Genomic DNA, 281952 nt, shown 5'->3' on the forward strand with positions numbered 1-281952 from the left:
CCGCTTAGACGCGCGGTCTCGCAGTAGGCTATGCGTAACGCACGGTGTCTGTCCTCACAGCGCAGAAGACGAGACACGCTACTTGTACAGCAAATCGTATATGTCACTGAGCGCATATCATGGTGTTTGTTGTAAAGGCTTTTCCGCAGCTAGTGTACTACTGTATAGCAGTTTGACAGGTGTGTCTGTTACCTGTCAAAGCAGCCTGTTGACAGACTGACTGACGGGACGGACGCGGAGCTGTCCCCTCTCTCTGTGGTGCTGAAAGTTTCCCAACTGGCCACATGGCTTGTCGCATCACAGGTAAAGGAAAGGCAATAATAAAGCGACGTGCATATGTGTCTTGTAGTTTCTAAAAACAAATATTTAATCTTTAAAGACTAGACGCTAACAGGCTGTTTATCAGTCTGCTGGGAATGAGTGTTGCATGGTTTGTTTTGAGCGATGCATGTAACTCAGCCAGTACTGTCTTGTCTTGCGGCACTGAAAGCAGGATCTCAGCAGGGATTGCATCGGACAGTGAGGGACGATGAATCTATACAGTGTCAATGAACACAGAAGGAATTCCAAAAGACGGCCTCCCTTGCACGAAGAACCAATAAAATGAACTCTACATAAATTTACAGTAGTCAGTAACATTTAAGGTACTATTGCCTGTTACTGTGGGATCATGCATTATATTCAAGTTTAAGTAACAGTGTGTTGGTGAAACCAGTATTACACTTTTTCATCTTTTCAGTGACTCTGCTTTGCTGCAGGGTTTCAGGCATATGAACACTTCTTACATATATTCACACAACAGTAAAAGACTACACATTTTAAGTTACCCAGAACTTTCCCTCTGCCAACCATAGTAAATGCGAAGACTAGTGTCTTTTACATATGTTGTCAAAAATACACCAGGTGTAAAGGATGCTGTGTATTGGTCCCTGTCAGCCACTGTGAGGAGCCTCCTACCTGTGATCGCTCCCATCACTAATCCGACACTCTGCCATTCAGAGATTTACAACATGGCTGTGAGGATTTCTGTGGACAGGTGGAGTGTCGCCCCTGCAACTGCAGTAGCATTGCTACCTATTTTCTCTCCCTGCTCATGCTTCAGACTGTGATGCAGTCAGACCTGTGTGATATTGTGTGAGTCTCACCGGTATTGGCAGCATTTGTCACTGTGGTACTTTCCAGATAGATTCACTTTCCCAAAGAGCCTTTTCTCTGTATCTTCTTTTTAGATTTTTTGCTCTGCACTTCAGTGGCAATGATGGAAAAGATGGTGGGGATCTTTGAGTGGATTTTCCAATCAGCGCTTTGCTTTCACTTTAAATTGCAAACCCCATTTCTGCCTATTTTGCAGGAAAAACTTTGCTTTGCTTCAAATAAGCATCGTGTAGAATTGTTTGCGGAGCTTTGCATAAGACTTTCTTTTTTGATGCCAAATCATAAATTATTGACAGTGATGAGATTAGATATTTTTAATGCAAGGCCCTCTTGGTTTTTAAAGTGATTTTATCAGCCTAAAACTCTCTTCCTGCTACATTACCATAATTCCATTAAGTTATCAATTATTCTTTTGCGTTTGTTTTCCATTTATTACATTACAGAGAAAGTGCTTTTGAAGAATAACATTTTGCTTCTTTGGCTGTAATCTTATCTCTTTCTTTTCACTGCGCATCTGGTCTACACGTCACTATGTTATCATTTTCTTTGTCATGACCATATCCTGAATACAAAATATCACCCCGGATCAAAATGGCACTAATTAAGTCCAAAAACTGAGATCACATAGAACACAGAAATGAATGAGAAATAAGAGGCATATTCATGGAGAATAACAGCAGAAATGAAAATGACTGTATTTGCAGCTTCTTCTTACTTTTGTTTGTGGATTGGGTGACTTTGCTCACTGCGAACCGCTGGTCACACATCTCTGGTTGCCTGGGTAAATCTCTCTAATCCAGAGAGGCGGACTAGATATGCCTTCATGGCAAATTTGGGGCTTATCGGCAGACTTGGAATTTTGTGTGTGGCAGCCAAAACAGAACATTAATAGATTTCATCTAACAGGATTAGTGATATTTGGAAATAAGACAGGAGGCATAAAATGAATAAGACATTAATACCCAGTGAGCAAAACCAACGACACTAACTAATGTGTGAATAAAGATTCTTTGAAAGGCACACAGACATTTCTTTGAGAAATCCCCCCAGAGCTGCATTGCAGAATTATGATTATGTTTGCAGTCACATTTCCTGTTTGTGAAAAGCATTCTCACTTATTCATATTCACTGGCTGAGAAGATTGAAAAGTATCTGAAGAGTGCTACAAACATTTCCTAGAAATCTGAAATATTTCTGGTACAGAAAACATTTCTGTTTTTGAAACTAAAAAAACAAAAGACAAAAACAATGATAACCCTTTGTTAGGTGGAAATGATAGAGGAAGTTACCGTCATTCTACTTCATCTTCCTCCACCCTCAAGATGTTGTTGTTGTGTTGCCCTGAGGCCACTGACGATTGATTTGTGTTTTATTGTTTTTATTTTTCATTCCAACGCCATATAGAATGAAATCACTGTCCTGTAAGTTTGTTTGATTGAAAAGCTGCAGTTCCCCGTTGTGTGTGGCTCATCCCCACTGAGCCCTGAGGCTGTGGGTCCAACAGCAGGGGGATCCTGTTCCCTCTGACACCCGACCTCGCATGCAAAAGGTCGAACGATGCTAGCTGTCGGCAGGTCTCATCATTCCCTCATGACACGGCTATTATGGTGCCCTCTGGATGGCATGTCAGTCACCCATGGTGGCAAGTCAATTAGTCATGTCTGGAGGGAGTTAGGTTATGTTTGTTGGTTGGATTTTGTCAGTCATTTGCAGGTGGGGGCGCACTGGAAGCGGATTACAATTTCCAATTACTTTTTATATCCTTAGTGTATGTCATGAGGGAAATGAAGGGCCCAAGTAATACAACTAACTTTTAAATACAACTACATTTTTATTTTAATTAAACAATTATTCCTCATATGAATATTTTAGGACTTTAGCAGAATAATATGCTGTGAGTAAAGAATAACAGACTTCTTCATCAACAATAACAACAACAGGGCAAGGAGAAGAGGATGAATGTTGTTGAGTGGAGGAGAATGGGAAATGGGACAGAGGAGATGCCGATCAAAGGCATGGATTAAGATATCTTCGGTTGCCTCTGAAGGAGATTCACTGTTGTGTAAATCAAACAGACAATCTGCAGCACTACGTGGAGATTAATGCTGTTAAGTACCTGGAAGATTGCTCTACAAAAACTCATTAAAATAAACTGTGTGTGTGCATGTGTGTGTTTGTGTGCGTGTGTGTGTGTAAGACAGAGCTAGCAGATAGCTCATGTATCACTCACTTTCAAGCCCTTACTCAAATTTTTTTCAGTTCTGGTGCTGGCAGAAATAGATCTCAAACTATCTATAACTATGAGGATACTGAAAGGACTATGGTTTTGACTGATGAGACCTCTCACTGATATTCTCACATCAGATATTCATGTCTACTGGGACAGTTTGGTCTGTATTTACTGTAAGGACATCAACATACTGTCCTCTTTCCTGTCAAGGAGGAAGAATTTGTTCTGTCCCCAAATCTATAATGTCGTACCGATGTACAGCTCCATAACGTGTGAAATGGAAGAGGTTGTAAATGTGGCCGAGGCTGTACTCTATGATTTATCTCAGGATAACTGCGCATTTGCTGCTCCACAACTCCCAGTAATATAACCCAGATAAAATATGATCTTGATCAGTAGTAGTCGACATTAAGACGCTCAGTCCTACGCCTCACTTTAACAATTAAAATGGGAGCCAACCCTTAGCCGCTTGCCACTTAGCATTAAAAGAAATGTATTGGGAGTAAGCCTTTGTGATAGACTGCTGTCCTATCCAGGGGTTTGTGTTGTACACCTGCTGTAAGCTGCTTCATGCCTCTGCATCAGGTGATAAGCTCCTGGCCTGTGAGCCGCCTCAGCATGAACAAGGCTTACTTATATCGAAAAGCTTACAGACAAATGTAAATGATCAGAAAACCATTCTGTGCACGCAAAAAGCTATCGCTGTTCACTGTCAACCTCAAGATGCTGAGCAGCACATAAAAGATTTGTAGTTGTAGACTGTGTCAAAGGTTAAAGCCAACCTGAAATAAAAAAAATACATAAATAAATAAAATAAATGAAATTTAAATCTGTATATACATCCTCGATGCTTGTTTTGATAGTGTCCCCTGCATTAGCATTCATAGTTTGACTGGTTCAATACCTGTACAGTTCCCCCTCTAATGTGGGACAAACATAACTCTGGGTGTGAAAGAGCTGCTTACTCAGCAGGTGCTGAAATAACATGAACGACAAGCAAGCGGGAATCAATGCTAGCATTAACAAGCTAAGCTATGTAGCATCAGCTTGGCTTACCAGCTTCCACTTATAGCATGATAAATCCTACCATATTTACTAGATCTATGTATTAAATCTAAAGGGGTATCAAATCTAAAATAGTACATAACCTGCACCATGTGTTGTTAAAAAGTGGAAAAAACTTTTTTCATGGCCCATATGGGGCTAGGATGTCTCCTAGAAATGACAGCTCGCAAATGTCAGTCAACAGTTGCCATGAAAACCACCCACCCAGAAACCTGCTGCTTAGACAGTTTTATCCTCTTGTGAAAAATGGAAAAATATTTACAGTCGCTGTAGTGTCATTATAGTTAAGATTTTCACACACAAAATATTTCAATTTCATCAAATTTCAGTTCAACTTTAATATGGACAATGAGTTTAAATGTGTTTATTACCCTCAAAACGTCCTATTACACGCACACCTTAAAATGACATGCCAAATATCGCAATAACGACAGTATAAAAACTCATTTTCATGCACCACTTTATCCCACATCTTGATTTTTTTTCCCTCCATCCCCAGCTCGCTGCACCTTAGTCATGTTGTGATAAACATCTGTTGTGCAGTCTGGGCATCCCCTACATAGTGGCATCCACACTACCCAGCATTTGGCAGGATATCTGTGCTCTATAGTTTTGTGTTTCTTCTTGCTGTAAGGTGCTGTAATATTTAGCAGGTTTTAAAGTCATAAAACAGATTTGATCACAGTGGGGGACACTGAGCTATACTTGGGGGTGAGGTCTGTAAAAGTGTCTTTGATTTGGACATGGCTTGTGCTTGGACATAGTTTGAAATTCGGGCATGAGGCATTAGAGAGCAAGTGAGAACAACATGTTTCTAAGCAAAAGAGTCCTTATCCTTTTTCTCCCTCTGCCTTCTCCTTCTCTTCCAATTCTACATTCTCCTTTTCAAGTCCCTCTGATATAACTGATTACTAGTTAACTACTCTAGTTACCTTGCATGGGATGAGAGCCCTTCAATCTCCAATCCTGACATGTGCTCCATGGTACCTTTAACATACATAATATCATGAATAATGTCCCTTTTGTGGTGCAACACAATGACAAGACTGGATAAGTAATCCATCAAGAACACAAAAACACACCACAAGGTCACTTCTACAGTGCGTCCATGTTAGCTTGGATTCAGGATGCAGAATGTTATTTGCTTGCTCTTGTTTGTCTCACGCAGTATCTTTAAACATAGTGGCAAAGTTTGTGCATGCTCAGCAGTGGCTCGATGATGACAGAGTACACAGCTGGCTGGTGTGCATTGTCTGTCTGTATCTCAGATGTCTGCGTTGTTCTAATTTTGCGACAAAGTCAAACGTACTCTGTGTACGTGTATTTGTGCACATAAATTTGTATGATGTGTCTGTAAAAATCCACTTGCACACGAGTGGGTCAGCAGTAATGAGAATGCATAAGCATCTGCTCTTGTGTGTCTGTGCGAGTGTTTGTTGTTTGTCCTGTAAAGTGTATGCAGTCTGTGGGATCAGAGGTAAACCACAGCAGAGGGCAGGTCATCAGTAAGGAGCACATCATCTAGTCTGGGCTCCCGGCAGAGACAAAGGCAGCAGACGCTCCCTCTGAGGCAGCTGAGAACAAAGCATAAAATGTGCAGCCTTGCATTAATGCAGGTGGATAAAAAGATACATGGATTAATCTGTGTAATAGATATAGTGAAATGTGTTCTCTGCTTCTCCACTCAAAATCAATGGCCATTATGTGTCCTGGACTGGTGTGTGAAGAACCTATTTCTCCTCATGTGTACACGTTGTCTATAATAGTTGCTTTGCTTAATGATGGGGCTGGCGTGGCCCCGTGGACATCGTTTGTCCCCTTTAATTACCTGGAGGTAGAGATTGTTATTCATGGTAAGGGACAGGGGAATATCCCTCTGTACACCCCCTTCCCTGAGGCCTACTGCTCTGAGCATTGATGTGGGAGGATGTGCAGAAAACAGATGCTACCCCATGATTTCTGAGTGTTTGTACTAATGATGAGCTCCACTAGGCTATCTTTCAACCCTTTTAATGGTGGTTCAGCCTGATTTAAAGTCTGATTTTATGGATGGAGCAGTGGTTTCCAATCCTGCTCATCACCAAGGGCCATACTGAAGCTCTTTTATACAGCGAGACTGTATTTCTTCCCACGGCAAGCCTTATGGGGAGTTACGGGCAAGTCTGCCTCGCTGTGTTGCACTGTGTCCTTTAGAAGCTAACCAGCAGTTTTATCCCACTCACTGCAAATTGTGTATACTCCACATGTGACCATCTTCCAAAACATAACACAATTTTTTAGATTGATTTCCTTCCTGCCAGGCTGCCATTGATCGCTGTTCATTTCAGTGCAATATGAAAATTAACTTGCTGAGACTTGAAAATCTTCCGAGATAGGCAATCAATCACATTTTTCGTCCGCATGGCATTGCTTATTCTTAAGTTGAATTGCGAGCACTTTGAAAACTCTCTTTGTTGATGCATTCGTGAATGTGTGGAGTTTTCAGATTTGAGAGTTGGCTGACATTGCTGACAAGCCACGCTGTCCTAAAATTAAACCCAGGAGACAAACAATGAGAACACGTCCAATTATGGAGAGGGTTTATGAGTATTTTGTCATTTGTTGGATGGAAAAGGCTAATGTTTAGCACGGATATTGATATCACTGGCGAGACAAGTATGTTTTTCCTCCTCCTTGTCCCATGTGTGACTGTCTGTCCTGCCAGTATTTAAGTGTAGGACAGGATGTGTCCTGGAGGCTGGCTCTAATTCCCAGTGGTGTCCATCAGACCCCTGTCCCTTGAAGCTCTGACAGAAGGAGCTATTATTTTCTCATCGCCCTGGTGGCCCGTGTCCCCAGAGAAAGGCTTCACCACGTGACTGACAGCTCCGTAAACATAGGCAGCCCCGGGGTGACTGAGTGAGAGTCCACTGCAGTGACGCCCATGTCCCGCCTTTTCTCCCTCCCCACCCCGCCTTCCACTCCTACCCTCCTCACCAGTCTTCTCATCTCTGTGTCTCTCTCCCCTGTGACCTGGTCCAACCTCAGCCTCCCCACATTACCTTCACCTGACGCCCAGGGTCAGAAGTCACCTGTGCTGAAGTGAGGTTATTTCTAACCTTGCTGCACCTTGCCACCAGCTGACCAGAAACCAACAACCCCCAACACCCTAATACTTTTGTCATCCATTGTATCCAGCCAGACCTCTTTTTCTGCCTGTGATATTTTCAATATTTTTAGATGCACTCTATTAGCTCCTTTAATGCAGTATCATAACAACATAGCAGAGATTGCAGGGTCTGCCCCGGCTCTTCTGTGTGTGTGTATGTGTATGTGTGTGTGTGTCAGTAGGAATAACTCCTGTGTAACTAAGACAGATGACTGTGTCAAGGTTGTTTCCCCACAGGGCTGGGAGAGTAGTTCTCCTCCCAAGCTGCTCTGCTTCCTCCACTTTGCGGGCTTCGTTGGGCCACGCTGTTTATTGTAATGACCTAATGTAGATTCAGGATCAGCAGCCAGGGGCATCCATCTACATCAGGGCGCAAGAGACAGGAATACCCTCTGAGTCTGTCTGCTAGTTTGTGTGTCTGTGTTTGTCTGTGTGTGTACATGTATGTGCTCCATCATGTCTCAATATGTTAGTGAATGTACAGGAACACTCGTGTGTATGTACTGGATTATTTTTGTTATATATTTTTGTTTGTGTGGAAGTCAATAAAAACAATCACATGAAAAAATGAAGAAGAAATTGACTCACAAGACAGAGTGCAAAAATCATATTTTACACATAATCTTGTGAGCATTGTATCTTTATGTAGGGTTTTTCTTTTATTGGAAGTGTAATATGTAAAATTCAGCCCTTTTCAATCATATTTAATTTAATTCTAAGTATTAAATATTATGTAGGAATTAAATATTTTTTATGAATTCCCACACTACAATAATGGTACGCAAGATAAAAACTGGCAAAGTAGCCGCCACAAAATAATCTAAAATTGAAAAGCAGAATTAATCTTCCTTAGCGATCCATTAAAATTGTTTTCCCCATTTAGCCCCGCTGGAGTCTGTAAAACCTCCATAGATATAGTCATTTTGTGGTATGACACAGACAAATCCCTACTTGTGGTACCCTTAATAATTGTTCTATAAATAGAAGCCCCTCCAGTCCTCTGTGTGCTTTTGTTTGGGTGCCAGGGATGGCTCTTTCACATCACTTTCTGTTTAAGTGATGGAGTTTTTTTGACCTATCATAACCTCTAAGTACTAATACACATTCAATAAAGCTTTTAAGAATGACTAAAGCAAATATGATACAGGAGCATCTGCAACTTGAGTATTCACATTATATCATGAGCGTTTCTTTGCATTAAAAAAGACAGATGTGATAGTCAATGAAGATACACTACAGTGTACTTTAGGTATCTTCAAAATCCAGGTTCCTTGTTGAGTATATTTTAAGTTGTTCTTTAAGAGGTTTTAATAAATACCCATAACTGCTGGTAGTATTTAACTGTAGTATAAATATAATTTGTAAACCCTGTTTCCCAAATTCAGCATGTAAAAAAGTTCCACTTGGCTTGCACATGCTCAGCAATGTTTACCAAGATGCATTGTTCCTGTAAAAGATAAAAATTAATAATAAAGCACTGTATCAGTAGTCAGGCCATGAAACACAACCACAAGAACTCCCAGCCTCATGTCCTCTGCCTGTAAAAGCTCCATTTTCTCCAACTCTGACACACACTCAAAACTCTCCAACTTATCTCTCACCTAATACCCTCCTCCCTCGGTTACTTTTGGGGTCAGCGAGGGCAAGACATGTCCTTAAATTACAAGGATAAGGTCATAGCCTCTCAGATGAGTAGAGACTGGAAACGGGGACACGCTGCAAGTTTTGCAACTTTGAAATCACATCTTTTATCTGTCTTAATTCTCTCCTGACATTTTATTCATGGAAACAGTTTTTGTTCAGTCTTTTGACATCTCTGTCCTCATATGTACTCAAATTATAAACCACAGTAGTGACATCAGTGTGTGTGCTGGCATGCGTGTGTGTCACCATTTTAGTATAGTGTGGGCATTTTCTGTTCTTGAGACGATGAAACTCGAGGTAACAAGGGCAACATGTCAGGAGCCTACAGTCTGCTCTTTCTGATTTATACCCCAATCCTGACAAGAAATTAACGCTGGTGCTTTTCTTTCAGATACACCCCCCATTAGTAACAAAGCTGGCCCCTGTAGCCGTGCAATACTGTAATGAGCTGCTTTATGTTAATGCAGCTTCGCGGAGTATGTGAGTGCAAAGTTAATTCTACGAAAAGTCCTCTGCGATACAATGAATATTCAGCTCAGGATCCTTTCTATTTGCCTGCCACAGTCAAGATAAATACAGAGGGAGGAATCTGAAAATGCCCTTTTTGTAAGCTTTCTGTAAACAAACACTAAGGCGAAGCTGTGTGGATGACAGGCTCGGTAACTGCCAATTTGACTTGGCTGGTAGTATGATTTCATGCAACGCAGACAGGAGGAACTGGAAGAGGAAAAAGATATTTTGGCAAAAGAACAAGAGTGTAGCAGGAAGGGTGTTACCTTGAACACATTCACATATGCAGATGCTCATAGAAAAATCTCAAAAAATACACTTTGACCCTCGGTTTTAATTGGCTGAGGGAGAAGGAGGCTGTGATCCCTGTCTGTCAGTGTGTGAATACACTAATTAACTAGAACCTTGGAGTATTGTAATCTCTGGATTTTGGGGTATCATAATGTATTAACTTTAATTAAGCTTGTGTGCTATGTGAGCTAATTAGATGAATGTGCTTATTTGTAATCTGGATAATATGAATACATTTTACACAAGCTCAAATCAGTCAGTCTTGCTAATTACAGTAGACATGATAGCTCTAATTGGTGATTGTGTGTCTGCCTGTGAACGATACACTGCTGCTGCTGCTATCTGCGCGCTTGGCTTAGGCTAATGTGATGAAATCCTCATGGAGAGATGATGTGCTCTGCTGAAGGCTGACAGTCCCGAGGAGAAGGGCTCACCACGTCTGAAGCTTGTTGAACCACGTACACGATCAGGACCACTGCTCCTGTCTGTCAACACCCAGACAGTACAAACCCGCTGTGTTCTCATTATCTACCTAAGTATTTTTTTTCTTTCTTTCCTGCTCCGTGGCGATCTATGCAGCTGTTCATCCATGTATAGTTTTCATGTTTCATATCACACATTTGATCTTTGTCTGCTGTTTTCTGGAGCATGAACGTTTACCACCATGAGTTGTCATGGCCAGTGGTTTGAACGTTGCAAGGGGAAAGAAGAACTGTACCAACTTCACAGGTCTGATTTAAACTAGTCCATCTCCTGACATATACACTACCACTTAAAAGTTTTTTCTGAGCCCAGGACCTATATTTTGCTGAATTTTTTTAAGTGAAAAATGAAAATTAAAAAAAATCTTTTGCTTTTACTCCCTTTCATAAACTTGGGAATACAAGATATTTATCTAATTCCTTTATACATCCTGACTTTTTTAGTTCCTAAATGAGTCAAGGTTCAAAAACTCCCTCACTTCCCATAATGCAACTGGAAAGCATCTTTCTTTAGACCCTCCACCTCCACAGTTTATAACCGGTTTTTCATTAAAAGTGTGTTGTCTCCAAGCCCCATCCCAGATAATTGACTCTTGGCATCATTCACAATAATTTTTAAAAGTTTGATAAATATGGGCCCAGAGTAGTATCACAAAAATTGCTTTACAATGTTGTATTGTAGTAGATTGTGTTGTGTTGTATAGTAGAACACAGAGTCAAGGAACTTTTATTCTACCTCTGTTTGCAGAATTAGCTGTCGTACATCACACTGCTCTGATGGCAGCCAGGTTAACTTTATCTGTAAAGATAAATGATAACATATAACTGAGCACTCGGGCAATAAGGATTGTAAATGAGCAAGAGAAGAAGAAAATGTGCCTCTGGCCCAGTTTGAAACAGACACCCGCAGCCATGTTGTTGTCAGTCTTTCTGTGTGTCTTTATACTCTGTTTATTCAGCTTGAGGCGTTCTCTGACAGCTGTGCCCAATTGAGCTCCTCAAAGTCAGAAATCATGTGAAGTCAATAACAGCATTACACGACGACTAGTGTGACACTTTTTTACAACGCTGGGGAACTGCCGGCTATAATCAAACATCACATCGAATAGATGAACAAGCAAAGAAAGCGGTTGCTATCGACACTGTACACAGACAGTAAATGCAGCGGATGCCCAGACGTTATAGTCTGTCACATAAGCCCCTCTATTTATAAGTTATTACTGAGAGCAGGTTGAAATTCATAAGGGCATATGGGAGGCAGAGGGAGATTGCCAGCCACTGTCACTTACAGTGAATGAAACCTCTGCTACTCCTGTCCTCCAGAAAGTGCATCCGAAACACACTATTAACTTTCCCATTGCTGATGTCACTTTTTATTGCCCCATGGTTTCAGGTCTTTTCGAGTTGGCAGGCTCTGCTGCTCTGCTCTCCAAAGCCAGATAGATGCTTGTGTCAGAGCACAGAAATATACCAGTGATGGAGATATTATTCTGAGGATTTAATTTGCCAGAGTGGGTTGGTAAAGTGCACCTTTATGGTGATTAATGCAAAAAGGCAGCTGTGTGTGTTTGTGTGTTGGGGGGGGGGGGGGCATCCTGTGTATATCTTGTGTTTAGAGAAGAATTCACAGTTGAAAGTGAATTATAATCAATGTGCATTAGCCTTGAAATGAAATGTGAGGCTAGTACAACTGTTAGTGCACCTAAGTCATGTTGGGATTCGTTTTATCTGTACATTTTCAAACCCAACCCCAGAGGATGTGTGTGTGTGCCTGGTCCGTGGTGGCTGTGACCGATTTTAAAGCTCAGTACGTTAGGAAAGAGGTCAATGACGTATCTATATGCAGGAACAAGCAAAGTGGCACCTTGAGAATGAAAAAGAGCACAGGTGTTTGACTCTAAAGTCAAATATCTACAGCTCAGTTTCCTCCAGCTGATGGTGTAGGTGAGACTGAGTAATGAGATGGACCAGTTTATAGGATGAGCTTCATCAATTAAAGCTACGCACACAGATATATTGGTTTATGTCAGATAATCTGGTTAAGGGTGATTCATTACAACTGTTATTAATGAGATATTATTAATGACAAGAGATGAGTGATTGTACCATGAGGGCTTAAACCAGCCATCAAGGGACCTGACGTTGCTTTGCATATGGCTGAGGGTAAAACGCGTGCTGCTTTTGTGCAGGGCACAATAGTGAGTGGCATTTGAACACGCGCTTGCTGCATTGTGCACGGGTAATTAACATTGCATAATCTACCTGCTTACAAAGCAACTTTTGTAATTAGAGTTATGATTGCAGCAGGATAATGACAGTGATTCTACAGAAGATAATGACTGTTGTGCTCTTGGCAGTTGCTGCATTGTTTGTGCAGCAGACGTCTGACATATGGGACACAAAAGGACACAATAGCTTGGACTGACTGCCTTTGTTCCTGCTCAGGCAGACCCAATCACTGCAGACAAATTGCGCTGTTGGCCATCCAAATGATGCCGACCCAGGAAAAATGGTTCAGACACATGTGAATGGGTCCATAATGTAAAAACCTCAGCTACGTGGACGCTCACGGACAGTGCACCTGAGCTCACTCACACACACACACACACACACACACAGAACCTATAGCTGCCTAGTGTTCTCTGACTGCAATAATAATGTTTCACTGGGAGACATTTCTCACTGGGAATCAGGCAGTCTGTTATGCCCTTCATGGCGCGCTTAGTGCATATTATAATCCAGCAGCAAAATTTAACACAAAACATGAGGAAAACTTCTGCTTTCAGACACAAAACCCCCCATTCATAAGCTCGGGTCACTCAAACAGTTGAGTTTGTATTTCATAAATGGCTTTCTTGACAAAAATCAAGCACTTTTGCAATTTATAAATATGTCTATATAGTGTATCAGTGATAAATAGGATTGGGTGTTTGTATGGTAATACTACTTCAGAAAAATCAAAGAAGCATCCATCTGTCTCATGAAAAAATGGAATTGTCCTTTAAAGAGATGGCGGAGCATTTATTCAAATAAATTAAGAGTTGTCAGAGATGGCATCTTGATAGGAGGCACTTAGGCCTGTGGCGTCCGTGGCTGTGCAGTCAGTGGGGACAGGTCTATAGTGCAGAGTGTGGACTAATCCATCACCGCCAGCGAGGAGGCCGGGGGGGGGCAAGCGCTTGGCTTCTCCCTCCAGGAAATAATCAGCTTTTAATTTATCACAGATCACATTCATGAGAAGACGGATCACTGCAGGGAGGCCTCATGTGACCAGGCCCATCTCCCCAGTCACACTGGAGTGCTTTCGGTTCTTCTAATTTATTCTAATTTGGGTTTTTCTCCCACCATCATTTTGACCGCTTTTGATGAAAAGACCCTTTACCTCTATTAAAGTACAGCAATTTTAACATCTATCTCAGAACATAAAATTATCGTCTAGGCTGTCTGAAATTTCCACCATTAAAAACGTTTCTAGTGGCCAGTCTACACAGTGTGACATACAGTAGCTTACAATGTATTGAAACTGGGACAGTGCAGGGTCTTTCCCTGTGGAATGGATGGAGCATATGCTAATATATAAGTCAACTGCAGGGCGTCCTAATGGCTTCAGATTTGTTTCATTTCCCTGTGTGTTGCCACTGTCAGTACCTTGGCCCCCACTGGAGTGTAGATGATTAGTAGTATGACTTGGAGGAGCACAAGAGATGTGGTTTGCGCTAAGGGGGAAGGACAGTTCAGCCTCATGTTGTCCCACCGATCACTTTACAGATCCCAGGCAGGTTAATCCTTTTATTGTAATGAAGTGAGGGCGCATAATGTACTGTAAATGTGAGATGCTTAAGCCAGTGTTGGCATTTTCATGAGGAAGGAGTAGCCATGGTGACATAGAGAACAGAGCACTTGAGAGGCACAGGAACTGTCCATCAGTTTGTTGTTTGTGAAATCAAACTTGGCGTAGTTATAATAAAAATGTTGAAAGTGGGTATTTAAGCCTCACTGAATCAAAGTAGGTTGCACCACACAAATTAGGTGTTACATAGAGATTGGATATTACTAAATTATTATTTTTTTTACTAACTGTGAGCTGTAACTATTTTAGCTGCAGTCAATTATTGAAGTTTAGTGCAGCTAAATGCAGACTCTACTCTCAGACTTTGAGAAATGAGTGTCAACAACCATAATTAATCAGCGTCACCTAAGAATTTTCAATAAGAAAACTGCATGATGAAACATATACTGCACTGTATACATGTATGCATGTAATAAAACAAAGTCCCATATACATTTACAAGGGTTTCAGGAACGTTTATTACATCACATGGCATGAATGGCTATTTTTGGAAGATATTACATAGCCTATGACACCACAGTGACTTTCATTTTTACATTGTTAATTACTTTTTATGTTATTTTGCTACAGGTGTTGCCTAGAGACTGTTTAACACATCGCTAAGATGTTAACAACTGTAAGACATTCTTCAGATTTTAATAAGGCAGCCCAATTTACACTGTGAATAACTTTTTTTTTTGTACTGTAAATCACTAGTTTGAAACTAGCTAGGACTTAAAAATGACTGCACACAAACCAAGCAGTGTTTTTACAAGTAACTGGTGCAATCCAATCCTTGTCCCATAGAAATAATAATGTATAGTTTCTCAACAGAATCATTTGTTTAGTGAATATGTGGCATGAGATGAACAAATTTCCTACCCCACTGAACTGCAGCCAATGATTCATCAAACAGATTGTGCAGTCCTTTTGCCCTTTCTCTTTTTATTTGCTCCCTCCACTTCTGTACCTGCTACTGTGAACATGTTTTTACAAGACTTTTATGGAAATAAGTAGTTGTATACAGTAATGCTGAACTCTGGAGTCTAAAACTTTGTTGTTGAGACTGAACTTGAATTGCACAATACCCTTGACTCTCTTGTGGGTGGGTGAATACTAGCAGTGCAGAAAAATGCAATATTGGTTGTACAGAACCTGTAAAAAGGGGGATTTCTTCTTATTCTTCTTATTCAGCAAAGTACAGCACAAAAGGGCAACTTAGGAAAAGAAATCTCACTCTATAATAGTCATAGGGCCAATTCCAAGTGTGCGGAGCTATATTGAGAAGCAGAATAGGTATTAAAACATAGATGTAAATTAAAAGATAGCTAGGATTAGTTAAAGTCTATCTAAATCTAATAGTCATGTGCTATATGCACATTAACGTGACTAGATTGTCCAAAATGAAGGACAATATCTACAGGCTTTAACATGCAAAAATGCACTTCCATATTTCAGCGAAGCTTGTATTCAGCAACCCGATTTAGCCAAATTAAGTGGGTATTTTTGTCCTGGTAGTCAAGCTTTGATTTATTGCTGGTGTTGTGTCCTGAAAACAAACTTGCATGTGACTACCAGTTCGTATCCGTCCACTGTGGGACAGCAAATGCGTACACACTGCTGGAGGAGAGACAAGCAGGAATATTATGCTGAAAATACTGTAACTGTGGATAATACCCAGCTGATTTGGCTCACACACTGCTGAAGTTTCATATTAACTTCAGCTCGCACATCATCATCCATCCTCATAAGTGCTTTAATAGACTTGAACCACTGTTTTGAGCGAGCGCACCGCAGCCCCTCTACCTCATTCTTGTATTGCTGCTTGGCTCTCTTGATTTTTTTTTTTTTTTTTTTTTTTAATAATTGATTGTAGTTTTCTGTCAGCAGTTTTGTCACCAGAGCAAAACGCCTGCTGTCTCTCTTTAATCAGGTTTTTAACTCATACAGCCATCCAGAGCTTGTTCTTTTTAGTAACTGAGACTTTCTTTAGTTGGTCACCTTTGTCCAGGGTGGAAGTGAACACTGTAAACTGTATTTACCAGCATTCCACATAGTGGTTTGATGGTTGGAAGTGTGAACAGGGGACAGGTTCAGAGATGGCTCTTACATGAAAGGAATGTTGGTAATAATGGAATCAAGTTGACTGGCTTTTCTCAATGCACCAGCTGCAACCTGTTTCAGGCCGTGTCTCACGCAGATGGCTTCAGACTTGTACCTGTTCGTGGATGCGCTCAATGTTGCCAAGACAACAAGCCAGATACAGAGTAACTAGTGTGTCTGGTTTGGCCATCTCTGAGTAGCACGGCGGAATATATAGCACAGCAACAGTGATGCAGCTTATCCCAAAGGGGAAGACATAAAACGTAAAACTTAGATGGACAATAAGCAAACATCTCTGGGTCCACAAGGAATTTGCTGCTTTATTTTTCAAACAGTTCTTCAAAAGGATGTTATAACCCTTTTTAAATCATAAATACCCTGTCTGGGCTTACTGTGTTTGCGTTCCTGTCCGTGTGGCTGTGTCCCCATACTTCTGCTTCCAACTCTGCCTTACCGTTGGTTTGACAATAAAAGAATGTGCAGTGTGCTTCAGAAGCGCAAAAGCAGAAGATGAAAGAGAAACAGATTAAGCAGCGAGGTGTAGAGGTCCCAGTCAGAGGTAAGATGAAGTTCATTCTCATTCTCAGAGGCCTCCACATAGCTTACCCTTAAGTTACCTGCCAATCCTCCTTTTAAACGTTTCACCTGAGCCTTGTCCAGGTTCAAGGTTATTGCACATGAGCATTGCATCTCATTAGTGCATCGAGGGAACCTCTGTCATTTGCTAGACAAATGGGAAAAGTTATGTATTTTGCTCATCCATGGTAACAGTGATATGTTTTCCACAATTGTCTGATCTCTGTTGAGTTTAAGTGCTTGGGTCACACGGAGGTGTGAAAATGAGAAGCCACAGGTTTTGAATGACATCGTCCTGGTTCAGCGGGTATCCGAAAATCAATTTGTGGGCAGCAACTGTTCTGCTGATGGTTCCTGTCTTTTGTGGGAGTTGGTCACTGAGCCAGCAGCAATGCTTCTTGTCACTGCCTGATTAATTGGCTTCAATCTATTCAGTAATCATTGAGTCAGATAAAGACAGACAATAAGGGCCTTTCATTCCTCTTGAACTGAGCTGGTGGTGAATGCAGAGGAAGGCTCTGAAATAACTCTTGTAAAACATGCTCATTTTCTTTGATGGAAGCCGGCTTAGTAATGAGTACAAAGGAATGGTCATTGATTGGTCTGTGATGCATCTTCACATGCGTGTTTGCAGTTTCCACAAGGGAGAGCTCAAATAAATCTTCCTTTATCTCTAATCCGTCCATTCATTAATCAAATGGAACAGGGTGATGAGTTGTATTACAAGTCCAGCTCCCCACCACTTGCTTCTGGGTTGAGGAGGCCATCTCACTGCTATGTATCCCACATTCCCAAACCAAAGACCCCCGGCGCCCACTTGTCACGGCCATCTCCTGACTGGTAATTGGGTATTTATCAGATTGCCTGTGAGAGGATGATGCACTGTTTATCTGACACAATTATCAAGAAAAATGGGGGAACCTTGTCTGTTGGTCCTCCAGGATACAGGCGTGCTGCTGGCTCTGGTTGGCCAGGCGGAAGCAAAAGTGCTTGAATCTTTCAGTCTAACCACAGGGACTTCTTTATCGGACATTTAGCTGGGAATACGCTTGTCATCATCACATGCAAATGGGGCAATTGTGCAAATACAACACATAATTCTTTGGCTCTGCTGTGACACAGGAGGAATGAGAGGTGACGATAACACACACTGCAGCAATGAGCTCCCCATGGTTGAGATCTGATATACAGCTCTTTAGGAGGCTCTTCTAATTCTGAGACTAGGAATGCATATAAAGGAGTGAAAGAGTGTCCACTGAGTACCTGAAGATAAGATGGAAAAAGAAAAAAAAAAGCTATAAGAGCAAATTGGTATGCTTGTGCCTTCTTTCTCCTGTAAACCTATTACAGAAAGGAGAGAGAGAGAGGATGAAAAGGATGGCATAAAAAAGGAGCTGCCAGTTATAAGTGACAAACAGTTGGTCCATTTGGTGTTGACTGAATTAAAAGGACATGAAAGTTTGAAAGAATTAAAGTGGCATTTAGCATACGATTGGAGGGAGAACATAGTGCAGTAGTATATGCAGTACAGAAAAATGTAGTGTACAGTTCAAAACCTTTCTGAGCATTGGTAGGTTTGCTAACTGGGCATTTTTTTCCCTCTCATTATCGCATATATTCACCTTTTCACTGAGGGGAGGTGATATTAAACGCTCTTCATCATCTCAAAAGATGCAAGGCTTGAAGAGACTCTGTCACTACTGTAGTGCCTTGGAATTTATGATAAAGCTAGTCCATCATATTTTAGTTGAAGCATATCCAATTCGAGGAGTATGTCATGCCTGGGAAAAAGGTCTGCGAAGAGAAAATCATAGTGCATAGCAGTGCAGAGAGGAAAGTGTGAAAGAGAGAGAGAGAGAGATGGAAAAAAGAGCAAGAGACGGAGCAGACGAGGCTGCCTGGCCTGCTGGATGTAATCAAACAAGGGTGAACAGGTTGTTCCACAGATGGCTGATCCGGAGAATCCTCCGATTTATTTCCATGCTACAGACGGTCCCTGTCACTATGCGCAGGTGATGTCAGCGCGGCAGCATTGTCTCGCACACACCACTAAACTCTGACGCTTTTGTCTCACCTGTCTGAAATCAATTTGACACAGAGGTATTTGTTTTTGTGTGTGTGTGTGTGTGTGTGTGTGTGTGTGTGTGAACAAAAGAAGATACTGAGTACAAGTTTAGCAACAGACAAAGTCGATTTTCAATCTTCTTAGCATTCCAAGACCGAACTCTCTTAGGATTAGAAATCATGGATTCAACCGCCATACCATTTCAACATAAAGCAGCTCCACAGAGAACTGAGTCATTTGTCATGGCTGCTTTGTATTCATTAATGCTTTAAAATTATATTAGAAATGGGATGTTTTAGGTATTGTGCTCATGCTGTTGCAGTAAGTTTTCTCTTGCACTTTTATTTTATTTCACACAATAAACAGATCTTTTTTCCCTTTGTGCAACAGAAGATTACTCCAGCAACGTGACCACTGTTAAACTTTTTTATTTTTATCTCTTTCCCCAGACTGACGCCTAGTGATGCCAGGACAGTGAGCAGCACAATGCGTGGCACGTGGTTAGGGGTCACACCCCTCTTCATAATGGTTCTGCTCAGGCTGGCCCAGGCCCAAGAGCTTCCTGTTGCCCCAGGTAAGACATATCATAAGTTTCTGCACTGGCATGTCTTCTCATCAGTGATTAAGACTTCATGGCCTGTCTCCATCATCATGGTTTGTCAGTGAGTCTGTCAGTCTGTGTGATTGTCTGACTATTATAGGCTTGACACCTTTGCCCTACCTTCAGTTATTTATTGTTGCCGTGTAACTGTAAACCTCAAAGTTTGAGGAGTTACATCAGTCATTTGGCACCAAGGTTGCTAGATTGTTCTTGGCGAACATCAGCACATATTCTTATATAAGCTTTCACAGGCTCTGGTGAAAGATTTTCCGAGACAACTCACCTCTCTCAGGAAAGACATAAGCTTTTGTGTAAGGACTGACATTGTGAGTTGTTGATAAAACTTTGCTGTGGTGTAATTTCCAACTGATTCACCAGAAGATGCACCCCTGTCAAGGTTGATAGTTGCAGTTATCCATGTCAGTACTGTACATGTACAGCTGGTTTCCAGCCTCAGCACTCTCTGCTTTGTGTTTGTGCCTGTGTCTTTGCATGGATTGACACCGCACCAGTATATTGTAATCATTAAATGTAATCGGTCAGAGTAAACGTCTCTGTGGTGGTATCATTACTTTTTAAAAACCTCAAACTCAAACAGTTTCCTTAGCACCCAATGTCACCACCATATCTGAAATAGTCTGTCTGAATTGTATGCATGACATTGACAATACAAGTTATCTCAAATGTGCAGAAATGCACTGACCCTTGGGAAATGAAGCTAAATGGAAATAAATTGTATCTTTGTTCCTCCTCTCCTTGATCTTTATGGAAAATGTAATAAGGTGAAACCTTAGACGTGAAGAAGTTAGAGAAAGACATCTGTGGTAATGTCTGCTGTGCTTTTTTTTTTTTATAAAGATCAAATTCCAGTAACTGTAAGACAATTACTGGCTTTCATGATATTGTAGATTTTAGAGCAATATGTCACTGTGTTGTCTCAACAAGGAGGAAGTGTGTGTCAAGAATTGTGCACTTTTATTTGACATTTTCCAGATGAAGATACTTTTTCTCAAAACAACTCTCATCTCTTGATTAATATACACTCTTCCATGTCTTTTAATTAGCTCTTTTTTTTAAGATATAGATGTGGTTAGTTTTACATGGCTCAGTTTTCACCTTTCAAGACATGTGTTTCAAGAAGTTTTGCCTCCTAAGACCAAAGCCATGTTATTGAAACTTATCTAAGACAGGGAGACTGTCTTAGATAAGAGAATCACCTATAGATGTTTCATGTCACCACAACTGGCGGTCATATCAATTACACCATGTTGATTTCACTGCTTTTCCACCCGGTTCTCATCAGACAGCACGAAGGGTCCGTGCAGGGCTGCTTAGCAGAGCATTTTACACCCACTCTTTTCTGTTATCTACTTATTCTGGCTCCTTTGCCTCTTTCTATTGCCTTTCACCTCTCATTCATTTTCTTTAACCACGTTCATGTCACCATCTTCTTTCTCTTCGTATTTTCTTTTGCCAACACTATCTAGGAAGCAATTTACTTGTCAAGCAGAGGGCAGTGTGTGGCTCCCTGTACTCTGATTTAATGGTGTGTGTGTGTGTGTGTGAGAGAGAGAGAGAGAGAGAGAGAGAGAGAGAGAGAGAGAGAGAGAGAGTATGTATTTGCACAGGTGAGGGATCACTACCTTGGCAAAAAAGCTTTCAATCACACTTGTGCAGAAACGTCTCTGACTGGCAGCAGTTAGAGCTATATTAGGGTTGAATTCAGCTTGTGGTGAATTGACACTTCTGCTTAACACTGTGTTGGCATCAGAGTGCCATAACCAAGGACTTTCCTTATCCTTATCTCTTCCTACTCATATTTTGCTCTAGTTATAGCTGAAAAGATACAAGGTGATATCTACAAGAATTTTAAGTGGAGCGCGACGTATCTGTAAGCGAATTGGAGTTAGGAACAAAGATTTGAAAAATAGATATTCTTTCTTATGTGAGGCACTTGATGCCTCAAGCAAGGTGTTGAACTTCAATAATAATCCACCCAAACCAGAGAGCGATGTCAGATCTGAGTCATGAATTGTACTTTCTGCAAATGTGTCAGCGTAGTGGAACTGTCATAAATATCTAGATGTGGGAAAACTGAATTCCGCCTGGACCATGTGTCTTCCTTCCATTGTCTCTCAGTGAGAGAGAAATGTCAAGGCATCTCTTTGATTTTATTTCTTTGCATACTTGCTGACTGACAGCTCTTTTAATTTCCTTGCTTTAAAGTAAATATCAGCAGTTCCCGAAAGCAATAACTCCCTGTTTCCTTTTTTAAAAGGCATTTCCGTCCTTTGGGTTTTCTGAAGTACTTTGTTCACTCTCCCAGATTCATTAGTAATTAGCCGGTATCCTGTGTAACCTCACTGTAGGAATTACATAATTTATTTCCAGGGCCAATGTTCAGTGCCAGTGCAGGAAGTTGTGTGCCTTGTTTGTAGCAATGTGGATGGTTAAGGGTGGGGAGGTTAGGGTGGTGCATGAGCCTATAGTTTGTCTGACTTTCATGCAGGAGATACGAGGTGATATCTACAATGATGGCATCTGCATTGACGTTCAATGTAATCGTGGATTTTGTCTCTTCAAAACATTCTTTTCAACAATGTCGAGGATACATGTGAGTAACCTCAGAAGTGGCCTTTGTGAAGCTAATTGATCAATTGACTGACTGATCTGTTGTTGGGTATATAAGAAGATGGGACACATATGTCAAGTGGTTGCAGCTGAGTTCTACAGACAAATATATTGGCTTCACTTTGCACTGCATTTTTGTCTTGCGTCGTCTGCTCAGCTAAGCATGCTATATCTACAGTATATACAACCACATTTACAGGACCTTTATTTAAAGATAAAGTGGTTCTTTGTTTACTGTAATTTACCGGGTGATTGGTTTTCTGGGTTGAAGTACAGTATCATTAATTTCCTTTACTGCTGCGCCAGCCTCTGAGCAACAAGTGCCTCATATTTTCAAAGGTGGGTTGGGTGGGGGGAGGTCAATACAGCCATATAAAATGAGTTTTTATATCAAGTTTAGCTTAAAATTTCTGCTTTGTATTGATGATTTTGTGTTCTTACATTCCCTGGATTGTGAGCTTTAATGCTGTTATTTACTGAATCTCAACAGTGTTCACAGACCCATACGACATTTGAGACTTACTGAAACATGCAATATTTATGTGTCTGAATGTGTCATGATAAAGAATTTTGTTTACTCCATACCACTGATGGTTTTCATTGGTGAACCTGCCCTTTAATTCAATTGTCTAGACAACCAAACACCATAACACAAGATATTGTGGCTGTCATACCCACAGTGCTGCTAAACCAAATTAAATTTGCTCATCTTTCTTCCTTTGTGCAAACAACTTAAAGCAACCTCTTTTCCAAGACTATCCCATTTTATTTTATGCCATGCTCACAGATGAATTCCTTGCTTAAAACAATCTTTTCCAGATGTTTTTTTTTTTTTCCTTACTAAAGTGGAAACACAAAGCTACAGTCAAGGATAAACTGCTCCTCCTCCACATACTGTGGGTCATATATATCAGGTGGGAGAGCTGGGCCCTGTGTTGTACTGTGGCTTCCACGTCTTCCCTTTACATTCAGTATTCAGCTTGCACTCCACCCCAAGGGTGATTAAATATGTGGTTAATACAGCACCATGAGAGTATTGAATTACACAGGAGTCATGCTGACCTTTTTAAATTACAGAACCAATTGTGCACGACGGCAGAGGAAGTTTATAACAGGTACTGCCAAGATGGAGCCCGAAGGAGAATGGATCTGCTGCTGCTGTCCTGCTGCTGCTCTCCTTATTAGTGTTCTGCACTATAAGCATCCTATTTGACACTCATACTTTACTTTCACTCTGGGTCTTGATGACATTTTTTTTTTTGTCTCTTTGTCTCCCAGTTTTGTGTACAAACAGCCATTAGAGCATTCTTGCAGACAAGCTGAAACGCGCACATACACACCCACACAAACTAATTTGACATTTCATTTCACTGTTGATGAGACACGTATCACTCTTGACACAATGTAGCCTCACTCCATAAATCTTGATCGCTGGCCTTTTTTCCTCAGATGCAACCTAGTCAGCATATTGGCTTTGCTGATATGTGAAGGTCGTTCTGATGTCTGATCTAATTTGAAACTAAAGCCAGAAAAATGAAGCAGGCTTCTTTGGCATCAGTTGCACGACTCCGTGGAGTCACAGCCATTTTTCCAGGGATGACTGTACTCATCTTCAATCCCCATTGAGAGAAGTCAAAACCTGACTGGCAGTGATACAACAATCTTTGCTTGGCAAAGGGCAGACAAAAGCTTTTTACCAATGAAACGTCAAAATAAAATATTCAGACATTAAAAACAAAGTAATTTTTTCTCCTTGCCAGCTTTCAAGAGTGATTCCTGATTGCTTTATGCAGCACTTTGCAAAATGTCCTGTAATTGTATTTAGGTGAAAAATCCTCATTTCACCACTGCATTTTATTCTCCTTTCTCAAAGGAGATTGTGCCGTTACTGGAGAAGGGAAAGGATTGAAGATTTCACATTTCATATAATATATTCATGAAATTCTTGCAACAGAATTTTTTTTTTAACGATACAGTTTAGTGACACCATTCATTCCATTAAGCCATTAAGACATATTAAAATGCTTTGTCAAAAAAACAAAACAAAACACTAAACCTTTACTCTGAACCTCTGAACACTGTCCACACTGATTTGTCAAAGTGAAACCAATCTCAGTCTTGTCAGTTCAAACTGCAGGTGTACTTATCCCATTTCTAAGTCCATGCATTATTTTCCTTTTTACTTTCTTTCTCTCCACCATATCAGTTCCTTCTATTGTGTATTCAAATCTATATTGTTTGTTGTGTGTGTGGTTTAATTTCTTTCAATACCACTAAGTGTGATGTATGGTAGTATTTGTGTTCAGGGAGCAAAATGTTTGCTTTTGTGTTTAATGGAATCACAACGAGGCGTGTTCATGCAATTGTTTACACTGGAACTAAACTCATTACTGGGGCCTTGTACAGACAAGTCTTGAATCAAATGTCAGGAAATCTCTTGTGCTTCTTGCTGACTGAATGTGAGCTGTGTCTGTACTGTGAACTTTTAGGCTCACTTAAGATTTGTGGCAGGACCAGTGGTATCTGAGGGCCTTACTTTTTCATCCCAGTCAAGTTGTTTGGAAATGTTGCACAATCATATTCATCTAACAATCCTTTTATTTGCATTATTACTTGTTTTACCATGCATCTTTCAAATCGTACATAGTCAACATGATTTCTTTGTTTATTGACTTTCTGTGCTGTCGTATGTTTTTTTTTTTTTTTTTAAGGTAAACACATCCCATCCTACATTTTTTTTTTTTTTTGTATTTCTGTTTTGGAGAGAGGACAGAGTGATTCCATTAGAAAACAGCAACAATCTGTTTGCCATCTTTGTTTTTGAAAAAAAAAAAAAGCGACTTTGCTCACAGATAACCTTATTGTTTAAAAGCATCTGACAATATTCGTCTGTCCTGGGGCACAGAGCCCAGTGCTTATCATCTCCCTGCCTCTCACTCCATCCGGCCACCATTTAATTACAGAGCAGGGCAGGAGCCAGTGTTTCCTCATCACACTCCCTCCGCCCTCAGGCCATCATTTAATGATGAAAAATCTGCTCCAGGAGGACTGGGCATTTGTTTTCTTATTATTCTCCTCCTTTTTATTTTCTAGCCTTTTCTCTTTTTGTCATGAAGGTGTGTGTTTGTGTGTGTGTGTGGGGGGGGGTGTCTTTTTTTTTCTTCTTTTTTTTCTTTAACACAGCCTGCACAGCTTTTTTATTTTTTCTGTCATATTTTGCTCTCAGGCTTGAAATTTGATGTCCTGAGCTTCAGTGTTCTGCTCCTTTATTCCACACCTTTGGTTGCAGCTTCACATGTACCCGGTGTGACTTCACCTTGAACCTCAGCTCACTACTGTTAAGGCTGGATCTATAAAAGAGCTTGTTCAGGGGGAAGGTGAGATTTAGGGCTAGTTGCACTTCCTTTAAGGGCCCAAAAGAAAAAAAAAACATTCAGACAGAAGCAAGACATCAAAATGAACTCTAATAAGACTGCAACAAAACTTTGCTGATACCAGATGCTTTGAGCTCACAAGTGAGTTCAAGTCATTGCCGGCAGTTTAAGCAAGATCAACAGAAATGGCTGAAGCTGTAATGTCATCATAAAAGATGCTGACTAATTTAATAGTCATTACCACCTACACATGCATCTACAACCTCTTAGGCATTCTAACTAAGAAGTCAGGAAACCTTGTGTGAGGCATTTGTTAATCTAATTCAGAACCTCCTTTGAGCAATATGATGTTTTTCTGTTGAATATTCAAACAGTATGACAGAGTGAGTAGTTTTAATAAAAACTTTATTGATAAAATTTATTTGGATGCATTTGAATGAAAACACAGTGGCATCACTTCCCAAACAAGATCATTGCCTTTAAATCAAATACCAGCCAATATTGGAAAAGATAATACAATAACAGTATAGCTGCACATTTTTTCCACATTCAGCTCCTTCGTGCCACAGTCTTTGCTGTGGAGTACGTGTGTGTATGCGTGTGCACTTGTATGCATGTGTGATTATGGTGTGTTGTGCATGCAGCCGAGTTTATTGATTTCCATAGAGACATGACACGGGCACCTCTGCATCTTTTCACCCCGTACCTCAATCTTTCCCCCGCATGAACTCCCCACCCCCTCACACACACACACACACAATCGCACACATTCACCACCCGCCACCATCCTCCGAGCCACAACATCCCTCTCACGGGGTTTGTGCTGTGGGGTTGCGGGAGAGTGTCATCTCACAAATGAATTTCTCCTCACATCCCTCTCTCCATTAAAGAACCTGTTTGTGCTCCTACAGCAGCGCGCAGCACTCCCCTGCAGCTGTTTGTGCTCTCAGACACAAGCACTTGTTATTTATACCTGTGTTGTGTCTACTCTGGCTATCTGCCTCTCAAGCACTTAACAGTAAGACTGATTCTTTCTTACCATATATATTTTTTTTATGTCCTTTAGGTCATATATATATTAATGGATAATTCCAGTTATATTACTCATTTTTGCCCTCAAGACAGTTGATTTAGTTAAAATTTTGCCAAGTCACTGCAGGCTTTCTTGCTTTTAATTTGCTCTTCAGGCTACACATCCTGAGGGCCAGAGTATAGGCGAACACAGACAGTAATGATAACTCATCCTTTAAATACAACAAAATCAGATTCATTGTCTTTTGCATTACATGTATATTTTGTTCCTTTTCTGGGTCTCCACGAATTCAGCAATTTTACTTCTGCTTCCACCTACATCTTTTCCTTCAAGACATTTTTGTGTAGCTGAAACATCACTCTGCATATCTGTGTTGTTCTATTTCTATGGATTTAGCATAGTTTAATTCAGTCAAATCTCACTGGAAATTTAAGTTTAAAAGGACTGCAAAATATTACACACAGTCTCAGCAAGAAACACTGTCAATTCCCACACACATGGGGGCCCTGTCATTCTGGTTTCACATGTGATGAGGCGCACAACAGGCATCCGTCTCCACAAACTGTTGATTTGGATTCTGTACTCAGCTGTGTAGATTGGGTACACTGAGGGATGAGCAACATCCATGATTGGAAATCTATGTGTCTACGTGCTTGGCAGGACAATGAATATTTCTGTTCGTCTCCCCAGAAATCACATACAGAGATTTCCAGACATATTTGTTGATTTTCACTTTATGAAAAAAAGCAATTTTGGCTAATCAGTGTATGTTTGTGTGCATGCTTCATTTACGTTCAGCTGTGTATGTGCAGGGGAGTGGATTAGTTAGCACAGTATGAAAAGTTTTTGGATTGAAGGGAAAGAACAGTTGGATGCAAATCTCCCCAGAAAGTCCCTGCTCTATCTTGATGTTCCATTGAATTTGAGCTTTAAAGGCTCTGCGATACCACTGGGTATTCTATGCATGTAGCCTAAATGGCCTTTGTAAAGTACTGAATTGTGAGCTCAATTTCCCATGCGCGCTCATCTTTTTCCCTTTCCCATTTGAGACAAGATATTGGAGATGATCCCCCCTATTCTGGCAAGTGGCCGTTTTAAATGGAAGCTATTTCAGCTCTTTCATTTGTCAATCAGTCTGAAGAGTGAGTCTCCAACGGTGTCTCAATGTGAGGCTGTAATTGTCAGCGTCCCCTTCTGCCCAACGCGTATCCCGGCGTTTTGCATGTGAAAGGATCCTGAAAGAAGACGTGAGCGCTGAATTAATACCCAAACCGCCTTTTGTCTCCATCACTTTGGCTTCTGCGGCCATGAGACACTGAGGCACAGCCATGAGGACAATTGATGGGGAGAGGAGAGGAGGAAGGAGGAGACTCCTATTTTATTTTATTTTATTTATTTATTTATTTTTAACCTCTTTCTAGGAGAAAACAGCAAAAATCCGACACTGGCAGTTAAATCCACCTGTAGTTGCTTTCCTCAGTGTTCAGTAATAGAAAGACTGGGTTGATCTTTCCTTATAAATCGTTTGTTAGAAATGGTCCAATATGTAAACATTGCTGCTCACAAAATATATGCTTTAGCTTATATTCAGTTTATAATGATGACAAACGTCCACACACTGTGAGCTATAGACTAAAATCTATAAACTATAGACCTAAACAGATTTCAATAAAGGAGCATTTCACAGATCTTTTGTCAAATATAAATTTCCAAGTACTATGAATGAAACAAGGAATTCAATTCATATTTTTTTTCATCAGTAGTTGTAGTATTTAGTTGGAAATTTATATTTGACAACAGGTCTCATGCCCTGTTCACACATACAAACTTCAAAATGAGTCTTGTAAATGTAACTATAAAAAACATGCTGAAACCTCCCAGCACTGCTATTTAAAGACAAAGTATGGCCACAGATGTGAATTGGGGAAGTTGAAAAAGATTAAACTTTGTGCCACTGTCCTCACACAACACACACAAATGTGATAACCTGGCCACAACCATTTGTGTTTGATTTTATTTCCTGATGAAAGTGAAATACATAGTTGTTTTCTACTCCACTTTACTAATTTCTTTATAAATGTAATAAGCTACCAAAACGTAAGTATTGTTCAAGAAATTAAGTACTTCATGATGGCGGAAAATTACTGCCAAGTTGGAAATGAGTATGTAAATTACATGATCCAGGTACATGAGAGACATTAGACTGTCTGTACAATGTACAACGTCCATAAAAGTATGAACATTTTCATGACTGATCGTCCATTTTACTATATGTGACTTCAAAAACTAAGTTGCTGCACCAGTGATGACTTAAGGCGACTTTTTCTGATGATCAGTGGTTAAAAAAACATTAAAAACATTAAATCTCGTTTTATTCAAAGTTGTAAAACAACTCCAAAACTTCCAAGGGGGGTGAATACTTTTTATAGGCACTGTATCTGTTTATATGAATGCACTGTAAAACTCTGAGGAGGCAGTAGGCTGCATGCTGTGCCGCAGAGACTTCCCAACACTGAGGTGTCAGGAAAAATGTGTGTATCTGTGTTTGTGATATGAAATATTAATGTGCTTTGTGCTTCTAAAACAGGAGGTCAGGTGCATAGAGAGAACTGAAGCTTTAAAATCAGGTACAGGATGTAATAAAAGAACTGCCCGATGTTTAGCTTTACTGGAATGAATTTCACACTAATCAGGTTAATAAGTTTAGTCTTCACGGTTTGACACTCAAAAAAAGTTTACCTGCATATTAGCATCAATATTCCAACCACAGCTGCCTATGTGGTCTACCTTTCCATTCGCAAAAACGATAACCAAGCTATGATTGTACAGACCAGCTGATAGTAGTCTGTCAGGCAGCCCTGGCATCTATTGTGTTTTTAGGAAATGAAACACTGCTATTTTATGAGTTTTCCTTATCTCTTCCTAATGTTGTTGCCCCACCTGCACCCTCATAATCTCTACAGGCACTCTTAGCCCAGTTCCAACATTCTGCGTCTACTGCACACATAATGATATGGATAAGAAACGTTAAGGGACATCGGAAGATAGGATTACTGTCTAGACTTCTGGAATTTTCCTGTTTTGAAATAATAGTAAGTAAGCAGAAAGATTAAAAAATGAGAAAATAGACCTGTCACAGTTCCAGTTTGAGCTATGGTCAGATGTTGCCACAACTTCTATATTGTATTTTGCTTAATGTTTGCATTTTTGTATGACAATGATTTCTACCTAAACTCTCAGACGGATATCACAACATCACAGTTTCCTCTCCCGGATGTAATGAGGGAGACAGACCAGGTGCTTTTAACAGTAGCAAAGCCTTTGTTTGATGGGCTACAAGACATTTCCATGGTCAAAGTCCCCTGCACTGATGTTCATGTCCAGGTCATAAGCCTGATATACAACCCCATTTCCCTAATGTTTACGGCAGCCTCACGCAGCTTTAATTAGTGAAAGAGGTGCCCCCGTTGCTCTAGAACAAGCTCACCTGATCAATTTTTTCCACTTAGAAACACACATATACACACACTTGGAAATGGAAAATGACTTTAAAACAGCAAATCTTCCTGATGAAGGCTGAAATCAGGCACGGAAATAGCTTTCTGTCAGCACTAAATGCTGCCCAGGAAACGGGGGTGTCCACAAAGACGTTTAGGAAATTAATTTGGAACAAAAAGCCAGTGGCAGATTTTTCTGCCCTTATCTCTCCATGTGAACTTCACAAGGAGCAGGATGACATTGGTTTTATTACTGAGGAGCATCGATGACGAGCTGGATGAGAGAAAGTGCTGACGAGAGGGAACAAGCGGGTGATCAGTCAACGGCTGGATGCCCATCGCAGGCGCTCAAGGATGCTGAGAGGACGTTGGCCTGTGTCATGTAATTGCCTGAATATGGCAGGGCCAAGTATGGGGGTTAAACACACACAGCTGGGCCGCAACAGTCAAGAAAAGGTAAAACCCGCATTCACTTAGACACAGGCACACAAGTATATATGCGCTCACACACCTGCACGTACAGCCTGTACATTCAGAACACATTTGTTTGTATAGACAGTTTGATGGTGATGATGATGATGATGCCGATGATGCTGGTAGAAACCCAACTGCATTCAGTTGACTTATGACAAGTGTCAGCTTTTCCTCTCTGTTCCTTTTCTTTCCATGTGGTGCACTTCCCCCACTCCCTCTGTCTCTCTCTGTCTCATATTAATGTCATGTCTTTGACAGTAAGGGTGAGCGAGAACAGAGCTACCTCAACCATCTTGCCGTTCTTTGCTGAGTTTTATTGCCTGTGTCTGTCACACCTTCAGGCTTTGGTGCACAAGTGCAGCTGTGTACTCAGCATTCGCTTTTATCAGCTCTGTGGAGTTGACTGCACAAGGCGTAGCTTGAAGGTTACAGTACCCCTTGAGCAGCAGCTATTCAGGACGATGTATTGATATATCCTTCACGGCATTTTGTCGGTATAATATTAGTATTAGTCACAGTTTTTTTTTTTTAATCCCTGAATAGATTTGAGATTTTAGCAAGTTACTGACCACTGTTTGAGGATTTCTGACCATTTTATGATGGCTGCCAGTTTTAGCCGGTGCTTGTTGTACATACACAGGTACAGCCATTAGTAGTCTAATGCATTTAAATGTTGGAGGAGATGCTAAATATCAAATAGATCTCATTCCTAGTCACCGAAGCGTGTTTACAAACCTCTTGCAAGTTCTCAGATCACTTATAAAATGTTTTCTTTAATGAAAAGATATTGTCAAACAATTTTCTGAAGCTCTTAAGTACTCAGATGCCCAAATAGCAAACTGAAAGAGATAGTGGTCACTGTAATTGTTCCTCCTGTCTATACCTGCTGTGAAAAGATCCATTCCTAATCAATTCCGATTTAAGTGATGGATGACAAAATCCACAGTCCCTTTTCTGTACAAAAATACTTGTTCTAAAATTCAACAGAAATTAATAAGAGATTTCAGCAGTCGTAGTTACAAAATGAAGTTGCTATTTTCCTGAGTTTTTCATGACAAAATTCTCCCTTTGTGTTTCTCTGAATAGTGTTTACAAGCTGTAAACGCAACTCAGTGCAGTGGAGGAACATTAACACAAGTAGAAAAAAACTAGATAAGTGTGTGTCTGTGTGATTTGGCTAATTCAGACTGCTGAAACCTCATCTTAGTTTGACGATGTATTTTTGTCCATAAAGAGGACTGTGGATTTTGTCCTCCATCACTTACATTAGATTTCTTCAGCACCAGTACCGAGAGGAAGAAAGAATTACAGCCTATGATAACTCATGTATATATGGGTATGTGAGTATTGTTTTAAGACAGACAAAAGACAGACCAAAAAAAAGTCCTTGCAATGTCAAAGCAATGTTTTTCCTCTAAACGTGCTTTACACCATGCATGTACGGTCTTTGACGACTAAACTGTGCTGAGTGGTAAATATACCACCGTGGAAAATAGGAGGATTATATGAAGTGAGGGAATTTGAGAAACTATTTATTTTAGATCCCTTTCAGCACATCTTAAGTCTCAACAGTGTCTAGACTTCTACACTGGAGTTCCATATATTAACAGTTATAAATGGATGCAATACCATCCCTTCTCTTAAAGCTTTATTCTATTCAACCACGAGTATACAGGTATAGATGTTGTCAGTCAAATCACAGTCATTTATGAAATAATAACACACATCAGATCATAAATTTGACCTACTCATGTGTCATCAATCAATAGGCTGTTGTCGCTCACAACGTGCAGATGCATAATAGCTGTGTGTAACAACACAAAGGCTGCTTTGGCAGTGTTGGAGGACATTGCTGTGCCGGATGAAGGTCAGAATGAATCTGGTTTATGTCCAAACATGGTCGTTTGGGGGTGTGTCAACATCCATCTATGGCTAACTGTGGCAGTGGGCTCCTCCACATGCATAATTTCAAAATGACTGAGCTGTATGATGGGTGAGATATATGCTATAATGAGATGTATAACAATGCATATGCAGGGGATTACACATTTGGCACAAAGACTGCTTATGCATATTTCTGCCTTTGTGCATAAAAAAAAAATTCTACTGCCTTCTTCAGTGTACACAGAGTTTTTTCATCCGGCCCCAGAGATTTGGCAAACCTGTGACACACAAAATTTTCCATTGCATTTGCATAAATTAATGTGAAAATGGGCAGTATGGACAGTTATTAATGGTTAAAGTCTTCTGTTGTCACCCTGTGACAGATTTGTGAGGGCATAAAACTTGACAACAGCACAATACAGCCTCTTGAATGTCTGTGACATAATTTTCCTGCCATTCTGAATTCAGTATTTTGACTTAAATTAATTACCTCTAGTGCCCTTTATTGCTATGACAATGCAGAGAGATGTGAAGTTGACAGTGTTGACTTCATTATTTCTCATTTCCATATGAACAACTGCGCTGAAGAGGCCTTCCACCTGCCCACTTACCTCTGCTGTGCTCATAAATTGCACCACGCCAACGTACGCGCACACACAGAGCTGCTCACGCATTGCACTCGCCCATACTTAAACCACCACATTACCGAAGATAACTGCCCTTCACAATCTCTGGCAGGTCTTTTTTTCTTCGTTCTCTCTGTGATACAGTATCAGATTCTGCAGATGAAGTGCTGGCAGGGAGACAGGGTATGAGGGACAGTATCATTTGCCAGGGCTGCTCATTAATTGGCCACCGGAATCTACATAACTTAGATTTACATGGATTGCAGCCAGGTGGTGGAAGGGGTCCTAGGTGTCTTATCAAAAGGCTGCACTGCTCCAGACCTTTGTGTGTTGGGTCATTAATCTTGCTGTCAGTGAACTGTCTTTCAAAGTATATTTCGCCTCATCCTTGCCCTTCCCTAGCTTTGTCCTGACCACCTGGGGTTGTGAGCATAGACAAAAGGGCGGCTGAGCTCTCTGAGGCTTCCACCCATACACCACTCATCTAATCACTCGATCAGAGCTGTGTTTGATGATGAGTGTGCTGAGTGGAGGTGGGCCAGCTAACAGAGGGACCCACGGGGTGGCTCATCTTCTCTACCTGTGACTGATTGGAACATACTCTATAGCAGAACTATGAAAGAATCAAACAACACATCGTACTGAGCTGTTCTACTGACATAGTGGTAATTTCTTGAAAATATGTTGTGTATTAGACCTCTTTATATGCGTAGTAACTGATACTGTGAAATGATGTTCAATTTCTGTGCAGCCACAGTGAAGCATGGTAAACGTTTTTGCATGCTAAACAAGTGGACCGTGATAGAAACTGTCCTCAGGGTGTGCTGACATGGCCATTCTGTACATGTCTGAGGGAGAGGCCAAGGTGCTGAGCTCATGTTTCCTGACCCAGCAAGTAGCAACAGCAACAGCACTGAGCAAAGCATAGTGATGAGAATGAGACTGCTCAACTCTCACTCAACAGTGGTAAAGTGAACTGTGAACCGCAGAAATTCCCATTTGAGACAATGCCCTTTAGTCCTTCATTCATTCATGTGTTTTTGTTAACTTGGCGGTTTTGAGGAAAGTACTTTTAAATCCCAGAGAAATTAATTACAGTATTGAAAGAGTTAGTTATTTAAGTTATTTATGAGCTGTGATGAAAAGCGATTTACCTGCAGAGTGAAATGAATAACAATCCTGAAGTGGCTTTCTTGCCTTGTATACATAAGCTGCTTGAATCTCCTTAAAGTGCATATTGCCACCTGTGGGATGAATAAATTAATCGTATATTTTAATCTTTCATCCATCCAGCTTCTTTTGTTATCTTCAATTAGCTCTGCATAAACCTGAAGATACATAGGTAAATCTCAAGCACAGATTTCTGTCCCTCATCACACTCCACACATCAAATGGGCTTCATTTAAAGAAAGGTTCCCTCTCTCGATTTTCATACTCAGTGACAGGAGGCCAGTCAGTACCGAGCCCGATGGCACAGTGCTATACGTATTCTTAGATATCTTGTGACGGTAACAATAATGAATGACAGGACAGCCTCTTTTTAACAGCACCAAATGTATCCAGCTTAGCAATTACAGACTTTAATGAGCGCTTTAATGACATATTTAACACTTGTCCTATAATTTTATAGTAGCAATATAAATCGATGAAGAAATTTCTCAGCCATTTTGAAAAAAGCCTCTAACTGAACCCAGTGAAAGACATCGGCACTCTATCTATTTAAAAGCACATAGATAGTCATTAGCGATGTCAGTGCGTGAGGGCTTTACAGCACTGGTCAGCGCTGATTGCTCTGGGAGGGAACTGCAGGGTTATGTCAAGGTGACTATGTCATTGTGTCATTCCTGGACGCCCTCATGCAGAACATTGCTTATTTATACATCTGATTTCTCTATTGAATTGGCTTTGCTGCTCCCGCAACAACGGATCAAGGCAAATTCCCCAAAGAAGCCTGACAATCAATAGCGAGGTAGCTGACGCAGCACACAGGGACGGGGTGTGAGTGAGTAGCTGACAGGGCTCACATCACTCCTGCGTGACATGTCCTCAGTACATCTGACATGTGCCGTCAAACACCAGCCCCTCACCAACATACCACATCAGCGCTACAGACATCTGCGGTAGAGATTTACATTGCTTTCATTCCATTTCACGACGTTCTTTGTTGGGATTGTGACATGTTAGCCAGGTCAGCTTCTTACATTTAACTATACATCCACTTTTATTACATGTATTGTATTTGTACCTGTCGGTTGGATGGCGCATGTGCATGTGTGTCTTCCACTTCTGAAGCTTTCAGAAATCTTGACATTTCCAGATGTTTCTGCTCTCCTGCCATATGTTCAATGGGAACTGGTCCGCTTAGTATTGATTTACCATCAGTCATGTAGTTATGCTGGGTCCAACACTGAGAAATACTCTCTGTGTCTAGTGAGAGAATGGATAGATAATGGATAGATAATGGAGGAGTAGCACGTACCATCGTAATTTGTGTCAAAATAGCATCAGAATAATGTTTCTCCAAGTAAAGTTGCATTTTCTAAAGCTCACTCTCTGCTCTTACTCTTTCTAAGCCTATCCAACGCCAATATTTACCTTGTTAAGTACCAGTCCATATTAAGTTGTAGCTCTTCGGTGTGTGTGAGTGTGTATGCCAATGGGTGAATAGGAGACATATTGTAACGTACTTTGGATAAAACCATTGTATAAATGCAGTCATTTTTAACAACCCCAATACGGACTCGGACTCAGTGAGGTAGACAGATTTTAAATAGGGGTAAAAAGAAAATACTGGTACGTGATCTGTGCTCAGTATCAGCTCAGGTAATGAAATCAGAGGAGAAAAAGTAAGCACTCATTGTAATGTTTCACTGCCACTTCATTGGAACTGTATGTTCTGGAGAGTCTATAGTTGCCATCTATGAATACAGGAAAAATAAATTTCTCTGTCACTGAATGATTCTTGGTCCACCTCAGTCTCTCTCACATACCTAAACCTAACTTGTACAGATTTTTTTTTTTTTTTTTTTACCTGCCACAGCTGATAACTCTTTGCTGACCTATGGCACAGCTCTATAGCTGTCACACACACTAATTTAGTAGTGACAATCCATCACCTGGAAAAGGCCCCATGGCTTTTAGTGTATTAACACACATTAGCACTTCTCTCTATGCTGAGCCAACCCCCACCTCATCTCTCCTGCCAGCCCTTTCTCTGAACACTGATGAAGGAACGGTGAAAAAGATGTTTATTGTTCAGTACTATTGACCTGCAGATTCAGAGTGATTTATCCACCTTTTTATTGGGATTGTTTTTTTTTTTCTGAGTGTGGAGGTTTTATACTCAGTAGTACCCCTGGAAATACTGCTACACATCCAATGCCTTCTGACTTGATTTATCTGTTTAAAGAAGGAATTGAAGAAAGTGGAGAGCAGTGACATTCCAGTCCATCCGTCAATGTAAAGGCCAGTTTCCCCTTGAAACCGGGGTAATTCCAACAGAGCCCTAAGTGCACCACTGTGGTCATCAGGAAAAACTGAAAACTGTTCATCTGAGAGTAATGTCCTGCACACTTCAAGAATACAAAGGCACAGGCAGGCACTGTCCTTTCCTTCCAGGCAAAGCAAGCTTTAACCTGCTCACCGCATCAAGAGCCTTTACTTAAACATGTCGTACGGTTTACCCTGAGGTGGAGGGCGCGGGGAGGGCTACATCTCTTTATACCCAATTAAGCTTGCCACAGGAGGTAGATAGTCCCGACTGAAACCTCTTCTCCCTCGGTGCCCCATTAGAGTACTGAGAAGCCTGTAGAAGTCTGACTCCCTGGCGGACAAAATCCCTGACCTAGAGCCAAGGAGAAGCACCTAAATATACAGGCATGACTACAGAATAAGAAGTTGCCTCCAGTTCAGGAGAGATAGAGGAGGCTGTAAATGTGTGTGTGTTTGTTTGCACATGCGTGTGCCAAGAGAGGTGAGAGGCCATTCTTTGTTTATTTTTAGAGAACAAGGTATGTCTGAGGCAGACCTGGAAACCAAGGAGGATGCTAAAATGCAACAAGCACACCTGAAAACTGAAAAAGCTGAAAAACAACTTGAAACTCTCTCAGTAGATCTGCTTTGTCCTCCATTCCTGGTGTGAGCATCTCCATGAGCATATAGGGAAATCAACCTTGTAGTCTCACTGGATGTATATTTATTAGTGTATTTTCTATCACTTTGTCAGTGTGCGGCCCTGCTCTGAAAAGCTATTCCCTTAGCCGTATACCTAACCAAATCATGACAAATGCTCCAGCTTGCTTACCCAGTGGTTTTGCATCACTCATAATTCAATGTCCCCTATCCTCCCACCCATCTGGGATCGGCTGGCCCCGACAGCGCAGACAGAGCTGGTGCTGCCGGTGTGCTCCAGCAGCACGGCCCCATCTGTCCCCGCCTGCAGGCTGCTGTGTCGATCCTCAGCTGTCTTACAATCAATGACCACGCAGACGAAAGGGGAGAAATGCCCCTACAGCAGCCGCTTCTATCCACCTCCAACTCTGATAAGTCTGCAGGTGTGGGTCTTTCTCTTTATATCTGCTCCGTCTGTTGTCTGTTGCTCCAACAGCTCGCACCCTCTACCGCCAACCCCCCATCCCCCATCACACACACACACCTTGTGGCAGACAAGGGAGCAGCGAGACTATTTCATGTTTGCCGTTGTGATAATAATCACAACGGCAAACAGTATAGGTTCATCATGGGTATCACCAGCTGCACCTTTTACCCCAGCTACAAATTTTCTTTTCCTCCAGTTTAATTTACTGTCAGTGATACCTCTGTGTAATTGTTAACCCCTGATTAGGTTCATATTGTTTTCTTCCTGGTCTCACCTGACCAACTTAACCCCCCAAAGTCTGTATTTTTAGCTTCAGCTTTACAGCAAAGGGCAAGGATTTATAAACTTTTAATTTCTTGGAGTGACATTTTCAGACAGAAAATGAAGTGAGAGGTGCTAAATGTCAACCAGAGAGGCATATCACAAGTTATACTTTGCATTCTTGTCTCAATTTAGTTTGCTCCCTGAGTGAACTTAATTTATGTTATGCAAGTGATGGATGATAGGGACTGAGGCTTCGTTTTCAAAATAGGTCCATGATCCTTTTAATTTCATCACAAGCTGCTAATTTATTGGGACTCACACACTTTGCCAAGCTACCATGCTCTGAAACAGTGGTTAGGGGAAATGTGTCTAATTACAGAGGATGAGATTCCAGCACGAGGGATACCATTAAGACGTTAGACGTGCCCACCAATGGTTTACCACACGGTGGCAGGAGTGGTTGAGGGATTCATTTTCTCTCACTAAGCCAGTCCAAGTTGTCAAAATGAAGCGGAGTTAACTGTACTCGAGACCCCTGCTGAATTGATTTAACTGAGTCTACTCTGAGTCTTTCTAGACTGTCAACTATACAGCGATGGAGAGGATAACTGGCAGGGGAGACATCTTTTAATGTATAGATCCAAACTCTGCATAGAGATCACTCATGTGAACATATAATCTCAGCACAGCCTTCAAGGGTTACAGGCTCTCACACATCAAGACGGGCCGCAGCAGCAGTCCCAGCTTCTCAAGGCCAGAGACGTTCTCATAGGCAGAAAAATGCGGTGTAATTGGAAATCAGGCCTGCTGCCTGTGAGGCTGCTCAGTTAACTACCTAAATAAATAGGATGGCAAGAGTCTGGTGTCACTGACTGCAAATGGGCCAGTTAGGAGGGGGAAGGAAAAAGAGAGACAGACTGAGACAGAGAGACAAATGGAGCGAATGAGCTACAGAAAGACAAGGAGTCAGAAACCAACAAATTGTCAGAGAGACACAAAGATAGAAAGAAGCAGAGACTCTGGACACCTGTAAAGCTTTTATGGCAATTAAAATGTTGTGCATTCATGAAAATCCTATTAACGCTAAAGTGCTGTGTTGTTCTCCACATTATTTCCTGTCTTGATGTGTGTGCGAGAAAGAGGCAGAGGCAAAACAGAAAGGGCAGGGTGGGTGAGTGGGGTGAGAGTGAATTTGAAGCTTTATTACCAGCCTATATTGCCGCCCAAATTACAAATCTTGGAGCGGTTATTCCTGCCTCGAGATGTTACTTCAACCCCACGTTTGAGGCAAATCATCCTGTAATGATATTGCTTATTGCAAATGAGGGAAGTGATGGAAAGTAATGAATGAGGCGGGGGTACAATCCGATAAGGCGGCACCTAACTAAGTGGGTCTCTCCTTCTCAACCTTCAGCCAGCCGACCCCGTCTCCCTCTGCACAGACCATTATTCAAACCGTAACAAGCCGATTCATTTAGGCTGTCGGTGAGTAGAATTAGATTCCCGCTTGAGCGACCGTTGAGCAAAACATAAAGATGTTTTCCGCACCAAACATGCAGCATTTACATAATTTCAGCTCAGGGTTGGGGCAGCAATAATAAGTTATGATAAAACTGTCATTAGGGGCAGGACTGTGCAGGGAACAGGAGACGCACAGTTCAAGATTAATATGGGAGCTCTCTGCGGTGCTGAAATGTCAGGGGACACGGTATAATGAGGCTGACTTTGTAAGGATAACATACCTGTATGAGCACATACTTGCTAGTGTGTGTCTGTGGCTGTGCGTGTCTGTATATTTCTGTATGGATACATCTGTGAGTCTATGAATACTAATCTGAATGTCAAAATGTGTGGTCTTTAATGTGGATCTAGCATGTTCTTACTGCTTATACAGTGAGATTACACATGAAGGCAACTATTGTTATATTATATATTTATATTTCCACACATAACTGAAGAGACTTACATAGTCATAGAAAATCTGCATTTTATTTGTTTTCCAACTGATAATGGAAAAAAAAAAAAAATGTATATATATATATATATATATATATGGACCCTGTTCTTGTTTTTTTTACAAACATAACTGGTGTGAACAAAGCTTGAAGAGTGTCCAGATTTTAGTCTGTGCATCCACAGAAATATAAATTAGTGTAGGCTGATAAACTATGTGCCCAAAAGTATGTGGACAAATAACATTTTAAATGTCAGTTAGTTGGATTTCAACTTTTATATTTCCTGGACTATATTACAGTTTTATTTATTTTATGCATTACTTCAATTTAATCAGTTTTACTTTTCAGCATGTGACTTTATGACTGTTGCTCATGTTCTTACATTAAACACTTTGTAACTATGTTAAAATACAGTTGAAAGAAAGTTATTATTTATTTATAATACATATTATTATAGCCATGTGTTTTCCAATGTATTATAAGCATTAAGATTTTCTATTATTGGAACTCAAAGGGGCCAAGTCTGAACCATGAAAAACAGCCCCAGAACAAAAGTACTCAAAATGGGCTGCTTTGTCCGCATACATTTGGCTATTACAATCCCGTGATTATAATTGTGGTGGCAGAAATCCAGTTTCACTTATATTCAGATTATGGGCTGTGCCTTTTAACAAGATTACAACTATTTGCAGGTTTATCAGCTTGTCACTTTTGGGAATGGCCAAACCTAAAATGACTCACTCTTCCTATTTCCTTTCTTCAGCAGTTCTCTGCTGAGCCGCTCCCATTCTTGGAACTGGTGTTAATGGTTTGAGAAAATCTTTAATTAATCAAACAAAGAGATGCTACTGTGTAGGAACAGCTTCACAAGGACATGGTATTCAGGGTAATGTGCAATTTGTCACAGGCAATGGCTTTAAACAGTACATTAGATGGACATCACCTGAGATGTATTCCTCTCCAGACAAAGGCAGGAACAGCAGGGAATGGGATGTTTGGTCATTATGGATGCTGCAGAGGGCATTTGCTGTGTGGTTGCTGCCACATTTCACAGAGATGGTCCTGCTTTAGAGGAACTAGTCAAAGATGCTTTAACCCCAGGATATATGATCACTTTGTTGGTTTATGTGTTATTAGCTTTTGTTCTAACACCTAAGTAATTCTGTGTTTTTACATTCACTGTTGATTCACTGAACACTTCATTTTATTTACGCCCATAAAAATGTTATTTATTTTTAAAACAGAGACTACCATGCTTTGAGAAATATAACTGCACCATTTCTCTTTTAATAAGCCGACTGCTTCTACTCCCCTTTCTCAAGCCAAATTCTTCCTGATAACGCTGAAGCCGGAGGCCAGTTTTTGAGCTACAGTAACTAAGGAGTGGGCGGGAGACAGAGACACAGTGTCACCATCACCGGGGGATTGGGGCAGCACCATAGCACAACTTAACAAAGATTAATTTCCTCCACTTACTGGGCCTTGTGTGTTTATTTTTGGAGTGTGTCTTTGGAGGGGGAAGACTTACCATGACCATTATTTTCATAATCTTTTTGTCATCAAACAACAGAGGCCTGTGTGCACACATCAAATCATGGGCACAGTCCATTAGTAATCTCAGTACAAGTGTTAGTGCAGCCATTGTCCTTTTTAGGGCAACCTTCCCCACTTCCCACCGCAGGTTTTCTGTCATTCCTACTGTCTGTCTTGCCTTTGGTCTTGACGTGGTTTAACCCGAGTACCACTGTGGCATTGATGTGCTGCCTCTGAAGCAAATCAAACGTGGAGTCTCTGGCTGTGTCAGGCCGATCTCTCTCTTGACACAGGGCTTTATTGAAAAAGCTATAGTCCTTTATAGAGAGAGTGTCAATTTCAAGACAAAGTCAAAATGGCAGTTGTGCGGAATCCATATTTAATAGTGGCAAACGGAGCAAACACAATTGAGGAAAATCAATACTGCTTTCACGTTTGATCATACATCACCTTTCTCTGAACTGCTGCTTACCTCTGTCCTTTTGTCTCCCCGAAAGAGGCTGTGGATCTCTAACAATACATTGTAAACAAACACGTAACAGTTCACCTCTCTTTGTGATTTGTGGGCAAACAGCTATCTGTGGTTGTGTACACTTACAGTAAATGGTTGTGAAAATGTTGCATTAAATCTGTCAGTGTAATGACTGTGGGAGAATTTATTTTTTTTCTTGTTGGCTTTCTTTCAATGTTACACTTTGATTCTTCTTAGACAATGGTACCACAATACAGCAAGTTGCTTGTAGGAACGATGTCACAGTGTGTGTGTGTGCAGATTTAGTTCAGAAGTTGTTGAACTGCCATAGAAAATGCAACTGCAAGAAATGTAAATGTAATGTTTAATTACTACTTATGGAGATTTCTTCATTTAATGGAGTCCATACAAGATGGGGGCAGTATTTTCATGCTGAAGACTGGGACAACTGCTGCAAATGTAGTTTTAAATGAACACTTAGCCATTTAACTATTTTAGACCAGACATTTTGTATGTTAGAGATTGTCAAGCTCAAGTTAAAGGTTAGAAATCGTTAGGTACAGGCAAATGACAACAGACAAATTCCAATAATACTCTTGACCAGTATTTGGGGCAGTTGAGGTCATCGTGGCATGGTCTGGGGCTCTTTTAACCCTATTTTCACCAGGCAGCTTGTTCAGCAGATGGGCCTCGGGCACTGACAGCCATAGTGCAAAGCAAGGGTAAAGGATGACTTGGAAAGGACAGTGGGAGGGCACACACGATAACCTGTCGACTTCTGTCACCTGTCTTTGTCTGCCTTTCTTTTCTCCATGGCCCACCGCCCCACCCCCACTGCCCTCCTCTTCTTGTGCTCTGCTTCAGAGCCCCACAGGTAGCGTGCAATGTTTGGTGATGAAAGGCCTCAGTAATGGATCTTTTCTATATCCAAGCCCAACTAAACTGGTGTGACAGCTCTTCCTTCTCCCCAGACTAGGCTTTATATTGTCTCTGTCTGGGAGTGAATACATTTTGAGTGAATGAATTTCATTACGGACCCTTTTGTGTGTGTACGTGTGTGTGTTTTCTTTGGCACATGGATTAGGTTACATGTTTGGCCAGTTCCCAGGTGGGCTACAGAATGTGTGCATGCAGTATATCTGTCAGCATTGACCCCAAAAGGGTAGTGTGTGGTGATAGCAAGCCCATGTTGAATGCGATGGAAAAAGGGAAAAGACTGTGTCAGAATTCACTTAAGAGGCAAACAATGTACCATAACTACCTCAACACTGCTTTTCTTCACATATTCGCTGATAGAGGTGACGTGTAATGATGGTGTTTGTGTCTATTTTCTGGGACCTTATGTTGAGATTCAAGCAGTAGAAAACCATTCCAATGCCAGCAGGGAGATGATTGACATGGGAGCCTTCCTAGTAATGTATAAAAATGTGCCTCTGATCGCTGTTCACTCATGCAGTGGAGCATGCTAGAAAATACCAAGCCCGCCGCGAGCTCCAGGTCCCCCATCGCTGGGCAATGTGTCCCCCCACCAACCCCAGTGCTCAATCTGGTGTACAAGTGCCCATCCCTCCCCCCTTTCTATCTTCCATCCCCTCCTCCCACTCTTGCTTTCGCCTTGGCATACACACTCTGGTATGCACTGAAATTCAATCAGATGCTTAATTACATCTTAACATGGGTTCCTACCAGCTGGCTTTATTCCCCTGTTTCTGATTAAAGGGATTAGAAAAATGAAATTTAACAGTGGATTTGCATACTGCTCTAAAAGGGGGACTGGCATGTCTCTGTGGCTGTCTGGCCAGTGTTTGCCACTCTTGCTCCCTGTAGTCCATCAAATAAGGAAAGGAATACACAAGCATGTTCCTGCCTCCAATTCTGCACAGCGGGTAGAACCAATTATGGGAGATAGGAGCCCGGGTCATGTCTCTTCTCTCCATCTCACTTTGAATACTAGAGACATGATACCCTCTGACACAGGTATTCAGATGCATAGATCATATTTAAAAAAAAAACAGGCATAAAAGGGATACAGGAACGTGTTTCTGTATATTTCATAATGCACATTTCACGGATGTTGAAAATAAACCATTTCTGTTACTCATATCTGCCTGATGAATGGCATACAGAGGAACCGGATGGCTTTAGGCTTTTTCCTAATGGGGCCAAGTAGGCCCACTATCCAAGCTGTGCAAAGAAAATGGGCCCATTAATCACAGAGCCACCACCATCATCTCCATATGATTATTCTCCTCATGTGTTGGCTAACTCCTTGCTGCACAGGAATTATTGTGACATCCTGTGCTATTCTCGACTCTTTCATCCTTTCTCTTTTTTTTTTCCTCAAAACAACTTGCAGGCTTACTTTTCAACTTAATCCGCCGTCTGTAGCTGAACTAAATCTATCCTGAGAGGAGATCTGGTTACGCATTCACTGTTTATTTTATGCAATTAAAAAGTGATTCTGTTGGAAGTTTGTATTAAAGGGATTAAAGGCTTAATGGTCTGTCAATTCACACAGAGAGAAAGAGGAAACAGTATAAAAGAGTGGGAAAATAAGGCAGATAGGGGCGTCTGATGGGAGGAGGAGGAGAAAGGGAGAGAGAGACTAGAGTATTTAGCCTGAGCATTATGTCAGCATATACTTTAGGTGTGTGTGTTTTCTTTGACCAATTAGTGAACGCTTACCCAATGCAGCCATTTTTGTATCAATCTGGGAACAAACCAGTTCAATCATTAACATTTTGCTTTTGATGAAGGACACTGTAATTAGTCCCAATGAAACAGCATGAGGAGAATGTGGTCAAGGGAACTATAGTTTGAGCAGTCAGAGCTGAGAGGTAGCTGTGGCCCTGACAGTCTCGCAACATGTGACTCTACTGCCCTCTTTTGGAACTGGAGAGAAAATTACTTCTAATAATCCAAACTGGAACCGAAGCTAGATTTTTGTAATGGAGACAATGAAACATGAGAAGACACACAATAATAATACTCAAATTTACAAAGATAAAAGCAGACAAAGACAATGTGCATCATGTAGCCTGCATCAATGCAGTAGCAAGTTATAAAGATACATACATGAATGAATACTTTGTGTAACTATTTTGAATACGGAAGTAATCTAACTGCATCTTTAATTTCTTCTCACGATCTGTGTTCTTATCATCACTGCTGTCCATTTAAAAATATCGAGCTCTTTTGAAATCTGTAATAAGCAAAAAGGCTTAAAGGAGTTTCAGTTTGGACTAATCAAGTCAGTGAGTCTCAGCTCCTGGTTAAAGGTTTAGCTTGATTTAGAGTGCCACCTCCTGGCTAGATGGTGTATTTGCACACGGCAGCAGGTACTAAAGTTTGATTTGCAAATAAATATAGCTTTAATATTTTTATTTTATGTGTGAGATAATTCTGCACAATTTAATGGTGTAAATGCTTTATGTGGACAACTTTTGCAGCCCTTAATACCTGCAATATCTTAGTTTCAGCACAAAAGATAGTGAAATGTAGTTATGTTTGAACTGGCCATCTGTGCAACTCAAAATTTAATAGGAAAAACACACACTCATGAGATAGCGTATGTATGAGTACATGTGTTGAACGCTTATGTATATATATGTATGAATACACAAATAAACTTTTATTTGATTTCTTGGGTTGACTACTCAACATTTTTCATTTATACCATGTAGACCAGCAGTTAATAATTTTGTGTTGAACACTTTTGTGCTGTGCGTTGATCACTGAATGTTGTCCTTGGGTTAACTACAGGAAATCATTTACTATTCAGTGGTGACTATGTGTTTCACCTGCTCCTTTCCTTTACATGACTCAAGCAAGTGCTCGTCCTTGAAGCTCTTAGAGGATAGAAGGTTGTGTACATGTATATCAGCTGTGAATAATTTATTCCAATCAATCCACGGTGTAAGCGATCTTGTAGATAGAGAGCTCCTGATTTACAGATTTAATCTAAAAGGGTCTAATTCAGGACCCAGCTGCCACATGTCACTTCAACACCTAAACCTTGATCTGCCTCAAGTGTGCTCCATCCTCCCTGGGGTGGAATCAGTGGCCAAGGTGCTCACCTTAATATTGACTGAGTCCCATGCTGCCTCCCGCTGGGCAATGGTCATATTACAGAAGCTGACCTCAGCAACACCCTCCTTACATCTGCTGTATATTTGGCAGCTCTTTTGAAGCTTGTACAACTCTGCTCTTAATGCTCTAACACCTTTTATATGACACCAGATGTTTCACCTGGTTCTCATCACACAGTCCAGTAAACACAAGCTGTAGCAGAGGGCTCTTTAGAGACGCATTGAATCAGAGGCACATGGCATTAAAAGATGCAGATCCACAGTTATGACACTCCCATAATCATGAATGAGGCGCATTTACACTGAGGGTTACGTGATTATCACCTATGTACTTGGGGGGAAGCCAGCGCCAGTGTGTCTGGGTTCAGATGGTCCCATGTTCCCATGGATTTTGTGTGGACTCTGCAAGTCTTAGGTGTCTTAAGTGCAACCTCACTGAAGGAACATCTGCATAGATAAGTGATTTTTTTTAGGTACATATCAAGCATAATTTACAACCTAAGAGCTCATGGCAGCTTTTTCTGTGAGAGCAAAAGCAAATTTTTGAAAGAGGATGAGCAAATTTACCCCTGCTGTGAGTGTGGACAGGTTATTAATGATCAGTATGTCAGTATGTTTACAGGAGAAGGACAGAAAGGGAGATTAAATTGTACTGCCCTAGGCATTCAGAAATCTGAGTAATGTATTCTGATTATATTCAGGCACTTGCATGTAAATATTTCATTTTTGAGGCGGCTGTTGTTGTTGCAATACAGATGTTAAAATGGGTGAAATTACAATGTAAAGAAAATTTGTTATTTGTTAAATATTTCTTTATAATATTTTGTTTACATCTGAATCCAGTTACAATTTGATAACAGATAAAGTGAGTGTAAGTGTTTCTATGTAGAGTCCAGGGACATACATGTATGTGAAGACAGAGATACAGGACTGAACATAAGATCCAAAAGGTAAGTTTGTATGTTGATGTAGGAGAAGAAGAGAAGAAGAAGGAAGAGAAGAAGAGACATTCAGCAAACATGAAGCATTTACTGAGAGAGAGGAGAGAGATGTAGAGGCTAATGCTGAGTGTTCAGGAGTGGTTATGGTCCAGATGGCCCTGCAGCAACAGCAGCTGTAAATCACTGTGTTGTGCGATATGGACGATAGTGCTGCAGGCTGGAATCTCACTGCAAGGTGAGACCGCTGACGACAGCCATTAGAGGGAATTAGACCAGGACTTTGGGGTGGGGCGGGGGGGGGTGTCGGCAAATGGCATTAGCCTTGTTTATCACTATAAAAAGAGCAGATGCTCATACTAGTACAACAGTTTATTATAGAAGAATCCTCTGATATAAACTACAGTTAGCTGTATTCAGTCTCTCTTCCTTTCTCTTCATTTGCCAATGTTAGCCTGAATCATAATTTTCCATTAAGAATCAGTGTTTTACTCTACTGCTGTTAATGAGCATTTGTTTGGGTCAGCGAGCTTTAGTTTAGAAACAGACAGCATATTTCAAATTATAGCTAGTTTCGGATTTAGAATGAAGAATTGTGGCTGCTGTGAATGTGTGCGAGGTGCTTCTCTCCATCCATGTCTTTGTAAGAGATCACATGTGTTTTTCCCTGCACACATTAACCTTCAGCCAGGTTCCTCCTGTGACTTCTCATTGATTGGACGGTGGCATTGGAGGGGGAGGCTATGCGTGCGTGTATCCCAGAAGACAGATAGCGGGGTGGAGGTGTGGGTGGGACGGTGGTGTTGATTGAGTGGGCCATTGTAACCTGGCCATGCAGGGAATGCTGGGTGTGGTCCTGCTTATCATCCTCCATACATGCTGAGCATAACTCATTGAGAAACAGATGCGCTAATGTACGTTTCCAAGTACAGCACAGTATAACTGCACGCCCCCAAAGAGCATGAACATACTGGAGCACCAGTGCTGCATATCTGGTGCTGAACTGTATTTACAACCTGTGGATTAGATGTCACTGTGCTGTGTGTCATGCAGTAATTCTTACCTCGGGTTGACACCCCATCTCTATAAATGTGGATGGATCCTGGTTTCTCTGTGCGTTCTTGAGGTTGAGACAGTAATGAAATATGAATCGCTTGGAACTCTGGTATGTAGGTTGAAAAAAAAAAAAATCTGTCATCACACAGTGTTACTGTAGAACCGGAGAACTGATGGCTAATTTATGCTCCATCTGCCTTCCTCCAAAACACTATAATTAAAATTCTAATCAAATGCACTGAAAATAACATACAGTAAGTTATTGAACTATAAAGTTAAAAAAAACACATAATCATATTTTCTGTGCTTAATTTCATAAACTTGCAATGGAACTGTTAGTTGTGACAGATTATCAGCTACAGTATAAATTTAATACCACTCACAATACAGCACTGAGCAGATATCCTGCAGTTTACGATAGAGGTGGAAATGCAGCCTGCTGTGGGTGCCACTGATATTAAGGAGTAGTTTGACATGCTTTATTTTTACATGAGAAAATTGATATCACTCTTAGGTCTGTCTGTTAAATATGGAGCTAGAGCCAGAAGCCAGTTAGCTTAGCTTAGCAGCTGGAAGCAGTTACCTACCAGCACCTCAATAAAATACTGAGCAGAAAAACTCCAGAATTTATTAAAGAATAAATTGTGGGCTGTTGTGGATTCAACTTTAGCATTGCCGCTGGATGTTCAGATCAAGAATCCTTCTCTCTTTGTATCCAGTCCAACAATAGAAAGTCAAATTTTCAAGTTTTCAAAATTAAATTTTTGACTCTACTGTAGTTTTCTTCCCTTCCCATGGGCCAGCTTTTCCTTCCTTTTTTCTTGCATGTGTGAGTTGGTGATTGGCAGAAAGTGGGTGCCAGTCCCCCTGAAACTCTTACTGCGCTCCAAGCTGTGTGCTAATGTCCAGTCCTCCGCCTGTTCATCCCTGCTGGGTGTCTTTGTACCACCCATCAACCCTGCTGTCACATCACATTGGGAGAACTGAGAGGGCCAGAATGCAAGCTTCATAAACATCATGCTGACGTGGGGGAGAGAGGAACAATTTAAAGGGGATGTCATTTTTCAGTGCTATATGATGGCTGAGCTGTGAGAGGTATATGCTATGAAGACACGGCCATGTAGTAATCTTCAAATACATTTTCTGCGTGTGAGCTTTCTGCTTGACAAAAATTATAAAATCAAGAAAGTGATATTGTTCAAGTTTACAGAGAAAATGACAAAAAAAAAAAATCATTCTGCCACCACCTTGATCAGGTTTCATTGCAAACAACAAGAAATCCATTGCTAAATCATTTTCATGTGCAAGGTCATTAAGAGAATGTTTTTCAGTGTGTAAACATAATATGTGCATGTTTCTCCCCTCAGCTTATGAAGCTATTCAACACCATTAGGCACCACTTTCCAGTTAGAGAGAACACATGGCTTAGTGTTGCTTCACTCACATGAGTGCAAGGACATATTACTAATACTAAGAATTTTAATTCTTTTCCAAGCATAAGCATTTTATCAGGCTTAGTCCTGGGCATGGTCATTTGATCTGAGGTCTGAGGATTGCAGGGGTGAGCAGTTCTTTCAGGCAGGCAGGTCTGTAGCTGCACTGAATAATCAGGTGAATGAGTCGGGGAGCCAGCTTGTAGCTGGGACACAAAGGGTGTGGTTCTCCAGTGTTTTCACTCTCTGGTTAGCGATGCTGCATCAAATATACTGGAGTCTCTGGAGGCTCCTTCCAAGGATCCCAGTGAAGAGTGGGTTGCAGTAGTTTAGCCTTGAGGGCTGGCTCCTTTGCATATGAGACTGAATTCGGAATGGAGTCTGGTGATGTTGTTAAGGATGGAGGTTTTGGAAGGTTTTTTATGTAGTTCTCAAAGGTTAATTGTGCATCAAACTTTAGACCAAGACTTGTGACAGAGGTCGAGAAGAACTGTTTTTATCACAGAAAGAGAAGTGTGTCATGGGGGAGTGTGGACCTTGTAATTGGCTCAGGATAATTGTGCCTCACCCTTTCTTTCATCCAGCGAAACAGTATGGTTGAGGCTCAGCATGGGGCAGCTCATATTTTTGTTTGCCATCAGCATACAAATTGAAAGACAAGTCATGTTCATTGTTGACACAAACAACCTGGAGCGTGTAGAGGATGACAAGATAAGGCAGAGGTTTGACCCTGCAGGTCACAACACTGTCGACAAGAGGTGTGTAAAGCCTGTGAGTTCTGCCAGATGCAGTATATAAATGGAGACAAACAAGTCCAGAGTGGTGCCAGCTGTTCCATACCATACAACATTTAGATCAGTGAATGGAATCAGCCAAATGACAGGGACCAAATGACAAAATGTTTCTCAGATATATTGAACTTCATATTTGCTCGTGGTCCTTTACACGGGTATATGGAGTTTGAGTTTGGAAAACTGCAGCAGTGGCTTGGCAGTAGTTTCATGGTAACCAGCTGTAAGGCTGCCTATAATTTTAATGTTAATTAGCCGAAATGCCAGAGCCTGTCACTATGTGTGACAATGAGGAGTTGAAGTAATTTGTTCTACAGTAGGTATGTGATTCATTTGTGCACTCTTTTAATTTTCCAGTGTAGCCACAGATGTGGTATATTTCACATGTGCAGTTCAATAGGATCCGATACAATGATACTACAGTTTCTTAGTGCCAGCAGAAATTCATGTTGATACGTGCTCGCCTTTGCTACTGTACAAGACAAAAGAACACAACTTAAGTCTATAATAACTGTGGCTGAGGCTGATGTAATAATCTTTTATCAGTGAATCTATTCTCTGTAAGCTGACAAAGAAAGTTATTTATGTTTTTTTGCCAGACATTTTATCCACCTGTGGTATACCTTTGGCTGTCTGTAAACATGGAGCTAATCTCTTTCTCAGGCTTCACATTAACAAAACTTCACCTTAAAGATATAAACAGTAGGCCACCTGTAGACAGTTTGTAGATGCTGCATCTGTTGTTACTTGCCACACCATCTATTTTCCCTGCATAGAATTTGCATTGCATTGTCCATGTCTCTGAGCAGTTGGCATTAGCAGTGACATTTTGCAGGTAGGAGTGTTAGATTGGCGTCCCGAGGGGTTGAAGTGGTCCGTCCTCACTGCAGTGGTAATTATTCCAGGGGCCTAATCATTAGAGAGCTGTTTTAATCAGACTTCCATCAGTGGCTAATGTAACACAATTAATTACATCTCCAGGAGCACGGTCCTTAAGGGCCACTACATCAGGATTACATGACTGGCAAATAGGGACACTTTTATAAGGCATTGTCCACACTGTTCAACAAAATAAAGAACATCAGATAACCAGACTTAATCTGAGAACAGTGTACATAGAAGGGAATGTACATACTATATTTTATATAAATCCATAAAGCGTTCTGCAAACAAGTCAGTGTACAGATTTATGTTTTCTTCATTCTCACATTGACCTCACACTGTAAAGTCTCGTTTATTTGGCTTACATTATGTTTGTTTAGGAGCAGTTTACACTCACTAATGGTATTTTACACAACAGTAATGAAGGGCATGTGAGAGACACATGGGGGAGAGCAGAGGGGGGAGGTGTTGCTGACACCTCCAGTTTCCCACGTTAACCTGCACTCACCTGCCTTCTGACAGCCCGGGCAGGCGGAGGAAACGAGCAATGTAACTCTAAACCCAGACTTGCTGAGCTTGTTTTTTACAAAAATAGTCTTTGTGGCGTGTGTATGCTTGTGTGTGTGTGTGTGTGTGTGTGTGTGTATGCTTGCGCGTACGTACTGTATATGTGTTTGCACTTTACATATTTAAAAGACATTAGAGATTATGTATTTGCAAGACACTTTAGTGAAAGAAATATGTGATAATTTTGTGGGAACATTTAGTATATTTTTTTCACTGAAAAAATACCTTTGAGGGTACAAACAACTGTGAGATTACTGTCATTAATCAGCCAGCCTGAAGTTGTTTAAACTTACTCTTAGTCCAACCTAGAGCCATGCTATCATTAAAAGGAAGTCAATCAAAGTGCATATATATAAGGCTACAGTATATCATTCAGGCTACAGTTCTAAACCGTGTTGTATTAATTTGCATCACCCAGTCAAACTGGTCTGTGTGCTTCTCTACGCAGATGCACGTTGGGAAGGTCGGTTGGTTGGGGCATGCAGGTACAACAGTTTTTTTTTTGTTTTAAATCTTGGAAGGCTTTAGATTACTGTAATCCTGTTCCAGTAGCACACACACACACAGATACATATTCAAGCACAGGTTATAACCGTTGAGCTCAGTCGGGCTGTGGGGTATCCACAATGAAAATCGTTTTATGAACGAGCATCATGGGCGTGCAAAAGCACAAGAGCCAGTGCACTTGAGCAATTGCTATTCACACCACCCCCCACCCCCACGCCTGTCTCACTCAGTCTCTCTCCTCCATATCTCCCTCCCTCCTTTGCTTCGTAGATGTACTCTCTGCCTCTCTCTCTCTCTCTCTCTCTCTCTCTCTCTCTCTCTCTCTCTCTCTCTCTCTCTCTCTCTCTCTCTCTCAGATGCTCTGTTGACAAAGTCAAGGCTGCTCTGTAGTGAACTATCTCTGTGATTTATTCCTTATTTTCATATCAACACTGCCTCATGTGATCTGAGACGAGTGGTAGTTGGACGGAGAGAGAGAGAGGGGGAGGACACACATGCATTTTACACACACTCCTGGACACACTCACTCATTCAGACAGTGCCTGGTGCGGGTGACAAGAGTTGGCTGCTGCTGGATCAGTGATGTGTCACCATCAGTGTCACCAGTCCACGCTGTGACCTGAACAACTTCTGCTCTGCAAGAGGAAAAACTATTTGCTTCTTCCTGTGTTATCTCTGCTCATGGGAGCTGTTACTACTGAGTTCAGCTTCAGGATTTGACCAGGACTGCAATAAATACCTCCCTAACTCCAAGAAGCACTGAAAAGAAGACGAGGAAGAGTGCAGAGGGAGAAAGACAAGATCAATATTTCAGAGCGAAGCTCCAGAAATCCAGGCTTACTTTGCCTCTCTACCAATGCTGGAATTACAGTCACTCTGTGAAGCTATTACCTTCAGAAGGATCATTCCAATCCCTCTGGAGGAGGGGGAGTATCTGCGGTGAGTGTGTGACCCCTCTGGGGCTTCAGTGTTGTGGCCCAGGGCAAAATCTCCAGGGGAACCCGCAGAGGAAGTGTTATTGTTTTGGATCTCTCCATACAGCTGTGTGACATATGGCTGTGTGTGGTAGAGCACTCCCCATGGCCCTTGACTCTCTTCTGTAGCCCCAGTGCAAGCTTCAGAGGCAGGCATGGCCAGCGGGCAGATGCCCCTGCTGCTGCTGGTGGTGCTGTCGGAGGTGCTGAGTGGAGTCTGTGTACCAGGGGATGGCTCAGGAAAGTACAAGGGAAGCTGGAGGTGGAAAGGTGACAGGAGCCGTGAGTAACTCCTCCTCCCTCTGCTACACTTTACTTGCTCTCTTTCTTTTTTTGTCTTCTTTCCTTCTGTTCCTCTTGCATTTTTTCAGCTTGTGAAAAGACCAGCAGGGTCAGACGTCGTCAAACAAGTATTGTTTTACTATCCTTTTTCATTCCCTGGACTTGTGAAGTCAAATCCGGGAAGCACTAAACACTGTGTGCCGCTTTGATTACTCTGGTTGCTGTTTGAGTCTCAGCTCATTTCTCTGTGGCAGGCACCTGGATATGAGAATGAAATAAATCGTCTATATGAGGCCAGAGACCTTGGCATGTGTTGCCAGCTTTAAGAGGTATCAATATATACGTGACTGTGAAAGTGCCTCTCTGCTGTTGGATTTGCTGTGAGTTGCAATTCATAGTTTATTATCCCGCTCCCTGTGCTCTTCTTTCTCTCAGCATCACTGTAAGATTCCTGTATGAATATCTCTCAGAGTCTCATTCGTAGTCATTAATTGATCAGTGTTGAGTTGTAAAAAGCTACTCAGGGTGATGGGGCTGCCTATTTCCTCAGAGTAAAAGCTGAGTGTAGCTTTGAGTGAGTTCATTATATATGCTGACACATGAGTGCATGGATGTTGGGAGGAGGGAGGATGTTGAAATGAGCAGAGAGCTGCGGTTGATTCAGGACATTGCCGGTGTCCCCAGGCTTTTGGCTGCTGGCTAATGGGATTGTTTGGCATGCCACTACTGCTTGACGCTGAGTGATGAAGTGGGGAGTGTGTCCCTTTGTGTCCGTCCCCTCTGTGGAGGTTAAAGGGAGATCTCTATCTTGATACTGTTCCAAGATTAAATGACTGGAATGGGATGGAAGTGGCACTAAGTCAACCTAGAGCAGGTCACTTGCCTTCCCAAGGAGACATGAGGTGGTCTCAGGGTGACATGAAAAGTGATATCTTTTGCAGGTTTAAATGGCAATGACACTGAAAGTCTCGAGTTTGGTGTTATATTTAGCTACTTGAGGACACAATTGCTAATTCTGTGAACTGCAATAATACTCAAATCCAATAGTTTTTTTCTCAGTTCACTAGCCATAATCTTTCAACCTAGTGCAAAGACAAGTTTGAGTGAGTGGTGAACTGGGAGGAAATTTAGGTGCACTATTTGCTGTGTTCGGCCAGTCCACCATATGTGCTGAGAAGAAGAAGAAGTTGGAAGTGATATTTTAGCTGTATACTTTTTTTTCTTATGCACTTGTTCACTTTTTAGAACCCTGTAGTAGATATATGACAATTAACACTTTTATTTGTGGCTGTTGATAAAAGACTATTTTTGCAAAATTTACTACTTACATCTTGAGCATTGTTACGTATTTCAGAGATCTCTATTCTTAGGACAAACTCTACTCACTTGCACCAAAGTTTAATACAGTTCACAAACACAAAAGCTGGTATGTCTCCCCCCATGTCAATCAACTGTATTGATAACATGCATTTTTACAGCAGGAGTTAGAAATTCATGGCGTGGTTAGGAGCTCTGGGTCAGTGCTTTCCTTTCCATTACACCTATGAATCCAGGATCACATTTTAAATCAGTTTTTCTGTCGTACTGTTCTATTGATAGTGCAAGTACAAGGTGTTTTTTAGCTTTGTTATTTAAAGCTGCTACAATATGTTTTTATATCAACAATGGATCAAATGACTATGTGTATATGAGGTGGGTTGGTTTTACAGCACACAGCCTCACTGTTTTGGTTTTCTCTCATCGCGCGGGCAGCTGTTATCAGCAGAAAGCATAGTGGAACATTTGGTGGAGAGCAAAGCAGAGCTAAAAGGAGAGTGAATATTGGATTTACATTTGCGTGTCACATTACGTGACTCCAAATGAATACTAATGTTGCTCCATATCTGTTAGATGTTTAAATATCCAGTTTGTGTACCAAATTAAAAGCTAAAGATATGTCAGTGTTGTGTTTGTTTACAGCTTGTTTCTGTTGCCCCGAAATGGCCAACAAATCAGTTAATGTAGGTTTAAATGTCCCAACAGTATTTCTTAACATCATCACGTCATCACTATGAACGTCCACCCTACTGTATGCATGACTTTTAACAGGAACATATTTATTTTAGAAGATGGTGTTGTGATTAACATTGAAATTGAATCATTGAATCATTAAAATGTGCCTTACTCTTTTCTTTTTTCTTGAATTGCTTCCCAGCCCAGTTATGATAGAATCACTGCAGCCTTTCTCTTGTGGCAGTGTCATATTGGTGTTTTCTAATCTTGTCACCTTATCTACCATATAGGAAAAAAATCTTTATCGGTAGCAGCCACTAAAATGTGAAGACATTACCTATAAAATGTGTATGGGTTTATCTGTCTCGTCTCTTGAATACTGGATGTGGCATGCTGCAGTCTGCACACAAAAGTTCCATTTGGCAGCCCACAAAAAAATATACTGATATGCATGAGGGCAGCCTGCTGATATAAGTGATAATGTCACCAGCTATTATTTGCTACCTGAGACTAAATCTCTTCTAAGACAGAGCTCCTCTCTCTGGCAGAGCATGATGTGCGCTTTTATAGTTCATGTAGACACAAAATCTCTATCTCTGTCAACATTTCTTTCTCACACAGACACACACACTGGCCAGAACGTGAACCCACAGTAGGACTAATACATAAAATGAGATTTGTGTGCATGTGTGTGTGTGTGTGTGTGTGTGTGCCTGTGCATGTGTTTTAGTGCGTATGTGTGCATGTGTGAGTGTGCGTACGCGATAAATAAAATATCGCATTTTCTATTTGGAGCAACCAGCTGTCTCCTCGAGTCCACACAGCTTAGATATGTCCCCCTGTGCAATCCTTTCCTTAATGTCTGCAACTTTACGCTCTGCTCTTCACATCCCCTCCTTCTGAGTTTTTACAACAATTTGTTGGACAAGTCAGAGGGACTTCACAGGAGCGGGTTAGTTGTGTCGCCGCAAGCTGATGGGCTGACCTTCTTTCAAAATGCCATCATCATGCATGATTAATACAGTATATTTACAGTATTCATACATAAAAATGAGCTTTGGTCCAACTTGTACTTGCAAGCCCACATAGCAGACCACCTCGTGCTGTTCACTGAGGTTTTGGTTCTTCTTCCTGTCAAAGCTTCATCTTGGTGATGGATGAGGAAGATTATAGGATTTACGGCTGATTTACTCGGCTCTGGATGCTAATAGAAGCCACAGAAATACGACTGTCTGCCTCTCAGAATTCAATCAAAGTACAAGAAACATATTTGTTTCGGATATACAAGAGATTTTCCGTGGATGCTGTTTAGAATTTGAATGTCTGTCCTGTTCATTCCTGCAAGAAAGGTAAATAAAAATATACAATAGGTATATGCAGACTGCTGTAATGCCATACTTTCTTGTATCACATTTCCATGACAAAAATAGTACTCCCTGGAAGACTTTTGTTGTGACAAATTATCTCACAATGTGTAGCTGAAGAAGTATGTTTTGCCTACATACAGTCGGTTTTGGCCTGAATAAGTCTTCGGTTTCATTTGCCTGAATTGATGAGACCTCCTTATGAGCAAGTTTGCAACTGTACCAACACTGTAAATATCAGTTTTAGCCATTGCTAGCATGAATTATTTTCCATGGGAGTTGCATATGCAGGGATGTGAAACCATGTATCCAATAGATGGCAACAGTGACATTCAAGCCTGGTGGAGTTGGAGGGAATGAATAAGTGCTAATGAGCTGTGGACTGAATCCTGTGGTTTGGGTCAGAGGCCAGATGGAGTCCAGACAGTCTTAACCACAGACACACTGTCATCAGAAACATGGCCAAACCAGTAGATCCTCACAGGCATGTAGAGCAGTTAGTGCACACATCTCACCGTGTATAAGTAATGCATGATACACTGTATAGGACGGAGCCCATGAGCAGTAGGTCCAAATCTTTCATTTTACTGCAGTATCAGATGTTTTCTTCCATGTCCATCTTACTTTACTCCTCCATATTTTAATATTTCTAGACTTTCTAACTTTAAAAACTCATTTAAAAAAAAGTTAATTATTTATTCTTACGCTCTAATTCACTATTAGAGTTGTTAATGAGCACCAAGGCCCAGATGTTTTCTTTTTTCCGGCTGTTTTTTCCCCCTGTATTTTTCGGAGGTTCACACACTTTTTAATTGGGTAAGAGTGAGCTGAGAATCTCAGTGTCAAACACAAGGTCATTAACAGTGCTGCGGACGGTTTGTTTGTGGTGTGGTGGGCTGGGAAAGGGGAGAATAAGAGTGAGCCTCAGGGTCAGTAATACCTGAATATTCATCTTAGCGTAGTGTGTAAAACACTCTCCCTATATGTGGAAAAAATAAACTAGAAATATTTGTGTTTCATTGCAAAGAAAGTCATTGTATTCACTGTATTTTATGGGTACTGTGCTGAAAGATGCAGCACTTGGTATCTTGTTGCATTCTCAAAGAGGAAAACAACCTCGTATGCTATGAATTATGAGAATTGAAACTTTTTTTAGCCAAGAGAAGTGAAAAAACAGGTGGACACTGTGATCAGACATGGTTCATAAATATGGGACTCTGACAGGCGTGGGCCAGAGTGAAAGCACAGGGATCTGGGATTCAGAGGATATGCAGGGTCAAGGGTCATTAAGTGCCGAAGCAGGTCTTTAAAGGTTAAAAATCAAATGGTACCACTCCTTGATGTTTTATTCCTCCTTTTTTCACGCCACTTTCACTTCAGCATTTTTACAGGCAAATGTTTGCACATACAAATGCCCTGGTTTCCACATCTGGATGTGAGCCATGCAAAATGACAAATGAAATGGTAAGAAAAAAACATGTGCTTTTAGTTCTCATTCGTATTCTGCCTTAGTCCTGATGCTCATTACTGTACTACACTTAGTAGACATGAAACAACTCTGGGCATATCTATCAGGTTTGTTGCTGGGAAACTATGTTACAATAGCATTTACATAACAGCGTGAGATCACATTCAAAAACAATTACAAAATATTCACAGAGGAGATGATGTTAAGTAGCTGCCATTATTCATTTATTTATTTGTCCAGATTTTACATAGAAATAATTTGAAGTTGAAGCAGGTTTTGGTAGTTTGATTAGCACAGTCATAGGCTATAGTTGTCTACACCTTCACCAGGCTACAGAACTGCAGTACAAAAGAACTGGCCTTACCAAAGTGAGGAGGTAAACAGAGGAAAAGTGAAAATGTAGATGGAGGGGAAAAAAGGAAAATAGGTTTTAGACAAACGAGGACACATTCTGTAATCTTGAGCTTTCTTTAACTATATGCTTCCTGCCATTGTTTGGAAGGAATACTTTCAACTCTTTCTACAGATTTCTACATGCACATTAAAATATTCACATTTGACAGAATGAGTTCAGTTTAAAGTACTGTTTGTTAGCTCTTTCATTATCATTTTCACTGTTGAGACTGCCTTGCTTGGTTTCCTGAAATACATACTGAAGGGCACTGAGACACAAATGCACACATATAGGGCAGGCTGTCTGTCTGTCTGGCTGACAGCACCAAAGCCTACCGTCCAACCACAGCAGAGACAGGGCAAGCTGTTTACAGTCCCAGACAAAAATCTGCTGAGGCCTCTGTTTTCCCTTTACTTCACTGATGAAGTGGTAATTATAGGAGAGGCCTCACACCTCCAGAGAGCTGAACATCTTTACGCACAAGGCACTCTGCTGTTTTGCCTGTCGCAGACACATTTTGGTTACTCTATTGACCAGACACATTGTGGTTGAGAGTTGCACAAGTGGAGGTTTTCAAGCAACACAAGCAGAAATGGCCATTGCTGATTCTCGTCAGATAGGAGCAGGGAAATTCCAGCTTTAGGACTTGTTTTTGTGTTTGGACCAATGTGAAATGATTCACAATCGACTGAACGACTGCACCTTTCATGTTGTTTGAAGGATTTTGTGTTTTTTTATTTTTTATACAGTCTTTGTGCTTATAAAATCTTTTTAAGCTATGAACAAACAAAAACATTTTCTCCCACAGATTTTTGAAAGTCATCTTAATAACTATTCCAGTTCTGCTGTCCGCATGGCTGCTGTAGCTCCATATCCACATCAGTATAAGCGTAACCCCCAGCTGTGCCAGTGGTCGTTTGCTGATAGTGGGAGCTGAGTGGGTCTGTGCATCAGCATCCCTCCGTCACTGACACAGCGTTTGCACACATTGTTTCCTCACAGCATTCCCCAGCTCTGTCTACCAGCATCAGCACAGTCATGATGGAAATACATTCCTCACAAAACACTGGTGAACTGTGAGCTCGTGTATATTCAATCCATCTGTTTCCACAACACAGACAGAAAGGAGATTTTCTTTGGGATTGAAGCCGACGTCAATTGGCATGACTGAGGGAGATGCAGAAGCCAAGGCTGAGTATAGGTTACATCCCTAATGCTAAATTAAACTCCATTCTCACCATATGAAACAGTCACACATGTAAACTACAGAAAATTACCCTTCAGAGTATTTTATCTCCAGCAGGTCCATGTGAAAGTCTTGATTTTGCCTCTGCTTTAACATTTTTAAACTTGCAGGAAATAACTGGTGAAATGAGATGCTATTAGCTTGCTGTAACACTATCGCTGTAATGTCGAGATAGCAATATATTGCTGACTTTTATGAGTAGAGTGTGAATACAGGAACAAAAGGGAATCACCCACACCCACAATCACTCAGCGAGAGGCCAGCCCTTGCACTGGCACTAATCAGCACTAATGAAGACTGGCAGTGGAGCCTCACGCCATAAAACCTGAAATGAACCCCTCTAATTTATTTGCTAATTGGAAATCAGGACTGAGACAAGGTCGGTGTTATTATACTGAACAGTCTCTGTGTGTCTTCATTTTGAAAAGTGGATGAAAAAAAAACGACTGGTGATTATTTTAAGTGGCATGCATTCAGTCTGCATTTCTTTTACTTTGAATTTTGACTGATGTTACCACACTGTTTTATGTGCTTCCTTCATTTTGCACTCTCCTCTGTAATGTTTCAAGCTGACCGACACAGCACTGAGAATACATCGCTGTTGGAGGATAAAAGAGTAACAACACAGAAATAGTTTCACACCACATGAAGGCACTATTGGACATATTACCACCAGATGTCTGACACCACGGCATTTGCTTCCCCCGCCGTAGCCCTATTGAACACGTGAATGTAACAAAAATGTTGTTGATGTCTTGTGAGATTTACAATGCGGTGGATTTTCTGCAATAAAGCATGAACAATTGCATTAGGCATTGTATTGTGTGCAACCACTTTTTACGTTCTCAGCTTTCAAGGACCGAATGGCCAGTTTCTAACGAATAAAAATGCACAATTTTTTTTTTTTTTTTTAATGCACCAGATGGTAATGTAATACCCTGCACCGAAACACATTGTAGCTGCAATCCAGAAAATCACCTGCCACTAATAAATTTGGCTGATTTTGAGTGGTGAAGGGGTGACAGAGGGGAGGGTTGTATGAGGCCTGGACAGGAGGTGTGGAGAGTTGCACTTTGTCTTTTGTTGCATTTCTTTCCTTTTCTGGATTTACGATCTGCTTCTCACAGCCTCTGGCCCTCGCTTGCCTTGGCACTCCCATGTGTCATGTGACACCATTGCTTTGTAGCGAGCAAAAACCATCATGTCTGAGAAGCCTGTTGCAGGGTTTATTTGACACTAGCAACTCTTGGAAATTATTAGTGTTATATTATGTCTTTAGGGAACAGCAGCTGCTATTTGTACATTTAAAAAGTTACTGATTTAAGAGTGAACATCAAAGGAACTGTTTAATTTTCTCATGATGATGATCAAGATAGCAGAGTGACACAATAAGACAATAAGAGATAACAAAGGTCCACACAACCGCACTTTGAATAACTGTGACAGCAGGGAGTGAGATATTTAGGGTTAACCAAGCTAACGATCAAGACTTCATATGTTCCCATATGAGGCCACTCTTTATGTCATTTCCATATGAATTATAGGCTTGGATACCACAGCTGGTATCTATCCATTTCTGTATATTCACTTGTACGTGACTCATTTAGCAGTCTATATGCCTCATGGAGAAATCCTGTGCCAATGGTATATGCTGTCTTCACAGATACAGACCAATTTATGATCACGATAAGGAAAGATATATAAGGTATGAGCTAAGTAAATATGTTGAAAGAAACAAATTCTTGAGAATATATCTTTCTGACTGAAAGATTATTTGCTGAAATTAATTGGGGCAAATGTGTAATGAAATATTATAAACTGTTTTATAAAAAATAAAAGCTATAATTATGTCTTCATCTGAATACCCCCTGGCATGATATCAAGTGGAAACAAGTTTTGATTTAATGCAGTGACAGTTGGAAGATTGCACGGAAGAATGTTGCTTAACAGATTTGAGGTCATATTGTCAGCAGCCATATATTGTTCAGCAATAGTAAGTAATAGTCATTTTCTTACATTTGGAGGCAGTTGGATCAATATCTTTTTCTAAAATCCTCTGGAAATATATATGTATATGTGTGTGTGTGTGTGTGTGTACATATTTCTATATAAATTATAATTGACTACTTTACGTGTTTCTCTGAGTTCCATGTGGAAAAATGTGTGCCTTAACCTGTTGGAGAAAGCAGACAGTGAGTTCTCACATTATAAATCTTGATCCAGCCTTCATCCTTAAGAATTTTGACTCAAAACATGCCTTAGGTAATGCTGGCTATTTCCTTCATCCTAAGCCTCCTTTTACTCGACAACCAAATGACTTTCATTTCTGTGCATTTTAACACATCATCTGTTTTTCTTTTAGCACAATATAAGTCTCCTGACAATGCCAAAGGCATTCTTTTAAGAACCGACAGGACCATGAATGGGTCTAATCTCAGCTGGCTTACCAACAACTTCTTTTACATTCCTTTCCAGTGAGTTAGTGGATGTTTGAAATACTAATCCCTGGGCTTTCTTTACCAAAAAGTGATATCACAAATTGTGCATGACTGTTTGACATACTTGAGAAGTGTCTGACTATCCTATCCACTGTCACATAGACCAAAATCAAAGCCATGCCACGGGCATACTGACATTTCGTGCGTGTTCCCAGCTGTAAACTAATGTAGCTTAGAACACCAAAAGAAGAGCAATGCTTGTCATGCTAGCCTGCAGATTTGGACAGTCTTTCTGGTCCCCTTGTTGTCTCATCAGCTACTTTGCACATGTGTGGACATGTAGCTCTGAGATCCTGGCACAGCCTCTGCTACCTAAGCTGCCAGTATTGATCTGGCTGTCTACTGAGATTGTTAGCTTTCTCTTCAGTAGTGCTGAGAAACCGGCCGCATGCCTGCACTGTTCTCACCACACATATTCTCAGGGCCTCATTTCCATCTCTTCTAATCAGAACTAGACATATTGAGAGCATAAGTTGGTTTATCTGCACTCTCTCATTGGACTGTGAATAGTTAGTGTGTGCTCCAGTAAATTAGCATACACATGTTCCTCCCTGACAAGCACCAATCCGTGGTGGAATGAGTGTGTGTATGTGTGTAGACATAGGGCTGAGAGAGGCTGGGAAAGGGAGATAGCGCCTGCTGTTTGTTCAGTTTACTTGACTTCAGATCAGATGGTGACTGGACTGTGACACAGGCAATCACAGAAGAATGAACAGAATCACGACCTTGAAGTCATTACTAACCTGCTATGTGCAAAATACCTTGTCTGCATGTTTCTAAACAACAACCAGAGAAGAGCTGTGGTGCAATTTGTATTACTTTTTATAATCTGAGCACTAGTTTCAGGCTTCTGCATTAGAGAGTGACTCAAAGTAGAATCCCTATATATGAGGTTAACAAAAAACCTTCAGGTAAATGTCAGTGTCAGTCGGTCTGCTGTTTTGATCCAGGAGCCATGACATTTTGTATAGACATTTGTGATAATATATCATACTGACGTTGTCGATCCCCTTTCCTGCAGCACCACTATGAGGTTGACCCTTGTGGTTCAGGGTGAATTGTCTCAAGAACTGTTGCTTGTATTGCCAAGAAATTTAGTGCAGACATTCACTTTCCTCTCAGGATGAATTGTAATCACTTTTGTGATTCCTTGATTTTCTGTTCAGTGCCACCGTCAGGTCAAAATTATCTGAATGTCTAATTCTTTTGTTGATGACCAAGCACCTGCGCAGTTAAATTCCCTTCAGCTTCGACTATACCTGTTTCACCGTGAAGAAATTTATTCTGTATCATTGATATTATCTTAAACAGCTTCGTCTTAAATTATGATGTTTTCATTAACATTTTTGGATTTAAAAGATTTTATAGTGTTTCTGTTGCTCAGTTTTTTATGTAAAAAAAGAGAAGAAGATATGCCAATGAATGCCTGTTTAAGTAAATTCTTCAACAGCATTTCAACTGTCTTTTTTTTAAGTAAAGATCTGGAGAAAACCATTTTGTGAAGTAAAAACTGCATGTCAGTGGAGCAAAAAAAAAAAAAAAACATTGCCAAACCAAGATGTATTTACAGTTTTCACATTTGTTTTGACCATAACACAGCTTGAGAGAAGAAAAGGATTAATAAGTGCTTTCAGTGTGAACTAAAAGCCGGGTGTCATCACATCAAAGACTGTGAGGGTTATGCATCACTGGTAGATCTTTTCCCTTCTCTGGATCTCTAATTAAAAAGTTGCAGAATTCCCCTTGGCTCACGTTGATGGCACAAACAGCCTGGAGACATTTACCAGGCACTCTGTCAGGCACTGAGGACACAGGTGAACTGGGGATGATAAACAGCTATCAAGTCATTACATATTTGTTCAGCAAAATTTGCATATTAACCAGTACAGTTAAATTTTAAATACATAAACATGTCTTGGAGTCACAAATGCTTATGGTGACATAAGCATTTACCATTACCACTACTATGTAATACATCTCAGTATAAAGTATAACAGCTGAAGAGAAATTTTCCCTGGGCCTGGGAAAAAAAAAAACTTTGTCAGTCTTTGTCAATGGAGCTGCTCCAGAAAATGTTAGTGGGAGGGATGACAGATTAGAGGCTTAGTTTTTGGTCTCTAGGCCTGGGAAAGAATTGTTCACAATAAGATATTGATGGAATTTTCAAAGATACATATACAAAAAACACATGTGAATTCAGTTGGAGGGCTCTCTCCTTTCCCTTTGAATTTGTTTGTTTGCGTCGTTGTGCATTAGTGTGTATTTGCGTTTAGAGCACATGTGCATGATTACATGAGTCAAAGAGCAGTCAATGGTAGCATCATTGTAGTTATTAATGTGCCACAGCCTTGAAATGAGGTCTGAATTATTTGCTCCACTGCCCCTGAACTCATTTGTCATAGTCATAAGGCTCCAGTTTCTCTTATTCTTTTTTCTTCTTCTTTCTTTTCTTTTTTGACCTCTTGCCATTTTGGAATTGCGGCCGTGAAGACGGTGAATATTTTCAGTAAAGGCTATAGAACATGAGAAAGTATACAGAAAACAAGTATCATTACTCGGTCAAATCGCCCCCACACACAAAGAGATCTGTTTGAGTGGAGTGCAGGTTACAGTACTTGCAAGAAGGAACTTTTATAGTGCGAAGTCACAGAAGGTCAATGGTCTGTCGGCTGTAGCAGTGTGGATGCTGACAAGCTGCTTATGAGTCATGACCATGAGCTGCAAATGCCTGAACAGAGTGATACATAACAGGCATTCAGAAGCTGTTCACCTTGGCTAGAACACTTTAAATCCTTGAAAGACCTCATTTTTCTCACCTAAGAGAAGTCTCTCTCTCTCTCTCTCTCTCTCTCTCTCTCTCTCTCTCTCTCTCTCACCCTCTTTCCATTCCCGTTGTTCAATCTGTCTCTCCCTCTCTCTGGCCAGAAGAAGTATCTCAGTGTCATAGAGATGGACATCTGGGCTTTTGGCAGCTCGGAGGATGCTTGCCTCAGCTCCACCGGGATGTCAGAGTAAGTTCAGACTCCTCACGGGCTTTGAACTTATTTGACATCAGTGTTGTTAAACAAAGCGGAGAAGCAAAGTTTCAAGAAGGCATAACAATATGTGTTACGTAATGTAAAGGTGTGGGAACAAGATATCCGTGGAAAGTGTTTCATAAAAGCCCTCCCTTCAATTTAACATGCTCACCGGGGATAAAACTGCCCTGACAGCAGCTGTGACAGTTACGGTGTGAGCTGCTAAGTCACTGTGAGACTGCTTGGCACTCAGCGATTGCACAGAAGTTCAGTCAAGTGACCATGCAATATTTAACACCCTTCAAGCCAATCAGTACTATTTGTCCTGGAACTGTCTCTCTGTTTTTCTTTTTGTGGTTGGTTGCTGATGCCCTCTAAGCAAATCTATCAGTAAGTGCACCGGCACATATTTCTACCTTGACATTTGCACTTTTATTTAACCATAATCAACCAATCATGCATTCAGAGATGAGTCACATTCCCGCTTTGAAGACTGATGTGCATTTATTTACTGTGGGTTTTGTAACCAACGAAACCGTGTTTGGGAAGAGATACAATACATACAACGGCAGTAACTGTCAACAGAAAAATCCTGTGTGCATCCATTCACTCACAAGCTGGCAAGTCTGATCAGAATGGTTATCTGTTTGTCATTGCACTGATGTCTCCTCCAGCTGGAGCTTTGAGCAATGAAACTATGACTGTTTAGGACATCAGAGGATTTTGTGGAAAATATCTGCAAAGCAAGTTGATGTTAACATTTGCTAAAATTTGCTTTTCACTGCTGTCCAGCCATGAGAAATAATATAGTCCTAATTATTATACTTTGTAACTGTCACATTTATGACTAGAATCTTAAATAGCTGTTGAAAACATAATAGTAGTGCGTGTGCGAATTTAAACTGGGGCTTGGACATATTCAGATCCCTCCTTTTCTATTTCTTTCTTCTACTTATTTTTTCAGTTATATTACACTTTCAAAAAACACATAAATGTGTCTATAATTTTCCAGTATGTAAGCCATACTTATTCTTAAAGCATACTAATAAGTCAGTCTTTATGTTTTAACTGGTTAATAAATTGTATATTAATCCTTCGCAGATCAAGTTATAGGCAATTATACTGCAGACACACAGACATAAATAGGACTTTTTATTGCTATGGTATGAGTACAGCTTGGCAGTGTGACCTGAAATACCTAAAATATAAACTGTACTGTATATACTGATGTATATCATGGTCTATAAATTTTCCCTCTTAAGTGATTTATAATATGGAATACGACACAGCCATAGTTATTATTTCATGCTTGGAATTAAAGGTATTATCAGTTAGCTGTTAATATTCTTTACAGTGACTGTGAAGGCAGAGTTTCATACATGATGAAAGTTAAGAGTGGTTTACAGAGCTCCTGCCAAGTATGTGTGTGTGCGCGCAGTTGTGAGCACGAATGTGCGTCATTTGCTCCACTTTCTCACGACAGCTGCAGCACAACTTAGTGATTTTGGTTTTTTTTGTACTGTGAATCCAGTGTTTTTCTTTCCTTTGAGAAAAAGTTTGTCATTTTTCGAAATATGCACATTTGCTGTCTTGCCAAGAGCTACATGAGAAGACTGATACCACTCTTGTAGCTAGATGGTAAATATCAATATCAGAAATGTCAAACTTTTCCTTTAAAGGCATCTCAACAGTTTGGTTGGACACCCTGTCTTCACATAGAAGCAAAGTTTTAGTGTGTATGTAATGATGTTCCACCCCTGGCCTTTTTTATCTTAACAACAACTAGTGAAATGATGCATCCTTTATGGTCTTATTTTTAAAGTTGTTCTTTTTTTGTGCAGGCAGATAAATAATCTCCTTTTTCACACAGTGCACTATTTATCTCTAGACATGACTCTCAAGGGCTTTGTTATTAAATGTGGCTCTTGCTGTGTAAGATTTTTTTCCTTTTTTTCTTTCTTTGAGAGAGGGTTAAAGTTATTTCAAAAGTCACAGACAAAAAAAATTTGGCTCCATTTTGACTTTGTCCTTTTCTTTTTGTCTCCAGCTGTGTGTCCTCACTGCATATGTATGTATTATCTCGAGACTTGATTAAAACTGCATTAGTCATGCAGAAAAAAAAGAAAGTGTAATCAAAATGGAAATGAGTGAAATGGTGCTGCTGAAACAGATGAATCAGACTGACTAGCTTCTGCTGAAAAAGACTTTTTTTCAAACTTTTTTTCTCATTCATTTGTCTGTATTTAATAATGGTGACTACTGAATTCAGGCCTTACATGATGAAGATACTAAGATGGTGTTATTTGTGTGATTCTCAGGAACAGGGACCTCATTAAAATATTCAACTTTGAAAACAAAGGCTACAAATGAAAGAAGAGAAATCTTGTTGGATTTGCCCCACAATTAGCATTCTTGTTGGCTGCTCATATTTTCTCTCTGCCATCAGACAAAAAGTAAACAGATGTTAGGGGAGAACATTTTCCAAGAAACCAATTTAATCACTGCAATTGCTTGAGGTCATGTTACAGAAATATGCTGCCTCTCTGATCAGGCTGTGTGAGGGAACTTGTCCTACAGCAAACAATCAGTCAGTCCTGTTAACAAGCCCCAGAGTCAGACTCCCCACACTCATCATTTTAAGCCCATCCATCACTAATACGAGCTGCCACGGCCAGAGTGCCGCTGCCAATACATGACAAGATAACAATGAGACAACAGCTAGCCTCTCCAGCTTCTTCATTCACATTTATTAAGAGCTTCCAGCGTTTGTCAAACTAAACAACTTCGACTACAAGGGCAATAAGTTAGACATCAGGTTTATTGTCATGTCAGGTTGTACAGCAGCTAAACTGCTGATTGGTCCACATAGCCACAGTGTTGCAAACAGCAACTCAAGTCAGATCTGGTTATTTCGAGTCGACCTCTTAATTCATGACTACAGTATGAAAACAGAGCCAAAAGCCTGCATGGTGCACTATGGATTATTCCATGAAGAAAGGCCTATGATCCAGAAAAGAGGACATGCTCTCATGTTTAAGGAGGGCTTGGGGGACAGGACTTATAGTTTGGGGGCCCAGGAAACATGACTGGAAGGGGGTCAGGCCCTGCCTTTGTATCTTTTGGTAAGCAGTCAGTTATCTGCACATGTGCCCCATTAATTAGCCAACAGGGGAGCTGGGGCTCGGGGCTACGTTGAGGCTAAAAGGGGGTACTGAGGCAACACTGAGGTCCCGACTTTCTATCCTGATGCCCCCAGGGGCAGCTGGGTACACCACCTGTTAATGAGCTCTGAAGTGGTCACTAATTGGACCTCTGACTGTGGACCACCCAGGGAATCAGACAGAGGAAGAGTCCACATAAAGACATGAAGGCCACATATAGTTTACAAGGCTTGCAGGAAAAATAGATAATACCCACTTTGACAAGAATTGTGTCCTCATAGTAATTATTATAATAATTATATTATAATTATATTTATAATAATTATTATAATAAAATCTTTACTACTTAACTACTTTTTTAGTGTTTTGATGCGACTATCATGCCCAGTCAGTGTGTCAAGCTATTGTTTAAACATTGGGCATACAGCTCTTGAATGGGGTTTAGTTTGTAAATGGTTGTTAGTGGTAGTATATGTACATCTTTGCAAAAAGAAGACTCCTTGTTTTTGAACACATTTGTATTTTAATACTTGTTCCAACCTATAATTGCTGTCAGTGTCAAACTATTATTTTGTCAGAAGCAGATGTTGCATTAATGTTTAATTTGTTTGTGGTGAACAGTTTGAAAGCACCACATATGTCTTGCTGGTGTCATGCTCCAAGTGTCAGACAGTGCATCAGACTCTGATTGATGTCTGTGTTTCTTCATGTCAAGCACATTTTCATCTCACGTGTTATGTGTATCATCGCACTTCATCCACGTGCATGTGTCTGAGTAGCCTACATGGTTATTTTTGTGCGTCCTTGTGCATCTCCTGTAGCGTTGTCAGTTAGACGCTGCTGTTTGAATAAACAGACAGGCAGAGAAGTGCCAAATAATAGGTTGCGCCCAGCATGAGACCTTTTAACTGTCACATTAATTGCAACACTACAGGAGCAGCAGGAGGGGCAAGATCACTGCATTTTGAATGTTTTTTTTGTGTTTACCATTATTAATGTGTCCAAAACTGTTGTAAAGTGGGTTTTTTGGGCCATCACTATGTTTGCAAAGTCTGCTCTGATTTATGCTGTCAATTCTCTAATGGTGGGCGGGGCAGATGAAATGACGGGTCACCCTCTTCTTCGCACTCCGGTGATCCAAAGTACTCTCCAATGAACAATTCTGCCTGTCCGTCTGCTATTTATCAGAACTGATGCCAGATCTCACTGAGGAAACAGATACTTCTGACAGACTGCCACTCAGTTAGCTAAAGGGGTTGGATGCACTTTGATTAAGATTCCTCTCACCTCCCCTCCCCAACCACCCTGCCCAAATTAACCCCCTGTCAGTGGCCCACAAAGGGAATGGGCATGGCTGAGTCTGATTTATTTCACACAGAGCCATCATAAGGCCACAGTTGGCCAGCGTCTCCCCCCATAACCCATATATACCCCGGCCCTCTTGGCCTCTCTTTTGCTCGCCTCCCCCAGCTGTCCCGCCTCTCACACACACTCAACCTGTCACACTGAAGAAGACACAGGCACAAAGACGATCCAGAATCAAAAGGAGCTGATTAGCAATTAATGGGGCATCATTGTATTTGCATCAGGGCAGTGTGCACGGTGTATGTGTGCATGCAGAGTGACGTTGTCAGTCATGCAGAGTGCCCAGACCCTCCCTCCTCTGTCCTGCCCATGTGCTCCCTTAGGGGTGCAGCCACTTATGGCTATTGATACGGTAGAGATGACTCTGTTTTACACCCACACATACACTCAAGCTGAACACAAGACAACAGGACAACCTCCTGCTGAGCACAGAGAGAAGCCGAAGACTGAAGACTGCACCAGCACATCATTTTAATGGATCTATACTCGGCGACTGATAGACGTGTCTGAAATTATCATTTTATTTTCCCCAGACACATAGATTGAATTGTACACTGAACTGTTGAGACTCTGGATGTTTGGTTGTTTACTGCAATGTGGGTGTTTGAATTCTGCAGCCAGAGACAGAGTTTACAAGGATGGAACCTGGCACTTCATAGTGTGTTTGCGCTCTGCTTATTCCAAGGATGTAGAGGGCTGGAGGTTTGGACCTTGGGAGGGGAAAGTGGGCAGAATACGTCTGGGTTCTCAGTCCCTGTGGTATTATTGTTGACAGAAATGGGAGTCGCTCAGGAAGGGGCCAGCGAAGAGGCAACACCAGCTCCCACCACTGAGCATGAGGATGACAACTCTTTGGGCTACACAGGTACTGCAGCTGCTTTCCCATGATACTTAACACTTCCCATCCTCTCAAAAATGTGTTGCTTATTTGTTACTTTACTTGGATGTTTGACCTCCACTGTGCAAAGTGATGTATGTGCAGAAACTGAGAAGGCAGTTTTCACGTTCATCTGCTGAAGATGTAAAATTTCTATGTGCTAACTTTAAATCTGAGCACCTGGGGGAGCCTTTAAATCTCAAGACATGTACCTACAGGCATGATTTTGTGACATCACAAATAGTTTGGCGCCAATAATGGTCCCATATGTATCATACAGTAAGTGTGATGTGGAAAATTTGAAACCCCCAGCATACATAAACTGAGAATGGAATTTGCAGTAAAGCAGGAATCATTTTGTGTCCAGCAAACCTTTGAAACACACATACACACACACACACACACACACACACATACACATAAATATAATTATTTTTCTAAGCAAAATATGTTTTATGTCCTAAAATATGTCTGGACGGAATCATTAATATGCCATTGTTCCATACATAAATATGTACAAGCAGTACATGATCATAATAATAAGTTGACTTCTTGCACTGAAATAGGATAAAGTCAGACTTTTTTAACTCCTCATCAGAAATTGAATTTTATATATAATCAGACAGCATGTGTTATCTATCACATAATGTATACAAACCTGTTCTAAGCCCTTGTTAATACTAACAATCAAAGTGATTGCAAAATGCACTCTGGGAGCAAGTTGTTTACATTTTTCAATCAGAAATTACCCCAGAGTTGAAAAGTCTTTGGACAGAATAAATAAGCTTCAGTGTCAGTTTAAACATGATATCCATACTCTGACTGCTGCTAGGAGTTTCTCCATATTGAGTATTGGAAGAGAATTGTGGGAAAAGGAGGCACAAAGCAGCGCTTCCAGTGCATCCGTTGATGTTGCCGATATCTACTCAGACCATAGAGCTCTGTAGGGAAGTGAAGAGCCAGAAATGGGGGTCTTCACCTGAGGGACTGATGAGCACACACAACAAAATCAAGTCTGGAGAACATTACTGATCACGTGTGTTTTGGCTGGGGGGTTTTTTTTGGGGGGGGGGGGGGCCCAGAGTGAGGGTGAAAAAGTGTGTTGTTGAAGACCAATCTCCCTAGGTGATTTACTGGACCTCACACAGCTTCAGGAAAATGCAGAGAGAGGAAGTCCAAATTAACTGCTAAGACTGTTATGACGTTCATCACTGTGTGCGGTAGCTTGGCATCTCTAAATTTTATTTTGCCTAAAATTCAGTCAATAACCGACAAAAACATACAATTATCATCAGTATCACACTGTGCCTTTTATCAATAATGTCAAAACATTTCAAATGTTTGAGCCCAAACACCTACTGGAATCTTTAAATTTAAATTCTAAGTCAGCATATCATGAAAGTTCCCTGTTTTTAACTTTGCATGCTTTGAATAAGGGTTTAAAGGAGGAAAATCATGTCATAGCCGCCTCACTGCATTTGGGTTCATCTTTAGAATTATAAATCTGTCCAGTGGACAGTGCCAGGAGTTCATCTTTAATCTGGCCATTTAATCCCATCTGTGCATGAAAATGAAGGAAAGCGATCTGGCCCAGTCAGTGAATTGGAAATGAGACTAATGTGCCCTAATACCTCAGTCTGCCACTGATAGAATAAAGTGGGCGGCTGCCAAAGACTCCATTTTCAGGGAGCGTGACTCGCTGATTGGAACGTGAGGATAATCCTGACAGCTGCCAGTTTTAGCTAAGGTGAAAATGGAGTGTACCTTCAAGCGTTACAGTGAAGAATCTTTTAGCTGCCTGGTTGTGTTTAATCGTGAGTCTTTGCACTGTGATCTCACTGACCTTCATGGAGAAAGAGATGCACTGATTTACGAGTACTGTTTATCTGATCGCACTCTACAAAAGAGATTGAGGAAGAAGTCATTCTTAACCTCATGTCCTGTTATAACATCTGAAATAAAGGATAGAGATGTGTCAAGCTGAGGGAAGAACTTTGGCCCAGAGTAACTAATACTGTAGCCTGACGTTCTTGACTTCATATAAAACTAAAAACAGGTGGCACAGTACTAGGCAATGACATGGTAATGTCTTATATGGCAGTCACCTGGGACTAATACAGTCTACTGTGAATTTTATAAGGAACCACATGCTGACCTGAAGTTTGCAATACATTAAAAGTGTTTTTTATTAGTCCCCCAAGACATTGACTCTCAGCCAGCTCTAAATTATTTCCCGATATCAAAGGGCTTTGCACAGAACTTCATTCATAATAAATTAGACTGACCTGTGTGAAGGCAATGGATTAGAGAGGCATGCTAAAACTCTTGCACTTACACTTTGCTAGCCGCTGCTTGGCAGCCAAACACACAGAGAGGAGACAGGTCTTTGGTTCTTCTGCCTTGACATGAAAGGCTGAGCGTGACTTCAGAGAGCACATCAGTGCTCATATCCTCCCTCTCCACTGACAGCTACCATTGCGTTTGTCACAGATCACAAAGGACGGCAACTTCAGAGAGCTGCTCTATTTGTGAGGTTATGGAAATAAAGACAGGGAGAAAGTGAAGGAACTGGAGGTTACCATGCTGTCATCACTGATTGGCTACAGAATGAAAGGGTCCAGACTGCTGTAACGCCGAATTTTATCTTCTATCAAAGCAGACGTCCCTGAAGGACTAAAACAAACCTTTCACTGTACTGACGGATTTACAGTCTAGTGATGTGAGAGCAGGTCTAAATGAGAGCTGTGGAGTGAGGGAGGCTTACATTGCTGAACAAATCACAAAGATTGGATAAGTAACATAGAATATATCCATCAACACACACAGTACAATGCAGCTATAGTGAAAATATAATTTGTGCAGAGCTAGTGATACAAATGAAGTCAGTATTTTAATGACTTTGACTTTGATTTGTTTATACTTGCACCTTATCCTTCCTGTAAACAAGGATAAACACAAAATTTTTTGTTTCCAGAATATCCAACATTTAAGCATGCTGACATTTTTCTCAAAGAATATAAACAAGGCTGCTATAGTAAGAACACATATCATCACTGAACTTCGAATTCAAAGTGTTGTGTGACACAGTTCTGTCAGCTGACGCTTTGTCACATGACACATTTTCACCAAAGTATACATTAGCCTTAAGTCTTATTTATACTTCAGTAAGAACGTGTCATCCAATATGCCACAAAATTCAATATGCAAAGCCACATGTGAGTGTTAGTAATGGATGGTGGGAAGCTCTTGGTTTTTGTAAGGCCACAGCTGTGATTGAATGTGGCAGTTCCACATAAAATTAAAAGATTTAAAAGATAAGAATAAAAACAAATGGAACAGTCAGCAGTGTTAGTAAAAACTCTATTTTGCTAATTTTTCATTTGCTTTCAGAAAAGACTTAAACATGTTTATTTAAGCTTCTTTTGTCCTCCAAAATCATAGAACTTGTGCAATATTTCCAATGCAAATTTACACACTAAGCAAATAGAGGAACATATCCAATTATTTTTCAGTGTATACTTAAGTGAACAACTGGTTTGTGACAAAGTGTTGGCAAACACAAATTTGGCAAATGACGTTTTGGTGTCTGCTAACTATTCAAATCTCTCTGCACATGTATCACTGAGAGCATTTGCACCATTATGCTGGATGTTTGGGGGCAAGTGGAGCTATTTTAGCTTTTGGGAAAAATGCCTTTCCCATACCGTTCCCACATGAATGCACTGAAAAGCCAGACGTCTGAGTTTTCCACCAGCACTTAAATACAAAGTGCATTTGTGGATTTGAGACTATGAAAAGAGTCTCAAAACTCCAAACACAAGTGTAATTCAACCTATGTTTCAGACAGCTTTTCCGTACACATTTGACCATCTGTAAATAAATGTAAACAAACAAACAAAAAAATATTTTTTTAACATTTTTATCTGCTGGAAGCTTTTCAAAAGCAAATTCTATAAGATCTATGAACTTGAAGTTAGAAACATATACCTTTATGTAAAATACTGATATTTATTCATGTTGATTTGTATTTATTTGTTACATTTGTTGGTTGACCAACTTTCATTTCAAGCTTCAGCATGAGGGAAATGGAGAGCCCTACTCTCTATTCTTCCTTTGCTCACATTACTGGGCTGTTGCTCTGGCCTTGAGTCCCCACCCTGTAAACTAATTTCCTTGACAGTGTCACCCCCACATATATGATCCAAGAGTCACCACAGCATCAGTGTGTCACGTCTCCATGACATTCACTTATGTTCATCAGTCTTAGTGCCCAGATAATCATGATACAGGAAACAAAGAGAGTGCTTCATGTTCAGCTAGCTGCGCTCTCACATATTATCCCCAGTACAGCAGCAGTACTCATTTCCTACCAGTGTAGTAACAATAGAGAAAGATCCCTTGCTGTGCCTGGAGGAGCAATTCACTTGAGATATAATTAGTTATAACCATGCACTAATGTCCTACATGCAGCTTCCCCACAGCCTCTGTGCTGCTGAGGCCAGTGGAGACTTTTTTTTGTTCCCCATCCAATCTCTTTTCATCTCCCTGATCCGCACAGCTTAGCTTAGCACCGTCCCAGGAAATGGGTCTATTAGCCATTCCTGTCAGGATAGCAAGTGGAGTTATGTGGTCAAGAGGCACTGGAGTGGGGGTAAGATTTGAGATGGGAGTTAGCACAAGTGCGCAGGGGTCGAAAGCACAAAGACTGTGAGGTGAGAATTAAATTAGAATATTCAGATTCACGTTTCTAGTGTCCTCATGGTAATTGGGAAGAAGATTGGGTTGGGTTTTGCTAAGTGCTAATAATCAGCTGCTTCTGCCCCGTCAAATGCACTTTAATTTCTCAGTGAAAGTATAATAAGTATAAGTGTTTTCTTAGGATGTAAATGGGTCACATTCTTCCTCATCTCAAAGGGGAGGAGAGAAAATACTTTGGCACCTTTAACTAAATGGGATGTGGTGGTTCACATTGCCTTTATAACACTGACTGTAAATGTAACATTTCACATACTAGCTGTGTAATCTGTGACCTTTCTTTTCCCCCCTCATTAATATACTATATATTACAGTGCAGCACCAGAGTCAGGCGCCTACAGTGTGTTGCTGCTACCGTATTTCAGGAATAAATATTTGCAGTTATGTAGACCTAGTGTGTTCAAAAATAGTCTCTGATGACCTGCTCAGATTTCAAAGCACTTTGTTGTACTTGTCATAAAGCGCTCAAGTAACAAAATTTCCATACAGCTTCAATAATGTCAATACCAAGCCCCCAGGAACTGACACTATTGTCACACATCCCACAATGTGGTGCTTTGAAGCAATTTTGGCGTATTGGTCGCACTCTGTATCACACATGACTCACACCGACCTCAAGATACTTTTTCCCACACATAATCCTTACAAAAGAGAAGGGCCACTGAATACATTTTTGTGAGTGTTACAGACACGACAGAATGACTCTTTGCAAGATCAGATTTTTTTTTTAATCCTTTCAGTTCAGTAAAATTCTGAAAGTCTAGATGAGTATCAGTAAATAATTTTAGGCCATTCATGTATGTGAGAAACCAGGAAGTCAGCAGGTTCATCCAGAGAAAGTTTATAGAGCGCATACTCTCAGCCATCTTTGCCAGAGAAGGACGTTACTGCACATGTTCTCTGTGCCCAGAAACGTGGAAGCATGCAAAACGTTTATGCCACATGCGCCTGACAATGAATGGAGCCATTTTGGAACACAGTATCCAGTTTTTTCATAATAAACAGACTGCTCTTGAATATTACCAACTTGGACTTATATTGTGTAATGTTAGCTTTATAACAGCTTTAGCTGGGCAGCTGTTTGGTTATGCTGGAGAGGTCACATAAGGCATGGTTCATAAAATTCAAACCGTAACTTCATCAGCCAAAGAGTTAGTCATTTTTATAATAATGAGTCAGGAGTGTAAGTGCATATACTAATCACTCCAAGTGTGGAGTGGCCTAAACTCTGTGCTGGTCTGCTGGAGTTTTCAAAGTGTCATTAGTTGATCATATCTATGATCAGTGATTATAGTCAACTTGTTAAAATTGAAACATATAATTTACTGTAATTGCAAGTGAAATACAGACTCCGTACCTCCTTGTTAGTATTTCTGACAAAGCAGTGCACGTGGTTTATACATTCTTTTCCGGAGGTGCCTTTGCTTTCAGATCAATTAGCCATTTTTATGAGCAAGCACATAAAGAGAACTTCTCCACCTCACTTGCAGCCCTATGTACTCCTCCCACCAAAATTACTCTAATTACTGTCAGCCATGACTGATGGCTTGATGATCTGTAAAATCATTGCTGGTTTTATTAGTAGTGATATGACTCATGCATAGTCATGTTGATGTTCAGCCAGAGCCAATATTAGGCCTGTTTCTCTGAGACTCGGTATGAGCTGTTGGGGGCTGTGGAGACTCAACAGTGTGACTGTGTCTCAGCAGGGCTCAGCGTCTGTGTGAAAGAGAGGAGAATATCATGAGATTGGGGTGGGGTGGGCTGTAAATCTGAGCAGCACCTGCTCCCTGGACTCCAGCGCGTGGTGTGAGGTCAGCAGCGCCAGATATCCCATCGATCATATTTATTACATTCATCACAGCGCCAGTTTGTTTTGGCAGCTGATCGCACCAGGGAAAGAGAAAGAAAGAATAGGCTTTTTATTTGAGAGACGGGGAATGCTTTTAGCATGAGTAGTGTCTTTGCATTTTTCTCTGCTCAGAGTCTTCAGAGAGAGATCAGTCACTGATGCTGGCTCTAAGGCCCCGCTGAAACCACAACTACTGCAGAATGATATTCTAAGTATAGTTCTGGAAAGTTTCTGGATGTTATAGCTTTGAGAAAAAAAAAATTAATGTCTCATCAATTCTCAGCTCTGTGGCACTTTGGGTTTGCAGTTGAGGTTTGTCTAGAATATTGAAAGAACAACTTGTGTTTTCCCTTCTTGATTGATTTCTTTGTAATAATATGGAAAAAAAAGTGTGTAGAAAACCAAATGATTTGATTTAGGAATGTTTATCTAGCCCCCAAAAAACTACAAAAAGTAGTTTGATCTGGGCATCAAGTGCATTTTTTTTATCCATAGTAGCAGTGTGGTTCTAGGGATAGCAGTGTCATTTTGTTGGTTGTTCAGTCAGTTCACCACTTTGGTCCAGACTGAAATATCTCAACAACTATTGGGTGGATTGCTGTGAAGTTGTGTACAGATATCCATGGCCTCCAGAGGATGAATCCCAATGACTTTGATGATCATCTGCCTTTTCACCTAACATTTGATTGACCTTAGATTTTGGAGTGAGACATTACAGCAGCTGTTGGATTGATTGTTAAGAATCTGGTGCAGGCATTCATGTCCCCTCAGCTTGAATTGTCATATCACTGGTGATCCCCTGACTTTTCATCTAGTGCCGTCATCAGATCCAATTTTTAATGTCTGCTTTGGTTTATGATCAAATACCGGCAAAACTAATTCTCATCAACCTCAGCTATTTTATGCTTAATGCTATTTAGAAAATATTAGAAAGCTAACACGCTGAACTAAGACGGTGAACATAGCAAACATAAGCATGTTACTATTGTAATCGTGAGCATGTTAGCATGCCTGCATAATGTCCTATATTCATTTCTGAATATTTGATCGTCCGCAACAGTTTTCTTCCTCCATCCTGTAATGGTCAACTGTGTAGTTTTACAGTAGTGACATTCATTATTGGAATGAATGTGTAATCGGTTCTCTTTAATTTATCGCTAACTGAGTTGTTTCAGCTGTCAGGGCTGGTGCTGTCACATCTGCACACCAAGGAAATATTTACTGACTGAACAAAAGGCCCTTTTCAAAATCTAAACCTTAACAGCTGAAGCTCAAATATATAATTGCAAGGAAGATATAATGAAGAGATTTTTGAGTTCCGCTCTTGTCCAGGATCTTGCCCCAGATCTCACTGCCATGTGATTGGCTGAGGTCCAGCAGTGATAACAACAAAGGAATCTCTTGGCTCAGTTACCCTGAGCCCCGCTGTCAGTCATTAAAGCTCTCCTGTCTCTAAACCAATTAAGCCAATTAAACATGAAACACAATGCTGCTTGATTTTGCAATTTTGCATTTCTGTGAGGGAAGGAGGGAGGCACAGATCACTCAACAAGCTGAATGCAGTAATAAAAAGAAGAGAAATTCAAGGACAGTCAGAGATACTTTAATGTTGTCTAATTGTTCTCACATCTTGTCTTCCTGTTATGTTTGTGTAATCATGCATGGAAATTCACAAATTGAAAGTGAATTTCCACTGAACTGCTGAAATGCTGCATAGTAATCTTAATGTTGACTACTTGCAAACAAATACAACAAACTTCACATCCTTCCATATGGAACTCCTCCACGATCACAACAGTAACCTCCTCTCAGAGGAGGAGAGTTTAAACAGAAGCAGCTCATAAACATTTTTCTGACAATACAAGTGCAGAACATTCACGCAAACTTCGTTAACACCCTTTGCCTCAAATATTCCAACGACTGACTGTATTTTGATCTCGCTGCCAGGATGTTATGTGATAGCTGGGTTATTTTAATCAGCCTCCACAGGCCATGTCGAGGCTGACGCTAAACAGATGCTAATGTGAGGCCCATTAAAAGACACAGGGAAAAAGGGATTCAGTGTGCGCAGGCAAGCGGAAAAGCAACAGCCTGTTTATCGCCTCATCCTGCTTTGTGCTCCAAACCTCGCCGCGGCATCCTGTGAAGCTCCCCCTCTTTCTTTCTCCACAGTGTCTGCCCCCCCCGCCTCACATTTCTTGCAGCAGCGTCATGCATGGGGGCATTCCCTGAACAGGAACAGATTTGTTTAGTATGCTGTCATTTTCTTTCTTTGGACCCCTGTCTGTTTTATCATGTCTGAAAGCTGAACAGAGAGGCTATAGTGGGAAGAAGAATGCTCTCACTCTTCTGTTTATGTTTTTTAACACTCTGCTTTGCATCTCACTTGCTTTGTATCTTCTGTCCATTTCGCTACTCTCTGGCATACTCTCAATACAATAGTGACAAGAGACATTTTTAGTCTTGTCTGCTTTTTAAAAGACTTTTTGGCTTGTCTCTGAGATTGGTTTTAGTGGTTTAGTTGTATTTATTCTGGGTTGATGCCCAGAGATACATTCTTGGGCTTGTGTGGATCTTAAGGACAAAAGTATGGTCCACAGTGGACAAGTAAGGTGAAATGACCACTGAGGTTACTATTGTCTAAATATAGCCAATCTTAGTTTAACTGGCCAGCTGTGCTTTGAATTTAACTTTTTTTCTTTTGGCCCTCAGCTATGTTTAAGACTAATGTCTACATTCTGCTGATGTGCTACACTTTAGTCCATAGTTATTAACCTTAAATGTTATTCATACTTTTCATCAGTCTTTACTTTAATCTCAAGCCATCTTAATTTTTCAAAATGGACATATATCAAGAGGAAAGTCATTTCAAGTCAAGCATAGGAGATTTCTTATGATGGCAGGGGCTTGTGCAGTTAGTTGTGACATGGTTTGTGCTCCTGGAGCTTCATCACTCCCTCAGTGACCAATCAGAAATGATTAGTTGCCTCCTTTAGCACTGACACAGTAACACCAATATGGTCTAACTTCGGGTCATCTGTCCTCTCCTCCCTCGCATCACTTCTTGTCTCTCACCCCGTCCTTTCAGTCTTCGTGTTTCCCATGTTAACAATCTGTCATCCCACCTGAAAATCATCTCATTCTCAACTGTGCCATGACAGAGAGGGGAGAGTTCTCCTCCTTGAAAGCCTTCTGCATTACAAAGCAGCCTTCATGTAACATGATGTATCCTGCAGACCACACATATCAATCATGCAACAGATACTTCCTACAGGAAGTTTTAAAAAATAAGAGATTTCCATATGTTGTAAGAGATTGGATAAATGCTGGCTTAGTTGAGTAAATGCTATTCCATATGGTTATACATTCCTGTATTTTAAGCCTATGATCCTCCGTTGAGGTTGGTGAGGAGAAGTTGACTGAGCTGTGAAATGATGCCAGCCCATTGTGAACTCACCAAGAATACAAATTGGAATTGCTGTTTTATAAAAAAAAAAGAAAAGTAGCATAATGAATAAATAAAAGGATGGCTCCTCAAGGACAGGACACAAATGATAAAAGACAGTAGTGAATGTGAGGCAAGTGAAGTATGGTAACCATCCAACTAAAGTGACTGTGAAGGGAGCTCAAACATACTGAACCTGTGACTGCTACATTCCGTCCAAGGTGACTCCAGCTGCAACTCTGATAAGTTTCTGTTTACTTCCTCACATATTCAGGCCTTGAAACTTCAGCTTGTGGAGTGTGAAATCCCAAAATGCACCACTTTTTCTACGGATGGAAAAGTGTTCTTACTTTTCTGTCTTTTGGGAATGTTATGTTTGCCTCTCAACAGGGAGAATCTTTTTGAGGGGGAAAGGTTTTGTTTTATGCCATCTTGTTTGGTGCACTGGCAAGATGGGAATGAAAGCCATTAAATAGCCTTAGTCAGGGGAAAGAGAATGTGGGCTCCTTTGCCATACCCCGCCTGTGTGTCACCCCATCAACTCTATGCTGAGGGGGCCTAGGTTTTGTGTGGGAGTCCAACACATCTGAAAGGAGACTCAGCATGTAGTCTACAGGATCCCCCGTCCCGCTGCATGCATAGAAACATCATAAGAAAAGACGAAACGTCCACAAACTCCTTTTGAATATTAAAAGGAGAATTATCAGAGATAAAAAGGCCAGGAAGATGAGAGACAGTCTCTCCATTGAGCAATGGGATGGCAAGATGGCGAAGGGAGTGAACTTCACCATGCACTTTGTATATCGTATATAGTTGCCCTCATTAAGATCCCATCGTCCTCTGGGGGGAAACATTGTCACTGGATTTAGGAGACTAGCCAAGACTGCAGGGGTTTATGTATTTGGCAGATCTCAAGGGTAGCAGCGTGAAGGGCTCTTGGTGGGAAGTGCAGCAATGTTTGCAGTTTGTTGCCGTTCTTGGGAATTTTCAAGAGGACCTTTGGATTGGATTTTTATTATTTGCCCTTTTTCAATGAATGCTTGTGGTGTAACTAGAGCAGCAGTGAATTATGGAATTTGCTTAACATTTTTTTTGCAGAGATAGACCAGTCTGCAGCCACCGAACTAGCCAGAAAGGTGTATATTCTATGAGTTATTTGCACATCTACTGGTTCTGTGTTGTCCACACCCATCACCATGCAGATTGTGTGTTTGCTGGTGGTGCTGTTTGCCATGCTGGTAATGCTGGGAGTTCCTAAAGACCATAAGGGTCCACATGGAGCCCATCGCATCAGTGGGTTACAGAAGTCTCACTCGTGCAAACGGCTGCCTAATAATTTTGGACTTCTCCAAAACCACCAGACTTTGAGGCACTCCCACAACAAACCACACAAATGTAACCAGGCCTTTCACAGTAAGTACAAAAAGTGCTTTATTATGTAACTATCATCCAAAAAATAATGACTCATCAAATCTTTGACATTATTCGAAGTTGTTTTGGTTCTCTTTAGTGGCTATTAAAGCATTAAAGCCCTCGAGCACTTTGCAGCCAGGGATGGGGAAGCTTTAATCCTTTTGTGCCTTGTATATTCTGGAAAGTAGTTTAGTGTGAAACGATTTGGTTGTGGTGTTAAAAGCTCTCTGCTGTCTCTGCTGCTATCACAGCCCCAACAATATGTCATTTTTCTTGCTTTTGCTGGTCTGATCAAGGTTGCAAGGGAGGGGGAAGAGAAAGAACAGAGCTTCCCAGTTCACGGGGCTCAGACGCCATAACTAGTGGCTCTGTGTGATTTTTTTTTTCCTTTCTCTCTTTCTGTTTTTTGACAACCATAGATGAAGGGTGAAACCAGAGCTGAATTCAAAAGAGTTTGTTGCAACATTAAACTTTGAAATTGTGGTGATAGGGGTAGAGCCATGTTCAAGTCCAAGACCTGCCTACAAGCATACTGCTTATTATAATGGGATATTCTTTGAAGTTTACAAACACAATAATACCAGTAAAATAACAGTTTACTAATGTCAATCTCTTTTTCACTAGTTTATACTTTTTCTGTTTCTCTTATTTGCAGTTAAGAAACATGAGAGCACTGTAAGTTACATGATAAAAGTATCATCTTTCTGTGTTAGTTCAGCATTTTTAATTTTTTTTACATTTATTTATTTATTTATTTTTGGCTGTGCCACATCAAACATTTAAAATGCTCACATCCTCTTGTATTAATCAGTCCTTCCAGGCACCCTCCAATCCTGGTGTGTCTAAGTGAGGACTTTGCTGATAATTGCCTCTGTGTTACAGTTCCCTGCTGCTGGCTAAAGAAAATTTCACTGTTCGATTGCTGGTATTCAGCTGAACAGCCACTCTACAGTTCCAGGGCTGTAAAAGCTTTCAGGAAAACAGGGCACATGAGGACCAGGTGGGAATGGAGTGTGTAAAAATGAGAAATAAAAACATGCTTGGGATTGAAAGACAGACATTTGTCTGAATGTGTCAGTTGGATAGCATTCATCATCATGCAGACTCCAGCAGGGGTCTCAAACTAGTGCACAGAGACATGCAAGGATCACTTAAGGGGTATAAACTAGTAAAGTAGCAAAGAGTTCATGTACATTTTAAATTGGAGCATGCAACAGGGGGCTGTCCCAACCACAAGTGTGTAGAACAGCTTTTTGTTCATCTGTTTGAATGATTGTTGCTTGTATTTGTATTTTCATTGTACAATGTGCTAAATTAAGTGCTGTCATGGTCCTGCTGAAGAAAATATGCTCATAAGGGCTGTTTTTACTTTGTTTAATTCACTTATGATGCACATTGCAATGGAACACTAGTCCCAGCGCCGACTAAAAAGTAGACTGAAGAAAGCCAAGTGCTGTAGTTTCAGATTATGGGTTGAGTTAATACACTGACTTGTCATTCTCGGACTGGGGGTCACTGTACCTTCATTCAGTACAAACTAGATTAGTTCAGCTGTTTCATTAATATAAGTTTGTGATATAAAAAAAATGAATATGACTTCTCCATGTTGTTTACTGACTTGCAGTGTTGAATTTCTGAGAAAAGATTGTTGTCAGTTGTGGGTGTTTGCTCTGAGGGTGTTTGGTACATGAAACAGTTTAAGGACCTTTGGGCTTGATGACTAATTTGTTACTATACATTATAGAAGACATATGTTCAGAGGATTTTGCTGGTTGTAACAGCTCTTGTTAGATTAGTTCCGGCAACCTTCACTGGAGGGCGCTGTTTGGTAACAAATGTTCAGTGAAGCCGATAGAGACGCTCTGAGCTGAGCTGAGCAAATGAGAAAGTGTTCTGCAATTCTTTCTTTCTGTCTTTGTTTTCACGTCTTCCACACATTTTAGATCTTTTAATGCAAGATGACTTGCAGGATTATAAATGATGTAGGCCTATGCCAGGTCTGTGTCTACAGTTGGTATTGCCTCACAGGCCTGAAGAAGTGGTAGGCTATTGGCTAAACTGATCACACTGTTGTAGAGAGGCATGGCTTCTGAACTAAAATAAAACAGATGGAAAACACATTTTTATGGTGAGTCCTAAGTTTATGTCACACTGGGGGAGGGATGTTAAATTGGGAACATGGATCACCAGTTAAATTGTCAGGCCAAATTTTAAGCTGAAGCATTATAAGTAGTATGAAGGCCTACAATGTGTAGTCATAAATAATGCACAAATAGGTATTAACTTCTTTTATTTGGATTTCTTATACAATATATGCTTATATCGAAAACGGGCTAAGAAGTGTTTAGAAACGTCATGAATTAATCTCTCAGTCCATATTAAGCAATATAGCCCTGCAGGCAGCCTACGGGTATAAGGTTTTATATATAAAACTAATTGTTTTAATGAAAATGGTACATATTCAGTCTATCGTTTTTGTATAGTTCTAAGACAAATGATTGTGTCCTTTAATATATTTCACAGGGGTAAAAATAGCATTTTATAGCTAGTTTCTAATCTTGAAATATTAATGGACTGAGAAACCACAGGAGACAAAACAAAACCCTAAAGTATGTTAGAACCATTATATAATAACTATTGAGTTCATATACTATTTGGTCCCTCCAGGAATATCATTGGAATAGGCTGTTACGATAGTTTTTAGTCAGGAACCGCAGAAAGAATAAAAACAACATGTCCGAATAGTTTTATAAGGTTTCTCTTATTATTGGACATAGCTAAAGAAAATACAGTAGCCTGCCAGTGTGCGCTGAGTAACTGCGCTGCTCGGTGGGATCCAGGCGGGAAGAGGTTAAATTTCTTCTCTGAGAAACATTGTCGGGTCTATGGAGGGGGTAGAAAGGCGCATACCAATTGTCGAGGCATTCCGCTTTCCTTGAATGAAATGCTGTGAATATGAATCCGTATTCCCCCCCTCTCGCCTGAGGTTCGGGGTCTGCGACGCGCACGAGGATCAGTCGGAGTTGCAGCAGAGGAGAAACGGGGGGAAAGTGATGGAAAAGTTGCACTGATCTGCTGTGTGGATCCGGTGGATGAGGGAGGACAGGACTAACTCGCAAAGTTTCCGATCTCAAGTGACAGATTCACAACTGGACTGAAATAATGTGACTGCAAGAACAGAGAGCATTTTAGCGTGGACTACAGCGACTGCTCGCGTCATTTTATTCACTTTTGAGATAACTTAAAGTTTGCAGTGGATTTATTATTGATTTTTTTTTTTTTTTTTTGCACAAAGGAACTAAAAAAATTGTATGAGATCGCCTGGATGGTCACTGAGCGCTCGGCTGTAACGGGATGAATTCAAAGAAAGGATAGAGCTCTGCTTCTTCTCCGCTCAGATATTCTTCCATGGTTTTTAACACATGCTGCAAATCACTTCAGTTGATCTACTGAAACAGAGCATGTGTTGAGATTCCGGGCTGTTTGGAACTGTTTTTGTGTTATTTTTTTCATCTTTTTTTTTTAAACCCTTTTCCTCCTCTGTAACAAGAAGCCAAAGCCAGCTCGTGATAAACTGTTCTTGGACTGTTATGATATTTTGCTTTTTGTGACTCACAAACCAAAATCTGGGTGTTAAATTTTCAAACTCTGGATTCTGTTTTCCAGTTTGACATGAAGGAGTGGATGCCCAAATTGTTTTTTGAATAATTTGGATTACACTAGAACATTTCTCATAAGAGAGACGTTGAATGATGTCTCCAACTTTTACTGGATTTGTAATTCTTTTAGGAATTCTCCATGTGTGCTCAGGTAAGTCAGTGATTATTATTATTCCCAGTAATCTGGTGGCTTTAGGCTTTTTATTTGAGTTTTACAAGTTGAATTTTGAGGAAAGCAAGAGGATAAAAAGGATAGAAAAAAAAATAGGATAGGAAAAAAGCTGATTAACTGATTAACAGTGAGAATAAAAAACTATTTTATTGTTATTTTTTGTAAAGCTAGACTTTGTACAGCTATTCAATTAGACGACACTCAGAACAATACAGTTTCATTTAAAATCAAAATGCGTTACTAAAATGTATGCCCTCTCAGTGAACTTTTCCAAATATAAGAAAACACATTTTGAACATTGAACTTTTGTTAAACTCTGAGTGCATTTTAGGCCTTGCTCTAATATATGAGGCTCACCCCTTGTGTTTATTTTCAGTTTCATGCTTTGAAATGAGGGAAAAAAATCTGATACATAATAGTGAAATTTCCTCTCTTGACCATGAAAGTCAACTCAGAGGGCTTATCTTACTTTTAAGAGCTGAGCACACATAAAGTTACACAGAAAGTGCTGAAGCCATGTGGGATCAGTGGAGAGAGCAGCTATCATCGGTCAAACAGACAGCACAAGCCCCCATGGAGACCATGTTTCCATGTATGTCGTGATTCTGCCTGTGGATGACTATTATTGCTGAGTGCAACATTTTTTAATGTTTTTAAAATGGAAATCTGCAGCATGACATGGGTTTTTAATTTTCAGTTTCTCCTTCAGTGTGGCTGTAAGACTTACTGACTTTTAACTCAGTTTTGTGCTATTTATACAGCTTCTGTGGAGGCACAACAATCTGGTTTCATTTCTCTTTGTCATCTGATGCTGCCTGTATTGTTCTTTATTATCTTTCACATTATTTCCCCTCAACCATCACATTGGTGTCTTTATAGAGCTCCTGGACCATGATAGCTGGGGTTTTCCAGGTCAGTTACTTCTGTTATGAGGAAGCAAATGCCCATCATACTATTATAAGACCTTAAGACTGTGTGTGTCCTGAATGGGACATAGTAGGGCATTTTACACGCAGAAAAACTGGTGCAAAACCTGTAACGAGTAAAACAGTTTATGACAAAAAGACAAATATTTATAACAAAGGTAATTTATTTATATGATACTCATTAACGAACCAAAGAATCAGCAGGGACATTTAGGATCTCTCTGCTACTGTTTATCGTAACTCTGACCCACCTGTATAATTACCTAAGTAATAGTTAGTGTAATTGTTTTCAAGTTTAAACTTGAAAAGCCATTATGGCTTACCTGTCCAAATTCGTAGTCTGTTTCCATATGTCCCTAGAAGTGAAGTCTTTCTGTGTGAATGTCAGAGATCTCAATCATGTTCAAACTGGAATGACTGTGGTTTCCCTAGTGCAATCAATAGGACATCTTAAAACACCCCACTGCCACTAAAATATCACGCATCTTCTATATATGGTCTTACTTTCGTGTCTAATTGTTGTGTTCATCCAGTTTTTGAGTCTGTGTTTTTGTACGGAACTTCATCATGCCTGTTGTTACTAGTTCTTCCTGATTTGCTTCCTGAATTGGGTCTTTGTTGTCTGAGCAAAGATGAGATGGGGAAAACCTGTGACACCACAGTAGTTTGAGGAAACGTTGTTTCACCTAAACAGGAAGTAGGGTCAGAGGTGAGCATTGAGAGCTAGGTGGCGGCTCCATCTGCTCCACCCTTAGCTGGATCCTGAGCTTGAGTTGAGCCAGTAATGGTCCTGTCCTGTGAGAAAGACCGTGAGACACCAGGGTTTCCAATTACGCCTCGCTGTGGGGATGTCTCGGGACGTTTTCTGGGGAGAGGCGTGAGAATAGGGCCTGTTAATAGAGATGGACTAGACTGCAGATACTCAAAGGATTGGTCCTGGATTAGACACCAGTGTTAGGAAAATTGGATTATAGGCCACTTGCCAGGAAAAGATATCATATTTGCTGCTAATTGGGGGGTTTACGTCTTCATTCTAGTGTAGGGAAGGTATCAAATCTCTTAAGTAAATTCTTAATGGTGTTTAGTAACATCTCTGTGGATCATATCAAGATTATTTTAATATTGCTGGCCTGGTTGTAAGAAAGTATTTTTATACCACTTGTATGTGTGAAACAGAGGGGAAGACATGAGATGACCTTTGCCCTTGTCAGACTTGTGGTGACTTGCTTATCACTGCCTTGCCTGTGTCTGAAGGTTGTAAATTGATACCTCCATCTATCATGTCTCACCCTGTTATCAGGTGATCTGTCCTCCTGCTGTACACTAAATGGTTGTTATCTGTCCTCCAAGTGCTCATCAGACCTTATACTCACCTCAGAGGTACCATTCAGATGAGGGCAAGAGGTGGCTATACTTCTCACACTCAATGTGACACTCCAGATCACTTTGAGGAGATAAGGACCGTTAGAAATATATATATTAAGATATAATTTCAGAGCAAATATCAGGCTTGTTTTTTGGGGGGGTTTTTTAAATGGCTTCCTTGTCATTGTAAACACTGTGGGTGATTAAAGATGAGTGTGAGTATGTAATAGTGCTGATAAAAAATATAGGCACTGGGAGTGGTGCCCTTCTAATCGGCCCCGGGCCCAGAAGCACCTAGCCGTTGAGGTCTTGACAAATTGACTCGTAAGTGCTGATAAATTGCAGAGCCCTTCCACCCCTACATCATGACGATATGACAGGACACAGCAGGCTGCAGAGCCAATTAATGACCAGAGACCACAGGTGAGACCCATCTCTGTCTCCTGTCTTCTTACAATTACCTTTCACATAGCCTGAAAACATCCTCATTAAAGCCAGCCTCTTCTCTTCGCCATCTCTTGCAGCTAGCTTCTTTTTTTTTATAGTGTTGGAATAGCGTTGTGGTATTCCAGATAGCCCAGAAATCACTTTGTTTTTGAGAGTTCTGAATGAATGTTGTGTGAGGCCAGTAGGTGTCTTGAGAAACATACTAGAAAAAAAGTCTCAGGTAGACTTTGTCACCTCTTTACCTGAGTGGAAAAATCCTGCACCACTGTGTGATGTGACTGTGTCCACAAAGCTATATCTCTATAACTTTTACTAATACACATTAATCTGATCCTAATCCAAATCAAGCAGGGTTTCACACCCTAAGATCCAGGATTAGGCAGACTTTGGCTTAGTGAAACCACATGGAGGAATGTGGGAGGGCAGCCTGTGTCCTCTTCCTGTTCATGAGAACCGTGGCTAAGTCATTAATGACTGACTAGATAAACATTTCAAAGCAGTTTGTTTGAGGCCAGATAAATTAGGCGGTGACTCTTAATGATCTGCTTTCCCCCAACTGCTCTTCCTTTAATGACCTAAAAGCACTGCTTAATTGGATTAATTAACAAATCCATCTGATGTCAATAGTGCATCCTGACTGATATGCGTGTCGGCAGCGAGGACTGATATCATCTCATGAAACTGTGGAGACATCACATTACCCTTTGTCAACCTCTTGGCATTTCAGATTCCTCAGAAATGACACCAAAATCACCAGGCTTCAGTTTGGACAGTGAGAATTGAGGACAGTATTGCTCATTGCTGGCTAATAATGTTTGTATGACTTATTTAGCAAGTACAACTTTGTCCGTCAAGTTGTCTGTCAGTCTAAGTTCTAAAAATGTATAGCGAGTTAAGCTGTCTACATTAAGAATACTCTGGAACATAACTTCATGTAAGCTTTTTAGTCTGGAGTTGCATGATACTACAAGGCAGCATGGCATGACTAGGATATTAGACTCATGGGTCAGGCTGTATAGTTAATGCATCTTGCTCTGACAGTTGATGTGGAGGACAAACATTCCCTATTGCCACTTGGTGCAGAAGTGATAAATGGCGTGTCCTCATAGGATGAAAGGTGTTGTCTGGTTTCTGTCTCGGTTCACAAATGGCACGCTTAGAATTCCCACGGCTTTGCTTCCTGTTATGAAAAATGCAAAAAGGTTGTATTGCAGACACAGTAATACATGAGCAAATTACATAATGTTAATCCACATTTGATTCTACATTGTATATGCATGTTAACTTGATCTTGCGTCACTGTGGATTAGTTTCCCCATGACTCCACTAATATAGATGTGAGTGAGGAGGAAAAACTGAGGGTGGTGGGTGGTGTGTGTTTGTGTATGTGTGGGGTGGTGAAACGGGGCTTAAGGAATCTCTTCATCCTCTTACCCATCCCCCGCATTTTTTGTTTTGGCCCAATTTTTGAAGACGTGCCTTTTTTGTGACTGGTCAGCGCAGAGCCTTTCTTAAATAAAGCAGGCCGACATGCAGAAAAAGCCTTTGGGGACGGGGAGGCCACATTGTGTCGCCTTAACAGGGCGATTGTAAGGCATGGAGGAGGGGAAGAGAATGGTTCACGAGGGACTGTGGGTGTGTGAGGAGTGTAGTGGGGGTTAGTGCAGCTACACAAAGGCTACCCCAGGGTGTGGAAGGGGGTGGTGTGGGGAGGGGGTGGAGGACGAAGAGGAGGACGGAGCAGTCAAACATACCGTGATACACCAGCTCTGGGAATACTCTTGATCTGGCTCTCTGTGCTCACATTGCATATTCTTACCGTTCCCTTGTGGCAGCAAATGTGCTGATTAGGGTGATAGTGGTGGAAAACTGTGCAGCAAGGATGCCGGTGTTGTTTTTTCTTATAAAGGTGGACATCTGGGGAGAGGTGAGGTTGATTTTTAGAAGTGCTGAGTAAATAAAAGATCCTGGTACAAGGCTTCAGTGCGGCATTGAGGGTTTGGTTTGGTGTAGCGTAGTCAACCAACGTCCGTCATATATCTAAATTCTGCATGCTCAGGAACTCCCAGAAGGCTCGCCCTGGGCCGGGTGTTTGCTGTGGTGGTAAAGCTATGCTACCGTGGGGTGCTCTGCGTTGTGCATTTTAAAAAGGCTCAGACCTCCCTCCCCTTTCATTTTCTCCACTGGGGAGACTGAGAGATGGCATTGAGGACAGCCTTTCCCCACTATCCTTCTTTTCTTTCTCACTCTCTGAGCTCAGGCCTCCTCCCAGCCTCTGTGACCATTCTATTACCCTCTCATTGCAAGGCCTGGATACACTTTTGAAATGCTAAACCTCTCTTTGGTTATAACTGACAGGGGAAAATACCATTAAAGAGGCTGAGAGGAATAGATTAAATTAGCAGTTAAAAGAGAGACTGCTAATTAGTTGATTAATGTCTTTGGTTCCTCCCCCTCTCAGCTATACTGTTGTATTTAAGATTCCCTCTGGTGACAAGGTTCTCCTCCCCAATCACACACCATTTCTTGTTTATTTTAAAAATGTAAACATTTTTTTTTAAATCCAGACAGTGCAATTGGCGCAGAGATGATTAGGAGATTTGTGTTCTTAAGACACTCTCATCCAGAGCTGCATCAGCAACTATATGCACAAGTTCCTGGGGGCTAATTCTGTCACACAAAAGACAGTGATAAAAGTAGGAGGGGTGCTCTCTATTTTAGAGGAAGCGCTGGAAAACATAATTAATGAGAAGGTGACCTTGAAATTTACTATTAAAGGACTGCTTTTGGAGGCACTCCGACCATTCAGCTGTAACCATGGTGAGGAAGATTCAAATGACTGGGTGAATTTCCAACATGTAAATACAGTGTCTCTCTGAGTTGGGAGATTAACTCTAATCCCGATCTATTATGAGGCTTACCTACTTTCTGAAAATTGGTGACATTTCCCTCAAATCTCATGTCACCATTGAAATGAACACAATAATCCTAAACAGCGTTTTTTTTTTTTTTTTTATCTTCTTTGCTGTAGAAAATGTGTGGAGCCACTTTCTGTTTGTAAAAAGTGCAAACACCATTGAAGCCTTTGAACAGGAACGATACTTTTGACTTATACTGAAAGCCTCTGGATTTTCACCTTTTCAAAAAAAAAAAAAAGGTTTTAAACTGCACTGTTCCATTTTGAAAGACTTGCAGAGCTGTTTATCAGGCCTCCCTGTCACCATTCAGTCTCCTTCAACTGTACTAACCTCCCTCTTCTGCAGTCACTCTCTCTCCCTCCCACATCCCTTCTCTTTGCTTATACAATGAAAGCTCTAATTGAATAACAGTTGTAGTCACCTGGTGAGAGACAGGTTCTTCAGGCTTTAAGCACAAAATTGCTTTTGCATTTGGATGCATGTCTGTCACCAAGTCTTAATCGGAAGCTTCGTAGCTCAAGCTATTAAAGGTGCACTTTAGGTTTAAAGCCTCGCCTTCATTTCCATACATTTTTTTTTTTTTTTGGGCTCAGAAGACGTTGCAAAATGTCTGAAGGTGCTTTGTGATAAATGCTGTCATACTTGACTGTTGTGATTCTTTCCAACATTCAGTCTTGACAGCTGGTGTTTATCCCATCTCATTATGTCCTCTAATCAGAGCAAACTATTCACTTCTGCCTCTACCTCTGCTCAGTGCTTTAATGATAATGATGTGCACCCTTTTGACATCTTGAAGTGTATTTGGCTTCCTCTTTTCAACTAGCCAAAGCCAGAATTATTCAGTGCTTTCTTTACCCTGTGACTTTGATTGAGGTGAGCTTAAGTTTGCGTGATAGAAGTTCGTTGATTATATTCATGAATGGTCTTTATTTTTAGTGCCATGTATTAATAAAACATGACGGACTGCAAACTGTATAAAGTTTTGTGTGACGTCTGCCTCTTTATTGGCTGCCTCACTGTTGATTTCTTTTTAAGGGAGAAGGGAAATCAATGAAATTCAGTATCAGTGGAAAGAAGAAATGTCCTCAGGGTGGTTATTTCCACTTTCCGAAGAAAAAAAGTACGAAAGGCTGTTGGTGAGAGGGATATTTCCTCTCTTGCATTTGTCATCACAGCTGTCTTGCACAGATCTCATTTCCCCTCCCCCTCTGTCTCCAACTCCAGAGGAACAGGAACAGGTTTTCTTAGAAAATTTATTCAGATGTCTGACAATGTTTCTGCTGTTAAATGTAGAAAACTGACAGATGGGAATTAACGAAGTGGGATACATTTATGATCAAGTGATTTTTGGTTATAGCATGAAAAGAAAACAGTATTTGTTAGATACGCTGTGTACCTGGACAGTTGGTATGTTTTTTGAGGAGAGGACGTGGTAAGTGGGTGCTGGAAAGCAGACAGGGCAGTGAGCAGTTGTCTGCAGAAGGAAATTTCATTTTAATGCCAGACTGGGCACGGTCTCCCCTCTGTGGATGTCTAGAAAAAGGCTTCTTGGCAGACTTTGCCCCTTCATTAATTTTGACCAAATATTTACTGTGCATCACATGGCATGCCTTACATCCCACTTTCATTTTTCCAGGCCAGGTTTTGAACAGTTTGGGGCGATTTGTGTTCCATTTGGCTGGACCCAGGCCATGCCCCACTCAGCAGGCCCATGCTGGTGTCTCTGGGATCTTGCCACATGAGAAACTGGCTCCACTGAGTCTTAACCTACTCTATGCCTCTGGGAGCCACGTTTCACTTTAATAATACCTTTTAACCACAACTACAGTGTATGATCTGCTCTTACATATATGCATGCACATACACAAGCTTGCACACATTGACACTTTAATGCTGTCTGCTCTGTGCTTACCCTTTTAACCTAAAGGGCACCAGAAGGAAATGTGCCAAGTTTCTGTACTCAGACATTACCGTTGTACCCTCAGCTGAATGCTGTAACTGAAATTCCCTTTCAACACCCAGCTGTCTGAGATTTGCTTTAGAATGTGTTTGGCTGAACATTTAGAATAGCCTACATAAGCGGTTAAGGTCATCGGCTCTGCTCTCAGGGACTGTAATATAACACCAGTCCAGCAGTAGGCCGGTATCAGCTGCTGCCATCAAGTAAATAACATTTAAAAAGCATTAGGTGCTTTTTGGCCGTGCCTGCCCCAATTCACTTTGGCATCTCTTCAGAGCTGTTCTTTTTCTTGGCACTGAGCCCAAATGCCATACTCCCTGTAGCTGGGCTGTGCCAGCTGAGTGTGCTGGTCCTTCTTCCTCCTCACTGCTCCCCAGCCCCTCCCTTGCCTTTCCTCAACTCCCTGCCACCTATCGCAGTCCCTTCATGGCCAGTCACAGGAAATACTGCAGCCAGTCCAGAGAGTGACCTTGGGGGGGAGTAGACTCTGCACCTTAGTGTTATGGAAGCAAAACTGAACAGGCAGCAGATTTAGAATTAATTATAATTAATAGCACAATCATTATATGATAATGATAGAGTGTGAAATAGAGCCGTAACCTTCCACTCATGTCAAAAGTGTTCTCATGAATGCCAGCTTTTAACTATATATTTGTTTTTCAAAATACTAAACAAATTGCTTGGTGGAAATACAAGTTATCAATCTCTTGAGAATTTCAAGTCTTGCAGCTAACAGAAGAAGTCGGCAGTGAGACTCTTGCTGTCCCCTGTTGGGAAATAAATTCAGCAACATATTCAATTACCCCTGCTTCTCCTATCCTGCTGTTGCAGGCTGCTTTGATGTATCACTGAGATCGCACTGGTCAAACCTCATTAAAAACTGGCAATGTTGGAAAACAAAAACAAGAAGTAATTGCCCACTCGTGATCCCTTGTGCTTCTTTTCCACCCCCCCCCCCCCCCCCCCCCCACCCCAAATGCTCCAAACCTTGACTGTGCCGCATACAGACGCTTCCTAATCGAGGGTCTAAGCCTGGCGTCTGGGCTCCATATTAATTACATCTCTTTTCCCGGGTTCTCTGCTCTGCTGAAGGAATGGCATCCTTGACACCGGTGTTGGAGTTCTTTAGGTCATCGCTGTGAATATGCAGGGTCAACTTGAGGAGTTTGCGAGTCAGCTCAAAGTCGCACACAAACATTCACACCGTGGATAGATTGATGGACAGATAATAGACTGGCCTACACACACACATACAGACAGACTGACTCTCTGCTTGCATCCACCCTGCTCTGTTCAGCCCATCTGCCTGGTCTCCAGAGCCAATTTGACAGGCAGCTTCCTAACAAGCATTCCAGTGTTTTCCACTACAGATTTTCTTCCTGTCTCAGTGAATGGACATAATAAAGCATAGGGACTGCATTTATCTTGCAGGAATGAATTCTGCCCTCATGGCCTTCTGCAGAGTTTGACAGCTTTTATTTGTGTCTAATGACACTCACTGGAGCAGTGTGGCATCAGGAGGAGCTACAACTCATCCACAATTGTGTCCCCTGGGTTTCTGATGAAAATTCATTATTGTATAGTATATTTTCCCCTTGTCATGTGTTTTCACAGTCATTTCACATTGTTATGTTGCAGACAGTGTAAGTGAAATTACTATGGATATTTAAATTATGAGAGGATAGCTTAGTTTGTAAAATTATTATGAATGAAATGGAATTATAGTTCTGTAATTGAACAATAGTTTAGGACAGAAGAAACAAAGAATCCCTTGTTGTCTTCTGTTGACTTATGAGGTGTTTCATGAGCATCAACAGTCCTTTATCATAGTTGCGATTATGCCTGGTGTCTTCCAAATGTGTCAGGCCCGTTTGGGAAAAGCCTGGAGCAGAAGTGAAAATACTCCTCCTATTGTCTTAGCTCCAGATGGGGGCCCCAGAGCAGGATGGGCCCCAGCCTCCCAGAGGAGCACTCTGCTGTGCTGTCTCACTCCCAGCCTGGCCTGCATTGCCAGGGGAGAGCCAGGGATGTGTTTCCCAGCTGACACAACCAGGAGCTGGGGCTGGTGCTCCAGGATTTTAGGTCCCAGCCTGTGTTGATAACCCATGGCCTTGATCAAGAGAATTACGGTCACTTGTTTATGGTCTCATCAGCAGATTTGTCACCTCTTCATTTTATATGACAAATAAGCAATAGGGTAATCAAAGGAAACAACTGTGTTAATGTGATGAGATCTTAATAGTTTATTCGGTCCTGTTTATAAAAGTTATGTGGAAGTTAAGAAGTCATTGGTCTAACTTAACCACTGGTATCCTTCCTGTTTGTCATACCTTCTTATTGTTTGAAATGAAATAAACGATCAAAAAATGGTGTTGGGAGTCTTGCACAGATAGCACAGTTGGCAGACTTGTAAAAAAAAAAAAATTCTCATTATTTCCTTAACCTTGTCCAATGTCTTAGCCTTACCAATAACAAAGGAGCTTTGTGTCATGTTTGCACTGCAGTCTGCAGAAACCATATTTCAAATATCAATAGCAGCATTGTAATCATCTGTGAGAGTGACTTAGTTTCTATAACAGCAAATACAGATAAACAATCAAACAGTGTAGTGTTGAGTTGCAGTGTTGTGTATAAACTCAAAGGTAGTGTGTTACAGGTTTGCTTTGATTAAAAAAAGCACAAATTTGGACAGTGGTTCTATTTTTTAGAAACTGATATGTGGTTTCAAGTGCTGCTGTAGTATAAGTGAGGTAACCTTACCTCGTTCTGTTTGGTAAACGGAGACAAAGAGATGAAGAAAGAAAGAGGCCATAAAGATATCCATCATCCCCCTCCATCACCCCACCTCTGGGTCCCCATACACACTCACACACAGGGCTCTAATCCTGCCTCTTAGGAGTGTAAGTGATAGCCTTGTGTAACATTAAAAACACGTCTGATCTGATGCAACTGGCAAAGTCATTCATGTGGTGCATTCCAGGGTGGGATCCTGATGTTGAAACGGTAAAATATTCAGTTTCACTTTCCTGTTAATGTCATCTGATCAGCAGGAGTATGGTACCTTGCCTTTTCTCTCTGTTTCCGTCTCTCCCCTTGTTTCTCCCTCTTATCTCTGCCCTCTCTCTCTGTTATCTTCTCTAATTCAACAGAAAAGGGTGCCTTTTCTTTTGCTTTCAGTCAGTTATTGGCTGGCCCCGTCCTGAGCAGGCGTGGCTCTCGTCTCCGCCTGGCTTCCCCGAGGGACACGCCCTCTGCTCTTATCTCTGCCATAAATCCCTCATAAGTCCCCTAATCACAGATTAATGGGGCTGTAGATAGGGAGTGCCCTACTGTGCTTGGCCTTCCTTATCACAGATCCATATTCCATATCTGCCATTGCTCAGCTGGACATCTGATATGGGGTGTGATGATATGGCTCAGGCTCCTGCAACACCTCTCAATTTTAGCATCTGTCTTTATGAGATTCTGACCTTGAAGATCTTTATGGGGGAAATTAAACTTTACCACGATATTGCTCATATAATGACCTGCAATCCTAGTCGGGGATCATTTGTTCTATGGCAAAAATTGGACTGAATGACTCAGCATTGTGAAGTTGTTTTATCATTCAAGGAAGCAGACACATTATCCCATCTCCCTGCCTCAGAGGACCACTGTGACAACAGATCTAAATTGCCCCACTGTCCCTCTCCCCTGTGAGTTCTCAGGGGTAAAGGGCAGGTAGTTGGCTCCCTTCCTCTCCTTCACACTCTGCCAAGATAGGAGCCATGGAAAAGAGTTGTTAGAGACGGGGGCCTCCGTACTCCGTACTGCAGCTAGGTGTTTCCTTATGTCTGTTGTTTTGGCCTGCCTTTCTGCTTCTCTCCATGTTTATGCTTGTCCTTCATATATGGATTACTTCAGCGGAGACTGATTAGTAAAAAAAAAAATGCAATACACATGATATCGCCTGTAGGGGTACATGAGCTTTTAATTGCAAAGGGCAAACGTGCTGTGTTTGAGGAATGACCCTGGCTCTAACAGAGCTGACCCTGTCTGTTTTTTTCTTGTCCTGAGGCTGCTCAGAGACTAGGTTGTAGTTCCAGGGTTGTCTCCAGTGCTTTCAGTCAGAGTAGTTAGATCGATGGCTGCCTCAGAGACACATAAGCTTTGTAGCACCACAAAGCTATGAACCTGTAGACTTTATTACCAGCTGTGAGAGCTAGCTGGTACTGTTTTCACTTTGTGTGTGTTTGTGTGTGTGTCATCATGGCAAAATGTGGTCCTGGAGACACCCACTGTGGCGGGAACCACCACAGAGGTGGTTTTGGGTACTTCCGCAGGTGTTTATTTGTCTGTCTGTTTGTGGACATATGCAAGATGCAGTCATGCAACTTCTCAGGTGTAAGGTTGAGATCAAAATTAAGGCTGAGTTCAAAGATGGGTGTGGTCCGAGCAAAGGCACTGGAAATAGGGGGTTTTGAAGTAGAGAATGACCCACCAATTTGGTGTCGCGACTAGTGTGATTCCATTGCAAGATGGTCTGTAGTTGCATTTTCTTGCAGTTGAGATCTTGGCTATTTATCCTGACAGTAAATGTTCTCAATGAAACTCCAATGAAGCTCCCACCAACTTGGAGAGGCATTATATAATTATACACAATTAATAGTGAAGCGCCGGTTATAGCAATGGTCTCAATAGTTTGTATGTATGTATTTATGAGTGCCCTGCTTTGTAGGTAACATTACGTTATTTATCACATTACGTTACTTATATTTCCATAATAAGCAGATTGAAGATCAGATTGAGGAAGAATGCTTATCTTATGGAACATAGATGATTCACAGCACATCCACTCATGTTGGAGGGTGAAAATCAAGTTTCACCCTGAGACACAGATGAATCGATATGAAGCTGGTAGCCATAATGTTAATATACAGTGTAAGCCTAGTGACCTACTGGCCAGCAGAATGACCTTGGCTTCTTGAGAACCATCGCAAATCTCATGATCATCCCCTGTCTATCAATGATTGGAGGGGGAAAGAAGCCTGGAGTTCGGAGTGAGAAAATACCCTGGAGGTCTTCATGAATCCTAGGATGCACACAGATACTTTAAGCATATGGGTCAATGTCTGGGTCTGGACCCTTGTGATGGCTATATGGATGGGTCTGAGGCTTTTCAATCCAGTGTGCTTGTTGTTGCTGTTGGGCTCTCATGGTTTGTTGTTCATTACTGAGATTGTTTTTAGCAGTGAGAGAAAAGTCACAGAGAATTGTAGGTTTTTTTTAATTACCTCCACAGCGAGCAAAGGCTCCCTCAAGCATAGTTTAACTTTGTGTATGTATGTGTGTGTGTGTGAGTGAGTGAGTAAATGAGAAAAAAGAAACAGAGAGCGCTCCAGCAAGTGAGAGGGTTAAGGGAGAAGGAGAATCTTGCCTCAGGCACCAATCGATCAGATCCTTGCAGTAGGAGTCCCAGCTTCCCTTTGGTGAGGCTGTGTATTGCATTAGCTCATCTCACATTCTCTGTCTGGAAGCGAAGAAGGGGGGAAGAGGGGGATAGAAAATAGGAGAGAGGGCGGTTGAAAGCAGCAGAGGAGAAGGAAGGGCAGCGCTTTGAAATAAAGGGAGCGTTAGACGACTCAAAGCGAAGCAAGAAAGAGAAGCTGAACAGCTTGGCTCAGTAGTGAAGTGTGCACTCTGCTCCTCTCTTGTTTCTGTCTAAGATTTGGTCTTGAGAGCGTATTGTAGGGAAGGAGTGAATTTAGCTCGTTGGCCATCTTCTAAAAGCATGCACCTGTAGAGGGGGGGGCATGGGAGTGTTTGTGCCATGACAGAATAATCCTTTACCCCGCCTGTGTCTTTTTCCCCTGGCGAGGGGTAATGGAGCTGAAGTAACTGGGGTCAGTCAGAGTGTCTGTGGGGATCAGCATGGCAAAGCATACACACAAACATACACACAAGTGCACACAATGAATTCAATCAGGGACAAAGAAAGCGTAATAGCATTATGTAACTGATACATTCTCGCACCCACTCACTGCTCAAAACACACACAACCTCTCAGGACTCAGACACAGAACACTTATTAGACTTCTGTATAACTGCTGAATATTTATCTACCAGCATTGTTTTACCAGCTTCCTGTAGCATGATACTGGAGCCCACTGTATATTGTATTCTCACTCTACATCTTAATCATGCAGATCCCGTGTAATCATCTACCGTAAACAATCACTGATCAAACACAGCGCTGCCTGCTGCACAGCTCTCCTCACAGTGGGCTACATCTAAATAGTTAATGGTTCTCCCATTAAACCCCAGACTTCAGACCATTTCAAATTAGAGAGGAGCTATCTAAATCATGAAGGGAATGGGCAGAGCAGATAGCGGCAGAGCTCTTCAAAGTCCTCTTTAATAAAACATATTAGCCTGCCTTGCCTGGCGAAGGGTGGTGGTAGTGGTGCAGTCGCTGTGGTGGTAATGGGCCCATGTATGCTAGCATGGCGAGGAGTGTTAGCTCAGCTCTTTGCTCCAGCATGCTGCCCGGCCAAAAGGGCTGGACATCGTCAGCATACGTTCTGTACGTTCAAAAGCCTGTGACTGGAGCAGGTTACAAATGGGGGTTAATTAGCCTAGTTGTAGTTCAGACAGCTCCAACAGTCAGGAAGCACAGATATGTATTTTTTATAAACTTTATTCAGCATCAGATGGCAGACTAATTCATTCTCACTAAAGGCTTGATGTGCCGCTCTCTCTCATCTGTTTCTCACTTTCTCTCACAAATGCTTTAATCTCAGCAGATATGTTTTTATATCCACAGATTGGCTATAGAATGGCATGCCAGACCAATACAGTTTCGAGATCACTGGGGTTTCTCAGCAAGATTTTGTCTTATTTGTCATGTTGCCGCTAAATAATGAAACATCAACTGATTGGCTTTAGTCTAATTGCTCCAAGGAGAATAGCTGTTAATCTACTTCCAAATTCTGAATACAGTGTTCTGTGGCATAAAATCCATCTCACTGCATTTGTAATATTCCACCATCTCAAGTGCAGGATCTCACTTAATTATTTTCAGCTATAGGCTATCTGAAAATAAATGGTGTGAAGAAATAACCAGTACCGCTGCCTACTGTCATGAAGAGTAACTCATTTTCTATTGCAGTCATTTTTTACTCTGCCATTGCAGCCATACACAACAATGTTTTAGAAAACTCATGTGCAGCATATAAACATGAAACTACATCCCAAAGGTGGAGCCTTGTCTCAAGGGACAATCCAGTGTTTGTGTAAGAGCAGTGTAAGAACAACAAGTGTAGAAGATGCATGATCAGGGTGAACTATTAGAGGGAAAACTCCATCCTTGATAACAATTTGTCTGTTTCTGACAATCACCATTAATCAAGCAAATTTCAAAAAAAGTCTTCACAGTCCTGGCCTGTCACAAACATTAGTTTAGGAATCACTTGAAAAGACCCATGATCTTGATGTCCTTCACTGGGGTACTCGATTAATTATATTTCATTGACCACACTACACATTTGCGTTGAAGTGATTAATCTTTCCACAGAGCTGTCACTAATTATGCTGACTTTACCTAAAATATGTGGCTACCAGAAGAAGATGCCTTCTCAGCACCAGATTTCTAGGGTAACGGGGGATGGGCAGAGGGCACAGAAATGAGGCAGTGTGGCAAGTTCACGGGATGCTGGGTAAATTAATTGAGGGCCTGTGCCTCCAATTAGACCCGAGTCTCTTTAATTGGTACTGAATGAGTTCCAAAGGCCTATGCTGGCAGATATGGCAAGAAGGGAAGAACTCTCTCTTTCCCTCTCTCACTCACTCACACACACACACACACACACACACACACACACACACACACACACACACACACACACACACACACACACACTATTGTGTGCAGGCACACAATGCATTCACAACCATCAAGTCCCACCCTTTAAGAATTAACAACAGGAAGCTAATTTGCATGTAAAGCAGGTTTGATAGCCACAGCTGACTAGTCAGAGAGCAATAATAATGACCTGAGATAGCACTGGGGTATTAACCCCCTTGGCACTGCTGTTGGCACTACTGTTGGCTGCTCTGTCTCTCTTCAACAGTGTAATCTTGCTTCTGCTCCTTTTTTTATTGCTAAGCTATGTAGGGCATCTATATCTTATCTCTTAAATTCCCTTTACCTTTTAAGGTGTGCCATACTCTTGTTTACTGTTGCCTTCTCTTACTTCTTTTCTGCTCTTTGATCTGAAAAATTATGGAGTCACATAGCTGGAGAAGTGCTAAGCTTTTCTAAAGAAGCTCTTAGTGTAATTAAAGGGTGACTTCACACACAGACTGGTAGTTTATTTGGTCTATACTGCTAGTTTATTACTTATCAGCATGACTGAGTTCTGCTAGGTATTTCAAGGATGCCTTCCTTCAGTTGCTAATTACACTGGCATAGTTGCCTTTAACTGTACTATTGAAGTGTATAACAGGGGCCCTGTACCCTGTATTTTGTTAAAACAAGTTAGATCGAATTGAAAAATCCATTCAAAAGTATAAATAAATCCTTTTAGATGTAAACTATATATTTGTCATTTTCTTCTCAGGATCCCGTCTGCGCCAAGAGGACACCCCACCCCGGATTGTGGAGCACCCATCTGACCTGATTGTTTCCAAAGGGGAGCCTGCCACCCTCAACTGTAAGGCAGAAGGGCGGCCAACCCCAACAGTGGAGTGGTACAAGGATGGAGAGCGTGTGGAAACGGACAGGGACAATCCCCGTTCTCAGCGCATGCTGCTGCCCAGTGGCTCCCTCTTCTTCTTACGCATCGTCCATGGACGGCGTAGCAAGCCGGACGAAGGTTCCTACGTCTGTGTTGCCCGCAACTACCTGGGAGAGGCAGTGAGCCACAATGCCTCACTGGAAGTAGCCAGTAAGTGCAGCATGTCTTCTTATTTCTTCCTTGGCCTCTAGTGTGGGTGTGAATGGAAGAGTTTGGGTTTAGATGCAGTTGAATAGCAGGCTCCAGTTTCTTCCAGTGTTTCTTTACTCAATGTGTTCAGTGAGTTGGATAATCTCTCAGGAGATGGGCAGGATGTGTTTGGCCCAGCGGTCTCCGCAGGCCTGCAGAGCCTTGGGGGAGAAGTGGCCTGATCATTCCAGGGTGAATGCTCCTCTAAAGGGCCCTTGGTAGGTGGTCAGAAGCTACAATGAGAACAAAGCCCTTTCTGTTTTGGCCCTGCTTCTGATTTTTGTCAGAGAGATAGATATAAACAGAAGGTTTTATATCGAAAGGAATGCAATCATTGCATCTTTAGTTTAGTCATCTTTTAATGAAGAGCTTTCCCACTCATTTCACTGAAGTATCAGAGGTTCATTTAATTGTCTGTTACATTAATGCAGCAATAGGCTATTTTTGATGTAAAGTGGATTTAAGCATCTCTAGGGTCAACAAGCAGGCTTGGAGACATATTAGTAATATATCTGGCAGTTAACGAGTATGCAATGTAGAAAGAGTAAATAGTCTTTCTAAACGATTTAGTCTTTTTGTGAGTGGCGACCTGTGCTGACAAATTTGTTCCCATGGTTCCTTAAAGGCTGCTTTCATTGGTGAGGTCAGCTCTTCAGATATATTATCTCTTTGCTCTCTTGACTGACTGAGAGTGAAGGCTGAGGAAGAAAAGCTCAGATATCAACCACTCCTCTAGCATGCCCAGAGGCTGTCACCAACCCGCTCACTGTAATCTAATCAAGATGGGGAAAGAAAGAATGGTGTGTGTGTTAGAATGTGAACGTGTGTGCGTGAATGCGGCGTTTGGGTGTTGTGGGGCTGGGCATGAGCTGCTGGCTTATTGAGGGTAATGGTCTTGGGTATGATGTGGCTGCTTGCTGTGTATTTTTGGATTTAAGCTGTATTAGTGGGATCTCTGAAGTATACAGATGAGATAAAACTGCACTGCTGCAAATGTTCTTTTTGACATTTTCCATCTTCACTGTCAGCTAAGCGAAATGTAAAGTGAGAAGCGTCAGATCAGAGACCTTTAGAGGCCTTCTGATCATAAACTGGGTTTTTATGGTCTATTCAATGACCTTTGCTTTGAGAGAGGAGGTAAGCCTGACAGATGATCAGAGAGGAGATGGACTATGGAAATGCAGTGCAGAAATGTGGTCAAGATGAGAGAAAAAATACTTTTCTTCACAATTTAAATATCATTTAGAGGCAGATTAATTATATGAAAAATAAATATAAGAAAAAAATACAAGAGAACTGCAAGAGTTTCCACAGGCCATAGTGCAAAAAATATTTTCCCAAGTAGCATGATATACAGTGTTTATTTCAGAGGTGGATTTCTCAAGTAGAAAAACAAGACACTTGGCGGGACTTGCGAGGACCAGAGTACAGAGCACCATTGGCTTAATCTCAAGTTCGGGGCTGCTTAGTCTGTATAAGGTTCAAACAGACCCATAATGACAAGCCACTGTGCTCCAGCCCTCTCTCTCCTTCTCGCTTAGTTGGTGTCTCTCACTCCCCTCTCTGCAACTCATGCTTAACTATGTATAATTATGTTGTCGGAGCAACCAGGATGGAACCCTGCCGAAGAAAAAAGGCTGTAGAAAAAAAAAGCCCAGAAACACAAAGATTTCTTTACAAGGCACAGTGAAGAAACTACAAGCCATAAATCTGACTCATGAGGGTATATAAGATAGTTTTAAAGCATTTTGTGTTTCTTGTTGTCATTAAAGATGCTTGTCATACCAATACTGTTATGAGGTGAACATTAGAGACAGGGTGTTTTACTTAGACTCAGAATGAGTTGAGGGTACAACGAAGCTTTTAATTTCCAAAGAAACGCCAAACTAGGAAGTCATGGCTTTAATTGTGTTGACTTTGCTTAGCTCTCCCTATCTAACGTTTTCACTTTGAAAGCTAGAAACACAGCGTTTTGGAAATGTTATTTTAAGAGGCTGGCTTTTACAGTTTCCCTTACTCACCAGCGATTGTTAACATAATCCAAGTTTCAACAAGTCCTGTTTTGCCAGGCTAGGAGAGCTAACCCAGTTTGTTTGGTTTATCATTAACCACATGTACAGTACAGCCCACAATCTCTCTATCAGCCTCTTTACCCAAAGCCTAGGCTAATGCATTTACCATGAATCCTGTTTGCCCTGTGCATTAAAATAAGATGAAGATAGGATTATTTTCCTATTGTTATTGTTTTCCTTGTATTAGATATACAACTTCAAACAAAGAACTTCCTTTCTGCTCATTGACTGCCCTCTTGATAAAGAACTAAGAGTAAGGTCACACTGAAATTTGTCCTATACTGTTACTGAAACCGATTTTAAACGCTGCCATTATGTTTCCATGACTTGCGCATCTTCAGAAGACAGATACGTAGGCACACTAATATATGTGTGCAGTATACTGTGTCCTCTGTCATATGCCACAGTAGTTTGCCTTACACAGTGCTCTACATGAGGCCCTGAGAGGCGCTATGAATAGCTTGTTTCCTTTTTCCTGGATGCGGAGATAGTAAAGTGAGGTAATGGACGGCACACTGCTCCACTTGAGCAGGCGATAACCTCAGGGCCTGCTGTCTAGTGGCCTGGCTGACTGCACAGTGCTGACCGCACAGGGTTGGCTGCAGGCCTTATATACACACACAGACTCCTCTCTCCAGAGGCAGGGTTTACTTTTAACAGCCACTAACAACAGAAGTAAAGGGATGCTGACTTGAATTTGGTCCACTGCATATTACTCTATTCTGCCAAGTTTATCTCAGACTCTCATTGATCTTGATGCTTCCGTGAAATCTCTGTCATCATGTGCAGCCAGCTGGCTTTGCTGACTCTGATTAGTGGGGGAAGGTCGGAGTGTCGGATGTGATGAAGGAGGCAGGGTTCATCCTGACAGATTTGGGGCCATTCCTGTGGGTCATCTGCAGACCGGGGGGACAGTTGGCTGGCATGCGCCAGTCTAGAGGCAGCATGGCCACCTCCTACTGATCTGAGGATCTGCATGTCTCTCTTGAAGGAAATCCCTTGTACTACATCTGTTGGCTCTCAAAGACTTGGGATCTTTATGTAGTCCTCTTCAACTCAACCCCTCCCAAACTTAACCCCTCCTCTTGACACATAACGTCTGAGTTTACTTGCACATTTCTTTTTTCCTGCCCTCATCCATCTCTCCTCCTGACTCTTTATAGTTTCTCTACTATTACCCACTAAAACAGAACAAGCCCTCTGACTGAAACAGCTTCTTTCACTACCTGATGGCCGAGTAATTATTTCTCATGGTGTTTGCCTTTCATCAAGAGTTAAAATATGATGCAGCAGCTCTGTGTTTTCTTAATTCCAATTACTTTTAGTTCACGTTTGTCCCCCCCTGTGCTGGTTATTTCTGGGTGTCATGAAGACTACTTTTAAAATCCTTTTCTGCTCTGCAAATATTAAGAAGTTCCGAATGTAGAATGAGACTGTGAAATGAAGCGAGTGAAAGAGTGAGTGAGGTAGAGAAAAAGAAACAGCAGAGGACGAGAGCCAGAGCAGGCCGATAAAAAATCAGGACAGCTAAAACTCAGCAGAATCAGCACAGTGAGTGATCTGGCAAGCTGCCAGGAGACTGGAGGCAGAGTGTGTTACTGCTCTGTGGCAGTTGTTTGTCTCAGGGAGGTTCAGAGCAAATTGGTGCAAACGGCACAGCCAGAGTCTGCTTCATGAGTCAACATGCAGCTGAGGCGTGGGCTCCACACCACAGACTCTCCTTGGCCTTCAACTCCAATCTGTTTTATGTTGGAATGCAGACCTCTTCCACAATCTCAAAGCCCAGTGGTGTCTGTGGCTGTCAAAGCTGAACTCTGATCGCTAAGAAAACTCTTTGTTTTATACTAGTGTAAAAGGTTTTGCATACATGCTGCTGGCTTTAAAACAAATCCCTGTGTATTCATTTGTATTTCATTTTGTTTTTAATTTATCTGGCTCTGAATAGTTGTTGGGCGTGTGCTGCTGGTCAAGACTATTTTAGTCCAATGCTGTTAATCTTGAAATTACAGTACATGGGAAACAACTGGCTACTGTCTAATTGCGCTCCACTTAGCACATAACTCAGTTTTTGTGAAGCCTCTGCTGAAAAGATATGTTCAGCACACGCATTTCAAGTAGCCTTCTGTTAATCCATATATGCAAAGAACGATTTTATCATGCATGTTGTGTGTGGTCTGTCTAGCATATTTAGTACTTCAGGGTGTTTACATAAATCAATGCAATCCATGCAATTAAATCTGGAATATCTGTTTGGCCAATACCTAAATGCCATTTTGAGCACAGCATTTCTGTGATACTCAGCAAAGCTGGCCTTACAGAAATGTATGGCTCTTCTGATAGCCTGCTGTGCTTGTTGGTGACCTGGATATATACCTTCAAACTTTATTGACTAAATATGCATAACACACATCCTGGCAGATACTGGCAGGCATAACCCAAACTGCATTGTCCCTCCTTGCAATGCCTGCAGCCTGGAGTGAAGGGGAAGATGAGGTTCGTGTCTCTTTCAGCCATGTAAAAATCTGTCAAATGTCACACTGATTTGGGGATTTGTATAGCATGGTTTTTGCCAACACACAAGCATAACCTCGCCCACATGGAGCCCTCCCCAACCAAAACTAATACTGCTGGCTAGATGCGAGGCCAAGCACTGAAAATGCTCACCAAGGGAAAGAGCAGTGTAGCAGTGGATAAGAGCCAGAGCACAGAAGCAGGGCAGCTTTTAAACAGAGTTTTAGGCGTTTTGTGCTGTTTTACAGTGAACACTGGCACCATGCCTAAAGAGATCACACATCCTGCAGAGTGCAAGAAAGAAGTATGAATGGATTGGTTTATATAAGAACTAAGCCATCGATAGAACAAGATTGGGTGAGGCAAGACTTTCTCTCTTTGGGGAGTGTGTGTATTTGTCTGTGTATGTGTTTAGTTCCATCAATCTGTCAGTGTGTGTACACCGGTCTAGTGAACAATGTCTAGCAGAGGGTTGTGTGAAGGAGTCTGTACATGAGCTAAAGGCGCAGGTGTACAGACATGGGTAAAGGAGCCTGCCCAGAGTCCCATCAATCACTCCACCCGTTTCTGACAGCCTACTGGGCCAGGGAAGACAGGGAAGACATGCCCTCCAAAAGTCCAAACCCAACATCCCTTCTTCTGTATCTTATTAGAGACAATGGAAGATGAAGACAAAGCTGAGCACCGTTTGAGATTTTAAGACGAGATAAATCCAAAATAAGAGAGCAAGAAATAATTGAATGTGATTCCCCATGATTCCCTCTCTGTATCTTTATCATAAGCATAATCAGTTTGTCACCAGTGGAATTTAGGAGGAAATTGCCTTGTAAAACACTGAACAAAGAGCCTGGGTGAATAAAGTACTTTTTAATGGAGACTTAAAATACCTTCTAGCAGGCAAAACTTGAGTTCGTCTCTTTATTGTCATAGTTATTTGTCTGTTTGATCTCTCCTTCTATAACAATAGAGAATTAAATATATTAGATGTGCTAATCACAGCTTTATCACAGACTTCTTTTTTTTTCTTTTCCGATTTCAGTGTGCATTCATGTGGGAAATGGCTTGTTAACAAGGAAGAGAATGCTTGACTTATGGGGTCCACTTTAAGCACTTCCCTCTGTTTCAGTGCAGGTTTTTGCAGTTCATCCATTTACACACAATGACATTTCCCAGATATCTCACGATGTCTTTGAAAAAGCAGCGCTACTGCATAGCTTACTTTCTGGGTGTCTAGGCACTTCCCTAAACTCTTCAGAGCCTTTTTTTTTTTTGGGTCGCCAGAGTGACTGCTTATTCATCTCTGTGTAATCCTTGCCTCTGGCTATAGTACAGAACACATGGGTAGGATGGGTGCTGGGTCCCAGGATAGTGAAGTATGATATTAACATTATGAAGTGTTAGTCTAGAGCAGATAAGATACAGTATGTGAGCTCTTGAGTCCAGTAGTCCTCTACTACCACTCTGGAGGACCACTGATAGCAAAGTACCTTCAATTCCTCTCCTCTTAAAAACCATCGGTGTTGTTTGTGTGTGTGCATGTGTCTGTGTGCAGTAAGTGTATTTTTTTTAGTGCATCTTTTATCAACATGTTTCCATATTTGTTTGAGGTGTGTATTTGGCTCTGATCCATGTGTGATAAGTGCTCTTGGTGGTAAGCTGTGTGTCAGTGCTTGTGAGAACCAGATGAATGTATGCTGCTGACTCTAATCTCCACTTCTTCTGCGGAGACCTGGGAATTACTCTTGTTGTGAGGTGTAATCTCCTCTTGGTCTGAGCCTCTCCTGTGGCTAGAAAGGCTGTGCGTATGTGTGTTTATGTGTCTGTGAGGTATATGTGTGTGTATGTGCTCCTGCATTCTGGTGTCTGGTCATATGACGAGGCGTTCTGCTCTGTGGACATGCTCTGGTTATTAAACCTGGGTTAAGCCCTTACTTGAAACCTTCTATCATGCTCCTCGATCCGAGACGATGGAGTTAGGGAGGATTAAGGGGTTTGGAGACTGGAACTTCAGGGATTTTCTGCCAACATTTTGGCAAAGTTAGAAAAATGTGCTCAAGGGGCACACTCAGTCAACTTAAGGTGAGCCTGCACAGACCTTGTGATGGCCTGACTGGGTTTTTTTTTCCTTGTCTTCACTGTTTACTCCCATGAGACAGACCACCAATTCACCACCTATTAATAGTTTTTCAGCTACCCTCTAACTCTCAGCCAAGTGCAGACATTCTAGCTGTGAACTCCTGGTTGAAATACAGCAAAGGTACAAAACAAGAGCTGTGAAATGTCAGGCACATACTCGACAAGCTTTCCCCTAAATACTGAGTTTCAGTTGCCCTTGCAAAATGAAACAAAACAAGTTATGGTACTACTTTTTCAAGCGAAACACCATGCAGTTTATCTGGATTGGATTACACAATAACAATCACATTGTAGATTCTGGATATTTAAATGATATTGACAATGTACTGTGGCGTTTTTGATGTGAGTAAATGGCATCTATAATTTGTAGATTTGTGGGGTTTGTTGGGGTGTTGCGAAGCAAAGGTTTAGTGGCCCATCTTTAGCCATAGGCCGGCAGGTTTGTTTCTGCTCAGATTCAATTGACTGACAACCTAGGAAACAGTCTCTGTGCTACACTCATATCAGCCTTTATCTGATATATCTTCCCTTTCAACAGGGTATTTCTGCTATTTCTCTCCTCTCTATTTCTCCCTCTACTTTTTCACCACTGTGTTGCTTTCCCTCACTCTCTCTCCTGAGAGTTGATAGAGAAAGAAAGGCGAGAGGCAAGAGAAATGGGGTGTATTTCCGAGACCCCTGTGAAGGAGAAGGGATGGGAAAAGGGAAAAGAAAAAAGACGTCTGAAATTTTATCAGAGTTGTAGCGTGTTGCTGTGCCTGGAGCGTGATAGGCAGGAAGAGCTGGTGAGGTAAGTAGCAGACCCAAACACTGATAATGATCTGCCTTGTGCTATCTGACTACAATTGAAATGCAGTCTACTTGCGGCTGACAGTCACAATCCTGCCATCAGTCAATGACAAACGCAAACAGGGGATACATGATGGCATTCAATTGTCATCTAATTGTCCTTGGTTGCTGTGGTAGCTAATCTGATCATTAAAGCAACAATTGGGAGAAAATTAGTTTCTCCTTGTCGTGTCAGGGATACAAGAGTGTGTCCTAAAATAGGACCTGTATTAGTGAGATTGTTGCTCATTATCACGGTGTTGTCCTTATGCAAGCTCTCTGTTATCCTGACCTTTCTGTAACGCTAGCAGCTCATTTCTAAGCCCCAGATATTCAGCGTACTAGGTCTCACGTTGCAAATGAAGGCCTTGACTTCATTACCACAATAATGTTGTACTAATGACAAGGGACAAAAAGAAATGGATGAACAAGAAAAGCAACAAACGTAACACGGAGCATCACTGAAAGTATGCAGGTCATATGTGGAAGGACTTGTTTAAACATCTGTCTCATCTTATTAACTTAGATAGTGTTGTTTACTCACCTCAGGCTTAACTACATGTGTGGTGAACATAATCATCCTCAGTGGAGTGTATGTAAACATATACAATAGTCTAATTAGGACCATAAGGAGAAGGGCAGCTTGACTTGAGCGGTGAAAAGAACAGATACCCCCTCACCTCTTCTTTGTGCCTGCTTGACCTTTCTAAACAGGGTGTGGCAAGGACACAAAAGGATCTCCATGTAACCATATACTGAAAAGAGCTGGATAAAAGACAGACAGGGGGACGTCATGTGTAAAAGGAGAAAAGTAGAGAGGATCCATTCAAAATTCAAACAGTAGTCAGTGTTGCTGTGGGTAAGTTTGAAATAGCTGACATCTGACTCAGTGAGGCCCGGTATTGTATGACCATAGTGCTGCTGTTAGGCTCGGGGGTGACATTTCTATTCTCCCTCTCCCTCTCTCTCTCTCTCTCTCTCTCTCTCTCTCTCTCTCTCTCTCTCTCTCTCTCTCTCTCTCGCTCTCTCTCTCTCTCTCTCTCTTTCTGCCTTGCTCTAGTATCAGATTCTAATCTGTCAGTGGTGCCTCAGCTCCATTTAGCCAATTGGCTCACATCTGATGGATGGGATAGAAAGCTCTTCAGTGACCGGGCACGAAATAACTCTCTTTCCCAGAGTTCTTCACTTCCCTAAAGATAGCTTTGCATTTAACACTCACCAATGCCAGTTTTCAACACTTATTTACCCAATATTACACAGTCAGTTCTTGTAGTGCAGTGTTACTCACTCATAAGATGCACTGTACAACTCCCCTACTTCTCTAGAGACTTGCATTTTAGCCACTAGTGCCATGTTTGGACCTGAGAGACTGTTTTGTTTTCTCTGCAAGCACCGTGCCGATAATCATGGTGTGGTAGCAGATGATCTCAGGACCTGGCCTTTGCGTCCAGTCTCGTTTTTCCATGCCAATGGGATTAGCGAAGAGTGCCGACTCTGCAGGTGGAGCCGTAAGTTAATTTACCCCACTGTTTGGAGCTATAATAGCTTATTGATTGCCTGACAGAGATGCAAGAAGCAGCATGGAAGGGCACAGTGAGGGGAGAGAATAAGTTAATCATCGCTCAGTGTGTTGCCAGGATTTAATCACATTACCCAAGGTTCACCACTGCCATGTAAATTCACTTTCAACCTCAGAGGAGTTGGAATGACTGCTCTGAGAAAGAGGAGGCCCTGCTGATTTCATGAAACCTTTCCTCAGCTGTGCTCTGGTCCCTGCCGGCCTGGTACTCCCTGGCCAGCTCCTGCCTCAGTCCTGTAGGATGCAGGCTCCCTGCCCAGGGGCCCAGCTTAATTCATGCTAAGCTGCTGGGTTAATTTTAGCAATGCTACCCAGTGGTGACCTCCATCTGCAATAGGGCTGCTCAGGTTGTCTGAAAAACATCAGCTTGGCCTCTGCGATTCAGACCATAACTCGAAGACAGCTGGTTAGGCCATCACTCATTTCTTCCACTCATCTTTCCCAGGCTAAAGTGCTCCTGTGCAGTGTGTACATGTGTGTACAGTATGAACAGAAAGGTGTGTGTGTGCCCGTGTGTGTTACTCAGAGGAACTCTGGCTCATTAGCACTTCCATCATATATATAGTCTCACTACGACTGGTTACCTGGGAACTGCACATGTTGTTGTTATTTGACTGATGGCTGTCTAGCTGCCAGCACAGATTGAGAGAGTGCTCCTCTATGTTAACAGCTGCAAGCAAAGCTGCCATTAACACTGTGCCCCACATCAGCACATTGACTGTAGCAGAGATGAATAACTCTGTTTTAACCCCAGAGTCGCCAGCCAGGACTGGCTGTGCTGTCATTTAGTCCATTGCCCACCATTAATGCTCTCAAAGGCCTGTGAACGTATCACATTAGCTTGTGTTTACACAGAAAGCAGCAGAACTGGGTTTAGCCGTGGACTGGTTTGGACTTTACCCATGCTTGAGCCTGGCTTCTGTCAACCTGTCTGCACCCAAACACTCAGCTAACCAAAAGCAAACAATAGCACAGAGAGGAGAGACGTGAAGGAGTGAGATAATGTAAACACAGAGACAGAGAAATGTTGACCTTGCACCCCATCACACACACACACACTCTCACTGACCCGATGGCCAAATTCTTATCTGGGAACAACTGGAGGAACATCTGGCAAAACTGTCCACCTTTACCCAAATCTAAACCTCATCAGGTCTCATCACTACCAGGACTACAGGTATAACATTGAGATTACTCTCTCGTCAGAAAAGCCTTGATGTGATTTAAAATAATTGCATGGAATCTCATGCTTTGAGATCAAAAGCACAGAAGGAGAGATGGGAAGGAACAACAAAGACAGGGATAAATTGTCGAAGAGAAAATAGCGGACAAGCTGCCATTAAGCATGGGATGAGAGAGTAGAAGGAGGTGGCTCCAGTTGGACGGAGAGCCTCTCTTGGCTCGTGAGGGGAAGATAAGGGGACAGGTGGTGTTCTGTTCTCTCAAAGATCTCCGACAGCTGGCAACTCTCTTGCTATAAGCATGATGCCACAGAATGTATGTGTGCGTGTCCCTGCGAGTGTGTATATGCATGTTTGTGTGACATTTGTTTGTGAGTGCGTGTGTGTTTATAGGTACATGTGCCTGCATTTGGTGGTTGTTTGAGCCCTTGCCAGCTGAGATATCTCCCTAAAGTCAGTCTCAGCTCTTATAGCCAGGCGTTTTTTTCTTCTTCTTTTTTACAGTTTCCTTGAGCTTTTTCTACTCACCGCAGCCCCATGGCTTTGGGCCATTTTATACCAGTCTGTTCGACTAGAATATTTTTCCTCCTGTGTGTTAGGGCTTCAGTTTGTAGCAATAATATGTGAAAGCATAGCAGGTTGATTCCTATTCGGATCCACTTCAAACTTAAGGAGTGGTCTGTTCATGTTATTGAGTCTGATGTTTATGTTCTGTTTCCACTTACCTAACTCCCTACCTCTTTATATGACTTTGGACTTTGTCTTTGTTGTATGTTAATATTTCAGTCATGACTTCAGGCCTTGTCTCAAGTATTGTGTCACTTTAAAATTCAGTATATTTCCTTGTCCAGTCTAAAAAAAAAAAGAAAAGAAAAAAGATATTAATTTGTGTGTTTGTCTTTCTCATAAACTTGATTTCATGACCTTCGAACACTTTTCCAGTGCAAAGTAGATGTGAGGATCACAAATGAGCCAAAACAGTAGGGACTTAAATTTCTTCTTTGTTGGCCTGGCAGTATGTAGCGTTCATGTACTCTGGTTTGTTCAGAGTTCTTTACTGTGTTGGCTTTGGTCTCGCTCCACATCCAGTTCTGTGTTTGATCGGGCGGTGTAGTGGCAGCCACTGAGAAGAGCTCATGTCATCTCAGTGGCAGACTGCTTTTGTTTGCAGAAAAGAAAAAGAGATGGTACTAAATGGGCCAGAGGCGGTTATTTGCTGTTGGCAAACAGACACTGTCCTCAGTGGTGAAGCACTCAGTTACCACTGTGGCCTGACAGCTGGCTTTCATCCCCCGGTACTGCAGTTTGTTCAAAATGCAAGTTGCTCTTAAATGTAAGTCACACTCTTAAAGGCTTCATGGCCATCGCACTCTGGTGAGGGCTTAGAAAGATTCCCCTCCACCACTGCTTTTGGTCAACAGACTGGGAATCTATTTCCTAGACCATTATTGATTGATGTCAACTGTTATAAGTGTCCTCTTTTTTCTGTGTTTTGCCAGTGGTTTCTTTGAAGTTGCTATGATTCCTTTCAGCTTCCCACCTTCAATAGAACAGTTGGCCTGCACCTGAGCCATTGATGTTTCACGCCCCAGAGGTCACCTTGACTAGAGTACCCTCTTTGTGGCATGGAACTTTTTCATATGCAAAAACTAATGATAGTGTTTGAAGATGAAAGAGCTCTCTTAACCAGCCCCATCTGTATCTACTCTCCGCCTTTCTCTAAATATATTATTCCCTATTTGTCTTGATTATAATCTAAAGCTTCCACATATGAATCACAGCGATGGGAGTATATTCCTGATCTAATCAGCTGTTAAAGTAGTCCCATAATGACATTGAATATCCCTTCAAGACCATAATTACACTTGCCTTCAGCCCACTGGGCACACATATTTCATCATTTATGCACATTGACTCTATCAAGATTTCTGTTAGGCTATTCTCTCTGAGATGTGCATTTCATCAGGTAATCATTTAGACTGAAGCTCTCTGTAATTAGCAGTTGTTAAGACAATTCTGCGAATCAATAATTTCTAAGTGCTTGGGGTGTTTTACACACACCCCCACCTTTAATGGAAATTGTGCATAAAAAAGAAATTCTGTAGCAAACCAATTCCCCTTTTAGTGTCTCTTTTTGTACTTGAGGCATCTGTTTTGTATCTGTCCTTCTTAACAATGGCAAAGTTATTTTCTGAAAAATAGCAGCAATGATAAGGCTCCGCAATGATTGCGGCAAGTCAGTGCTGCAAGAACAAATAGAACAAACGGCAATGACTAGATCACACATTACTCGGACAAACATGGTCATTCTTTCAGATTCCTCTTTCCACGAGAACAATTTCTGCTACAGTGCTTTCAAGCTTGAATTGTATCAGGAAATATGGCTCCTTTTCATCCCTCACAACATTCAAACTATTTCCCCTGAGGCAAAGCCACATAAAGCCAGCTTTGTCCTCCAGACACACAGATGTTATTATAGCTGTCCTCATGTAACTATAAATATATTCATTCTGAACATCAACTGTTATTCATCTTGACCATAAAGTTGTAAGGAGTCCTATAACGTTCACTGTGGCATGTAGGAGAAGGGAAATGTCAGCATCCACCTTTTTTGTGATGCAGAACATTTAAGTCTGTGCGTACACGTATTACAATAGTGTGTCTGTCACAATGTGGATGTCAGTTAAATGGCAGTGTCATAGTTCTGTAGAACTTGTGGTTGCCTGCTACATATTACTGTAACCTCAGGGAGCGTGTAAATCAAGTATTTCCTCATGTTTTATGTGTGAATTTGATTCCTTTGGTTCACACATCATGTTGTTGTTTTCCTGCTTGGTGAAAACAGCAGGACTTCTGATTATGTTTGTACCACAAAACAAGCCTGTGTGAGTAGGTGTCAGGATATTCCCAAGAGAGGTGAAAAATCCGAGGCTGGTCAGAGGTAAAGAAAAACTAGGCCAGGTTCTCAGCAGACAGCTTTTTTTGTCTCATGTTGTCTGGAAACTGTCACAGGAGAAGAGATCAAGGTGACCATCCTGCCCATTCCAAACAACGCCTCGCAGCCCATAGCCATTGGCCACTCATTCCAGAGGGCAGGCAGAGCAGAGCGTAAACCCTTAAAGCAGGTTTTAAACAAACAGTCTGGCGATGAAGCTGTGTGTGGCTTCTCTGTTCAAATGCCTCTGTCTTGCTGTCTGCTGCTCTACAGAGCAGTGTGTGAGCAGCGCCTTGTGTCCCTGTCTGATTTATCTCTGCAAGGTGAGATAAGACTTAGCCTGTCTGTTAATCCTCTCAGCCACAGATGGAGAATGAGCATCTGTCCAGTTTATAGACAAAAGATTTTCTGAAAGGAAATAGTAGATTAGACATTAGATACATACCTTTATTACTTTAACTATTTGGCTTTTCTGAGGAATTCAGTGAAGTAATCGGAAAATATTTTATCTTAACAGGTTTCCCATTTGTCTTGGGGTTTTGGGAATATCTCTGAAGAGAGATAAGAGAGGAAGAGAGAGGAAATAGATAAATTTTTGGGGCAAGTCAAAGATTAACGAGTCATTTTTCAAATGAGTATTTTTTGTTTTTTTTGTATACGATGCAGCTGATTTTCTCTTGAGTGAGTCTGGATCAGGATATAGCAGAATGAGACTTTTTATACCTTTAGAACTATTCTGAGCTACAACCACTGCAAAACAGGGTGCAATACAGTAATTGCAGTTCATCTTAGTCACATATCTCCACTTGATCTGTTGCAAGTTTTCATAGCCGCTAAGTACTTTTGGGACTATATTCATCGGGTAGCTTTGATGTCAAGTTAAAAGACTGTGGGGCTGTACTCCTGTAGAACTAAGTTAAACAGATGCTCACTAGGATTTTTTTTTCTGCAAACGATCACAAGTGAGTTTGTGAAACAAAGTGAGACAGATGAGACCCAAGGGAAAATCTTTCAGCAGAGATGTGTGTGGGTGTGGAAGTGTGCACATGTGCATACTTGTATGTGCACTTCGGATGTATGGGCAGATTCCAGATGAAACATATTTATATCCTCAACATGCCTGTATCCATCAGGGAGTTTCAGCATCACTCTGTCCTGCTGACAGCATTGGCCTGTAATTGGCTGACAGAGTTAAAGTTCCCTGGACTAGACCAGTAGAAGAGGTACTCAGGCTGATATGGGCAATGCCACAGTATAACCCTTGGGTCAGGAACACAGTGCCTCTAATACGGGCAGTAAGCAGTGGTCAACTTAGAAAAAGAATAAAAATGTCTCAGATTTCTTGGACTTCATTTACCCACTATGCATGCTGCATCACTGAATAACGATTAACAATTGCCCCCAGTTGTCCTTTTTCACCGATATCATTCCTTTGTTCTTGATCCAAAGAGGTGTCATCGCTATATTTGTAAAAATCACAGGGATTGGAGCTGAAGCAATGAAATTTTGTTGTACTAAGCGTTGAATTACACTTTGTGTGATGAGTGAAAGGTGATACAGGCAGCGTGTTAATAGTGTTCAGCTGTAGAGCATAAAACTAGCTGGATGTCATCAAGGTAATCAAATGAACTGTGCTATCAAGCAGAGTTTTAATGAAATACTCCAAGTGATCCCCAGTTCACAAATAGAGCACCGCTTTACAAGAGTCTTCAGCTATTTATGGAAACCAAATGTGTGCTGAGGACAACTTAGTGTCTGAAATAATGGGAAACATAACATAGTCAGGTACAGGATCACTGGTTTTCACAAACCTGTGCATGCACATGGATGCTGTCAGGGAAAAAGCAATATGGAAGTTTCAGAGCCAAAATATATAATGTTCAGCAATGGAAATGGAAGCTCTTCAGCTGCATCTCTTTGATGTAGTAGACAAAAAGCAGGGATAGTGTCCCTGAAGAGCACTTATGTTCAGGATACATCCCACCCTCTCTGAGGCTCAGCTACTATCATTTGTAAAAGTGGGGTTGTTACTGTACAGTAACTACCATTTACATGATAATGTTCCCTGGGTATATAAACCAGTAACACTACCACATATTCAGCTCTTTCCATTCTTTTTCCCTCAGCGTGGTGCCTATCATTATACTGCATATACTGGCCCAGAACTGAATGCTAAATGAGTGATAAGAATAAATGGAGTGGGTTTTAGTTTCCAGACATTACTGATCCTGCAGTCTTCAGTATTTTTTTCCACAGCAGTGTGGTCTTGGTGATCAGACTCAGCTTGGCACTTGCCGGCAACTGGTATCTGTCCGTGAGAGAGTTGGGGGTCCTCAATCTCCCTTTCCCTTCTCTTTGACCTCCCTCCTTGCACCTTTAATCCCGTCTGTCTCTGTTTATAAACTTTATACATTTTGACAGCTGGTGTGGGGAGAAAGGCGGGTTTAGGAGCAAAGGCACTTTTTTTTTTTTTTTAATCTTCCTGAGCCCCACTTCCCCACTTCTCAGCCAGCAGGGAGAGACACTTTAAGGGCTTAAAAATAATCACACACTGTTTTCAGTGAGGGCCTTTCTAATTGAGCCTGGACTGACCCCTGAATGTGACCGTGCCGTCTGGTTTCCATCCCCACACTTGATTGAAATGGGAAAAGTAGACAAGGATTCAACTCATTCTTATTTATTTATGTTTGGTCGTCCCCTGTTTTGCAAGACCCAGCGGTGGATTAGCACTCTATAGATGGATCCACAGTGGAGGGGCCCCACTTCCCTGACACACTCAGGGGGGCTGGAATGTGCAACACACAGCCAGGACTAATGGTGTATGAGAGAGGGGTGGTATGAGCTGTCTACCTCAATACACCTCTTTACTGTGTGGGGGGCTGTGCACTCTGCATTTCTCCAGTTCTCAGCTTGACAATGTTTTGTACTTCTGGCTAAAGTATAATGTTTCAAATTTAGCACTGAAGAATGGCAGCACTGAGTAAATCACAGTGCAGTTTATGGAGCGTGCAACATGAATCTGACTTTTGACACTGGCCAGAAAACTGACATTTTTAGGCCTGTGAAAAAGACCACTGGTAAACAAAGCTGACAGCATGCTTGTATACCAGGAAGTGCGAGCAGGATGCAGGATCTTTGTAGGTTAAACACATCTGACATGGCCACAACACTATGCCCATTTATTCCAGTTTTACATGCTGCGTGCTGTCAAACACTGAGTGACAGCTAAATCTGCTGGCTTATATTAGAGCTAAGCCACTGTGTAATTGAATATTAGTTAAATCCTCACCATACTACTGAGATTTGACCTAAAAAAAACCCAAATCTGTAATTGGAGTACAGTACCCCCTTTAGGCATCACAGTTGGCCTTCTACGCTTTTTATCTTAATTTAATTAGATCATCAATTTTCTTTTTTCATTTTTTTCACTTGTCATCTGACATCTTGCTCTAGGAAGAACCGTACAGCTGTGCATGGGTTTTAAAATATATTTTGAAAAGGGTTTGTCTACATTTGCATTGTTCTGACAGTCAATTTCACAATACTTTTTAAGTTGGATGAATCTGAAAATTGAGCAGGGATCCTAGCCTTTGAAAAGCTCTGTGCACAGCATATAACTACTGTATGTATAAATAAAATATCAAAGCTTTTTTAATCTTTATTTCGTATCAGCTCAACCTGCCCGTGATGATACTTTATTTGAAATATCTTCACTGCACCAAGGACGAAGTAAGAAGTATGTTTATTGGAACTGAAGTTAACTGAAGAAAAAGTAGAGAGTTTTTGCCAGGTTTTAGAATCTGTGGAGAGTTATACTGACATCTTCTATGCCTGATCTACTCTACAGCGAGCTGCCTGATTAATGCAAAGGAGTATTTAAGTGGCACCAGGAGGACTTCAGTTGAGACGGTAGAGTTGTTTGATAAAACATCTCTAATTAAAATCTGTGTTTCCTCTCCATTGTTCTTTGTATATATTATCTGTATTTTGCTGAGCTCTCTCGGGAGCTAGATAAATTGCATTAATTAAGTTCAGCTCCAAATGAACCATTTTAGCGATATTTGTTGCTATAGATTGCTGTGCCTGCTAATTGAAAGGCTTGTTAACTAGGTAACAGCCAAGAGACTTCAAAAACCCCATCTGTATCCCTCAGTTGTTTCTCCACATCATATTCGCCATGCAGATGTCCGCTGCAACTGCTCAGTTTTGTCCTCTGTTGAGGTGTGTGTCCTTCAGGGCTGTATTGGGAATTGTTTGGCAAAAACACAGGTCAGTAGTCTCAACCCTCCCTCTGGCAGCAACCCACAGGATGAGGGAGAGAGCGAAGGAGAGACTGTACCTCTAGCTTGGCCAGTGATAGTAGCTGGTGGGCAGAAGTTTTCCTTTAAGATGCTTCTCCTATTGCAGTCTCACAGTCACTCACATATATATGTGTGTGTACTGTTTTTAATTTACATTCTGGTTTTTAGAAGTCCTATTTACCACATCCATGTTTATCATTTTTAATGCCAAATCTGAAAAATGGAAAAAAGTTTAAGTGACAGAAAAAAACATTTTCAAGAAATAATGAAACTAAAGAAACAAACAAACAGCAACCAATTAGGAATCCATTATAGTAATTTGATAGACTGGATTTCTGGGGGAGGAGAAGGAAACGGACATGATGGATGTATGGGGAGACTCATCTTAACACTCTCAGTGGGGGTGCCAGATAATGCGGGCCACTTAAGTTACTTCACAGGAAGGAAGGACATGACTATTTTGTTTTTTTCTCACAGCCCGTTATTAACAAAATCTCAGTGCCAGATCTCCATCTGTTAAAGCAGTTACAGCATTGCTGTATATAATTCCTCTGCATTCTGAGAGGTTTTCACTTTGTTTACTGAATATTAATATCAGATAAATATGACTGTGTATATCATAAATATGTAGCACAAAATGGCAAGTGAGACTGATGTGAAAAAAATTACTAAACAAAATCAACTTTAAGGATTATAAAACATTTTTTTTTTCTGTAAACACGTTATTCTCTTTCTGTCGTCATTTTCTCTTTCTGTCTCAGGACTCTGTCTGTCCAGGCAGTGGTAGAGTTGACATTTACCCCTCCTGTAGACAAAGAGTGCTGGCAGAATGAATGGGGAATGGAGGGAGTAGCTGGCAACTCCGGGGCACAGGCCAGATGGATTAACTTGAAAGGCATGGCATTGTAAACCAAATTCAAATTAATCCCTTTTTTGTGTCCCTTGATGGAACAATGGTTCTTTCCTGGGCCTCAGAGAGACATTGACGCTGTGGGGAGAGTCAGGTCTTCACCATATCCGACACTCTATTCACATCACTGCTCTCAATTACCTTCCACAGAAATAAGGCACTTTCTCAACACTGGCAAAATTACCTCACATAATTCAAGGCAGGACCATGAACTGAATATATTTGAATATTAATTTACAAATCACATCATATAGTAAATATGCACCTCTGGAAACTGATTTCATTATCTGCCCAGTAGATTTTTTTTTTTTTTCCCAGGTCTGAGTTGCATTTTTAATGCAAACGTGATTTCAGGATTTCCATATAAAATAGTTCTCAGACCATTTGGCTCTGTCCAGTGTTTTTTGGGGCATGTCAGTTTCCCCTGTGGCCCTGACTAGCTGACACAGCCTAACAAAGAAATGTGAACTCCAAAACCCCCTCTGCAGGACAAAATCCCTGAACCCCCCTGACCCCCACATCATCTCGAGTTTTGGGTTTTACCACTGTTTGACCAATGTGTTTTTTTCAAATGCAGCGTGGCCTCACTGTCATTATTGTAAGAATGTCCCTGTCTGCCAGCTTTTCTCTGTTTTCATTGTGTTTCCCAATGACCCATGCTGTTTCATATTTTATTTCCTTAAGACATTTTTATGGGAAAGTCTGTTGGTAAATCACTATTAAATTCCTTTTGGAACCGCTTCTTAATTCTTCCTCCTCCCCCTTATTTGTGTCTGTGCATGTGTGTGTGTGTGTGTGTGTGTGTGCGGATGTGGGTGTGTGGGTGTGTGTATGTGTCTGTGTGTGTGTGCGTGCGTAATACACAGCAGAAGTAGGACAAGAGGTCCCACTGTTACAGCTTGTATTATTTGACGCAGCTATTCATTAATTATCTTCTATGCGCAGTCTTCCTTATCGCTCATTGTTTCCTTTTTTTTGTTTTTGCTTCAAGCACCTTGTTAAACGGCGTTCTAATCCCAGCTCTTTGTTAAATCATTTGCCTATCCAATATCCCTGGGAATCTCTGAGAGAATAGAAAAAGCACCGTACATGTGACTACATATTATGAGTATCTGATTCTCACACTTGCAAGATTTTTTTTTGCCATACTTTGGCAAACAGGAAACCAGAGAAGGTGGGGACTGAAAGTTTAAAAGCTTTAGTAAGATAAACGGTGATTGTGTTCGCCATGAGGAAGGACACACTGAGCAGAGAATAGATTGCTGGCTGTCACTCTTTGCTTTTCTTTTTTACATATCTGTCCCTGAGGCTGTTTGTTGCTGACTGGCTCAGAGGACAGATTTATGTTGTGTGTAAGTTGGCCAGAAATGTTTGGATTTATCACCAAAGGTTTCAGAGGGGGCGCGTACATTTGGTTTTTGAACACGCTAAAACACACAGACGCCTCCAACTCCTGAATGTCACACACGCTTTCACTTCTGCTGCCCTACTCTGTTGACAGTGGACTAAATGATCCATAGCGTGGTATATGGACCGCACCTGCTCTCATTGGTCACAGACACTTGCTTTTATTGGATCCACCAGGTTAGTCCATACAAATGTTGACTCATATATTATCATCATTGCCTATCAATTCAGTACAGTTTCCTGCAGTGTCATTCAGAGTGACATGTCGTCCTCCAGCACTTCCTGAAAACATTTTTGTCATCCCGTCCTGTGCATTAAGCTCTGAATCCTCAGCTGCCGTAGCCCTCAACTCTGGAGCCATTTTCTGAGGTTCTGTCCCAGAGGTGACCCCTATGGCATCCACCACCGTGGCCTATGTGGCATTATGCTAAACCTCAAATGGTTTACTCACTGAGCTATTAATAAAAAAAAAAAAAAAAAAAAAAAAAAAACTCACTGACAAGCACATCAGTGACAGACAGCAAGCATACCGGACAGTCAGTTATAAACAGTAAAGCACATGGGAGAGGATTATAGACAGTGGGACACTAAAAGTATGCTGAAATCTGTTTGTAGAACAGGGCGTGTGTGGGGGGGGGGAAGGTTGATATTTGTGCCCCTGCTGAGCTGTGGATGCTGTGATGAATGGTGCTGTATAGCGTTTTACTGCCCTGTGCATTCCTGTGTCTGGGCTGTTTACTGTTACCACACCTCACTCTTCTGTGTGTAGTGGTAACCAGCCGGGTAACACATGGTGCTGTCCTTGCCAAGAACATTGCCCCAGCGTAGTTATTTTGACCCCATTTCAAACCTAATTCACTCTAGCACCGGTAGTAGCCGCATACCAGTGGCATAGCTTCATGGCACAAAGCTCAAGAGATGTGAAGTGTGGAAAACAAAACAGTGTTGCAGCTGTAGGAGGGAATCAGTGGGAACAATTGTGGACATGACAGAGGGGATTTAATGTTCAGCTGCATTTTAAACCATTAGCTACTGTCTCTTGTCTTGTTACCCAAACAATCCACATTGCACAGCTGTATGTTTTGTTTTTTGTTTTTTTTTTTCCCTTTGTGTCAGATAGGTTCCATGGCTTGTTAAGGCAGGATTTAGTATCAGTAAATCCACATTAGCTGCAGGAAGAACAGTGACCTCTGTAACTGTGATTAGACAGAGTCTGCTCCTGCTCAGCCCCTGCAAGACCGGCCACAGACGCAACTTCCATTACAATGTGTGGAAATCGGTTGATCGGTTGGGGACAGGTGGAGATGTCATCATGACCTTCATAGTGCTTGTGTGCCTCTGCATGTGTGTGTGTCTTTCTGAAGAGTCCTTTGACTTGGATCTTCAGCTTCACAGAGGGTCTCTTGTCTTGTTAGTGAAATGTTGATGGTTCTAATGTTAAATGAAGGACATAAGCTGGCGTGACCATTCTTCTGGCTCTCTAAAAGACAGAAGCTCCAGTCTGGATGTTTTCACCTGCTAAATGACACTGTTAGCCAAGTGTTTTAACTTGGTGTTGTGGAGAATGCTAACAACCATGAGGGATTTGAGGGAAACATTTGCCAGTTTGAGAGACTCCCCCCCCAAGCAAGTTTACTATCTCGGCGCCATCTTGGCTTGTCCCCCAGTTAACATTTGTGGGAAGAAAGAGGAAATTCAGTGTTCACTGACAACTGTGAAATCATCTGAGATGGAGGTAAAGTGGAGGATTAGGCTGGGATCAGGCCAGAGGAGTGCATGGTGACTCAGGGAGAAAGCGAGAAAGAGAGAGAGATGGAGAAGGAACGGTTCCCAGCAAAATGCACTGAATAGATTTTTAGAGCCTCTGTAATTGTCTTTCTCTTTGTCTGCTGTCCTGGAAAACCACCCACTCCTCCTCCTTGCCTTTTCTTTTTCCCTCCCACTGAAGTTCTTTCAGCTTTACAGAGCTTTTGCTGAAATCCTATAGGTGATAACCAATAATACCAGTCTTTGATACTTTTTTGATGCAGAGACATTTTGCTGATCCCTATGTAATTAAAAGAAAACTTCACTCTCTTATGCATTTTCACTTTAATTTGTTGTTATCATTGTTATTATGTTATTTCTCTGCTGTCACACTGAACTATTTCTGCCTGCTTTTTATATTGTGTCTTATGGAGCTGTTTATCTCCCTACTGGCCTTTTCACAAGTACCACAATATTTGCAGCATTGTGTTGTGACACACAACACACCTTGAAGCTGCGCTCTTTTCCTCTCTCACCTGTCTGCTTCTATTTCCTTAACATCCCTTTTACACAGCCTTTGCCCAGGTTGCTTTCCTCTGAATTTATTCCAGCTTCCTTTCTGGGACAAACAGGAACAGTTTCTTTGGGGTCTACTTTCCTTCCAGTCTCCCCTCACCTTCTTTCTTCCTTTCTCCAACCCTATGTCCATCATCTATCCACACTCTCTTTTAGGTTTTCCCTCTGCCCTAGTGTTCCAACTCTCCCTCTGACGTATGGTTTCTTGATTCCTGTTGGCATCAAGCAGCAGTACCGTTTTCTTCCTTTCTTTCCAGCTTGACTCCACTGGATGACTGGAGCCCTTGTTGAGGTGTTGTTGTGGTTATTGGGCCAGGCTGTTTCTCAAGGGGCTCCTTCAGCTTGTCTCTCCTCCCTGAGTGTCCCTGGCCCCTGGCCCCCAACTCCCACCCCGCTTGCCTCTGCCACAAAGCTGCTGTCAGTTCACAGGCCACATGTGTCAGGCCTGAAACCCTTATTTAAGACCTGGGCCCTGCTTCGGCGTCACTGTTCCAGCAACAGAGAGGGCACCATGAAAGAGAGGGTGTAGGCAGCTATTCAGCAGCCCGGAAAAGACACAGAGGCAGGCTGGACAAGAAAAAGTGTTGGAAATAAAGCAAAAGCACTCTCATTGGAACAATTGCTCAGCTGACACTGTGAACTCTAAAAAAAGTACTGTGTGTGTGAAGCGGTAGAGTGACTATTCACCCACACAGAATGCCCCCAGTTCATAAGGCTTTATAAAAAAAAAAAGTGTGAATATGGTAGTTTGGCTGGAGGGGACAGTGGAGCTGAGCCAGACCCATGCACAACAGCCTCTCTGTTAGACTTTTTCTCTCTCAGCAGTGGAGGAGCCCAGACACATTAACAAATACAAGCCTCCAATAAAACACTACCACTGGACAATGTTCCGCCAGCTCTGCCAGTGGTCTGATAGGCTGCATATGAGGCACAGAAAAGCCATGCCGTTCATTCCATTTGATTCTGTTCTAAGGTCTGTTTTTCTTTATTAGGCACAGTGATGACTCATTCCCTTTCTGGGAGTGCCAGTGATTTTATTTGATTATTTTTTTTTAACACATATTGCATTCAGCCATTAGGCTCTGGCTTTGTGCATTACTGTTTATTGGTTGTCTGCTAACATTGTTTGAAACTGTGGCCATTTGTCTCGGTAGCTCTGGAGACACTCAGTTTGTGGATGTTTTGAGGTGATGTAGTCTTTAAATAGTAGGGTGACTAACCAGGTAGAGACGACTGAGCCTGTCAACAGCTCCTTTAAATTTCTGTGTTGGGGGTCACAGGAGACAGAAGCTCTAATTGACAATCAGTGATGAGTGTCTAAACAGACTGTTATTACAGGGCTCCCAGGACCTTGATCAGCCAGTGTGGAGAGATAGGCAGACCAGAGGGGGCAGGGGGAGGAGAAAAGGACAGTCATGACAAACATAATTGTCCTTAAGTTTCATGGGAAGACTGGCACTTAATCCTTAAGATGACTGTAGCTTCACATGGCACACGGTGAAGAAGAAAGACTGTATTCCAAAGGATAAAGGTTATGGTTACCTCTGAGCTTTGAATGTTTATACGGACTGGACTTTGTCTCTGCTCTGATCCTCAGAGGAGTGCTGTAGCGTGAGTAGTGGGCCGAATAATGATGGTTTCCACAGTCATAAAGCAAAGAAGGAGGAAAGAACGTCCATCTTAGTTACAGGAGCAGGACCAGCAGCAGTTTGTGGATAGAAACACGCTCAGACTTAGACAGAGTAAAAGGGGGACAGGGCGAATTAACGTTCTTGCCAAAACCCAATTTCACTAGTTGTTAAAGTTTCCTCGCTGTGGTCAGGAGGCAATATTGGGCATGAAAGGTTTGAATTAAAATGTCCAACAAGAATGCTGGTAGATGTTTGTGGATATCTATAATGGTAGGCATTTTCAGGGGCATTTTCAGTGGCATATTAGTATTTCTTGTGATTTCACATTTCATTACTTCCTAAACCCATAATAATAAATTTTGAGCTTCATGAGGTTTGAGCGTTGGATTAGAATGCCAACCACTCTTCTTCTCATAGTGTACACTATGTACATGTACACTTTCACTTTTTGTGCTTTTTCTTCCCTCCCAGCAAACCAACTCTACACTACTCAACGGCATATGAGGAGTGATTGACAAGTTCAAGGCCTAAGGTAGAAGGAGTATGTTTTAGAAAACCTAGCACATTATCTGTTCAACATAGTCCCCTCCTACATTTTTCACACTTAGTCCAGCAATCATGGAACATATGGATCCTGTCTTTGTAGAAGACGGTGTTGTGGACCTCAAGAAAGTGGTCCACAGCATACTGGGAGGAGGTAGCAGTCTGAGGGTGCCAAATCAGGTCAAATTAGGCCAAGGACCTCCTTGGGTGATAAGCCCTTGAGTCAGAAGTACCCTGTGACTGTATGAAGCCTGATGTATTTTCTCAGATGGTGCTGATTTGTGATTTACAATTACCTCAAAACAAAAATAGTACATGAGTTATTAATTTCAAACTTTCTGCATAATCACTCAAAGTGTTGAACTGCATGCGTATGTAGCAAGAGCTGTGTAACTCATCTCGTTCTGCCTTAGGCCACAAACTAACCAATCGCCTGTCATACAACATAGATAAACAGCATTTTTCACAAAAAAATATTCATGCTTGATGCTTGTGGTGAATTGTCTTTGCTGGCAGGTCTTTCCACACAAAGCCTTGCTTGTTGCCTTCCATTATCCTTTCTTAATTAATGTATCTCCCTGGGCAGATAGTGTGCAGTAATTAAGAGCTAATTGTACCCAAGGTCAGTGGATTTAGTGGATATCATTTATGCCTTCATTTGTTTTGTAATCACACTTTTTTTTTTTTAAGGTAATTTTGTCTCTGTGGGTGTTTGCCACTTCAGTCCTTGGCTGTAGTCATCCTCTCCTCACCTCCTCTGCAACAGAGCACTACCTCACTGTTACATGTAGAGCAGAGGTGGTGCTGGCACTTAGAAGGAAGCCAGTGACACGTAAAGATGTTGCTACTAGCTGCAAAGGCGTGAGGGCCTTCGTGCTCCTTATGGTGCCAGTATTAAGGAGCTGACTGCCTCCGGACATGCAGTCTCAAGAGGTGGTTTAGTGGTGCTGATGGCATGTTGGGTGTGAATAGAGGTCTGCTCCCAGTGCTGGCAGGGGTCACTGCCTAACAGAGTTGCTAACATGTTCCTGCTTTGTTTAATAGATTATCCCTTTCTCTTAATATTCATCTTTTCTAGGTGAACAGACTTGTTTTGCCTCCTGGTTTCCGTTAATCAAGCAGCTCTTTTGTCTGTGCCAAAAGAGGAGAGAGGCCCTGTGATTCCCCCTGTTCTCTCTGCTGTCCGTCATTGGTGCTTGCTTCATGTTCAGATTTATAGCCCTTTATTAGTACATCCGTGAAACATACTCATACAAATGCATACACACACACACACAAACACAAACACAGTCTCATTCATAAAGGAATGGCCAGACAGACAACCCACATGTCCTTGCATGTCGACAATCAGTGGGGTTTCTGCTCAGCATGTGCACAGTAGCCCACCTTGCCTCTGTCATGTTTTCCATATTAAAGTGCCGGTGTGGTGGGCTCCTGCTGGTGGCAGGGTAGGGGCCTTGTCCCATGGCTGTGCATGTGGGCCTAATCCCCTCATTAACTCAGCCAGCACTGAGCGCAGATGGCAGGTTGGCACTGAAACAGGGTGCACACCCCCCTGTCTTTCCACCACTGTCAGACCCTGAGATGCTCCTGACTAGTATATGCTCATTACTGTTAATGGATCGCTGTCGGTCTGTCTTGCTTTAGTCACATGTGTTCAGAGTGCACAGGAGGCTGTGCATGTGTGCATGTTGTTTCCATCAAGGGTGTTGACTCTGTTCAGTTCAGTTGTCTATTTAATGAAGACTGATGAAAGACATGAGTTGTACAGGGCAGTTGCTTAAGCTGTCACAACACTTTTTTATAAAAACCATTCTGTATAGTAAATCAGCAGCAGCCCATCTTCATGATATGCTTTGAGAAATGGAAAATTATGAAACATGACATGATGCTTCCTGATACACACTGAGGAACTGGCAGTCACAAACATGCACATTCACACATTTACACGCACCAATTACTTTACTCCTTTCCCTTTGTCTTTCCATGATAGATCTGCTACTTTCATGTACTCACCTCTCTGAAGTGCTTATAGCCACACTGATCATTGGAGGTCCTAAAAGACATTTACAAGGCTCTCAGCAAAACTGACTCTGCCAGCCCATGAAATAACAAACTGTTAAAATGCTTCTTGTAAATTTTCCGCCAACAGGCTGGGGGAAAATATGAGCAAACTGACAATCGAGTCACAGCGCTTGAGGTGCTAGGAGCAATTGCACTGACAAAAACCAGAAACCCTTCTCTCTTTTGAGAACACGCATTTGTCTGCACTCTGCTACGGTGTATCTGGGCTGGCACTGTAGTTAAATATAGCATGTGTTTACAAAATGTCCAATAGCACTTTTTCATTTGCTTATTTCTAGCAGTGCATTGAGGTACCTTATTTCTGTAATTCCATGTTCCTATAATAATAACCCTGAGTGGTGCTGAACAGGACTAGAAAAAACTTTTATTATAAGAGAGTGGAACTGATATGCAGTATAGTGCTGGACTTGGGCCATTCGTGGACAGATGAAAGACGAGTGTGTGTGTGTGTAATTCTGAGTGTGTGTTTGACTCTTTGAGCGTGTGTGTGTGTGTCTGTAGAGGTCATTCTGGGCTTCCTGTTGACAGCTGCAGGCTGTGGGCAGATTTACTCTGTGGCAGATGCTGCTGAGGGACACAACTTGGTCTTAAGTTTATGTTATACCATTTGGCTACATCTATTTGTGGACTAGGCCTATACAATGTGAATAGGTAGACTAAGCAAAGCTGCTTTCAGTAGTAAAAATGTCTTGACAGTCTTTTTTTTTTCAGCTATGTGTGTGTGTGTTGGCTTTTTGGTAGTTGTTAGCTTGGTTGGACACCCTCATTACCAGACATCCAGAGGAAGGCATGGTTGATTTCCCCCTACAAAAGGGCACGTTGGGTCTTGAAAAAAATCCACAATAGACTCATTGTGACATCCTGGTGCCTCCTTTCATCTTCTCCTTCCTCCTGTCCATACCGTCTTCCATGCTGCATTTCTGCACAGTGTCTTTGCAATGTGATGTCACATGCAATTTGTATCCCTGCTTGAGATTTTGTGAAAGAGGATAAATCTGGATATTCTCAGTGGGTGAGTGAACATGGACATGCCTCTGAATCTGGACAAGAATGTCAAAGACTGGTACCAAATCATTGTCCCTTGAGATATGAGGAATGCTCTGGCTTTCCTCATGTAAATTTCAGTCCAAAGTCCATTTATGTTGGAGGGCCCTCATCCAGATCTAGGAGACCTTTAGATAGATTCAACAAGCAAAGAAAGTAGTCATTATCTGTCATGTGCAAAGCCTCCATCATCCTAGATTTTTCTTCACTTGGACTAAAGAAACACTCAGTGCCTTGGTTCTTTCATTGAGCCAGCTGAGTGACTTATGGACTTGTACTGTATGTGTTGGCAGTACGAGATCAGAGGGCCAAATCCAAATACAGCACAAAAGTCAAACATAGGTCTGTCACCAGAGGACCAAATGTCAAAATCCTGTAGGCCCATCTGGTTAGAACTTTAAAAAATCCTGCTACAGGTTATGCTTCAGACTAAATTAAAAAGCAAATAGTTGAAAGAGGGAGAAAGTGTTTAAATTGATAGTAATGTATGTTGTAAAGCACTGAAAATGTTTGTATGTTGCACCACTTTCCTTAACTTTCCTCTCTGCTCCCCAGACACATAAAGAGCCTGCCAAGCAACTGAGCAGGTTAGGCCTTGCTTTGAGCAGTGAACACAGATTCAGTTTCATTGCTCAAACATTTACCATTTTGTTTGCTATGTATCAGCCTGCAGTTTGACAAAGGCTGCCATTGTAACAGAGGAACATTTTTTGGCTTGTCTTATTCTTCTAAAGGTTTCAGTGCTGCGTACTGGAAGGGGGCTACATGACAGATAAGTTTCACTTTGTACCCACAACAATTATAGCTGTATTGTTTTTTTTTTTTTTTTGCAAGCCCTTGTCAGAAAAAAAAAATGAAAATGAGAAAACAAGCTGATTGCATGTTAGACTAAACCAACAAGACACATGCCAGGGTTTGCTTTGTTTTCTCCGGCTACTGTCTAGGTTCAATTTTAATGTCTTGGCTTGTTCAACATTTCCTTTATTTTTAGACTTTGGGTTACTCTAGCCAAATCACACATTGGTGGCTTCAAATAGCTGTGAGTGGAAACTGAAAAATTGAAACATACAGTCCCAGAAATGTTGCCAGGAAAATGTTGCTGAACTGTATACCGTGCTTATGTTTAACAACCCCGCCAGTATAAGGTGCCTTACTGTCGTTTCCTGAAAGCACAGAGCATTCACATAATTTACTTTGATAAACAAACTAGATTTACAGATTCTTCATTAGTTGGAATGGGGACTCCTGTCTTATTACAGTATTCTTAGACTTGCATAGTAGATTCTCTGGTTCAGCTCTAAGCAGATGTTGTCATTTAAGCAATTCACACTCCAATAAAAATCAGATTTATATAATTTTTTGGTCTTTGCACACAGTATAAACATGCATATGTTACCTATTTTCTCTAAAGATACCATTTGAGTTTCATCTTATCATGCATGTGCAAGTTGTATCATCTTAACATTGGTTCAATAATGTTTGAATCATCCAGTTACAATCAACGTGTTCTTGACCTAATTGCCTATAATATGTGGGATGAAAAACATGCAGCATATCAGTGAATCTCTATTTTGAATATCCATTTTTAAGTGCTGGTATGTTTGTTGTACTGTGGTTCCACTTGGAGAGACAGGGACAGGCTAAATGAGAGCCAGACTGTTTTCTGTGAGCCCTGTGGGGTTAGTCGTGTTGACGAACAATATCCTGGCCCCCTTGGTCCATGGCTCCTAAGTGCCTCTCAGCAACATGACCTCGTTTTCTTTCAGCATCACTCTGTCATCATACTACTTATGCCAGTCCCCCACTATGACAGCTGTCCTTTCATCAGACATGGCCTTTTCAGATAGATGAAGTCCGAATAACAGTGACATGGCTTTGTTGACAAGAGTAAGGATCAATGATTTTAGCTGCCACTTTGAAGCTCTAGGCAGTATGAGGAAGATTCACGGCCCTTTTTGTGATCCCCACTGTGTTTTATTAAATAGAAGCCAAAGCCTAAGTCGAACCACCCTTTCATTTGCCTGGATTCAGGATTCTTGACCTGGCTGGATGGACGATCATAAACAGGATATGAGGTCATCTTCTTTATGAATCAGGCTGACTGGAAAGTACCACAGAGTCAACGCTTCACCGCCTCTGCCCTCTTTTTATCATCCATTGGTTTCTTATCAGGGTAGAGTGGCTTCAATATTGACCTTGTGGGAGAGGCTTTCGGCCTTGCCCTCAGACCTGAGTTCACAGTGATTGTTGGTCATTGTTTGCTGTTCTTTACTGATCTGAAAGAATCGATCAGGCCATTTGCTGACTTTGTGGACAGAGGTTAAGAGTCCTAATGCTGGCTTGACTAATGCATTCTCTCTTAATGACGCTGGTAACAGAGATGCCCTTTGAACACATGACCAACAAGTAAGACTGCAGTCTAGAGTTTGTCAGACATGGGTGGATTACTGCATGGTATATTCTGACCCCAGCTTCAAACGCAGGATAACAACTTATTCAGTTGGAGAATGAACTCTTCTTTCCTGTGTCTGTTTTCCTGAGTTGTCTCTGAAGAGGTGTCAGGGCACTTGTCAGGGGACGCTGTCTTTTACTGTCACCCCCCTGGAGTCCAGCTTCTTTACATTTCATCATAATCAGGACTTGATATTTTCCACATACTGACTGTTCAGAGACAGAAGGATTAGATGCATACGAAGGCATCCTGGCAAGAAATGCCAATGTGAGAAAACAAAAGAAAATAGAGAAAGTCTGTGTGTTTTACGAAATTAAAAAAAATCCCCTTAGGAGGAACTGTATATGGATGTGTTCGAAGAGGCACCCCATGGCTCTTTCAGTAATATTGGTTTTGGTGTATGTTTGCGCCTGTAGATAAATCTAGCACTGTAACCCTCTCACAATAATAAGTTTGGGCTAGATGTTTGCTGCAAAACTAAGAAAAGTTGTTGGTGGTGTATGATTGGATTTTTTGTCCTCCCGAGATAGCCTGCAATATCTGTCTCTAGATATCTCTTTCTGAGTGGTTCTGTGATTTGAGTGCTGTGGACTGTCCATTTATGCGAAAAGGAGAAAAGGGAAATTTGGATCACTTCATAGAAGAGAAAGGATACACTTCGCTGGTTTATTGATTTCCCCCTTTCCTACCTTCCTCAACCCTCCCCTCTATCCATCCATCCCTCTTTCCCTCTCCAACAGAGTGCTGATGAGCCTGCTCCCCACAGATTTGCCGCCAGCCACAGTCAGTCAGGGTTCTTTCTGTCCATCTCTAGCCCTGCTAGGCAGAAGATTTCTCCTGAGGCCACGGGGAACAAGGCATATTCTGTTACAGCCAGCGCAGGAGAAAGAAAAACGTACTGTTACTAGATATAAGTGAAATCAAATCTGTTTGACTTGCCCGGCAGCTGTGACCGTTTTCCACGCAGACAGAGAATGTCAGGATTGAGTTAATGGAATGCAGTTATTCACAGTGCACCTGACAGATTTATAGCACTGTCAGTATTTAAAATAGATCTGATAAAGAATTATTTTATTTCCATGGGGAGCAGGTTAGGAAATGAGTACCACTACGAGGTGTTCTGTATAGATTATGTTTCAGTACATAATTTCAGTACTTTTTTTTAAGCGTGCTTACTTTTTGTCCTCATCAGGTTGCTCTTGCTGCACCTCCATATCTTCAAGAGTGATACAGTTTGGGTCAGCTGACAGTCAAATTGGGCAGCAAGTGGTGGAGTGTTGTCTATCCCTTCCTCATACTGTCCTGTATCTTGCCAAATGTGTGCAATGAATGGGTACAGAGCAGACTCAGAGCGCACTCACTCTGAAGCTGCTCTCAGATGTCTAAACTAACATTCAGTCTGCACTTCAAAGGCCTGTGGGCGTTGACACACTGCCCTCCTTTGTGTTAGCGTGTATCTGAGTAAATTGAAATGGAGGAGCGAAAGACAGGGCAGAGAAAACAATGGGCTATAAACAAACCTTGAGTCGGGGCTTAAGAACAGCTGGTGGTGTCTTGTGAGGCTGCAGTGTTTGCTCCAGCAGTGGGACAGATGTACTGTAAGCCCGTTTGCTGCTTTTATTGTCTGTGTGTTTTGTGTCTGTGTGCATGTGTGAGTGTGTGTGTCTGAGTGGTTGAACGACTAGGGTAAGAAGGATGAAAAGGGGAACATTCCAGAGGGCGAGCTTGGCAGATCAAGCCATTATGTGCACTTCACTGACTGTCTTTGACTGTATCAAAAAAAAAAGATGTCTCTCTCTCTCTCTTTCTTTCTCTATGACTTGCCCTTTCTCATTCAATCTTACACATTTTAACACACACATAGCTTAGCCATGCTGCAGCCCAGCAGAGGATCTTTTGCTAATGAAAGCATGTGGCACAATTACAGCTTCTATGCTCAGTGGCTAAGGTTTGACAGAGTCCCATTCAGACAGTCCTCTTTTTTTCCACCCACCAACATAAAGCTGGATAGCCGGTATCGCCAGTAATTGGATGGTGCTGTATGTGCATGGAGCTCAGTGTCCCTCCGTAGCCCTTCATTGGGGCAGATGCTGCGGATATGGTGGATGTTAATGTGAGATGCCACAAGCTTCATCATCTGGTATCAGTCACTCTGTAATTGGAACAGCCCTGGTGGTTCGTTGTAGCCTTCCCAGGCCCTGTTATAACCCCACCCACGCTCTAATGGTGGATTGGGCTCTCCATTCCCAACCATGTGTGAAGCAAGATTCTTGGTGGAGGAGAAGAAGGGAAAAGGGAGGGAGTGGAAAGGAGCCAGAAGAGGAGGAGTGTGATCTCTTGTTTCCTGTCCTGGTCTTGATGGCACCCGTCTGGTTACCAGGCTGCTCACCCCTCCAGTGCCTCCCCCAATCCACCACTACTACCCATCCCCCTTTTTCTGCCACTAACATAATGATGGATTGATCTCACCCACGGAAATGACTTTTTAACACCCACATTTTTTGGTTATACATAAATGGGCGCTGGGGTTTATCAAAGGTATCTGTTGTCGGTTGTTGTGTGTATGTGTACTGTGACAAAATAAATAGTATTTCACAGAAATATTTATCTACTCAAAACCTAAAATTTGTATTTTAATATACGTCTTTGCATTTGCTTGCAGGCACATGTTTGTGAACACATGTGCATAACACCACATGTGCGCGGGTACATTTGTGTGTGTGTGTGTGTGTGTGTGCGCTCTTTATAAAAGGCAGCTTGTGGAGCTAATTAAAAGGTCCTGGGTAGGACAGAACCATTCATCTTCGTGATGGGCCCAAGCTGTCACTTAACCCACAGTCCTGTGGGGGAATGAACTGCTGTTGCAGGACTAAAGGACGTAACGTACACTCACCCTTCTCTTTCTCTCCATCTCAAACATCCATGTGATAGTGTTAAATATCAATATACCTTTAAATTCACTGTGTGATATCTTCAAGGTGTGGTGTTTTCTTTCTGCTCATCTCTCCTCTGCCTCTATGACAGAAAGAAATTCCCTCCTACTATCAACCTTCCCCAATAAAGGTGACAAGAGCAGTTAACGCTGAGATGTGCTGTCTTTGACAGAGGGATTAAGATATGCAGAGCTCTCTCCCTCTAGATTTTCTGTGCTCAGCAGGGTTTTTGGATCACAGGGCAGTTTTATTAGCTGTGATGTGACTGACGAAGATTGCTGGCAATGGAATTTGTAATTGATGCCTTTTTAGTATGCATCTCAGGCCTGCATATCCTTTGGCCTCTCTTGCCTGCCCCTTGCCCCCTGCTCCATTGGTGAACTCAGGCTGCCTGTCCCTTTGCCCTCTCATTACCACCCACACCCAGGGGTGCTGCCAGGGCACTGAGAGGTGAAGCAGCTGGGTCAGGGCACAATGCTGTTTCTGCCTGCAATGACACCCAAGTATATAGTTAAAAGTCACACATTACATTTTCATGGGTGAGCAAACTTAATTTTGTCTGTTATTGATTATAGATGATGAAAATTGATTGAGCTTCTCTGACCTGCATATGTGTATGAAGAACACGATTATAGCACAAGATAACTGCAATCATGTGCAGCTGTAGCGTAACAGCGTGTGCTCCTATTTCAGGACTGGCTGATCATGAGCAGTCCATCAGTGTCAGTGGCAGTTTGTTCCCTCTGGAGCGACGAGTGAAGACACAAATAGTTTAGTTTCTAGAGCTCTTTACTTGCGAGGACTATTTGGTTGAGAAGGACTGAAAGTGCAGAAGAACATTTGCAGGGGTTATGGGTGAGCGGTAAGTGGGAGTACACGCATGACCTGGACAGTGTGTCACACTGTGAAATATCCTTCATCACATGTGTTAGGAGACAGGCGGGGCAGTGAAATGTTTGGTGATTTAAAGCCACTCTGGCATTTTGACTGATAGTTCTCTCTATGCATCACAGGGTCATCCCGGGTCTCTCTGCCCCTTGCCCTGAAACGCCCTCCCACCAAGCAGTAATACTAGTTTCTCTTCTGATGTTGCGCCATTCAAGATCACATTACAATAATTACCTCCTCTGAAAGTTTTTGGCACGTCAAGCGCTGCCTAAATCCTCTAAATCCACTCATGAACAACAGGGCACAAACTGTACCTGCCATTTGAATCAAAAGCCCCGGTCTTTGCTTTATTTTTCACCCAGGCTAAGCACAGTTATTGTCAAGTGGGGTTGAGGCATTTGAGTAAGAGCAGTGTCAGTGTCCTATCTCTTTTTGTTCATGGTAAAGAAACGATGTCCATACCATCACCCTGTTCTCTCTTTGGCCCTTTGTTGGTGTTTTGTGTGTGTGCTAGGAATGTGTATTCTTGATGCTGTGTTGCAACACCTGCAGAGCAACACCTTTGTATATGTGTATTTCTTTTTTTTTTTTTTGTTTGTTTCTAGGAGAAAGAGGTCAATCCCTGAGGGGGTCTGTTGCACTAAGACACGTAGGAAGCAGGAGGTCACTAGCAAGGGAGGGGAGCTATGAACCCTCACCTCCACATGAACCTCAAACTAGTGAGCGAGGCAAAGCGAGAGATAGGGGGGTTGAGACTTGAGCTTGAACATACGTCTGCAGGGCCTTAGACAAATGACAGGGATTTCCTCTGCCTTACTGACCACGTCTGACTGTCTAAACCCTTATCTTTTATCTGTCTGTCTGGTGTTGTGAAGAATGGAAGTACCATCTAACTACCCTGCTGATACCTATAGTTTAGAAATATAATAAACAGAGATTGGGAAAAGAGAGAACATTGGCAGTAATGCAGGCTGTCAAAAGATAGACCTTATTATAGCCTTCTCTCCTCTTTAGGATAAGTTCCTTGAAAATGTTGGAAAGTACATTTTCACAGTAAAAATACGTTCCAGGAAATAACGGAAAATTCTTGTGGAACTTTTTTTTTAGCACAGCACACATTTACTATTCCAACTCTGTTACTCAGCAGGTGGAAAGCCATTAAATGTAGAAGTGTAAAAACTCTGCTCTTTAATTTGAACAATTTGCTGTCAATTTACGAGCATTTTCACTCTAAAAATGAAGAAATCATATGAACCTGTTCAGATATGGGAGCACTGTGAGATTGCTCACGGTGTGAACTGTGTGTGTGAGCTGGAACTGTTAATGGAGGGAAACAGCATGAATCTCTCCACAGGGAAGGCCTAATGTCGACAGTGCAGAGATATGGGCTTCAGTCGTGTGTGTTTGTGTGTGTGTGTGTGTGTGTGTGCTGCTGGGTGATGGATGGACAGAGCCAGGGTTAAAGCGGGGTCACCCTGTTTGTTTTGTTGTGTTTAGGTGGAGATGGGGCGATGAGGGCCTTAAAGCTTTACTCTGTGTTAATAAGGTCTGTTTGCCACACTTCATCACCATACCTCAAAGTCTGATGGGATGTGTGTGCAACCTCACCCCCTTCTTCTATATCCCTCTCTCTCATGCAACCCCTCCCTCACACACACACACACACACACTCATACACAAACACACACCCCAGATAAAATGAGGAGTGTTGAAAGATACTTAATCACTATCTTCAGGTAAGTGTGAATGATTGTAGTTCCTAATAACTAATTGGTCCCCCTTGGTTGCAGTTAGCTGCGTATCAGCAGTGTTCCACAGCACTTGTCAGTCTCTTCATCTATCAGCAGAAGATCCTTGAGCTTCTCCGCCTGCCAGTAGTCGAGCTATTATTCCTGACTGTAATGTCTTACCTTCAGTGAAATCACAAAGTCTCTCTGGGACAGGAAAAAAAAAAACACACACACACACACCGATGGTTGATTCCACTGATGGAAGTAAATATGAGCTCATGGACTCAGAGGAATAGCCTAACCTTTTATCCCTGCCTATCATCTATTTCATCAGTAGGCTGTTTTTACTTATACAGCAGTGATATCAGTAGCCAAGGTTGGCCTCATGACCGGAGCTATCTTTACTAGAGCAGTATATGAGGATCAGTTATCCATAATGGGTTATAATTCACGCCTACAGTACATGACCTCCTGTACAGTTTCAGGCACATAAGTTATATTGATAGGATTCGCTAACAGAGGGTAAGGGGGAGCCGCTCGGGATGATTCCCCGGCACGCTTTACCAAGGTTGATCTTTTCAATCTTCCTTTCTTCCCCACTGGAAAAGGGGCTGTTTCGCTGTATAAGCATGCCAGATTTGACTACCACCTTCATGCTCTACCCTTTCTCAACAGCTGCTGTTGAGGTGAGCTTAAATTCCAGCTACGCTAGTGGATCTGGTCAGTGGCCAATAGTGACAGACTGCTGGCTGAATGTGAAACACTGCATTGCTTAATGGGAGCCTGTGTACTCAGCCAACTTTCCCCTGATATACAAAGATTCTTGGCTTGTTAAATTATTCTTAAATGTTAAATCAAAGACTCAAGTGCTGTTCCCTCACCGTCACCTGTGTGAGGGTGCTTCTGATCTTTGCTGTGGCTTCTTGTATGTGGATGTCAGCTGCTGCTGTATTGAAACTAAATGTAATAGCCAAAGCCCTCACCTGGAACAAGAAAGATCACTGGGCCATATCCTCACTTTCACGCCAGACTGTCCCCAAATAAACTCAGTATATGTTAGCAGTGGTCCCCTGCGAACCCTGTCACATTTATCTTCTCAGCCTGACTTGGCTTATCTAGGTTCCAGCACGTCAACCATGGTGAATTATCATATAAAGGGAGATAGGCAACACATTTCATGTCATAGTTTGTGAGCGGTGAGTGGAGCTATGTGACAAGGCATGCATATCAGTGTTGTACTTTGCTATTTCTGCTTATTCCATGAACACATATTTGGTCTGTGTGGATGAGTGTTCACACATGACAGACCACGTTTGTACATGTAATGTAGGTGTGTCTGATCTCTTTAGAAATTAGATTCTTCATCTCAGAGCTTATTGAAGAAGTGGACTCACTCAAGAAGAATCTCTGTGGCATTGCCTTTCTCCAGCATGAATCTACCTCTGTATCAGATAAATGGATGAAGATACTGTTAATTTGTCTATGTCAATTTTGTGCACAAAGGCAACAGCTATCAGCACAGGTCCTGCAGCCAAGCAGTAGTCAGACAGCTGGATTAATCCTTTCTTTGTAACAAATCACCTCCCTCTTAACCTTTCAGAAAAGCAGGGAGGAGCGAGTGAGGGATGAGACGGGCAGAGATTATCACGCAAGATGATAGTGTTGCTGTTAATGAGCCCTGTGCTATCATCAGAAGTAATGACTTTCACAGAAAAAAGGCTTCTATTTATGTCTTTCTCACAGTTAGTATACCTGTAAACAGTCACCTCTTGGAAACCAATCGTTCCATTTGTTCTGAAGCGTCTTAGCGCTGCTATTTCTTCAGGGGCAGAATCTCAGTGTGTCAGCGGTGTTATGATAAACTTACAGAGAGAGACACTGTTCTGAAGGATGAAAGCATTCCCATCATGCATTTCCCTTAGGATGTGGTTGCTCTCAAAGCAGCCCTCCTGCCAACAGAGATTTGGGAGATTCCAGAAGACCTTAAACTCTCACTGAACATGAGGGAGGGCAATGGAAATACAACATGGGGAGAGATGTCCATAACCAGCATAAATGTGTTCTCATCAAAGTGAATATTTCCTCTGTTCCCCACTCTTTTCATCTTTTATGTATTTTCTCTGACAAAACACTTCTTTGAGGCCTCGTTTCTGACAGATATGTTAGTGATAATTAGGTTTACAATAAAAGAGCACCAGACATTTGAGGATATCCTCCTTCTTTTGAACAGTTCTTTTCAAGGGAAACTTTGGGTAACTTTTCCTCTCGAGATAAAAAGTCAGAAAAGCGAGTGACGATAACGTATCTGTCTGTGAGTTCTTCCTTCCTCCTCTCTCCCTATTTAAAATCACTTGTCTTTCCACGTTTCTTCACACCTACTCATTTTGAAGCTTTGCTCTGTCATTACCTGGGATAGAGGTGGGTTCGTGGTGCATTTTACACTCTGTAGTTTCCCTTCCTTTCTCTCCTATTTGGCCTGCATGTAAATAACCATGATGTTAGAGGAGCGCTACTGCAGGTTATCTGCTCCCCGGTCTTCTGTTAGCATTCTTTTTTCTCTCCACTGCTCCCTCAGTGAGGCGAGCAGACACAACTGGGAGTGAAAGGTATTTACACTCATCTGTGTGCTGTTCACCATGAGCAGTTGCATCGCACAGCCTCATTACATGAAAAGAAGCCGCCAGTGCTCTGCAGACTGGAAGAGCATTCTCTCACACACTTGATGTGGTCCACATATGATACAGGCGTGCTTAGCCTACATAGTGATCAGTTATATGGAATTACCGTGTCATTAATGAGTGGTTTATTAATTACAAGTTGGAACAAGCATTCTACATTTGCAGCTTGCTGTTAAAAGAGGCTTGGAGTTTGTGTTTGGTTTTGTTCAAAGTTTGACATTACCTTGCCTAAGGGTGAAAGTTCATTACTTAAAATAGTCAGGTCAGTGTGGGGTGCTCCTCTTGAATAGTTGGTTCTAAAACGTGCTTGCCTTTGAAGCTAGGTCACTATGCATGTGTGTTAAACATATGCACAAGCTGGATGAAGTTTTCTATTTTAAAATTCTCCCAAGGATGAAAGCAAGGTCAGAGGCGTTATGCTTGAGTATAAACAGCCATTTGAATGTTGTGCCGTATTTAGACAGGTGTTAAAAGAAAAGTAAGTGCATCTAAGTAGTGTTTACACACATATTTTAAAGAACCCACCGTAGTCTGTGGGCTATATTCCCTTAGTTAATGATCAGCAGTGTCTTTCCTATGGCACTTTCCACACAGTTTATTGTACTAATTGCAGTGCATTCATGGTGGTGTTAGGCGAGTGTGCATAATGTGTGCGCGCACACATTGGCACATACGTGTCAGTGTGTTCACATGTGTTTGTGTACAGATGTGTTTAGAACTTGAGCAAGATTTAAGACTTTGCTTACATAAGTTCCCATTACTTTTTGTCTTTTCATTACTGTGTTTCCATGACACACATCTGATCTGAGTTATCTTTTTGCATTGCTTACAAGAATTAAAGTGGGATAGAGAAAAAAAAAAAAAGTTTGAGTACACAGAAGTAAGTCTAGCTGAGAGTACAGGGGCTAACAGTGTACTGGCCTAGAAGTGAGAGCTCTGGTAGACATAATCTCTTTTATGCCTTTAATTTGGGAGGATTAGTAACCTACATTCTCTCATCTCATCTCTTAGAGGCCAGCCTTTTATGGATGGGCACTGTACCCTTCATCACATCTTGTCTTTTAACTCGACTCCAAGCAAACATTCTGATTATATTTCTGCACTTCTCAAAGACTTAAAATGCTTTTAAATCTGTGTGTTTGATGTTTGGATTAGTAAATGTCCACACGTTTAAGCATACACATTTAGTGATTAAATAATGTTATTTTACTCTCAAAAATACAAATAGCATTAAATTAGAAGAAAACCTTTGATCAATACATGTTAAAACATATTATTAAATAATAAAATTTGTCTGTTTGAAAACAATGGGCTTTTGTGTGTATGCATGAATATGTGTATATGTTCTTCCTTATGGATGCAGCTTCCTCCTGGTGAGAGGGACGATTGTCAGTCATCCTTCATGGCTTCTAGTTGATCGGATGAGTGGTAATAGGGGGCTGTTGTTCTGCTGTTACAGTGTGTAAGAATGCATTGTGATTATGTAACACACATGCACGAACACACACCTACACACACACACACTCAAAACCACTCCAGCATGATAAATTCCTATCACCTACTGTTGTCCTCCATTGATCTGGCAAACAGAGGCCTTCATTGATTGCGGTCACCCGCAGATTACAATCAGAAAGATGCACAGTCCGAGGTCTTCTTTAAGCCCGAGGACACAAAAGACAGATGCTGGGCTGTAAAATTCCTGCATGTTAATCTATCCAGATGTCACCATGCAATCCTCCTCTCCCACTCCACATCCTCTGCTAATACATCTTGTTTTTATAGTGTGTTTTGAGTGCCGCAGAAGGGGCTGGAATTATTAGAGCTATTTTGTTCTGCATAAATCATAGTATTTGATGATGAATGACTCTGAATGAATGCTCCATGCAGCTTTGTAATTGTTGACAGAGAAATAGCTATTTTGCCACAGCATAGAAGTAGATTGATTTATTAAAAGCAGTTCATAATGTGCTTTGTACTAATTTTTATTGATGTCTTCATTTGATATCCACATCAGCACATTGAACAAACTGCTTCTTCTCTGATGATTTACACTGGGCCCATCTGTGTGCCTGCAATAATTAAACCCTATTTGGGTGACCTAAAATGGAAAGGGCCCATTATGTGCCCTTTTTATCACAGTATTCCCTATATTATAGGGAAGTATAAACCATACTATAGGATTTAATGTGTAAAATATCATCTATGTGGTTTTGAGAGCCGCAACATAGACATTACAGATAGATGGGGTGTAAGGCAGAAGGCCAGGGAATAGAGCAGGGGAACTGAGAGGCTTGAGAGAATGTGGAGGGAATTGGGAAACAAAACAGAAGAGAAGGTAAAACATAAAAGAAATTGGCTGTGGTTTTGGCTGATGAGCAGTGGACCATCAACAATTCACCAGTTCGGCTGCTTTGTGTCTGTGTTGTGGTACATGCAACTGTAATGGCTGCACATCTCAGGAATTCTATCCAAAAGTATTCACAAAGCTTTGAACAAATGCAGATTTTCTCAACACTCATTTCCCACCAACCCTCAACATTCTCTTCTTTTCTTACATTACACAGAACAACATGCGACTGACAACGTGCTTCATTTCTTCTCCTTCTCGGTATGATTTTTATTTAGCATAATTATACACAAGCAGTTGTGGAACTGGCTATGCAAGAAGGGGGAGTGGCCTTGAGGGCTAAAAGACTGATGACCCTCTCATTTTCCCATTTACTTCTAATCTCTGCTCTGATGTGAAGTAAATTGTATTGCTTTGCACATCGCCAAGCAGCCCCTTGCCACCCCTGTCTTAGCCAGCACACTAGTTCTCCTTGAAGAGGCTTAAAGACTGACCACTGATCAAGCGCCTAGGGCCTTCCCAGGTCAGGCTAGAGTGCCCTCTTGACCTTTGTCTGCTTAACTCCAAATTATGATGTATTAAAGCACAAAGGACTACTAATGGCTTTGCATGTATTAAACATCTGTGCTGCTCCTTGATCAAAGGGCCATTTACAACAGGACCCTAAATATGCTCACAGGAAGTAGTGGTGAGTAAAAAAGGTCAGGGGTCAAGGCGAGCGTGTGAAGTGGACCTGTGGCTAATTATTGGCTTGCGAGCCTTTGTACTGGAAGCCAGCTGTAAGACCAGAGGACTAAAGTCTTTAATATCCTGTTTGCAGCGCCTAAACGTTTCTCTGTATCAGAGAGGAGCATTCCTGCAAGACAGAAATGGAGGCTAGTGCTTTGATGATGATTGGGCATGTCCTCAAGTCTTCGAAGCAGATGATAATCTGCAATGCAGGTGCCTCAAGAGAGAATGCCACGCTTGTGATTGCGGAGAAGACCGTTTCCCCTTATCGCTGTGTATGATAGTCGATTGGCAGTCAGAGTGCAGAGCAATGTTACTGTTCTTTCAAAGCAAGTGAGCGTTCTCAGTTTAGAGTTGTGGCTCCATTCCTGCGGTGTCAGAAATTATACAGTTGGTCTGAAACGACAGAATCCACTGTTTGGACTTGACTTGGCCACGGAGTGCAGTGATGTTTAGCTCAAAACCCCTCAATTTGCTTAGACTTAAATGAGACATTGAGAAGTCACCAGACATTCCTGAAGTGAGTGAGCAATCGCTCTGCATTGTCAGGGCATAGAAATGGTAGAGGAAAGTAATCAAATAATTGACGGACTTAGGTAGTGGAAAGGACGATGGGTTACCACAAATATTGATAGTGTTTATTGGAATGTGAGGTTTTCCGAGAACTGAGGTGTTATAACAGTTGAGGTTTTCAGGTGATTTCTTTCATGCTTGTTATGGGTGAATGACTAAGTTTGTTGAGCAATGCTTTTCATGTCTTTACCTGTGCACCATACAGTAGCTGAGTATTCCTCAGAACATATCTTTAAAAGCAAGTATTAATCTTGAGAATTCAGCGTGTGCATTGAAATTAAACTTACTGGCTCTCCAACCATTTAATCTTCTTACAAGAAGCAAATCAAATGGCCTCAAACAGGAAAACCTTTAAAAACTGAAAATACTGTTAACCTGAGCAATTAGTTATGTTCTGAAAGTCAGTAAGTCATTGACCTCCTTAATTAGAAAGTGAGAATGGATGATTCCTAATTGTTGCATTTGTCTCTGCTCTAGATGTGCTGCAGGCTCTGTATTACAACATCTTTCCACTTGACGGGGAATGAAATATCCAGGGAAAGACAGAATGGCATTGTCTTAATAAAAAGGAGACTTTGTCTTCCCCTTTGTTTACTCCTGGACTTAGTCCCCAGTCACTTTGACAAGTTTCTTTAGGAGTGAGGGTAATTATAGTCAGCCTCACTGTAAATTATAGTAAACCTCATGAACACTGGCAGCAGCGCAGAGAGCTTTGTAGAGGTGGATACATGACATTATTTATTAAGTAATAACCCTATTAAGCGTTATTCTGTCAAGGATTTGGCTAGCTGCAGTTTCTAAGGTTATAATCATCATTTTCCTGAGCTTACAGTCAACAGATAGAGTGAATGAAAAGGTAATTATATTCCCGTCTTCAATGTACAGTATGTTCGTTTAACAGTGGCAGCCCTCACAGCAAAGTCCTGAAATGTTGCCAGGGAATGAAAAACTGGTGAAATTCATGGTTCTACTTAGATTCACTGACATCATACAAAAATAAGGATGCTTTTAGCAAAGCTAGCCATGAAACTATCATAGTAGGGTATTGAGTAGTACACTACATTATACAGTCAGTCAAGACTAAGATCATGCAACACTACTCTCTTACACTATAACAGAGTCTTCACCTTTCCTTTTTTCACCTCACAGGAAAGTATTAGAGAAATATATTTTATCTATCTTTCTCTTTCCTAACTTTTTTCAATTTCTCTTCCTGCTTATATCTCTGTAGGCTATGCATCTGTCTGTCTCTCTCTGTGGGAGTACATACTAGGCCTGTGGCAGAGGTCTCTCCCTTTTCCTCTAATTGGCCAGCTCCCCTCTCTCGTTGCCAGCTAGATAATTGGACATGCAGCCCCAACCTTCGCATCCCAATCACTGCAGCCCCCTCTGCATTCCACACACTTCTCATCCCAGTGTGAATCTCTCCATGGACCCGTCTTTGACCACTAGATCAAAAGGAATATACAATCCTGCACTTTCCAAACACTTCGCAACTCAGGCTGACCTCGCCTCGCTCACAATACCAAATATCGGCAAGGCATGGATTTTTATATCCAGTGTATTGCATCCAGCATCTCCTTCCACCACCTGAACTCCTGGAGACAAAGAGTAGCATCTCCTTCTGCAGTACATGGAGAGCAAGGTAATTCATTTTGGGGTAGCCCTGGTGGAATTATTCATAAGGGGTTCAATATCAAAATATTCCACTCCGCTCTGGCCCTTAATAATTCATGCTTAGCATTCATCTTCATTGGTATAGGGAGCAGAGAAGTCATTCATCACTATAGGGAGTCTTGGTTTAACTTGTACTGAGTCCTAGTGTTGGCTGTCGGGGTTTACAGAGGCAGGGCAGGAGGGAGGGAACAAAAGAAAGAGGCGTGTGGCTTTGTCACGCTGACGAGTGGGCCCCCCCATCTCTGGGAAGGAGGCAGCTCAAAGGAGGAGAAGGCTGAGCTGTTGACCTTTGGGAAAGGACCATTGGCTTCAGATTGAGTGATGGTGTCAGCCGCTAGTGTAAAACACCTCTATTAGGAATGCCTGGCATGCTTGGGCGCTTCTAATTATGAAGAATGCAAAACAACAGTCAGGAGAGACAGGAGAGGTCGCCTCACAGTCAGCCCTATGACAGACTTACTCACCAGCTACTGCTGTGTGGGACCCACCACGGCGTGACTGCTTCTCTTACCTCATGCACACGTTAACATACAGATCTGACACATTCCCAACATAAGCTTCCTATTGGCGCCATTTCTTTCTTTCTACATTATAATGTGTGCCTACCACCAGCTTCCATTCTTGAGAGTTTTTGTTGTGCTACTAACAGAGCTTTGTTTTGCTAGGTGTAGCTCTAAACACAGCCAGAAGGCAAGACCAAATCCACTCACATCTGAGCTCACTGAGTGGGAGTTTAGACAGTCCCTGGAGTCCATCTAAGAAAAAACTGAGATCAAGCCAAGAAACTGGACCCAGAGACAAATAACTCAACATTGGTGCTTGCTTGAAAACAGCCAATGATACAAGCCATCTGTGTGCAATTTGACTTGACTGTGTTGTCATCCCGCTTCCCCCGTAACGTATCCCTGTGAGGGAAAAGCCCTGTAACATTATCAGCAGATATACATAGCTACCGGGCAGTCAGCGATGAAGGGAGGAATGGTCACGCGGAAGGATGGAGAGTGGAGGGAGTCCTCAGAGATTTTCCCACTGAGAAACAGAGGTCAACAGCAGAACACAAATAGGCTTTTTTTTTTCCAGGAGCTGTATGTCCACCTCTCTGTCTGATCAGTCGCTGAGAACTGAGAGCTCATTATAACACACCACAGAGGAGGTGGCAAGACAAAAGGCAGAGGCCAGACAGAAAAAAAAAGGTGGAACACTGAAATGCCATCACTGGCATTCTACTGGCTGTCATTGAGTGCATAGCCCTATCACTGTTAGGGTTGATATTTCAACCACTCCATAACTCTCAGTGAATAAAAAACAGATTACAGTGGTATATTTTGAGAGATGATTAACTGATGTAAAACCTCTCAGTATTCATCCTTACTTCAGCAATAAAACATATTTCCCCTGTGCGTGCTCAGAATAGCCCCACTTGCAGATTTGTCATCTCATATAGTTTTACTGTCACCAGCACCCATAAAACATCTCTATTTATTTAGTGGCAGCCAAGCGTTGCTGTTTGTCTCAAAGGAATGTCCTTGTGCCCACCCCAGTAACCTTGAGCCTAATGGAGGAGGTCAATATGGAGCGGAGGGGGTAGTCTTTTAAAGAAGGAATACAGAATAGAATGAGGGAATAAAAGACTCAGGGCTGCTAATGATAGCAGGAAGGAGGGCAACACTGGCAGCAGATGATTATTCAGTATGTAGAATTTCATCTCCTGCCCTCTCTTTCTTTCTTTCTTTCTTTCTTTCTTTCTTTTGCTTTCTGTATCTCACCCTCTCATTTCCTCTCTTTGTCTCAAATGGGTGAGAAAAAGCTATTGTTGGATTTTTCTTACAGCTCAGCAAAAATTAATTCTCTTTGCACTTTTGTCTCCCAACACAATTGTTGCCTTGGCGTCTAGAATTTATTTAATATCTGAATACTTTATATGCATGTATCTTTACAGCATTTTTTTTTCTTTTGGAGGGGAAAAGAACAGGACCCAGCAGAGAGTCATTGACAGGGGAGAATGAGAAAAATAGTCACAAATGAGGTCCAGGTGTGTGGGTAATCAATTTCATGGAGTTTGGTTTTGCAAGGCTGCATGCTGAAGGAGACTGTCATAATTGGGCCACCATTTCAGACAGGTAATGGCTTTACAGCATTCATTCTTTTTTGGACACACACACAGAGGTACACACATTCCTGCATGGGCCCATAGAAATCACAGGCCATTGAACACAATTGAGACAGATAGGTTTGTGGCATTTCCTAGTAACCCCCATGCCTCAAGGACTCTCACAGGCTTGTTCATTCATCATAAAGGAAGGGCTGTTTGGAGGAGCTTTTCTCTGGCTGTGGTCAGATTTATCACAGAGCACAACTCCTGTTCAGCTTGTTAACATTAGCTAGATGAGCTATCCAGAACTGCAGGTGCTGCAAAGTTAAAGGGGCTTTTATTAAGGCTAAACCGTAAGTGGACTCACATCACTGATCTACTATACACAGGTGGCCAGTTTACCAATGGATCATCCTAGTTGCATGCTCTTGTTTTTCCACTGTTTTCCCTGCAAGACAGCCAATAACACACATTACTGCAGTACCACATGTACAACTGTCCTCATCAAAATCTGGCTTTAAAATGACATACCAGATCACACAAAACAATAAAATTGGAACAGACTGTCATCATTAAGAATGATGATTATATCCTCAACTAAAATCAAGATTGAGGGTTTATTTTTGAAGTTATCTCACACAAAAATGAAGAAAGTCTTTTATCTGGCAGTTCTTACTGGGAGGAACATTCGTGTGACTGACAGTTGTATTCAGATGTCTCTTCAGAGCTACTCTTGTTGAGAATTGTAATTAAAATGACTTGCTGCCTATATACTCTAAAGAATACTAAATTAAATTATGAAATTTTATCTTAATTGGTCCCAGTTAACCATTGTTATGCTGCTGCAGCTGAAAAAGTCAAGAAGAACTGATGTGTACTGGCATTTACTCAGATATCCACTGACACATACACACATACATATACACGCTGCACACAAAAGAACATGCATCTTACAGTCTTTTGCATTTTTTCCTGCCTTAATGGATCCAATTACTCTTTCAAAGACTGCCAACACTGTACTTTAAGGTGAACCAATTGTGATGGTAATTCGGTTGTTTTTAATGGACACGCTTTCAATAATGAACCTGTGGGGGGAAAGATTTTCTAGACAAATTGCAGCTCACGTGGCAAACACAGATTATGCTAATGCAGAGAGGTTGTCATGTCTCATGAGGTAGGGGGTATGACACCCCCATCAGGTAAGGGGTGTCATATATTTCCCCTTTCATAATAGAGGAACCCTTCCTGTAATTGCGCCTAGTTTTGTACATTAATGGAAAGCGAGGGATTTGCTCATAGCAATGAAGTATGTCACAGGGTATTAAAATAGCATAGAATTAGAAACATTTTGGTGCATATCCCCTGCTGAGGTACAGTATGGCACTGTTCACCAGTCTGCATTGTTTATTAGTCATAGTTTGGATCCTGGATATACTGCTTTGTTTGAGGGAGTGAAATGATGACAGCACAACAGATGGCTCTGAGGATTTGTTCCAAAGTGTCGAGGCACAGTTAACATAAAGTCACTGCAGAACATTCCTGCTGGTCCATTCATACAGATTTAGTATCATCTGTCCATGGTGCCCGACAGGGTTCTTGGCTTGTCTCCTGACCAGCCCTCGAGTTACCTCCCCCTCCCTTCACTGGTTCTCGATCTCTGACACCTACGAGACAGGAGCCTGAGATCGGGACCACCGGACACAGAGGAGGTCACTGTATCCCATTTCACCAGAGAGGATGAATAGAACTGGGACAACCAAACACACGCTTCCCCCAGACTGCCTAGGGGACCATGGTCCAGAGAAAAGAGGGAGGGAGAATAAGAAAGAATGACTGAAGTGCATTCCTGAAAGGAGGAGAGATGGGATTGAATGACAGGGGAGGACGGGGGGCCACTGGTGACACCGGCAGCCAGTAGGATCGAGTTTTCTCTCTGAAAACCAGGCTCAGAAAAACAATGACTTTGGCATCTGTCTGGAAGGGGGAAACAGAGACTGGGATCCTGTGCTGTGAAGTGCTGAGAGTTCACGGGAATGCCTTTAATGTAACCCTGCCCGGGCTCTCATCGGATACTTCGTGGCTCTCCTTGTAGAATGTAACATGAATCAAACTCTATCACTGCATCAATTAAAGTGGCACACTCACCGACTCTGAAGCTCACTGTTGTAGTCAATGAGAAGATTACAGTGAATAACAGAGGTTTGTGTGCCAAGATGACTTGTCTTGTCCTCAGGCCATATCCCACATTAGATAAAGATCAGCATTCCTCCATTCTACAGATATAGGTCATGTAGCCACAACGGTGCAAGCAGCATTTGAGTCTTGCTTCATTTGTTTTATTACCCATCACTGTGTACTGTGAATTTTCTGCCTTTGCACCTCGTAGATCAAACTGAGTATCTTGCTCCACTTTGTCTCTTCTATTTCACTGCACCCACGGAGCTTAGATAAAATCAAATCAACATCTCTCTCCAGGCCGCGCCACATTATTCACAAAAAAGCCACACAATAGGGCATACGTTTGCTTTTAGAAGTTGGGGCCTCAAATGAACTCATTGGTTCTTTAACCACATTTTTTTTTTTAAATGCTCTCTACATTGTCTACTAGAGTTCAAAATACAGAATATTTTCCTGAAGAACATACAGAGGAAGATACAATAGTTCTTTGGTTAGAGCAGCAGATATATCCCTCTCTTCCCCTGTGTTAATTATGCCTTTGGTCACACATAAACACAAATGCACACATACTGATGCACAAACGCTTAGGAAGTATAACAACATCATGCCGGAAAGAAATCTAGAAAATGATCCATGGGGAGTTGGGGGCAGGTCATAGGGTAACTTTCTTCTGGAAGACTGAATGAGACTTTATGGTGGGAATTACCAGAGACAGAGATATCTATCAGCTAAGTCTGCAGTGTGCAGGCAAACACAGGTCAGGCTGTCTGTACCCAGTAGCTCAGCCAAGGGCCCACCACACCCTGCAGATACAGATACAGTCCTGTATAACACTTCCAACTGCTGATTACTGCCGTTTGTTGGTGGTACTCTGTGAAGTGGGCCAAAGAATATTCCCCCAGTGTCCGTACTGCTCTAGGACAGGAAGAGGCTAAATAGAAGCCAATTAGCTTTGATTTCAGGTCAATTAGCTGCTTTCTTCTTCAACATTAGAGTGTATATTATCTTTGGGAAAAGGAAATCATGGGGGTGGGGCGTGGGGGGGGGGGCTGTCAGGGACTCCTCCGTAGTCTGTTGAGCTCATGTTGTCTGTCCAAAACAAGTTCTTAACACAAGCACCCTCAGAGGAGTAAATAAACAGACTGACAGAGTTGAAGAACAAACGCAGACTGAAATCCCAGGATGAGTTTTATGAATTTTTGTGAAAAAGCAAAGCTTGTTCTTTCTATTTTGAACTGGAATGGCAAATTTAATTGAATGTAGATTTAAGATTGTTTCTTGGTACAGGGATATTTTTGGCACATTGTGCTGTGCACTAAGGGGTGGTTGACATGGGAGGAGGGAACGCTTGGGCTTTGCTGAAAAGGAAATTGAAAAGAAACAGAATACCAGGAGTCAGATTTCATGAAATAATAGCTGTGACAGAAATGGGGAAAGGCAAGGCGGCACAGAAACCAAGAATGATTTCTTCTTGGCTCAAAGAAAAAAGAGACAGAAGAAGACAAATATATCAGGGCAATAACAAATGTGCCATTGTGTAGGCAATTTAACTCGCACACAGTGTAGTTGGAAGCAAATATTGCCTCTGTGAAATTATTATTGTGAGCTGGGGTTGGCCAGTTAGACAAGAAATCTGACTTAGATTTCTTTGACTATAGTGCAGCATGCTGCTGGACGGTTCCTCTGTTTCCTTTCTTCCAGGATTTTCTAGAGGGAAATTATTTTTTTCCTCTTTGTCAAGAGAGAGTTCAAGCCAAGCGTGGCATCCTGGATCAGGTCCATGTGCCTGTGGCCTCTGTGTTTCATGGTGACCTGCCAAGGAGTCTGTGCCAGAGGGAGGAACTAACTGCAAACCAGCACTGCTGTCTTATGCTAGGCCTTCAGGCTGCAGGTCAGAGGGCTACTGGCTGGAGCTGTCAACTCTGTTCTGCTTCTTAGACCAAGCACACACACACACAGAGGCACACAATATACATGCACGAGTGGTCAAGCTCACATCGACATACAAACACATCAGCACAGTGAGTGCTCTCTTGCATGCTCATGGATGGACTGGAGTGGTGAGTTGTCCATTTTGGCTTTAATTGTGTTGTTCTATGCATTAGCCCAGGGCTCATTATGGGCTTATACAGGGCGTGGGTGGATGAGGATGCATGCATGAAGCAGTGACAGCGGGCTTTTAGTGGACAGATGAGAAGGTGGAGGGCCTCTTCAGCCTGGGCAGTGCTCCTCTATCTTGTGTGGAGTGGCCATGGATTGCTCTTACTACACCGTTCAGGTTGATCACTGCCAGCCCTTACTTTACCCATTCTAAACAATGGCTTTTGTTGGTAGTGGTGACTCCTTTGAAGCACATAATTTGGAGTACATTAGTGACAGATACAGCAGTGTTTTCACACCAGTGCACCCACTGTCCCGCATTTAAGTATGTATACTTACATGTGCATATGAAGGCCTGAATGAAACAGAAGGCGAATCAGAGCATGTAGCCTAGCTGGTGAATGGATGCCATGCTTCATCTATTCCTAGAAGTTATTTTATTTTCTTTCTCATTACAGGAGTTATTACAAAAAAAAAAGAAAAAATGTGCATTTGGTTCAAGAAGCTAAATTTTCATGGATTGTATCCCCCTCTGTCATGTGATCTGTACCTGTGTGTGCTGGCACGCCACAGTTGTGTTTTTTTCTGAATCAGAGAAAACACAAGAAGAGAACAACTCAGGTAAAATGATTTGCACAGAATCATATTTGTATATTCTTTATAACAGTGAAAATCACCATCTGGCCAAGTAATAACTGTCATCCTTGGAAGGAGCACACACTGAAGGCTCGGAGACATAAATGTTTGACAAATACACATAAAGCATGTTTTCTCTGCAACTTACTTGCAACCCAAAATGTGTAACTGGGAGTGGGCCAAGTAAACATTCACTCATTTCAGTGCAGAGTTCAAACGGGTGTGTAGGCTTTGTCAGAATGTACACTGACTTAAAATGAATTTGCTCTATGTAGGCTGCTGCCAAAAAGGTTTAGTTTGTGCCGTTAACTCATTTAGATTCCCCTTTGCTAAGCTTGAGGCAAAATATTTTCCTGTTCTACATATTTAACAGTTTTCAAGCATGTAAATGCGTATTGAGAGTGGAGAACACATCCAAATTTGGATATGGATCTGCCTTACATTTTGAGCTGAAATTCTTCTCTCAGTCATTTTTGCTTACAGTGTAAACAGGCCACCACTGATAACCAGCACCAACCACTGAGAACTGATTACATAGCTGCAGTGTCAAAATTTAGGCTACATTCAACCTAAAAAGGTTACCTTTGACCCCAAGCATCCTTGAAATTAAACATTTTAAGATACTGCAGACATTGTATGGCTGTGATTATGTACATCAGCCATAGGCTGTGGTTCAGTCACTATCAGGAAATGTCTGCTTTTCCTTTTCTTTATGCAAAACTGTATGGCCAGAAAGCAGGACATGCAGTAAAATGTATGTATGTATGAGATGTGGCGAGGCAAAGATCCCCAGAGAGATCATTACTCATCACCATGCAGAGACATACTGTATGGCCTTGTCTGTCACCACTGAGGGAAGATGCACTTCGGTGACTAGTTCATTCCCCAGTGGCTGCTAAAGCATCACGCTTAGGCAAGCAGAGTAAACCACTGTGATGTACAGTAGGAGAGTCATTATTCCAACGCCGTGTGGTGATGGTGTGTAGTTAAGGAGGCATAGTAAAATAGATGGTGACAGATAGAGGGTCAGACACCGGGACTGTGAGGACACCACTGCCGGGTTTTTAGCCACATGATGACAGAGCTGATGCTGGAACAGCGTCTGGCATGCTTGGGATGTCTCTGTTTACTAGTCAAGGTTTCCACTCACTTAACTTTGCTGTAGCCTTGTCAAGAGGTAAGGTGTCCACTTTAGCACCAGTCAATCACAGTGTTACACTCCCTTGTTCTCTAGAGTCTGCTCCTTTTTTTTCCCGCTCCGACATCTTCCCTCAGTAGTTGTGCTACTAATCCCACAGGATGAAAATGAGAAAGAAGGGGAGAGGAATGAACAGTGGATGACGAAGAGACAAAGAATGTGATTTATAGAGGAAAAGCTAACCAGAGCAGCAGTAAAAGAGAAAAAAAACAAAAAACAAAACAAAGAAAAAAAACTATGAAATAAGGATGGAAGCAGCTAGATGCAGAGGAAAAAAAATTGCCATCAGTTACCTCTGAATTATTCATGGCTTCTTCATAATATAAAAAACCCACTGCTTTTTATGATGTCATATTTCACAGCTAGTTTATGCTGAGGAGGCCTGTTAGACATTGGACTAACACCGTAGACTGAGGGAAGAGATAGATAGATGCGACTGTGATAGTCTGGAAAGGAATGTAAAGTTCTGTCTGTCTGGTGTTTTCCCTCCCCAGCCCAAACATACAGCGGCTCTCAGGCCATCTTCCATGATTTTTCTCTCCCTACATGTATATTTTCACTGCCTCTATTTTGATACCCGACCCCCTGCCAATTAACTGTGCTATGAAAATTTGGCAGTGGATGTATACCGTAGCATGTACCCCCTTTAGACATCCGAGTAATTTTTGCTTTGTGTACGTCTCATGTGAACACCTTGTCTGATGTGGAATGGCTGGTCAACCAAACACTTGAATGTCCTTAAAAGCTCCCGTCGACTCGTCTCAAAGCTGTCTCTCATCGCAAAGGCTGTGTGGTGAAACCACAGAGTGATGCGTGTGATAAAAGAGGGCTTGGGGTATTGAGCTCACATCCATCGCCACTTCAAAGACCAGCAGAATCTATAGGAGCATTTGCTATTGTCTGTTGTGCAGGTGTGCTGCCTCCCACGGGTTCTGGAGGTCCCAGAAAACCACAGAGCACTGCAGAGAGGGCTTGCTGAGATGCTATCTCACTTCCAGATACAGACAACATCGTGGGGACTCAGACAATAGAAGGCATGTGGACTCTGGTGCTTCAGGGAAGGGGGGATGTTTGTAATCAGTGCTAAACTTTGTGGGCAGATCCAGTTGGTTCAGGCGATGTGATGTTTTTTTTTTTAGGCAAGTTAAAATATGTGCAGTGTTTAGCAGAGTTTTTCTTCTAACATAATATGACCCGGGTGTGCCAGTTTAATCCCACATTCCAAAAGGGATTCAAATCAGGTGGAATGAAGACTCTAATTGCTGGTTGAGTGTCTGGCTATCTGTGCGCTGCCAGGATGAATCTACACAATGTTTTTGCCTTTTGAGAAGGTCACTGTGTCATATAAAGCAATCGTTGTCAGAAATTTTTACCATCGCAACTTGTGTAACGTATACAGGTGATTGGAAAGGAGGTGCCATCGTCATACTTCTCTTGCTTTGGCATGTTTGCAGTTGTGCATGACAGAGCACTCTGTGCTTCTATTGCTAGTGTTTTTTTGCTGGGTCATTATGTGTATGACACACTGGGGTATGTCCAGTCTCTACAATTCGCTTCAAAGAGTATAGCTCTATGCTCACTTGAAACAGAGAAGGAACATTTTATTTATGTCACCCATATGGCCTGTGCTCTTAGGCAGGTCTCACCCGCATGACGTGAACTGCTCTGTTTTATTTTACTCTTCTCCACAACAAACTCAACACCCTCATCTGCTGCTCCAGAGGGCAACAAGCCCCATCACATCCTGGCCCTGATTTGCTTTTTCCCCTTTGTTGAGCACAATGTAGCTTTTTAACTGCACGCTCTCTTATCATGGCTTTGTTGGCATATTTGGACCTGGCAGAAACTAAACATGGATTTATTTGATGATTTGCTAGGAGGGGTGGGGGCTGTGGCATCATTTTGTGGTAAGTTGTCTCCCCATGTGAGGCATGTTGGGCATGTCTTATCTGAGGACAGCTGGGAAGAGCGGAGGGAGAGTTTATCTGTTCGCTGAGTCCTGACCTCTCTGTGCTGAGGATGTGTTCAGTTTGTTGAACAGATACTGAGGGAGAGGATGATGGTTGTGGGGGCTTCTTCCCCCTGCTTGTTTATCTCATACTCCTTCTCTCTCTGCGTCTGCCAGGGGACAGTTTGTTTGCTGGCACAGGGGAGTGTTTTATGTTTGCTTTCACGCTTACTTGTTTCACGCCCTAGCTCTGCTGCACCATGAGTGCAGTGAACTGACTGGGTCAGCAGGTGCTAATGAGATGTACCACTGACCACACAACCCAGCAGCTCTTAACACACTGCTGTGTGTGTGTGTATACACGGCTGTAGACCTCAAACGTGCACTGAACCTGTCACTCCCTCAAACCTGTGTGTGGAACCCGTGTGCAAACACACAGCGCCATCTCAGCCAAGCACCCAGCAGCCAAGTCCTCTGTGGCATTATACCGAATGTGTCATTGAACTGAAGGTCTCATTAAATCATATTTCACTTTGTGTGTTTTGAAATAATCCAGACTGGCAGGGTTTAAACCGTCCTACATGAGCTCTTATTTTACCTTGTTGTGCCTCTTTCATAGCCTGGTTACCACTGCACACCCAAGTTGTTGCTCTAGCGCTCCAGATCTCTCATGCATCCCTGCATCCCCCCCTTTGGCTGAAAAACTCAAAACATCTGCCCCCACGCCAGCCCTCCAATACTTCTCTATATTTTTGCCCTGCATTCCCTTATCCTCCAAATCATCCAGCCAGTTCTTTCTCCTCCATTTCTTAAATTTCCTCTCCCCCTTGCTCTTTGCCCCTCCTCTGCTCCAGATGGGCTCCTCTTTTCCTTTCAGAGTAATCTGTCTATGATGCACAGGGGCTTTGGGCTGACCACATGCCTTTGGATGTTGGGAATGGCATCCGTGTTGAGTAGGATTTTTTTTTTTTTTTTTACGAAGGGGTGAGCTGGAGGTTGCTGCTTCCGGTGGTTGTCCCTGGAGACACCTGCTCAGCAAAACAGTGCAGAAGAGGAGAGGGGAAGAGAAAAGACTTAAGGGCTGGTGTTCAATAAAGATATAAATAAATAACTTTTGTCAGAGTAAAAATAGAATTCCTACTTACACACACTTTTACAGATCAGATTGGGCAAGAGAGAAATGAAAAGGAGAAAGAAAAATAGTAAGTACAACCAGGAGGATAAGTTGTCCTTATTACAAGAAAATTGAAACATGCCAATGGCTGATCTTTAATAAGTTCATTATATTGTACATTTGATAGGTTTTATACTTCACCAGGGCTTCTCTTCTTCCCAAGAGGATTAACGGCCAGAGGAAGCTTCTTCAATGTGATTAGGTGTTCATATATTAATTTTTCAGATGCCAGTGTTTTGAAGACATATCACTAGAGAGAGCCTGCAGGGGATGGGATAGAAAAGATATGAGACCAGATTTTAATATTCTCTGTTAATGTCACCCGGTAAAGCTAGCAGTTGTCCATCATCATTGGGTAATTCTTCAATCATGCCTTCTGTATTTATTATGTCATCCTCCTGGCAATCAGTAGACGCACTGACAGTATCACCTGCTAATTTTTGTTACTTGTCACAGTTTACAGGCATCAGCAGATTAGAGTACTTGTGTCCAAATGATTTTATCAGACATGATTGTGTGGGTTAGCTGTTTTTTCATCGGACAGAAATGTTTTGACTTATGGATTAGATTGAAAAAACATAATGGGGGAAGACTCTGGACTGTGGTTTTTGAAAGATGAGCTTCGTGAAAGCATTGCCAAGGATAAAAAAGATGAGGATGACAGACTTTGAATGACCGGGCCGAGTCAAAGCTGAAGCAGAAATACAATTAAGAAACCAAAATCATCACGTAAAATATGTTCAGAAAAAATGCACCTCCACAGTCTGCTGGATTCATGGGGCTAGTCTCAGGCTGCCAAGCTTCAATTCAGGGAGTCCACACAAAAGGCACGCAATACCTCACCGGAGGAAAAGATTTCTCTCCCACTTCTATAAATCTAGCAGATATTTTAGAGTCCACTGTGAGTAGAGTTGGTGCAGTAGCCTTAAATTTCCCTTGCTGCTGGGCTTGGCTTTGTACTCTGGGGAGAGGGATCATAAATCACCTCACCAGGATGTTTCAGCCATGTTAACAGTAGCAAAGTATCCCATAAAACAAAAGAGAAAAACTATGAAGGTACTTTTTCTTTTGTCTGTGCTCCATCTAATGAAAACGTAAAGATGGAAAATCCAGGGCTTAACATCAGTCTTGAAACCTTACACAGTGTCAATTTCACAGGGATCAGGGTAATTTCTGGCACACTTACAAAACTTTCTCCTTGGCATCAGCCATGCTCAATATTGCATGTTGGACAACTTGACAAGTGTAGTGAAAAGCTATAGCACCAAAGTGTTTGGCAGTGATCACGTACGCATACACACTTACGTGACAGACAAGTGCTAAAGATGAAATTTCAGCTCTCTATTTCTTACTGGCACACTATCTCTGACAGCATTCCCTCGCTCCGTTCCTTTCAGTATCTATTCCCACTGTAACAGATCCCGCCTTAGATAGGGATATGGACATCTTTTCATCTTCTCGGGGTCCATCTGGGAGAGTTTAGGGTCCATGTGGAAACCATTGAAATGGGGACGGCAACTGATCAGAGAAAGATGTGCCCCTCTGGAGCTGCAGCACATGTTTGGATCCCAGTACCCTTATTTGCTTTGTCTCACCCTCTTTAACATTCCTGTGCCCTATGTCTCTGGAGGACCCCCCACCTCCACACTTTTACTTAACCTGTACAACCTTTTCCACCTCTTTGTCCCTCTTCCTCCTTCCTTCTCTCTCTCCTTGTCTCCCCTGTGCCTGGTAAAGTGATTGGTGAGGGATCAGCATGGTGGAAATGAAAGTGGCCATGACGAAAGGCGAAGGGATCTGCTGTAACATTACATTGGATCCCCTTGTGTTTTTTCCTTCCCCATTTTCCTCTGTGCCTGCCTATTTCCCTCCACACAGCCGCTATCATGTTACCCTTTTCCAGTCACCTCCACAACAGCCGCTGATGTAATCCAAGTTTATGGTCCTGTCCCAACCAAGACACACTGTTCTCCACAACAATCACTTACTCCTACCGTTTCCTAAACCTCTATCAAATTAGACTTTCATTGGGAACTAAGTGTATTAGGCTAAGATTTCCATTACACCAATTTAAGATGAAAGGGAGACTTCTTCTGCTTTGAATTAGTTTGTTTGACAGATGCTACAGAGACATCCGCACACCGCATGTCCACTGGATCTCATTAAGCACGTATTAATAAGGCGTAGCCCAAACAGACTGGCAGCATAGTCAGTAGAAAACACAAGCAAACACACCTGCCTGCACGAGTGCTCACACGAACATACTAGACTCTGCCATCACGTGCTGTAGTAGTGGAAACTGTTGTACATTAACCACTAGAAAGTCCAACTGAGCAAAGGGACGAGCAGGAGCTATATAATGTTGATGATTTCCATTATTTCTGACATGAAGCCAAGCCAGATCCTCACCCTATAAATGTCCTTTTCTCCAGCTCCACACCAGGATCTCCGTCCCGCTGCCTTGGTCCTGTCTGCACAGCACCACTACAGAATAACACTCTATCAGTCTCTGTTATTTGTGGATAATATTTCTTTGTTTTGGGAGGATGAGCAATAGATTGCGGAACATCCTGCTATTTGGTCATGAGATCTCAGACTAATAGAGAAGTGAGAAAATCTGTAGCTGATGTATGTGCTCCAAAATGCTCAGATGAGGGTAAGCAGCGGGTCAAATGGCACACTGCAGGAAAGCGTGCTGTGTTTATGGATGTAATTTCTCTGATGGTGAGAGTTAGCTAGCTGACAGGCTCCTCTTACAGTTCTCCTTCCTGCCCAAGATCGTGAGTGATCCACCCTGTGCAAATGAGCCCATATCATTGTGCCTCACATCAAATTAGGAGCATTTGTGATGACTGTGCCGCCTGACTGGTGCTAACTCATTTATCCATTCCTGTATTTTCCTTCTACATCCTTCATTCTCTTTTCTTCTCACACACGGTCCACAGATGAACACACAAACATAAACACGTTTTTTAAAAAAAACAGACAACCTCACATATTTTGATTGCTCAGGAAGAAAAACAAGTTGCACCCCCCCTTAGTCTAGTAATATTCAAGAGTCCCATAGCTGGTCTTGGTCCTATTTCTTCTTTTGTCATTGTAGAGCTGAGGAGGGGTCAGGTCTGGGGGAGCATTGGAGGAGGTCCAGGGAGAGGACCAGTGGGACTCCAGGGGCCAGGAATGTTAATTGGGAAGATTGTTTTAATAAGGCCCTCATCTTTGCAGATGCTGGGAGAAGGTTAGCCAGTGGGGCCACACAGACAGGAGGGCAGCTCACAGTGAGATACTGTCAGCAAACATAAGTGACGCAATGCGAACTGAGCTGTGTAACACGTAGCAGGATTTAGGCACAAGTGGATAAAGATATTCTGTGGCTCTTGGCGTATTTACGCTTGCTTTTCTGGAGGTAAAGGGATTTACTGTAATGAGCATTCTATGGTGACAAATCTGCGATCTGTATATGCTCACCAGTTCTGTTGTGTTAAATCCTATTACACTGTGAAGACTCAGACCGACTAGCACCGTTTAGTAAAGCTGAACACAGGCAGAGAAGAGAGAACTGCAGCGAGAAAAGAGTGAGAACTGTAGAGGCAAAGAGAAAAGAGTTCATCCAGGGTCAGTCGTCCCAAATTTAAATAGACATACACATATGTATATCCACGCAGATAGCTGGTTTTATTTTGCCAGCTTTCAAGGTATCCATCTCTGAAATTTCTGCATCTACCCCACTATAAAGGAAGTTAATTTTGTTTATGGTGCACTTAGCATGGACAAATGGCATTTAAAAAATCAACAGCAACATCTCTTTCCAGAATCAATGTCCCTATTACTCTGGATAATTTACAGAACACACTGTCAGCAGTTTTCATAGGAACCATTTCTTCAGTAAAATTTAGTTCCAATGGAAACATTTGCAGCAAGGTCCTTAAAGTGATACACTTATTAGGACAACACCAGCTCTGAATAACACACATGGCATGTCAAGAGATAGTTATAACCAAGTGGTGACATATGATAAAAGACAAAAAAACAAAAAACAAAACAAAGACTGTTGTTTGGAATGTGGAGGTTCGTCATATACTCACTGAAAAGTACACTGATGACATTATTCTTCTTCTGCCTTCAAGATTTGCCTGGACGCCACAGCCATAATTCATTTTGTGTACATTGTGTTTGTTTGATTTAGGTATGTGTACACAGGAAGCAGAACATAGTTCACAGGGGGAAGAAAGGCTACGAACAGATCCCTATTGCCTCAGTCTGTGTTCTGTATGAAAGGGAAAAAGAGACAGAGAATGAGAGAGCGCACTGTACAGGTGTACAGGTTTGTGTGTGTGATAGTGTTACATCTGCTCTTTTGTGTCTCTTTGCAGAGCACTTCAGGCTCGAGGCTGTACAGTGAGTGGTGAGAGCAAGGTTACTGAGGTTCTCAGTTTTTCCTCATCCCCTGGGAATAGGTGGTAGAGCTCCACCTATAGACGCGACTTCCAACAGTGAAGACAGGCTTTACTCATGCAGCTTATACCTTTGTACCTAAAGGCAGAGCCCAGTCCCAACCTGGTCTGCCAAACTAGGGCATATAATAAACATGGGTCTTTAAGTACTGGTCATTAAAATATCTTTTGCGACAAGCGTCATGCAAATGGAGGCAATTCTTTACTTAAAAAATATGTTGATTTACCTGCTTCTCCCAACTTTTATCTCCCTTATTATTATTTTACTGCAGTGTGAAACTCCTGAAACACTGTTTGAGAATGGAAACAAAAATGCAGTCTCTTGGCATCAGCTCCGTGCTGTTTAAGTGGAATATTTTATTTAGCTTGGCCAGCCCGCAATGAGAAAAGAATATATGTCTGAGCGCATTTAGTAACCACAGTACTTGATGCTGTGTTTCCACAACAGGTAAGGGGCTCTCCCTGAGAATCAAAACAGCCTTGAAATCACTTTCATATGCAGACAGTGTGTGTACGGGCTGATCTGTCAGGGACTTACAAATCCACAAATGGCTCATTGATGTTTCTCAATCATTAAATTTAAATGTGATAATCCCATGCAGATGTTTATTACACAGTTTGCATTGTGGCGGTGGGTGTTCCTGTCAGGATTTTATGGGATTTGTATTTTTTCCTTTTTATAACGTTCTTGGACAGAGAGAGAGAGTGGTTCTCAAACTGTGTTTTTTCTCCGACATTCTTGCCCGTGCAGCCCCGACACTCGAAACACTCTTTACTTTAGTCCAACTCCTGCTTGCCCAGCACTCCAATCAAGCAGGCTCTGTTTATTGAACTATGAGGTGCCAAGTCACTCACTCACTCAGTCACTCACACAAACCTGCCTCCCCGCTGACCTCTGTGCCTTTTGCCGTGTTCGCCAAACGCCATCTCTCTCTCCAAGCCTGACGAGAAGACTTATGACCATTTAAACAAACACAGGCACTCAATGGCCTCTCTGTCTGTGCGGCTGTGTGGCAGGGTTTCCTTTATGTGGTCTATGTAAGTGCCCCTGTGTGTGCCTGTGTGTGTGCACATGTTTGTGTTTCTTTATGTACAGACATAATTGCTGTTGGATACTAATGCACATGAGGTCTACATGTGTTTGCTGAAGTGTGTAACGCACAGGATGAGGCGCTGAGACTGAACCCTCTACACTCGGCTCCCTGCAGCCTCACTGGGCCACAGCGAGTGCAGACATGCCCTCTGCTGTGCCACTGAAAGGTCCGCAAAGCCATCTGTCCTGGCTGCTAGTGCCAGGTATGGACTGTAATCACCTGGCACAGCACAGTGTAAATGCCATTACCCCCCTTGCCCTACCCCTGCTTAACTCAACACACACACACACACATCAGCGGGGCCAGCCTGATTCATTTCCCTACATGGCATGGTTTACATTTGTATCTGTATATCTCTACAGTTAGTAGCACATGTGCTGCTCATTCTCTGGATGCTGATCAAAACACAGTGTCACGCTCTCATCTGATCTCCAACTGCTGCAATGTCTTCAAATGTTTTTAAACATAGTGTTTCTCCAGTTATTTCAGTTTATATACCAGCGCAAGTAAGACAAGTTGAGTAAACATGTTGACAGGCACATATTGTGTATGCTTGTGTTTTGTTTATTTATCAGTGGACGTTGTTTATTATTTAGGTTCTGAATGTTTATAATAGTTAATCAAGGGATCCTTTCTTAGTACATTGACCTGAACTCACATTTGAGTGTAAAGGATGACCTCATGGCATTCAAGGTGTGCAGGTGCAAACCCTAAAGGCCAGTTGGATAATAGTCAGTCTGCTCTTGCTGACATATTTACGGGTGTCCACAAGGTATCTTGCGGTCAACCAGGCACTTAGGCTGTCAAGCGTTTTTAACCAATGTGACTGCAGATGTGACCTCATACTGAATGTCATGGTTGTCTAGAAAGCTGCTGTTATTTTCAAAATGATTTATCAATACAGCATTTTTAAATAAATGTCAAATCTCTAAATTAAATCCTGAAAGAACAAAACATTTAGGAGTGGAAAATGTGTGATGTCTTTATTGTAGAGTCTACTATTATTTACAACTTTCCTACTTGTCAGTTTTATCTCTGTTTTTGTGTTTGTGTACAAGTTTATATCTATAATCAACTATACCAGACAATATTATGGGCATGCTCAGTGAAGCTTGTGTGATGCAGGAGAGGATAGAGTGTCTGCAGGGTGGGCAGGAGGGCATGAGCTCAGAGCCTAAGAACGAGAGCCAGATTGAGAGAGAGAGGGGAGTCTGCCATGTCCAATCTGATCTCCCTGATGGTGGGGTCATGGGGGAGCAAGGGAATGAGAAGGAGGAGGGGGAAAGGAGGGAGGCAGCAATTCTCCAGGGTACAGTAGAAGTCCTGTTATATCTTCACACCCACCAGCAAACTACAGATTTGTGCAGTGCAAACACACACACACACACACACAGACACTGTCCACACGCCGCTGGCAAATTATCCACCTCCAACAGCCTTTGCAATAGAGAGCCATGGGTTAACACACCATTGCTATGAGCATGTCTTTGATGTAACCTGCTCAGTGTGTGTGAGCTGAGAGAGAGGTAAGATAACGGAGTCAAATGCTGAGAGGGGAGAGAGAAATTTAGAGACAAAGTGGGAGGTACAGAGAGAGAGAGAGAGAGAGAGGTGTTTGTCCCACAGGACGGAACTGGAGGCAAGGTGAAGAGCATCAATATGGAAGGGCTTAGCAAACAACATAGCTGCACTGCAAATAAGGCAAATTTTTGCTCATGGCACAAACAACACCCCTAAAGGGGCAAAGGAATTATGTTGTACAGAAAGTACAAATGCATTGGAGGGGAGCTCATCCATTGTAAGCTCTGCTTTAATACACATAAATCTGTCATTTGACCAGAATGGGGCAGATTTTAATATGATTCAGTTACTGTGAATATGTGACAGTTTTCTTTACATGTGAAATATAAGTGATACATCCACGCTTTGACCTGTTTCTTATTTGTTTAATTATATTTTGCTCTTATTCAGACATTAACTTGTCCTGTCACTGCTTCATAGTGTTGAGCAAAATAAAATTAGTTGGAGAGAAAAGACCAGTCCTACTGTAGTGGGGGCTGGAAGCAGTTGCATATAACCAAGAACATCTGGGGCAGCTTAGCCATTGGATATTTTCTCAGTATTCATTGTACTGTCCAATCATCCCTACATTATATCCTCACATAATATTTGACAATGCTTGACCCCTGATAGCCTGACATTGTGGCAGCTTCTGAAGAAAATAAAGCAAAGTTGTTCTGTTTAAAAGAAGCAGAATTACCTTTAGGAAACTTGAAGAACAGAAAAAAAGAAAAGGATTTTTTTTTCTGCTTCTACTGTTCCCCCTTGCTTTAGTTCTCTTTCACTGTTGTTATCATTCATTCTGCTTCCCTTATGGGACTGTCCATTCTGTTTCAAGGAAAAAGCCAAAGGCGAGACCCATGCTGTGCTCTGTGTCTCTGCAGGATTGACTCCGGGTGCCTTCTGATAAATCTTTAATTCCCTATGGGTCTGTTTTTGTATCCTTCCAAAGATTTGCGGGGAAGCTTGTTGTACTTGGTTTAATTTCCTCAGAACAAAGCTCATCTGATCTTCCCACCCAGACTTGTGTGTGGCATTAAGTCTTCATTTTCATTAATGTTGGAGGGGCAGCACGGGAATCTCATTTTAATTTGACATTTAAACATCTGTTTTCAATTTCCTGAGGCAAAGACTGCATGTGCATGGGTGCGTGTGCATGCGTGTGTGAGTGTGTGGGTGGACAGGGGATAGTTTGTGGGGGTGATGAACCTGGGAGTTCTCAGAGCTGAGAGCAGCCATCTCAGCTGACCTTTAAAGGAGGGCTTGGGTGTAAGAAATGATGGCAGCTAATTGCGTTAGCCTCAGCATAGCTCCAATTTGCTACTGTGGACCTGGAGAGCGATTTATCATACAGTACAGCAGAGTGTGGTTAGGCTTGGCTTGGCAGGGGCCAACAGATGTTTGCCACTGCAAACTAAACCTCTGCTTTGATAGATATGGTTGTCTTATGCACAGTCAGATGTTTGTCTTACAGGGAGACATGTCAGCCAGATGAGATGTGATGTGTTTTGTTGCTTCCTGAAAAGAGGAAAAGAAGAAATGCAACGCAGAATAGATCCTGTTACCTCGACAAAGTGTATTGATATCTGTCCAGGTCCGGATATTCACTGTGTTTCATCCCATCAGCAGCATATTTGAGCAAATCCAGGACGGACAAAGAGGCGTCTTCATGCTGGGACCTGTGACTCTGGCCCATTTCCACATATTAGGCCACAAACTGAAAATCTCTCTGTACACACAAACACACACACACATTGAGTTTGGCCTCCCTGTTAATAGCGAAGGAAATATTATCTGCTAGGGGACAGCTGCAGGCTCACCAGAGAGAGACAGAATGGTAGAGTAGGCTCATTATCCCAAACACAGACCACACCACACACACGCGCGCACACAGACACGCACATGCATGCACACGCACTTTCAGGACAGCACACAGCCAGAGAGCCTCTCTATCCCATTTTTTCACCCACTTCTGGGTCCCAGAATAGGAACAGTGAGGGAGTCAGGCGAGCAGGGTCTTATGCAGTATATATACAGGAAGGAGGAACGCTGCATACCTTATTTAAATCACAGGGGCCAGAGGCAACCAATTCCACCACAGCGCCGGATCTGACAGGGCTTCTGGCGGAAGAGTTGGGGCTTTGTACCCCGTCCAGATCTGGTTCCGTCTGTCTGTCTGACAGACTGTCTGGCTGCCCCTGTCTCCCTCTTGCTCACTCTGCCTCTATCCCAAAGGATTTTGTTTTCCACTGCGCAGATGTTCGGGGCTGTCTGCTGCGCTGCACTCAGCTGTGTTTATAACAAAGAGGTGTTGGTTTGGAGGAGGAGAGCAGGCAGCGAGGTGGGGGAGTGAGTGCTGTTGAGGAGGGGTGGAGGTCACTGCGCTGTTGGTGTAAACACTGGATGATGCCAGCTCTCCCTCTGGACTCCAGCAAGTCAATATAGCATCCCGTTTTTCCTATTTTCCTCCACACACTTCCCTTTTTACTGTCCAGAGGGACGTGGATCTGCATGTTAACTGAAAGAGTTACAGTGAGGCCAGCAGGGGAGGTAGAGACCCACTGAGAGGAGATGAGGTGCACTTAATGTCACAGTTAAAGTTACTGAGCTCACTCACCCAAGCATTTCTTACAGGCTCTGCATTAGCCATGCAGGAAAAACAGGAGTTCTCTCACATGCTCCTCACTTAGTTTAGTTCTTAAGTGTACAAACGCAGTCACTATCATTGATGCAGGATGTTTACACATTCATACTTACTTAAGAAAAACAAGAGCGAGAGATTTCTGAACATAAAAAAAGTGTAGTTTTTAATTAATAATCTGAGCCAAGGCTGGTTACAGCAGCTTCAGTGTTTGACTCACCTTGAGACTCAAGGCTGAGTTTTACAATAATGTTCTTCAGAAACAGGTTGACCTTACTGATTCAAATAGGTACAGTGTTTCTTCAGATGGAACTGGTGCTCTAATGGATCGGATGTTTAGTGTTTACATTTGCATTCCTGGATGACTGTATCTGCTTTTAACCATACCAAATGAGCTCACTCACCACGCAGCTGCACTCCTGAGTTTGAGTTGGATCAGAGTGAGTGTAGAAAATCATCTGTGTACAGCACAATGTGCATATCTCTGTAGATGTATGCCTCCTCCTCATTGGCAACAACAGCCTATGAGTCACAAAATATGTGATGAATCCTTTTGCTTTGTTTCTAATAAATACTGTTCCTATGCTTTAGAACTGAGACAAGGTAATGTTGCAGAGCAACATAGGAAGGTGTGGGTGTGATAATGAAGCAAAAGACTGGGGAAGCTATTACCACCCATCTTCCTCTAAAGTCAGGTTCCTACTGTTGTATTGGATTCCCGCTCCATGTTAGAAGAAGCAGAGAGCAGTATCTAACAGAAACAGCTTAAAGGGTTTAGTCAGGAATTTGTTGGCTGTCAGTAGGTGAGGGGTCCTGGGGTGAGCCTGACTTTGATCTGTGACTGAGGTGACTTTAGCGCGAACTGAGGAGCGTGAGACAATAGACGGCAAAAGCTCAGTTTTATCCCCAAAACACAGACAAAATAACTCACAGGCATACATTCACATTACACACACTGCACTCACCTCACATACTTTGTGTGTGGCCTGAATTGCAGACTGAAATTTACAAGCACTGTTTTCATATGTTTTTATATGTATATGTGGTGGATCTGGGGAAATGATTACTGGCACGCTGTCTGCAAAAGTGAGCTTGTTGCTTTTTCATTACTTTCTCCCCCCTCAATAAACCTCCAGTTTATCTTTAACACCAGAGATATGGAGTCCCTAGATAGGCTGTTCCTCTGCCCCTCAGAAAATAGATATGCATTGATCTGTTTTGTTGCAACTACCAGTTAGTAATGATATTGATGTGATATTCTGATAAGGCGGGGAGGCTCAGACTAATGATTTTAGGTGAGGCGGGTTTTGTAATTTTGCATTCAGCCTGAAATGAAAATCAGAATTGCTCAGTTAATCTCTTTAAACCTTCCCATATATTCAGTATCACATTTAGACTTGGGAATGAGAATCTGTGGACCTCTAATGTCCGAATAATGAAAATCCATGGCTGCGTCATGTTTTTTACACCGCCTTTACCAGGGAGAATCAATGCAAATAAGAATCATATTCTACCATCGTTCTTACCAAGGCAGCAATGGTAGATTGGATCTAATGCAGAGTTTAACCTATGTCAAGGTAACATGGGTGTATGAGTGTGGGGGATGTAAATACAGAGTGTCAGGGAGAGATGAAGAAGTGATGAGGAAGAGGTGAGGATCAGTGTGTACTGACATGTGTTTGTCTGATTGTATGTAGGTCTGTTTGCTTCGGTCAACAAAGACGAAGGTCATTGCTACTATGCACAATTATGCGTTCGTCACAGCTGTTGTTGTACAAAGCAGGCCATTAAAAGTAGCAACTGTATAAACCTAGTAAATACAGTAGTATAAACCATATACACCTTTTTTTACTTAGTCAGTACTGTATGCTGTGAAGGAATTTTGATGGGGTTGTTGTAGTTTTCATTGTGGGTTAGGTTAGGTAAATCAATAATGATGTGTGGCCAACATTTGTGCAGAACTAATAGTATGTGTCAAAACACCTTGACTGCTGTTTTACTAGCTGCCTTTGGCTTTATGAATGTAGCAACAGCTTTAAGTGTTTTGTTTTTTTTTTGTTTTTTTTAACAGTCGTCTGCCTCTGTAACTGTCCCTTTCCTGTATTTTCCCTAAAGGAAGACATGCAATGTTAATATTTGCTTTTTTTCCCCCCTCTTTCTGTTTTTTTGCAGTTCTACGCGATGACTTCAGACAAAACCCTGCAGATGTGATCGTTGCAGCAGGAGAGCCAGCGGTTCTGGAGTGTCAGCCCCCACGTGGACATCCTGAACCCACCATATCATGGAAAAAAGATGGAACAAACATTGACGACCGAGATGAGAGGATCACTGTAAGTAGATTGACTTTTTTTCTGTAAATTGCAGGGACTTTAACATTGTTATTGCTGACACGTAGCCTAATTTACTGATGCCTGGAAACAGCTTTGTATAAAAGGAAGATGTGTTTAAATATATGAGATGATTCAGTGATGCAGGTCATTACCAACACCTCAGTGTTTGTTGAAAGACTGATTTGTTTGACTGATTATTAACATACAGCAATTACCAAACCCGAAGAATCCCATTTTGGTGGCCACAAACTTTAATGACTGAGGTATAGAATCAGTCTTGCTCCATTAGTCAGCAGCAGTGCATTGATTAGGGATGGCTTGCTGATGAAATCAACCAGGAGAAATGTAGCTCAGGAGGGAGAAATGAGCTGACCGGGATCAAAGAGGACAAAGTTGCTCTCAGCAGCAGCAGCTACAACTCTCTACATTTGATTTACAACCAAACCACCAATTATTCAGCTTTAATTAAAACAACACACAGGCAGCACTACTGTATCAATCAGCTCTACATGCTTGCTTACTTAAGATCTGTCTTGAATAATCGTTTCTCAAACTGTTTCAACCAAACACGACTTTGTGTCCATAGTCATTTTCCTTAAGCTGGAAGAGACTTAGTAGTAGTAGTTGTGTTTGGTTATACTGATTGGATGTGTGCTTTAGGGAAATAAAGGCTCTGAGTCAGCGCTCAGCTAGCACAAGCAGGTACTGAGAAGGAAGTAGTTCGTAGTGGGTCTGGATCCCATTTTCACATTTCACATTCACACATTGTGCAGTTGTTGAGCAGTCATATACAGTAGTTTGGCACCCAAGTGCTGACGATGGCTAACTTTACAGTTCAGTCATGGAAAATCAAATCTACCCCAGTTAATAAATACAAGGTACTAATAAAGATGTTCCACTCTGTGTGCCTGTAGCATAGTACTGGAATCCAGCCTGGGCTAGTTGTGCTCAATACATTTTCATTACTGGGTAAGTCAAAACAGTGATTTATGGCTGTTGGTTGTCCTCAGCAGACAACTGTACATGTCTAAATACAGTTTTGCCCAGTGAAGGCCAGTTGAAGTTGGGCACATTGAGCCCTTGATTCTACCTCCTGAAGTGTGAGTATTCTCCCTCTATCTGTTTTTTTTTCTAAGCTATACCGGCAGAAGATTAAGAGTGTGTGTCTGGCTGCTGAGCAGCATAATTGAAAGAAATAAGCGCATAATCTAGTTTAAAGAGAATCAAATCATATCTGTGCCTGAGTTTAGTCGGTAGTCTCTGATAAGCACGAAACCCCTTCGCCAGATAGTGAACTCTGGTGGCCTTGGACAAATTCACTGTCTGTCTTCTGTTTACACGTTCGAATCACGCATGTGTTCTATATGTATGCTCAACTGACTACCTCTCTGTGGCCACTGTTGCATTATGGATGGTATTTTGAACAAAATGGAACATCCTGTTCTCTCCAAGACTGATGTTAAAGATTATTCATTTTAGGACTTAGATCTTTCATAATATGTTAAAAAAAATGTATTAGTCTATTTCATTAATTAACCTTTTTAGTTTTGTTTTTTATCTAATGGCAAACTACTTCAAGTTGTTAACTGTGGAGTGTTAAAGATGCGGTACGTTGAGGCCAAAGCATCCTCATATGGCTCTCGCACATATGATGCCACCCATGATTATATTTTAGCCCCACTGAACACATATAAACCCTATTTCTCTTGTTGATAAATCATTTCCACATAACATCATTTCTACTCCACGCTTGGTGGAAGTGAGGACTTTTCACTGCTGTATATGTGCTTTTGTGCTCTGTTGGTTGAAATCCTCTGAGTAAATGCTGTGAACACTGCTGCTGTAACACAGGCTAAATGACTCAGAGTTGTGTCCTTGTAGCCTGCAGCAGTGTTGGGCCTTCTGTGGAACTGAAAAAAAAAAAGGGTCTGGTAGATTTAACAGCTGGTGTTGCTCACTGTAAACTTCCTGTCAAGCACAAAACCTCGCACTCTGAGTGTTCCCAAATGACCACTTTTAAAGTAGTGCTAGACGTCATGTATGAGCGTCTGAGTATGTGTAATCAGTTGTGGTGACAGATAGGAGTCTGTACGGTGTCCTTTTGCCACCCATGTTAACAGATAAAGTTGTATTAGAAATAGGACAATCATGGGACAATGTCAAGAATTTGTTCACGGTACAGTAAATTTGGTCAGAGATTGTAAAAACGAAGCAGAGGGTCGAATCTTTATAATATGATGAACAGCTGAGCTCGTGAAAGGGCCCCCTCATCCAGCCTGCATTGTTGTGTTTGGTTCAGTCAATTCCTTCCACCATGCAACATGCTGGAACGTGCAGTCTCCTTGGTGATCGCTGGTGATCAGAGCGAGGTCCCTAACCACCCGCAGTCGGGATTTTCTCTCTGCGCTGCACTTTACTGGGATGGGTCGGCTTGGCTTTGGTGGCTGCAACATAAAGAAGAGGGAGTGAACCTCAGAGAGAAAGACACATCAGAGGAAACCCTTCTGTTTTTCTATCTATTTTAGTCAGCTGTGTGTAAACACCAATGACATGCTGTGTGCCATCTCACATATATTCATGACTTCATGTGGGGTGGTTGTGAAAAGTTTCCCACTGAGCCATAAAAAGTGAGGTAGGTCTATTACCCTGTAATGCTGCTGTGCTGCTAGCAGCTGGCCCCGATTACTCTCAACTTTGTCAAACAGGTCTTTCAGGAACAATGAGGGAAGGATAAATAAACAGAAAAAGGAAAAATGCCAGTATTTAATCCTTGACCATTGTCTGTTTTTAGAGCAAGAGTCTGTCGGCGGCATCATAAATGGCCAAAACGCAGCACATTGTCCTCCTCCTTTTGTGCAATAGTTGTGGCTAATTATCAGCCTGGAAAATGAACTGCTGTGTGAATACCAACAGAGTGCATGCTGAATGGCGGCTTTTGCATTATCAGCATTGCCAAATGACATGAGACAAAAGACAACAGGATAGTGCAATCTCCCTGTAATGCAGGGATAATGGTCAGATTGTTGGGGCTTTCAGCAGCCTGTGTGCTGTGCTGTGTTGTGTGGAGAGGATATGCATGTAGAGAAAAAGAGGACTGTCGCTGCATCCATTTACTTTAGCCAGCTCTCAGAGTCCCTGCTGCTCTGGCACTCCAAATATGCCTGTGGAGAATGGGAAACTGCCACAGACACACAGAGGTAAGAATATGGATAGAGTGGACGGGCCGCTAAGTGGATCCTCATGTTAAAGCCCTGTGGAACCAACAGTACGCCCCCCCTCTTTCTCTGCTGCATGGTCTGCCCTGACCTTGCGCCTTTGTGAGTGTCACAGTGTTTTAGCTGTTAAGCCTTTCCTCAAACAAACAGTAACATAATGATACTTCAAACCCCTCCAGCACCACAGGGTACCCTAAATAAGCCAGCCTTCCACAGCCTCTTCATGTCCCCCTGCCTCCTGCTTTTTACCATGAATATTAAACAGGGGTGAAAGGCTGAGGAGTACCTCTGAACCAGAAGAATGTGTCTAGTTGCAAAGTTGTCCTTCAAGGATCTCAGACTTCCCCTGGCTACTTTATAACAACTAAAATCCATTTACACTCTGTTTGAAGTTTGTTCGTCATGTGCATGTGATGAAAGCTTGACCGCATGCGTATGTGCAATGCAGTGATGTAGATTTACTGAGACATATCGTGCAAGTGAATACACATGTAGAAGGGCTTGCGTTTAACATGGTAGTCACAGGGAAAACAGATTTTTGCAATACTGTGTGTCAAGTTCTCTGTCAGTGGCTCGATAATGAGGGTATCGATTACATGCTTGCAGGTGGTGGTCCTGGTCTTTCAGGCTGATGTGTGCATTTAAAACCTTAAGCTCCATCAAGCCACAGAGATCATTGGTGCACCATGCTATTGTCTGAGTCTGCACTGACTGGCATGGTTGTCAGTTGGGAGAAGGGCTGAGGGGCCTGTGCTGGGCCCTCTGACTGCCTGAGAACAAAGCACCTCCTCTGGCCTGTAATCAAAGCCCTGGGAAATAACAGACATGACATTCACCTGGACAAACACACATTCACTGCTGGGTGTGTGTGCTGTTCATATGTGCTTAAATGTATGTTCACTTGCTCTCACTTGTAGCTGTATGCACACACAGAAAAAAAAAATTCAAGAGACCTATTCTTTAAAACATTCCCCGCACAATAATAGACAAAACTGTCCACAAGTTCTTTGAGGCGACTGGAAAAGCGCTTTCGGTCCTGCAGTGCCTCAGGTGTTCCCTCAGGGACCTGTGGTTGTGTTGGATTTTGAAAGTGTTCTTTGGCTTAGCTTACCCTGAGGAGGAGGAGCAGGCTGACTGATAGTGATTTAGGCTTCAAGTGGAAGTTGAGTGGGAACAGCACAAACTAGATATAAATAAAGTAATCCAGTTGGTCTCTGTCTCTGTAAGCCCAGAGCAAAAACCTAATAAAAAAAACTCTTTAGCGCCAAGCCATTATGTGTTTGTGAGTACATTTATCATAGTGTTGTAATGGCCTTTTGGTAAGTAAATGCTCACAGGAATTCTTGAGAGCAATCAGGAAATGTTTTGTAACATTTTGTAATGTTTGAGCTATGCTATTGTCTCTTTTTTTTGTGTCAACCAAAGGCCCCCAGTGTCTCTCCTACTCTAATATTGCTGTTTTGCCTCTCCATGTTCAGCCTCTCACCTCCTTTTCTATTCCCTCAGATACGTGGAGGAAAGCTGATGATCACAAATGCCCGGAAGAACGATGCTGGGAAGTATGTGTGCGTTGGCACAAACATGGTTGGAGAACGTGAAAGCGAAATAGCTGAACTTACAGTGCTCGGTAATTAACCCTTTTTTTTCTTTTCAATCTGTTGCACAGACAACCTATAAACATGCACACACACACACACACACACACACACACACACACACACACACACACACACACACGTCCACACACAATTTTTTTTCTGTTTGTCTGCAGTGAGAAACAGAATCCAGATGTTAAGCTTTGATTGTCTCTCTGCCAGGGAACTAAATGGTGTCGCTGACCTTTATCATATAGAGTGTGAGATGACCTCCAGTCTCACACCTTTCAATGAATCCCACACTGACCCCAGCAGCTTCTACCAGCTGCACCCTATTTCACCATGAGTGACCTCTGACCCTGATACTCTCCTGTGTCCCAAGCAGAGAGCATGTCCAGACTCCTGATTTTATCGCCAGCTTTTTCACTTCCTCCACCTCCTCTCCTCAGAGACCTCTTATAATCTGTCAGAAGGAACAGCAACAAAGGCAGTTTCGTAAAGATAAATAACTACACTGAAATAATACTGTCAGGGCAGAAATGAGGCCAGCTCGAAGCTTTTGTTTGTCCTTATGAGTAAGTATCACGACCCAGAAACTCTGGTTAATCATGAACCACCCTTGTTAGTTTTTGGACCTGAGTCTGTAGGAATGTGTTCAGAGCAACTCATAGCTATGATTTTTTTAAGCCTTAGAAAACCTAAAAAAAATACACAATGGAGCTGCTGTGGTGACCCTGTACCGTTGGGATTTGGTGAGCAGATAGAGTCAGAGCTTGACTTTAGGTTGCTGTGGTTAACAAGATGACAAAAGGGGCCTGACCTTTTGTCAGGTCCTGTTCAGTGACTTGTTTTCAATTAAGTTAGTGTTGCGTCATATATAATTAAAGCAACATACATCAATATAGCCCTAATACCACAAAGTATTTTCTGTGTCTGGTGACTTACTGTTTAGTCTCTAGTCTCTAGACTGTATTTTCGCCTTATGGGTGTCATTAACCATAAATTTAATATTATCTTGTCACGTTATGTCTCGCATACAAACTCAATTTGATTATTCCACATTATTTCATTATTTTCATTCTGAGTCACGTCAAACTAAATTATTTAACTTAAAGGACCAGTGTGTAGGATTTAGCGACGAGGTTGCAGATTGCAAAACAACTGAATACCCCTCCCCTCACTACTCCCTTTCCAAGTGTGTAGGAGAACCTATGGTGGCCTTCAGGTAGCATAAAAACGCAAAAGGCCCTCTACAGAGCCATTTCTGCCAATAGATCCCTTAAATCCTACATAAAGCTCTAAAGTCTGATCAGCACTAAATAAAGATTTACTGAAGAAATAAAAGTTACAGAATTTAGGGCTTTAACTTAATCAACACATTGCTCCAGCACTACCATACTCTGCTTTGTGAGGTTTAATTTGTGTACTGTTTTCATTTTTTGCAGAGCGTCCCAGTTTTGTACGTCGCCCAGGTAGCCAGGTAGTGTTAGTGGACCAAAGTGTAGAGTTCAGGTGTGAGGCCCGTGGTGACCCAGTTCCCACCGTGCGCTGGAGGAAAGATGATGGTGACCTGCCCAAAGGAAGGTATGACTCATGACCTGGTCACCTTTCATCACACAATACCTTCCTCCTTTACCCTCTCCCTGTCTTTGTTTGATCCCCTGCTCACTGTTGTCAGTGCTGTCAGCTGACACATGTTGCATTGAATGAGTCTGTACATACAGTTTTTGTGTCAAATTTTATTTTGACAACATGAACACCTGTTTTAATCCAGATATGAGATCCGTGAGGACCACACCCTGAAGATCCGTCGTCTGACCTCAGCTGATGTTGGCTCCTACACCTGTGTGGCAGAGAACTTGGTGGGCAAGGCGGAGGCGTCGGCCTCGCTCACCGTCCACGGTAAGACAGAATACTTTTATAGGCCTCTGTTTCACACTAGCACAACATTTCATTTCTAGCCCCACGAACAACTGTTCTAAATTCATTTCCATTTTGGGTTATTTTGCAAGTTGATTCAAATGCAATTTAGCCCAGCCACATTGCAATAATAGCCTTCAGCTTTAGTACTACATGGTCATCACTTTCAACTATTCTCTCTCAATTAGCTGATTGATTTCTAATAAAAAGAAACGCAAAAATCCATAACAGCTGTAGAGCTGTGCACATGGGAACTCAACAGCAATCGATTTCATTTGCCCTATACAAGTGGCATTTCTCCGGAGGCCGGTCTTCCTTCACATTTTAAGACATACAGTACTATTTGTGAACCTATGGAATATCTTTGTGTCTCCTGTGGCCCTCTCCATCAGACGTCTTATTAACACAGTTGGAATATAAAGCAGCCGGTCACAGAGTGTGAACATTCAGAAAGAACCCATTCAGAGAAACTGGGGGCTGGGATCACCCCCAAACCCTCCTGAGAGTTAGAGGAACACAGGGGCTATTTAACGCCAAACTAATGGGAATGTTGGGAGTCGGGTGAGAGAAGAAGGGAGGAAAGGAGGAGGAGGCTGACGGCATGGAAGATTGGGATTGGATGGAAGGACAGTGAATATGTTGGTCTTGGTGGCAACTTCCCGCTGATGCAGAACGGGCTGGGAATTGGGGCTGTGGGTGATTGTGGTGAAGAGGATAGAGGGGGAGAGAGGTTTCTGCGGTGAGGTCAGTCATATTAATGTCACCCATAGAAGTCAACGTAGCAGAGATACAAGGCAAGAAGAGGCAAGGCAATTCTATTCCTCTGCCAACCCCCACCTGCAAACGCAGATACTTCATCTTCACATGGCTACCCTTTGCAATTATTTCTTGATTTTCTCCACAAGACAGCAATCCTCAGATTGGAGGAGCAAGATTAGGCACACCTGCCAATACACCCATCAATATATCTACTTCTCTTATTGCCTTTTTTACTCTTTCCCTCTCCCTGATGAAAGCTTAGATAATGAAAGGGAACAGCATTGATGCACTGGTTCAATAAGCTGTTCTCCTGGCTTAGAATCATATTTGAAATGCTTAAACCTCCCTTGTCCTCAGTGGAAATGAAATGTCTTAACCTCAGGCCAATTCCCTGTTGCCTGCATTCAGAATCAAGGCACTGACCCTCTCTTCATACATTATGCCATTCAACCCCCCACGTTCTAAGAGTTAAGCAGGCGTGAAAACTGAAGTAAAAGCACTTAAATTGATTAAACTTCAGCAAAGAAGAACCCATGCCATAGATTTAAAGGACAAATGCTGAGGTTTTCTCAGAACGTAAAGTCAGGTGAAAGGGATAGTCGTATAACATAAATCAAAGGAATCCTACTGTCACAGTTAAATCTGACTGATGCCTGAACCTCCAAGCTTTCAAAGTTCCTAGAACCATTTTCATCTACTCTTCATATCCCTGAGCTTCATCCAGACCAGGACATGAGGAGGCCAGGGACGCTGTGGGCACTGAGTAGTCCAGCTAATTAAAGACAAGCAGGCCACAGTCCCACGCCCGGAAATGACATGCTTCTAATTACAGATGCGGGCACAGGAAAGGAAAGAAAGGACGGGTAATTGTAGGTTTAAACAGGCCAAACTAGCAGAAACGATGTATAGGTAGTAAGATGTCGCTGTAGTAGTGAAGACAACAGTAATGTGGGGGGCAAGAGTTTAGTCTGTGGGTTTAGTGGGCAGTGCTGTCGCCCTACATCAAGAGTCAAAGAATGGCAAGATTGCTTAAGAATAACTGAGCAGCTGAATAAAATCATTTCAGTGGTGAGCTGCTGGCAGAGAGAGATACACCACAAAATGGGTACAATTGGCCAAAGTGGAATTAATGTAAATATTCTTTGAACACAGCTTTTTCTGCTAAATCTGCTCTGATGTGTAAATGGACGATAAGTCCAACTGAATTAAAATTGTGTGTTTTAAAAAATGGCTATATATAAAAGTCCGTCCGTGCAGTGACATTATGCAATTGTATCAGTTTGTAACTGTAAGTAAATGGTAGGAACATAGCAAGATGCACAATATTGAAGATATTGTCCTTCAGAGCAAATCCCTTTTAAGAGCTGGACACTTTATGGGAATAGTCCAGCTCTGTGTGAACAGAGGGGGGATTTTCACAAGTTCCAAAGTGAGACTGTCAGTGAACAATGTCGACATTGTGGGAATGCCGCCTTGGGCTATTTTTCTTTCAATGTGCTCTGCTCTCGTTACTAACTTAATCAGTGAATTATTGTCTTACACGTGTGTTTGTCAGTCTACTACACCTCCTTTGGACTTATAAATATGTCTAGTAAAATAGTTCAGTGATTGATGGAAGAAACACATAATTGGCATAAAGTCATCCACCATATTTATAGTTTCATTGTAAAATCATTAATCTTAGCCATATGAAAATATATTTGTGAGATGGATTGCTTGGCTATTAAGTGTGCTTTGGGTATGAGTACACGTGAGTGTGTATTTTGAAAGATTTAAGTATCACACAAAGGCATTCTGATCTGCGTCTGGTACGGTTAGATAATGTTCATACAGCATTTTCTTAATTAAACCTCACCAGTGGACTTCCTCCATAGGAATTTAAATGCATTGTTTCAGACTTTATTTGGCAGAATTCAGAAAATCAACGTGTTATGTTGTTTCTTTGCTGGGTAAGTCTGCCGTTAGCAGTGATTTATGTGTAGAAAAGTCTTGAATGGAATGGTAGTCCCTAGAGCAGCGTTGCTAATAACCCATGTAAAGGGTCTGGAAGGAGACTTTGGAACTGGTGCCAAAAGAGAGTGAATGAGAGGAACTTTCTTGTCAGCAGTCTGTTCTGTTACAGTGATGATAAATACCAAAACCTGGGTTAGTGCCAAAACTGGTGCTTTGCGTCATCCTATCTCTGTGTATCTGCATTTAATTTGTCTTAACCATCAAATAAACCCTCACTGTGTATTTCCTGCTGTAACACAAAGTTGTGAAATCCACATTTCAGTATACAAAATTTCAGAGTGGGACAAAATATTTAAAGCATGCTAAAGTCCTCCCAATGGGAGCAGCTATTAATCATGCCAAATCCTCTGCATGCAGTCTTGGTCTAGTGTTGATGTCAGGCAGACAGAACAGCAGCACCGCTCAAATCCCCATTAATATCTCAGTTGTGGTCTTTGGTACGTAGCCTGCCTCCTATTGGGCTGGAGGTCACAATGCTCAGTGTGTTTTCCTCAGCCGCTCTGATCAGCTTATTGATAGAGACTCCCCTCTGAGCTGTAAGCTAGCAGAAAGCCCACAATAAAGTAGCCCGGTCAGATTTAAGGCTCACCTCTCCCTCCAGGTCCACAACTGTGATCACAGCACCATGGGAGAGGTAGGGTTACCTAATTAAAGGCTTAGACACACATGAATGGATGTGTGTATGTGTTGTAGGAGGTTTGTGTATTTGTGGGTGTGTATGTTCTCACGATCGTGTGTATCTAGAGCCTTTCACACACGGATAGCGGTGAGCATCTTCGTCTGGGGCTGTTTGATGTAAGTCTTATCTGCATTTTAAAGGCCAGCGATAGGCAGGGGGAGGGAGGGAGGGTTTGGTCATTACTCTGACTGACAGCGTTTATGTTTCTGAGGGATCCGTTGGAGCAGACAGATTAGATAAGGTGAGTGATTGGCGGGGGGAGATTTATGGCCAAAGAGTGACAGTTAAAATTCACCTTGTGTTTTTATGGACTGGATGTGCATTTGCAAGGCTGTGTTTGAGGGACTGTGATCTAGCTGCTCCTCTGGGTGCTCTAAACTTCATTAAGGGTACAGGGACATTCACCTTCACACAACACCTGGAAAGAGAGGAAAAAAGTAAACAAAGCATGATGCTGCTAAGCATAAAACATCTGCTGTGTGTGTTTCATTGTGTTGTCTGTGTGCCTTTTTGCCATTTTGTTTTACCTACATTTTTTCCTGCCCTTGAGCACATTCTAAGTCTAAGAAGGAACGTTGAATCAGATGTTCTTCAGTTGATTTTCTTGTGCATGTGTTGTCTTTTAATGCATTCCTGATCACACGTGGTAATTATTCTTTGCTATGTGCATCATGTGATCCCTAGGGTTTGATCTGAGGGTGAAATATGACACGTCTTTTATTCACTGAATAATAATAACATGATTATTTGTGCTCATGGACGTCACATTGTTATTTTCCTTATCTCTCTTCTCTGTCATGCTGTTTATTATTTAGTTATTCATCTTTGGGTTTTTTGTTGTTGTGTTTTTGTTCCCTTTTTAGTCATGTCTGGTAAGTTGAAATGTCACCCGTCACCTATTCACCGCCCTGACAGAGACAGGAAGCTGTCACAACCCCCCTTCATCCTCCTCCCATCACCTCTCCACCCTCCAATCAGCACTCATGTTTCTGTTGTCATGGGCAACAGAGACAAAAGGACATTAATGGGTAAAAATATGCTCAGCTTGGGCCTCCAAGGTAAAGCCGCATCATTTCATTCTATTATTTCCCCCTTTTATGCATTACCAAACACCCCATCTTATTCATGGACAAATTATGTCTATATTTCAAATGACAGCTTTCAGATTGCTTTTTTATGTATAGCACAGCCCCTATAAAAAGAGATTAAAATGTTAGGAGATTTAATACATTTGAAGACATATTCATAGTGCTTTTGAAATGAACATGTAAACTGGCCTGCTTCTCAGCGTCTGCATTCAGGGTGTGTCTCCTCACATAGATGGCCTATTAGACCAGCAAAGCCTAGTGTCTACTGTAGAGGTGCATGGGTGACATTGGGCTATGACACCACACTTAGTCTGAGATGGAATTTGTCATTAAGATGATCCTGGTTGAGGCCTGTGCTATTGGAGGGTGTCAGCATGGACAGATGGCTTAAATTTATTCCCCATTTCCATGTGAATTTTAATGGTGCATGCCCTTGCCCATGCAAATGAGGGGGCATAGGAGTAACCCTTGTTTTTTCTATTCATTACATCTATAATATGCCTGACTTTTGAATTTCATCAGTGTACAATCTGCTGTGCACACACCATGCAAAGTTTTGAAAATGAGTCTGTATCTCTATGAACTGAATACAAACAACAGAGCTTTAGTCAAATTTCTTTTGTATTTCATTCAAATAATCTAGACCACTTGTAACTGTAATATTTTGACAACTATGATAATATAGTATGGTGTGTTTGTCTATCCAACGGCTAACCATGGTCATGGCTGTCCTCTAGTGCCCCCAGCATTTGTGGTGAGACCAAGGAACCAGGTGGTTGGGGTTGGCAGAACCGTCACTTTCCAGTGTGAGGCCACTGGAAACCCACAGCCAGCCATTTTCTGGCAGCGGGAAGGCAGTCAGGTAAACAAAATAAACAATGATAAAGGTTTCTATTTCAAAGTGCTCCTTATCCCTTTGGAAAACAATCTCTCATACTCATTCAAAAATCCTGAAAGGGTTATTTTGTAGCTAAGACAGATGTTTGCATTTGCTGTAGCGAAATTTTCAACATGTCCAATTAATATACTGTAACCTAATAAAAGTCTGATTGTGTGTGATCTGTTTAATACCCCACAGAACCTGCTGTTCTCCTACCAGCCTCCTCAACCCTCCAGCCGGTTTTCTGTATCTCAGACAGGGGACCTGACCATCACTGATGCCGAACGCTCAGACATGGGATACTACAGCTGCCAGGCCCTCAACATCGCTGGCAGTGTCATCACCAAGGCTCTGTTAGAGGTCACTGATGGTAAGCGACCTTCCTTTAAACACGGTTTCTGCATACCTCAAGGCCCGAGAGAGAATTAGAGGAACACAGAGTGGATGAATATTGGTATTTTGAGATAATCTTTGGCTCATGAGGATAAAGCTGTTCATCTGAAATGCTGTGGTCCTACTGTAGAGCATATTAATATCTGAATTGAGGTTTGTGAGGTTTGGTCTGGCCTATTCAGTGTGTTCCTGTCAGAGGTAGAGACTCTCTGGTGCCTGTGCACCCAGACCGTGGCTCAGTTTTTGGCTTCACTGGCTTCACACTGGCTAATGTCTCCTTTGGTATTCCACGGCTGGCTTGCTGCTGTCTACCGTTGGAAGACTGTGGCCATGTGGTGAGGTCTGGATTGGGTCCTCTAATTACTCTGCTAGCCAATCCCTGTCAGCCTGGTGCACTAACCTTGGTTCCATTTCCACCATTCCCACAGAGATCTGGGCAGCTATTATTTTGTCTATGACACACCTACATTCATCCCTTCATTTACCAAATATCCTTCTTCATTTCAGATCTACAATGGTATGCTCCATCTCTCTCTCCTTCTCTCTTTCTCATTCTGTCGTGCTCTCTGGATAATAATAACAGTTATTAAAGTGAGCCGGCCGCTCTGAGGCCACCACTTCTCCGCAGGCAGATCTGGTAATTACAGGTCATGCTGACATTGTTTTAGTAATTGCACCATCCCTGGCACAAAAGCAAAGACAAAGCGGCCCAGAGATTACACCACAGCATGGTTCTGAGTATCTATCCACACATACATACATCACCATCTTACCCTGTGTTAGGTATTAATTTGATTGCTCCTCACTGAATGTAACTTGCTAGTAAATCAGTGGAGCTGACAGCAATGGTCATCAATAGTGCTATGAATAATAATAATAATCAGAGGGAGGCAGACAACCTGTAGCAGGAACATGATGAATCACACACAGTGGAGACAAAATAAAAATGAAAAAAATACTGGGTGCATATAATTAAGGTCTCTCTTACGTCGTCTCCCTTTGCCCCCCACCCCCCTTTCTCTGCATTACAGCTTTTCTCTTCCACTGAAATACATGCTTTCTCTGTCATGTCTTTGTTTGTTATTTGTGTCTACTGGTTGAACACCCAGGGTTCACAGGCTGAGACAAGGAGCAGGAGTTTAAACGTCCTTGTGTTAAAAACATTGTCTGTTCTGGCTAGCTGTTTTTAAGCATTTTCTCTCCCGTGTTTTGTGTTTTAATGGCTGGGGGGATGGGCCTTGGGACTGTCGGCTGCGAGCGTTCATATGCGTAGTGCCAGGCATCTGGTCGAGCTGCAGCGAGAAGACTTAAGTATCTGAGGCCGTTTCATTTTAATTACGCTGTTTTTATTTGGCTGAGTTTGACTCCTGCTGCTGAATGATTAGAAAATTGCTTCCAGTTCTTAAAATTGGATTTAATTCCTCTTCCACTACCCTTGCAATTTTCACATGCTTACATTGCTACATGTTGTTTGTCAGATTCTCACTGCTCTCTGCCTTTTGTTTTCTCACATTTGCTGGACATAATTGTCTGAATCCTCTGTTCTTTGTGTCCCTGTAACACCACATGAACAGCTCCATAGTTTTTCTCCTTCCACCTTTCCACGTAATTGCCCATTCTCCCTCCTGCTTCCACAGTTGTGTCAGACCGTCCGCCACCAGTTATTCGACAAGGCCCAACCAATCAGACGGTGGCTGTGGACGGCACAGTGGTGCTCAATTGTGTGGCATCAGGTAACCCCACTCCCACCATCCTCTGGAGGAAGGACGGTGTACTGGTGTCTACTCATGACTCCAGGGTCAAACAGCTGGACACAGGGGCACTGCAGATACGCTATGCAAAGGTAAGACACATGGACACAGGTACGAACATGCTCAGATCCCTTTTTAACATCAAGCAAAGTAAATATGCAACACAGCACCCAGTGCAGTTCTGTGGCATTTTAATTTATAATTTTACTACAATGTACAAACTCTTCTTGTATTTCTATATTTATATAGACACATAATTACATTTTAATCAAGAGTTTCTATTAGGCTTCCTTTAATGTATAAAGCTATTCAAATAAACTTCAATGCTGTACATATCACATCCATAATGTGCTGGGCAAACCCCTGCTGGTCGGTAAATAAAGCATGTGTTCCCTGCCAGCAGCCCGCCCTCAGAGGGCTGTCAGTCAGTTGTCATGGGTTTGAAATGGAGTCTGTGAAGTCGAGCAGTCTGTAGTTCCTGTCAGTCAGCAAACACAGTGGGTTTTGTGTGTGAGCATATATGTGCGTGTGTGTGTGTGCTTGAGATGGCAAGCCCTGTGATGCTGAACACAGTCTTAGAGAGAGACAAGCAGGGGGTGCTGACGTGTCTTCCAGATGGAGGCGTCACGGGGTCAGAGTTCGCGTCGGTTTGCGGTGTTCTGATGAATGCTGGCATGTCTTGTGGTGACAAGATTGCAGTGTGATTGGGCTGCCAGTGTGAGGCAGGCAGGAGGGGATGCATCTGAACCCCGCTCCTGCGGTAGCCAAGTAAACTCCGCAGGCACTGTACATTAATGAACTTGTCATTTCTCCCCGACAACATTTTAATGAAGACGTTTTTGATGCGTGAGGTAATTCATTTTATTAGTGTGGCTGCGTGAGTGTTATTGTGATCAGGTTTAATACATTTTCTCACCTGCCAAACAAAGAAATACACACCTTGAAGGTCATTGACAGGACATGTTCACATTCAATTTAACTCTTGCAGTTTTTCTCTCTTTATTTACTATGTATCACCACAAACCACAACAGATTTTTTTGTCTTACCCAGAGACTTTTACATCAGTTGACAATGCACAATACACACGTTTCACAGTGTGAAAATAGTCCATATACTTTTTCCAACAGGGTTATGTTAGGTGTTTTGCTAGCCTGTTTGCTAGCCGACTATCTCAGAAACTTTTTGACCGATTTCAGTTAAAGTTGGAGGAAACTTAGGCCATGAGCCAAGAAACAATGATTTGTTTTTGGTCTGGATTCAGATTCAGGTGCTGATCCAAGAATTTTTTGAGAGAAAGTTTTTTCAGCTCTATTTTCTCATGAACTATTGCACTTTCTGTAAAAAAAAAAAAAAAATCTGGCACATATACCACATGATTGTCTTTTATTGTGTATTTTGATGCAGATCCAGATGTAATGCAGATTACATTTTTCATTATTAAAATAACAAACGTAGAGGATTGTTCCGTCTTGGTAGAGAGAGAGATGTATGAGCTCTCTGAGTGCTTTTCACTGTTATTCCAAAAGGAGCATGTACTATATCTAACATTTCTGTGCACCCCACTTTTTCCAACAAGTTCTAAAAACGTATGAATTATCGACGTTTATCCTTATAAATTCAGTGCATATTGTCACCACATTTGTTGATTGGGGCCGTGGCCTCCATGTTTAGTACTCAGGGGGATGGTAGGGAGAGAAAAAGGTCTCCAATTAGTCTATGATCCTGTGAAAACCTTTTCCATTTGACTACGAACGGTCTGTCACTTGGTCTTTCCAGCTGCTTTCCCCCAGTTTCTGCTAAGAAAAAGATGATGTTGAGATTATCAGGCAGACAGGTGCCTGCCACAGACTCCACCAGAATGTGAATACGTAGTGCAGTGGGGGTTTGGAGGGAGACAGAAGCAGGAGCAGAAGGAGGGAGAGAGACAATTACCAGTTCTGGTAGACATTTAACTAAATACTCTCCATCTTCATCCTCCAGCTTGGTGACACTGGCACCTACACCTGCATCGCCTCCACACCCAGTGGAGAGGCCTCATGGAAAGCCTATTTAGAGGTTCAAGGTAAGTCTAATCCAATGGTGTCCACTTTTGTGGTTTTTGTGCATTAGTTTTCGAACAAGTATAGTCTTTTCTTTTTCAATTGCTGGGTATAATGTTATTTATGCTTTTCGTGCCTTTTGCTTTTTGGAAAATAGCAAGAAACTACATTTATCTATTTGTTTCCCTCTCTCTGTTCTACATGTAGAGTTTGGAGTCCCAGTCCAGCCAAACAGACCTACTGACCCAAACCTGATCCCCAGTGCCCCTTCTAAACCTGAGGTCACTGATGTTACACGCACCTCCGTCACCCTTTCCTGGAAGCCAAACCTTAATGCTGGAGCCACACCCACCTCCTACATAATAGAGGCCTTCAGGTAAAACTAATCAACTTGGCCATCGATAAACTAATTATTCCATAGATTTATTTGAAACCTTTTAAACTTTAATTGTGTCTGTTGTGTGTCCACAGTCATGCATCAGGGAGCAGCTGGCAGACCTTGGCAGAGCATGTGAAAACTGAGTCATTTGTACTGAAGGGCTTGAAGCCCAGCGCAGTCTACCTCTTTTTAGTACGGGCAGCCAATGCCTATGGGCTGAGTGATCCCAGTCCTATCACTGATGCTGTGAAAACACAAGGTGAGAACAAACTGATATGAATTTCATATACAGTACAGTGGTGTTTTGGTTTTTCTCCAGTTTAAGATAAGCTCATACATTTTTGATGTCTGTGCCTCTGCATATAGATATCCCTCCCACGAGTCAGGGTGTGGACCATCGTCAGATCCAAAGGGAGCTGGAAGATGTGGTAATCCACCTGCACAACCCCACCATTCTCTCCTCCTCATCTGTAAGGGTGCAGTGGACAGTGAGTATCATTTCCTCCCTGAATGCACTATTGTCACTTTTTCTTGTCACATTCTCACACAGCTGCATTCAGATACAGATTGCCATATGGATCACTGGTGTGGCTGGTCACCAAAGCTCCAAGGTTAGTTCAGTGATATGCCTATGGTCAATTGGTCAAGCAGCTCAGCCGAGTGCTAACGTCCTAGCACCCTACAGAGGAAGGACACTGCAGAGAGCAGCCTGGAACACAATCCAAGTGTTCTTAGTATCCATCTGGCATGAGCCTGAACGGCTCGGCTGGCCAGAGACCAAAAATCTGCAGCTCTGCCCATAGTGAACCACTCAACTACCCAAAAGCTAGACAACAGAGCCCAGCCTTCTGCAATAGGCCATGTAGTGCCGTATAGCAGTGTGTGGCGTGCCAGTCTGTGCCCTCTCAGATTGAAAACACTTGATGGCTGTTAAAATAATACAAGTGAGAAGGAAGAGGCGGCCAACTCATGCTCTTAAGTGGAAATGGCTTACAGATGTTAAAATGGATAGGTGGAAGAGGAGGAAGTAGAAGTAGAACTGGGAGCTTATGTTGGCATTTCTTTGCTGGTACAAGCTGAATATGAAGTACTAATGTCCACCTGCAATAAATCTGGTTAATGTGTTTAAGATTATGAGACAATACAACTATACATTGCTGTCTACCACACATAGTGGATGTTAGCCTGGGGGATGACTCACAGAAGGGAAAGAACAGTCCGTTTTGCTTTTTGTCATAAGGCCACCCCTACATTCCCAGGTGTTATGAAGTGCCATAGTGAGTGATGAATGGGACTGAGGAAACGTGAAAAGGATAGTGACATGTCAAGACTGATTTAAAACATTACTGCCCAGTTACCCTGTCACCCTGGAATGTTCCAGAAAAACACATGACATGAGGGAGACTGACATTGTAGCTAAGCGCCACAGTTTCCTGGTTTTGTGGGGTTAAATCTATTCCCAATGTGGAGTTTCTTGGTTTTACATTTTCCTTTGTGTTGTGGTAAATGGTTGCACAGTTTTCAGGCTAATGAAGACCACCTGAGCCGGCAGCATATTTTACAGGGGAGGGATAAAGAAATCACTAAAATCTTTACAAGCCAGTGCTGCTTGCCTTCCACAGGGACTCGTAGGGATATTAGCATAATGGTTAGCGGTTATTCTTTTCTCCAACCATGCTGGGTCACAAAGCAACGTTAACTATCCCTAGATTAAACTAACAGACAAATCTCTTCTAATTACATTTATTCTCGTTATTTAGCTACATCAGATGCTGTTTAACTTGTTGTATCTTGACTTCTTGTACTCTGCATAAAGATCCATTTGTCCGTGTCTTCCTTGACTTCAGCAGTCAGTCAGTACACTGGAGAGTAGGACAGGATGAGACAGGCTGTTCTGGGAGCCTGGGCCCTATTTAACCAGCTCCAGACTTAGAGGAACCTCTGGCCAATGACCTCATACTGTGGTTTGCACAAATCACTGCTGCTCCAAATGGCGCATAGACAGTCGAAAAGAGAGATGTAGATGTGGATGGATAAACAGAGGGGTGATGTGATGAGTTAGCACCCCATTCCATCCAGCGCCTGGTGTATCAGTTGCATGAATCCATAGCTGTCCGGTGATGCTATAATCTATTACATTACTGTATCATTTTCCACTGTGATCTGAGAAGCACATAATCAAGTCAAGCTGACACTGTCTTTGTCTGTGTTCCTGTGCCATTCATTAGGTGGAGCAGCAGTCACAGTACATACAGGGCTACAAGGTGATGTACAGGCCTTCACCGGAGGGACTGCAGAGGAGCGAGTGGGCTGTGTTTGAGGTGCGCACCCCTGGGGAGGACAGCACCGTTGTGCCGCAGCTTCGGAAGGGAGTCACATATGAATTCAAAGTCCGCCCCTTCTTCAATGAATTCCAGGGAACAGACAGTGATGTCAAAATTGGCAAGACGCTGGAGGAAGGTGGGGGAATGTGAATGTGTGTGACTGTGTGCAAGTGTGCTTGCATGTGTGCATGTATGTTTTCATGTTTACACAATTTTATATGAACAGCTTGTATGTGTGAGAGCATACAACAGCTGTTCACAGCAGGCAGTGAGGGCAGGATTATGTTATATTCAAATGTGGTGTATTCAAGCATGCTAGGGTGGATGTGCCGCTCTTTAAAAGGCCCTATGGAAACCCATATACCACATTCCAATACAAGTGTTATACTAATTTTTCATAGGGTGTGGTTGTGGCACTCTCTTGAGGTTTGGTTGAAACCCAACTGCAAATTTTAATCTGTAGCAAAGTGTGTGTAGAGTGTTTACTAGAGAGTGTGCGTGTTTGTGTGCCTTACATGTGTAGGAGTGTTTTGATCTTTTTCTGCTGGATTTTCCTTTGTTCCCAATTTTGTTGATAATTGTTTTCGGAGCTCTAAACATAATGTTTGTTCTCCCGCAAGCAGAGAAAATGCTTGTTTTTATAACGCTCACTCACACGTCTTTTATGTTGCATTCATAATTATTTCAGTTTAATTACCGTTGGACCACAGGTTGGCATTCACACACCACCATACAGCCCACCATCATAACTCCCTGTCTGTTTTTGGTAAACAGTTATTTGCTTTTATTTATCCACAAAAGCACTTGTATTAAACAAACTCAGTTTTCACATAAAAGCGTCGCCATTTCGATTATTTGTCCTTTGTTCTCACCTCAGCTTCAGTCTCACACAGAGATAAAGGACAAAATCTGACAGCCAAATGGGATGAGGGCACGCAGGACGAGACTGTGTGCAGTTGTGGAAAAAAAAAAATCAGTATCATGTATGAAGGTGTGTTTTTAATCTTTTGTCTACCCCCTTCAGCCCCCAGTGCCCCTCCTCGCGAGGTTACAGTGACGGAGAGTGGGGACAATGGGACTGCTATTGTGGTCTCCTGGCAACCCCCTCCAGAAGAGGAGCAGAATGGGGTGGTCCAGGAGTACAAGGTAACAAAAAAAAAAGCCAGCAGCTACCTCAGCCTGAGCAAGTGGGACACATACTGTAGAGACATAAACGAGAAACAAACAGGAATACAAACAGAGCAGATAAGAGAGAATGGGACAATGCACCAACATAGAAAGGTAATGAATTCCTGGTTGAGGCACACCTTTGCTCCTCCTCTGTGGGCTGATACAGGCTCAGAGACAGAGGAGGAGAGGTATCAAAAAACAAGGGAGTTGGTAGAAACTCTTGTGAAACAGTGCCATCTGGTGGAAAGAGCAGACTTGCACATCTTGTTTCAAAGGTGAATTGTAGAGTAATTTTTGTGGTACTATTGATCAGTTGTTGTTTTTCTTCCAATGGTAGATTGGATTTAACTTGTTTAGCCTTGCATTACATAAGTCAGATAGTGTATCTTATTTTTACTGATATAAATGAAAATTAAATGAATTCAGCATTTAATGAGCAAAAACTTTGATATTATAGGATTTAGTATATATATCCATGCAGAGGCAGGAAATAATGTATTTTGCAGAGTGGAGAACAGCAAGTTATAGTCATGAACAAGGACATAACATGAAGGACATGAAGACACAGACCTGTATTATAATTCCAGTCATTTCTTTAGTCTGGAGCTGTGCTAATGCATCCTTAAACCTACAGCACGCCTCTTTGAGTCCCCTTCTTACTTGATAACATATGCTCTTTTTGTAATGGCCTCACTTTGGACAGCACTGTCCTCTCATTCATTATGCTCTGGAAGTCCTGTATTTTAATTGGAAATATAGGTTAGTGGTAGAAGGGAAGATGAAGCAGAGCCAGTGAAAAAGTTAAGCCACTGTTAATTTTCCAGGTAAATGTTTCTGGTGATAGAGTGATAGAGTAATTTCATGGTTTTTAAGTCCAGCCCGAGAGTGTTCCCTGCTCATTACCGAGCCCAGTCCCTTGCGGCAATTCCACTCGCCGCAATTTTTAAGATACACAGAAAATTTCAGGGCTTTGTGGGTCCATCACAGAAGTGCAAACACATGTATAGTGCACACCCAAGGAAGTGTGTATGTTAACCCTGGTTAACTGCTGGGAGGAGGTGGGGGGTAAAGAAAGCAGACTGTCAGCAGATCGGGATGTGGAGGTCTCCTGGCCTCATGCTGAGGTGAATGTATACTTCTCTTTGTGTCCCTGGCTTGAATCCGCCTGGGAGACTGCTCTACTTCCTGGGAGTGACAGCACTTAGCTTCTGCTGAAATTGGGTTATAGGGGTGATTACTGATCCCCATTTGTTTTTCATGGGCTTAAGGCTACACTGAGAGATGTTATGGCTACCTCTGCTAATACTGACCCTGTGTTGAGCACAGCCTGTAAAACATAAAGTCATGTTGTAAAATGTTTTGCTACCTCGGAGATGTAACACAATACCCACAGTGCACTAAAATGTTGGAATAGCAGTACCAACCAATTATAAAGACACAGACTGGTGGCAGCCACCAAGCTGAATGTTGTCAGGAAACCCTCATAACATTGCCTCAATCTCCACTTTCTCTTTGTCTCTGTTGCGGCAGATTTGGTGTTTGGGGAATGAGAGTAGGTACCACATCAACCGTACAGTTGATGGCTCAACCTTATCCGTGCTGATTCCCAGTCTGGCCCCAGGGATCCGCTACAGTGTGGAGGTAGCAGCCAGCACAGGAGCAGGTCCCGGGGTCAAGAGCGATATCACCTTCTTCCAGCTTGGTGAGTAAAAATAACCCTTAGTCCTCTCTCACAGGAGGTCATATAATTATTTTGTTTTTCCCCCAGTGGATACATTTTCTGTGTTATGGTGTGTATGTCCTCTGGCAATCCTTGCACACAGAATGAAGCCCAGTCATCTGACAAATAATTATGGCATTAATCCAGTCATCTAAAATTAAGAGCTTTTCAGTAATGTGACTGATTGCCAAGTAAACACACAATTATGTAATTCCTTCCTCTGCAGTAACAGGCCATGTTCAAGCCTCTGCTTGCTTTTCCTTTCATTATCAACAGCAATATTTCAAAATTGTAACTGAGGTGATTAGAGCTTTACAAACATCATCAAACTTATGATGAATTTGAATGACAGGGAACTTTTGTGGCTTTTGTGCATGCTGAAATGGCTGAAATGGATTCAGTAGCTGGCAGTATGATCAACATGTGTGATCAACAATTCCTGTGTGGCAGAGCTGTTGAGCTGGCTGCCCCACCCTGCTCCATTCTCCAGTCAAGGATGCAGTGTTTTCTGTCTACGCTTCACTTCAAACAACAAATGCAATAATGAATCCTGCACTCTGGGCTCAGGCATGACATGCTATTAATTTTAAGAGACATAGTGTAAGTTGTATTGAGGCTAGTTATTCTAATTTACTCCTTGTATTTTTTTTTTTTTTGTCCTTTTAGTCTAGACAGACAGATATTTTGAGATATTTTGTCAGTTTTTATTCCCCAAAGCTCTGAGCTGGCCTACTCAGGAGAGAGATGGAAAACACATGAATAGCAGGTTGAGGCAGAGAGAAAGAGAGAGAGAGAGAGAACTCCATCTGGTTTTAAATGTGTGATTGAGTGGGCCGGGATGGGCATGAAGAAGCATCGGCTGTGACTGATACAATTTCTCTCACTTGAAGAGTTCCTGTGGTGATTGTTGCCATGTTCCAACACTGGAGTGGAACAATGTGCCTCGGGGACCAGCGCTTCACCCAAACGCATTTGTCACACTCTGAGCTTGTATGCGTCATCCCAGCCTAGATACCTGTACAGTCCCTTGTGGGCTGCTTAGTCACATTGGCATGCTCCGTTCACTGGGCCAGACAGAGCCACAAATTGAGAAGACAGGGAAGAGAGGGGAAAGGCATTCCAATGGAGACATGGACTGGGGAACTGAGACACAGACAGACAGAAGGATATGGAGGGGGGAAAGGCAGGGAGCTGGTTCCTTTGGTGAAGTGTTTCTGCCTCTGGCTCAGAGAGTTGATGGAGAAGAGTGGCTACAACATGAAAGACTTGAGAGAAAGAGATGAAGACAAAGTAACATGAACATGAAGAAATTTCAGAATGGCAGGGGGTGGGGCATCGCAGAGAAGTCTTTCATGTATCACGCATGAGGGAAAAGCACAGAGAGAATAGACAGATGAGAAAAACAGAGCGAGAGCGGGTTGTTGTGAGCAGCCATACAGACGGTGCCTTTACAGTGAATTTCACAGTAGAAACAGCTTCAAGGCATTCACACCTCAGCTTTTCACAGATGTGCCTCAGTTTGCTAATTACTGTGGTGTCTGTATGTGTGGATGATCTCAATGGGTTTATTTATATGATTATGAAACCACCACTGCTCAGTATGAACAATGTTTCCCTGTGTTTCTTCTATCCGGTTCCATCAGGCTGGTGTGGTGCAGAAGCTCTGTTTTAAGGTCTTCAGTTTTTCTTTTGTCTGCTCACCTGCTATTGTTGACTGAGCATTGCGTTGAAAGCCGTTTGAATAATAGAGAGAAACGACTCCGTTTCCACGACCCAGCCTCATGCACACCCGCTGAGATGAAGACTCTTTTTGTGTGTGTTGAGTGAGAGGAATGTTCATAGTTATGTACTGCGCTGACTCCATTTATTTTAAATATATTTTTCCTATTTCAGACTTTTCCACTGGGTTAGAGTTTTAGGTTTAAATTTTTTTTTCCCCTCATCTCTCCCAAGCTTTTATATTCCTGACTCCCTTCATTTCACTTGTGCTATCCAATTCTTAAACACCAACTGTATCCTTTTTTTAAAATCATTTTTAACCCTGCTCTCACATCTCCTCCAATTATTCCCCACTTCCCCATCCTCAGATGCATCTGGGCGGATGACAGACACCGAGGCCCCAGAGAACCCCCTGTCCCAGCAGATCTCAGATGTGGTCAAGCAGCCAGCCTTTATAGCAGGCATAGGAGCTGCTTGCTGGATCATCCTCATGGTCTTCAGTATCTGGTTGTACAGACACCGAAAGAAAAGGAATGGCCTCTCCAGCAGCTACGCAGGCATACGCAAAGGTCAGTACATGTGTGCAACATTTATCGGGAATATCCAATGGAATTTCTGAAGTGCTTGAGGTTTGAGGTTACAAGAGGTTTTCTCACTTTCATACTGTGGCGTGGAGAAAATGAAATGCAGCATTTATTAGTGTGTTCACTTCTGTTTCAATCTAGTCCTCTCCAGCTTGTTCATCCCAAATACTGCCAACCTCCGTCACATCCTCCCTGGCACACACAAAAAGATATCTTTGTAGAGCGCTCTAGGTGAAGTCTAACCGAAAGTACTCTGCAGTAGAGTACTTTAAGATGTGATGCAAGCTCCCGCTGAGAGTGCTGCATGAAGATGTCTTTTATTTCTTTTTCATACTTCTGTCACACCGATTCTGTAAGGGTGTGTGAAGAGTGTTTTCAGTAAAGTACATTTTGAGGTTCAACAACTCCTCTTTTAGCAACTCCCTTCTGACTGTGCCGGGAAAGAGAGAATGCCTTGCCATAATCTCTCTTTATCAAGGACATACTGACATTTTCACATGCTGGAAGTACTCTTGTTGTCCTTTCAGAGAGAGACCTTTAGATATGGAGTTGAGAATTAAGCAATCCTGTTAATAGTGTTTGCTTTCCATGTTTTGAAAAGTCCAAGAATCCCTGCTCATGCATGTTTGGGCTGCATTGCAACCCTCTTAGAGTAGCTACAGCGTAACGCAGTGGGTTTTTACCTGACTTCAGTGGAAGTGACAGGGTTCATGACATGCCCAACCTCTACCCACAATAGTTAGAGTATAAAGAGAGCTATTAGCCTTTCTTTCTGAGTCTCATTTCTGTGTAGGCTGGCTTAATGTGTGGCCTTGGGCTGTGCAGCTGCTGTCTGTGAGCACTATCTGCGCCATTCCCACTTCTGGGCTCAGGTTTTACTGCTGACTAACAGGGTTAGAGGAGATCCACCTTCAACCTTGAAACACACACACACAGACAATAGACTGACCTTATTTGTAGCTAATCTGTGGCTGTCACAGAAAACACTGATTATCCATGTTCTGAATCCCCTGCACTTCTGTTAATAGTGGGAATTGTGAGTCGTGAAAGTGAGAGACACCTCAGCTACACTTTTCCTTTTGCTGTGGTCTTTTATAAACACCTTTGTAGACTATAATGATCAGAACAGTTGCTTTTTTATGTCTTAGATTACCTTGAAAACACTCTTAAAGGCCAAGATAACATTTCATTGCTACTATGGGAAGAAATGACATGCCAGTAATCTGAGATCTTCATCCAATACAACAACCTCATAAACAAAATTAAACATTGCTTGTACTCTTTTAACTTAAAAACAGAGGTCATTCAGAGGGAATGTGTTGATACAGAAGGGTAACTTCTAACGCTTCATTAGTGCAGTAATGATCTGTGGCCAGGCGGTACACGACAATACTGTGTAGGCTGAGATTACCTTCGGGCCCTGTGTGACTCTGTATGTTGATGTTTGTTCACATAAACTCAAACAGCTCTTCAGGGGCACAGTAGGCAGTCATACTCCCCCTCCTGCACCTCCTTGTGTCCCCAGACCACAAGAGGCCACGGCCTTTGTTGGAACTGGTAACTAAGAGTGTTTTGAGAAGAGTATGATTGCAACCACATGAAGCAACAATCTGCACTCAGGGTGAAAGAGGCTGAATTTGGATTGTACTGCATGGATGTCTAAGTGCTACAGTGAATGTAAGTGTTGTCTCAATAGATTACATATCTCAATTTGTCAAGTCAAAAGAAAAAAAGAAAGTCAATTAGATTTGTCGTACTGATGATTCTAATCGTACAAACCTCACGGTGCTCTGGTGTTGATAGTGCAAATTTTATAATGCCATGCTACAGGAGTCCTCAAAAAAATCTTGTTATTGAAATAATTCAAACAAATCAGTAAAAAAAAAAAAAAAAGACGTGATTGTAGCAGCCAGTACTCTACCGCTCAGTTAGAGCCTCATCTAGCCTGGGCTGAACATTTGTGACAGTCCCATGACAGAAATCTGATTTATGTATTTTAGTCACGTTTACATTTCTCACAGACTGTTTTGCCTACCAAGTGGTAGTGTCTCCACTTCAAAGGCATTCCTCAAACAGATAAAAGCCTTGCAACTTCTCGAATCTTCAGACTTCTTTGAGCATCAAGAGGACAGATTCAAACATGATAAGAAGGTTGTGGCATTTAGAGCATATTTATTGGTTCAGGTACCGTATGAATCAGTTGTTAGAGGAAATTAAAATGTGACAACAGCAGTATCTGTTTCCTCAGACGTTTCTCTGAGATGGGGTTTTTTTTAGGTTAAAGACAGGCAGCAACATTTCTAAAATGCACATATTTAAGGCAGTGGATGACTACCAACATGGCACAGTGTTGCATCAACTGCAGTGCATACTACAGCATTCTTCACTTCTTCAAAGAGGGCAACAACAAACCAAGTATATTTCATAAAAGATATCCACAGACCACAAAACACATTGCAGAATCTAAATCAACCTGGTTGATGTTTGAGTCTGAGTAACTGAAGCATGGGTGACGAGTGTTAGAGGTAGCAACAGATATCTCCCTAGTGAGTGACCCCTGTCCAGCAGGCCTCTGACAGAGTGGGCCAGGACCAAACACTCACTTTCCCCCATTCGGGATCCAGGGATGTCGGAGGGGATCAAAGAAGCATGTGAATACAGGCTGAAATACATTTTATGGATTTTTGTACTTTAACAGAAGTGATGAAGCATAGAAATTTTGTCACAGGAACTGACAGTACTTATGCACAATAATTCAACAATAATATTATTTCCTTTTTTCTGTCCCAACAGTGCCATCCTTTACTTTCACACCAACAGGTAAGCACTCAGACGTCTTTGCACTATACACAGTAAGTGGTGTCTGTGTTTGCTCATTCATGGTACTTGTGTTCTCTATGTTTTTGAAACACTTTCTTTAATGGCCTGAACAGCCATCATAGAGTGATTGACTGTAGAGATGTGTACCAGTAAAAGGAGCCAAGCATTGGCAACGCTTCTACCTAGAAATAAATGTTTCACCAAATGTTAGAGTCGTGTCAGAACATAATGCTCAAAGAGAAGCAGGCCACACTACTGAGAAGCTGTTAAAACTAGTGGTAACTTGATCAAAGAGCTGCTGGCAACCTCAGATGGGATTTAAGAGAATGACACACCACCAGCACTCCAACACACCAATTAGATAGGCGAGCAGCAGCAGAGCAAAGAAGGTTATCTGTGAACTGAAGTGACACAGCGTAAAACAGATAAAAGAAAAGCTCTCTCTGTGCCTCTCTATCGTTCTCTCTCTGAGAGTTTGTATTTACAGTCCTCTCCTCGTTTTTCTTTTACTCATGGACCCTCATCCGTCTGAAATTCTTTGTTCCCTAGAGGTGTGTCAAGGGTGTTGGCAAGGCTTAGCGCAATGGTGATTGTGAAACAGTGAATGGGTGAGGAGGAGTAAAAGTGAGAGCAGGAGAAGGAGAGCGATTGAGACAATACTGCACAGTATGTGTTTGCGGTTACACTGGCTGATCCTGTCTGTGCAGAGATTGTGCCTTAACAGTAGCAACGTTGTTTCTGTCTGCCTTGAGGCTTGCAATCAGGTAGAATAATTTTGCAGTTGCAAGTTTGTTTTGTGATCTGCCGGAAATCTTTCAGGTGAAACACACTCTTTACTTGTGTTTCTGTCTCTTTAAGAAGAAAACCCAGTGTAAAACCGGGACCTAAAAGGGAAACATGCTGATTTTAATCTAGAAACAGATTGTGATGTTTTGCATTAAAGAGAGCTAATCTAAGAGCTCCACCAGCTACATGCAGAGGGCAAAACAACACTTCCTGTTTTGAAAAAGAGACAGGGAATTGACATAGCAAAGGCCCTACCTACCCTTCTTCCACCATCTCTCCTCTCAGGGAAGTGATTGTAATTAAAGTTGGAAGTTTATCTCTCCTTCACACACCGGCAGCTTAGAGCTCCTTGAAAGAGTCCAACTTGCAGCACACGGAGCTTCAAACACACTGAACCCGAGCCAGACAACCAAAGAGCTCTGCCTCTCTGTTCTTCATAAGCCTCTTACATATCCTCCTCCTGCTCCTGTTGCTGTTTGTGTGACTCAGCCGAAATTATGCCACACACGTTCATTCACATGCCCACTTGAACTGATACAATAACACACGCACTCATAAAAAGAAGCACTCCCATCATTGCTTGCTAAGCTGACAATCCAGAATCAAATGAATAATGCTGGGCTGACCTTGTATGATAATGGCAAAGATGATAATGTGATGACAGTGGTAGCAGTAGTGAAAACGTTGGAAACTCATTATTTTGTCTCTTTTCAGTGGCATATCAGAGAGGTGGAGAAGGTGTAAGCAGCGCTGGAAGGTAAGATTCATTTTAATGCTTTTAAAAAGTGGGTATGAAAATATTTCAAATATTAAACACATTATGGGCCAATAAATGATGAATAAAATACAACAGGATGTGAAATCCTCTGAATTGATGAGTAGGGCTGAGCAGGTGTACTTTTGTTTGACAAACACTAGGGGGAGTTCTGTGCCTTTCTAAACAGTATAGAGCTGAGGAGGGGTAAGCAGGTGCATTAAGTATGATACAAACAGGAACAAAGCCCCATATAGTCTGCCAGGAGCCCATCCTGATCCCATATAGTGGAGAGCCACATCCAGCCACAAGGCTGTGCCATAGCATCACCATAAAACTTTAATGGAGACACATTCACACACACACACACAGCAGTCACAGTACTCCTTTTCATGTTGTGGAATGGTGCATTGTGCAAAACAGTGAGACTATACAGAATTAGGTTGAGCAAACACTGCACCAACTTGCTAACACTCATTTGTAGATCCACAGGATGGCATTTGGCATGTTTTCAAACAGCTGGGAGGGTTTGAAAATTTTACACACACACAAAAAAGAGGAAATATATATTCATTTATTGTCCTTCTTTTATTAAGAGTACAAAATATACACAATACTGAACCTTAAGTGCATGTGTGTGTTGTTCATGTGTTAATGAATACTTAGCTTGGAGCCATCAGCAGTAAATCCATATTCATTATATTATCCAGTTCTATGATTGAATCCCATATGCAGCATGGCTGTGTCAGCTCTGCACAAAGACAATGGCCATTCAATATCAACATACAACTGCCGTGGTGATTGAGGAGCTATTGTGAGATTGTATTTGGCTGTACAAGACAAATGTGTTCATTACCCAAAATGAATCCAAGAAATTAGTCATTTGAGTGGGAATGAGGAAATGTAATTCAATGCTAATTCAGTGTTGGGATATGCAAGCTGGGAGTTATTCTGTGGAGATTTGAACAGTGAAACAATATATGGCCCTGCTAGAGTAGCCTGCATTTTCTTTGTATGTTAGATTGATTCATTTCATGACCAATAGGAGGCTATTTATTCTCAGCTCTTTTACCTCTCAGTGTTTGGCCTGAGGTCAGGTTGTACAGTAGAATCTTGTTGTACAAGTGATCTTGTATTGTATTGGGATTAAAGCCAAAGAAACGGGAGCAAGACATGGAGACAATGGAGATGGATGGCCAGGCGATGATTTGAGAGACTGGTCCGCATGGGTTTCTCCTCTGGTGCTTGAGTTTCTCTTCTTTCCTTCTGTACAGCTAAAAAAAAAACTTTTTAAATGATAGAGATGTTGTGTGACACCATGGAATCTACTCTGGGAGCGTTTGTGGTTCACTGACTGTTCAGGACGCGCATTTCGCAACATTGGGAGTGAATTTTATCTGGCTGTCTAATCCAGGCGCATCGCTAATGCTCACGAGGGCTCAGGGAAAGTGTCATTGGCTGTGGGCAAGTCAAGCACACACAATCTATTTAGCTGGGCTTTTTTCTAATGTGCTCCCTGGGCCTGTGTGTGTGCCTGTGTGTATGTCTTTGTGACCAAAAGGCAAAAAGTACTAAAGCCGGATTTCTAGTTTTTCTATTCTCAGCTGCTGGATAAATAAACTCCACATAATCTTCTCTTTCAAATATTGTGTAACTGTGGGTGTTTCAGTTCATTCACATAAATGTCACTGTGGTGTTGGCTTAGTCTCTTACTATTGTTAACAATTTGGTCCCATTTTTTTTTTTACAGGCCTGGTTTGCTTAACATTGGGGAATCTGCCACTCAGCCCTGGCTTGCTGACACATGGCCCAACTCCTGCTCCAACCACAACGACTGCAGCATCAACTGCTGCACTGCAGGCAATGGCAACAGCGACAGCAACTTGGCAACATACAGCCGACCAGGTATGTAGAGTCAACCCTGCCATACGTAGGTAACAACCAAAATAAACACTCCCCTCAAAGGCAATGATGCAGTCCTTGACAAAATAACTGTGGAGATAAGAAATGTAGGCGCTGAGGGAATCTGCAGTGCAGGAGGAAGTAAAATCTGATATCTGGGTTAGCTCCCTGGAGAGTTGTTCTGTGTATCTCTCCTTTCTGTAGGTCTCCAAGAGAAAAACCTGGAGAAATATTAGGATTAAGAGTGGCTGTGTGCTTGTGTGTTTGATTTATCTGAGGTTAAAGTAGAGCTGTTTTAGGCAGGAAATAAAAGGAGCACACTGAGAGGGGCTTATGGCTCTACTCTGTTGCTAATCGAATTGCTCTGCTGATTTCCATACTGTTGTTATAGCCGGTAATGCAATTTCCCCTAAGTGCTCAGTTATTTAAGAAATGTGCAGCGGGCGAAGAGGTCAAGGCTGGACTGCAGACGGTGGCCAGAAGCAGAGGTAGAAAGAGAGAATGATAGAGAGTGAGAGAGAAAGAAAGAGAGAGAGAGGGGTGCACCTGGAAAACCAGATGCAAGGGAGAGGAAAGGAGTGATGAAGAATAAGTATATGCTAAAACATACACAGAGATGCATGGCTGAAGATAGAGAGCGTGAATGAGATGAGGTAAAGTAGGGTAGGTGGAGAGGGGGGAAAAAAGAGACATAAGGAACACCACCAGGTGGCCTTTTAGTTTATTCAGCACCACTACATTTGTCAACAAAAGGAAGCACATTTGGCCTCAAAATCACATACACTACTGCTATACAATATACACTACTGTGTATGTGCACACACTCAGTCGCAAAGTGACCTATCTGAAAAGAGAACAGAGTAAAACTTGCAGCCAAAAACTTCAGCTTGGATGACACAGGACGTAATGTTATTAATTTTCAGCCCAGACCCAAGTCTTAAAAAACCCTATCCTCGGAAACTTGGACTGCAATGAAATGCTTTATGTTCTAAATTATGCACTATGGGACTATGCCTTTAAGGGCAGCCCATAATTCCTATCCAGCTGTTCAACCTAATATCCATCCAGCCATTCAATAGTTTCTCCTTACTTCAAACCTTTCCCAATGAGGATTAATAATTCATTTTGTAGACTTAATAGTCATCAAGTTCAGTTTTTTCTTTGTGCTAATCACCCTTCGGAGGCTGAAGTGTTTAACTCTACCTTAACATGGTGTGAGATGTTTAACAGGGAATAACAGGCTAAAGGCAGCCCTCACTTCTCGCATGACACCCCGCTGTATGACACTAAGGAGCTTGCCAGTCGCATGCTTTGTGTGTGTGCCAAACCTAAACTCTGTGAACATTAAGAGGATCACTGACTAGGTGACAGAGCAAAGAAATAGGAGTTAATGTCCCTTTATCTCAGCCATAGGGGCGCTTTCACAGATCAGCCATTGAAGTGTCGAGCTGTTCTGTGCAGCTGAAATGTGAGGCGCATGGCACGAGCAGCGTGCACCTATGGCCGTCCTTGGTATTTACCGCAAGGCTGGCTCTCAGATCTGCTGGAGGATTTGAATATTTTATGAGCCAGGGAAAATTGGATCCGTCAGTGGAGCTGTGCTTTTACTGCGTGCCTCATTCCAGGTCTTTGATACAGACATGTCTCTCTGTCCCTCTCAATGAGAAAAGACGCTCCCACCGTCAGATGGAAAAGAACAGAGATGACACCCACATTGAGTCATGGGTGAGACTGAGAAGAGACTGAGCAAGAAAGGTGTAATACCACCTGTGTCACTCTCCTAAAGTAGACCATCATTTGGCAAACAAAACAGACTTTAAATGGAAATAGCGATTTCTCTCCAGTGGGCACAGTGATCTTTCAAAAGCTTGAAATGAATATGTAAATGTTTCTTGCTTTCCTTCAATAAATATTTTCAGCTCTGTGGTAGATCAGATGGTGCCCTATTGTTTATTGTGCCCTAAGATTTTACCAAACTGGCATACTGCTGCAAAGCTGATCAGCAGTAGACGAGATTCACTAAATACCCTCCTCATGTTCTCCAGCCGACTGCATCGCCAATTATAACAACCAGATGGAAAACAAGCAGACCAACCTCATGGTGCCAGAGTCAGGAGTCTATGGAGATGTAGACCTGTCCAACAAGATCAATGAGATGAAGACCTTCAACAGCCCCAACCTGAAAGATGGACGCTTTGTGGGTCCCGGAGGCCAGCCAACACCTTACGCCACCACCCAGCTCATCCAGTCCTCCATTATGGGCAATAATATGAACTCAGACAGAGGAACCGGAGGGAGTGGAGGTGGACCCGGGGGTGGAGGGGAGGTGAATGAGAAACACTGCTGGAAGCCCACCTCAGTGCAGCAGCAGAAGCAGGAAATGGGCTCCCAGCTGCAGTACATCATCATGGAGCAAAACAAGCTGAACAAGGGTGAGTGTGTGGAATACTCAGCAGCCATGGTTAAAGAGGTCAACTCCGAGCCATGATCTTCCTCCATTCGATTTTTCCTCTGTCCTCTGCTTTCCCGGCTCTTTCAGCCTCACCGTGGAAGCCTGTAGAAGAGTTTCATGCTCATCTTTTCCTAGGTTCTGTCAACGTAGGCGTCATCACTCCTTCTTCCTGCCTGTCTGTATGGCATTTCATGTAACCCCTCATCACCCTTCACGCAGTCATGTAGAAACTTTGCCGCTAAATGAGAGCCATGCTTGAATTGCTGTCATTGTGCAGTATCTGGGTTGCCTTTTTTGTGATGAAGGCAGGTGTGAGGGTTTATCTTTGGTGTCAGATTTCCAAAGGGAAGACAAAGATAATTCTTGGATCTTTAGATGCTTTGAACAAAGCTATCATCACCTTGTAGGACCTGCAGAAAGGAAACACATCTGGTGTGATAGTTTTGAGATTTTTGTGCAGATGTTGCATGTGTTCACATACTCACCTGAAAATTATAAAGCATGAATTGCATGGCCCTTGTCATGTGTAACACTAAACACTGTAATGTCATTTCATGATATACATAGTTTCATGTTTCCACTGTGGTTTTGTTCAGTCAAATGTGGTTCTTCTTTTCCTTGTTCATTAGGAAGTGGTTGCTTTGCTTGAATGTTTTTGAGTTTGCAAGATGTCTGCCAGGTGCCACACTAACCATATGACTCCATTCTTCCCACCATCAGACCGCTACAGAGGGGGTGACAGCCCTATGCCGGCCACCATCCCCTACAACCAGACCCATGACAGTCACACTGGGGGCTCCTATAACAGCTCTGACCGAGGCAGCAGTAGTACATCTGGTAAGTGGACTGGGGCATAAAGGAAAACAACACTAACTGTGGGAAAGACAGAGATTAAAAAAAAACATATCTGAAGAGTCTCTCTCCCTCTTAGAGTTCTGAGGAGTTTTATTCTTAATTTATTCTTTTTTTCCCCACTCTTTTTAATTTAACTGACAATGTATTTTCCCAGCTTATTATTGTTGTGAACTATATAATCACATATACCCCCCAGCTCCATTTGAAAATCCAGATTTTCCTCAAAAGCAATAAATCACTTTGAGACGCAAATAATGCTTGCTTTAAAATGGTAATTTGATTAATTTCCATGTCAGCCCGTTTCGAAGAGAAACTGAAAGGGAGATGCCTTCAGAAAGTGGAAAATTGCTGAATAAAAAGAGAAGAGGAAACTGACAACAATGCCTTCAAACAAAAGCATGAGCACCATGCTAGGCATTTGCTTGTGTCTTTTGTTTTCTGGGTGCAATGTCATCCAAGGGATGTTTAAAGCAAATTAGATAAGAGAACCCTTTTATTTATTAATTCTGTTGTTTGTTTTGTTTTCCTGCTTTTTATTTTATTTCTCTGTTTGTCCTTGCTTATTTTGCATTGCTTCCATTAATTGGCTTTACTTTAATTCCAGTATGGAGCAGCCTAATTTCATCAGGGCCTCAATGTCTGTCTGTGGACAAGGACAAATGATAACACATTGCAGACGGCATGCAACACTGCCACCTTAATGCCATGTATCCATTCTGATATTGCGTTTGAAGTTCAAGCCATTAAGGAGAAGCCTTTAGTGCTCGCTGCACCTCACAGCTCATTGGTTCACAATTCTAATAGTTTGGTATTAATTGGATCCTTTTCTGCCGTTTTCTTCCACCTTTTCTCGTGATACTGGTTAATACCACTCTATGAAAATTATTGTGTTTTACAGTATTTTCCAGCATTTGATAACTTAGAGGTTTATGTGCACACTTGCAGAATGTAGAGGGTAGCTTTAGCCTTTGCACTCTTACGTGTAAAATGATCCTTTGTCAGTCAGTCTTGCTAATGCATTTTATCTGCTGTCATATCCTTGCTCATTAACTTGAGATTTCATCGACATTAATAATTGATGTGTTTTTCAGAGACAGAGAGAATATAAGTATGTATGTCTGCAGGTGTCTTGTGACTGATGGATTGCTTTTTTTTTCCCCATTTTTTTGAGCAGGGAGTCAGGGTCAAAAGAAGGGAATGCGCACCCCCAAACTACCCAAACAGAGCACAATGAATTGGGCTGACCTGCTGCCCCCGCCCCCTGCAAACCCGCCCCCGAGTCGGAACGCAGAGGAGTACTCTCTATCAATGGAAGAAAGGTCTGCGCAGACAAAAGGACACAGACAATCTGACAGGCACACATTGTTTTTAAATACTAGTTCAATCTTCCTGCTTTTCTCCTGTTTCTTACATCCATTTCAAGTATTTGCCCCAAGGGTTTTCTATCCATTAGTGCTAGGTTCATGTCAAACCTTGATAGAAGCCTGTCATGAATATTAAGTGCATGTTTTTCTGGCTTCAATATATAAACATTCATGTTTTCAGTGAGTGATATGTAGGTAGGTAACAAGGCTTGTTTCTCTCTGTTGGCAGCTGTGACCCAGACATGCAGTGCCCCATGCCCCCCTCTCACATGTACCTGCAGCCTGATGAGCTGGAGGAGGAAGAGGAGATGGAGAGGGGGCCCACTCCTCCCATCCGTGGGGCAGCGTCTTCCCCTGCTGCTGTATCTTACAGTCACCAATCCACAGCCACTCTCACCCCCTCACCCCAGGAAGAGATGCAGCCGATGCTCCAGGATGCACCTGACAGCCATGAACGCAGGTACAGCTGCAAGATGTTAAACGGCCGACTAGAGTATAACAAGTAACAAAAGAAGAGTGGTCAGTCTGTATAAATGTGCTCAGGATATCTTTTCTTTAAATCCTTAAAGAGAAACATAATCTCCAAAGTACTTGAAATTCATAAACGTTTTCTATGTTTTAGTCCATTAATTCCAAATTCTGTATATTCTGCTGGCCATTTTTCAAGCATAAAAGCATATCTTCGTTTTTAGATTGATTTGTTACCTCCCAGGGAGCCATTTGTTTCAGTTCATTTCAGTACAGCATAAAAATCAACTTGCAGCAATTTGAAAGTTGTTTGAAATAAGTAATACATCACGGTCTAAATTTAGTGCATTTTTTTTTTTTTTTGTCAGACCTATTATTATTGTGTGACAGTGGCTGTGAGCAGGAGCTGTTTTGAAAAACTCATCCTGTCGGTGCATAAGGAAAACAGGATCATCATAAATTTAGGAGCAAACTGCCAAAAGAAGCCATTTCAAAATCAGAAACTATCAAATCAATAACAGTACTGACATTTCTGTTTTCTTATTGCTTATTTTCTGGCTCCAATTTGACGATAACATAGTTGTAGTCTCTGCAGTCTTGAATATAATGTGCTTTGATGTACCTCAGAAAACCATTAGCCCTAATGCAAAGTACACATGGTGTAGTTTGGCTAAAACATGCAAAATCTGCAGTATGATCCCATGATTACAGGCAGGTTAATTTTACTGTCTGTGTGTAATTTGTCCAAAATATTCTACATTTGATGGGATTCTGATACCATGCGTTTCTCACTTTTTGCAGACGCCATGCTGTGAGCCCCCCACCCCCACCGAGGCCCCTCTCTCCCTCACACACATATGGGTACATCACCAGCCCGTTGGCCTTGGACACTGACGGTATGGAGGAGGAGGATATATTGGAGGAAGAGGAGGAGGGTGACGAGACAGATGCAGAGGTGGCCAAGATGCACTACCACCACACCCACCCCCACACACACCCTCACCATCCTCAGATGCATCCGCGAAGGTTGCTGCTACGAGGGCTTGAACAGACCCCTGCGTCCAGCATGGGTGACTTGGAAAGCTCAGTGACTGGCTCCATGATCAACGGATGGGGGTCGGCTTCTGAAGAGGATAATGTCTCTTCAGGGAGGTCCAGTGCAGTCAGCTCATCAGATGGATCCTTCTTCACTGATGCCGACTTTGCTCAAGCGGTTGCTGCAGCTGCAGAGTATTCAGGCCTCAGGGTGGCCAAGTACCCCAATACACAGGGCCAGGAAGTGGGAGGAGCTTCAGGTAGGTTTAATCAAGTTGACCACATCCACAAGAAATGTTATTGCAAGAATTTTGAGAAAAGGGAAAAAGCCAACTATTCTTATGTCTTTTTTTCTTAGCACGGAAATACCAAATAAATCCATCAGGCCACCGTCCTGGCAGCCCAGTGTCTACAGACAGTAACATGAGCATGGCAGCTGTACACAGGAGGCCTCCTAAAAAGCAGAAACAGCATCCTGCAGGCCATCCAGGGAACCAGCGGCGTGAAGCATATAATGAAGGTACATATATGATTGCATATATGTATGCATTCAAAAGAATTTCATACAAGTTTCAATTCCTGTAAAAATCATGCTAGCTCAATATGCATGTTGCTTGGTATAAACTTTTCTTATTATACTATGTGCGATAGACAAAAAAAAAAGTATCTTAGAAACTCAGTAGTCAGGTATGTAAACGATTGTATAAGACATTAATGACTTAATCCAGCCAACACAAAGAGAGGAAGACATGTAGCAGCACTAGTGGGTCAGCTGTATCCCTCAACCACACAGATGGCCAGTTTGTGTCAATGGCTTTCCCTCTAGTCCCTCTACAGATATGGAAGTGCAGTTTACTGTAATGTAGTGTCCATAAATGACTGAGAGTGGGTGTGCCATGAGCCAGAGTTTTAATCATCCTCTTCCATGTGTTTTATGCGCATGCATACATGGCATCACTCCTAATCTGTGGCGGTGCAGAACAGATCGGGCGAGTTGTGGGCTAGAGGCCAGGGCCATGGTGGGCAGCAATGGAGGGGGTTGTCTCAGGGGAGCTCTGCTCAGCTTGGCTATGCTGACACTGGGATGTCTCTCCACTCTAGCCACTAATGAAATTGATCCAGGTGCTCTGGCTCATACTGAAGTACCACCTTTCACTCAGCAGGGGCTGAACATAAACAAAACAGGGGCTAAATACCAGAGCAGCTGTACACAGAAAGAAAAGCTCTGGCCTTGCTAAGTAAATGAGCATTTGACTTTTTACAGCAATGTTCTTTACAACACACAGCCTACCAGCAGAAAGACACTTTTTCCTGTGGAAAGATCTTTTTTTTTAAATGTATTTATGTGTGGTTGTGTGCACACGCTCACTCTGCTGTGTACAGTATGTGCTGTCCCAGAGCTGGCTCTCCTCTTAGTGTCAGGTGTCCTTGAGTGTTGGAAGCACTTGACAGGGAGATTTAATATCCAGCTCACTAGAAGCCAGAAAATCCAACCACCCCCCCCAAACCTCGTCCTCTTGCCATCATCCTTATATCCTGGCGTCTTCCCCATCCGTTGCCCCTCTATTTGGAGTGATCTCCATTCCTCTCCACACTCTTCTCTTCTCCCTGCTCCCCTCTCCTCCGTCTTTGTTTGAGCAGTGAGGGGAGGGGGGCGGCACTGACAGCTCTGCAGCTTGGTCTGTCCATCAGTCCTCCTGCTGATTGCATTTGATCTCAATGGATTGTTTTTCATTTGGAGGTTATTGCCTCCCCCCCATCTCTCTTCCTAGCTTCACCCTACATACCCTCCCTCCGTGGTCTGGAGGACTGGTGCTGAGGTGATAGGTGAGAGAAGGTGATTTAATGAAATGTAAAGTAGGACAAAAGAAAGAAAACACTGATGTTTGCTACACACACACAGAATACATTGTAATGTGTATTTCGCTGTCTCTCTACCATTCCATTTACTCCATACTGAGACTAGTATCAGACACCATCACTGTAAGTACATAAAGAAAACATCAGATAAGGCAGCAGGAAAACAAGTGAACCAGCAAGGGAGGCAACCCCACTTCCCTACCCCTTACCCCTCTTTGACCTACTCATTTCACTCTTGTTTGCACAGTGGATGTGGAAACACCCAACTTATAGGTTCCCCTGATTCATATTGTGTTTGACTCTAATGCCTTTGTCTACCTCCTCCTCCTCTGTGAACTTAACCCTTCCCTGTCTCTTGATCTGTCGTGGCCTTGTCTGCCTAATTAACCACCAGGCTCTCCAATACACCCTCCTTGGCAAGCCCAGAGACACTTTACAGACTTGAGCTCTGTCCTCGATACTTCCTCATAAATCTAACTGGCACGCTGCTCCTCCCTTGTAGTGAGCTATATCTCACAGACTGTGGCATTGATCGGACTCTGACCGAGGTAGGACTCAGGAGGCAAGAGAGATATTAAAAAACTGCAGATGCTTCTCTGCTGTATGATATTGACTTGGCCCCCTTTTGTATTCAGGAGGAGTGGATGGAGGTGGAGGATAATCAGAAAAGTGTATTGAAGCTGCCTGAGTCCACCAACAAGACTCGCAAAGACATCACCTGCCCTATTAGCCTTTCATGTGGAAAAAAAAAACATTTTTAAAAAAGTAAAATAAAAGCTTTGATTATTCCAGCATTGTACAATCTTAAAAGTCTAAGGTATCCATTGGGATGCAAGGAAGGTGTAAGGAGTTGGCATTTGCTACATTTATTAACTTTCTAATCCTACGTGGATTATGTGTCTGGCCACTGACAAAACCATCTTTCAGGTCGGAAGCTGATTAGAAGATGAAAAGCCATCGATCGCAGGCGCACAAGGCTTTTGTCTCAGCATTTTGTTTAGATGGCTGTGTGATGTGTGTGAGGCCAGGCGGCCCACTGGCTAGCCTCATATGAATAATGGCTCAAGGACAAGCAGCACTGATTCATCAATGGGGGAAGTCGTGCAGGTCAGAGAGCCTGCTGCTGACCGTCACGCTCCCCTCTTCCTCTTCTCACTCAAATCTCATAACTCTCTGTCTAGATTCGGTCTGTCTAATGTCATCTGTTCTGTTTACTGTCTGTTTGGGGGAGATTCCGTTAAGCACAGCCATGTGTACAGATATGAGTGTATGTACACACACTGCAGCTGTGTTTGCGTATCACCTTGCAGGTGTGAGACAGCTGAATGACAGATGATACACACCGAAGTTTCAAGAGTACACAGATTCTTGTACTTCAGGCTTGTGCAATTATCTAAACCCTAGTTTTTGATGTTGGCGGTTAATGTGTTCTTACTTCCTGTGTTTATCCTTCAGATCTCCCACCTCCACCCATCCCACCTCCAGCGGTTCTTAAGTCCCCAACACATCCCTCCAAGGCAGCTCTGGAGGGCCGAGGAATAATCTCCCCTAAAGCAGGTGAGGGTCGAGACAAGAGAGGAGGAACAGGGGGCTATAAACCCAGAGAGGGGACAGACCCCAGAACCAGCTCATCTGAACGCAAAGACGCTCAGGAGAGACAAAAGACTGCTCATGGAGAGAAAGGGAATAGACATGAGGGTAACACCGCTAACAAGGCACGCCACCATGCAGGTACTACAACAAATACAATGTGAAGGAACCCTTCAATCCCATATGCAGTAGTTTTGATTAAGAGAGTCTCAGTTCCTAATACAATTCTTCTCTGTCCCTAGGTTCAGAGGACATTCTGCCCTATAGCCGACCACAGTTCCCTACAGTCAACAGCCCCCGAGACCCAAGCTCCTCTAGTTCTATGTCCTCTAGGGGCTCAGGAGGCCGGCGGAGAGGAGAAGGAGGCCGCAGGAACCCTGCAGACATGGGCCTCATCACCACGGGGGCCTTACAACCAGGAGACGAAGAGCTAGAGGTACAGACTGTTATCAAGAACACAGACTCTTAACAGATCTGAGTGTAGCACAAAGCTTTACAATTATGGTCCAACACTGATATTTAGAAGTTAAAAAAAAATACAATCTAATTGTGGTCTGCAGTTCCTTGTTACTTATCATCTGACATATGGATACTAATCTGCATAAAAAAAGCTAATATCAACTGATTTAGCAGTCTAGCTATAATTAACATAGTAAAGATGGGCGCTAACCAAAATGCTTGGTTTTTTTTATCCAGATGGTAGAAAGCTGAAGAACAGAGGAGACAAAGGAGGAACTGTCGTGATTTTTCCAAGAGTGGAGCACCATTGTTTCTCTTACAGTTTTAAATATCTCAGTATTTCACTATCATGTTGGCTGCCATCATACTGTACATCAGTAGTGTTTCTTTACATCTGGAAAACAGACCAATGTTTTTTTTCTAACTATTCATTTTTTATGTCCATTTGAAAAAACAAAAAAGAAAAAAAAGGAAAGTGTGTCTGAAGATAAAAGAATGGTGCATTCAAAACAAAATACGCAGTAGTATATTTATGTTTAATTCCAATGCAATATGGAGTGAAATCCTACTCCAGACATTGACATGACTTGGCTAGCCATGACAAGAACTTTGGCCCATACAGTCAGATGTTACTGTAATAAAATAGCTGCAAGCAGGGGTGGACTGTAAATATACGTGTACACATGATGTCCTCTTGTTTTACCCATTGTGGTACCTCAAATTTGTCTTCCTTGTTTTATTTTGCGAATTCTAATTTTATTATGCCAGTAAATATAAATATTATTTTATCATTTCCATTCATGTTGTAAATTGCAATATTATTTAGCTGCCCCAAGAAAGTGCCACTTTGGGATTTTTCTTTTTCTTTTCCTTTTCTTTAATTTTTTTTGTAATGCACTGTTATGTTTCGTGTTTGTTGTCAATGTTTGTTATTTGTTTTACTTTGGTTTTAAAAGCACAATCACTAAACTTTATTTTAAACCATTCTATCTATTAACCTTTTTGTCTTACTGGAGGAAAACAGGTATGACAAAAGAGTCTAGTTAATCCTGATGATGGTGATGTAGGTAAAGGTTGCTGTTTACGAAGGCTGTTCTTGAAAGGAGACTCCTTGCGTTGTGATTGTCTCCCTCTCCGGTTCTGATGCTAGCTCAAGTGATAAAACAGACAGTTAATGTGAGTCATAGCTGCAATGTAAATATCTTTTCGCATTGACCATAAACTCAGCTATTGCACATCGAAATGGTAATGTTGTCTACTAATGCACTTAAATGAATTTCAAATACAGGAAATAAGAGTGACTTCGGGAATCTGGAGAGGTTGTTATTGGACATGAAGGGTCTCTTTTCTTGAAAGACAGGGGTGTTGGATCCCTGTTTTTAAGGAGAAAGAATGCTGTTGTTTATTCATAGGACATCTGCAAACATTTGTTTCGTAAAGCAAAAAAAGTAAAAAGAACTAAAATTAAAAAAAAGAGGAATAAAAAGTTCAAACTATTCAAGTTCCCTTGGTCATTTGTCAACATTTCTGAAAGAATAAGGGAGTATTCTTTCAGATTTTTCTTCAAATCATCAAATGCCACACAAAAGCCACATGTAAAAGTGCATCATTCTGAGTATTTTTACCATCTCCGTATCCTGTCCTGCCAATCCCAAGCACATTAATTCCTAATGAAGACACAAATCTTTAACAAAAGGTTGATCAATATAAAGTTTCGATTTTAAGAAAGTAACTTTCCCTCACAGCCAAGCACTGGTCATTTTAGAAAAAATTATTAAAACATATGGTATTAAAATAGAGTATTTACAGGGGGAAATTGTCTGTTGTGGCTAGGGCTGGGTATCGAATTCAATACTTCCTGAGGTATATACTATCGGATATTGAAAAAAGTCATTTAGTTCGATACCAAATTTCGATACCTAATGGGTTAATCTAGTCAACATCAGTGAGCCAAAAAGCTTGCAGCATGTTTGACATGCCAAGATCAAATGTGCTGGTGATTGGCTGTGTCCAGTCATCCAGAAAAACACTAGTTTACACCACGCTCACAGAGCCAGGCTCTAGATCTTTTCCACATTTTGCACTGATTGCGGTCGGAAGAATACGCGTGACGCAACAGCTTTGTATGAGCTACTGAGCTCACGCTGTCGCGAAGCTGTCAGCTAGTGATGGCTGCTTGAGGCTTTGTTAAAGCTTCGACACCTGATTAAAAAAAAAGTCAAAAAAGTCAAAAAAAAAATTTGACTTTTTTGTCATAAAAAACGTCATAGTATAGTAAGGCGTCAAAATCGGCCAAAAAAAGTCAACTTTTTTTTTTCACTTTTTTGTCATAAAAAACGTCATAGTATAGTAAGGCGTCAAAATCGGACAAAAAAAGTCAAAATTTTTTTTGACCTCAAAATGTCATAAAAAACGTCATAGTATAGTAAGGCGTCAAAATCGGACAAAAAAAGTCAAAAAAAATTTTTTGACTTTTTTGTCATAAAAAACGTCATAGTATAGTAAGGCGTCAAAATCGGACAAAAAAAGTCAACATTTTTTTTTACCTCAAAATGTCATAAAAAACGTCATAGTATAGTAAGGCGTCAAAATCGGCCAAAAAAAGTCAACTTTTTTTTTTTCACTTTTATGTCATAAAAAACGTCATAGTATAGTAAGGCGTCAAAATCGGTCAAAAAAAGTCAAAAAAATGTTTTTTGACTTTTTTGTCATAAAAAACGTCATAGTATAGTAAGGCGTCAAAATCGGCCAAAAAAAGTCAAAATTTTTTTTGACCTCAAAATGTCATAAAAAACGTCATAGTATAGTAAGGCGTCAAAATTGGCCAAAAAAAGTCAACTTTTTTTTTTTCACTTTTTTGTCATAAAAAACGTCATAGTATAGTAAGGCGTCAAAATCGGCCAAAAAAAGTCAAAATTTTTTTTGACCTCAAAATGTCATAAAAAACGTCATAGTATAGTAAGGCGTCAAAATTGGCCAAAAAAAGTCAACTTTTTTTTTTTCACTTTTTTGTCATAAAAAACGTCATAGTATAGTAAGGCGTCAAAATCGGCCAAAAAAAGTCAAAATTTTTTTTGACCTCAAAATGTCATAAAAAACGTCATAGTATAGTAAGGCGTCAAAATCGGCCAAAAAAAGTCAACTTTTTTTTTTTCACTTTTTTGTCATAAAAAACGTCATAGTATAGTAAGGCGTCAAAATCGGACAAAAAAACTCACAACTTTTTTTGACCTCAAAATGTCATAAAAAACGTCATAGTATAGTAAGGCGTCAAAATTGGCCAAAAAAAGTCAACTTTTTTTTTTTCACTTTTTTGTCATAAAAAACGTCATAGTATAGTAAGGCGTCAAAATCGGCCAAAAAAAGTCAAAATTTTTTTTGACCTCAAAATGTCATAAAAAACGTCATAGTATAGTAAGGCGTCAAAATCGGCCAAAAAAAGTCAACTTTTTTTTTTTCACTTTTTTGTCATAAAAAACGTCATAGTATAGTAAGGCGTCAAAATCGGACAAAAAAACTCACAACTTTTTTTGACCTCAAAATGTCATAAAAAACGTCATAGTATAGTAAGGCGTCAAAATCGGCCAAAAAAAGTCAACTTTTTTTTTTTCACTTTTTTGTCATAAAAAACGTCATAGTATAGTAAGGCGTCAAAATCGGCCAAAAAAAGTCAAAATTTTTTTTGACCTCAAAATGTCATAAAAAATGTCATAGTATAGTAAGGCGTCAAAATCGGCCAAAAAAAGTCAACTTTTTTTTTAATCACTTTTTTGTCATAAAAAACGTCATAGTATAGTAAGGCGTCAAAATCGGACAAAAAAAGTCAAAAATTTTTTTTTCACTTTTTTGTCATAAAAAACGTCATAGTATAGTAAGGCGTCAAAATCGGCCAAAAAAAGTCAACTTTTTTTTTTTCACTTTTTTGTCATAAAAAACGTCATAGTATAGTAAGGCGTCAAAATCGGCCAAAAAAAGTCAACTTTTTTTTTTTCACTTTTTTGTCATAAAAAACGTCATAGTATAGTAAGGCGTCAAAATCGGCCAAAAAAAGTCAACTTTTTTTTTTTCACTTTTTTGTCATAAAAAACGTCATAGTATAGTAAGGCGTCAAAATCGGCCAAAAAAAGTCAAAATTTTTTTTGACCTCAAGATGTCATAAAAAACGTCATAGTATAGTAAGGCGTCAAAATCGGCCAAAAAAAGTCAACTTTTTTTTTTTCACTTTTTTGTCATAAAAATCGTCATAGTGTAGTAAGGCGTCAAAATCGGCCAAAAAAAGTCAAAATTTTTTTTGACCTCAAAATGTCATACAAAACGTCATAGTATAGTAAGGCGTCAAAATCGGCCAAAAAAAGTCAACTTTTTTTTTTTCACTTTTTTGTCATAAAAAACGTCATAGTATAGTAAGGCGTCAAAATCGGCCAAAAAAAGTCAAAATTTTTTTTTACCTCAAAATGTCATAAAAAACGTCATAGTATAGTAAGGCGTCAAAATCGGCCAAAAAAAGTCAAAATTTTTTTTGACCTCAAAATGTCATAAAAAACGTCATAGTATAGTAAGGCGTCAAAATCGGCCAAAAACAGTCAACTTTTTTTTTTTCACTTTTTTGTCATAAAAAACGTCATAGTATAGTAAGGCGTCAAAATCGGCCAAAAAAAGTCAACTTTTTTTTTTTCACTTTTTTGTCATAAAAAACGTCATAGTATAGTAAGGCGTCAAAATCGGCCAAAAAAAGTCAACTTTTTTTTTTTCACTTTTTTGTCATAAAAAACGTCATAGTATAGTAAGGCGTCAAAATCGGCCAAAAAAGGCCAAAATTTTTTTTGACCTCAAAATGTCATAAAAAACGTCATAATATAGTAAGGCGTCAAAATCGGCCAAAAAAAGTCAACTTTTTTTTTTTCACTTTTTTGTCATAAAAAACGTCATAGTATAGTAAGGCGTCAAAATCGGCCAAAAAAAGTCAAAATTTTTTTTGACCTCAAAATGTCATAAAAAACGTCATAGTATAGTAAGGCGTCAAAATCGGCCAAAAAAAGTCAACTTTTTTTTAATCACTTTTTTGTCATAAAAAACGTCATAGTATAGTAAGGCGTCAAAATCGGCCAAAAAAAGTCAAAATTTTTTTTGACCTCAAAATGTCATAAAAAACGTCATAGTATAGTAAGGCGTCAAAATCGGCCAAAAAAAGTCAAAATTTTTTTTGACCTCAAAATGTCATAAAAAACGTCATAGTATAGTAAGGCGTCAAAATCGGCCAAAAAAAGTCAAAATTTTTTTTGACCTCAAAATGTCATAAAAAGCGTCATAGTATAGTAAGGCGTCAAAATCGGCCAAAAACAGTCAACTTTTTTTTTTCACTTTTTTGTCATAAAAAACGTCATAGTATAGTAAGGCGTCAAAATCGGCCAAAAACAGTCAACTTTTTTTTTTTTCACTTTTTTGTCATAAAAAACGTCATAGTATAGTAAGGCGTCAAAATCGGCCAAAAAAAGTCAACTTTTTTTTTTCACTTTTTTGTCATAAAAAACGTCATAGTATAGTAAGGCGTCAAAATCGGCCAAAAAAGGCCAAAAATTTTTTTGACCTCAAAATGTCATAAAAAACGTCATAGTATAGTAAGGCGTCAAAATCGGCCAAAAAAAGTCAACTTTTTTTTTTTCACTTTTTTGTCATAAAAAACGTCATAGTATAGTAAGGCGTCAAAATCGGCCAAAAAAAGTCAAAATTTTTTTTGACCTCAAAATGTCATAAAAAACGTCATAGTATAGTAAGGCGTCAAAATTGGCCAAAAAAAGTCAACTTTTTTTTTTTCACTTTTTTGTCATAAAAAACGTCATAGTATAGTAAGGCGTCAAAATCGGCCAAAAAAAGTCAACTTTTTTTTTTTCACTTTTTTGTCATAAAAAACGTCATAGTATAGTAAGGCGTCAAAATCGGCCAAAAAAAGTCAACTTTTTTTTTTTCACTTTTTTGTCATAAAAAACGTCATAGTATAGTAAGGCGTCAAAATCGGTCAAAAAAAGTCAACTTTTTTTTTTTCACTTTTTTGTCATAAAAAACGTCATAGTATAGTAAGGCGTCAAAATCGGCCAAAAAAAGTCAAAATTTTTTTTGACCTCAAAATGTCATACAAAACGTCATAGTATAGTAAGGCGTCAAAATCGGCCAAAAAAAGTCAACTTTTTTTTTTTCACTTTTTTGTCATAAAAAACGTCATAGTATAGTAAGGCGTCAAAATCGGCCAAAAAAAGTCAACTTTTTTTTTTTCACTTTTTTGTCATAAAAAACGTCATAGTATAATAGTAAGGCGTCAAAATCGGCCAAAAAAAGTCAAAATTTTTTTTGACCTCAAAATGTCATAAAAAACGTCATAGTATAGTAAGGCGTCAAAATCGGCCAAAAAAAGTCAACTTTTTTTTAATCACTTTTTTGTCATAAAAAACGTCATAGTATAGTAAGGCGTCAAAATCGGCCAAAAAAAGTCAAAATTTTTTTTGACCTCAAAATGTCATAAAAAACGTCATAGTATAGTAAGGCGTCAAAATCGGCCAAAAAAAGTCAACTTTTTTTTTTCACTTTTTTGTCATAAAAAACGTCATAGTATAGTAAGGCGTCAAAATCGGCCAAAAAAAGTCAACTTTTTTTTTTTCACTTTTTTGTCATAAAAAACGTCATAGTATAGTAAGGCGTCAAAATCGGCCAAAAAAAGTCAACTTTTTTTTTTTCACTTTTTTGTCATAAAAAACGTCATAGTATAGTAAGGCGTCAAAATCGGCCAAAAAAAGTCAACTTTTTTTTTTTCACTTTTTTGTCATAAAAAACGTCATAGTATAGTAAGGCGTCAAAATCGGCCAAAAAAGGCCAAAATTTTTTTTGACCTCAAAATGTCATAAAAAACGTCATAATATAGTAAGGCGTCAAAATCGGCCAAAAAAAGTCAACTTTTTTTTTTTCACTTTTTTGTCATAAAAAACGTCATAGTATAGTAAGGCGTCAAAATCGGCCAAAAAAAGTCAAAATTTTTTTTGACCTCAAAATGTCATAAAAAACGTCATAGTATAGTAAGGCGTCAAAATCGGCCAAAAAAAGTCAACTTTTTTTTAATCACTTTTTTGTCATAAAAAACGTCATAGTATAGTAAGGCGTCAAAATCGGCCAAAAAAAGTCAAAATTTTTTTTGACCTCAAAATGTCATAAAAAACGTCATAGTATAGTAAGGCGTCAAAATCGGCCAAAAAAAGTCAAAATTTTTTTTGACCTCAAAATGTCATAAAAAACGTCATAGTATAGTAAGGCGTCAAAATCGGCCAAAAAAAGTCAAAATTTTTTTTGACCTCAAAATGTCATAAAAAGCGTCATAGTATAGTAAGGCGTCAAAATCGGCCAAAAACAGTCAACTTTTTTTTTTCACTTTTTTGTCATAAAAAACGTCATAGTATAGTAAGGCGTCAAAATCGGCCAAAAACAGTCAACTTTTTTTTTTTTCACTTTTTTGTCATAAAAAACGTCATAGTATAGTAAGGCGTCAAAATCGGCCAAAAAAAGTCAACTTTTTTTTTTCACTTTTTTGTCATAAAAAACGTCATAGTATAGTAAGGCGTCAAAATCGGCCAAAAAAGGCCAAAAATTTTTTTGACCTCAAAATGTCATAAAAAACGTCATAGTATAGTAAGGCGTCAAAATCGGCCAAAAAAAGTCAACTTTTTTTTTTTCACTTTTTTGTCATAAAAAACGTCATAGTATAGTAAGGCGTCAAAATCGGCCAAAAAAAGTCAAAATTTTTTTTGACCTCAAAATGTCATAAAAAACGTCATAGTATAGTAAGGCGTCAAAATTGGCCAAAAAAAGTCAACTTTTTTTTTTTCACTTTTTTGTCATAAAAAACGTCATAGTATAGTAAGGCGTCAAAATCGGCCAAAAAAAGTCAACTTTTTTTTTTTCACTTTTTTGTCATAAAAAACGTCATAGTATAGTAAGGCGTCAAAATCGGCCAAAAAAAGTCAACTTTTTTTTTTTCACTTTTTTGTCATAAAAAACGTCATAGTATAGTAAGGCGTCAAAATCGGTCAAAAAAAGTCAACTTTTTTTTTTTCACTTTTTTGTCATAAAAAACGTCATAGTATAGTAAGGCGTCAAAATCGGCCAAAAAAAGTCAAAATTTTTTTTGACCTCAAAATGTCATACAAAACGTCATAGTATAGTAAGGCGTCAAAATCGGCCAAAAAAAGTCAACTTTTTTTTTTTCACTTTTTTGTCATAAAAAACGTCATAGTATAGTAAGGCGTCAAAATCGGCCAAAAAAAGTCAACTTTTTTTTTTTCACTTTTTTGTCATAAAAAACGTCATAATATAATAGTAAGGCGTCAAAATCGGCCAAAAAAAGTCAAAATTTTTTTTGACCTCAAAATGTCATAAAAAACGTCATAGTATAGTAAGGCGTCAAAATCGGCCAAAAAAAGTCAACTTTTTTTTAATCACTTTTTTGTCATAAAAAACGTCATAGTATAGTAAGGCGTCAAAATCGGACAAAAAAAGTCAAAATTTTTTTTGACCTCAAAATGTCATAAAAAACGTCATAGTATAGTAAGGCGTCAAAATCGGCCAAAAAAGTCAACTTTTTTTTTTCACTTTTTTGTCATAAAAAACGTCATAGTATAGTAAGGCGTCAAAATCGGCCAAAAAAAGTCAACTTTTTTTTTTTCACTTTTTTGTCATAAAAAACGTCATAGTATAGTAAGGCGTCAAAATCGGACAAAAAAAGTCAACTTTTTTTTTTTCACTTTTTTGTCATAAAAAACGTCATAGTATAGTAAGGCGTCAAAATCGGCCAAAAAAAGTCAACTTTTTTTTTTTCACTTTTTTGTCATAAAAAACGTCATAGTATAGTAAGGCGTCAAAATCGGCCAAAAAAAGTCAAAATTTTTTTTGACCTCAAAATGTCATAAAAAACGTCATAGTATAGTAAGGCGTCAAAATCGGCCAAAAAAAGTCAAAAATTTTTTTTTCACTTTTTTGTCATAAAAAACGTCATAGTATAGTAAGGCGTCAAAATCGGTCAAAAAAAGTCAACTTTTTTTTTTCACTTTTTTGTCATAAAAAACGTCATAGTATAGTAAGGCGTCAAAATCGGCCAAAAAAAGTCAAATTTTTTTTTGACCTCAAGATGTCATAAAAAACGTCATAGTATAGTAAGGCGTCAAAATCGGCCAAAAAAAGTCAACTTTTTTTTTTTCACTTTTTTGTCATAAAAATCGTCATAGTGTAGTAAGGCGTCAAAATCGGCCAAAAAAAGTCAAAAAATTTTTTGACCTCAAAATGTCATACAAAACGTCATAGTATAGTAAGGCGTCAAAATCGGCCAAAAAAAGTCAACTTTTTTTTTTTCACTTTTTTGTCATAAAAAACGTCATAGTATAGTAAGGCGTCAAAATCGGACAAAAAAAGTCAACTTTTTTTTTTTCACTTTTTTTGTCATAAAAAACGTCATAGTATAGTAAGGCGTCAAAATCGGCCAAAAAAAGTCAACTTTTTTTTTTTCACTTTTTTGTCATAAAAAACGTCATAGTATAGTAAGGCGTCAAAATCGGTCAAAAAAAGTCAACTTTTTTTTTTTCACTTTTTTGTCATAAAAAACGTCATAGTATAGTAAGGCGTCAAAATCGGCCAAAAAAAGTCAAAATTTTTTTTGACCTCAAAATGTCATAAAAAATGTCATAGTATAGTAAGGCGTCAAAATCGGACAAAAAAAGTCAACTTTTTTTTTTTCACTTTTTTGTCATAAAAAACGTCATAGTATAGTAAGGCGTCAAAATCGGCCAAAAAAAGTCAACTTTTTTTTTTTCACTTTTTTGTCATAAAAAACGTCATAGTATAGTAAGGCGTCAAAATCGGCCAAAAAAAGTCAAAATTTTTTTTGACCTCAAAATGTCATAAAAAACGTCATAGTATAGTAAGGCGTCAAAATCGGCCAAAAAAAGTCAAAAATTTTTTTTTCACTTTTTTGTCATAAAAAACGTCATAGTATAGTAAGGCGTCAAAATCGGCCAAAAAAAGTCAAAAAATTTTTTGACCTCAAAATGTCATACAAAACGTCATAGTATAGTAAGGCGTCAAAATCGGCCAAAAAAAGTCAACTTTTTTTTTTTCACTTTTTTGTCATAAAAAACGTCATAGTATAGTAAGGCGTCAAAATCGGCCAAAAAAAGTCAACTTTTTTTTTTTCACTTTTTTGTCATAAAAAACGTCATAGTATAGTAAGGCGTCAAAATCGGACAAAAAAAGTCAACTTTTTTTTTTTCACTTTTTTGTCATAAAAAACGTCATAGTATAGTAAGGCGTCAAAATCGGCCAAAAAAAGTCAACTTTTTTTTTTTCACTTTTTTGTCATAAAAAACGTCATAGTATAGTAAGGCGTCAAAATCGGCCAAAAAAAGTCAAAATTTTTTTTGACCTCAAAATGTCATAAAAAACGTCATAGTATAGTAAGGCGTCAAAATCGGCCAAAAAAAGTCAAAAATTTTTTTTTCACTTTTTTGTCATAAAAAACGTCATAGTATAGTAAGGCGTCAAAATCGGTCAAAAAAAGTCAACTTTTTTTTTTCACTTTTTTGTCATAAAAAACGTCATAGTATAGTAAGGCGTCAAAATCGGCCAAAAAAAGTCAAATTTTTTTTTGACCTCAAGATGTCATAAAAAACGTCATAGTATAGTAAGGCGTCAAAATCGGCCAAAAAAAGTCAACTTTTTTTTTTTCACTTTTTTGTCATAAAAAACGTCATAGTATAGTAAGGCGTCAAAATCGGACAAAAAAACTCACAACTTTTTTTGACCTCAAAATGTCATAAAAAACGTCATAGTATAGTAAGGCGTCAAAATTGGCCAAAAAAAGTCAACTTTTTTTTTTTCACTTTTTTGTCATAAAAAACGTCATAGTATAGTAAGGCGTCAAAATCGGCCAAAAAAAGTCAAAATTTTTTTTGACCTCAAAATGTCATAAAAAACGTCATAGTATAGTAAGGCGTCAAAATCGGCCAAAAAAAGTCAACTTTTTTTTTTTCACTTTTTTGTCATAAAAAACGTCATAGTATAGTAAGGCGTCAAAATCGGACAAAAAAACTCACAACTTTTTTTGACCTCAAAATGTCATAAAAAACGTCATAGTATAGTAAGGCGTCAAAATCGGCCAAAAAAAGTCAACTTTTTTTTTTTCACTTTTTTGTCATAAAAAACGTCATAGTATAGTAAGGCGTCAAAATCGGCCAAAAAAAGTCAAAATTTTTTTTGACCTCAAAATGTCATAAAAAATGTCATAGTATAGTAAGGCGTCAAAATCGGCCAAAAAAAGTCAACTTTTTTTTTAATCACTTTTTTGTCATAAAAAACGTCATAGTATAGTAAGGCGTCAAAATCGGACAAAAAAAGTCAAAAATTTTTTTTTCACTTTTTTGTCATAAAAAACGTCATAGTATAGTAAGGCGTCAAAATCGGCCAAAAAAAGTCAACTTTTTTTTTTTCACTTTTTTGTCATAAAAAACGTCATAGTATAGTAAGGCGTCAAAATCGGCCAAAAAAAGTCAACTTTTTTTTTTTCACTTTTTTGTCATAAAAAACGTCATAGTATAGTAAGGCGTCAAAATCGGCCAAAAAAAGTCAACTTTTTTTTTTTCACTTTTTTGTCATAAAAAACGTCATAGTATAGTAAGGCGTCAAAATCGGCCAAAAAAAGTCAAAATTTTTTTTGACCTCAAGATGTCATAAAAAACGTCATAGTATAGTAAGGCGTCAAAATCGGCCAAAAAAAGTCAACTTTTTTTTTTTCACTTTTTTGTCATAAAAATCGTCATAGTGTAGTAAGGCGTCAAAATCGGCCAAAAAAAGTCAAAATTTTTTTTGACCTCAAAATGTCATACAAAACGTCATAGTATAGTAAGGCGTCAAAATCGGCCAAAAAAAGTCAACTTTTTTTTTTTCACTTTTTTGTCATAAAAAACGTCATAGTATAGTAAGGCGTCAAAATCGGCCAAAAAAAGTCAAAATTTTTTTTTACCTCAAAATGTCATAAAAAACGTCATAGTATAGTAAGGCGTCAAAATCGGCCAAAAAAAGTCAAAATTTTTTTTGACCTCAAAATGTCATAAAAAACGTCATAGTATAGTAAGGCGTCAAAATCGGCCAAAAACAGTCAACTTTTTTTTTTTCACTTTTTTGTCATAAAAAACGTCATAGTATAGTAAGGCGTCAAAATCGGCCAAAAAAAGTCAACTTTTTTTTTTTCACTTTTTTGTCATAAAAAACGTCATAGTATAGTAAGGCGTCAAAATCGGCCAAAAAAAGTCAACTTTTTTTTTTTCACTTTTTTGTCATAAAAAACGTCATAGTATAGTAAGGCGTCAAAATCGGCCAAAAAAGGCCAAAATTTTTTTTGACCTCAAAATGTCATAAAAAACGTCATAATATAGTAAGGCGTCAAAATCGGCCAAAAAAAGTCAACTTTTTTTTTTTCACTTTTTTGTCATAAAAAACGTCATAGTATAGTAAGGCGTCAAAATCGGCCAAAAAAAGTCAAAATTTTTTTTGACCTCAAAATGTCATAAAAAAACGTCATAGTATAGTAAGGCGTCAAAATCGGCCAAAAAAAGTCAACTTTTTTTTAATCACTTTTTTGTCATAAAAAACGTCATAGTATAGTAAGGCGTCAAAATCGGCCAAAAAAAGTCAAAATTTTTTTTGACCTCAAAATGTCATAAAAAACGTCATAGTATAGTAAGGCGTCAAAATCGGCCAAAAAAAGTCAAAATTTTTTTTGACCTCAAAATGTCATAAAAAACGTCATAGTATAGTAAGGCGTCAAAATCGGCCAAAAAAAGTCAAAATTTTTTTTGACCTCAAAATGTCATAAAAAGCGTCATAGTATAGTAAGGCGTCAAAATCGGCCAAAAACAGTCAACTTTTTTTTTTCACTTTTTTGTCATAAAAAACGTCATAGTATAGTAAGGCGTCAAAATCGGCCAAAAACAGTCAACTTTTTTTTTTTTCACTTTTTTGTCATAAAAAACGTCATAGTATAGTAAGGCGTCAAAATCGGCCAAAAAAAGTCAACTTTTTTTTTTCACTTTTTTGTCATAAAAAACGTCATAGTATAGTAAGGCGTCAAAATCGGCCAAAAAAGGCCAAAAATTTTTTTGACCTCAAAATGTCATAAAAAACGTCATAGTATAGTAAGGCGTCAAAATCGGCCAAAAAAAGTCAACTTTTTTTTTTTCACTTTTTTGTCATAAAAAACGTCATAGTATAGTAAGGCGTCAAAATCGGCCAAAAAAAGTCAAAATTTTTTTTGACCTCAAAATGTCATAAAAAACGTCATAGTATAGTAAGGCGTCAAAATTGGCCAAAAAAAGTCAACTTTTTTTTTTTCACTTTTTTGTCATAAAAAACGTCATAGTATAGTAAGGCGTCAAAATCGGCCAAAAAAAGTCAACTTTTTTTTTTTCACTTTTTTGTCATAAAAAACGTCATAGTATAGTAAGGCGTCAAAATCGGCCAAAAAAAGTCAACTTTTTTTTTTTCACTTTTTTGTCATAAAAAACGTCATAGTATAGTAAGGCGTCAAAATCGGTCAAAAAAAGTCAACTTTTTTTTTTTCACTTTTTTGTCATAAAAAACGTCATAGTATAGTAAGGCGTCAAAATCGGCCAAAAAAAGTCAAAATTTTTTTTGACCTCAAAATGTCATACAAAACGTCATAGTATAGTAAGGCGTCAAAATCGGCCAAAAAAAGTCAACTTTTTTTTTTTCACTTTTTTGTCATAAAAAACGTCATAGTATAGTAAGGCGTCAAAATCGGCCAAAAAAAGTCAACTTTTTTTTTTTCACTTTTTTGTCATAAAAAACGTCATAGTATAGTAAGGCGTCAAAATCGGCCAAAAAAAGTCAAAATTTTTTTTGACCTCAAAATGTCATAAAAAACGTCATAGTATAGTAAGGCGTCAAAATCGGCCAAAAAAAGTCAAAAATTTTTTTTTCACTTTTTTGTCATAAAAAACGTCATAGTATAGTAAGGCGTCAAAATCGGTCAAAAAAAGTCAACTTTTTTTTTTCACTTTTTTGTCATAAAAAACGTCATAGTATAGTAAGGCGTCAAAATCGGCCAAAAAAAGTCAAATTTTTTTTTGACCTCAAGATGTCATAAAAAACGTCATAGTATAGTAAGGCGTCAAAATCGGCCAAAAAAAGTCAACTTTTTTTTTTTCACTTTTTTGTCATAAAAATCGTCATAGTGTAGTAAGGCGTCAAAATCGGCCAAAAAAAGTCAAAAAATTTTTTGACCTCAAAATGTCATACAAAACGTCATAGTATAGTAAGGCGTCAAAATCGGCCAAAAAAAGTCAACTTTTTTTTTTTCACTTTTTTGTCATACAAAACGTCATAGTATAGTAAGGCGTCAAAATCGGCCAAAAAAAGTCAACTTTTTTTTTTTCACTTTTTTGTCATAAAAAACGTCATAGTATAGTAAGGCGTCAAAATCGGCCAAAAAAAGTCAACTTTTTTTTTTTCACTTTTTTGTCATAAAAAACGTCATAGTATAGTAAGGCGTCAAAATCGGACAAAAAAAGTCAACTTTTTTTTTTTCACTTTTTTGTCATAAAAAACGTCATAGTATAGTAAGGCGTCAAAATCGGCCAAAAAAAGTCAACTTTTTTTTTTTCACTTTTTTGTCATAAAAAACGTCATAGTATAGTAAGGCGTCAAAATCGGCCAAAAAAAGTCAAAATTTTTTTTGACCTCAAAATGTCATAAAAAACGTCATAGTATAGTAAGGCGTCAAAATCGGCCAAAAAAAGTCAAAAATTTTTTTTTCACTTTTTTGTCATAAAAAACGTCATAGTATAGTAAGGCGTCAAAATCGGTCAAAAAAAGTCAACTTTTTTTTTTCACTTTTTTGTCATAAAAAACGTCATAGTATAGTAAGGCGTCAAAATCGGCCAAAAAAAGTCAAATTTTTTTTTGACCTCAAGATGTCATAAAAAACGTCATAGTATAGTAAGGCGTCAAAATCGGCCAAAAAAAGTCAACTTTTTTTTTTTCACTTTTTTGTCATAAAAATCGTCATAGTGTAGTAAGGCGTCAAAATCGGCCAAAAAAAGTCAAAAAATTTTTTGACCTCAAAATGTCATACAAAACGTCATAGTATAGTAAGGCGTCAAAATCGGCCAAAAAAAGTCAACTTTTTTTTTTTCACTTTTTTGTCATAAAAAACGTCATAGTATAGTAAGGCGTCAAAATCGGACAAAAAAAGTCAACTTTTTTTTTTTCACTTTTTTTGTCATAAAAAACGTCATAGTATAGTAAGGCGTCAAAATCGGCCAAAAAAAGTCAAAATTTTTTTTGACCTCAAAATGTCATAAAAAACGTCATAGTATAGTAAGGCGTCAAAATCGGCCAAAAAAAGTCAAAATTTTTTTTGACCTCAAAATGTCATAAAAAACGTCATAGTATAGTAAGGCGTCAAAATCGGCCAAAAAAAGTCAACTTTTTTTTAATCAGTTTTTTGTCATAAAAAACGTCATAGTATAGTAAGGCATCAAAATCGGCCAAAAAAAGTCAAAATTTTTTTTGACCTCAAAATGTCATAAAAAACGTCATAGTATAGTAAGGCGTCAAAATCGGCCAAAAAAAGTCAACTTTTTTTTTTTCACTTTTTTGTCATAAAAAACGTCATAGTATAGTAAGGCGTCAAAATCGGACAAAAAAAGTCAACTTTTTTTTTTTCACTTTTTTTGTCATAAAAAACGTCATAGTATAGTAAGGCGTCAAAATCGGCCAAAAAAAGTCAACTTTTTTTTTTTCACTTTTTTGTCATAAAAAACGTCATAGTATAGTAAGGCGTCAAAATCGGTCAAAAAAAGTCAACTTTTTTTTTTTCACTTTTTTGTCATAAAAAACGTCATAGTATAGTAAGGCGTCAAAATCGGCCAAAAAAAGTCAAAATTTTTTTTGACCTCAAAATGTCATAAAAAATGTCATAGTATAGTAAGGCGTCAAAATCGGCCAAAAAAAGTCAACTTTTTTTTAATCACTTTTTTGTCATAAAAAACGTCATAGTATAGTAAGGCGTCAAAATCGGACAAAAAAAGTCAACTATTTTTTTTTCACTTTTTTGTCATAAAAAACGTCATAGTATAGTAAGGCGTCAAAATCGGCCAAAAAAAGTCAAAATTTTTTTTGACCTCAAAATGTCATAAAAAATGTCATAGTATAGTAAGGCGTCAAAATCGGCCAAAAAAAGTCAACTTTTTTTTAATCACTTTTTTGTCATAAAAAACGTCATAGTATAGTAAGGCGTCAAAATCGGACAAAAAAAGTCAAAAATTTTTTTTTCACTTTTTTGTCATAAAAAACGTCATAGTATAGTAAGGCGTCAAAATCGGCCAAAAAAAGTCAACTTTTTTTTTTTCACTTTTTTGTCATAAAAAACGTCATAGTATAGTAAGGCGTCAAAATCGGCCAAAAAAAGTCAACTTTTTTTTTTTCACTTTTTTGTCATAAAAAACGTCATAGTATAGTAAGGCGTCAAAATCGGCCAAAAAAAGTCAACTTTTTTTTTTTCACTTTTTTGTCATAAAAAACGTCATAGTATAGTAAGGCGTCAAAATCGGCCAAAAAAAGTCAAAATTTTTTTTGACCTCAAGATGTCATAAAAAACGTCATAGTATAGTAAGGCGTCAAAATCGGCCAAAAAAAGTCAACTTTTTTTTTTTCACTTTTTTGTCATAAAAATCGTCATAGTGTAGTAAGGCGTCAAAATCGGCCAAAAAAAGTCAAAATTTTTTTTGACCTCAAAATGTCATACAAAACGTCATAGTATAGTAAGGCGTCAAAATCGGCCAAAAAAAGTCAACTTTTTTTTTTTCACTTTTTTGTCATAAAAAACGTCATAGTATAGTAAGGCGTCAAAATCGGCCAAAAAAGGCCAAAATTTTTTTTGACCTCAAAATGTCATAAAAAACGTCATAATATAGTAAGGCGTCAAAATCGGCCAAAAAAAGTCAACTTTTTTTTTTTCACTTTTTTGTCATAAAAAACGTCATAGTATAGTAAGGCGTCAAAATCGGACAAAAAAAGTCAACTTTTTTTTTTACCTCAAAATGTCATAAAAAAACGTCATAGTATAGTAAGGCGTCAAAATCGGCCAAAAAAAGTCAACTTTTTTTTTTTCACTTTTTTGTCATAAAAAACGTCATAGTGTAGTAAGGCGTCAAAATCGGCCAAAAATAGTCAACTTTTTTTTTTTCACTTTTTTGTCATAAAAAACGTCATAGTATAGTAAGGCGTCAAAATCGGCCAAAAAAAGTCAAAATTTTTTTTGACCTCAAAATGTCATACAAAACGTCATAGTATAGTAAGGCGTCAAAATCGGCCAAAAAAAGTCAACTTTTTTTTTTTCACTTTTTTGTCATAAAAAACGTCATAGTATAGTAAGGCGTCAAAATCGGTCAAAAAAAGTCAACTTTTTTTTTTCACTTTTTTGTCAAAAAAAACGTCATAGTATAGTAAGGCGTCAAAATCGGCCAAAAAAAGTCAACTTTTTTTTTTTCACTTTTTTGTCATAAAAAACGTCATAGTATAGTAAGGCGTCAAAATCGGCCAAAAAAAGTCAAAATTTTTTTTGACCTCAAAATGTCATAAAAAATGTCATAGTATAGTAAGGCGTCAAAATCGGCCAAAAAAAGTCAAAATTTTTTTTGACCTCAAAATGTCATAAAAAACGTCATAGTATAGTAAGGCGTCAAAATCGGCCAAAAAAAGTCAAAATTTTTTTTGACCTCAAAATGTCATAAAAAACGTCATAGTATAGTAAGGCGTCAAAATCGGCCAAAAACAGTCAACTTTTTTTTTTTCACTTTTTTGTCATAAAAAACGTCATAGTATAGTAAGGCGTCAAAATCGGCCAAAAAAAGTCAAAATTTTTTTTGACCTCAAAATGTCATAAAAAACGTCATAGTATAGTAAGGCGTCAAAATTGGCCAAAAAAAGTCAACTTTTTTTTTTTCACTTTTTTGTCATAAAAAACGTCATAGTATAGTAAGGCGTCAAAATCGGCCAAAAAAAGTCAACTTTTTTTTTTTCACTTTTTTGTCATAAAAAACGTCATAGTATAGTAAGGCGTCAAAATCGGTCAAAAAAAGTCAACTTTTTTTTTTCACTTTTTTGTCAAAAAAAACGTCATAGTATAGTAAGGCGTCAAAATCGGCCAAAAAAAGTCAACTTTTTTTTTTTCACTTTTTTGTCATAAAAAACGTCATAGTATAGTAAGGCGTCAAAATCGGCCAAAAAAGGCCAAAATTTTTTTTGACCTCAAAATGTCATAAAAAACGTCATAATATAGTAAGGCGTCAAAATCGGCCAAAAAAAGTCAACTTTTTTTTTTTCACTTTTTTGTCATAAAAAACGTCATAGTATAGTAAGGCGTCAAAATCGGCCAAAAAAAGTCAAAATTTTTTTTGACCTCAAAATGTCATAAAAAATGTCATAGTATAGTAAGGCGTCAAAATCGGCCAAAAAAAGTCAACTTTTTTTTAATCACTTTTTTGTCATAAAAAACGTCATAGTATAGTAAGGCGTCAAAATCGGCCAAAAAAAGTCAAAATTTTTTTTGACCTCAAAATGTCATAAAAAACGTCATAGTATAGTAAGGCGTCAAAATCGGCCAAAAACAGTCAACTTTTTTTTTTTCACTTTTTTGTCATAAAAAACGTCATAGTATAGTAAGGCGTCAAAATCGGCCAAAAACAGTCAACTTTTTTTTTTTCACTTTTTTGTCATAAAAAACGTCATAGTATAGTAAGGCGTCAAAATCGGCCAAAAAAAGTCAACTTTTTTTTTTCACTTTTTTGTCATAAAAAACGTCATAGTATAGTAAGGCGTCAAAATCGGCCAAAAAAGGCCAAAATTTTTTTTGACCTCAAAATGTCATAAAAAACGTCATAGTATAGTAAGGCGTCAAAATCGGCCAAAAAAAGTCAACTTTTTTTTTTTCACTTTTTTGTCATAAAAAACGTCATAGTATAGTAAGGCGTCAAAATCGGCCAAAAAAAGTCAAAATTTTTTTTGACCTCAAAATGTCATAAAAAACGTCATAGTATAGTAAGGCGTCAAAATTGGCCAAAAAAAGTCAACTTTTTTTTTTTCACTTTTTTGTCATAAAAAACGTCATAGTATAGTAAGGCGTCAAAATCGGCCAAAAAAAGTCAAAATTTTTTTTGACCTCAAAATGTCATAAAAAACGTCATAGTATAGTAAGGCGTCAAAATCGGCCAAAAAAAGTCAACTGTTTTTTTTTCACTTTTTTGTCATAAAAAACGTCATAGTATAGTAAGGCGTCAAAATCGGCCAAAAAAAGTCAAAAATTTTTTTGACCTCAAAATGTCATAAAAAACGTCATAGTATAGTAAGGCGTCAAAATCGGCCAAAAAAAGTCAACTTTTTTTTTTTCACTTTTTTGTCATAAAAAACGTCATAGTATAGTAAGGCGTCAAAATCGGCCAAAAAAAGTCAACTTTTTTTTTTTCACTTTTTTGTCATAAAAAACGTCATAGTATAGTAAGGCGTCAAAATCGGACAAAAAAAGTCAAAATTTTTTTTCTCACTTTTTTGTCATAAAAAACGTCATAGTATAGTAAGGCGTCAAAATCGGCCAAAAACAGTCAACTTTTTTTTTTTCACTTTTTTGTCATAAAAAACGTCATAGTATAGTAAGGCGTCAAAATCGGCCAAAAACAGTCAACTTTTTTTTTTTCACTTTTTTGTCATAAAAAACGTCATAGTATAGTAAGGCGTCAAAATCGGCCAAAAAAAGTCAACTTTTTTTTTTCACTTTTTTGTCATAAAAAACGTCATAGTATAGTAAGGCGTCAAAATCGGCCAAAAAAGGCCAAAATTTTTTTTGACCTCAAAATGTCATAAAAAACGTCATAGTATAGTAAGGCGTCAAAATCGGCCAAAAAAAGTCAACTTTTTTTTTTTCACTTTTTTGTCATAAAAAACGTCATAGTATAGTAAGGCGTCAAAATCGGCCAAAAAAAGTCAAAATTTTTTTTGACCTCAAAATGTCATAAAAAACGTCATAGTATAGTAAGGCGTCAAAATTGGCCAAAAAAAGTCAACTTTTTTTTTTTCACTTTTTTGTCATAAAAAACGTCATAGTATAGTAAGGCGTCAAAATCGGCCAAAAAAAGTCAAAATTTTTTTTGACCTCAAAATGTCATAAAAAACGTCATAGTATAGTAAGGCGTCAAAATCGGCCAAAAAAAGTCAACTTTTTTTTTTTCACTTTTTTGTCATAAAAAACGTCATAGTATAGTAAGGCGTCAAAATCGGCCAAAAAAAGTCAAAAATTTTTTTGACCTCAAAATGTCATAAAAAACGTCATAGTATAGTAAGGCGTCAAAATCGGCCAAAAAAAGTCAACTTTTTTTTTTTCACTTTTTTGTCATAAAAAACGTCATAGTATAGTAAGGCGTCAAAATCGGCCAAAAAAAGTCAACTTTTTTTTTTTCACTTTTTTGTCATAAAAAACGTCATAGTATAGTAAGGCGTCAAAATCGGACAAAAAAAGTCAAAAATTTTTTTCTCACTTTTTTGTCATAAAAAACGTCATAGTATAGTAAGGCGTCAAAATCGGTCAAAAAAAGTCAACTTTTTTTTTTCACTTTTTTGTCATAAAAAACGTCATAGTATAGTAAGGCGTCAAAATCGGCCAAAAAAAGTCAACTTTTTTTTTTTTCACTTTTTTGTCATAAAAAACGTCATAGTATAGTAAGGCGTCAAAATCGGCCAAAAAAAGCCAACTTTTTTTTTTTCACTTTTTTGTCATAAAAAACGTCATAGTATAGTAAGGCGTCAAAATCGGTCAAAAAAAGTCAACTTTTTTTTTTTCACTTTTTTGTTATAAAAAACGTCATAGTGTAGTAAGGCGTCAAAATCGGCCAAAAAAAGTCAAAATTTTTTTTGACCTCAAAATGTCATAAAAAACGTCATAGTATAGTAAGGCGTCAAAATCGGCCAAAAAAAGTCAACTTTTTTTTTTTCACTTTTTTGTCATAAAAAACGTCATAGTATAGTAAGGCGTCAAAATCGGACAAAAAAAGTCAACTTTTTTTTTTACCTCAAAATGTCATAAAAAAACGTCATAGTATAGTAAGGCGTCAAAATCGGACAAAAAAAGTCAACTTTTTTTTTTTCACTTTTTTGTCATAAAAAACGTCATAGTGTAGTAAGGCGTCAAAATCGGCCAAAAATAGTCAACTTTTTTTTTTTCACTTTTTTGTCATAAAAAACGTCATAGTATAGTAAGGCGTCAAAATCGGCCAAAAAAAGTCAACTTTTTTTTTTTCACTTTTTTGTCATAAAAAACGTCATAGTATAGTAAGGCGTCAAAATCGGTCAAAAAAAGTCAACTTTTTTTTTTCACTTTTTTGTCAAAAAAAACGTCATAGTATAGTAAGGCGTCAAAATCGGCCAAAAAAAGTCAACTTTTTTTTTTTCACTTTTTTGTCATAAAAAACGTCATAGCTTAGTAAGGTGTCAAAATCGGCCAAAAAAAGTCAAAATTTTTTTTGACCTCAAAATGTCATAAAAAACGTCATAGTATAGTAAGGCGTCAAAATCGGCCAAAAAAAGTCAACTTTTTTTTTTTCACTTTTTTGTCATAAAAAACGTCATAGTATAGTAAGGCGTCAAAATCGGCCAAAAAAAGTCAACTTTTTTTTTTTCACTTTTTTGTCATAAAAAACGTCATAGTATAGTAAGGCGTCAAAATCGGCCAAAAAAAGTCAAAATTTTTTTTGACCTCAAAATGTCATAAAAAACGTCATAGTATAGTAAGGCGTCAAAATCGGCCAAAAAAAGTCAACTTTTTTTTTTCACTTTTTTGTCATAAAAAACGTCATAGTATAGTAAGGCGTCAAAATCGGTCAAAAAAAGTCAACTTTTTTTTTTTCACTTTTTTGTCATAAAAAACATCATAGTATAGTAAGGTGTTAAAATCGGCCAAAAAAAGTCAACTTTTTTTTTTTCACTTTTTTGTCATAAAAAACGTCATAGTATAGTAAGGCGTCAAAATCGGCCAAAAAAAGTCAAAATTTTTTTTGACCTCAAAATGTCATAAAAAACGTCATAGTATAGTAAGGCGTCAAAATCGGCCAAAAAAAGTCAACTTTTTTTTAATCACTTTTTTGTCATAAAAAACGTCATAGTATAGTAAGGCGTCAAAATCGGACAAAAAAAGTCAACTATTTTTTTTTCACTTTTTTGTCATAAAAAACGTCATAGTATAGTAAGGCGTCAAAAACGGCCAAAAAAAGTCAAAATTTTTTTTGACCTCAAGATGTCATAAAAAACGTCATAGTATAGTAAGGCGTCAAAATCGGACAAAAAAAGTCAACTTTTTTTTTTTCACTTTTTTGTCATAAAAATCGTCATAGTGTAGTAAGGCGTCAAAATCGGCCAAAAAAAGTCAAAATTTTTTTTGACCTCAAAATGTCATACAAAACGTCATAGTATAGTAAGGCGTCAAAATCGGCCAAAAAAAGTCAACTTTTTTTTAATCACTTTTTTGTCATAAAAAACGTCATAGTATAGTAAGGCGTCAAAATCGGCCAAAAAAAGTCAAAATTTTTTTTGACCTCAAAATGTCATAAAAAACGTCATAGTATAGTAAGGCGTCAAAATCGGCCAAAAAAAGTCAAAATTTTTTTTGACCTCAAAATGTCATAAAAAACGTCATAGTATAGTAAGGCGTCAAAATCGGCCAAAAACAGTCAACTTTTTTTTTTTTCACTTTTTTGTCATAAAAAACGTCATAGTATATTAAGGCGTCAAAATCGGCCAAAAAAAGTCAACTTTTTTTTTTTCACTTTTTTGTCATAAAAAACGTCATAGTATAGTAAGGCGTCAAAATCGGTCAAAAAAAGTCAACTTTTTTTTTTTTCACTTTTTTGTCATAAAAAACGTCAGTATAGTAAGGCGTCAAAATCGGCCAAAAAAAGTCAAAATTTTTTTTGACCTCAAGATGTCATAAAAAACGTCATAGTATAGTAAGGCGTCAAAATCGGCCAAAAAAAGTCAACTTTTTTTTTTCACTTTTTTGTCATAAAAAACGTCATAGTATAGTAAGGCGTCAAAATCGGTCAAAAAAAGTCAACTTTTTTTTTTCACTTTTTTGTCATAAAAAACGTCATAGTATAGTAAGGCGTCAAAATCGGCCAAAAAAAGTCAACTTTTTTTTTTTCACTTTTTTGTCATAAAAAACGTCATAGTATAGTAAGGCGTCAAAATCGGCCAAAAAAAGTCAACTTTTTTTTTTTCACTTTTTTGTCATAAAAAACGTCATAGTATAGTAAGGCGTCAAAATCGGCCAAAAAAAGTCAACTTTTTTTTTTTCACTTTTTTGTCATAAAAAACGTCATAGTATAGTAAGGCGTCAAAATCGGCCAAAAAAAGTCGACTTTTTTTTTTTCACTTTTTTGTCATAAAAAACGTCATAGTATAGTAAGGCGTCAAAATCGGCCAAAAAAAGGCAACTTTTTTTTTTTCACTTTTTTGTCATAAAAAACGTCATAGTATAGTAAGGCGTCAAAATCGGCGAAAAAAAGTCAACTTTTTTTTTTTCACTTTTTTGTCATAAAAAACGTCATAGTATAGTAAGGCGTCAAAATCGGCCAAAAAAAGTCAAAAATTTTTTTGACCTCAAAATGTCATAAAAAACGTCATAGTATAGTAAGGCGTCAAAATCGGCCAAAAAAAGTCAACTTTTTTTTTTTCACTTTTTTGTCATAAAAAACGTCATAGTATAGTAAGGCGTCAAAATCGGCCAAAAAAAGTCAAAATTTTTTTTGACCTCAAAATGTCATAAAAAACGTCATAGTATAGTAAGGCGTCAAAATCGGCCAAAAAAAGTCAACTTTTTTTTTTTCACTTTTTTGTCATAAAAAACGTCATAGCTTAGTAAGGTGTCAAAATCGGCCAAAAAAAGTCAAAATTTTTTTTGACCTCAAAATGTCATAAAAAACGTCATAGTATAGTAAGGCGTCAAAATCGGCCAAAAAAAGTCAACTTTTTTTTTTTCACTTTTTTGTCATAAAAAACGTCATAGTATAGTAAGGTGTCAAAATCGGCCAAAAAAAGTCAAAATTTTTTTTGACCTCAAAATGTCATAAAAAACGTCATAGTATAGTAAGGCGTTTTTTTTTCACTTTTTTGTCATAAAAAACGTCATAGTATAGTAAGGCGTCAAAATCGGTCAAAAAAAGTCAACTTTTTTTTTTTCACTTTTTTGTCATAAAAAACGTCATAGTATAGTAAGGCGTCAAAATCGGCCAAAAAAAGTCAACTTTTTTTTTTTCACTTTTTTGTCATAAAAAACGTCATAGTATAGTAAGGCGTCAAAATCGGCCAAAAAAAGTCAAAATTTTTTTTGACCTCAAAATGTCATAAAAAATGTCATAGTATAGTAAGGCGTCAAAATCGGCCAAAAAAAGTCAACTTTTTTTTTAATCACTTTTTTGTCATAAAAAACGTCATAGTATAGTAAGGCGTCAAAATCGGACAAAAAAAGTCAAAATTTTTTTTGACCTCAAAATGTCATAAAAAACGTCATAGTATAGTAAGGCGTCAAAATCGGCCAAAAAAAGTCAAAATTTTTTTTGACCTCAAAATGTCATAAAAAATGTCATAGTATAGTAAGGCGTCAAAATCGGCCAAAAAAAGTCAACTTTTTTTTTAATCACTTTTTTGTCATAAAAAACGTCATAGCTTAGTAAGGTGTCAAAATCGGCCAAAAAAAGTCAAAATTTTTTTTGACCTCAAAATGTCATAAAAAACGTCATAGTATAGTAAGGCGTCAAAATCGGCCAAAAAAAGTCAACTTTTTTTTTTTCACTTTTTTGTCATAAAAAACGTCATAGTATAGTAAGGTGTCAAAATCGGCCAAAAAAAGTCAAAATTTTTTTTGACCTCAAAATGTCATAAAAAACGTCATAGTATAGTAAGGCGTCAAAATCGGCCAAAAAAAGTCAACTTTTTTTTTTTCACTTTTTTGTCATAAAAAACGTCATAGTATAGTAAGGCGTCAAAATCGGCCAAAAAAAGTCAACTTTTTTTTTTTCACTTTTTTGTCATAAAAAACGTCATAGTATAGTAAGGCGTCAAAATCGGCCAAAAAAAGTCAAAATTTTTTTTGACCTCAAAATGTCATAAAAAACGTCATAGTATAGTAAGGCGTCAAAATCGGCCAAAGAAAGTCAACTTTTTTTTTTCACTTTTTTGTCATAAAAAACGTCATAGTATAGTAAGGCGTCAAAATCGGTCAAAAAAAGTCAACTTTTTTTTTTTCACTTTTTTGTCATAAAAAACATCATAGTATAGTAAGGTGTTAAAATCGGCCAAAAAAAGTCAACTTTTTTTTTTTCACTTTTTTGTCATAAAAAACGTCATAGTATAGTAAGGCGTCAAAATCGGCCAAAAAAAGTCAAAAATTTTTTTGACCTCAAAATGTCATAAAAAACGTCATAGTATAGTAAGGCGTCAAAATCGGCCAAAAAAAGTCAACTTTTTTTTTTTCACTTTTTTGTCATAAAAAACGTCATAGTATAGTAAGGCGTCAAAATCGGCCAAAAAAAGTCAAAATTTTTTTTGACCTCAAAATGTCATAAAAAACGTCATAGTATAGTAAGGCGTCAAAATCGGCCAAAAAAAGTCAACTTTTTTTTTTTCACTTTTTTGTCATAAAAAACGGCATAGTATAGTAAGGCGTCAAAATCGGCCAAAAAAAGTCAACTCTTTTTTTTTCACTTTTTTGTCATAAAAAACGTCATAGTATAGTAAGGCGTCAAAATCGGCCAAAAAAAGTCAACTTTTTTTTTTTCACTTTTTTGTCATAAAAAACGTCATAGTATAGTAAGGCGTCAAAATCGGACAAAAAAAGTCAAAAATTTTTTTTTGACTTTTTTGTCATAAAAAACGTCATAGTATAGTAAGGCGTCAAAATCGGTCAAAAAAAGTCAACTTTTTTTTTTCACTTTTTTGTCATAAAAAACGTCATAGTATAGGAAGGTGTTAAAATCGGCCAAAAAAAGTCAACTTTTTTTTTTTCACTTTTTTGTCATAAAAAACGTCATAGTATAGTAAGGCGTCAAAATCGGACAAAAAAAGTCAAAAATTTTTTTGACCTCAAAATGTCATAAAAAACGTCATAGTATAGTAAGGCGTCAAAATCGGTCAAAAAAAGTCAACTTTTTTTTTTTCACTTTTTTGTCATAAAAAACGTCATAGTATAGTAAGGCGTCAAAATCGGACAAAAAAAGTCAAAATTTTTTTTTTCACTTTTTTGTCATAAAAAACGTCATAGTATAGTAAGGCGTCAAAATCGGTCAAAAAAAGTCAACTTTTTTTTTTCACTTTTTTGTCATAAAAAACGTCATAGTATAGTAAGGCGTCAAAATCGGCCAAAAAAAGTCAAAATTTTTTTTGACCTCAAGATGTCATAAAAAACGTCATAGTATAGTAAGGCGTCAAAATCGGCCAAAAAAAGTCAACTTTTTTTTTTTCACTTTTTTGTCATAAAAAACGTCATAGTATAGTAAGGCGTCAAAATCGGCCAAAAAAAGTCGACTTTTTTTTTTTCACTTTTTTGTCATAAAAAACGTCATAGTATAGTAAGGCGTCAAAATCGGCCAAAAAAAGGCAACTTTTTTTTTTTCACTTTTTTGTCATAAAAAACATCATAGTATAGTAAGGCGTCAAAATCGGCGAAAAAAAGTCAACTTTTTTTTTTTCACTTTTTTGTCATAAAAAACGTCATAGTATAGTAAGGCGTCAAAATCGGCCAAAAAAAGTCAAAATTTTTTTTGACCTCAAAATGTCATAAAAAACGTCATAGTATAGTAAGGCGTCAAAATCGGCCAAAAAAAGTCAACTTTTTTTTTTTCACTTTTTTGTCATAAAAAACGTCATAGTATAGTAAGGCGTCAAAATCGGCCAAAAAAAGTCAAAATTTTTTTTGACCTCAAAATGTCATAAAAAACGTCATAGTATAGTAAGGCGTCAAAATCGGCCAAAAAAAGTCAACTTTTTTTTTTTCACTTTTTTGTCATAAAAAACGTCATAGTATAGTAAGGCGTCAAAATCGGCCAAAAAAAGTCAACTTTTTTTTTTTCACTTTTTTGTCATAAAAAACGTCATAGTATAGTAAGGTGTCAAAATCGGCCAAAAAAAGTCAAAATTTTTTTTGACCTCAAAATGTCATAAAAAACGTCATAGTATAGTAAGGCGTCAAAATCGGCCAAAAAAAGTCAACTTTTTTTTTTTCACTTTTTTGTCATAAAAAACGTCATAGTATAGTAAGGCGTCAAAATCGGCCAAAAAAAGTCAACTTTTTTTTTTTCACTTTTTTGTCATAAAAAACGTCATAGTATAGTAAGGCGTCAAAATCGGCCAAAAAAAGTCAAAATTTTTTTTGACCTCAAAATGTCATAAAAAACGTCATAGTATAGTAAGGCGTCAAAATCGGCCAAAGAAAGTCAACTTTTTTTTTTCACTTTTTTGTCATAAAAAACGTCATAGTATAGTAAGGCGTCAAAATCGGTCAAAAAAAGTCAACTTTTTTTTTTTCACTTTTTTGTCATAAAAAACATCATAGTATAGTAAGGTGTTAAAATCGGCCAAAAAAAGTCAACTTTTTTTTTTTCACTTTTTTGTCATAAAAAACGTCATAGTATAGTAAGGCGTCAAAATCGGCCAAAAAAAGTCAAAAATTTTTTTGACCTCAAAATGTCATAAAAAACGTCATAGTATAGTAAGGCGTCAAAATCGGCCAAAAAAAGTCAACTTTTTTTTTTTCACTTTTTTGTCATAAAAAACGTCATAGTATAGTAAGGCGTCAAAATCGGCCAAAAAAAGTCAAAATTTTTTTTGACCTCAAAATGTCATAAAAAACGTCATAGTATAGTAAGGCGTCAAAATCGGCCAAAAAAAGTCAACTTTTTTTTTTTCACTTTTTTGTCATAAAAAACGGCATAGTATAGTAAGGCGTCAAAATCGGCCAAAAAAAGTCAACTTTTTTTTTTCACTTTTTTGTCATAAAAAACGTCATAGTATAGTAAGGCGTCAAAATCGGCCAAAAAAAGTCAACTTTTTTTTTTTCACTTTTTTGTCATAAAAAACGTCATAGTATAGTAAGGCGTCAAAATCGGCCAAAAAAAGTCGACTTTTTTTTTTTCACTTTTTTGTCATAAAAAACGTCATAGTATAGTAAGGCGTCAAAATCGGCCAAAAAAAGGCAACTTTTTTTTTTTCACTTTTTTGTCATAAAAAACATCATAGTATAGTAAGGCGTCAAAATCGGCGAAAAAAAGTCAACTTTTTTTTTTTCACTTTTTTGTCATAAAAAACGTCATAGTATAGTAAGGCGTCAAAATCGGCCAAAAAAAGTCAAAATTTTTTTTGACCTCAAAATGTCATAAAAAACGTCATAGTATAGTAAGGCGTCAAAATCGGCCAAAAAAAGTCAACTTTTTTTTTTTCACTTTTTTGTCATAAAAAACGTCATAGTATAGTAAGGCGTCAAAATCGGCCAAAAAAAGTCAAAATTTTTTTTGACCTCAAAATGTCATAAAAAACGTCATAGTATAGTAAGGCGTCAAAATCGGCCAAAAAAAGTCAACTTTTTTTTTTTCACTTTTTTGTCATAAAAAACGTCATAGTATAGTAAGGCGTCAAAATCGGCCAAAAAAAGTCAACTTTTTTTTTTTCACTTTTTTGTCATAAAAAACGTCATAGTATAGTAAGGTGTCAAAATCGGCCAAAAAAAGTCAAAATTTTTTTTGACCTCAAAATGTCATAAAAAACGTCATAGTATAGTAAGGCGTCAAAATCGGCCAAAAAAAGTCAACTTTTTTTTTTTCACTTTTTTGTCATAAAAAACGTCATAGTATAGTAAGGCGTCAAAATCGGCCAAAAAAAGTCAACTTTTTTTTTTTCACTTTTTTGTCATAAAAAACGTCATAGTATAGTAAGGCGTCAAAATCGGCCAAAAAAAGTCAAAATTTTTTTTGACCTCAAAATGTCATAAAAAACGTCATAGTATAGTAAGGCGTCAAAATCGGCCAAAGAAAGTCAACTTTTTTTTTTCACTTTTTTGTCATAAAAAACGTCATAGTATAGTAAGGCGTCAAAATCGGTCAAAAAAAGTCAACTTTTTTTTTTTCACTTTTTTGTCATAAAAAACATCATAGTATAGTAAGGTGTTAAAATCGGCCAAAAAAAGTCAACTTTTTTTTTTTCACTTTTTTGTCATAAAAAACGTCATAGTATAGTAAGGCGTCAAAATCGGCCAAAAAAAGTCAAAAATTTTTTTGACCTCAAAATGTCATAAAAAACGTCATAGTATAGTAAGGCGTCAAAATCGGCCAAAAAAAGTCAACTTTTTTTTTTTCACTTTTTTGTCATAAAAAACGTCATAGTATAGTAAGGCGTCAAAATCGGCCAAAAAAAGTCAAAATTTTTTTTGACCTCAAAATGTCATAAAAAACGTCATAGTATAGTAAGGCGTCAAAATCGGCCAAAAAAAGTCAACTTTTTTTTTTTCACTTTTTTGTCATAAAAAACGGCATAGTATAGTAAGGCGTCAAAATCGGCCAAAAAAAGTCAACTCTTTTTTTTTCACTTTTTTGTCATAAAAAACGTCATAGTATAGTAAGGCGTCAAAATCGGCCAAAAAAAGTCAACTTTTTTTTTTTCACTTTTTTGTCATAAAAAACGTCATAGTATAGTAAGGCGTCAAAATCGGACAAAAAAAGTCAAAAATTTTTTTTTCACTTTTTTGTCATAAAAAACGTCATAGTATAGTAAGGCGTCAAAATCGGTCAAAAAAAGTCAACTTTTTTTTTTCACTTTTTTGTCATAAAAAACGTCATAGTATAGGAAGGTGTTAAAATCGGCCAAAAAAAGTCAACTTTTTTTTTTTCACTTTTTTGTCATAAAAAACGTCATAGTATAGTAAGGCGTCAAAATCGGACAAAAAAAGTCAAAAATTTTTTTGACCTCAAAATGTCATAAAAAACGTCATAGTATAGTAAGGCGTCAAAATCGGTCAAAAAAAGTCAACTTTTTTTTTTTCACTTTTTTGTCATAAAAAACGTCATAGTATAGTAAGGCGTCAAAATCGGACAAAAAAAGTCAAAATTTTTTTTTTCACTTTTTTGTCATAAAAAACGTCATAGTATAGTAAGGCGTCAAAATCGGTCAAAAAAAGTCAACTTTTTTTTTTCACTTTTTTGTCATAAAAAACGTCATAGTATAGTAAGGCGTCAAAATCGGTCAAAAAAAGTCAACTTTTTTTTTTCACTTTTTTGTCATAAAAAACGTCATAGTATAGTAAGGCGTCAAAATCGGCCAAAAAAAGTCAACTTTTTTTTTTTCACTTTTTTGTCATAAAAAACGTCATAGTATAGTAAGGCGTCAAAATCAGTCAAAAAAAGTCAACTTTTTTTTTTTCACTTTTTTGTCATAAAAAACGTCATAGTATAGTAAGGCGTCAAAATCAGTCAAAAAAAGTCAACTTTTTTTTTTTCACTTTTTTGTCATAAAAAACGTCATAGTATAGTAAGGCGTCAAAATCGGCCAAAAAAAGTCAACTTTTTTTTTTTCACTTTTTTGTCATAAAAAACGTCATAGTATAGTAAGGCGTCAAAATCGGCCAAAAAAAGTCAACTTTTTTTTTTTCACTTTTTTGTCATAAAAAACGTCATAGTATAGTAAGGCGTCAAAATCGGCCAAAAAAAGTCAACATTTTTTTTGACCTCAAAATGTCATAAAAAACGTCATAGTATAGTAAGGCGTCAAAATCGGCCAAAAAAAGTCAACTTTTTTTTTTTCACTTTTTTGTCATAAAAAACGTCATAGTATAGTAAGGCGTCAAAATCAGTCAAAAAAAGTCAACTTTTTTTTTTTCACTTTTTTGTCATAAAAAACGTCATAGTATAGTAAGGCGTCAAAATCAGTCAAAAAAAGTCAACTTTTTTTTTTTCACTTTTTTGTCATAAAAAACGTCATAGTATAGTAAGGCGTCAAAATCGGCCAAAAAAAGTCAACTTTTTTTTTTTCACTTTTTTGTCATAAAAAACGTCATAGTATAGTAAGGCGTCAAAATCGGCCAAAAAAAGTCAACTTTTTTTTTTTCACTTTTTTGTCATAAAAAACGTCATAGTATAGTAAGGCGTCAAAATCGGCCAAAAAAAGTCAACATTTTTTTTGACCTCAAAATGTCATAAAAAACGTCATAGTATAGTAAGGCGTCAAAATCGGCCAAAAAAAGTCAACTTTTTTTTTTTCACTTTTTTGTCATAAAAAACGTCATAGTGTAGTAAGGCGTCAAAATCGGCCAAAAAAAGTCAACTTTTTTTTTTTCACTTTTTTGTCATAAAAAACGTCATAGTATAGTAAGGCGTCAAAATCGGCCAAAAAAAGTCAACTTTTTTTTTTTCACTTTTTTGTCATAAAAAACGTCATAGTATAGTAAGGCGTCAAAATCGGCCAAAAAAAGTCAACATTTTTTTTGACCTCAAAATGTCATAAAAAACGTCATAGTATAGTAAGGCGTCAAAATCGGCCAAAAAAAGTCAACTTTTTTTTTTTCACTTTTTTGTCATAAAAAACGTCATAGTGTAGTAAGGCGTCAAAATCGGCCAAAAATAGTCAACTTTTTTTTTTTTTCACTTTTTTGTCATAAAAAACGTCATAGTATAGTAAGGCGTCAAAATCGGCCAAAAAAAGTCAAAATTTTTTTTGACCTCAAAATGTCATAAAAAACGTCATAGTATAGTAAGGCGTCAAAATCGGCCAAAAAAAGTCAACTTTTTTTTTTCACTTTTTTGTCATAAAAAACGTCATAGTATAGTAAGGCGTCAAAATCGGTCAAAAAAAGTCAACTTTTTTTTTTTCACTTTTTTGTCATAAAAAACATCATAGTATAGTAAGGTGTTAAAATCGGCCAAAAAAAGTCAACTTTTTTTTTTTCACTTTTTTGTCATAAAAAACGTCATAGTATAGTAAGGCGTCAAAATCGGCCAAAAAAAGTCAAAATTTTTTTTGACCTCAAAATGTCATAAAAAACGTCATAGTATAGTAAGGCGTCAAAATCGGCCAAAAAAAGTCAACTTTTTTTTTTTTCACTTTTTTGTCATAAAAAACGTCATAGTATAGTAAGGCGTCAAAATCGGCCAAAAAAAGTCAAAATTTTTTTTGACCTCAAAATGTCATAAAAAACGTCATAGTATAGTAAGGCGTCAAAATCGGCCAAAAAAAGTCAACTTTTTTTTTTTTCACTTTTTTGTCATAAAAAACGTCATAGTATAGTAAGGCGTCAAAATCGGCCAAAAAAAGTCAAAATTTTTTTTGACCTCAAAATGTCATAAAAAACGTCATAGTATAGTAAGGCGTCAAAATCGGCCAAAAAAAGTCAACTTTTTTTTTTTTCACTTTTTTGTCATAAAAAACGTCATAGTATAGTAAGGCGTCAAAATCGGCCAAAAAAAGTCAAAATTTTTTTTGACCTCAAAATGTCATAAAAAACGTCATAGTATAGTAAGGCGTCAAAATCGGCCAAAAAAAGTCAACTTTTTTTTTTTCACTTTTTTGTCATAAAAAACGGCATAGTATAGTAAGGCGTCAAAATCGGCCAAAAAAAGTCAACTCTTTTTTTTTCACTTTTTTGTCATAAAAAACGTCATAGTATAGTAAGGCGTCAAAATCGGCCAAAAAAAGTCAAAAATTTTTTTGACCTCAAAATGTCATAAAAAACGTCATAGTATAGTAAGGCGTCAAAATCGGCCAAAAAAAGTCAAAATTTTTTTTGACCTCAAAATGTCATAAAAAACGTCATAGTATAGTAAGGCGTCAAAATCGGCCAAAAAAAGTCAACTTTTTTTTAATCACTTTTTTGTCATAAAAAACGTCATAGTATAGTAAGGCGTCAAAATCGGACAAAAAAAGTCAACTTTTTTTTTTTCACTTTTTTGTCATAAAAAAACGTCATAGTATAGTAAGGCGTCAAAATCGGCCAAAAAAAGTCAAAATTTTTTTTGACCTCAAAATGTCATAAAAAACGTCATAGTATAGTAAGGCGTCAAAATCGACCAAAAAAAGTCAACTTTTTTTTTTTCACTTTTTTGTCATAAAAAACGTCATAGTATAGTAAGGCGTCAAAATCGGCCAAAAAAAGTCAAAATTTTTTTTGACCTCAAAATGTCATAAAAAATGTCATAGTATAGTAAGGCGTCAAAATCGGACAAAAAAAGTCAACTTTTTTTTTTTCACTTTTTTGTCATAAAAAACGTCATAGTATAGTAAGGCGTCAAAATCGGTCAAAAAAAGTCAACTTTTTTTTTTTCACTTCATTGTCATAAAAAACGTCATAGTATAGTAAGGCGTCAAAATCGGTCAAAAAAAGTCAACTTTTTTTTTTTCACTTTTTTGTCATAAAAAACGTCATAGTATAGTAAGGCATCAAAATCGGCCAAAAAAGGTCAAAATTTTTTTTGACCTCAAAATGTCATAAAAAACGTCATAGTATAGTAAGGCGTCAAAATCGGTCAAAAAAAGTCAAAAATTTTTTTGACCTCAAAATGTCATAAAAAACGTCATAGTATAGTAAGGCGTCAAAATCGGCCAAAAAAAGTCAACTTTTTTTTTTTCACTTTTTTGTCATAAAAAACGTCATAGTATAGTAAGGCGTCAAAATCGGCCAAAAAAGGTCAAAATTTTTTTTGACCTCAAAATGTCATAAAAAACGTCATAGTATAGTAAGGCGTCAAAATCGGCCAAAAAAAGTCAACTTTTTTTTTTTTCACTTTTTTGTCATAAAAAACGTCATAGTATAGTAAGGCGTCAAAATCGGACAAAAAAAGTCAAAATTTTTTTTGACCTCAAAATGTCATAAAAAACGTCATAGTATAGTAAGGCGTCAAAATCGGCCAAAAAAAGTCAACTTTTTTTTTTTCACTTTTTTGTCATAAAAAACGTCCTAGTATAGTAAGGCGTCAAAATCGGCCAAAAAAAGTCAACTTTTTTTTTTTCACTTTTTTGTCATAAAAAACGTCATAGTATAGTAAGGCGTCAAAATCGGCCAAAAAAAGTCAACTTTTTTTTTTTCACTTTTTTGTCATAAAAAACGTCATAGTATAGTAAGGCGTCAAAATCGGACAAAAAAAGTCAACTATTTTTTTTTCACTTTTTTGTCATAAAAAACGTCATAGTATAGTAAGGCGTCAAAAACGGCCAAAAAAAGTCAAAATTTTTTTTGACCTCAAGATGTCATAAAAAACGTCATAGTATAGTAAGGCGTCAAAATCGGACAAAAAAAGTCAACTTTTTTTTTTTCACTTTTTTGTCATAAAAATCGTCATAGTGTAGTAAGGCGTCAAAATCGGCCAAAAAAAGTCAAAATTTTTTTTGACCTCAAAATGTCATACAAAACGTCATAGTATAGTAAGGCGTCAAAATCGGCCAAAAAAAGTCAACTTTTTTTTAATCACTTTTTTGTCATAAAAAACGTCATAGTATAGTAAGGCGTCAAAATCGGCCAAAAAAAGTCAAAATTTTTTTTGACCTCAAAATGTCATAAAAAACGTCATAGTATAGTAAGGCGTCAAAATCGGCCAAAAAAAGTCAAAATTTTTTTTGACCTCAAAATGTCATAAAAAACGTCATAGTATAGTAAGGCGTCAAAATCGGCCAAAAACAGTCAACTTTTTTTTTTTTCACTTTTTTGTCATAAAAAACGTCATAGTATATTAAGGCGTCAAAATCGGCCAAAAAAAGTCAACTTTTTTTTTTTCACTTTTTTGTCATAAAAAACGTCATAGTATAGTAAGGCGTCAAAATCGGTCAAAAAAAGTCAACTTTTTTTTTTTTCACTTTTTTGTCATAAAAAACGTCAGTATAGTAAGGCGTCAAAATCGGCCAAAAAAAGTCAAAATTTTTTTTGACCTCAAGATGTCATAAAAAACGTCATAGTATAGTAAGGCGTCAAAATCGGCCAAAAAAAGTCAACTTTTTTTTTTCACTTTTTTGTCATAAAAAACGTCATAGTATAGTAAGGCGTCAAAATCGGTCAAAAAAAGTCAACTTTTTTTTTTCACTTTTTTGTCATAAAAAACGTCATAGTATAGTAAGGCGTCAAAATCGGCCAAAAAAAGTCAACTTTTTTTTTTTCACTTTTTTGTCATAAAAAACGTCATAGTATAGTAAGGCGTCAAAATCGGCCAAAAAAAGTCAACTTTTTTTTTTTCACTTTTTTGTCATAAAAAACGTCATAGTATAGTAAGGCGTCAAAATCGGCCAAAAAAAGTCAACTTTTTTTTTTTCACTTTTTTGTCATAAAAAACGTCATAGTATAGTAAGGCGTCAAAATCGGCCAAAAAAAGTCGACTTTTTTTTTTTCACTTTTTTGTCATAAAAAACGTCATAGTATAGTAAGGCGTCAAAATCGGCCAAAAAAAGGCAACTTTTTTTTTTTCACTTTTTTGTCATAAAAAACGTCATAGTATAGTAAGGCGTCAAAATCGGCGAAAAAAAGTCAACTTTTTTTTTTTCACTTTTTTGTCATAAAAAACGTCATAGTATAGTAAGGCGTCAAAATCGGCCAAAAAAAGTCAAAAATTTTTTTGACCTCAAAATGTCATAAAAAACGTCATAGTATAGTAAGGCGTCAAAATCGGCCAAAAAAAGTCAACTTTTTTTTTTTCACTTTTTTGTCATAAAAAACGTCATAGTATAGTAAGGCGTCAAAATCGGCCAAAAAAAGTCAAAATTTTTTTTGACCTCAAAATGTCATAAAAAACGTCATAGTATAGTAAGGCGTCAAAATCGGCCAAAAAAAGTCAACTTTTTTTTTTTCACTTTTTTGTCATAAAAAACGTCATAGCTTAGTAAGGTGTCAAAATCGGCCAAAAAAAGTCAAAATTTTTTTTGACCTCAAAATGTCATAAAAAACGTCATAGTATAGTAAGGCGTCAAAATCGGCCAAAAAAAGTCAACTTTTTTTTTTTCACTTTTTTGTCATAAAAAACGTCATAGTATAGTAAGGTGTCAAAATCGGCCAAAAAAAGTCAAAATTTTTTTTGACCTCAAAATGTCATAAAAAACGTCATAGTATAGTAAGGCGTTTTTTTTTCACTTTTTTGTCATAAAAAACGTCATAGTATAGTAAGGCGTCAAAATCGGTCAAAAAAAGTCAACTTTTTTTTTTCACTTTTTTGTCATAAAAAACGTCATAGTATAGTAAGGCGTCAAAATCGGCCAAAAAAAGTCAACTTTTTTTTTTTCACTTTTTTGTCATAAAAAACGTCATAGTATAGTAAGGCGTCAAAATCGGCCAAAAAAAGTCAACTTTTTTTTTTTCACTTTTTTGTCATAAAAAACGTCATAGTATAGTAAGGCGTCAAAATCGGCCAAAAAAAGTCAACTTTTTTTTTTTCACTTTTTTGTCATAAAAAACGTCATAGTATAGTAAGGCGTCAAAATCGGCCAAAAAAAGTCGACTTTTTTTTTTTCACTTTTTTGTCATAAAAAACGTCATAGTATAGTAAGGCGTCAAAATCGGCCAAAAAAAGGCAACTTTTTTTTTTTCACTTTTTTGTCATAAAAAACATCATAGTATAGTAAGGCGTCAAAATCGGCGAAAAAAAGTCAACTTTTTTTTTTTCACTTTTTTGTCATAAAAAACGTCATAGTATAGTAAGGCGTCAAAATCGGCCAAAAAAAGTCAAAATTTTTTTTGACCTCAAAATGTCATAAAAAACGTCATAGTATAGTAAGGCGTCAAAATCGGCCAAAAAAAGTCAACTTTTTTTTTTTCACTTTTTTGTCATAAAAAACGTCATAGTATAGTAAGGCGTCAAAATCGGCCAAAAAAAGTCAAAATTTTTTTTGACCTCAAAATGTCATAAAAAACGTCATAGTATAGTAAGGCGTCAAAATCGGCCAAAAAAAGTCAACTTTTTTTTTTTCACTTTTTTGTCATAAAAAACGTCATAGCTTAGTAAGGTGTCAAAATCGGCCAAAAAAAGTCAAAATTTTTTTTGACCTCAAAATGTCATAAAAAACGTCATAGTATAGTAAGGCGTCAAAATCGGCCAAAAAAAGTCAACTTTTTTTTTTTCACTTTTTTGTCATAAAAAACGTCATAGTATAGTAAGGTGTCAAAATCGGCCAAAAAAAGTCAAAATTTTTTTTGACCTCAAAATGTCATAAAAAACGTCATAGTATAGTAAGGCGTCAAAATCGGCCAAAAAAAGTCAACTTTTTTTTTTTCACTTTTTTGTCATAAAAAACGTCATAGTATAGTAAGGCGTCAAAATCGGCCAAAAAAAGTCAACTTTTTTTTTTTCACTTTTTTGTCATAAAAAACGTCATAGTATAGTAAGGCGTCAAAATCGGCCAAAAAAAGTCAAAATTTTTTTTGACCTCAAAATGTCATAAAAAACGTCATAGTATAGTAAGGCGTCAAAATCGGCCAAAGAAAGTCAACTTTTTTTTTTCACTTTTTTGTCATAAAAAACGTCATAGTATAGTAAGGCGTCAAAATCGGTCAAAAAAAGTCAACTTTTTTTTTTTCACTTTTTTGTCATAAAAAACATCATAGTATAGTAAGGTGTTAAAATCGGCCAAAAAAAGTCAACTTTTTTTTTTTCACTTTTTTGTCATAAAAAACGTCATAGTATAGTAAGGCGTCAAAATCGGCCAAAAAAAGTCAAAAATTTTTTTGACCTCAAAATGTCATAAAAAACGTCATAGTATAGTAAGGCGTCAAAATCGGCCAAAAAAAGTCAACTTTTTTTTTTTCACTTTTTTGTCATAAAAAACGTCATAGTATAGTAAGGCGTCAAAATCGGCCAAAAAAAGTCAAAATTTTTTTTGACCTCAAAATGTCATAAAAAACGTCATAGTATAGTAAGGCGTCAAAATCGGCCAAAAAAAGTCAACTTTTTTTTTTTCACTTTTTTGTCATAAAAAACGGCATAGTATAGTAAGGCGTCAAAATCGGCCAAAAAAAGTCAACTCTTTTTTTTTCACTTTTTTGTCATAAAAAACGTCATAGTATAGTAAGGCGTCAAAATCGGCCAAAAAAAGTCAACTTTTTTTTTTTCACTTTTTTGTCATAAAAAACGTCATAGTATAGTAAGGCGTCAAAATCGGACAAAAAAAGTCAAAAATTTTTTTTTGACTTTTTTGTCATAAAAAACGTCATAGTATAGTAAGGCGTCAAAATCGGTCAAAAAAAGTCAACTTTTTTTTTTCACTTTTTTGTCATAAAAAACGTCATAGTATAGGAAGGTGTTAAAATCGGCCAAAAAAAGTCAACTTTTTTTTTTTCACTTTTTTGTCATAAAAAACGTCATAGTATAGTAAGGCGTCAAAATCGGACAAAAAAAGTCAAAAATTTTTTTGACCTCAAAATGTCATAAAAAACGTCATAGTATAGTAAGGCGTCAAAATCGGTCAAAAAAAGTCAACTTTTTTTTTTTCACTTTTTTGTCATAAAAAACGTCATAGTATAGTAAGGCGTCAAAATCGGACAAAAAAAGTCAAAATTTTTTTTTTCACTTTTTTGTCATAAAAAACGTCATAGTATAGTAAGGCGTCAAAATCGGTCAAAAAAAGTCAACTTTTTTTTTTCACTTTTTTGTCATAAAAAACGTCATAGTATAGTAAGGCGTCAAAATCGGCCAAAAAAAGTCAAAATTTTTTTTGACCTCAAGATGTCATAAAAAACGTCATAGTATAGTAAGGCGTCAAAATCGGCCAAAAAAAGTCAACTTTTTTTTTTTCACTTTTTTGTCATAAAAAACGTCATAGTATAGTAAGGCGTCAAAATCGGCCAAAAAAAGTCGACTTTTTTTTTTTCACTTTTTTGTCATAAAAAACGTCATAGTATAGTAAGGCGTCAAAATCGGCCAAAAAAAGGCAACTTTTTTTTTTTCACTTTTTTGTCATAAAAAACATCATAGTATAGTAAGGCGTCAAAATCGGCGAAAAAAAGTCAACTTTTTTTTTTTCACTTTTTTGTCATAAAAAACGTCATAGTATAGTAAGGCGTCAAAATCGGCCAAAAAAAGTCAAAATTTTTTTTGACCTCAAAATGTCATAAAAAACGTCATAGTATAGTAAGGCGTCAAAATCGGCCAAAAAAAGTCAACTTTTTTTTTTTCACTTTTTTGTCATAAAAAACGTCATAGTATAGTAAGGCGTCAAAATCGGCCAAAAAAAGTCAAAATTTTTTTTGACCTCAAAATGTCATAAAAAACGTCATAGTATAGTAAGGCGTCAAAATCGGCCAAAAAAAGTCAACTTTTTTTTTTTCACTTTTTTGTCATAAAAAACGTCATAGTATAGTAAGGCGTCAAAATCGGCCAAAAAAAGTCAACTTTTTTTTTTTCACTTTTTTGTCATAAAAAACGTCATAGTATAGTAAGGTGTCAAAATCGGCCAAAAAAAGTCAAAATTTTTTTTGACCTCAAAATGTCATAAAAAACGTCATAGTATAGTAAGGCGTCAAAATCGGCCAAAAAAAGTCAACTTTTTTTTTTTCACTTTTTTGTCATAAAAAACGTCATAGTATAGTAAGGCGTCAAAATCGGCCAAAAAAAGTCAACTTTTTTTTTTTCACTTTTTTGTCATAAAAAACGTCATAGTATAGTAAGGCGTCAAAATCGGCCAAAAAAAGTCAAAATTTTTTTTGACCTCAAAATGTCATAAAAAACGTCATAGTATAGTAAGGCGTCAAAATCGGCCAAAGAAAGTCAACTTTTTTTTTTCACTTTTTTGTCATAAAAAACGTCATAGTATAGTAAGGCGTCAAAATCGGTCAAAAAAAGTCAACTTTTTTTTTTTCACTTTTTTGTCATAAAAAACATCATAGTATAGTAAGGTGTTAAAATCGGCCAAAAAAAGTCAACTTTTTTTTTTTCACTTTTTTGTCATAAAAAACGTCATAGTATAGTAAGGCGTCAAAATCGGCCAAAAAAAGTCAAAAATTTTTTTGACCTCAAAATGTCATAAAAAACGTCATAGTATAGTAAGGCGTCAAAATCGGCCAAAAAAAGTCAACTTTTTTTTTTTCACTTTTTTGTCATAAAAAACGTCATAGTATAGTAAGGCGTCAAAATCGGCCAAAAAAAGTCAAAATTTTTTTTGACCTCAAAATGTCATAAAAAACGTCATAGTATAGTAAGGCGTCAAAATCGGCCAAAAAAAGTCAACTTTTTTTTTTTCACTTTTTTGTCATAAAAAACGGCATAGTATAGTAAGGCGTCAAAATCGGCCAAAAAAAGTCAACTCTTTTTTTTTCACTTTTTTGTCATAAAAAACGTCATAGTATAGTAAGGCGTCAAAATCGGCCAAAAAAAGTCAACTTTTTTTTTTTCACTTTTTTGTCATAAAAAACGTCATAGTATAGTAAGGCGTCAAAATCGGACAAAAAAAGTCAAAAATTTTTTTTTCACTTTTTTGTCATAAAAAACGTCATAGTATAGTAAGGCGTCAAAATCGGTCAAAAAAAGTCAACTTTTTTTTTTCACTTTTTTGTCATAAAAAACGTCATAGTATAGGAAGGTGTTAAAATCGGCCAAAAAAAGTCAACTTTTTTTTTTTCACTTTTTTGTCATAAAAAACGTCATAGTATAGTAAGGCGTCAAAATCGGACAAAAAAAGTCAAAAATTTTTTTGACCTCAAAATGTCATAAAAAACGTCATAGTATAGTAAGGCGTCAAAATCGGCCAAAAAAAGTCAACTTTTTTTTTTTCACTTTTTTGTCATAAAAAACGTCATAGTATAGTAAGGCGTCAAAATCAGTCAAAAAAAGTCAACTTTTTTTTTTTCACTTTTTTGTCATAAAAAACGTCATAGTATAGTAAGGCGTCAAAATCAGTCAAAAAAAGTCAACTTTTTTTTTTTCACTTTTTTGTCATAAAAAACGTCATAGTATAGTAAGGCGTCAAAATCGGCCAAAAAAAGTCAACTTTTTTTTTTTCACTTTTTTGTCATAAAAAACGTCATAGTATAGTAAGGCGTCAAAATCGGCCAAAAAAAGTCAACTTTTTTTTTTTCACTTTTTTGTCATAAAAAACGTCATAGTATAGTAAGGCGTCAAAATCGGCCAAAAAAAGTCAACATTTTTTTTGACCTCAAAATGTCATAAAAAACGTCATAGTATAGTAAGGCGTCAAAATCGGCCAAAAAAAGTCAACTTTTTTTTTTTCACTTTTTTGTCATAAAAAACGTCATAGTATAGTAAGGCGTCAAAATCAGTCAAAAAAAGTCAACTTTTTTTTTTTCACTTTTTTGTCATAAAAAACGTCATAGTATAGTAAGGCGTCAAAATCAGTCAAAAAAAGTCAACTTTTTTTTTTTCACTTTTTTGTCATAAAAAACGTCATAGTATAGTAAGGCGTCAAAATCGGCCAAAAAAAGTCAACTTTTTTTTTTTCACTTTTTTGTCATAAAAAACGTCATAGTATAGTAAGGCGTCAAAATCGGCCAAAAAAAGTCAAAATTTTTTTTGACCTCAAGATGTCATAAAAAACGTCATAGTATAGTAAGGCGTCAAAATCGGCCAAAAAAAGTCAACTTTTTTTTTTTCACTTTTTTGTCATAAAAAACGTCATAGTATAGTAAGGCGTCAAAATCGGCCAAAAAAAGTCGACTTTTTTTTTTTCACTTTTTTGTCATAAAAAACGTCATAGTATAGTAAGGCGTCAAAATCGGCCAAAAAAAGGCAACTTTTTTTTTTTCACTTTTTTGTCATAAAAAACATCATAGTATAGTAAGGCGTCAAAATCGGCGAAAAAAAGTCAACTTTTTTTTTTTCACTTTTTTGTCATAAAAAACGTCATAGTATAGTAAGGCGTCAAAATCGGCCAAAAAAAGTCAAAATTTTTTTTGACCTCAAAATGTCATAAAAAACGTCATAGTATAGTAAGGCGTCAAAATCGGCCAAAAAAAGTCAACTTTTTTTTTTTCACTTTTTTGTCATAAAAAACGTCATAGTATAGTAAGGCGTCAAAATCGGCCAAAAAAAGTCAAAATTTTTTTTGACCTCAAAATGTCATAAAAAACGTCATAGTATAGTAAGGCGTCAAAATCGGCCAAAAAAAGTCAACTTTTTTTTTTTCACTTTTTTGTCATAAAAAACGTCATAGTATAGTAAGGCGTCAAAATCGGCCAAAAAAAGTCAACTTTTTTTTTTTCACTTTTTTGTCATAAAAAACGTCATAGTATAGTAAGGTGTCAAAATCGGCCAAAAAAAGTCAAAATTTTTTTTGACCTCAAAATGTCATAAAAAACGTCATAGTATAGTAAGGCGTCAAAATCGGCCAAAAAAAGTCAACTTTTTTTTTTTCACTTTTTTGTCATAAAAAACGTCATAGTATAGTAAGGCGTCAAAATCGGCCAAAAAAAGTCAACTTTTTTTTTTTCACTTTTTTGTCATAAAAAACGTCATAGTATAGTAAGGCGTCAAAATCGGCCAAAAAAAGTCAAAATTTTTTTTGACCTCAAAATGTCATAAAAAACGTCATAGTATAGTAAGGCGTCAAAATCGGCCAAAGAAAGTCAACTTTTTTTTTTCACTTTTTTGTCATAAAAAACGTCATAGTATAGTAAGGCGTCAAAATCGGTCAAAAAAAGTCAACTTTTTTTTTTTCACTTTTTTGTCATAAAAAACATCATAGTATAGTAAGGTGTTAAAATCGGCCAAAAAAAGTCAACTTTTTTTTTTTCACTTTTTTGTCATAAAAAACGTCATAGTATAGTAAGGCGTCAAAATCGGCCAAAAAAAGTCAAAAATTTTTTTGACCTCAAAATGTCATAAAAAACGTCATAGTATAGTAAGGCGTCAAAATCGGCCAAAAAAAGTCAACTTTTTTTTTTTCACTTTTTTGTCATAAAAAACGTCATAGTATAGTAAGGCGTCAAAATCGGCCAAAAAAAGTCAAAATTTTTTTTGACCTCAAAATGTCATAAAAAACGTCATAGTATAGTAAGGCGTCAAAATCGGCCAAAAAAAGTCAACTTTTTTTTTTTCACTTTTTTGTCATAAAAAACGGCATAGTATAGTAAGGCGTCAAAATCGGCCAAAAAAAGTCAACTCTTTTTTTTTCACTTTTTTGTCATAAAAAACGTCATAGTATAGTAAGGCGTCAAAATCGGCCAAAAAAAGTCAACTTTTTTTTTTTCACTTTTTTGTCATAAAAAACGTCATAGTATAGTAAGGCGTCAAAATCGGACAAAAAAAGTCAAAAATTTTTTTTTCACTTTTTTGTCATAAAAAACGTCATAGTATAGTAAGGCGTCAAAATCGGTCAAAAAAAGTCAACTTTTTTTTTTCACTTTTTTGTCATAAAAAACGTCATAGTATAGGAAGGTGTTAAAATCGGCCAAAAAAAGTCAACTTTTTTTTTTTCACTTTTTTGTCATAAAAAACGTCATAGTATAGTAAGGCGTCAAAATCGGACAAAAAAAGTCAAAAATTTTTTTGACCTCAAAATGTCATAAAAAACGTCATAGTATAGTAAGGCGTCAAAATCGGTCAAAAAAAGTCAACTTTTTTTTTTTCACTTTTTTGTCATAAAAAACGTCATAGTATAGTAAGGCGTCAAAATCGGACAAAAAAAGTCAAAATTTTTTTTTTCACTTTTTTGTCATAAAAAACGTCATAGTATAGTAAGGCGTCAAAATCGGTCAAAAAAAGTCAACTTTTTTTTTTCACTTTTTTGTCATAAAAAACGTCATAGTATAGTAAGGCGTCAAAATCGGCCAAAAAAAGTCAACTTTTTTTTTTTCACTTTTTTGTCATAAAAAACGTCATAGTATAGTAAGGCGTCAAAATCAGTCAAAAAAAGTCAACTTTTTTTTTTTCACTTTTTTGTCATAAAAAACGTCATAGTATAGTAAGGCGTCAAAATCAGTCAAAAAAAGTCAACTTTTTTTTTTTCACTTTTTTGTCATAAAAAACGTCATAGTATAGTAAGGCGTCAAAATCGGCCAAAAAAAGTCAACTTTTTTTTTTTCACTTTTTTGTCATAAAAAACGTCATAGTATAGTAAGGCGTCAAAATCGGCCAAAAAAAGTCAACTTTTTTTTTTTCACTTTTTTGTCATAAAAAACGTCATAGTATAGTAAGGCGTCAAAATCGGCCAAAAAAAGTCAACATTTTTTTTGACCTCAAAATGTCATAAAAAACGTCATAGTATAGTAAGGCGTCAAAATCGGCCAAAAAAAGTCAACTTTTTTTTTTTCACTTTTTTGTCATAAAAAACGTCATAGTATAGTAAGGCGTCAAAATCAGTCAAAAAAAGTCAACTTTTTTTTTTTCACTTTTTTGTCATAAAAAACGTCATAGTATAGTAAGGCGTCAAAATCAGTCAAAAAAAGTCAACTTTTTTTTTTTCACTTTTTTGTCATAAAAAACGTCATAGTATAGTAAGGCGTCAAAATCGGCCAAAAAAAGTCAACTTTTTTTTTTTCACTTTTTTGTCATAAAAAACGTCATAGTATAGTAAGGCGTCAAAATCGGCCAAAAAAAGTCAACTTTTTTTTTTTCACTTTTTTGTCATAAAAAACGTCATAGTATAGTAAGGCGTCAAAATCGGCCAAAAAAAGTCAACATTTTTTTTGACCTCAAAATGTCATAAAAAACGTCATAGTATAGTAAGGCGTCAAAATCGGCCAAAAAAAGTCAACTTTTTTTTTTTCACTTTTTTGTCATAAAAAACGTCATAGTGTAGTAAGGCGTCAAAATCGGCCAAAAAAAGTCAACTTTTTTTTTTTCACTTTTTTGTCATAAAAAACGTCATAGTATAGTAAGGCGTCAAAATCGGCCAAAAAAAGTCAACTTTTTTTTTTTCACTTTTTTGTCATAAAAAACGTCATAGTATAGTAAGGCGTCAAAATCGGCCAAAAAAAGTCAACATTTTTTTTGACCTCAAAATGTCATAAAAAACGTCATAGTATAGTAAGGCGTCAAAATCGGCCAAAAAAAGTCAACTTTTTTTTTTTCACTTTTTTGTCATAAAAAACGTCATAGTGTAGTAAGGCGTCAAAATCGGCCAAAAATAGTCAACTTTTTTTTTTTTTCACTTTTTTGTCATAAAAAACGTCATAGTATAGTAAGGCGTCAAAATCGGCCAAAAAAAGTCAAAATTTTTTTTGACCTCAAAATGTCATAAAAAACGTCATAGTATAGTAAGGCGTCAAAATCGGCCAAAAAAAGTCAACTTTTTTTTTTCACTTTTTTGTCATAAAAAACGTCATAGTATAGTAAGGCGTCAAAATCGGTCAAAAAAAGTCAACTTTTTTTTTTTCACTTTTTTGTCATAAAAAACATCATAGTATAGTAAGGTGTTAAAATCGGCCAAAAAAAGTCAACTTTTTTTTTTTCACTTTTTTGTCATAAAAAACGTCATAGTATAGTAAGGCGTCAAAATCGGCCAAAAAAAGTCAAAATTTTTTTTGACCTCAAAATGTCATAAAAAACGTCATAGTATAGTAAGGCGTCAAAATCGGCCAAAAAAAGTCAACTTTTTTTTTTTTCACTTTTTTGTCATAAAAAACGTCATAGTATAGTAAGGCGTCAAAATCGGCCAAAAAAAGTCAAAATTTTTTTTGACCTCAAAATGTCATAAAAAACGTCATAGTATAGTAAGGCGTCAAAATCGGCCAAAAAAAGTCAACTTTTTTTTTTTTCACTTTTTTGTCATAAAAAACGTCATAGTATAGTAAGGCGTCAAAATCGGCCAAAAAAAGTCAAAATTTTTTTTGACCTCAAAATGTCATAAAAAACGTCATAGTATAGTAAGGCGTCAAAATCGGCCAAAAAAAGTCAACTTTTTTTTTTTTCACTTTTTTGTCATAAAAAACGTCATAGTATAGTAAGGCGTCAAAATCGGCCAAAAAAAGTCAAAATTTTTTTTGACCTCAAAATGTCATAAAAAACGTCATAGTATAGTAAGGCGTCAAAATCGGCCAAAAAAAGTCAACTTTTTTTTTTTCACTTTTTTGTCATAAAAAACGGCATAGTATAGTAAGGCGTCAAAATCGGCCAAAAAAAGTCAACTCTTTTTTTTTCACTTTTTTGTCATAAAAAACGTCATAGTATAGTAAGGCGTCAAAATCGGCCAAAAAAAGTCAAAAATTTTTTTGACCTCAAAATGTCATAAAAAACGTCATAGTATAGTAAGGCGTCAAAATCGGCCAAAAAAAGTCAAAATTTTTTTTGACCTCAAAATGTCATAAAAAACGTCATAGTATAGTAAGGCGTCAAAATCGGCCAAAAAAAGTCAACTTTTTTTTAATCACTTTTTTGTCATAAAAAACGTCATAGTATAGTAAGGCGTCAAAATCGGACAAAAAAAGTCAACTTTTTTTTTTTCACTTTTTTGTCATAAAAAAACGTCATAGTATAGTAAGGCGTCAAAATCGGCCAAAAAAAGTCAAAATTTTTTTTGACCTCAAAATGTCATAAAAAACGTCATAGTATAGTAAGGCGTCAAAATCGACCAAAAAAAGTCAACTTTTTTTTTTTCACTTTTTTGTCATAAAAAACGTCATAGTATAGTAAGGCGTCAAAATCGGCCAAAAAAAGTCAAAATTTTTTTTGACCTCAAAATGTCATAAAAAATGTCATAGTATAGTAAGGCGTCAAAATCGGACAAAAAAAGTCAACTTTTTTTTTTTCACTTTTTTGTCATAAAAAACGTCATAGTATAGTAAGGCGTCAAAATCGGTCAAAAAAAGTCAACTTTTTTTTTTTCACTTCATTGTCATAAAAAACGTCATAGTATAGTAAGGCGTCAAAATCGGTCAAAAAAAGTCAACTTTTTTTTTTTCACTTTTTTGTCATAAAAAACGTCATAGTATAGTAAGGCATCAAAATCGGCCAAAAAAGGTCAAAATTTTTTTTGACCTCAAAATGTCATAAAAAACGTCATAGTATAGTAAGGCGTCAAAATCGGTCAAAAAAAGTCAAAAATTTTTTTGACCTCAAAATGTCATAAAAAACGTCATAGTATAGTAAGGCGTCAAAATCGGCCAAAAAAAGTCAACTTTTTTTTTTTCACTTTTTTGTCATAAAAAACGTCATAGTATAGTAAGGCGTCAAAATCGGCCAAAAAAGGTCAAAATTTTTTTTGACCTCAAAATGTCATAAAAAACGTCATAGTATAGTAAGGCGTCAAAATCGGCCAAAAAAAGTCAACTTTTTTTTTTTTCACTTTTTTGTCATAAAAAACGTCATAGTATAGTAAGGCGTCAAAATCGGACAAAAAAAGTCAAAATTTTTTTTGACCTCAAAATGTCATAAAAAACGTCATAGTATAGTAAGGCGTCAAAATCGGCCAAAAAAAGTCAACTTTTTTTTTTTCACTTTTTTGTCATAAAAAACGTCCTAGTATAGTAAGGCGTCAAAATCGGCCAAAAAAAGTCAACTTTTTTTTTTTCACTTTTTTGTCATAAAAAACGTCATAGTATAGTAAGGCGTCAAAATCGGCCAAAAAAAGTCAACTTTTTTTTTTTCACTTTTTTGTCATAAAAAACGTCATAGTATAGTAAGGCGTCAAAATCGGCCAAAAAAAGTCAAAATTTTTTTTGACCTCAAAATGTCATAAAAAACGTCATGGTATAGTAAGGCGTCAAAATCAGCCAAAAAAAGTCAACTTTTTTTTTTCACTTTTTTGTCATAAAAAACGTCATAGGTAAGGCGTCAAAATCGGCCAAAAAAGGTCAAAATTTTTTTTGACCTCAAAATTTCATAAAAAACGTCATAGTATAGTAAGGCGTCAAAATCGGCCAAAAAAAGTCACAATTTTTTTTTACCTCAAAATGTCATAAAAAACGTCATAGCTTAGTAAGGTGTCAAAATCGGTCAAAAAAAGTCAACTTTTTTTTTTTCACTTTTTTGTCATAAAAACGTCATAGTATAGTAAGGTGTCAAAATCGGCCAAAAAAAGTCAACTTTTTTTTTTTCACTTTTTTGTCATAAAAAACGTCATAGTATAGTAAGGCGTCAAAATGTCATAAAAAATGACATACAAACACACTGAACACCCTGAACACACTCGATCCCACCACGATTCACATGACAAACCGAACCAATCAGGTGATTCGTATGACGTCCGAAGCACTGTCCGAAGCTGTCAGCTGTTTGTTTGAGCTACGTAGCTGACGCGAAGGACTAAATCTGCACATGCATTGCTTTCATCAGATTTATACAGTTATTCATACATACATTATTATCAGTAACAAGGAAATGGGCCTGATTTCCTCAACCACATTTAGCCAAAGGTGGACATAGATATTCTCTTTATAACATGTTTGCATACATATAAATACTTCTGCCTGCTGCGCCAGTCCTCAGAGCTGTCAGAGAGTTACAAAGTACTCCCATGTCCCTGATTGTATTGTTTCAGCAAGGTCCTGCAACAATGCTCGAGCAGCTCTTATGGTAACTTGAATATGTATCGCACTCACGTCATAAATTCATCACATGTACCTGTAATCATTAAACATCAGAAAAAAGTGATCAATGATCTAGTTTATGTGTAAAAACAACAGGTTGAGGAAAAACTCACATAAGTCTTTGGCTACACAGCTGATAGCAGAATCAATTCATCATTGGTTTTAGACTTTTCATGTGATTTCTTGACTGTAAAAACATAGCAGCCTTATCATCCTTATCTTTTTTAAATCAGTATTTTTCTTTATAGTGGTATAAACATGAAAACAATTTGTCATGATTTAGCTTCTGTTATTAACCAGATGCTATTGTGAAAAGTACAGAACGCTAATACTTGAGAAAATGTATTCATAAAAGTAATAAATTAATTTTACTGACATATTTAGTATAGCTATAATTGAAAAGAATCTTAATAAAGCTCAATGTCATTGCATCTATTGCATTTTAATATAAAATCATTTGAGCTGGCCTCACTTGAAAGGACAGAGTGTACTTTAACAATACTGTCAAGGGCGGAACTATCAATATCCTTGGCTCAGAGGCTAAACAGCTATTTCTGTTCTGTACAGTAGCTGTTCAAATATATTACCTAATGCCAGTTCCATTAGTGTTCTCCATTACTCGCAATATCAGCATCCCATGTCATTCAGTACAGGCATCTGGAAGCTAAAACCAATGGTGAAGGGATTATATTCAATTTGACAGGCCTAGATTGCTGCCAATTAGGCATAAGGAGACTTCAATGAGGTTACATAATAAAAGCAAATACAGTACTCATCTTATTTCTCATCACTTGCTAGCTGGTGGCATAGCTGCTGACGCGGCAAAACAAAATACCCATAAAATCAGAAGATTACATTATTGCCACAGAACGACTCCAGACAGCGACTTATCCTAATTGGAGACCGAAATACATTTGTTCCAGTTTATTACATCTAACCTACCTACTGCTTGTCCTCACAGAGGCAATAACCTGGCCTATGGGAGTCTTTAATGTCAACCACTGTCTGCCTGGCTTATTCAAACATCAGTGATGAAGAAAGAGAGATGGTTCCTCCCCTTTATACTCCCTCCTGAGCCTCAAAGAACTGGAATGGAAGTCCTGTTTTTACAAGTTAATGAAGAGTGCTGCCCACCTCAACATGCTGGAGCCTCATGAGACCGACCGCTCTGACTCCTCTACCGAAAGCCATCAGAGCGACAAGAGATTCTACGTGCACTAGACTCATTTACTGGCACAGTTTAAAGAGGGGCTGTGTTTAAAGACATTTAATTTGGGTTTTGATTGCAGTTTTTTAAAATAAAAAATACTGGAATGTTTGAGGCAATCTAATCAAGCACCAAACAACCTTTTATGCAGCATTTTTAACCAAGAAAATGCATACATCTTTAAAATTCAAATAATCTAATTTGGGCTGACATTTGATGTTTATAGAGACAAATTAGAAACACATCAGTATAATTCAGTAATGGTTTTATAATAGTTAAGCTATGACAACTGTGGTCTCAGAATTCCCTCCTCAGCTCGCTCTCAGAATTCTGAGCTCCCTTCCCCCCTTCATTCCCCCAGGTGTTCTCTAATAAGCACCTTTCAAAACAAGAACAAATTTGGAACAAGGGAGAGCGTCCCCTTATGCCTCCATCCATCATTTTAATGAGTGGAGGTGTGTCCAGGCCCCACAATGAGATGCAGGTGATTAAGGATATTAAGCGGATACACTGGTTGCCAGGGTTATTCACCCCATAAAGGTATGAATATGTAAGATGAGGCTGGATAGTCTTTGGTCTGCTTCTTAGACTTACTCTACCTGTGTGCCCGGGGGAAGGTTCTGAGGTGTAGTGGCACATCTATGAAATTAAAACTGGGGAAAGGGAATGAAAAAGACGAGTGTGTGTGCATTTATTATAATTTTATATTTTTTGTCTCCCTCACTTTGAAAGTTTTCTTATGTGTGAAAAATACTTGCGCTATTCTATCTATACTACATATACATTGTAGACTTGAAACAATTAGTCGATTAGTCAATCCACAGGAAAAAAAAATTACCAAGTATTTTAACAGTGAGTTTTTTAAACTGTTTTTTGAGGAAAAAATGCCAAACATTTCCTATTCTCCTGTCCATTGTGATTCCGTTTTTAACTAGACATTTTTATTCTGTGATATCTGACAAAGCAAATAATCAATTAATCAAGACGACAATCAACGTGTTAGTCAATCATGGTATTATTGTTAGTTGCAACCTTAGCTAATTTTAGTACAGTTTGCATTTTTAACACATTTAAATAAAAGATGAATAAATACTGAATAAATAATGTTGTATAATCTATAATAATAAATGTATAATTATAATAAGAAAATATGCCTCTAAGAACTAATCTTCTATTTAGTCACAGTAAAAAATGTCTACCAAACTGTGGATCAACCCACAAAAACACCCAAGTGAAAAGAGATGACAGAAAATGGTTTCAGGCAAGAACTTGTCAAATAATCTTTGCAATCCTAAAAAGAACAAACGATTCCTACTCGACCACTGATTGCACCGCAGAGGCTAAAAAAATATTATTCTCTCAAGCTATTTTTACAGGTTGTGAGGACTAAAAACTACCACCTGCACAAATCAAATTCACTGTGTGTTGCATCCTACGAAGACATACAAGTTTCATGTGAATGAATGAGTCTAATTTCTCAGAAGGAAGTACATTCAAAGATAAAAGATCCACTAATATCCCACTGTCAGTATGACGCCTAATTACTCTGCTCAAAAACATGCTAAGCATGTACAAATCTGTAAAGCACACCTCTCCTCTTCTTTCAGCTTCCTCTTTCTTTAGGCCTTCAGTGTTTCAGTTTTTGCAATCAATAATTTAAACTGCAGTTGCTTTCAGCCCTGTTCCAGCAACCAGAAACTAATTTCTTTTGTGCACATTCAGGCTGTCTCTCATTTCTGATCGCCAAACTGCTTCATTAACCTCCTTCTCAAACTAGGAGGTAATTAAGTGAACAGCTGTGTACTGTCTAACAACTCTTCTTACAGTCACTACCCTTCGCGAGAACGCCAGCGAGGAACCCATTATCACAGGTGCACAGTGTTTAGACAGCTTCCCAGCACCTCTCCACAGCCATTTACACTACAGCTGCAGGTCAAACGCCACCTCTTCAGACAATCAATCAAAACTCATTTATGTTTAATGATCTAACCAACCAACTCATCACAATTTCACATCATTACAAAAAGTTATTTTTAATCAATGTTAACCACTTAAGCTTGTTTCAACTTGTGAAAATTGAACTGAGATGAGTTATTGTAAAAGATAGCCGTCAGTGGCGAGACTGCCAGATGTAATGAGAGAGGGAGTGTGGAAGCCAGCCAAATCCAAGTTTTTTTAATAACTGGGAAGTAATCTGGGTGATTTGTACATCCATTTGTCACTTAGCCAGTCATTCTAACCATCCTTATTTAGTGCCGATGGGGTCCGCACAATTAACCCAGAGGAATTTAGCCTCCTTGTGCCGTCTCCTGGAATCTTCCTTGCCTCAGCTTTTTTCTAGGCTGTCCTCTTTGCATCACGAGCTGTTCTCACCATCTAACATTTAATGCTACCAATGAGTCATAGTCTTTATCAAAGTTATTATAATAATTATCAATACTGTAAGCACTTTGATTAGTAGAGAAATCATGGAAAGGACTTTGAACCGTAAATTAACTCAATAACGAAACACTGCGACAAAGGTGGGTTTCATTAGACTGAATGTCAATTGGCAGCATTTGTCAGCCAGAAAATAGATCTGTTAATCAGCACTCCTGATATGAGAGCTCTAAAAAAGCAACAATAGCTACAAGAGACATCTAACCGAGCTGCAAAGGCCAAATCCATATTGCAGGTGCATCAGTCAAAAGGTAATGAGTTTTATAAATCCACATACATAAGCAAAACAGGCAGCAAACTGCATTGATGGTGGGTCAAACAGTGAAAACTGAACACACAGTATATACTGTTAAAAAGCTCAAGGTGATAGTTTCAATTTTTCGTCCAACAAGTTCAACTGTAATTAGCAAATATTTAGCATTTTGGCTCAATAAATGACTTGAAACAATAGATTACTATTAATGTTGGTGAAAAATTGCCTGTTGATCAACTACGTAATTAACTGCCTAATTATTTAGTTGAAACTAATATCATGATCACTTAAGTTTTCTGGAATTTTAATTTAAAAACCAGATGGGAATGTTTTTGGCTACTGTACTACATCAAAAATGTGATAAATCAAGGAATTTCATTCAATTCAACTATTACCATAAAATAGTCTTCACTGTTTTGTGATCAATGAACTGCCATGGACTGTGGATAGTCAAATACAACCACAGATTTTACAGGGATAGATACCTCAGCAGAGACGGTAAAGCAATATCTTAAACCTGCTGCTGAGCCAACAAAGCTACAGGAAAATTAACTGGTACAGGAAACGGGTCCTCCACCTTTTGGAAACGTATGGGACTACATACACAAAGGTTTACAATAAATCACTCAATCCCAACTCATTTATTTCCATTTTTATTTTTGTTAATCACTGGCACAAACATGTCACTAATAAAGCTTTTAACTTCTGTTGAATTTCCTGCGAACTAGCAGTAAAAACAATGAACATGAATTTAATGGCTTGCATGTGGACATTGCTTCAGTGTTCATCAGTTGAAGCCAACATGCTTTACTTTTGATTGTCTGCCAAAACTAAATGTAAGTGATAGCTAATAACTACCAGTCATAGAAAAATAAAAATAAATAAATATAAAAATAATAAAATAAATCACACAGCCCACCTTGCTTGAGTCTGTACCACAACAAATATACAACAATAGAAATTTAAAACAATAAAAATTGATAATAAAAAATGCTAAACTGAATGTGTTTTGAGGTAAAATCCAACCAAAAGCTGTGACAACATTCTTCACAATGGATAATCAGTCCTGAGTGACTGCTGTGTATCCTCCACTTCTTTGCGGTCCTTTGCCTCATCCTTATGAAGTCCTCTGTGGCTGTCATCAAATTTCATGCCTCCATCTACAGGAGTAGAAAAAGACAATTTATTAGAAATCTGCAAAGGCAATCTGCAGTCATACTGTACTGCTCTTAGCACACGTATCCTTACGGCCAAATAGGTGACTACATAAATACACAAATACATTCAACAATAGGACATTACGCAAAATGTAATGCGGCTAGCAAACAAGCTCCACTAAAAAATGCTAACAACACAACACAATAAACATACCACTTTGAAAACTACACACACACACAATACTTACTTAATGGACTGTACGTTCCCTGGCTGAAACGTGTGCAACCACATTAACCAACTTTACAAGCTCATCTCTACTGACCTAACGACTGAAAAAACGGAACGGAGCGGGACGGCAAAGATGCTAAACGAAATATAAACAGAAAGAGGGCTCACTCTGTCGCCGTTTCCAAAAACTATGAAAAGTACAGAACACCCACTCTGATACAACTTCCATGAACCAAAGGAAAATGCACATTTTACATTTTTATACTTTTTAACACTTTTAACTTATGAACGTTAAATATTATTTTCAACCTTTAAAGACAGCACAAGTACACCAAGTCCCCATATTTGTAAGCAAAAATATGTTGCCTGTGCATCCACTACCAAAACTGGATTAATACATCACCACTCGCCCATATCTTCGTGGCTCGCTGTAAAAAAACATATTCCCTGCCATGAGGGAGCCGCTAGATATAAAGTTTGCAGCTTGTTCTTTTCGCTAGCTTAGCGAATTTAGCTTAGGTTAGCTACCAACCTAGCCCTGGTTAGTGAGCAGTGACTTAGCGACCGAACAATGCGTGTTCACGTTAAAGCTTCAGCTAACGTGAATATATTTAGGCACGGTCGTTTTCAAAAGTAATTCCATTTTAACTATGGTCAATGTTTAGCTAACGTTAGCTGATGGGATGACAGGCAGTGCCAACTGTAGCCACAGCAGGTTTCGGTAGTTTAAAACAACAAAGCTAGAACAGCTAACACTATAAATACATAAATGAACATAAAACGAACAAACATGACCAACTTACTTTCAACTTAGTGGAAAACGGTGGTTTTTGATGTACGCTGAACAGAACCGAAAGACCACTTGCTTCCACAGAGACGGTCGATGAAATTCGAAGTATGCGCCAAAAGCTTGGCGTGTTGCCTCGGCCAACCAGAGTGCCGTTTCCTGGTTGGCTTATGACGACGTGCGGCCTCAGCCAATCAGAGTGGCGTTGACTGGTTGCAATCACAAGAGTTATAAAATCAAGGCTCTTATGCGCCATGAAATTATTTTCTGAAGCCTAATTTCCAAGTTGCATTTCCAAATAAATAAATGAATAAAAACAATATAAAATATTTAATAAATAATTACTAACAAATAATGTTTAATCACAAATAATCTATATTTGTATTAATGAATCATGTTGATAACAACAATGTTGATATTTGTCATTTAAAAAATTACATTAATTAATTAATAATGTCAATTTCCTGCACCTGTCTTAGACGTCCATGTGACGTCCAAAAAAGTTACCCAGTCCGACATTCAAATGTTGAACTGCATATTGATGTCCAAGTGAGGTCATGGTTCGACGTCCAAATATCGGACCTAGTTTGCACGTGTAAATGTCCAGAACTGGTCATGGACCGACGGACGCAATATAGACATGATCTGCAAGTCCATCGGACGTCTAATGTTTAGTGGGTTCCTATCACCAATCCCTACTTCAGAGTCCTTTTTCATTAAGTGTACATTATTTTGTCTACACCCTGTGGATTGTTAATCAGGCTGCTGTCCAATACAATATTTCTCCTATTACAAATATCATTGATTTCAACTAAATTACAAAATAGAACACTAATTAAAAGCCCTCCTTACACATAGATAAACACAGTGTTGCTGTGTGAATCTGCCGCCCACACACTTCCCTGTGAATTCAAAGAAACCCATTAGAAGGCTCTTGTCTTAGTCAAGGTGTTGTGTATATCTGTAATGACAGTATTGAAATAACCCTTAACCCCCTGTGACTCCTACCCAAGGTTAGGAATGCTCAGTGCAAACACACAATCATACCATTCAAAAGCGACATGTTTTCATAACACCATCACCAAACACACTCAGAAAAATCCTGACATGGCCAATCACGGAGGCTACATGTAAATGACAATAGACAAAAGGCCTGGCGCTGCTTGATGTTCAGGGAGGGCACATAATGGGGATAAATTAGTGTGTTTTCTTAGTCAAACGACCTGGGGAGTGCTGGTGATTTGAATGGCGGGTGCTCTTCAGGCATTGATAGATGGAAGGTGAGGACAAGGGTGAGTGGGCTGCGGAGGTGTTACAGGGAAGGGAGGATCATTGCGGTGGAGTTTAAAGGGTGTGGGCACCTTTGGGTTTATCCTGCCTCTAGTCCACCCTCTCTTTCTCTCTTCTCTTCTCTTCTCTTCTCTTTCTTTCTATCTTTCCGTTGCTGACAGGCAGCTGACTGACTGAGTGGGGGAAATGAGACATGGGCACATCACGCTTTGTGTGGCCTTGGGGCTTTTTTTCCTTCACATAAGATGGCTGATGTGCATGTGTTGCCATCTTAAGCTGTTGTTTTACTGCCTGGCCATTTTTCTCTTTTATGACAGCGACCTTCTTGAAAGCAACAGCTACGCCCTTTCATCTCCATTTATCTTTTTATTTGATATGTTTGTATTTTAACAGATTAATAATTTAAAGCAGTTATAGGGAGTGATTGCTAAAGACAGGACAGAATCATATGACTGGCTTGAGGTTGTATGTTATTTGACTGCGGTATATTTCTAGATTGTGTCCAGAGCTTGTTCTATCGATTATTATTTTTCTCCCTCTCAAAAAAGACTAATGAGCCCAGAGAATTCCACTAGAAAGGTTAATACAATATTGAAATGTCAGGAGATTAATGATATTGTTCTTTCTTCCTATGGTCCTGTAGGAGAGGGTGACAAATGTCTTGCCCTTTTCACTCCGTTCCTCCCTATTTGTGGTCTTTTTCTGTCTCCCTCTCATTTTCTTTGTCCCTGTGTCTGTTTCTCTTTAACTCTCCATCTCCCGTTTTTTTTTTCCTTCTTCCCTTTGTCTCTTTCTCGTTCTCCTCCACTGACCATGGTCTCCAGATGCCAAGGACTTATCCCCACTACTGTGCGTAAATGCTGTAGCTATATGCAGTGACACAACACAGGAGATGGGCTGTGCTGTACACTGTGTGTGGCTGTCAGTAAATGAATAGCATTGATCCATCTTCATTAGGAGGCGATGAGATTTCAACACGAGGAGTCAAGAGCGGAAACTCTTCCTTATGCACCAGACCATCAAACAATACGTTGTTACTTGTCAGCTTATCCGTGAAAAGTGAAACACTTCTGTCTTGTAAGAGATACTGAAATCCTCATCTGTGTTTTGGTCTTTGTTGGTGCAGATGTTAACTGTTCGTTGTTTCTACAGTGCACATCTTGACTCCTCCCATGCTCCTGCAGCTCCCTGGCATGGGGTCCAAGTTTTAATCAACTCTGCATAATTGGAGTGATTCCCTGTCTTGCTGTATATTTCAATCCATCTGTATAATTACGGTGAATTAAAGTCTTTGTCAGAAGGAATGGGGAGGGAGAAGCCTCACACCGGCCCTCCCCTGCCAGTCTCCCACCCACCCACCCCTCCTCACTGTAGCTCACACAATTGCACACCATCTTGAGAGAAAGAGGAAATTACCTCTTTTGTCATCTCATTTTTCACTGGTGAGGACTCAACACATGCATGAGCGTCAACAATAATTAATGCATCACAGCAACCTGTGCGCAGAACAACCCGTATATCTATTTCAATATTACAGATTAACCAATTAGCGTCATAACTTTGCACAGAGTCACTGCTGGTCTTGGTGGTATTTCCTGTTTCACGACTGGTGGTAAGAGGAACAGCAGGGAACTGTGATCTTCCTCCTTGCTATGGGGGCTTTTGGCCAACCATGCCTCAGTGCAGTAATTGCATCGATGAGAAGAAAAGCAGTGGCTTGCAGGCCAGCATGGGTCATCATTACTCTGTGAGAAGCTATCAGCCCTAAGGTAGGCCATTACTGCAGTGTGTCAATAGCTGATGCTGTTCTATGATAGAGGCCAAACGTTAGTCCTCCCAGGGTCATGTGATCACTTCCTGCCTCCAGGTTAAAGGTTCAGACAATTACAGGAATGCCAATTTATCTTCTGTCTATACTAGGTGATCCTCTGCAAAGATCTTACACTGCCAGCAACTGGAACAGAAATGGAGACGCAACCATTACATCTTTCTTCTACTCTCTGCTCTTCGCATTGTTCCTTTCATACTGTCAGTGGCATCCTAGTCACTGGCTGATCCCTGGACTGTGGCTCATTTCATCATCTCATCCATCCTGCAGCAGACAGCTACTATCTCTCCTTCTCCATCACACAGACATCCGCAGACCGTGGCCAAATCACTACAACTATCCTGCAGTGGGAGCAGCCTTCCAATAACTTCTACTTCCATCCAGGAAGTCCTGCATTAAACATGAAGCTACTTTGCCAAGTCATAAGGTTTCATTCATTTTATCAGACTTGCCATCCTTTAAATAATTGCTATTCTACAGTGTGGCTCTTTCATTTATTGTTGTTAACAATAGTTGTTTTTTTAAAGAGCTAAGAAGAGACATTTACAATCAAAAGTTATGTAATTTATTTGAATACAAAAAGTAAATTCATTCTTTCTATTATTTCTGATGATATCGCCGCTGGAGGCTTCAGTTGGTGTTACCTCATTGCCTTCATCTCCTCATCTCCTCTGCGTCAACTGCTTCAGTCAAAACATCTGAAAGTTCAGTTTCAGTGACTTTTGATAATGAAAAGTCAAAGTCGTATTTTGTGTACGTTTCTAGTTAACTTTAGTTATCAATCCAACTCACTTTACTTTTTTTTTTGTAGACAAAGGGGTGTTTAGAAGGCCAGTTGCACTGAGGAGTGGATCACATAACTCTTTCACTGGACAACACTGGCTCAGTGCAGTGACCACATCTTTATCATTATTGTGTTACCAACCATTTTGCTGAATGAGCTGAATTTTGTAATACTTTCTATTTGCACACCTGCACCTAAATACATTTTGCAGTCCGCACACATCTATTTTCAGTCGCAAATGCAAGTGAAACACTCGGACTGTTGAGTCCTGTCTTCAGCTCTGAGGCGGCTGTAGTTCTTTCAATATAGTTCACAGGAGATACACTGTGAAAGAAAAGCATATAGGCACTAAAAACAATAACACTGTCATTATGAATGTGACAATGTGCAGTTGTTTCTTTAATAACCGTTTGATGTTGACTATACAGTAGATTTATTCCATAATCGAAATCTAATAACCATGTTATGGGCTTTCTTTGTCCATAATTGAATCTAACACATCTTTATCTTCATTTATTGTCCTGTCTCTGTAGGTCTTTTATTCCGAAACAGTTGTCTTCCAATCTCATTCAACACTGACCTTGGCCCTCTCCCAATTTTCACCTCACTACCTCGTCCCATTTGACCCTCGCCCCATCCTCCCCTCCTTTTCATCTCTCCATCATTGTCACTCCACCTCTAACTTCCCAGCAATTGCCGATTTTCCTCGAACAATGTTTCTGACAGCCAATTTATACAGTGGCAGGACGCATCTATCTCCTGGAAGGCTGAGGAGTGCCTCTCTGTCTCTACCACCTCCCTCACTCGCTCAGAATCATACCTGCAGCCCTGGGCTCTATTTGACTACATCCGAACATATCTGCCTCATGAAAGTTTGCTTTGAGCTTGGCAGGTGTGAACTCAGCTGCATAAAATGAGAAATAAAGCTGTGCAATATGGCGATATACATTTCATGTGACGATCTTTCATTTCATATCATTCATTCCGTTGTCTTGCAAATCACATCCTTCCACATGAAGGAGAGTGAACGTGACAAAGAATGGGGTCATTCCAAATAGGAAAAGGATGCCAACCAGCCAAGACAAAAAGAGGAGTTTGTACCTAAAAGAGGGGCTAGTTCTACTCTTAAAGGGCACTACATGTATTAGCTTTGATATTTTTGGCCTGATTCACATTTTAGCGGTGCAACCATAGTTGAAAAGTGTTTTCTCTCTACCTTTTAATATCTTATACATTAATATTTTATATTTGTTACATTCTAAATCATAGTCATCATAATTCAGTCTTAATTATCACAGTCACTGTTTAATATAAGTGACAGGAGTGATTAAAATGGAATGGATGGTTATTAGAAGCAAGATAAGAAAGCGAGAAAACATTGTTTTTTAGTTCGGAAACAGCTGGTCAAATAATTAATAAGTCCATCAAATCCATTTCTGAAGTTGTTAAATAACAAATTTAAGTCACTTGCCAAGAAAAAATACCAAACATTCTCTGGTGCCAGCTTTTTAAATGTGATGCTTTGCTATATTTCTTTGTTTTATATGATTGAAAGGTTGGGCAGATTAAAAAAAAATAAAAAATAAAAAAATTCCAAGACAAATCATTGGCTCCGGAAATTGTGAGACTTTATGGTCAAAATCGGTTCGGTTCAGTAATTGAACTTATCATAGACGGATTAATAATGACATTAATTGTTAGTTGCAGCACTAAATACTCTTTGTATGATTTATACAGAAAAGACTGGCAGCAAGCTCCGCCTGAAAACTTTTAATGTGCTCATCATAATACTTTATCGGTGACCCACTAATCTACCCATCAAGTCCCCTGTGTCACAGTGTTAGCCTCTGTAGGTTGGACTTGTCCCTCAGCTAGACTGAGCGTTAAGAACAAAGCCTCCATTGGATGTGACTCCAAGTTCACATGAATTAATGTTGTGCTCAATGCTACTTGTTTCTCTCCTCAGTTACACCACTATCAGCACTGACTTCCTCACTACCCGTGTCCTCTGCATATCCAGGCATGAGATGTGTGCAGCCAGCAGAAAGAACGAAACTGCAGTGAGCTTGTGCAGCAGCAATAAAGAGCAAAACAAGCTGTAAGAGAAGTGTAGCAGTTAGTTTACACTGGGTTATGGTGCCTTTTTAAAAGTCTGCTCATACTAGTTCTCCAGCTTTCAGTCTTAGCAGATTTACACAGATCTTCAAAGCACTTCGCTGTATTTGATAACCTAATGTTCTGTCTTTTCTTCTGTATATCCTCTTAATCAGTCATGTAATGAACTACTCTGGTACTACTGTTTAGATTAATTATACATCAACCCAATTAGACACAGTACATCCATGCCACAGCTTTATCTGATTACAAGACCAATAGAAAGATCAAAAACTCTCTCACATTTTACATAAGTAGGCCCTCCATTTCTCAGAGACCAGTTATCTCTTGGAGGACACAGAGACAAAGTAAATTAGAGCAAATATTTTTCTTAGAAAGAGGACAAATCACATGCTACATTTTTTTGTCACAAGTTGCGTTTTTCCAATTTGTGTTTGTAATTAGGGTGTGCAGCACCCAGACATCCAGCGGATAATCTGGCCTTTCTGTGTTAGACGGGAAGTGGACCGTGAAAGTAATTGGTGAATGTAGCACAAATTGGATCTAAGCGTGATGCGATTTTTATTCCTCTGAGGCAATATTTGCAAAGCGATTAGAACAATGCTGCTGCTGCACATTTTCAAAAAGCTTTATTACATACATGTAACATTTATGATGAATGTTAACAGGTCCAGTAATCAACCTGAACATTGGAGGTAGTATGTGAAGCTCAGCATCAACTGCCAGGAGAGAAAAAACTTAAGTTTACAACCGTGGCCTTGGCTGCTTTAAAAAGAGAATAAATAAATAATGAAAATAAAATCCAAATGGTTTTCATCACTCAACTGTTTCAAAACTATTCCAATTAGGATTTCTATTAGATGCCTCTGAAATAAACTGCCAAATCAACCGCAAAAAATATGGATTGAAGAGTTGTTTTCTGACAAAAAAAAAAAAAAAAAAAATCCACAGAGGGGCGTTTATTTCTGTTCCTGTTGGGACAACTGTAGCATGCTTTACCCAAAGTTGTGTGAGACACTTACAAATGACATGATTAGAAACAAATTCATTAGCAAGTAACACCACTTGGTAATGAGAACTTGAGCTTGAATGGGTAGCCACTGGGGGTTCAATAAGCCAGCCATAATCATACTGGTGTGACACTGGCATCAAAAGCATTGAGATTGGATATATCTGCACTCTGTGGACGCTTCCAGCTGGTAAATGGGGTTTTATCACTTCGGCTAGAATCCTGGCCAATATGCTTGGCTGAATATTGAACAGGACTATTGTGTGGCTGGGGAGTGAGGACGCATGGGAAGAGGTTTTACCCTAAGGACAAGAAGGTGAGGGAGAACTTAGAAGCATATGTGATGTGCCAGCATACAGATGGATATGAGCTCCTTCATAGAAGCACAGGATCATCTGGTTTCAGGTAACAGGGAGTGTGATGTCAGTTGCAATTATTTTCATTACCTGTAAATTACTACTAAATGCTCATGATATTTTCCGAAACAGAATAAAGCAGAACATCTTTACACTTGAGAAGCTGGAACCAGCAAATGTTTGACATTTTTACTTGATTAACGACTTAATTGATTAATCAATAATTTAAATTACTGGAAATTAATTTTGTCAAAAGGACTGAATGATATATCGACTAATCATTTCAGCATTACTTGGAATTGGAGCCCGAACAATACTGGATTTTTAAGGTCGATATAGAGATCAATGTGTGACACCCTAAAAGAAATTAGATGACGCTATATCAGCTGATATTCCCTTGAATTCGGCGATTAAAGAACTGTGACCGTGATTCATACAGAGTGGGACATTTTACTTGTTACCTTGTTACAGTGATAAACACACCGTTAAGGTTATGGAACAGTCACAAAAACTACTTGCTTATGTTTCACAAAAGATTGTGATTTGGGTTAAAATAAGTACCTCCTTAAAGTTAGAGGACCGTTGCCATGGTTACAATAACAAACATGCAGTGGAATAATCATAGATAAAAGAAAAAACCTTTATCTCTCTTTATACCAAATCACCTGACTTTATCCTTTGCTCCTGTCCTGATTACTGTGGCCACTAAAGGTTGCCTAAGAATAATAAGTAGTTAGCTACTTGTAAAGACAACCTACAAAGTCCATTTTTCTAAGGTCAAAAATGAACTTTCAATCGAAACTTGTACACAAACATGGACAAGAAGTCTTACTCTCAATTATTTAAATAAGGTGGACAACAAAACTGGGGATTATACCTCTTGAGAAAGTGGGATTTGTTGTGGGACTGATGTATTAGGCTGCATTAGTTTTAGCTCAGTGGCCTAATAAATTGACAACTTAGTGTACAGTATCTTCAACAAGATGGTGTCGTCCATGCTGATGTTTCGGTTGGGCTCCACTTGAAACACTTTACATTATCAACACTTTGCTGAGCTCACCTCTCCGTTTGCCACCTCTTCCTAATTTAATTGGTGGGGTTAAAAACTGGTGTGTTCCCACCCAGTTTGTACTGCGTGCCTGTGGCAGTAAACCCCCTTCAATTACCTGCTACAGTCTGTTTCATGCTGAACACGAAGGAACGTGTCAACACCCCAAGATACTACTCTGCACACACATGAAAGCCTGGCCATCCTAACAGAGGAAAACCCCTGACAGCATAAATTACTGGGTGGAAAAAGGTGAAGGCACTGTACATGTATCAAGCCTTGTCTGCTGTCAGAGAAGGGAGACAGGAAAACAAAGGAACGCACAGGAGCCGAGCAAAGAAAGAGGAGGAGGAAGCAGGATGTAAAATGAGCGGGAGAGAGGAAGTGGGAACACCAGGAAATGTAGATAGAGAAGGGCTATGAAAAAAGAAACTGGCCAGTCAACAGACAGAAAAATCCTCTCGTAGTGTCTTCCAGGGGACTGTCAGCTCCCATAAGAGTAACATGGTAAACAGGAAGCAAAAATAGCCTTCAGTCTTGTGTGGTCGCAAGACAAACAACCGTCGGCACAATCTGGTGTGCTTATTGTGTAGTTTGTGGAAGAGGAGCTGTGGAACTGTTTGATGGGGGATATGTCTGGGTGCCTCTGCCATTGTTCGGCATAGTTGAGAATCATCTATCACAATAGGGGCACCTGGTGTTCAGAAAAAGCTTTAACAGAGCAGGAGCTGGTTACACCACAACCAGAGCGTCTCAGCTAACAAAGAGGGTGAAAATAGCAACATCTTTCTCCGCATCTCTCCCTCTTCCCCCCCATCTCAGCTTTTCCCTCCTTTTCTCTGCTGCTTTTAACATGCCTCCATCTCCTCATGTTAATTTGCTGCTTCAGTGACACGCATCATTGGGGGAGTCATTTCTAATAACCCCGCCAGCCCCCATACAAGTGCCTTTGAGCCATGCACTGAGATGTCATTCAAATTATTAAGCATAATGGTGACAATGATGCATTTCTAAAGCCTTGCTTCCTTCCTGACATGACTGCAGTTAGTTCAACACAGCCAACCAATTCTCCAACATTCTCCCTCCCCCCTCCTCTCCTCCACTGATGAACCCCATGTCCCCATCTCATCTTTTTTTGCGGAAGAGCACGTACGGAGCTGCTGGGATGAATCATTTCATTTCCCTGAGCGTTTTGCCACAAGAAAAATCTTTTTATTTCTGAAGCGTCTCGGCATGTCAGAGCCTCCTCAGAGTCAGCGTCCTATCAGATGTCATGATGCAGGGCTTCCCATTTGAAAGGTTTTCAAGGTAAGAGGGTTAGGGTAGGTTTCTTTACCTTCTTTTCCCTGACCTGAGTCAAAGCAGAGAAATTATTCATTCATGCGGGGCCGTCAGGGATGATGCGCGGATGACATTTTCCCTCAGCTGCTTTGTTGTTGCAGATCCAAGGCAGAAAGGATTGTCAGAGCCTAACATCTGCTGTTTTCTCCCTTAGCCTCAGCTCAGTACAACACATCTCAGCAGCTAAGAAAATAAGTGAGCAGAGCCACAGGGATTCTCCTTCTCTCATTTACAGAATTTCTGGTGTAAGCAACACATGCAAGGCAGATGGCAAAGTGAAAACATACCCACACAATAATGTTTAACATTATTTTAGTTATGTTTTCATATTAGAGCAAAAGAAGCTGCGGCGCAAGATGAAAGGTCAGTGTAGCAATTCCACAATATTGTGCCCTGTAAATACCCCAGAATTACTATAATTTTCTGAGAGTTACAAGAGTGGCATTACCACAGTCTCATAGAGAAACAGTTTTTCTTTGTCCATTTTTATTTTCTAATTTAACAAACATGGCTTCGACTGCCTGGGTGATGCCACAGTGTTCTGGACTAAAAAAGCAGAAAGCAGATGCCTCCGTAATAAAGACAATTAAACCAGCAGCTGCACCATCTGCTATTGTCCGTGACCGAAGTAATGAGTGGAAAAAGGAGGCGAAGAGGAATTTTGAGAAAGGGACTTGTGTGCAGGTGCATCTTCAGCCTCATCACAAACAGAAGAGCCACGACAGCTAAGATGGGTCAAACCATGCTCGAGTTTTGAAACCCACGTATGATACGGCTCATTTTAAGCAATTAAGCAAAGCTAACATTTAACTCAAGGGACCTGAAACAGATTACAGATGCAGGATAATGTGGAATATCCCTTTACCATAATCACCTGCACTTTCCCTTCCTCCTCCTCCTCCTCCTCTTTTCCATTTCTAGCCTGTCTCCAGTCTCCTGTGTGGCCTGAGCTGAAGAAGATAAGTGGAGGGGCAGCATGTGTCTACAGTGACCTTGGCCGTCTGGGAGTGATTAACTGATTATGCCTCAAAGAGCAGTGACATTCATGCTTGGAGGCCAAAAATTGTTCTCAATGTTGGACACATCACTTCATAGGAACATGCGGCAGGTGAAAAAGAGAAACCATTATCAAAGAGTGTGTATAAAATGCTGTACAATCGGCATACAGTGAGTAAGTCCTGTCACATAAACATATTGTCAACTATTAAATAATGGGTGCAGCACACTCTGAAAGCTCTGATTAGATTAAATAAGTTTTTGCTGAATTTAATTTTTATGCTGAAGTTTAAAGTTTATTATAAAGATACGCAGTTATTATTCGGCAGTGCCAATGAAAACCACAGTGCCGCAGCCTTGTTACATTCAAATACGAGGGCAGATTTTCAGTGCATGTTCATGGAAAAGACTTCTATTTGCAAAGCTCTGCCCATCATTTGTTGAAGTGTTACTGTGTGAAAAACATGACCAAGAGTCCATAAAAGTTAGACATAATAAAAATAAATAAAATATAAATAAATAAATAAATAAATAACCTTAGTCTTTTTTTTGTATCTGAATGTGCCTCTGTGTATCTGTGTGTGTGTGTGTTAAAGGCAGGAAAGATAGTTTTGCATATTTCTGCCCCACCTCATACAACCAGAGACAAAAGCTGGCCTTGGCAAAGCTGCTTCTTTTTTTCTCTGGTGTGGTTTTCAAACAGAAGGCAGAGCGTGGGTTTAGAAATGCCTCTTTTTCGTGGACGAGATTGGAAAGAAAAGGGACACATGTAGCTAGGACTGAAATGGAAAACATTTCTGAATTTTTCGTTTTACAGTATGTACTCCTTGAGTGTCTGTAGAACAAATACAGTATTATCATATGTTTGATAAAAGGAAATTTTCTGGTGATTTACAGAACCTCACCAAAAATCAGACTGAAGATAGTCTAATGGTAACAAAAAACAAAACAAAAAAAGAACAAAATCACATTCAACAGCACTGTCACACAGCTACAAGTCATGCATTAGTTAAGTTGAGGATTTCTGTTTCTATTTCCATTACATTATACAGCATAATCCAGTCTCAGATACTGTTGGACCCAGCCTTTAATTAACTAGAGTCGTACAAGGTTTTGGGGTGTCTCCCACTGTGTTCGTTAACACACATCATTAATCATGAGGGGGTTTCCATTAAGCAGGTCACTCAGGATCATGCTAAACAATTAAGCTTTGATTAAGAGATTGTTCATCAAGCCATCCCACTAGCAGCCAATGGCATATTAAAAGCCCACAGGAACAAGATATCTTGCACCTAAAACTCTGTACTCACAAACACTGGTACACTCTGTCAGTATATGACAAGTGTACTTAGATTCAAACACCTAGTGGCAACACACACACACACACACGCATCAGAAAAGTAAAATCATGTATACTCTAGTTTCTTTTCTACAGCTTTTACCTTCCCTGGATGCCATTACAATACATGACAATCAATTAATGTTTATTTCTGCCAACAGAGTTCTCTTTTCTCTTGAATAAAATCTCTCAGCTTTCATGAACATCCCTGCTCTGAGCTTGTATGAATAGTCCCTTTTGAAAAGGCTGCAAGGTGAAATGTAACGCCCCCTCCCACTCCAAACCTGAGCACAACTGAACTGCAAATCTCAAGGAGAGCAGATAAGTGGAGAGAAAGGAAAGTGTAGGCAGGCGAGGATGTTGGTGAATGTGAAAAGAAGAGAGTGGGACGAAAAATGAGCCAGAAGAGCTGTATAGAAAGATAACCTTAAGGTTACCACCACATAGAAACAATGCAGACGTCTATGTATTTACCAGGTGAAGGCAGGATAATCTAAACATGTCATGGAAAATGGCAAACTCTAACAACTTAGAAACAAAAAAACAGAACTACAGATACTCCTACAAGTTTCCCATTGGGCTTATTTCCAGTTGCCAGCACGTCTCATCTTCAGATTTGCTCAGCTGAATGTAAATATTACATTTCTGTTTTATGAGCTGGTGTTTTGAACTCTGCATTTGCATGTAATGCATTTGCATAGGACACACAGTAACTGCATCTGTACCGAAGCTGAATATTTATGTAAGAAAATATTAACACCTGAATAATGATTTGATTAGATCAACAGAAAATTTATTAGTAGCTATTTTTAATAATACGTTTGGTCATTTCTTAGGCAGAAATGCCAAATGTCCATCGGTTCTGTCTCCTCCAATGTCAGGATTTGCTGCTTTTCACAGTTTTGCATCACGAATATTTTGCTTTTGGACTGTTGGTAGGACACAAAAGGCATTTTGAAGTCTCCATCTTGGGCTCTGGAAAACTGTGATGGGCATGTTTCACTACAAACATTTAATAAACTAAAAGATCAATCAGTTAAGTAAAGAAAAGAATCTTCAAATTAACCAACAACGAAAATCAGTTGTTCCTAATAAAGACAGAGAATGTCGCCCTTGGACTGGCAAATAGTCCTCAACAGTAACCAGCAACACAGTCGCTATCATTCCAACACACTGTCATTAAGGACTATCAAGCCAGAGTCAGCAGGGAGTGTAGTCTTAAGAAAAAAAAAGTATATGCAACCAGCCGAACTAGTCTGTTTCATGACACAAAGCTCAATATATGGAAAGCGTTGGTCAATAATGCAATGTTTTAATCTAAACAGGTGGAAAATTATGTGGCTTCTGGAGTCATTTATCAAATGTGGAGCTATGATTGAAATATATAGAGAGATAAAGGCTGAGACGGAAAGAGAGAGAGGGATGAAATGCAAATTTTCTCTGCCTGTCCCCAGCAGCTGGTCTAGCTGTTTGACATGTGTGATGAATGGTGTTGCATTGGTACTGCTGCCCTCTCACCTCCACTCTTTGTCACCAGTCCAGAGACAAAAAGGCGGAGAAAAGCAGAACGGAAAAAAAAAAAGGCAGCACGAGTAGTAGATGCTTCCTTTCATCAAAACACACACACACAGATATATATGCAAGCACATACACAGTAGCTCGCCTCTCCCAGTGCAAACACCCCGGTACAGACATCAAAGCACACACATTCAAATGCACACTCACTCACACCCTGATAACTTGTATCTTACTGCAGTATGTATTTGCTGAGCAAAGCTTATTTCCTTCTGCCTGGCTAACCAGTTTTTGCTCACTCCACAGACCATCTCCATCGATGTCTGATGCAACAATTACACAGCCGTATGAAAGCCCAAGCTTCTGGGAGTATGCAGAGGAACAGGTACATCACTGCAAACTGCATATCTGCAGCACATTCTGACGGGGATGAACAAAGAGGAAAAGGTGGAAGAGTGCACACTGGTAAACAGCAGGAAATAAAAGATGGGAGTGAAGCAGGAAAGTTGCTTTGTTGGCAAGGAGCAGAGCGGTCATTACTCGTCCCAGCACCCCCCACCCCCGCCTCGCCACAGCCAGAGGAAGAGGTCTGAAATGGGAGACCCTACTGATGGGTTTGTTTAAAGGGTCAGGATAGCTCTGTGAACCGTTCCATTAATACAAATGCAAAAACCTCTCAACCATTCCAAAGAAATACCATGGATCTGAGTTATTCTCTCAAATTCTCTCAAAAACTAAATCAGTTATTGACCCTTTAGTTCCAAAAGAAAAGGCCCTACCTCCAAAGTCTTTCTCAACGTTGCATCTGATTTCTTAAACGTCATAATAAAATCTTTCTTAACTGGGGTATTGGATTAAGAGAAACAGCGCTTAGCAGACTTCTGCTGGAGAAATGTGATATCTTGGTCATATGAACTGTATTCTTTATAATGGTTTCTGACAGGGCTTTAACATGTGTGCATGAACATGACAGACACTTCAGACGGATGAAGTATCACTGTGACAGCAGTGCAAAGGAAGGTAAGAAATGATCATCATTCTAGGCAGTGCAATCTAGTATCTGAAATAATTAAATCCATCTAAAATTAAAACTGATGAAGTAAAACTGATGAAGTAAACAAGTGCAAATAAATGAATGAGAGGCCATTTTAAAATTCAGACATGAGCACATGACATGAGAAAAAACCCAGGTCTCTGACTACAGAGCATCTTCTGCCACTGCACCATCAGTCCAAAACTGTATCTAAGAGATATACAAATAAGTACATAATTAAACTCTCTAAACCCAAACACACCCAAAGTGCCAGCCTTGGTTTACAAATATAAACAGGGGTTACAGAGAAATTGCGTTTGTTTGTTTTTCACGTTTTTCAGACGGAGGAGGAGAGCTGAGAAGAATATAGCTGAGATGAGAGCCAAATAACAGAAAAATGAAATGACTAATTGTTGACATTTACAGGGAGCGTACTATGAAAGTTGAAACTGTGCTTAATTGGTCTGGTTTGCACGTCATTATTTATCAATGCCAAAAGATTCTATTGTTTAATAGAGTTTAAAAGAATGGCTAACCTTTAAACTCTCTATCAGTCATCATGCAGAGAAATGACACTAACTTAATGTTACCACAAAAGAAATCACACATCATGTTTTACAGGAACAGACAATAACATTTGTCAGTGTCCAAAACTAAAGGATTTAAAAAACCAAACAAACCCATGTTTACAAAATAAAGACTTGGAAATAAAAGGTGCCAAAGAAAATGTCCATGATATATGTAAATAAGACTTAATTAAAGTGGTTGATTCCACCTTAAATATTTAGTATGGACTGATCTTATGGGACCTCAGCACAGTTGGCATGGATATTCTAAAAGACACAACCTAAAATACATAGCCTACATACATATAAAATCTCAAAATTTCCACCACCTTTCTATGACGATACATGTTGACAGACTGAAGGTTCTTCACAGCACACACAATTCCAGCATGTATCATTGCGCTATAAACTGGACCACATCACATCTGTTTCCTGCAGATCATGCACAAGTTAAGAACACACAGATCATTCTTCCTCAGTATATCCATACACACCAGCAAAGTATGCCAGACACTTGATATGCCAGATGTCTTCTCCAAACAGTTATGATATTAGATACCTGCCATTTATAAAGGCAATATTTCACGCACAGCCTTCCAAACTATATCAGTGCGGGATATCTATTTCTGTGCCGCAGGGGAAAATGAAAACAAACATCAGACCTGTGAGTCACTTAAGTTATGCATTTCCATGAGCCACCTCTAGCTGTCAGCAAACTCTAATGGCACAACAAACACACACAGACGACCAAAGCAACGATTTCTCATTAAACCAGCCATTAACAAGCATGCGGGTGGAGAGTGAACTGTCTTACCTTAAACCAGGTGTGCTGCCGTCACCGGTGTCTAGGAATAATCCACGATGTCTGCGTTGGCGAGAATAACAGAACAATTATTTTTCCACGCAGCAGTTTTCCGAAATCTCTCAACGTATCTCAACTCAGCTCGCAAAGCCTCCGTACTTAGTGCTCTGGCTGTTAACGATCATTTTTGGACACTGTTACTTGACAATAGGCCTCACGCTGAAGCGCAAATCCCGGAAAGGTGGCCTCATTAGCCAAGAAATGAACTCAGGTGCCCATGATTGACTGGTGATGGAACAGTCCACTAATCTGTTGAGGACAAGGGCGGAAGCGATTGATAAAATAATCACCTTCAGGGCGTTTTAGGAATGATTGCTGCAGGATATAAATTGCAGATTGAAACATGATTTTATAAGTAAACATAATATTGCCTATGGACAATTATAAAATTAACAATAACTACTAGGGGCTATGTTGAAGTTCAGGTACCAGCAGAGTCCAGCAGACTAAGGCAACCCCCCCTTTTGTTTTCCATATTACCCACAGCAACTACAAACACATTTCACTGCCTGCTTGGAAGCCAAGGGGCCCACAAGTGTGGTCATTATATAACCGAATATTGCACATTTGTGGTCACCACAGGTGGTGTAAACTGTCTACATGTCAACTGCTCCCATGGGGCCATACCTCATACATATGGAATATGGAAAGCTCGATCCCATGAAGAATATGGATGTTTGGGGCAGAGGTGGTACAATAAGAACCAAGCTTTTGTATGCTCATTTACATTTGCACATAATGCTGGTAACTGCTTTATACATCCAGATTTGCACCATTTCTTTCACAAGTTATTTTACTTTGAGCTTTGTGTAAGGGAGCTTGAAAGCAAACTGCCTGTCTCAGTGATTTAGCAGATTTGGATTTGTGTTTGAAGCTGCTCCTCTAGAAGGATCAAGGTAGGGATTGGTTTGACATAAAAAGCACAGCTGAGTCAGGAGCTCTTTC

At 39.7% G+C, this 281952-nt stretch overlaps 1 protein-coding gene across 3 annotated transcripts; it reads left to right on the forward strand.

Moving 5' to 3' along the window:
• The first annotated feature begins 53480 nt into the window (after nucleotides 1-53480).
• robo1 (roundabout, axon guidance receptor, homolog 1 (Drosophila)) lies at nucleotides 53481-211756 on the forward strand. 3 transcript variants are annotated; one of them, XM_041046111.1, is made up of 30 exons: nucleotides 53481-53557; nucleotides 102449-102775; nucleotides 169554-169711; nucleotides 174433-174553; nucleotides 175967-176105; nucleotides 176296-176423; nucleotides 180756-180764; nucleotides 181718-181842; nucleotides 182059-182230; nucleotides 183891-184096; nucleotides 185986-186067; nucleotides 186252-186420; nucleotides 186516-186682; nucleotides 186790-186911; nucleotides 188652-188883; nucleotides 189772-189893; nucleotides 191448-191619; nucleotides 193725-193925; nucleotides 196734-196760; nucleotides 198261-198303; nucleotides 200051-200205; nucleotides 202248-202634; nucleotides 203375-203491; nucleotides 204684-204828; nucleotides 205103-205333; nucleotides 206143-206636; nucleotides 206735-206896; nucleotides 209692-209967; nucleotides 210069-210262; nucleotides 210523-211756. In XM_041046111.1, the coding sequence occupies exons 2-30, from the start codon at nucleotides 102634-102636 to the stop codon at nucleotides 210535-210537; spliced, it is 4713 nt and encodes a 1570-aa protein (XP_040902045.1). In that variant the 5' UTR covers nucleotides 53481-53557; nucleotides 102449-102633; the 3' UTR covers nucleotides 210538-211756. The 3 variants fall into 3 exon arrangements, with proteins under 3 accessions (XP_040902045.1, XP_040902043.1, XP_040902044.1); XM_041046109.1 differs by lacking the exon at nucleotides 53481-53557 and adding an exon at nucleotides 85414-86214; XM_041046110.1 differs by lacking the exons at nucleotides 53481-53557; nucleotides 202248-202634 and adding an exon at nucleotides 85414-86214.
• Nucleotides 211757-281952: the final 70196 nt, after the last annotated feature.

This window comes from Toxotes jaculatrix, chromosome 9 (assembly GCF_017976425.1).
Source record: "Toxotes jaculatrix isolate fToxJac2 chromosome 9, fToxJac2.pri, whole genome shotgun sequence".
Lineage (NCBI taxonomy): Eukaryota > Metazoa > Chordata > Actinopteri > Toxotidae > Toxotes > Toxotes jaculatrix.

Bases quoted from the DNA above. Each gene is read 5' to 3' on its own strand.
- robo1 (XM_041046109.1), top strand. From the start codon at position 86,154: ATGATGTCTCCAACTTTTACTGGATTTGTAATTCTTTTAGGAATTCTC. The intron at 186,068-186,251 runs GTAAGTCTAATC...TTCTACATGTAG, and splicing joins AGCCTATTTAGAGGTTCAAG to AGTTTGGAGTCCCAGTCCAG. The intron at 206,637-206,734 runs GTAGGTTTAATC...TTTTTTTCTTAG, and splicing joins GGAAGTGGGAGGAGCTTCAG to CACGGAAATACCAAATAAAT.